Source organism: Streptopelia decaocto (genome assembly GCF_964273445.1).
Source record: "Streptopelia decaocto genome assembly, chromosome: 1".
In the NCBI taxonomy this organism is placed as follows: domain Eukaryota; kingdom Metazoa; phylum Chordata; class Aves; order Columbiformes; family Columbidae; genus Streptopelia; species Streptopelia decaocto.
Window position 1 is genome coordinate 170,887,604 of NC_138663.1, and position 288,358 is coordinate 171,175,961.

The 288,358-nt window shown below is 35.6% G+C and overlaps 1 protein-coding gene across 2 annotated transcripts; it reads left to right on the forward strand.

Moving 5' to 3' along the window:
• Nucleotides 1-12,813: 12,813 nt before the first annotated feature.
• Nucleotides 12,814-222,376, forward strand: KLHL1 (kelch like family member 1; the record flags this gene model as incomplete). Of its 2 annotated transcripts, XM_082060226.1 has the most annotated exons (11): nt 12,814-13,328; nt 75,109-75,291; nt 84,654-84,790; nt 100,898-101,094; nt 144,318-144,530; nt 165,910-166,096; nt 186,888-187,112; nt 200,929-201,091; nt 215,931-216,143; nt 220,587-220,758; nt 222,317-222,376. In XM_082060226.1, the coding sequence occupies 11 exons, from the start codon at nt 12,814-12,816 to the stop codon at nt 222,374-222,376; spliced, it is 2,265 nt and encodes a 754-aa protein (XP_081916352.1). The 2 variants fall into 2 exon arrangements, with proteins under 2 accessions (XP_081916352.1, XP_081916353.1); XM_082060227.1 differs by lacking the exon at nt 75,109-75,291.
• Nucleotides 222,377-288,358: the final 65,982 nt, after the last annotated feature.

Here is a 288,358-nt window from a genome sequence, read left to right on the forward strand (position 1 = left end):
TTATCATTTTCCACTGTTGCATGTAAATTCATATGCTCAACTGGTTTAAGAGTGTCTTTCCAAATAGATAAAATAGCAATTTATTTGCCAGCCAAGAATAGAATAGAATAGATTTCAGTCAGAAGGGACCTTCAATGATCAATTAAGGCCTGACCAAAAGTTAAAGCATATTATTAAGAGCATTGTCCAGATGCCTCTTAAACACTGACAGGCTTGGGGCATTGACCACATCTCTAGGAAGCCTGCTCCAGTGTCTGACCACCCTCTCAGTAAATGAATGCTTTCTCACGTCCAGTCTAAGCCTCCCCTGGCACAGCTTTGAATCATTCTGACATGTTCTATCACTGGATACCGGGGAGAAGAGATCAGCATCTCCCTCTTCACTTCCCCTCCTCCAGAAGCTGTAGACAGCAATGAGGTCACCCCTCAGCCTCCTTTTCTCCAAACAAGACAAACACAAAGTCCTCAGCTGCTCCTCATAGGTCATTCTTTCCAGCCCTTTGACCAGCTTTACTGTGGCACCATTGGTGAGCTGTCAGTCAGCTCACCAGTCAGGGACCTTCCCAGGATCCTGAGACTTTTGGTAGATGACCAAGAAGGGTCCTGCCGTAACATTTGCCAGCTCCTTCAGTACTCTGGGGTTAATCCCATCAGGCCTCATGGACTTGTGAACTTTCAGCTGATAGAGCTGGTTCCTTACAATTTCAGTGTCAAAAAATGAAATTCACTGTTCCCAAACTCATGGTCCTCTGACTCGGGACCAGGATGCCTGACATCCATCAGTATTATTAAAGACTGGGACAAGAGAAGCATTGAATGCCTCTGCTTTTTTTTCATCCCATATTAGTCAGATGACCACCTTCAACAAGTGTGGGTCCAATGTTTTATTTAGACCTCCTCTTGCTATTAACATTTTTTTTTAAAGTATCAATTTTTGTCTGTGTGTAATTCATAAAATTGTGATTGTAGTACATATTTTTCCTTGAAGACAGAGTAGTGGTAAAAATAATGTTGAGAAAAAGAGGACAAGAGCACCCAAACTTCCAGGATAAATAAATGAGTCATGAGCTACTAAAATATAACTTCAAATGCCTTTTCTCCAAATTTATAATTTTATTCAGATTTTGTACACCATAAACCTTAAACTCAGAATATTACCTAAAATAATACATTCCTTGAACATTATCAGAGACTCATGTTTATCACTAAACATAAATAAGGACAACATGAACAAAATAATTGAGTTGGTTTCATACTTAGAACAACAGTAGAAGAACAGAAATTTAAAAATTTCATTTTCCTGAAAAGTCTTGACCACAGTATAAGAATTGCAGCTCTAAGAAAACAATACTGTTATTCACTTGGAAATTATTGTTTTGATCTGAAATTATTGCAAAATAAATAAACAAAACCCCTAAAGCCACAAAGAGAACATGATTAGTTATATTAAAGTCAGCAGTATTTGTTAAGTAACAATATTTATCTGTCCATTTTCAGAATTCCATGTTATTTTTTCTTCATAATAATTTCTGTGTACAGCTGAACAAAAGAACTAGCTTTCAATTACATTAAAAAAAAAAAAAGTTGAAACTTTGGATACAAGTAATTTTCTTTAATTCTGACATCTGTATTGTAGATGTTTAAATAACAGCTCCTAACCTTAGTGTACTATTGCAGTTAACAGTGATAACTTCCAGAGATTGGTTCATATCACCCCATACAGATGTTTGAGACAGCTATGAAGAACCACTCTTTGTAAATACTGTCTTCTTCCTACTGATTATCAAGAAAACTCATAGTGACTGGTTCAGACATTATCAGAAAATATTGTAACCTGTGTTGCACAGATGAACAACTGTACAGAAAAAAGTACCTTAGGGACAAGTCAGGGGGGTCAATTACACTCATGGATGAAAGAGGACAAGGGAAAGATTTGTACTCCTGAATGTCTACAATGCTTAGCTGCTCTTTTTTGCACATCTGTCATTAGTTATCTTCAAGACTAATCTGTCATTAAGATGGCTAAGTTTAAGCAGTCTTTTTGCATTTGACCACTGGGCTAGTATTAATTTACTTGCCTTTAGTAAACTAACAGTAACCAGGATAGCTGAGGAATCGGAAAAATCTAACCAGGAAGCGAAAATATCCTGTCAGTTTATCAGAAGCAAAAGGATAGTCAAGAAAGACTTGAGTCATTACTTAAGGAGCACCAAACACTATTGATGCTGGGAAGGATGAAGTGTTTACACGTTTCCTGCTTCAGTTTTCATTAAGGAGGTTATGCATGAATGGACATCACATCAACATAGACATAAAAAACATTACTTATCTTAGATGAAATTTCATGAGGTTGATGAAATTTTCCATGAAGTACTTAAAAAAATGGCTGACAAAATCTCATGTTAGCATCACCTTTGAGAACACAAAGAGAATAAATGATCTTCCAGAAGATTAGAAAAGGGCAAATATAATTATTATTTATTTTTTTTTTAAGGAGAAAAAAGGCCACAGTTATCTAACTTCTGTTCATGAAATATATCTTAGGAGAAAGATACAGAAAATCAAAAGGTGTTTATTGTCAGCCAATAAATAATTGCATGACAAACAAATTTCCTTCAACAGGCCACCTCATCTCATTAGTATCTTAAAAGTAACAGGTATTTCAGATAGCGCCTGGTACTATTGTATTTTCTTAAATGACCTAGAAAATTACAGTTGCGAAAAAACTGCTGCAAGGTGAGTGTATAAATAGTTGGAAAAGTGGACTCAGCTGTTATTAATTGGTCACAGTAGAATAAGAAAAAATGTTAAACATGTTTATGTATATATTTGTACCATTTGTACCATTTGATACATTTATCATTTTATAATAGAAAATAAGAGTACACCATTCAATTTGCAGATCACTTCAGACTAGGCTTTGGAGACCGCATTAAAATTCAAACAATCTTGAGAAACTGAAGTTTTTTCTTTCAGAAAAAACCCCAAACAGAATGTTTGTTGACAGTAATGCTCTTTTGGTTTAAAAAAGTACGAAAGATTGTTGTTACCTTCACTTAAAACTACAGCCTGATTGCCAAACAGCACATGTGAATGTTTGGGGCAAACAAGAAAATTGCCCAGAAGGTTATCAGAATGATTCTGTCAATTAGGATTTTCTTCAGTCCTCTTCTTTAGATCATCAGAAATAAATTTTATTTTTTGTAGGTTCCTTCCTGATCAGTTTCAATCATATCTGAAGATATTACTTTCTACTGCTCATATAACTCCTATTGGACAGGTAGCACATGTTCTGGAAATCACAGCAGCCTAATTACTGAACTTCACTGTTAATTATGCCTCCTTATTGGTTATATGATGTAGAAATCTAACTGCCAAACTCAAGTTATATCAAAATAAATAAAATTCTGTCAGTCCTTATCTCATTGGTGACCTTATTAGTGTTTACAAATATATAAAGAGTGAGTATCACAAGGATGGAGCCAGGTCTTCTTGGTCACAACCAGTGGTAGGAGAAGGGGTAATGGGTTCAAACTGGAACATAAGAGGTTCCACTTAAATTTGAGAAGAAACTTCTTCTCAGTGAGGGTAACAGAACACTGGAACAGGCTGCCCAGGGGGGTTGTAGAGGCTCCTCTTCTGGAGACATTCAAAATCCACCTGGACATATTCCTGTGTAACCTCATCTGGGTGTTCCTGCTCCGGCAGGGGGATTGGACTAGATGATCTTTGAGGTCCCTTCCAATCCCTAACATTCTGTGATTCTGTGTGATATACTTGCAGCTACATACAACATATCACGTCTCAACTTTACATATATTTTTAATTTATATGCAACTTTATGTAACTGCCAAGATATAGTGGAATAAAATAGGAAAAATGTGGAATTTTCATCATAAGCATTAAAAAAAACCCCAAACATATCTGTCAGAAATAGTTATAGTTCACTTAGCTTTGAGGAGACAGGATTGAAAATTCTTTGTTCCCTAATTCTACACTGTAGTTTATGTCTAGACTTTTCTTGACAAAAAGATTGTTGAAACATGAAGGTAGAACATACTTGCCATGTCAGAAGTTACGGTCTCATGACACTGAAATTTATTACATTCTGCCAGTGTAAAAAAACCTGTGGCTAAGGGATTAAAAAGATACAGTAGTTCATTAGGTAAAATCAGAGAAAACACAGTAGGAAAACAAACCTGCATGCAAGAACAATTAGAAGTATGTAAAACATCAACTATGTAATACTATAAAATATATAAAAAAATAAAGTTTCCATACCCGTTCTGCTTTTGTATTACGTAGTTTGAAAGAGGAAATTTCAACCAGTCTGTGATCTTAACTTGTAATATTAACACTTGTTACTGAAGGTTTCATGGCATTTGGATGGAAAACTATCCTCCCAAATTGTACAAGCAACTACAATAATCTCATCTAAATTAACAAACATTTTTCAAGGGAAACAAATAAACAAACAAAACCCAAATCACAAAAAAAAACCCCAACAGTACACTCTCTGGAACACTCAGGTCAACTGAAAATGTAAATAATCAGATTGAAAAATAACATTCTCAAATATGTGGTTTTTTAATGTGGTGAAATGCTGAATGTAAACAAATAAAAGACCATAGGTACGCATAATCATAAACAAGGACCCATCTTTCCTGTTCAAAAGGAAGGACAAGAGAAACATACAAGAGCTTATTTTATGCTAAGTACTGAAGAATCCTTTTAAAGAAATAATACATTTCTGCAAGAAATACTGTAAATACTTTCTGCAGTTTTGAATGATTTACCTGATTGTGATGTAAGACAAAAACCAATAATATGCATAGTAAATAAAGATTTCAGTGACATTAACAGTTACTTTAAAATTCAAATGTCATTCAAAGATCTCCACCAACATTACTATATGTGCATTTCCTTGTTAGGTTTCCCAGAAAGGAAGATTGCTCTATTTAACTATGAAGTCAGAAGCTGCCCAATCATCCATCATTACCTGAGAATAACCGAAGCAAAGCCTATGTCACTGCAATGTAAAATTTTCAACTAATCTTACTAATGTAATGACAAGGCACTTGGCACAAGCAATAAATACCTCGATTGCAACTAGGAAGTTTAATTTTTGTGGGGAAAAAATGTAGCTACTTAAACTGGAAGTATACGATTTTTCAGACACGTGGGATCTGTCTATTGAGACCAGAAAATGTGTGAAATATAGGACAGTATAAGTTTGATGCTAAATAACAACTCAAGCAACAGAACACACCATTGTGAGGACAGGGGTGTCACATACCATGAGACACACATGAAAATAGTGAAATGCTTCCCCTCTAAGTGCATGTATTCAAAAGTTAAAGCAGTATGGAAAGGAAGATAGCACCCAAAGGGCAAGGAGACTCTGAGCTGGAGATAAAGTGAGGAGACATCATGATGATCATATATTGCTCATTTTAATACTTGGTCTCAATAACAGGCAACAGAGTAACAAGATTTACTGCTTGACTAATTCTATGTGAATGAGATGTATAGGAGCATCTACATTATTTGATTTTATCTTGATGCAGCTAAATCACAGAAGTTTTTCTTATACTTTTCAATGGCAAAGAAAAAAATAGAAGTTCATTCGTAACATTAATAGAAGTTAATTGCTGTTCTGTACTTCAAAATATTTTACTTGTAGGCTACAGGAGGAAAATCTTCTTTTAGAAGTGCATACAACAGTAACACTAAAATAACAGTATTTTGTTCTTCAGTTTATTTCTGAAATAGCAAAACTTTAATATAAAAATATAAGATTATTACACTTGTTACTACATGTGTGAATCTGAGCAATTACATGCTATTCATTTAGTATTCCTCAAAATAAAACAGTCTATATGTGTTGTAGTACAGTTGATATTTTCTAATTTCCACTTATTTATTTTTCTACTCTGATTACAAAGATTGCTATTTAGAAGGTAAATAATATTGTCAGAGAAGATTCTTTAAAATAATCCAATATCCTGTTACTTGGATAAAGCATTTTGATTTTTAAAGTTAAATTCTATAGGGATAGCAAGTTTTCCTATAAAATAAAGCAATATATGAAACTATAAGTCAGATTCAAACAAAAACAAAAACAAAAAACAGACAAACAAACAAACAAACAAAAACCACATTCCTTTTAAAACAACCTATCCACAGAGGGACATTACAAAATATCTCTTATCAGTTGTGGGTGAATACCAAAAACATGTTGGTCTCAACCAGCCAACTTTTTTCCTCCATCTTCAGTGACTCGCCTGTATTCACTTTACTATGTCCCAGTGTCTTCTGACATGGATTAAAAATGCTGCTTATTCAAACACTAGAGAAAAGCATATCAACTTGAAAAGAAAGTTACTCAAAAGTTAACTTCTCCAGTGATGTGGCATCACAAATCTGCTGTTATCCCAACTGATTTTTGTTCTTAAGAGAAGTCTAGAAGTCTTCAGTTTTCTTTCAAATACTGAAAGGTTCTCAAGGGTGAAAACCTGCTGAAATAATTTGGTTTTAACTTCAAAAGAACCTATAAACTTAAATATAAGCATCATAAGGTCATGTCTAGAACAGTAAACAAAATCACCCAGTGCCTGTTCTCTGCTCTGTTCAGCTCTGGGACTCAGGACAAATGGCATGGCACAATTTATATCCATATGGCTAAACGCTTTTATCCTCTAAAACAATAGCTACACCCAAAGTGCCTATTGAGCATGTGTCCTGACTTGCTAACTCCTGAACTAGTTCACGAGATGCTACTTTGTGCAAACCCAAACCACTTTAGAGATTGTGATAATGCCTTATCAGTTACATTGGCTCTGTTTAATTTAATGAAGTCTAATTTAATCTACTAGTATATGTGCAGTGGTAATTTCCCAGATATTTCTCTTTTTATACAAACTATGGGTATTTCCATTGTTGTCATTTGCTAATATATAATATTTGAAAGAAGTTTTTACTTTGGATTGAAAAGTAAATGTTAAATAAAAGATCAGCAGGAAACTGCATCTTTTTTGAACAGAACATGAAAGTAAACCAGTTCTAAGAAGGTTCTGAGTCACAGAAAAAATGATCACAACTATTATTTAATCTAGCTAAGAAAAAATACCTTATTTTCTTTGTATCACCAGAAATTCCACAGAGAAGAGAGACTGATCAAAGCTATCATCCACAGAAGCACTGCTAAAAGTGTTAGATTTAAATCAAAACAAAACAACATAGTTATTTTAATAAGAAATTCTATCACCTAAGATAAATAGGAACAGTTTCTATGTGAATCCGCAAATGGGACAGATGAGCAGCTTCCAAATGGTGAAGTCTAAGGATATAATGTGGAATAAAGCATAGGAGCACAAAGGTGTGTGCTCTGTCAAACCTGTACCAGATGGAGTTCAGCTGTTTCTCTTGACCGTAATTTGGGAAAGAAAGCATGACATTTTTCAGATAAGGATAGTCCATAGCCAGCTTGGGAACTGCAGATCAAAATTATGTATTTCTCAAGAGAGCTGACAACCATTGCAAACTGAAAACCTGTGGGGATTGATTTTGTAATTGAAGAACCTTAATATTCTATAATTTTCCTACTTTTCTAAATTTAATATTTATTTCTGTGTTTTCATAATTTTATGTTATCTAGCCTTAGTTTAGTTGTGAATCGTTACCCATGACAAATCATGCAGCATTCACACTTCTTAAGTGAAATTCTCTGACCATTTAAAAACTGCTTTAGGGTCAGTTTATACAACTGATTGTTACCATAATGAAATGGTTTAAGAAGTGACTGTCCCTCAAGCACATATAAGATAACTGACTGTGCTCTTCTAGGCTCCTGCAATGAAGAATGAAATGTATATGTTCAAATCACTACTGCGGGCAATTCGTGTATCATTATTTTATCTGACATTGCTAAGGAGGCAGTAAACAACAACTATGTAGAAGTAATTTCTGTAAGCCCTGAGAAAAATGCAGCTGGTCATGTCACCACACTTACAGAAATCTATCCTGTGTTTTTCTAACTCATGGTTAATTTTGAGAAATAACATAATTTGATCTTTTTATCTTATCAGAAGGCAAAATCATTCTCAAAAGTTCAATTTCAGCTGAAAACTCGCTACAAAGAAAAAAAAAAACGAGCTGGCAAGTGGTTTACTGTTTGTCTGGTTTCATAATTCCTTTATTGCATTAGAAAACAATCATATTTAATAATTGTAGATGTAGTTACAGTATTTCAAATTTGTCTACCTATTTGTCTATACTGTTATGGGAGGAAAATTAGCTCAACAAATTGAAACTTTGTATACATTATATACAAAATGACACTTTAGTTTCTTACTAGTACAATATTTTCCCAGTGTTTCCTAGTTCACTTATCAAAACCAATTCAGAATATATCTACATTTCATAAAGCTTGTTGAAAGGCTTTATACACAACAAAAGTTTAAAGAAAAAGTCTAATACATTATTTATTTGTTTATCACTTAGCATACTGACACTTTCTTCAGTAAATTTTGATCTCTCAGTGGATGTCCAGTCCCATCAATTTATTTCTCTGCTCTCTTTGGCGTGAGTATTCTATGGATTTGTTTCACAGCATCTTTTTAACATCCTCAGATTCTTGCTTCTGAATGTATAATTAACCACTCACAAAATCAGCATCTTTATCGTTGAAGTACATGTTCATTCACTCATGTGTGAATTCCCACATTCAAGTGAGAATTGTTTCAAAACCATTCATTCTAGTATCATCTTTATCCAAAGCACAATGATATCTCTTTTTTTCTTCTTCATCAAAATGTCGTGCATTCTGGATTAAAAATACATCAGGTTAAAATTCAGTAACAAAATTACCCCTTATAATTTTAACTTGCTAAGAAGTATATCCCTTCTCTTATTAATAGCTATCATTCCACAGTAACACATATGCTTATCACTTTCAGTCTTGCTTTATATCTTTTGACTTTATGTAAATGTAAGGTGGAGACTCACATAGACAAGGACTATTCATAACCTGAAGGGTGCAGTTACCAAATTACTTTGCGTGTTGGTTCCTCTGTTGCTTGTTTTACCTATTGATAACTGCACCTGTGACAGGGAACAACTTAACTTTATTCCTGATCCAGCAGCTCACCCTGGGGTACATGGTACAACATGTAAACACCTTAATGTCAACATCTGAAACCTAAAAATAAACAATACTCCAAAGCTTTACAAAGGAAAGAAGGAAAAAAGAAAATGAATAAAATCTGACTAGTTTGGTTATCTACTTCAAGGTTCTTCTTTTTGAAAGAGCTTTTTACTACTTGGAGGATTTATTAAAATTATACATATCCCTAGGCAATTTTTCCTCCAAAACATGAGTATAAGACTTCTTTAGGGACATGACTATGTGAATTTAATTCATTTGAAGAGCATTAGAAAGATAAAAACACAAAGAGAAAGTGTCAAGAACCTGACTCATAACAGGGACATAAAGATTAACCACTTTCATCCCTTTGCCTAACCAGCAGACAAATAAAAAAGAGTCATGAGCACTTTCAAGCAAATTTCATAAAGTTATTCAAGATTTGAGTGATTATGAATAATCTGGGGAAACTACAATAAGTGAGGAAGTTCTTAAACATGCTGTTTAATAAACAAAACACAATGCGATATGCTATGTTCCAGTGTGCAATCAGCAGACACGGGACAGATTACCCATGTTACACTTCATGGGATGTGTAAGGTGCAGATGGAAGTCTGTTAGGCATCAAGATGTTTCCCTTCAACAACTTAGAGATGTGTATTTTCACTTCTATTCATATATTTATGTCAACCTCATATGAGTAGACAAGACATGTTTGACTAGTAAGCTAATTATTTTCTTGTAATTCCTATGAGCAAGGTCTCTAGAACTCCAGCAGAGAATAATTTTTATTTTTTTACTTCTGGATAAAGAAGTAATCTCAAGATTATTATAGTTTATGTGCTAAAATATAAAAGAATCAAGTAACATTAAAAAAAAAATCAATGCTTATAAACAATATATTGAAGAGTTGCGATTTTAATTATTAAAAAAAAATCCAAGACTATTTGGTTCAGCTACTAACATAACTGATGTAAGGAAGTATGAATAGGAACTAAACTAAACTCCTTTTTTTTTTTTTTTAATTGCTTGCTAGTTTGTACTGGAAAGCTGATAAAAAAACCTGAATCATTTTCTTCGGTGATACTGTAATATGTTCACTGAATGACCTCTGAATCATATTTAGAAAATCTATTTTGTTGGAATGTATTATCATTTATATTTATCTATGTAACTGAAGTAAAGTTAGAAAATCTAACCTATCAGCTGTTCACATCAAATGATCAACTAAAATATTAATGCAGATTGTAAGATATTTAAGATTTATAACATGGAGCGGAAACGACGTAATTCTCCCCAAATCCACATATTTCTGAATTTTCCTTATCAGCAAATACAGAACAGGTAGCACACTCTCTATCTATGTATTCATTGATTAAAGCTATTTCATATGTATATATCCACAACTTTTAGAGCTTGTAACTAGACACTAAGTAACCAGGATACACTATAGATGGTTTCACATCTCCTAAGAAATGCATTTCTAAAGTCTCTGAAATGATGAAAGTTTCATCTTTCCTTTTCCAGAAGATGACTTTTAGGCTTCTTTTCCCACCACTCTCCCGAGCAGCACATATTTGCTCAGAGCAGATCCTGGATAAAAATGAACTGTCTCTTCTATTTGCTTTAGAATGTTTTTTGTCTTTTTTTATCACTGAATACTGAGGGCAAAGTCAAGACACTAGAGAGTTTGCAGTCCAACTGTTGTGGCATACATCAATATTTAAAATGCATGGTGGCAATTTTTCTTCCCTTGAAAGTAGAACTTTTGTATCTGAAATTCTTGTTCTGTTAAATCCAGAACTTTATCAACATTAAACCACAAAACCTAATATGTGTTTGTACCCAGAAGCACTACTTCTGTGATAAACTAAATAAAACAGTAATATACTTCAGTGATCAACTAAATAAAAAAGTAATAAAATTGTGAATTAATCTTTGACTTTTGTGTTTCTCTGGAGGAATTTCCAAGCCATAGTGTTTTATGATGAGGAGTTAAAACATTCCAGCTTGCAGGAAAGAATTCCTTCAGTTTTACTTCCTGAATATAACAAACTTTTAATAGCTCACAAGTGTATGGGTAAAGCTGGTCAATGCAAAGAGAACCTAGGGGAAAATACAATCTTTTTCATCATTTTCCTAAGGATAAATATTCTAAACCACTTTTTTCTAAGGTACAGGTGAATTGCAGGCATTCTGTATATCATCTTATTGCCAGCAACTTCTCATGCATGGGGATTTATGAGCTAGCAGGTGATCATATGCAGTGCATTTTTTCCCCTCTCTCTCTCCTACATTTCACCATGAATCTTTTAATTCTGTAATTATGTCCCAGGTGCACGGTGTACTTCATGACACCCCTCCCAAGTGGGCAGATGTTCCTAAGCATATCTCTCTGTTGTGAAGGAACTTCCCTTGGGTTTAGCACTGTCAGACTGCATTAAGAGCAGATATAAAAGGTAAGAAGCAGATGTGTGGTGCTATTTCTGTTTGACACACTGTCCCTCTATCCAATGTTTTCTACTGGTACAGCAACACTGAGCCAACAGGCTAATGAATGGAGCCTGCAGAATAAATCGTTAACCTGTAACCTCATCCAGTCTGCATGCAGTCTATTAAGTTTGTACCCTTATAGTTCACGCTCTTGTATTTACTGCTGCTGCTGCATTTCCTGTGTCTCTTTATTTTGCTCCCAGCATTACATAGTCTCAGAACCAAAATACCAAGGTGAGAAGACTGGCACTGGAGAAAGGGGAGTAGGAGGCTATGAGGAACAGTTAGTGACCTGCCGACTTACTTGTATGAAGAAGACTGAAGCATCTTTTTTTTACATCTCTTCACACTGACAGCCCCAGAGAACATCTGCGTCACATGCAGGGGAGGGGGCGGCTTGGTGAGAGGCACTGAGATAGATAGAAAATTGTACAGTGAGGACCTTGACAGCCTCACAGGCGTGATTTTTTTTTTTTTTCTCTTACGTACAGTGTATATAAAGGAGCCCCTATTTCTATCCGTGCCAGCTCTCAGGCTTTGCCATCCCAGGTAACTGCAGGCATGGGACTCCCCTGAGAAATGGGATGGGAAGGAGGGAGGTGGAGATAAGCTTCCAGGTGACTTTTCCCTCTCCGGCTGCACTCGGTCACGGAGCTCTGAGAGACTGAAGAAGAGCCACCTGCCTCGCAATGTGGCTGCTGCCGCCGCCGGTCCTCTCTAGACTGTAGCTCCGCTAGCTCCCCCGTTAATCAGATTAGCGCGTCTTCGCAGCATCCCTCACCCGCTCTTCCCTCGCAAGTGCCTGTCTCCCCTGAGAGGTGTCTCTCATTTCTGCCTCTCTCTCCTCCCCTTTCCACTGATCACCGTGCAATTCTCGTCAGCTCTGGGCATCTCTCCCTCTTTCTCTTTCCTGCCGGGTGTCTCTAGCTCCTCTCGGCGCTGAGCATCCCTCCATCCATCCATCCTCCCTCTATCCTGCACTGGTGTGTGCGTGCACCTCCCTCCTCCTGGCGGCTACCAGCCCTCGTCCTGCAGGCGCAGCGCTGCCCGGAGGAGCCGCCGCCGCCGCTGCCGAGAGCGGGGCCGCCCCGCGCTGCCGCTGCCGCCGCCGCCCGGCCCTGCCTGGTCGCCGTGAGTCCCGCCTCAGCCCGCGCCCGTTCCCCGCCCGCCGCGGCACCATGTCCGGCTCCGGCAGGAAAGACTTCGACGTGAAGCACATCCTGCGCCTCCGCTGGAAACTGTTCAGCCACCCCTCGCCGGCGGGCGGCCCGGCGGGGGGCGGCTGCCTGCCGCCCGACAGCAGCTTCGAGCACTGGGGGCCCAGCCAGAGCCGGCTGCTGAAGAGCCAGGAGAGAGGCAACAGCGTCTTCTGGAAGAAATCCGCCTCCTCTGCCTCCTCCTCGGCCGCCACCACGGCCAGCCTGCCCAACGGGACGCTGCTGCCTACCGGCGGCCGGCCGGGCGGGGGACACGGGCTGGGGCACGGGCACGGGCACGGGCCGGGGCCGCCGCCGCCCCGCACCGTTTTCTACGTGGAGTCTCTGGAGGAGGAGGAGGAGGCGGAGGCGGTGCCCGGCGGGATGGAGGTGGCACGGGAGCCCGAAAAGCCCCTGGCGCCGCCGGAGCGGGAGGAGGCGCCGGGGGGCTGCGCGGATGGAGGCAGCCGGGCAACAGGTGACGGAAACGGGCACAGGTAGGGAAGCGCGGCGGCCCCGGCGCAACCTCCGCCGCGTCCGCGGGCCGGGGAAAAGCGCTGGGAGGTCCTTCCCCCACGGCCACGGGAGGCAGTGACGGGAGTGGGAACGCAGATGGGCAAGTGTGCGGGAGGATAGTGGGGCCTGGGATCAGGAGAGCTCCTCCGTTTGAAATGGCAGAGTTTGGGGGCGGAGGGGCGCCCCGCTGTGAGGGTAGGGCGGCCAGGGAGGTCTGCCCGAGGGTCCCGGGTGAGACTGGGAAGCCTCAGGGTCGGGGTACAGCGGTGTCGTGTCGTGTCGTGTCGTGTCGTGTCCTGCCCTGTCCCTGCTCCGCCCCTACCCCTGTTATGCCCCGTCCTGCCTTGCCCTTGGCTTGTCCCTACCCCTGTCCTGCCCTGTACCGCCCTGCCCTTATCTCTGTGCTGCCTTTATCCGTGCCCCCACCCCTGCCCTGCCCTGCCCTGCCCTGCGCTGCCCACGGAGCACCTCTCAAAGCTGGCGCTCCGCGCTGGGGATCGTCGCCACACAACTTTCTCAGAAGTTCATTAAAATGCTAGCGGATGTGGTGTTCGGAGTGTTGGGATGCCAGGAGAAAGCTCAAAAGTTAAAACGCCTGCTTTCCTGGAACTCGGCTACTAAATCTTGTCACAGCATATATCAAAGAAAAACAAGAATTTATGAGTCATGAACTGAGTGACACCTGAGAAGATTTAAGAAAGACACATCCAGGTGCTTGTGATTCATATGAAACTTCATTTCATGTTGAATCGCTTTTCTTTCTCAATCCCTGCCCCCCACCCCTGCTCTCCTGCAGCCCAAACATAAATTGAAATCATTACAAGAGGGAAATGCAGCTAACACAGAGCTTCCAGAAATACAGTGATGCAGATAATCCTGAGGATATTTCATTGCTTTAACTCTGCTTACCCCTGCCTCCCTATGGTTAAAAAAAAAAAAAATAATTTCCCTTGTCATGTATTACTTTTTCTATGGGAGGAAATGTATAATTCTATTTCTAAACAGAAAAGAATACCTTGTGTTCTTCATAATGAAAGTAAAGCATATGGTATTAAATATTTTGTTAGGTAAAAAGATAGCCCTGTGCATTTGTTTGCAATAGTATATTATCTATACATACAGGTACATATAACTCTTGAGTATGTTAAGCCTTTCCATAGAGGTCTAAAGCATACATTATCTTCTTAAAACTCTTAATTGTTTTGTCAATTAGTACAGTTCATTTCATAGGTGCTACACCATTTAAACAAATGTGGAATAACTGATGAATGATTTAGCGTATGTTTTTAAAGAAGTGTCAGCAATTCTGAAGTTTCAATGAACGTTAGAAGTTATTAATTTCAAAAAGAAGATGCTTAACATAGGATTCAATACAAAATTTTATTGAGATACACTATAAGGACAGGTAAAATAAGAAAAGAAATAATCTCTTCAAGGTTTCTGAACCAGTATATATATATAATCTCATATAGATTTTATATTAGGTGTGTCACTAATCTTAGAATCTTCAGAGATCTCCATACTGACAGAAGCTTACTGAATTTTAATGGCACGACTTAATTTGTCCATAAGACCTGACTTGCTAAAATTAACTCCCTCATCACATATGTACTCTGTGACAATAGAGATCTGATTTCTCCTTACTGATTTTGGATTTTTATAATCCATTTATTCCACATTCTTTATTCATTGCTACTGGAACAACACATATAGTCATCAGCAGCTCATAGTCTAGTTGAAGCCATATGCTGAAATTTGTTCAGAAGGCAGGGAGATAGCATTTTATTATTAATGAAAAAGCCATCTTTTGAGATATGAAAATGCTTAAGATAGTTTTAGAGTCTGATACTTTCTCTTTTTTCCATCTTTCATTCACGTGTATGAATTTTGAATGCTATGGCAAGAGATGGTCAAGTGCTTCAAAAATGGCAGTGCTGTACTTGAAAGCTCTGTGGTCCAACAATCTTCTTATGAATGCCCTGACAAGTTATGTCTCACTACTTCTGTAGAAATTAATCTTTTTGTGAACAGTGCCTACTTCTTTATTATTGCTATAGGATATGTAAACTACCATTCAGTCTGGAACGACAGATACTACCAAATACATAAACAGACAAATACGTGGAACTTCCACCAAGCCTTTATGCATACACATGGATATTTGGTACAGGGAGTGTAAAATTTTTAACTCCTGGATCTCCTTAATATTTTATCCTGTACGTATTTAGCAACTACTTTAATAGTTTAGGATTATTCAGAAAACTAATATTTTGTTTTGTGAAAATGATGAGAATTCAAGATTTGGATATGTCCCAATACAGACCGCTTTCACAATATTTCAGGTGCTGTGAACAGGAGATCTCTGGGCAGTATTAGCTAGTAACCCAGCAGTAGGACATAATATGAGAAGCAAGTCAACAAGGCAGCTTTGTTTTTATACTTGGCATTAATAAATTTGTTATTTCTACTATTAATATGTATGTACAAGTGGAAATTACACTTTTTTTTTTTTGTTCCCTTGGCTTCTGCTTGGAATCCTTTTATCCCCAAAAGACGTGGGCTTTGTTTGTTTGTTTTCTGGTTGCTCCTATCTGCTTGATACATTCATCCTGTACTAGATTCCTTTTTCAGCCTATCACCTGTGTATAATTCCTGGTTTTGGCTATTTGTGGATTTGTAGTTACTCTGTTTTCACGTCTAAGTTAAACATTTAGCTGAATGAACTTGAATTCATAATTTGACTTTTCATATTCTGTTAGATACTATGGAATTTATTTAATGAGAGAGGATGGTTGGGTAATAACAAGTGTATTCTACTTTGTTAATTTCGTTTTGTATACCTCTAAAGAACATCCTCTCATATTTATTGTACAGGTGTACATAAATGTAAATAAGATTACGTGTATAGTCCCATTAGCATTAAGACTGAAGAGTTAGACTAGAGGTGTGATATAAAGTACTGACATAATTCTTCTACATTCCATATTTGTAAAAACAGAAAAGTGTTTTGCAGTGACCAACTAGTGTTGAAATACTATCCGATTGCTTGAAATTTTTTGCTTGACAACTTGCATAACAAATTGTTTTAGGGTTTGTGTGTCAAATTTGGCAGTAACTGCAGTAGAGTTTTAAACATAGGTTCTATTTTGATCTTAATTATGTAAGAAAAAGTTGTTAGAAAAAAGTTTCTATATAATGAATTTGCAATTAAGATTTAGAAATTGACCACAAAACAGTTCGAAAATACCAGTGCTAAGATTTCCTGTATAGCCAACAGCTCCTATGACTTCATAATGTTGTTTTTGCATAATCATGATAGCTTTCTTTGTGTGACATTAATCAACCCTCAACACGAATGATATTTACTTAATAAGCAGAGTCAGTATCTTCTTTCCTCCTTCCTCAGTGAATGGTAGCATGCTTTGCTTGCTTTACACTGGCCAAATCCTGTGAAGATGTGATTACTCAGGAGCCCTCAGCATGGTTCACCACTATACTCGGTACATGCCTCACAAACTGTTCATGTGTTTAGCCTTATAACCACCCTGTTTTACAATGGAGGAGCAAAACAGAGTGTGATAAAGCAAAAGAGAGTTGAATTGCTGGTTTCAGAGCATGTAGTGTTTTGCTCCTACCACTTTCTGTGTTCTCAGGTACACCCGTAAATGGTGAGCCATTCCTCAAACCAGTCCCAGACTCCTCTGCCTGTGTGCAAGAGGAATGATGAACACAAGATTCAATTAATGTTTTGTTTAAGAGACATCTCCAGGAAGGATATGGTAGATATGCCTAACCCATATAAAACAAGCACTGGCAGAACACAAGTTTTTGAAAATACAGCTTCTGAAAGAAGGTAGCAAGTCCTCCCTCTATTAGATACTGTATAATAGTGTACTGTAAAGCAAGAAGTGAAAGGGCTGAGTTCTGTCCCTTCCTCACATAGCAGAGTTTCATAATCATATCTTGTTTCACTGGAAAAATTAATGAGGAAAAAGCATTTTCTTCTGTTTCTGTTGAATTTGTCACTGGGAAATAAAAAACAAACAAAAAACAAACAAACAAAAAAACCCAGAATTAATGTGAATCCAAAAGGCTAAAAAGTGAGAACATGATTTTGTAATCCCAACATTAACTAAGCAATTTGGTTTACAAGACTCTATGCTCAAAAATGTTTATTTAACTTACTCAAATCATTATTTGACAAGAAATAATAGTAATGATCAGGGTTGGATCAGGAACATAAAAATGTATGTTTTAGGCTATAGAATCAAAACTGTTGGATAAGCATTTCTATTGTGTTTTTCCATTTTGACCTGTCAAATCTTGTATTTTGATGCTTTTGCCCTTTAGTCTTTCTCACTTAAAAGTCTTCCTCCTTTTCTCTTACCAATGGTAAGAAAGGTGTAGAAAGTTAAGAGTTTGAAATCCATCAGGAAGAACAAGAATTTCAGTGCAGTTTTCTAATTTAATGAGAAAATATTTTGAGCATTTTAGAAAATGTAGATAAAATTTATATCAAAATTTACAGTTTAAGTGCTTGATTTACAGCTGTATATGTGTCTAGTCTGGAGAGGATTCTGGTTTCTAAGTAAATGGAGTTTCTGGCTTACAGCTTTGACCTCAATACCGGAGGTGGCAAACAGAGGAGAATCAAGACACCTTCCCTAGTCTACCTTGTGAACTCTCACACCTTGAAGTATTTTCTCAACTGAACATGGCTATGGCCTTTCTGAGGTGCTATGCTCTTGGTACTGTTTAGATATCAAAACATGAACTGTGGGTACTACTATGATAGCCAGATCCTAGAATTCGATAGTATAGATGCCAGATTTATGTCTGCTTACATTTTCCATTGACCTGGCTATCTCATATAGACTGCTGTGTTAAGAATGTAATTTAATGCTAGGGGTGGAATACAGATCACACAACTCTGCATTTCTAGGTTATGGAATCCGAAGAGAATAATTCATTTGTCTTTACCGTGAGCCGCCTTTTCAAGTTGATTATGAAACATTTAAAAATGGTTATATAATTTTTATGCTTTTTTACTTATACTTTTGCCTTTCACAAGAAAAGAGGCAGAGCTCTTACACAACACAGACCGCAGACCTTTCTCCTCCAAAGTTCTAATTCACTCTCAGAGGATGTATGCTGTGTGCATGAAATGCAAAAGAATCTGGTGATAAAAATAGTACACGATCATATAGCTAAAGACTGTATGTATACATAGATGGAATTCAATTAAATTTACAAAGAAAATCTAATTCCTGAATTTCCTAATTGTGCAGGCTTTGGCTTTACTACTTTCAGAACAGCATTTCTAATGTTGATTGTTTAGCAGTTTTGTTTCTTAACAAAGGAAGCAGAACACACGTCACTTCATGTGCTGTCATTTCTTTTGTCCACCACTAGGATGCAGGACTGAAACGAGGATTCACTGTATAAATCGCTGCCACTTGCACTGATAAAAAACGGAGAGCAAAAGGAAGTGATTGTATACTCTCTCTGCAGAAAGTTTGGGAAGTGTGACAGCTAAAGGGATACCAAGTCTTCAGAGTCTTCCGCTACGTTTGAGGTCCCAGTGGCAAGCACAGACTCACACATTGTAATTCTTGATGCTCCCAAACTTCATTTTGTTTCATACTCTTTAAACTATTTTTTACTTAATTTTGTATTCTCCTCCTGGATCTTATCCTAGCTTTGTTCTCCTTTCCACAGTCTCAAACAATTCCTGGCTGCCTTATTCAAATTCTAGGCTCCTTATTCAGACAGTGTTACTTGATTTTACTGGCTTCTCTTGCAATCTGCCTCCTTGGTTTACTCACCAGGTTACTTACTTTAATGCAGAACTGTCCATTCTTTCCTGTATCTTTTCCTAGGTAGTTTCACAAATCAAGTCCAATTATCCCCCAGTTCTTAACATCTTATCAGACTTCTCATTCTTCTGTTTCTCTGCCATTATTTCCCAATGTTCGAATTTCAGTGTCCTTTACACCTTCCTCCAGCTTCTTTGTCAGTTTTAATGGAATCCTAATAGCATTCCCATTCGTATGTTTTCTCCCCAGCTCCCAGTTTTACTGTGTTCCTCTGACCTGTTTCCTCACTGCTGCCAAGTTAATGGTACCATTTGCTATGTTTAATGGGTCAGTAAGACACCTAAGTTTGAGTAATTCACTCTGTCAGTGATGGAGATTTATCTTATCTCTTTCTTAGGTGCACATTTTAGAATAAGGTGAATTGTCTTCCAGACACACCTATTTCTCTTCATTGAGTGTAACAGGAGTCTAAAGTGGCTAGTTCAGATGTAAATGTCCAATTTAATTGTTTAATGTTCAATTAAATTTGACAAAATGAACATAATTTGAAGGCTACATTGCAAATTCAAACTGTTCTAAAAGGACAGACAGAATTAATTAAATCTTGGTAGGTTTTCATAGTATTAATAAAGAGCATAACTCCAATCCCAATAAAGGTAAGGGTGCTTTTCTGAAGCATGGGTCCACTAAACCCTCTAGAAAGCAAGACTTGACAGTTATTTTTCTTGCTGTTATCCATGTACTTTAAACATTGGGTAAAACAACATTTTTTTCCTCCAGACTTATTTTCAGAAATGCTTGCACTGTTTTGCCAGAATATTTCCAAAAGATTCAACATGAAGGAAAGAATTGGCAATGGAAATATCTGCTGCACAGAGAGTAGCTAAATCACTAAAATACGTCTGAAACTGTGGTTGTCTTAAGGGTAACATCAAACAGCGTTCTAAAAAAGAAAAGCTGCTCAACCTTTCCATAGTAAGAGAGAAAGCATGTACAGGGAAGAGCAGCTATCTCTGGGAAGTCTAATTGATGCTGAATCTTTATAGGTAAGTCTCCGGAAATACTGATGACCTTAACATTTTTTTTTTTTTTTTTTCCCTCTGATTAAAACAACTTTGTAATAATAATAGTATGGACATATATAGGTCTATATTTACACACAGACATCTAAATCTGTATTAACTGCATTTCTCTCTCTGTATAAACAACATAATACATACATATGTAGAATACATATACATATGCATGCATTATATATTTATGTATATACATATACTTTCAATCTTTGAATTCTTGAACAGTTATTAATAAATTAATTATAGTTGTTTCCCTCATGCTATTTTTGTGAGCAGTGAAGTTCACTTAAATAGTATACATGGGAAAAAATTAGGGCATATTGTTGAAATCTGTGCTAAATTCATAAGGACAGTGCTACTACATATAGGTTAACATATTCTTAGCACGTGATCATTGCTTTCTAAAAGCTACTTCTTATCCTTGTGACACATTTTTTATGCCTTATTGCAAGCAGCTTAAGAGATTGCTCTTTCCTTTTATATCTCAAAGTTGCATTTTTTTAGGTGAAAACTGCTCCTTAAATATTATGCTGTGGTGTTTTTGTAGAATTTCCTCATATACGAATTTCCCAGTATTGTTTGAAATTTTTTTTTAAGAATACACTATTGATGACCTAAAATAAGCTATTTGCACTAGGGATGTAGCTTGATGTATGCCATTGAAAGTTTCTGAGAGGAAATCTATCATTTAAAAAGTTGAGAACTGCTGGAGCTTTCACAGAAAGGTAAGTAACAATGCAGTCATCCCAAATAATACTGAAAAAAACCACCAACATGCCCAAACCTAAACTTTGCCCAAAATATAATTTCAGTTGTGCCTATATTTTCTGATTTTTATTTTAAAGAATCATAGCTTACCAATAATTTAAGACAAGTACAGATCCAAAATATTAAAATGTTATGATTTTTTGTAACTTTTACTTAAGATTGAAATTTTGTTTAGATATTTTTCTAATAATATTTTTGATCATTTCAAAATATTTAAAAAATGTTAATTTTAACTGTAATAACATATTAGAACATTATAATCATGTACACTTTTACAACACTAATTTATTAGTAAATAAGAAAAGAAAGCATTTTACTCCATAATAAACAATGTAAATTTCTCCAAAATTCATGTTAAGATTTATCTGAAAATTTCAATACATATTTTCAATGTAATCAGGTTGGTTTTGCCTGTGGTTTTCATTTATTTTATTACTACAAGAAATACCATGTTATCTGTAACGTATATAATTCCATATGTCCTATTTCCACCTTAAGTTTTGTGTATTTGTACTAGCAATGCTGAGGATTACTGTGAGTTTAGACAGTGTTAGAGTTATATAGCCATAAAGATATATATTCAGAGCAACATAGGTCATTGTCATGTGGAGCCTGGTTTTCCATGCTGCATTGCTAATAGCACCTCCTATTTCTTCACTCCTCAGTCCTTTACTGCATATCTCCCTGCCATGTTTTGGTTGTGTCACATATACCTTTTCTAGCAGTTAGGATCCCATCTTTTCACTCACTTAGGCACATCTCATCTCTATATTTCTGTTTTCACTATTTCATGTGGAATTTGGTCTATTTTACTTGACCCACCTGGATAGATGTGTCTGGAGGCTTTAAAGTAAAAGATTTATGGTAAGTCCTAGGGGTAACTTACAGAAGTCAGAAGGCACATATCCTAGGCTTGTGTCTATATAGAAGCTGCTTTTACTCCAGACTAAGGGTATAAATTTACAGGAGTTCATGCTAATTATGTTTTTCACATGAAAAATATTGACTTTAATTAATGAAATAAAATGGAAAATAAAGGATGAGTGTGAGTATATGATTCTCAGAAAGAAACCAACAGAAATGTGCAGATAGAATTAAGACAGTTCAACGTGGTATGTATTCTACGGTTTGGCAATATTTGCTTCAGCTTGTTAAAATTAAACTGAACATTAGAAATTAAACATTTAAAATTAGATCTGACTGAAAATAAGAGTTGTTTTCTTTTGGTCTTTGGCATTGTTTCAGCATTTGCCATTATCTCAACATAAGTATTAAAGATGGAAATGTTTTTTTCAAAAGCCCATTTAAAATTATTTCTTGAATTTAAACCGATAATCTTTATCACATGGAATTGATTCTCCAGTCTTAAGTTTTTTTTTTATTGTCTAATGAATGGCTGGGTTCACTGCGTGGAATGCATCACATGCCATTCATTCTTTTGCAAAATGCATTGGCCAAGTTTTCTGTTTTACTATGTCTTATCAACATTAAAATGTTCAACCTTTTATAACACTTGGATTTGCCTGTCATCTGCTTTTATCCTTCTTCCATGTCTAACCATATGCATCAAACAACATTGCTTTGACTGTATGGTATCTTTATTGCTACTATTGTAGAGTTGCTTTGTCCAAAGCTCAAAGAGGAACCCAAAACCAAATCAAATCAAAGATCCTTTGATCTGAATAGGTATAATCACATACTCATACTCTCTTTGCTGAATATAGTCCTAGGACTAAATCCTATTTTTACTCCTAATTCTTTGTAGTGATTCTTCAAGTGTGTAAATGATTCATACTTATATATAGCATGTAGAAATATGTAAAGAGAGAAGATAAAGGATGCATACCTAATGCGTAGGTTTGTTGTACTGAGTGGTTTTGTTGAAACTGTCTCCTCTCAGAATGTCTTATAGTTTAGTGATGAAGAAGATCTTTAAGGGCATAGAAATTGTGTTATATTTCTTCTTCAAGTATGGACAAAACATGCAAAAAAGACCACTGCATCTGTATTTGCAAGAATATGTGGCACTTTAACTTCAGATACTCTTTAGATAGATTTCTGGCTGCCTATGGAGCTGCAGGTTCTTTTTATGTTTTAGACTGATTAGGTGTGTCACTAATCCAGGCCTTCAGGCCAACCTGGTTTACCACTTTTTCTTAAATTCCTTGTGATTCCTCTACTTATAAATTGAAATCTATAATAATATTAGCATACATCCATTCATTAATAATCTCCACACACACTGTTATATTTTTATGCTCTCAATTGAAATACGATAATTTGTGAATGTCTGAAAGATTATTTTTGATGACATAATTTATCACAGAATTTTATAGTACTAGTCATCATGCTAAATATGCACCTTCCATGTGTAAGGTCTGCTGGCTTTTTTATGCAAGTTGAATTTTTGCTTGTCAGTTGTTTTGTCTAATTTTTATTATTAATTTATCCACAATTGCAACCTACTTTTTATATCAATTATCTGAAGCTCAGAACAAAAAAACTCTGAAATAAATGAAAAAAAAAACCCTAAAGTAGCAATAGTAAACACAACTTCAAAATATAAAAGATTCTAAACAAGGAAGGAGAAAGGAGAAACAAGGGGAGAGAGAAGTAAAGAATATGCAATAAACAATTCTTAATATTTTCAGTTAGTGGAAACAGTTTTAAAAATCTTTTTAGGCACCTATGACAGATGTGAGGATATCACATATCAGAAGATATTTAATAGAAAAAGCTTCAATAATTGTTTGTTAATCAATAATACCTGCACCAATGTATTTCATTATAATTAATGTTCTTGAATTGAGTTTTGCATATCTTGAATCTTATTATTTTAATTTAGAACATTAATGATTTTTATTTGAAAATATTTGTTTTTGAGAGGACTGAAATTTAGATGAAAGTGAATGCTTCTGTTCACCATTCATCTAGGATGGAATTTATGAAAACTGGTATAAAAGGGATGCAAGAGGAAAGACTTGTTCACATGCAAAATTAGAAACAATAGTTGTGTCAGTTGGCATTCTACATATGTTTTTTTTGGGCCCATTACTTTCATTTTAGTCACTAATGACTAAATAATGAAGTAAAGCATATCCTTCTTAAATATGAAGATTCTTAGAGGATTCATCAATACGTTACAGGAGAGAATTAGAATACAAAATCACAGATTCATAGAATGGTTTGGGTTGGAAGGGACTTTAAAGATCATCTAGTTCTAACCCCCCTGCCATGGGCAGGGACACCTTCCATTAGACCAGGTTGCTCAAAGCCACATCCAGCCTGACCTTGAACACTTCCAGGGATGGGGCATCTACAACTTCTCTGGGCAGCCTGTTCAAAGTGCCTCACCACCCTCATGGTGAAGAATTTCTTCCTTCTATCTAATCTAAATCTATCCTCTTTCAGTTCAAAGCCATTGCCCCTTGTCCTACCACTACATGCTCTTGTAAAAAGTCCCTCTCCAGCTTTCTTTTAGCCCTGCTTTGGGTACTGGAAGGCTGCTTTAAGGTCTCCCTAGAGACTTCTCTTCTCCAGGCTTAACAACCCCAACTGTCTCAACCTGTCTTCATAGGAGAGGTGTTCCACTTCTCTGATCATCTTCGTGTTCCTCATTTGGACTCACTCCAACAGGTCCATGTCCTTCTTATGTTGGGGGTCACAGACCTGAATGCAGTACTCCAGGTGGAGTCTCACAAGAGCAGAGGTGGAGAATCACCTCCCTCAACCTTCTGGTTACGCTTCTTTTGATGTAGCCCAGGATATAGTTGGCTTTCTGGGCTGCAAGCACACATTGGCCGCTCATGTTAAGCTTCTCATCAACCGACATTGCCAATAATAAATCTGAAAAAACAGAGACATTCTCTGAAAAAATGAATATGGACTAATTCAACTTGCTATCCTGTCACAAGAATAATCAGCAGAGATCTCCATTGAGACCAAATGCCTATGTAGCAGTTCTGTAGAAGTTTTGAAGCTACTAAATAGCAAGTAAAAGCCACACTGCTGCTAAAATTCAGTCATAGGAATATATAAACAGATACATAGCCTGCAAAGCAACTTAATAATTCATCTTCTCTGACCAGTTTTGGTAGAGCCTCAGCTCTATTGTACTGTCCATGACAGTCAAGAAAGGTATGGATTGTTTGGAGAACTTCTAGGTAAAAAATCACTGGCATTTTTTACCAAAAAAAAAAAAAAATAGGAAAGAGTTGGGTTTTTTTGGTGTTTTGTTTTGTTTGTTTGTTTGTTTGTTTGTTTGTTTTTGTTGGGGTTTTTTGTTTTTTTTGTTTGTTTTTTTGTTTGTTTTTGTGTGTGTGTGTTTTTTTTAAAAAAAGATTTGATAGCAATCTTAATTTACTCTTCCTATGAAAGGAAATTTGGAAAAGATCTAAAGAATTTAAATTACACATGAGATGATCATTAAAAAATTGATTCTATGGATACTTATGCATAGGAACAAATTTCCTGGGAGTGGTGTGGACTATTTGATATCCAGGATTTGAAGAACAGCTTAGACATACGTCTGTCAAGCATGACATGTTTAAGCATGACAGCCCTTTTGCCTTGAAGAAGGAAAAGTGCATTAAATAATCTCTCACAAACTATCAGTCAGTATCTTTCTATGAAAAGATTGGCTACAGATGCTGACAAGGAGTTTTAAAAAAACCCTAGCCTTTTGTGTGAAGATTAAAAGTTTTTTTGTTACCATCCCATTTTTACAACATTCTTTGAATCTCTTAATCATGCATAACCAAAATCAATCCCCATCATATTAGGCATTTAACATATAAACGTACTCATAACAATCTTAGAGTTTAAAGAAATTATACTAGCTGGTTTGAGTCTGAGTCCTTAAATGTAAAACCCTATACCTTCCTCAAATAAATGTTATAGTAAAATAAAATTAATCCATAGTACTCATAAAAATGATGTTAAAGTGTGTAATCAAAACTTGTGTGTTTAGTTCCTCAAACTATAAAATTTTAAATTATATGAAATATACATGAAATTTAGTGTGTTCCTTTTTTTTGTGTCATCTTCATTGATATTCCTCCAATGAGCCCATTTAATATCGTATTTCTCCTTGTATCATTTTAAAAAGATTGCAGAAAATATCATTAAATTTTTTGCTTCCAGAAACAAATAGTATATTAGATACAAAATGAAGACTTAAAATAAAGACTTAAAAATAGTTTTGTATAGTTTTTGTATAGTTTCCTAATAGTACTAAGTATTCTTTAGTACCATCTGTCTCACCATCATCTAAGTTGTTAGGTCGATTTCTCTTCAGGTGACACTGTTTTCATGACAGGCTTCAAGTATTACTAAAGCTCAGAGTTGAAATAAGGTCTTTTTATGTGCTGGGTTCTTGATACTTTCATCATGAGAGAGTGCACAGCATTCAGAGTGTAACTCAGAGAATCAAACATGCTTTTCTACTCAAGGAGATTACTGTCTGAAGTGTCCTGTTGCCTTTGTAGTGGTGATGGGGAATTACGTAGCAAAAAAGGCAGTGAGTAATTAAGAAATGAAGGAATTTGCCATGTCTTATGAATCCCCTTCTAAGATGCTTCCTTCTGAAGGGTAAATATCATCAGAAGGTTTCTTTCCAAATTTCAGTGACTAAGAATTGATACAGATGTTTCTTAAATCTTTTGTCTGGTATTAATTCCTCTGTGCATGACACAAGAACATTTTGAAAAGATAAGTGAAAAAGTTCAAGATATAGAAGACTGAAACCCAGTCAGATTAATTAATATCACGAATGGATCGTGGGAAGAACTCTTTTTTTCTCTTTTCCTTTCCTTTTTTTTTTTTTCCCCCTGCAGACTAATTGTTACATTACAACAGAGGCGTATCTAGGCATATGTTATTTTGCAAGGTGAAGTCAAATAACTTCACTCTTCAGGGACTTGTTTTTCTCTCTTGCCTGCTTGTGTAGTCTAAACAGAGCCATCCATGGTTACTGTGCTGTAGGAGAAGCTCAAATATGTCAGGATTTTTATTTTGTTTTGCTTTTTATGTTAGCATATGAAAACAGCAGTTGAAAAAAAACCCCACCCAACAGATGGTTTGTGCATTCTGTTACAAGCAGATGATAGGTGCTCTGACTAGTATTATGGAGATAACATTGTTTTCTAGAAGTTTTGAAGGAAGTATGATTGTGTCCTAAATTAAGCAGAAAAATATCAATATGTCTTTTTTTTTTTGTTAAAAGGTGGAGAATCTATGTATTTCAACATATGCACATTTGTATGTTTCTGTGCATATGAATATAGATAGACAAGCTGGGAAAACATGAACTATTCTCATTTCAGAAGTAGTGCTGCCTCTATTCAAATGTCCCAAACTTTTCTCTTGGGGCCGCAGCATTGTAATGAAACTTGTATCTCAGCACACTTGAGCATATTCACATACCATGTAGACCCCAGTTGGACCACATGGACCCCAGCTGCCTCACTAATTTGTATTTATTTTAATTTTTTTCATATTTCTTCATTATTTATCCCATTTTTTACTGGAAGAAATACAGATAATGATATTGCCTTTTTGTCTTCTCATACAAACACTAACTTGGAGGAGACTTTGGTGGAGCTCAGAAAAATACATTTCCTCTTCACAGGCAGGTGAAAATTTATTTAAGATTCCTTACCATTACCATAACAGGCAATCTTTCTGTCAAAGACTGAATTCCAGCATCCTTTCAGAGTAAGCAGCAGCTTTAATGACTCCTTTTACACTTTTGTAGATATTTTTTTTCTCTAAGGGACAAAAACTGTCTATAAATGTAAGTTAAAAGATTAACCAAACATACATGTCTTGTGTCATGTACAGTAGACAAGTTTCAGAGTAAAAACTCAGTCTAAAGCTAATCTAATGTAAAAATAAATGACGTCTCAAAACCAGGTGTTACTAATGACTATTTCTGTAAATCATATTTCATACCTTTGCTGTGCTGATTTTCAGAACATCTTCTAAGGTTAGGTGCCTTTTTGTGAGTTTTTCTGTAACTTATTTATCTGTAATATTAGGTTTCTTTTTTTAAACTCCTAGACAGAGTTTAAGTCTGGAAAATTTTCACACTGAACTGTGGAAGTTTCAGAACATTGGAAACATGTATGTAATTGGAAAACCAAAATACAACATACCAGAAATCCCAAGCAAGAGCTTCAAAAATAAATCTCTGACAGCTTCTACTAATTGTATTCTTGACAACTGTTTTAAACATTCGGAAACTATTTTATTTGGGTCAGCTATATGTTATTAAGTTTAAAAGTGTATGTCCTTTCATGGTACTTGATGTTCCATTGAAAACAGCCAAGGACTTAAATAGCAATAATCAGCTTAAATGGATAAATTTTATGGTATGCCTTGCATTTTTAACAAATATAGTCAATTAGTCTAATATTAAAGCTAGTACTTTACTATAAATGTAATATTTCAACCTCATTTTCCATTACTGCTAAGTACTCAGTAAGATGTAGTGTCAAAGGGGAGCGAACCATAGCAGTCTTATATCAGAAATACCATTTTTGTTAAAAGTTTAATAAAGAAAAAGAAAAAAACCAATATTATTCTTCTACTAAGCTTTTTGTCACATTCTGAGTATTGTCCCTGCTGCAGGACCTTTTAAAATGGGATGTCTTTTAAAATGTCTGCATTGTATTAGAAATTAATTTCTGAAAATAAAAGAACAATTCTTAGATATTATAACTAGGCAACTTAAGAGAAATGGCATGCAAGCAAGAGGAAGATTACTAAATTTTTAGTAATCCTCTTCAGACTACCATAACTTTTCTTAGTATTGTTTTTGTGTATTGTGTTATCAGGTCCAAAAGAATTTAATAATTTTGCCAAATTTTCTTTCCTAAAAATGCAGACAGTCAGCATTGATGAAGCTATTTTACCCTTGTTTTTAGAGTAATGTATTAGTTTATAAGTAAGATTTTGTCCAATTTAATTTTACTCATTTAAAGAAAGACATCTAGTCCAGTAGTTACCTAGCTAACCTAATGGAATCAGCAGTGGAATATAGCTAATCTGAACAAAGATGTGGCATGTGCTGCAAAAAGTGAGTCCTCTATCTGTGTGATGAAAGTATGTGCATTAGTTTAGAAAGTGAAAACAGAAATTCATTATACACTCCAAAGAGTTTCAAATGGTTATGCAAGAGCCAGTGTTTGACATTCAACTATTTGGATGAGATTTGGTTATTAGTACTCAAACAATACTACTGGTAACCTGCTATAGATTCACCACGGAATTGAAGGTGGCCAGATAAGTTTATGAAATAAAAGTCTATGAACATAATACGTTAACCACTGAACATTTGTGTGTGTATGCATGTTTTAAGTGTGATTTCCCTTCAAATCACATTTTATACCATCTCAGTATAATTTGCGTTGTACCTCTTGCATCCCAACCTTTTCTCATTATTACCTCAGGAAAAAAAAAAAAAAAAAGAAAAAAAGAATTATGATAAGTACCCAAAATAATTATGGTTATACAAATTCTGTAAAACACTGTCATTTGAACATGGCAGCCTACACACCATCACCAAAATGATTTCTGAAAGGATAGAATGTATCTCTGAAGAGATAACAGAAAATCTTGTCCTAATTCAACTCGAAGAACAAAAGCATATAAAAAAATCAAGACTCATTAGTTCTGATGCTCACATATTTGTTTAATTTTACTACAGTGTGATTTTTTTCCTGTATATAGAAGAGTTTTGTCTTTAAATATTAACAAGCAAGTCTTGGTTAAAAACTAACCTGCCACAGCTGTTTGTTAGAACTCTAATGTTTTAATTTGTGACTGTAAATCAGTGTAATGATTTTTTTAACTAACAAAAAAAAAAAAATCTCAGGAAGCATAAGACAAAACAGCTGAAAAATAGTTGTATGGAGAATGTGAACTGCTAATGTTGTCATGGCAGTTTAATTCTTTTTACTTTATAGCTGCATCAATTTAGGAGCATTTGCAGGGACAGTTATTGTATATCAGCTGAGAAACAGTAGTATTAATATCTTAAGATAGGTCAACTTATTCACTTGCTACCATCTGCCCATATCCTAAGACTGAAAATTTTAAATGTTAAGAGTTTCACTTTATTCAATAAAAGAGAAGAATAAAAGATATTAGTTGTCCTTTATTATCCAATATTCTTGATTTACATCTAGGTATGAAAAGTTATGTGAAAGGAGTTGGGCTTGGAAAGAGTGGATTATTTACTTTGCTCCAAAAATTATTGTGAAGAGCTCTGCTCCACACTATTGGTCTGGAATTAAACCAGGATTGTCTACAGATGCTTATTATTATTTTTTTTTTTCTTAGAATATTCTCAGATCTGATGCAGAATATACATTTGGTAAGAGAAGCTACTGACAATTACCCTACTAATTTTGACTAAAATACATTTGAGCTCTAGCGACCAGTAGTGCCTCATTAAGTTTTGGGATTGATCAAGACCAACTAATTGAAAGTTTGAAAGAAAGTTTGTAACAATTTCATTTTATTGGAACTCAAAGGTGTTTTGTTGTTGTTATTTGTTTGTTTGTTTTTAATGTTATGCATTTAACAATAATAAATACAGCAAGGGGAAAAAATAATCAGAAAAGCATCTTTTTAAAGCAGCAATGTAATAAAAATGTACATTTCTTTCATTTTTGGTAGATACACTTGCTCTCTTTAAAAAAGAACTTATCACAAGCTCAACTCTTGTCTTAATATTTTATAACCTTAAGCCTTATAAAACTTTAACTGTGATATAAAAGTTTAATACATCAGCAGAAGATAGTTGCTGAATAAGAATGTTTTGAAAGGGGTTCTTTAGCACAAAGAAGAAAGTAGTGGAGTCATTTGTGAATATTTCATGTTACAAGAACCAGCTTCAATGTCAACCTTCAGTTTTTTTGACAAAAAAAGACCATCAAAAGGTTAGTTATAACCTTTGGAAAAGGTTACTTTAATAATACCAAGCACAGAACATATTAAATGTTTGCAAGTCTTTGGTTGTTGTGTTGTTTTGTTTTGTTTTTTCTTTTTTTCATTATGCATGTTACTGATGTCAATTAAAAACATCATCACTCAAGGAGAAATACATGTTGGAATAAGCACTGGTATAATAAATGCTTTACCTTCAAGAAAGAATTCTTAAGGAAAAAGATCAGGGTGAAATGATTTATATGTATCTCAGATTAAAGTCTTTGCAAATCCCATTTTGACATGGGTGTTAAAGGATATCAACTGAACGAGTTTTCAGTTAGTTCCAACTGTCTATATGATTTTGCTTGGTTGCAGTGGTCCCACTAAAATTAAAACCAAAACCACAAATGATGACAACAGCAACAAAAAAAATTTCTAAGGAAGTCTACCTGAAGAATCATCCATGAGACCAAAAGGATTTGGTCACAGTTGGATGAAGTAGTCCAGTTTTGCCAAATTCTGCCAGCTGCAAGTAGGCTGCTTAAAGCTGTTTGGTGGTCCTGTATTAATAAAATCTTTCCTAGCTCGCATGTATGATTGATGGCTATCCAATGTTTTCGTGTCCAATCCTCAGCTCAGAAATAGCTTCAAGGACTGAAATGAGAGATGTTCTGTTTTGATTTGTCTTCTCTTTGCTTCCTCTTCATGCCTCAGTTGCTCTGTGGTTTACAGCGGTATGAAATAGAGGTCACCTTTCCTCTAACTGTGCAAGTTGTGGCAAGCATTAATTTGAAGAACAAAGGAAACAGCTTCCCAAATGATTTTCCCCACTTTCTTCCTCTCACCCTTTCTCTCCTTTTTCTTCACATTCTACAGCATTGGGCTGTACTGCTGTCATTGCCTCATGAAAATACTGCTTTATAAACTGCAAACATAATAAAATCGCTAGTCATGCCAAATGACCCAAGTTAGTCTCTCCTGTTAAGTCCACATAATGGCTGTAGTATGTACTGTGCTGTACTGGAAAATAAAAGAGTATAGCCTCCACAAGAACTATACGACCAAGTTTTCCCACAAGTAAAACAGACAACCACAAATAGTCTTAATCTTTAAGGGTATTCATGAAGTCTTTACTGTGAGCTTTCTATGGAGGCAAGTTATCCAGATTTCTGGCACCCTGCACAGCTTCTGCATACTAGCTTTTCTTTTACAAAGGTCTGGTTCTAATTTCATTGCAGACAAGTTTTCATGGGTGCTTTCAGAAGATTTGATTAAATAAAATTATTAAAAATTGACTTTTCATTTCACATCTGTAAGGAGCGGAGTTGAAAGTTATTAGCAATACCTGACTTACTATAGGAATACACAATGCAGGGAGAACAGGGCAAGGGATATGATGCTCACCAAGGCATCTGCTCTGCATCATCTGAAGTCTATGGCATGTGATTCAAGAGAAGATTGTAAGAAATGTTTCTGTTAAGTACAATCAAGTGTGTTTGTATATTATGCATTATAGAGCACACATAGATACGTACACAAAGAGATTAATTTTCCATTATCACAAAATAAAGGTACTGAAAAACTCTCAGGAAGAAATTGTACCTGTATTTTAAGTTTCTAAGAAGATAATGACCTTTATTAAGAAAGTAAAATGTGAATTCTGAAACAAGTAGGATCAAAATTAAATCACTATTACATCACCTTTTTTTGAGAAGTTAAAGACAAAAACTTGATGCCAAATAAAGATCTCAGCACCTAATTTAAGAAGGGGCTGCTAACATATATTAACATAAGGAAAGAGTATCAAATGTTTTACTGAACTTCTTAAGAAAAATAAAATTATCCACAATGAATCCAGAGTTTTCTTCTAAGTGGTAACAGCCAATTTAGAGCCTACTGTTTTTCATGTGTGGCGATTCTTTTCCAGTCTACTTGAGTCTGCAGTTATGAACACTGAATTTAATCTACTTTTGTTAACATTCAAAAATGTTAGTCAGTCTTGCAGAAATGTGAGATCTTTCTTATACCTCTTTGATCAGGTTAGATTTGATTATTGTTAATAATTTAAATAAAAGATTTTACATTCTCATTTTTCTAAAGTAAATGATTAACAACAAACCCAGCAATGCAGATTATTCAGGAATGCCTCTGTAGAGGTCTCTTCATTATGAAAAATGACCATTCATTCCAATTCTTTTTCTGTCCTTTAACTAGTTATTAATTCATTAAAGGTCTTCCTCTTCCTTTAAAAATGGATAGGTTCCTTCAGAGGCTTTGGTGGGAGAATTTAAAGTTTTATTGGATAACAGAGTATAAATTGCTAATATCATATTCACATACTTACTGATTCCTTCACATGACTCAACTACAACTTGTAAGGGCAGGATTTCTTCCATGGAAGCCAGTTTGAGACTTCCAGATGTATCTTATGAATTCAACTGTATATGAGGGATATCCTTTATTATATGTCATTTACACTGGAATAGAATTCAGACAATGGCTAGAGCTCTTTTTAATGCTGATGTCACACCGATACCTTCTGTCCCTTATTCTAATCCCCAGCAGATTTAAGTAATAGCTTAAACTATAGAACTAGCAATTTAGAAGTTTGCTATGTATTTCATAGAAAATTAGTGGTTGAATACCAAATTAGCCAGACAAGTTATTATTTTCTATTTCATATGTTATTCCAGAACATTTTGTTTTAGCAATTTCATTTTGTGACTACTTGTCAGATTTTATTTCCAGTAAAAAGAAGACATCTGGTCAGAGAACCTACATGTGTTCCTCTGTGGCTGAACTCTGTTGTAAATAGAAAATGAGATAGAATACATGAAAAAAACCCCCAACAAACCAAAACTGAGTGAAGCATGAGACTTTCCATATTTTTAAAACCTTGATAAATACATGATTTTGTGCAGTTTCTTTTCAGGTATGATCCATTCTTTCAGTGTAGGTTATTACAATATTTCTGCTATCAATTTCTTGTTCTTTGCTAGAGTTATCATCTTTATTTCAGATGAGTCTCTCTCAAAAAAAAAAAAAGTAACAGGCATCCAAACACATAAAACTGAAAGGCTGTTCACTTTGTACATTGATTCTGTCGAGCCTTTTTAAATGCATCAAAAAATACCAGTTCGTAATAAGAAAAAAAAAAATAGAACAGGAAGGTTGGCTTTTTTTTCTATCATAGTCAGTATACAAGGCAAAGTGAGAGACATGATAAAAATAGTCTTTTAGTAAGTAAATCTAAAGATTCATTTTTTGTAGAAATGCATAATTATGAAATTAGTTATATTTCATTTCTCTTATCAAATGTTTAGTAATGACTGTTAAAAGCTTAGCAAATAGCCTTCTGCCTTCATTAGTACAAAGAGATATTGTGACATCTCACATATAGATCATTTGATGCTCAGTGAAGCTCATTTGAGCTAATGAACTTTTACCATTTATTTACAAAAGGAAAGTATTAGCTTCCTCATGATTTTACGTTACTTATACATAACAAAGCATCTTTTGGAAAGGAAGAACAGAAGGGAGGAAAATAGGAGTAATTTAAATGCCATTTAAATGTTTTCAGCATTTGGTTGTTCTTCACATGAAAGATCTACTGAAGTATACTGTCTCCTAAGATAAATGTCAAAGTCCAGGAGACAGTCCAAGCTCAGGACATCCAATCAGAACATACGTGTGTGTATTACTGACTTGGTTGGGTATCTAATTTTTTTTTTGTTTTAATCTTTGCTTTATTTGTTTGTTTGTTTGGCTTTTAAGTTACTTAACAGAAATAAATCTGCTTTTATGCCAGAATTCTGATAGATACTACTATTTAACAATATTGTTTCTTGAGTCTTCTGGAAGCTTCTGTTTTTTCTTACAAATGCAGGAAATTAGTATGAGAAATAGATTCTCCCTTTTGAAGAGATCAGTTCAACTACTTTGATTATTAATATTTGGTGCCTGTGTTTGTATAACACAGTGATAACTGAAGAATTATAAGAACTTGTAATATGATGGTGAGTTAAGTTGCTAATGAATTCTGTGATCAAGATTTTGCTATGTTAATTTTAGCTAAATTGAACTTAAAAAAACCCCACTTAAATAAAAATCAAGACCCTACATTTGTCCTGGTTTTGTTAAAAACAAGTTTCTCTTTCAGTGAATCTTGCCTGTCAGCTAAAGCCTTCATATTAACTGCATTTTCCTGGAGAACCAGACACATGTTTTGGTAAACCTAGCAATGGAATGCAAACTTATTGATAAGCATGGATGGACATCTCGCGAGAGGGGTAACGAGAAAGGAGTGACCAAGAAACTGACCAACTGTGTATAACATTCCATTCACGTGAATACTTCATATAAAAGTGGGAGATCACAAGGATCTCGTCCCTTTTTTCCCTCCTGCTTATGGCCGACATTGAGAGAGGACCTTGCTAATTGTCCCTGTGAACTGAGGCCTAGTGAGAGACTGAATCCAGCTCCGGTTGGCTGCAGAGTCTAATCCAGGACTTTGGGTGTTGGCTCTGCAGTTGCTGAGACTTTCAAGATTGGTTTTGTATATTTTGTATTATTTTCTCTATTCTTATTAGTAGCATTAGTAAAACATCTTTAATTTTTTCCAACTCTCTTCTCTCTGTCCTTCTTTCCCTCCCGATCGCCTGCTCTAAGTGGAAAGGGGGAGAGGGAGGGGCAAAAGGGGGAAGTGGGGGGGGAGAGGCGGTTAACAATACATCTGCCAGGGTTTTATTGTTACCCTGCAATCTTAACCCTCGACAACATTTTAATTTAATTTCTTGTTTTAGGAAAGATTTAAGGAATATCTGAATTATTTGTGAAAGCTTTCATTTATTCTTTATAGGGTTTTTTAATATTATTTGTGCTGAGTAAGAGATAGTAAAGGTCTTAATAAATGTAACAGACCAGATTTCTATATCTGGTAAAAAGACAATTACATTCAATGCAAAAACTCACACAGCCTTGTAAAGTTTTGAATTAAGAATTAATCTCTACAAAGCCTCATGCATTTCAAAATAGAACATAAGCACTGTCATTTCAAAATCAATTTCATATTTTAAAATAGTGGTGTTCTAAAAGACTGAAATATATACATAAAATATTGTAAATTTGTTTGGTTTTGTGCAGTACGTATTATCAACATGTTTTATTGAACATATGAAAATACTTTAAAATATTTATATCATTCATTATTGTCCTGTTTTCAATGAGGACAGAACCAATTCTCCTTTCAGTAATTTTTCCTTTCAGTTAAATTTCTTCTAAGTAACTGAACATTCTGACTACATTTTTTTTCCAGTCAGTGTCTGCTCTTAGAATTGATAACACTTGATGTTTACAGTGGTTACTAAGGTAACAGCAGGAAAGGTATGCAGAAAGGCCCATGGTTATACTTATTCCTATAGGAACCCAGGTCACTGATAAATCTCATGTTCCACAAATGAAAGGACATAGAATGGTCGCACATGTTGGGAGGAATGGACAGAACAGGTGACCAAAAATCGACCAGTGGAGTATTTCATCCCATACATGTCATACTCTGTTTAAAGCTGAGGGATTGTGGGGGTTGTGTTCTCTTCTTTCATGGCCAGCATCTGTGGAGGACTCTGCCCATTCTCTTGCCTATGATCCCAATCTGTGCATTCCTGAATCTGGGTCCCACCTGCTGCTAAATCCTGTCCAGGATTTCCGGGTGCCTGCCCTTCAGCATCGGCAGTGCCCAGCACCATGGTGTGCAACTCCCTGATCACCATCAGGAAAGCTCAATATTGGTTTTGTATGTTTTCGTTATTTCCGTTGTTATTAGTGGTAGTATTACAGGTAATAGTATCAATATTATTATAGCCTTTCTCGTTATTGTTTTATTAAAGCTTTTTTAAATTTTTCAATGCATAAGTCTCCCTCTTTTTTCTCTTTTCCCTTTCACTTCTGAGGGAGGAAAGGGTTAATAGAGAGCATCTGTCGTCTTTTTAATTACCAGACCAGCCTTAAACAGTGAAAATCATATAACTTCTATTACATTTTGAAAAATTCTGGTTTATATTAGATAATGAAGTAGAATATTTGGAAATAACACACCAATTGCTTTGATTCTCAGAAAGATATTATTTTATGAATTTATGCCAGCCAAGCAGTACTATTAAAGTATCAGTGTGACCTCATTCTGATAAACATTGTTACCTCTACAATAGTTCTATTTTTTTTTAACTATAAAATTTTAATAATATTTTTATATTATATTAACTGGAGAAGTCTAGTACAACTTTAAAGAAAATTATGGGAGAATGGACACATGCAGGTGTACCCAGGAGAGCAGTGACTGTTGATCTATGGGAAACTGTGGTCTGACTGATGTAAATCTCAGGTTTCAAGGATATATTTATTCCCACCCAAATATTCAATGATTTTTTCAGTCTACACACTGTTTCTTGGTTTAAAAGCACATGAATTGTTAATAGCAACTTGAACAATATTAACTTGGATAAGTCTATACCACACTGTTCTGCACAACCTGATTTTGTTTCCGAACTTGAAATTGTTTTAAAAAAGGAAAGTAATTTTTGTGATTGTGTGTACATGTTCTTGTGTTTTGGACAGACTCAAAAGTTGTGAATTCCAATAAGTAAAACCCACTTTTCTTCTCTCTGAAACAGTATTTGCTTGGTATTAATATTAGCTACATATACCTTTCAAATCCATCACTGAAAAGAAATCAAAAAGCAGAAAAGTGCTGTGTTTACCCTCTTTCTGAAGTCTGAGGCTTCATTCAGGAAATGTCTTCCTGCAAACTTAATGTTTAAGTCCCAACAATTTAAATAAGTAAGTATTTGCTTTCCTTAATAGGATCTTACATTAATAATATCTTAATTTTGGTTGCTTTGCACTAATACACAGGAAAAAAACCAACACCTATCATTCTTTCTAAATCAGATTCTTATAAAACAGCGATAATGTTTTTATTTTTGCCACAAAAATACCAAGTAAAATTTTACTTATGACTTCTAACCACTGAACCAAACAGAACTGAAGAAGCCAGTCCTCTTCCTTCATGAAAGCTCTATGGAACAGTAGTGTGACAAAGTGAACAAATAATCGATTGCTTAATGTTTTAAATAGATACTAACATTCAGAGTACTCTGTAAACAAAACTAAAGTAAGGCTTTACCAGAGAGAGCTCATTAATATAGAAGTCCTTATCCTAAAAAAGCTGTTAAAAGTTGCCAGTAGTTTTCAGTGTTGTCAATAAGTAAGATAAAATGTGTGTTTAAGTTTGAAGACCAAAGGGAATGCTGACAATCTTCATTCTGCGAAATAGGGAAGCAAGGGCAAAAGATGTTTCCCTGTGATGTCCCTCCCCACTCCCTCCCCACTATGTTCACAAGGGAGCCCGTACTTGGCTTTCAGCCTCGACTAAGCACACCCAGCTATTTTAGTTTGGGCTTCTAGTTGAGGCATAAAGGTGAGTAACATGAGAACTTCCCATAGTGATAGTATGGAAAAGTATGTCTAGATAATGTGACTCATTTTAGGTGCATTAGATGCCACTAATTCAGTGTGATGAGTTTAGCCTTTCCTCATTAGCACCTTCACTATTCTGACTCCTTCAAAGGGAGCCAAAAGAAAAATAGGGGAATATATGGTTGTGTTGTGAAAAGTGTGCAATCGGCCTTCATCTATGGAGATCTGGGATGTCGCTCCCAGCAGACATTTGCAAGTCTGTCCCACTCTAGGCCATTACTCTCAGATCACTTTTAGGCCATAAGGTGGGACACCATGTAGAATCCTACTTAAAGGAAGCATACTTGTATACTTCCGTAAGTCCAAGATTATTCCAGAAAATTGGATTTGCTGGGGCAGTAAATACCTTGTAGACTTCTCCTCTTGCCTCTGTTCTACCTCCAGAAAAACGTATGACTTGAACATTAAAGGAAGGTGCAAGTAGAGTTCAGTATCAGGAAGATTAAGTGTCATTTGGAAACAGCTTTATTACAAACAAAAATCCGAATAGTTCTAGATTTTTGCCTTACTTATTTAGAAGCATAAATCTGCTGACCTTCAATGAGACTGTTACTCATACCTTTTTGATAAATATGTGAGGTTTTAGATATTTAGAAATAATCTTCTATTTTTTTTAATTCAATGGAACAAATTCGGTGTGTCAGCCACATTTAAGTGAGAGTGTTCTGCATGCATATGAGTTCAATGCTGCAAAGCTGTCATCTGTTGTGACGTTTATTCTTAGCATAATACGAGAATAAACTGAGTCAGTGTGCCTAATGTCAAATGAAAAAGTATTTAAAAGCAAACTGATGTCCTCACACATGAGCATACACAAAGCATTACAAAGAAGGACTCTAAAAAGGCACTCTTTGGAGATTTCCTGAAATGTTGCAATTGTTTTTGCTTGTGTAAACATAGGCTGGCACCGACAATTAAGTATTTTAAAATCAGAAAACAGGTTTATGTAGACTTAAATATTACTGAGTTAGTAATTCTAGATAAAGATTGGAAATCCTTGAATAAGGGCTGTCAATTAATTTCTTAAAATTTTCTATTAATTGATTGAGGCACATGAATTCTACCTTTCCTCCTACTATTTTGTTTGCCTTAAAGACTGTTGATTAGTCAATTAACAAGTATTGCCAATAGCTCATTACAATCCATTTGTAACTAAGCTGCTTATACTTGAGCATTGTGAGAACTGCACAGTGTTGTACTTAGCCAGCTACACAACAACATGATTTGGTAAGCAGGCATTGATACATCTAAGTCTCTTCAAACATCTCTGCTAGGAGGCTTTAAAAATAACATCACTAATATTTCATTCAGCAGAATTAAACACTAAAACATTTGTTATACTTCATTATTTTACTTCATGGTGTGATTTTTTTTTTCAAGCAAGAAAAGCAGCTTTGTGATTCTGACAGAGAGGTTATACTTTAAAAATATTCATTTATTTATCACTCCCACAAAGTGATGCATGGTAAATCATAATATTGCCATGTGCTTGTTATATGACAGCTCATGTTTTGCGTGCCACTGTCTACCAACTACATGCAAATAACTGTTGAGGAATACACTTGTGTTACTCCCACTTAGGAGATTTGGTGGGACCCTTTCAGCTTCAGCAGAAAAGGCATCTCATATCTTAAAGAACATTCATGAGATATGAGCTGTTAAGAGAACATTTATCCATTGATTACCCTATATGTAGCTAGTATAAACCCTATACTCAGCAGTTTCCGTAGTTGAAAGGATGAAATGTGGCGTTACACATTTTTGCAGGCTTCACATTTTTTGCAGGCTTTACACAAATCCAAAGCTCTGAGCATGTATTTCATTATTTATAATTCCTATTGCATAGCTGGATGCATGTACCAATCCTCTTCAATGCTGTCCTTGTTTGTTAATTTCATTAAATATATAATAAAGAGTGAGCTGTAGCAATCTAACTATGAAACTGGAGGAATATAAAACCAAACATTTATTTTGCATTTCATGGTCAAAACAATATGTACTCCAATCCTATCTTCATGTATTTTTAAATCTTTCTACAGGCTTTTCAGGAGTAGACTTTAAACTGGGATTCATTTTGCCTGATTTCAGTGCCTGTAATGTAGATATTTGAATGTGGTGTAGCAATTGAACTACACATTATTGTCAGAAGAACAGTTAAGACATTTAGAGAGCTAGTCATCTCATTGCTAAAATAAGTCCCTGTAAATGTCTGAATGAATAGTTCTTTAGTCTCCTGTAATAGCTTATTCAGTTCCCCATGCATGGACAGTTAGTGTCATTTGACATGCACTAAGATGTCTAAGATACGTCCATGGGGTTAAGAGATGCTACACTGGATCTAGAGGAGACCATGCTTTATGTGTTGCTGTCTGAAGACTAGACAAGGTGCATGAGAACACCTTAAATTGTTTCAAGATGCCTATATGTGGGCAGCTGAACTGATATCTTAAAGCATAAAGAACGCCATAACGTGACATCTTTACATTCAAGGCATAAAGACTTTTGTCAGTGAGGACTAGTTTTGAATGTACAGATTTATCTTATGTTTACTTAGTGAACAAAGAGTTCACAGATGCACTGCAGAAAAGATCCTTTCATAATTCTGAGTGTAACAAGATATGTTTTACTGATTTCTCTTTATTAAAATAGCATGATAGTAAGGTAACAACATAATTGCCAGTTACACAAAATCCTCATTCCTTAGTTAATACTCACATACAACAGCCTCTGTTGCTAATAGTAATTTAAAAAAAGGCACATCAGAGGGAAGATGGACTGTACTATGATTTATTTTTGACTATTGTAATTTATTTGCGGGAAAAAAGTTATGGACCACATTGTATTCTGATTTATGCCCAAATAGCACAACTATAGTGACAAGAATCTATGCTAATTACCAGAATTAGGTACAGTATTTCAGTAGAGAAAGTCAAGTTGTTATTGTTATTGGTATTGGGGAGAAGAAAAAATATTCCTGAAAATATTTAAGATTCAAGTATCATACCTATTTCTTATGTTTTTTCCTATATTCTGAAATCTCTTCTGAAGTTTTGTGGCCAGAAAGCAAAGACATTAATTAATTTTTGCTATACAATTATTTAAATGTTCTAAGTTTTTAATCCTAAATTGATTACTCCAACCTGAAAGAATTGTCTTTTATTTGTTTGAGGGAGACTATATTGAACATTTTTCATGCTATATAGTCACTTAAGATGCTTTGAGACTGCAGATCTAAGGAACACGATTTGGGTGGGACCGTTTCACTTTCGAGAGGCACTGGACTAGAAGAGCTTATTTAACAGGACATTGATTGAATTTGTTGCTTCAAAAGACTCTTGTCCCTTACATCAGGAGTTTGAAAGCAGTGAAGGATTTATAAGAATTAAATCCAGAAGGGACCATTACATTGACTTAAGTCATATACAGCACCTACACAGAATTTCACTGAGGTACCTCTATGCAGAATAAATAAACACCAGTCTTATAAGATTGAGATCAAGAGATAAAAACTATCCTCCAATCATCAATAGGTAAAGAATAAATAATGTCTAATCAATCTCTTTGTTAGATTGACTGTTCCAATGAATTAAAAACTAGGAAAGATTTTGGTACTTAAGCATACTTGTAAATTAACTAATGACATATGATGGAGGTATAGTCAACCTCTGGTGAGTGCTCAACTGCTTAAAAATCACTCATAGAATAGTTATTAAAGGCTTGTTGTTAAGCTGGAAGAACTTTTAATACAGATATGTCCTAAAGCCTGTTTTAGTCACGGTTTTAATTGCTTAAATACTAGAATAAAAAAACATGCATACAATCTGCAGGTAAAAGACAGAGGTCTTCAAAAATGTTTGCAAACCTAAGTCTGAGCACACATAGATCTTAGATAATTTGGGAAGAAAAAAAAATGAAATCTATATGTTGAAACACAAGACTCAGTCACACAAGCAAATTACTCATGGGTACTGCTTTAATAATCACAGATGTGTATATCCCACAGCAAATGCAAAGTAATTTGAATGAACTTATCTCTCTTGCAGTAAAGAATAAGCTATTTCAGATTTGCAGTATCTGTGGCTAAGAGTAGGAATTTTGACCAGCTGATGTGCTCTGCCTTTCGGGAACATGTTTACCTAGAGAGACATAGTTAAACACTGAAAAAGATTACCACAGATATCTGTGAATCTCATTCACTAAGTTTTGAGTTTTGAGAATTAGGCAGACTTCTTTCAGTAACTGTCTACGTGTGCTTAATTCTAACCAGGCAGGTGGTTAAATAATTTTTTTGAAATTTATTCCATTTTAATATTTACATCATTCTCTGGTTAGTTCTTCTTCCAGTTCTCTTTGAGTTTCCTTTGTGAAATTCCAGAGGAAAAGGAAGCACAAAGAGACCCAGAAAACTGAAGTCTCTCCCTTATTATTCAGAGATTTCCCTTTGTGCTTCCAAGCAGTTCATCACCTATAGCTATAGCTGCTCAGGTACTCTTGAGCTTTCCCCCAGGGAACAATCTCTGTTTCTGGAACACCTTGTGTGCACTAGCTTCACAGTATCACAGAATATTTAGCTTGGAAGAGACCTCTGGAGGTCATCTGGCCCAATCCCTCTGCTCAAGCATGGACATCTAGAGCAGGCTGCCCAGAGGGCTTTTGAATTTCTGCAAGGATGCAGACTCCACAACCTGCCTGGGCAATGTGTGCCAGTGTTTAGTCACCATCATAGTCGAAAAGCATTTCTTGCTGTTCAGGAGGAACTTCCTGTGTTTCAGTTTGTGCCCCCTGCCTTCTGGTCCTGACACTGGGCATGGGTCTGTTCTCTGTATCTTCCCATCAGGTGTATGGCTGGCTCCTCTGGAAGAAAACAGCTAAATTCACACTGTAAAAATCCTCAATTTATCAGTGTTCATCCCATAAACCTTAGTGTGGACTCAGTGACCCACAGGTATCTTCAGAGATAGTATTAAATACAGCCCAGTCATTACACATCTTTCCTTGTATATCACTTGTATACACCATGATATTTCTCATCATGGGCTTTATTGTAAATTATTTTTAGCAATTTCTTTGTTTAGTTTTTCATCCTCGAGATTATGTTTGAAACCCTTAGCATGCAACTGTGCTGTCAAGTTTCTGTCAACTGTCAAGTCAGATTTTTTGCAGTGAGAAATGGAACTTAGTTTAAGACAAAACTATAGCACTTTCAAAATAGGTTCACAGTAAACTTTTAAGTATGTATTGCATTTTCTACTTTTAAGTGCTTAACTCTGTGGTTTTGTATGCCTTTACTACAGAATACAATCTGATCAGTTAAAATTATTACCTTTTTATTTCTCCTCATGGAAACCTAAAGTCCCTCAGAATAATCCAGTCTTCCAGTTCAGATTTTAGTTAGAGAACATTTGAACATTGGTAAAGTGCATGGGGGAAAAAAAATCTGGAAAGTTGATGATGGTGACTTCTGAGTTTTGCTATGGTTTTGGCACTTAGTCTGTCTCAGGAGAGTAGCAAGTCACCAGGCTGGGCACTGCTCAAAATTATGGCTGCATCTGTTTCTGCATTTTCCCTTTTACACCACTTTTGGTAACTAGTGTCTGAATAATTAAGTGACAGGCTGAATGGACATGGCAGTATGAATTAGAACAGCTCTTTGTTTTGTTATCAGTAAGATGGCACAGAATGGTAGTAGTTGGCTTTTTTGGCTCAAGGTGCTTTTCAGCTTTATTAATGTTTGTATATTATGTATTCACATCTTTGAAAAACTAATAGGAGGGAATATTCAAGCAATACTTTAATAAGCCTATAGTTTCTCCCTTCTGAGTTGCAATTAGAAACAGTTATAGCTAGGCTGTCTATACCTTTCTGTTGTTAGCATGGGGTTTTGGGGAAATAAGCAGGAAGAAAAAAGCTTATATATCTTAATAAAATCTTGTATAAGCAGTAGCAAATAGAAGAATTATTTACACTACAGTTTAGCTGCTTGTCCCCTATATTGGAATCATATGTCTTCCCACTACAGTTAAGATAATAAGCATATCTCAAGTCCCTTGATTGGCCAAATGCATCGTGAAAACTAGCACTGAGCCTGTTCACCAGAACCCCTTTCGAGTTACTCCCAAGGAATGTTTCCTCCAACCCTCCTGTAGTCGCAGAGTCCACCAGGAACAGTAGTGTCACCCCTGTCACCCCTGTTCTGAATTTGTCAGACTACTTAGTGTGCAGTTACACTAATCTGCCATGTGTTTGTGAATGACATCTGTGTACAAATACTGACTTGTTATCAATGTTATTTTAAAAATATTAACCCTCCGCTCCCCCCAGCAAGCTGATGCCAGATCTCCTAAGCAACCTGCTATGACTCGTTTATTCTGCTCGTGCCTTCCATTAGCCGTCACGACCCGCTATCCAAGGACACTGTGAGTGGTGTACTTCTAAAGTGGTACCTCCTGGTGCACAGCTAATGTGCGTGTATGTCTCCTTAGTAATCTCAGGTCAATTTAGAATTGCTCTGTTTACTGATGGTATCATTATGCAAAGAAATGAGCTGCAGCAATAGCATGTGTGAGAAAATAAGGAAATGTGACTGGCAAAACAAATTAGTATCTTCCTAGAGCTTGTTTTGAGATCACAATAGCAGCCTCCCTCTGCTCTGTGTCTTTTCTCATCTCCACATCCCAACTAGCATTACATTCTAGTTTGGTTAGTTTGTGCTGTGCACATTTCACAAGAACTGACCCACAGGTGACAAACTCACAGCTATCATTATTTTTATTAGCCATCTTCCATTCTGAAATCTCAGCATGTGTCCTGCAGGCTCAACTTGCTCCCTGCCTGTCTACTTCTCAGGATTGCAAGCTGCTGCTCAGTTGTCCTCTTCCATAATGCTGGGTTTCTATGTGCACTTGCCATTAAATACATGAAAAAGAAGAAGAGCTCACCTTAGTGAGCAGGACCCAGACACTGGAACCAGATGGGATCAAAACAGTGATATAAAAATAATTAGTGTTTTTATTATCAGGCTAAGATATTTCCACATAGAATCTCAAAAAATGAAAAATGCATTCTTGAAAATTTGTACAGTCCTAGGATCATCCTTAAAAGTCTACTACCTCTCCCAATTTAATGTGCAGTTCAGCACATATGTTTCTATGTATATGTACATATGTACACACAAATGTGATACAGAGACAGCCTTGCAGTGTAACTGTAACTAGTTACAAACCGTCTTGGCAAAAATTGCTCTCTCCATCTGCATGTGGTCTGTACTGTTGTGGGTTATTTTTAAAGAAGGAAAAAACCCTGAATTTTTTTTTTTTTCTTTAAAAGTTCAGAGCAGTCTGTGTAACCAAACTATATGCCATAAAGTGAAAAACGTCTGCTGCAACTTGAGAGTATATTCATCTGCTCATCTGCTCTCTCATTCCATAAAGGAAGTGATGATGGAACATATTTATCAAGAGTATACTGAATTTTTGTAGCTAGCTTTTCTTATTTATTGACATTTTTCAGTTTTGTTAAGGTCAGAGAGGGTTGGTTTTTTTTTTTGTTTGTTTTTTTTTGTTTTGTTGTTGTTGTTTTTGTTTTTTTTAGCTCATCTCTAAAATCTTTGCAAGAAGCAACCCTTTAATAAACATATAGGTTTCTCCTTTTTAAGATACAGTTAGATCTCTAAGTAAACAATCAACCTCTGGATCAACTGTTTTCTCAGTTCAGCATATTTTCTCAGGAATCAGCATGGTTCCTGCCATAACTGTAGTTAATGAACCAGTACTTCAAAGTCCTTCTATTTATTGTTATTTTGGCCACTGGTAAGTAGGCTGTTCCAACTAAAGCTTATCTGTGGCCAAATCTATCAGAAGAAAAAAAAGTCTATATAGATGTATGTAGCAAGCAATGAACTTCACAGAAGCTTAAAATCTTTTTCTGAAAAAAATCAATGAGCAAACCTGTATTTTTGCAGTTGCTGCTGTTGTTATATCTATGTTGAATGTTGGTCACCAGTTAAGAATGCAGATCTCAACTAGAAATTTAGTTTCTTGTAGCATAAATGCTTTTTTTTTTTTTAATAGGCTATCATTTTCTAACTAGATCATATTAACAACTGTAGATGGTCATAAGTAATTCATGATACTGCTTGTTCTCATCAAACTCATTATTTGCAAAGTCTTTCATCCCTCTCTCTAGCCAGAAATATGAAAAATTCTCACGAAAAATTGCTCTTCATATCTACTCCCTTCCCAACCCCCACACTAAAATTTTCCTGTAGAAAGATAATGAGAACAAACTCACAGGATGTAATAAGAACACGCACTGGAGAACAACCTCCAGCTCTGAGTTGCCATTTCTCTCAGAGTAGTTACTTTCTCATGGTTAAAATGCAGTTTAAGTGTATGAAGTTCCCTGTGGAGCAGCAACAGAGAACAAGGGACAGTAGAATGGGAAGAATAAAAATAACCTTTACGGAACACTTTTAGAGAACTGTGTTTTAGCTCAAACATAAAATGACCAATGGGTTATTTTACCTAATTCTCACCTAACTTCATGAATGGATCTTCACAAAGGGTCTTATTGTGAAGGTGTATCTCATTTTTGGGGGAGAAGCAAGATCAGGAAAGGTGTAGAGGGAGTCAAAGGTGACCACAGCACAGACGGTGAATTCAGTGATGGGACACAGCCCTGCAGTACCTGAGCACAGCAGGCAGAGCCCAGGGCTGGGAGCAGGGACTATTGACATTCCGAACATGGAAAACAAGGAGCCAGGGCCAGGATCCTTCCAGGTGATAAGAAGCAAAAGGAGATGAGGTCAGAGACAGGACTGGAGACAAGGCTACAATGTGGACCGCAGTGGTGTTTTCCTTCTAAAACAATAAAATTTCATCTTTAACTATTTTTTAAATATGTACTATATTCCCACATGCCTGAAAAATCAGCAATAACTCAGGAATTTCAAGTCAAGCCTATATGACCACCAGTCTCCATAGACATTATAGGGAAGAATGCTGCCTTCATTCAAATGTTCTTGAAAGATGCTTGTGGGTCCTTCAATTTACATACAGTCAGAGACACTAGAAAACTGTAGTCAGGAGCTGCAGGCCGATAAAGAAACTTAAAGATATCTATGAACAATTTTGAGGAGGATTAAGAAAAAAAGGAGACATTCTTCTAAAAACTAGGAAGAAATGTATTTTGCAAACATTAGAACTTGATTTTGCATATTGAAAAAAAAAAAAAAATCTTATGCATGATGTGGCACACTTGCAAGTTTTTATCATTGAAATGTTTTCTGATCTGATTTTGGTTTGTGAGGATGTTACTTATGAACTGTTAAAAGTAAGTATTTAGAAAGAAGACATGTTAGCAATATGCACCTTTATTAAAAGTGATAGCTGAATTAGAAATTCCTTGAAGAAATCTTTGAGTTAGTCTAACAAAAAAAAATCAGAATGTTGGGGAAGATCCAGTGGTCTAAGGAAAAGTTTATTTCTTCTAATATTTAAAAAGGAGGCTACAGGCTAGCTAGTCTCACATTAATCCTAAGATAATAATAGAAAAGTTGATATAAATGAATTAATGCAAAACAATAGAACTTCATGGAAGAAAAGCCTTATTGCATCAATTAATTATCTTTGCTAAAAGCAGGAGATGGGCACAATCTGATAACACAGTAACACATTTTGACACCTGTTAAGATTTTAGATTAGTCTTTCATAAGATTAAATTAAACACAAAGTATTTTTTTCCCAGATAAATGAAACATAAGTTACATTTATTTCATTAATTTTAGCTGCTCTGGATTTTATGCTGTCACCATTATTAAATATATAATTAGTCTTACCGAAAATATATAAATAATTTATTGATGTAATCTGCAAATTATTCAGAAATTATGGAATCTTAGTGATACAGCTAAGTTGACATCACTGCTAGTAATGGGATAATGCAAAGCGGGGGAAGAAAAAATAGAGAGAGAACAATTCTTACTTATCTCTTACTCTTGTCATTCATTTACTGGGAGACCATAATTCTAATGAAAAACATGGGTCTCACACCACTGTACTTTAAAGAGTTTTACTTCTGTTACTCTAGAAAAAATATTTAGCTACGCTTATTCTTTCTTATTTGGTTTTAGTTAGCTTTGTGAAATACAAGATTTAGAGGAAAAGAAGAGAAAAGATGGTTCTGTCAGTGAAACATTGTTTTAATACACAGGAGATTAAAGTTCAGTTTTTGGCTTTACCTCAAGCTTTCAATATAGTTTTGTGGACAAGTCACTTAATCCCCAAGCTTCCACATGATCTTTAATATAAAGATACTCTCATTTTCTTTGTATTATGCTTCAAGGAAGTTGTTATTCTATTAGTAAGTGATACTTGGCTCTTTGAGAACTGGTTTTGATGTACCAATTATGGCAATAAAAAAAAAAAAATTCTACATCTTTGTAAACTCTTTACATTTTGATAACCTTTTGTACTATTAAAAAAAGAAAAAAGTAAAAAATTACTAGAGAAGAATAGTTGTGTAAGAAGCAGTTGCAAACCAGTAAATCCTTCTTGTCATATCAGAGGATTTCTTTAGGATACAGCTATGAATACTGATGTGTAGATGCAGTTAGGCATCTTGTTTCTACTCCAGCTGATCTGTTGAAGTTTATTTTAAAGAGAGGGAATCCATAGGATGGTGACATCATGATTTCTGTGAATTACTGGTGAAAGTGTTATTTATTCCAGTGTATGACTTAACACTGAGAAACATTAAGTCATTATGCAGCCCAAACCAGTTTGTCTCCGGGAAGTTTTTGGTTTAAACTGCATTTGGTCATCTTTTACTTATTTGTCACTACTCTTTATAACTTACAAACAAATTAGCAAAATATAGTAATTTTCAAATGTGACAGAGAATGAAAGTCTGGTATCAGTGAAACTGGGGACAGTGATTAAACATAACCAGAGGACACTGACATAATTTTTAAGTGCAGTATGCTTGCCTGCTTTTTGTCCATGTATTGTATGAATTTGTCTAATTGATGTTTGTCATAAATAAAAATAAACTAGAAAAGGAAAAACTGGTGTAACATGAGCTGCATCCTTGCTTGTACTGGAGAAACAAGACAGAGCATTTCAAGATCCACCAAAATACACTAGAAGGATATTGGAGGGAAGGAAATATTTGGGAGGAATAAAGTAATCTGCTTGCAAGTGTTTATAAATTCATTTCTCCATCTAAATTATTGTCTCCTTTGTTAATTTGTTTTGTTTGTTTCTTTGTTTTAAAAAATAGGGGTTTTTTTTGTTTGTTTGCTTTATTGTTTTGGTTTGCAAAAATTTTTTTTTTTAATTTTAAAAGGCACATTTCAATCAATGGGGAACACTGCTCAAACCTCACCTCCTCCACAGAGCAGTGCCTAGCTCAATCTGGTCTGTTGAACAAGAGCACTTCATAAAGGTGTGAAGTCAGATACCCTGAGGGATGCACCCAAAGAGGTCATGAAGATCTTTACCACTAAGCCATGTCATTCAACATTTATGCGAAAACATAATTTGCTATTTTGTTTTTCTAGAGTATCCACTAATGTATTAAAACAGAACTTTGAATTATTTGCATTCTGCCAAAGAATCTTAGGATTTTTAAATATTTAATGATACAGTAATAAGCAAGTAATGTGAGGTAGTTTAAAAAAAAAAAAAAAAAAGAAAGAAAAAAACCATGTATGTGTAATGTGGCAGCTGTGTTGAAAAGTAATTACTAAAGCCATATCTGCTGAAGGGCAGATAGCTTTGAAAAAAAGTAATTGGGAAAAAAGTGTCTTTGGTTAAAGGGATTAAAATATATTTAAATATGCACAGTATATTAAACAACAAATGTGCCTTTCCAGCATTTGTAAAAAGAGTTGGATTAATTGTTTCCATCAAAGATATGTTTGCTATTGACAAGATGGCATGGAACCACTTAAAGAGCTTTGAGAGATTAATTGTGAATACAAGCTTGAATCCTTTAGAATATGCAGCTCATCAATATACATAAAATAAATGCCTCAAACAAACATCTATTAAAAACACATAAAATGCTTGGGGTAAATTAAACCAGTCAACTGATGGCTAAGGCTTTATTTCTACACAGCTTGAAAGTAATGTATGGGCTGGAGTGGGGCTGGATGAGGGGAATGCACACTCTTTCAGGTCCTTAGACTTGAAATGAAGTATCCCAAAAACCGTGTTGTTGTCATTATTTTGAGTTTTCTGCTGACAATAATTTGGCATTGTATAGATTAAAATCTCAAGACAATATGTAATGGTAAAGTTGGTAAAAATGCACTGTAATAATAGTTTAATTTTGTAATCTTCAACAATGTGTTTAGGAAGGAGAATTTATGTTGACTCAAGACTGTCTTTCAAATGATTATGGTTTGGAAATGTATAGTGAGTAAATGTGGAGTGAAATACGCTGGAACAGGCTTTATGTGCTTTGTCCATTTATAAAGTAGGAAAATTATGAATAGATAGCAGTATAAGATTGTTTCACAGAACAGGTGCTGTTAGGCTTTTATTCAGATAGCTATAATATCACATATCAATAATACTAAATTTTTAGTTTAAGACTGTATCAAGCCATTAACTGGAATTCTTCCTCCTTCCTAATCTTCTCTAAAGCCATGACTGACACATTTCCATTCCTTGATAAGACATAGTTAGTGATGTGTAGGGAGGGCTTCCAGTCCAGAATGCGTGTTATCAAATAAATAAAAAGCTTTCCTGGGTCAGGCAGCTATAGGTACCAGGTACAGGACCTAGACCTCCCATTGTCTGAACTGGTTCCCCCTGGGGCATTAAGGACTGTTACTCTTCCCAAAGGCAAGTAAGTAGATGAATAACTCCAGAATGGGTATGTATCCCTTCATCTCTATATTTATGCTAGTCTGCAGTGGCGAGCGAGGCTTTTTCCAGTCATACAGTATAAGGAAATTCAATCTCATTCCTTGCGCTGGTATTCTCTGCTGGCTTGATTAGGTGTCTCAGCCTCTGGTACCTTAGCTGTTATGAAACAAGCAAAGCTTTTTTGCTTTTTACCACTCCACCTACTGGAAAATTACATGCACTGCATTAATTTCATTTCTAGAATGAAATAGCCATTCTGTTAGGAATCTAGTAATATCTGTGATTGTACTGAACTCTGAGTTGACTTATATCCCTTGGATTTGATTCATCTTGAGGCAGATTTTACCTGGTATTATTTTCTTCCCAGCTATAGCCCTGTTAAACCAATCAAGTATGAACTGATAAAAGGTTACAATATTTTGTCACTACTCTTGATCCTTAAAATCTGCTAGATGTGTTGTTTTACAGGTGAATCGGGTTGCCTTGTTGCACACATTTGCAAAATTTAAATAAAGGGTAAGTCACTGCTGAGACAGTATTTCCAGGAGTAAAGAGAAAGGGTAAATTTGTGTTTGTTTTGGCAGTTGCTAGGGCATGGCAACAAACAGCTGTTAAGTTCATTAGGGGTCATTTCATATACCAGGTTTTGTCTGTGAATGACTATCCATTTGGACAGCATAACAGAGCTTGTATTGGCTCTGTTTCTGTGTGCCTTATGTTTAAAGGGTTTAAAGCTCTAATCTAGAGACCACTGAAATTTGGAGTTAGGAATTTATCAGTGTAAACTGGAATTGAATTAAGATGCAAAGCTAATCTTAAAATATAACATAAATGTACTCTTCTGTTGCATTTGGTTCGAACAGTACAATAGCTGATGATTTGATATGTAAGTGTAAGTATTATGACATGATTAATGTGTGTATGTATTCAAAACACTGTTATGACAATAGGCACCTTTTCACAGTAGGCAGCTTTGGGGTCTTTTTTAATTGGAAAAGATAGGTATTTCATTTTGGTTGAGCTTTTTAATATTTTTTTTTTTCTTAAAAAGCAATACCTTATCTTTCCAAGCATACATACCTACATATATATATATATATATATATATATATATATATATATATATGTATAATAAAAGCCACTAGCAATTGAATACACATCCATTTTGTCTGAGAGTAGAAATGTTTTGTGTATAATTGTTTTTTCATGCCAAAACCTTTAAATAGATTAAGTAACTCTATCATCCTTTGAAAATGAAGTCCAATCCTTTTCCAAGTATACTAAGTGAATTAGTTTTAAAAGTAGAATGTACTTCACAGTAGTACAAAACTGTATGCACCCTACACGTTATCCTGTTGGATTTGCAGCTCTGACATATTGGAATTTTGTTTGTGTGTTGGTCTTAGAATTATGCAAAAATCTATTCTGAGTATGCTGTTTTCGAATTATTCCATGAATCTACATGTCAGATATACCTGTGCTAATGAGTAAGGATGACAGTGAAAAGTGCATATTGGATCGTAAAGGAAAACCTTGCTAAATGGATTAATGTTATGGGTTCTTAGAAGATGGGAGTCTTTCCTTCCCCCTTGCTAATAACTGTAGCGTTCTCTTTTTCCCTTCCTTTCTTGGAGAGGCTCCCTGCATGAAGAATCACAGAGTGCCTCTAAAGAAGTGTGAACATTCAAGTATCAGGCTATTTTTAAATGGGACAGAGTAAATAAACTATTCTAAGTCTTTTAATGTTATTTAAATGCTTTGATTTTTTAAAATGTTATTTTCCATACATTGTTTGTATTATTGTTCTTTAAATTAGCTCCTCAGCTTAATGTGCTTAAGCTGTTAAAAGTTTGCTTGTAGGCTTTGAAGCTAGTTTGTTTGTAACTCAAAATAATCTACCAGGGTGTTTGAACAAATGGGCTTTCAAGAGCACACAACATGACAGTTCAGACAAATCCTTTTTCTTACAGTAAAACACCCTCAAAGAACTTTCAAAATGCAATCCATCCTGCTGCCAAAAAAAACCAAACCCTATTGCTTCTCACCTCAAGCCATGCTGAAACATGAAGAGTCAGTGTTTTAACTATTACAAGGCTTTGCAAAACAAGACAAGTGTATTGTTCCAAATATAAATAGCATATATAGAGGTTTAATACTATAATTATTCAAATTGTTCATGAAAATTATGGTAAGAAAAAGAGGGTGCCATTAAAAGAAATACCTCTCATTTGTCTTATTTAAATCTTTTAAAAAAGCATCACATGCTAATAAGTTAATTACTTGTAGGATCTTTCATTTAGCATATTATTTGAAAATCACATTAAAATATAAAGGCAAATTTAGTAGATACATTTTTACTTTCTGTGTGATTTGTGACGAATTTAGGATTTAGTGGGGAAAAATAGCATTTGGCTACATCTGTACTATAAACAACAAAGATCAAGACACAAACTCAAGCAGCTTTATGTCACCTATGCCATTTAGTTGCTAGCAAACTTTGTGATATAAGGATGGCCCAGTGTCTCAGCATGATTTAAAGAAAAGAGCCCAGGGATGGCTATTGATAGGCAAAATGACCATGCTTTGGGGTGGGTATCAGCTATGCCAAGGATGGGTTCTGATATGTTTTGCTTGCTAGTTCAGATTAAGCCATTGTAATTTATTACGTGTGGTTACCTAAATTAGATTATTTACACAAAAGACAGCATTATGCTAAACTCCAAATACCAGTTGGTTCATTATGGCTTTTATTACTTTTATTACTTTTATTGTCCAGGCAGTGGAGTTTTGGAAATACCACTTCATATGTTGATGAGACAGCTTCTTCATTAATAAAATGCAGTTAATAATGACAACATCCTTTTAAGAGCAGTGATGCTGAATGTCCAAAATATATCTAATATTTAAATTTAGTGGAAATATTAGAATGGTAAGAGTAGAGTGCTAAGAAATGTCATATGAAGTCTCGATGTGCTACAATAGTGTTAACCTGTTTTAGTTTCATGAATAAGAAAATTAAAACAGACAGTTGTTTACATATTTATGTCCTTCCTAAATGTGTCACATATGAAAATGTATTATATGAAATTATGTGCATTTCTAATTTTTTTTTTCAGTAATAGGTAAGCAAAAATCTCTGGTTGAGAATAGCTTGACTTAATATCTGATCTAGATAATGCTGCCATGAGTTCATTAGCTGAACTTGACTGAACTGATGTACAGTGACTTGCTGGTATCTTCTGAGAACTATGTCCTAAACATACAATCATTGCAATCCATAATAGCATCTTTAACTATACCAGGAAGTCAATAGGCAGATGATGCGGTTCACAAAGCAGTTGGGTCACATTGTACTGTGTATCCTTGGAAGTTTTTGCTTGCCTTTCAAAGCATTGTTAAGAATAACTAATTACAGCTATTCAGTCTAGAGGAGGTCACAAAGCCAAGCTCTAATCTGACAGCTGTGATCATGATTATTGCACAAAATGCATGTGAAATAGGTGAACTTAGCTGTGAATCATTTGAAACTTCACAGATGATCACCGACCTTATTGAATTCCTCCTGCATGTGTAACTCAGCAATACTGCTAGCACAGTATTTGATACAATTTTACTGTGATTCTTTCTTTTTAATTGCACTGATCATCTTTTGGCTTAAATTTAAATTTAACAGAATGATGTGCAATAACAGTTACAATTAGGAAACAAAAATCTGAAATGCAAAAACTTTTGCCGAGTTAAGAGTATATATGTATCTGTATGTGTGTGTACATATGTTTACCCATGTATACATACATGTGCATGTATATATAAATATGAAAACAAACACACACAAAAAGTATAAGTATTACACACACATAAATATATGAACATACATGTTAACAAAATATATAAAATTAATAACAAATGACTAATGGATTAGAGTCAATAGAAAACACCAGAAGAGAAAGTGTTCAGGCTGCTCTCTCTCCATTCAATAGTTCGTCACAAGCGTGAAAAATCAAAGGTGCAAGGCTAGGTTTCTACCTTTCTTTGAAGAAAACGCAGCGGGTAGCTTCCACATCTCAAGACACCACTGAAAGACCATAAGAATGATGTTAATGCTTTATTAGTAAACCTTTTCCTCTATTGCATGAGGAACTCCATTAAGTACAATATGAGGAAATCTGGTGTGTGAAACAAGTACATTAAAAAAAAATAGATGTTAGAAGAAGTTAGAGGCCTAACAGTTTCATAATCTCATAATGTACTATATGTTTGGATGTCTGTTAAAATAAAGCTAGCTAGCCAAGCCTTCAGCAAAATGAATAGCTGACGAACACCTCCAACATTAGAGCTTTTGGCCTAAATTAGTGACCACATAACCCAATATTTTGTATTTACTCTTGTAAACCTCGGCATGTTTTACATGTCCCTAAAATCCCTGAGCTGGCAGGATACAACTCTCAATGAATAGACTCAGTGGAGAAAATAGTACAACTCTGTCTCTGTTATTCAGGCATGCAACTTGAGGCCTTTAAGGTGTCAATGGGTGCAAAAATCTTCTTATGAAGTGCTTATAAAGTGACTATCACAATAGACTTCTGGGTTGTGGTCAAGGCATTTAGGTAGTATAATATGAACTATTACTATCATTAAAATCAATCTTAGATTAAAAGAAGATCCATCTTCATGGGTTTTTATGTATTTACATGTTTAAGTATACTTGAACTATATTTGAGATAGAAGAAGGAAAATAGAATAAAATTTTGTGAAGTTATTTCATAAAAAACAAGTTTTGGCATTCAGCTCTAGGATATCTAAGAAGATGCTTTTTTAAAAGCATTGATTGAACCCTTTATTCCCTTTTTCTTTTCAACAGATCATAGAATCATAGAATTAGTTTGGAAAAGACCTTTAAGATCATTAAGTCCAACTATTAACCTAACACTGCCAAGTCCACCACTAAACCATGTCCCTAAACACCACGTAAACATGTTTTTTAAATACCTCCGTGGATGGTGACTCAACCACTTCCCTTGGCAGCCTGTTCCAATGCTTGACAACCCTTTCAGTGAAGAAATTTTTCCTGATATCCAATCTAAACCTCCCCGGGTGCAACCTGAGGCCATTTCTTCCTGTCCTATCACTTGGGAGAAGAGATTGACATCCACCTCACTAGCTAGCAATAAAGTCTCAGTCTCCTTTTCTCCAGACTAAACAACCTCAGTATCCTCAGCCAGTCCTCATAACACTTGATCTCTAGGCACAGCACCAGCTTCGTTGACCTCCTTTGGACACACTCCAGCACATCAATGTCTTCCTTGTAGTGAGGGGCCCAAAACTGAACACAGTATTTGGTACAGTGGCACAATCACTTCCCTGGTCCTGCTTCCCTGGTCCTACTTCCCACAGTATTCCTGATACAAGCCAGGATGCTGTTGGCCTTTTTGGCCACGTGGGCACACTGCTGTTAATCAACACACCCAGGACCCAGCACTTGGCCTTGTGGAACCTCATAGAATTGGCCCTAGCCCATTGAGCCAACCTGTCCTGATCCCTCTGTAGAACCTTCCTACCTGCCCCGCTCCCCCCCGCAGCCTCCCCCCCACCCCCCTGCAAGCTGATGTCATTTGCAAACTTACTGAGAGTGGACACAATCCCCTTAACCAGATCATTGATAAAGAGATTAAACAGAACTGGCCCTAGTACTGAGCCCTGGAGACCACCACTTGTGACCGGCCACCAAGTGGATTTAACTTCATTTACCACAACTCTTTGGGTCTAGCCATCCAGCCAGTTCTTTACCCAGTGAAGAGTACGCCTGTCCAAGCCATGAGCAGCTGGTTTCTCCAGAAGAATGCTGTACTTCTAAGAAAACCATAAAATATTTTATTGTTTTCTTAATAATAATAATAATAAAATACTATGTATTTCTTGTTTAGTCTGTTTTACTATTATTTGTTGTAATAATAATTAGCATTTTTAGCAGTAATATTAATAATAATAATAGTTTTTTAAAAAAATCATAAGTACAAAGTAAAGTAGTGGACTGGTTTGAAATCTTGATAAATTCTGTGTATATTGAAAGTTTTCTGTTAGAATTTTGGTTTTATCTCTTAACTAAGACTGCATTACAACATAATCAAAAAATTTTTCCAAATTTGTGAACAACAATTTGATCTTCCAAAGAGTTTTGAGTGTGATTACCATTGTCTTTAATTAGCTGCCTCTTGTGGGCAAAACAGCTTTTGCTGATTTTAATTACTGTCAAGATTTTGTTGATCTGAAAGCTAAATTTTTCATTTAAAGTTTTTAAGCCCTGGGATTTATCCTAAGATTATTTGTTTGTTTACAACTTGGTTATTTCTCAAGTTTCACAGTTAAAGTTATGAAATAATACACTAGTCTCCTGTGCTCTATCCCATGTTAATCTTATGGTTTAAAAATTATGTTTGCCTTACTTCAAAGATAAATATGCCCACTTGATTTCTATTTTTGCATTCTATGTGATAGGAATTACTTTCTTCTTTTAATCTAAATTTTGAAACATACTTTAGTATTAGAACCAAAGTATTTTCAGATGTTGCAGTTTTATCTTAAATGTAACAATGCAGCATTAGAATTGAAAAAAGCTTGACTGAAAGCATTTAAGTATCAAGGTAAATTTGTGGTGTGTGATTTACAACACAAGTACATGGAATAGTTACACTTTTGAGTTCATTGTTTAGTTTAAACTTAATCTGCTTTTCAGGAACACCAAAGTATGTTTAACAGAGACTTAGGAGTTCTGTCATGTATAAGGGTGACTTCTTGCTAAATACATCAGTGGATTAAATTATTTACTGAATATTTTTATAGTCTGAAATGCTTGTGAAATTATGCACTAAATAGATTTTTCTTAATTTCTATTTCAACTGTTTTGTAAATCAAAAAAAGGTATTCTCAGGGAAACTAACAAACAAGTAAAAAACCCCAGATACCCTTTTAGTCCTTTTTATTGTAAACAGGATGATATTGTGCATGATATTTTTTTTAGTAATGTACTTGTGCATAGCCATACACATGTATGACATAATAATAAATTATCATTAGATTGAACACACAATGGTAAAGATATCACTAATTTCTTAAGGAAGGTACCATCCTATTTTAAAAGTAAGGAAAGTGCTAATGAAATATAATTTTAAGAAAATTGAAGTTGATAAAGAGACAGCATATAATGGCAAAGCATAACCATTGTAACTCAGGTTTTTTTGGCAGTTTAGGTGTACTGATGGTGTTTCAAGGATTAGATTCTTCCAGAGAACCACAAATAGAATAAGATCCAATAAGCACAAGTTTGGAAGGAGCTCAGACTCATAGACTGGACCTTTTTTTTTTTTTTTTTCCCCAGCACAACACATACCTTTGAAATAACCTCTGTTGATGTGCTGTCAATGGTGGTGTTTAAATAGGAAAGGTCTGTCCAAGAGGAATGAATAATATTTTGTGATGTGCTGCAATTACATGTTACAATTGAGAGATTTCATATTGTTGTAAGATAAATGGATCCCTCTTTTTGACATTGAGAAAAAGATTATGTCAAGCACAATGGAAAAGATTCAACGAAATCTGATTTCCATGAAATCTGTGGCCCATCAATAGCATAATGCATACTTGACAGATGTCCAAATATGACAGCTGAGAATCCCAGAAATTAGTGTGCATGCACGTATTAACATTTTAAATTGAACACTCCATCATAGCAAAGCTTGGCAGAAATCAAAGTCATTAGCAGGTGTAGTTCATTAATAAGAATCAGTCTCACACAAAACTGATATACATTAAGTAACAATTGTGATTATCCAACACACATTTATTAATAACTGCATTATTAAGGTCACACACAGTCTACACAGAAGACATACAGGTTCACTGCCCTGTTTATTAGTAGCTCTTATTTTAGTTAGTGGATACTAAAATGTAATGATAATTAATATTAAGTTCATCAAAATAATTTGGAAATAAAGACATTGTACTCCACTGTAGCATAAATTAAAAAGTATAGGTGCGCTACCTTAATCTTTCATTAATGAGGAGTTAAAGATCTTCATGAAGTGAGAAAAAAAGGATCTAGTTTGGAATGTACTAATGTGGGGGTAAATATTCTTGAATTTTTGCTGAAAGTGTCAGTCTTTTATTAAGACATCATGAAAGAAATGCAAAATCAAGTAATTATCATTAACATGGTTTCCTGTTGAAAAAAAAAAAAAATATTGCATAGTGCAATGTGGTAGACAATTTACCTTAACTTTGGAACAAGTAGATTGGAGGAAACCTTTGTGTTTGTTTTACAGCACTCTTGATGAAACCCAAGGCATGCTCATAGGTATTGATTTGCCTTCTAAGTTCGTTTATAAAAGTTGCTCAGGTGTAGGAAAAAAGCCAACAGTAAAACACTATTAGCCTGCAGACATTTTTGGCTAAGAGACTAAGCTATAACATTACCTAATTGTCACATTCTGCCCTGAAGCATGTGTAGGATAGTTTGATGTATTCCAGTTATACAACCTTTTTACACAAATTGGATTTTTAAGTGACAGCTAAATGAAATTAATTCCACAATTAAGTTCTCTCTAACTATACCTTGTGTAAACTACTCATCTCAGGCAGCAATTTCACTAGTGAAAAATTGTCACATCTATATTGCTTGTAAAGGTAGGCTAGTAATTATGGCATTAATGCCTTCTCTATGTCTTATACCTGCCAAAAATATGGAAATGTTTGATCATGAATGGAAAAGGGTTTTCAGCAAAATAATCTCATCTGAATAAGGATATATGGCAACAGATAATACCTTCCCTTCCCTTCCCTTCCCTTCCCTTCCCTTCCCTTCCCTTCCCTTCCCTTCCCTTCCCTTCCCTTCCCTTCCCTTCCCCTTCCCCTTCCCCTTCCCCTTCCCCTTCCCCTTCCCCTTCCCCTTCCCCTTCCCCTTCCCCTTCCCCTTCCCCTTCCCCTTCCCCTTCCCCTTCCCCTTCCCCTTCCCCTTCCCCTTCCCCTTCCCCTTCCCTTTCCTTCTTCTCCCTTCCTCTCCCCTCTCCTCCTCTTTCCTTCCTTTCCCTTCCCTTCCTCTTTTTTTAAACAGACAAAACCAAACCAACCAAACTAGCTAAAACCACCAAAACCCCTCAAAGCAAAACTCCTAAGAAGCTAAACCCACCATTTCAAATCTGCTGAAATAAGATTGTCCTAAAGCTATTCAGATGTAAGTCTAGAAGTGAGCAGTCCCAATAACTTTGCAGATTAAAAGATTTCTCAGAAATACCCTATGCAAGCACACTCATTTGGGCTCCACATGAAACGTGGTGATACCAGGCATGAAATGATGACTGGTTCTGTTGCTCACTCATAATAAAAGCAGTTTTATACAATAATAAAAGCAGTCTTATGTCTGTGGATTGACTAGATTTAAAGTGATTGAAGAAAAATTTTAGTTGAGCCTCAGTATTCCCGTTCTCTGGATTTCCATGTTTGGTTTGTTGAAAAAGCAATTTTTATGTAGTTCTGTGTATCTTGTATAAGTAGAACAACTGTTTTTCACCACCATTTTGGGAGCTGTGCAGGTTTATTAAAAAACACAAGTGAAGCCAGTATACATGCTTAACATCTATTTAAACTAATGTAGGAAAAAAATAATCTAAATATAAATCTAAAATACTGTAGTCCCTAGTTTGCATTCTTCCTGATTTTCGTCTGTTTAAGTCCAGAAGGAAGTGTGCAGTACCTTCCTCAAAAAGTCTGAGACACAGAGGATGTCCTCTTTACAGTAGGCAAGGATTTCCATACCTCCTCACATGAAGCAATAGAACTAATATATTCCTAGAACTTCATTTATGTAAGTAAGATTACGTTAATCTAAACAGGCTTTAAAATGTATTTTTCCATTTAATTCCGGTAAAGTTTACATTAACTTTTAGTTTATAATATAATTTAAGTTGTCTTTATACATTTTTTTAATGAAGTCAGATGTTGGCTGTTTTATTTGCATTTTAGGCGAAGAGTGGCAAATAAATTAATGAAAATATTTCTAATCTGGTGGTGCAGATGCAGGCAGCATTACAGATATTTTTAAAGTAGCTTGTTTAGAATTACATTTCTATTATCTATTTTTTTAATTCTTCACCTTTTCAATTAATATTAGATTGATCAAGAAAGACTATGTAAGTTAACATATTCAAACGCACTGTTTCTTTTATAACATTGTTATAATATAGTTAATGTAATATAATTTAATATCTAGTCATGAGAAGAACATTAATGACTAACAATTGTATAAGATATTGCATATTTTCAGACCTTTTTCTTAAATTGTAGAAGTAATTAAAGATATTATCTGCAATAATTGGCCATTTTTAAGTATGTTTCCACAGATATTGATTCTGATGGATATCACGTGAATTATGTTGAAAGAATAACCCATGATAAAACTATGTAATTGATTCCTGAATAATATAAAGAGTTTGAGAACTTATTCAGAATTTGGCTTTGGTAATCTTATCTTGATGCTGTTTGATACCTTTAGGAAGGCTGCAGTGTGCTTGAAGATGTCATATTTTAAATTAATTTTTAATGGCTGACATGAAATTTAATTTTTTGTCTTTTTAAGTATGGTTCAACTAGACTTTTACTCCAAAGTTAAAGAAATATATAAGTAGGAAAAAACCTGCCAAATCACAGGTCTTAACTACTATTTGAACAATCATATAATTCACAGCTACACTATTCTGTATAGACTGAGTTTGATTCAGATAATTAGGCAAAGGAACGCTCTGCAAATTAGTACATATGGACTGGAATTAGCTTGGCATTTGAAGGCACATGTTCAGAGAGCTAAATCAAGCACATTTAATTAAAAAAATCAAGTAAGCTTTACACTTGAGTAGGCAGGCACATTTTGAGTTGCAAACAATGATTGTAGATTATCCTGGTTTATAACACAACTGGCTAAAATAAATCTTTTTCTAATTATAAATTCTTAATTTTGAAGTGTTGTGGCGTTCACTGAAACTAGTTGGAAGTGCATGCTTACAATCCTGTAGACCGGAAAAATTAAGAGATTTTATATTTTTTTATAGAAGTAGGGGATTTTTCTAACTTTTTACAAGCTCATGAATATTCCACATGTAAAATATAGCCAACTAGTCATTGATGGGATTCTTTAACACTGACCTGAGACAGTAAGGGAATTAGTGCATTTCTTTTATGTCCACAGTCATCAAAAATTTGCAAAAGATGTGAATAGTTTTCATCTCCATAAATATGATTTGCAGTCTGTTTCTCTTGTCTTCTATCTAAATAAAATTAGGGGGAAAAAAAGAATGAGAGTGGCCTAAAAATACTGCTCTGCTATGATAGACTAAGAAAAAAATCGGAAGCATAAGCAGGAATCTTAGTATTGTTACAAAATACTACTGAAGACCCCATTTCATATACATCAGTGCTGCATTAAATTGAATGTAGATACAAGCATAGATGAGAAATCTAGAAATTCCTTTTGTCTTCTTGGAGCTCAGCTTTCAAAGGAGACTTTGTTGCTGCAATGTTAAGTACTGGAATGCCTAAATATTGGGTACCTACAATTAAAAAAATATACCTAGGTTCCTTAAATCCTTAATGCAAAAAGCTAAGTACCATGAAAGGGTGATCCATAAAAGCCATCATATTGAGCGTGAGTCCTCATAAACTAGCCAGTGTAGGGCAGGTGAGGAAAAGCAATGCCTTTCTTTAAATCTTGCTTTTATTCATATGTATTCCTGGAAGCACCTTCATCTCCGTGGGAGTCACAAGCAAGAGTGTGTAATCCTTGTAAAACATTTGTGTCTGTTGTTATACCTTTGCATATACCTCGTGCAAAGTGCCTGCCTAAAACGGTGTGGCTTCTCTCTGCTTTTTGCAGTTAGCTCTGTGGTCAGAGCACTCATGGTCTGAGCTTGATTCTTCCTCTGTCTGTGGAGGGGAAGGTCTTACCCACTTTGGGGTCTACAGACTTATCTGTGAAGTGTCTCAGATACTTCAGCTTTCAAGAACAGTTAAGCCACAGGCAGAGGGGTACAAAGAATTAATTTTCCTTTGACAGAAAAACAAACCAAACCAACCAACCAACCAAACAAAAAAACCCAAAAACGACTGAATTCCAGGTTTTTATTTTAAGTTTGTGTCACACTTTGGATAAAATATGTAGAAAATCTTTAAATCACAAACAGTAATATGGAAAAATTAGTGTATTTTCTGTTCTATAAGGTAAGCACTAATTATGCCACAGACTACCCTGTAGCTCTCTGTAAATGTACATAACATCATGGCTTTGGCTGGAGATTCTACACCTATGATTTTTCCAATTAAGGGCAGTATTTAACTTGGATGTGTGTGTACCTACCTTTTTAATACAGCAGTCTAGTATATAACTCTTATTACCTGATTTCAGCTTCTATAGATAATAATTTTACAGATACTGTGGCAGGTCAAACTGATATTAATGGCTAGGTTTTTTGTGCTACCATGCATGCGTATGAAAAATTTGTTAGAAGACTTTTTTCGTATCGAACATAGTATGAAGAACATAGCTTGGGTATGCGCAGAGTTAATGAGTGGCAGCTGTTATGGAATATGTAGTCCTTAATTACTTGCTAGTTAAGTTCCCAAGGTTGTAGTGATTCTATAGTGTAGAAGCTGAATCCATCAAATTCATCTTAGACAGGATTCAACATATTGTCAGTCTTAGTTGCTGTTTTTGAGATTAGCAAAAAAATGTATTAACACTTCAAAACAGTGTGGCAAAATGACTTACCATTTATTCCTTTATTTCGGATGTATGTTTCCCAATGGTTTGCAGAGGCAGGCAGGCACGTCGGGACCATGAAATTTGTGAGCATCACTGAAAGATATGTGACACTTGATAGGGCTATAACAAATAACAGTAAGAAATTGTATGCTGTTTGCTACTGAATGCTGTGCAAGCTCCCTATAAACTTGTCTTGCAACAGGAGATGCGTCAAAGCATCATTCATACAGCCTACTGAATGGGGGCATGGTGGGGTGAGTTTGCATGCGTGCATGTTGTGATCTCCCACCTCACCAACCACAGTACTTAACTGAACCAGAATTTTAAACTGAGATTTTTAAAGGTTCAGCTTCCTGTGGTCTTTGACGTGATTTCCCTTGCAGTCATAGGGCGATTTAAGCTCTGAGCTGCTACCTATGCTGTGGAATATCAGTGCATAGTACATAGTACAGTAACACACAGAAATTTTATTGAAATGTATGCTAAATGCAATAGTAATAAAATACTTGCTTGTCCTTTTTTGTATGCCATTAATATCATTCACATATATGTCTTTTTTTTTACATAAAGTGCCTATATCATAAATTAAATGCTAGCAGAAAAGGTCTCTTAATAAAAAGAGAGATCTACATCCTTATATATATTTGTGCACACACTCCAAATGAGTAACTGTCAGCTAATTTACTTGGTTTATCCATATAGATATGGCCATTTGTCATGACAAGATAGTTAACACATGACACTAGCATCCCTCTCAGGCATAATGCAAGCCATCCATTCAGAAAATACAGCACTGGTGTAAGGAAGGAAGCAAAACCAGCTTTAAAGGCATTGGCTGGGGCTGGGGTGGAAAAGCTTTTCTCCTATCACATAACATGGAGTGTGCCCTGCACCTCTTCTCTCTCCTCCCTTCTTCTTCCTTTTTTTTTGTGGGGTTTTTTTGCTTTTTTTTTTTTTTTCCCTCCTCCTTTTCTCTCTTAGCCATCCTACTAGTAAATACAACACTGCTCTTTCATATTCTGAAGTTGCGTTATTCCTGGAGCAGTTATGGGAATAAAGTAGAAGAGGGCTGCTATGTTAGTGACACTGGCGTCAGTTTTATGAAGTCTATGAAGTAGCAATTGTTGGAGAATTACACACCACTGACAGCAGCAACTAACGGATTTACAGGCAGAGCCACCTGACAGATATGGGAGCTCCCCCTCCATAGTATATTACAGGAGTCTTTTGTCTGCTGTTTGCTTCAGCAGTTTCTGAATGCACAGTCTTCAGTGCCTGTATTTGTAGGAATATCATTTTTTGTGGAAGTCTGTGCATAAATGATGAAATGATAAAACCACAAGTTATTTTATGTGCATCACTTCTGAATTAAAATACTAGCTGATGTCAGTTCCTTGTTATTCTTGTCTGAATCCACTGTCTTTAATTGCTCTGCCTCAGTTAAATTGAGTTCAGAGTTATACTGTTTTATGTTTATCATATATCTGTATAGTATAGGAAAGGAAACTATTTAATATTTATTATTTTAATGATAATGATCAGAAAAGTAAATAAATTTAATAAAGTTGCATTTATCGTAATATTTGAATGATCTGAAATAATAAAACTGTCAGTGAATGTCATTTTGTGTGGTCAATATATATTGTTAAGGCCTTATTATCAAAGGTGGTGAACGTCTTTTAATTTGTAGCTTTTCACCTTGGTAGTCTTTTGTGTTCTTTGTATTCACTCACTTGACTTAAAGTCACACTTAGTGAAAGTCTTAATCTTATCTATGACTAAGTAAATATAACTAATAAAAAAATAGAATCAGTGAACAAAAATTATGTTTTAAGAATTATTCTGAAATGCTCAGCAGAAATTCTTATTTATTAAATGAACCAAAGTTATCCCATCCACATTGATTTTAATACTGCTGTTTTTTCTTTGTGAAAGTTTTTACTGTTCACTGAAATATCAGTTCCTAAAAAAACAAAACAAATGAACAAAACAAAACAAAACAGACAAACAAAAAACTCTTTCAATTTTAACTAGCATAATCAGAAGCACATCTGGTATCAGGCATATGACCTGAGTCTCTTTGTACCTGGAAGGGTGGTCTTCCCAGCTACTCACATTTATTCCCCCTTTACAAAGGGTACTAAAACAGATGTACGTAACAATATCCATACACACTTAACTCAGTCCATTCTTTATAGCTGAGTTATAAAGTGCCAACACATTTGGCATTTGCCAGCCTGTAAGTGGTAGCATTGAGGGATAAGGGAATTATTTTAATGATGTAGGAGAACTATTTGGGTGTATTATGTTTGGCTACTTAAGTAATTCAAAAAGGCTCAGTGCAAATTGTCATCTGGAATAAGGAATTATAACAACTGGGCATCAAGGAAACTGTGAAAGTCAATGTTTTGTAAGAGTGCAGAGTTTGTTTTTTTGCTAGCACTGCTCCGCTGGTAGTGCACAGTGATACACAATACAACATCATAAATTTCTTGAGCTATTAAGAAAATAAAAGGAATCACCTCTCTCTCATTTCCATTATGGCATCTGTTTTTTTTGTTTTCTTCCTGCACCTGTCTGCTTGTTGCTGCATCTCAGCCAGAGGAATGAGTAGTCATCATAAGCACTTCACACCTGCAAGAAGAGGGGAAAATACATCTCCAATTTGTCTTGTTTAACTGCTCAGGCTGGTAACATCAGCCTCCTTTCCAACAGTGTTTACCCTTTGTCTCAGTCTCCCCAGCTAATAACTTCCACTGTAAATGCCACAGTACACACAAAGTTCTTTCTCATCCAACTTAAACCTCATTGGTGGCTTTGTCTGCTATGAACATCTGCCTCATGAACCTTTGTTATTTGCCTACATTCATTAATGGATAAGATCAAAGAAAGTGGATAATCTGTCCTAAAGGAATTAATGTAGATTATTATGAAAAAAAAGTATTAAAATAAACTACAGAAAATTTCATGTATGTCATGAACAATGCAGAAAGGATATAATTTTGGTGTTACATTTTAGAAATGGGAGGACTTCAACTTTTGCAGGGAAGTAGAGCTTAGGTTAAAACTGCAGTTTTGAATTTCTGAGTCATAATAATATTGTTCATTCAACTTCCGGTTGGTAGAAACATGGAATCATATGTGCCAGAAAATATTTAACCAAAGTATTAAAAATGTGATGACAATCTGTCTTCATAATGCAGCGTTTTCCTATTGTATTACCGATTGGTTAATTAAAGTATGAATGTACTGTAAATGCATTACATCTGCTTTATGTTTATGATGAATGCAAGACACTTTCCTCTTTTTTGTGTTTATCCACAATAAGAGGCTTGGAAGACTGTAAATAACCAACAATAAAATAAATAATAAAATAAAAATAACTGAATTTAATTATTTATTTATTAATATTAGGGAGCAAACCATCTCAGAAATATGAGGGATTTAATTTGTGCAGTGGCACAAATTTAGTTATTTACTATTTCTACTTGGAGTAAAAATCTTCTTTAACTGAAAATACACAGTGAATGAGGGCAATTATTTTGGTTGGGTTAAGAAGAAAGGATAAAAGAATGGCTACCTGAAAAAGTAGTAACTTCAATCCTGGTCTGCGGCTAGGCTCATTCCTTGCAGTAGGAATTTGGTCTGCTTCTCCAACAGTAAAGAGAGGAGGGAAAGTGAAGCAGCTGGGTCATATTTTAGTGAACGAGGATCTCTAGAGTCTTGAGCTACAAATACAGAAGAACTACTGACAGTAACTTAAGGGAAGGTGATTATGCTTCTTGGTTGTTCTCCAAAGGCATATGTATTTAAAAATTGAGATCTCCTGTGACATTGTTCCTGGTTTCTGTTTTCAAGAAGAATGGCTCTCCTCTTTCCAGGAGGCTGATTCATTGTGTATATTTATGTGCACCTAATATTTGCTTGCAGGGTTTTGTAAGCTCCTATATCCTCCAAGATACAAAAAATAAATTCAGACAGCAAGATCCAATATGACAAAAAGTTCTGTTAGCAATATGTGAATGTGGAAAATATACCAGTAAGTTCCCAAGTCATTGCAATATGTCTATGTGTATCTAGGAGAACTATAAGTTCATTTAAGTTAATTGTTGGTTTTCCAAGAACAGCTGGAGCAAACTGCTCCCCATATGTGGGGATACAAAGCTGAAAATTCTTTGAGTGCACTGTTAGCTGTGAGTAGTAGAGAGCAGTTTAACAGATAGTGAGCATTTTTTCTCTGTTGTTGCATAGCAAGACTGTTAAGAGGCAGAATAAGTCAAAGATATGGAAAAAAAAACCCTGTAATTAGTCAAGGAAGTAAGAAGGCTGTTAACTCATGACAGTGGTTTGCAGTGGTACAATTAGTACTATAGCTTCCAGGCGCCTCGTGTGACTGGGATCATGAACCTTAAGAAGTCAGATCTACTTCAAAAGTTTACTCTGGATTTGAGGAAATTATGGGAACTTCAAATAGGTTTTATATAAGGACCATCTGTATGTTGAAATCAGTTTTGGAAAGGATAATGAGACTGATTTTAGGTATGAAAGAGTTTTCCACTGTGTTACACTGCAATAAATTGTTGTATTTTGACATGATAAAAAACAGGAGGATGTTTTAGTTATGTTTCAAAGACACCTTAAAAAACAATATATAGATTTGGTAAAGAAATGCATACACTTTTAATTATTATTATTTTTTATCCTATGAAGATGAACAAAATAGATTTAAAAAATTTAAAAAAGAAAAAGGTAGTATCTTGCTTTGATTGTTGGAGGTTGTACAGAACACAGACACCATGAGGCAAATCAGCTGTTAGGAAAAAAACAAAAAAAGTTTTATTCTCTGTTATCTGTTATTTTTCAATCATAATTTGGAGGTTTTGGATTTGCTAGGGAAAATAGAAACAGTATAAAATGTTTTACTGTTGTATGGTGCAGGATGTGTGGTCTCTTTCTGCCTTTTGCCATTGCAAAAGCTCTCAGGCCACCAGACCTTTCTTTCTTTAGTCTTACCCTATCCCATCCAGGCCTCTTGTAATGGACTAAGGAATCAGACTTTCCAGTCTGCGCTTAACTGTGTGATTTGACATCTTTTAATGTATATCATCTGATAAATTTTCAATGTTATGGAACCACTGTTTATTTTTAGTTGTTTTATTACTACATTGTCTCTTTTTGTATTTTTTTTTCTCAATGATGTCTTATCTGAACCAAATCATTCATCTTCCAACTGACATTATCTGTATACATGGACATTACTGAAAGTGTTTGAATATCAACGTCACTTACAAATACTTATAATTAACACTTAAATATAAAATTATAATTACAATTGTTAAAATAAGGATGCAGTTCTTATTTGCAAATGGTGAGGATTTGAAGAAATAACTTTTAAATTAACAACTGTCAGTTATTAAAATCTGAAAGAACATGAACTAGTCATCTCATACAAATAAAATCACGTGTTTCAAGAGCTGTTAAAAAGGGATCTGACATTCTTAAATTTAAAAAAAAAAAAGCAATGCGAACAAATTAACATATACAAAACTAAGTGAAGTCAGTTCTGCAAACCTATTATTAAATAAAAGTATGGTTTGTTGGGAATTTTGTGTAACTTGAGCAAAACCAGTTGCTAACAGTTTTTTTGATGCAGAGGGGTATATAAAATTGATATTTTGTCAGTAATGGCAGTGTTTCTATCTGAGCTACCTTTCATTTTACCTCTTAGAATAGATATTCAGGAAAGTAAATGTAACCAGTAGTAGCACAGATCTGGCATTTTTCAGTGAGCAACTTCTATATCTGAATACTTTTATGTATTACATCTTCACAAGAATGGAATACATAAAGTTTCTCATAAGTGAATATAACTGAAACAAAGCTTTCCTTAAGAGATAAATATTTTGGTATGCCTTTTAAGACAGCTTATAGGTATAATATAAGACAATGATATAAAAATTAAACTCTCTAACTTTGTCAAACAAGAGCATGACAATGTTGCGTTTTTCTGTCTATGAGGGAAAAACCCTCACCATCCCAACCCACTCCCCACCTTTTTCTTAATTAAAAAAAAAAAAAGTTTACACATAGTTAAATTTCTACAAATAATATTTTATGTAGTTTATATTATTTCAGTATTTTTCCCAAAGTTTAATAAGAGTCTATTAATATTTGTGACTGCTCAATCTCAGTCTTTATTTAGAAATTCCATTTTTTGACTCTCAGTCAGGGCCCTGTTGGACTGCTGAGCCCATTTAGTTGTTCATCCGTGGAAGAGTACCTAAATTGCTGGAAGCTGTAAGTATTGGAGAGAGAAGCTGAAAGTAAAATTGACAGAAGGTAGAGCACAATATTGGTAGGCAGGTAGTGGAAGTACTAGAGAAAGGTAAACAAAAAATTAAGTAATTTTTAAGGCTGGACAGAAATGACTGTGGAGAAAGAAGAGATGAAATAGAAAAAGTCTTAAGTAATTGTCTAAATGACTGTAGAGGATGAAAGGTGAGAAAGTGAGAAGAAAAGATCAGTTGAACAGAATACTTAAAACACAAACTCCCTGTTAGTTTAAGTGGTTCCAAGGGCATAGGACATAGGATGAACTCATGTTATTAATAAGGGTAGTAAATTCTGGAAAAAATGAGGAAGACTGAAGGGAAGATAAAGCATTTGTCAATAATCTAACTGAATAGAGCTTATGTTAGATAATTAACTGATGAAGAACAATAAATAAGAACAATTCTAACTGAGAGTATTTTGAACTTAATCAAAACAAAAGTCTTGCCTTGTATATTTTATTAGTAGCCTGGAAAAATCATAGTCTGAACAAACACTTCATTCTCTCACCCTACTTGTACTTTTTTTTCTATCAGCTAATAATAATAATAATAATAATAATAAAAAATATTCTCTATAGTAGCAGTTTAGTATAGCACAGTGGTTCCTTCTTTTTGTCCTTCTGTTTGTGAAGAGCTGTTTGATTTGTCTGAGGTCACATGATAATCTGGTAGATAATATTTTGTTTATTGAGGCTGGTAATATTCTTAAGATGCTGTTGTGGTTTAACATGGCAGGCAGCTAAATATCACACACACCCATTTGCTCACCCCCCTCCCCAGTGGGATGGGGGAAAGAATCACAAAAAAAGAAACAGCTAAACCTTGTGGCTTAAGATAAAGGCTCAAAGGCTGAATTTTTTCATCAGCACTTTTGGGCTCTTCTTAAAACATTCATTTTTTGATGACAGCATGGTGTTCTTAACACTGAAAATTAGCCTGTACAAAGTTGCTGAGGTGGATTTTTTTTTATTTTCTTAATGTGACATGCACTCTGGTTTGCTATTTCATAAAGAAACATTTGAGATTATTGGGGTTTTTTTGTGATGTTGATAGATTTTGTGAGCTTTTTAGTTTTCTCATCCTGTAGTATTACTCTTTAGTAAAGTTGTTATAATCTTGTGAAAGGCGGGGGAATTGGACTAGATGATCTTTCAAGGTTCATTCCAATCCCTATCATGTTGTGATTTTGTGTTTCCTTCTTTCTGTCCTAACTAAGGCATTTAAAGCTAAAAGGTGTTCTAGACTGAACAATGCCCGAATGTTTGAAATTCTCACAATAAATTGTGGTTTTGCACTTGCCAACTAAGAAAGATTATGGAAAAAGCCCTTCTGGAGTCTGTTGTATTCACTGATTGCAGGTTTTCGAGGTACACAAGTGCTAAAAAGGATTCTGAAAAACTCAGGGAATTTTCAGGTGAAGTTGTGCTGGAGTTCCTTCAACATGCGCTCAACAAGCATCTCACAGCATGTGTGGTTCAGGTTGCCAGCACTTAAAAAAACCTCCCAATATATGCAAGCAGAAAGTGTTATTTTTCATTTTGCTAATAGGTCTTAAGTACCCATATGTTCCTTTCATGAACTGCTAGAAAATAGCTGGTATTTGCTGGCTGAAGCTCTGTTAGCTAATTCCTATTTTAACAAGCTGCTGACTGAATTTAAAGTGTTGATTATGCAGACAGAGCATTTGTGATGAAAACGATGTAGCTCCTGAATAGTATGAGTAGAAGACTTTTTAACTGGGCTTTCTTAGAAAATAAATATAAGATTAACTTATTGTATTCTACTAAGCTTGTTACTTGCCCGTTTGCAGGATAATAATTTAAAATGTGCTTGGCCTTCAGGGCTTGCATTTGAATAGTCATTTAATGACTTACTAAGTGATAGATATACTGATGAGTTTTAAGGGTGGAAATTTTTTTTTATAAATGGCAAGCATGAAAGAGGGCAAAATTTGTGGCAAACACTGTCTGGTCATTCAAGAACAAAATAGACTAAGCTCATTTCAGCCCAATCTATCTTTATAGGACTAGTATAAATTCTGTCAGGGTACTTGTCTTTCTCTGACCTGAAAAGTGCGGCCCGTTTTGAATAGCCAAGAAGAGGCATAATTAGTACCTTATCTGTTCAAATGTAGACTGACTTGGACCTAAGTTCTCAATTAGCAAACAATATGAACCCATTCAGAATTGCTGTTGTTGTCACTTCTGAATTCCCCAGGGGAAGGGAAGAAATGTGTCTGTTTAACCTTAGCAACCTCGTTTATTAAGCACTGATTTATTTCTTGTAAATTATGTGTCATTCTACTTCTTCAGCAATAAAAGCAGTCTGCGTAGGGCTACAATCAAAGGCAGGGGGATGGGGGGTGGGGGGGAAATGAAAGAAAAAAGCTGAAATATCTACCCACCACCCATACTAATGAGTGTAGCTCCATCTTTATAATTTTATGTGAAAACATTTGTTGATCATCCAAAGATATGAAACCAAATTTGGATTTCTGATCAACATGGTTGGCAGTCCGGGTTGGATAGGATCACACAAGTGGATTATGTCACACAGAATTAACGTGTTTGTTTCATGCTTTTGGAGGAGTTTGCAAGAGGCAGCTAGCATAAACTACTTACTGTATAACAAGATTGAATATAACAGAATTAAGGAAATTTTCCTTTCTAAATCACCAATTCAGAACTGTTTCTGTTGAGGAATTATGGTTAATAAAATTCTGCCAGTTCAATTTCCTATAGATAAGCTCACACATATTGTAACCTTACCAGCATACAAATGGCAATATTGATTAATTTAAACCAGCTGATGGTTTCTTGGGATCCAATTTAATGCTGCACAATTGAAGTTACTGTGGGTAATAATTTTAAAAGGAGACACATTCTAGTAAGTTAGTACCTGTATATAGCATAGTATAGATGGTGGAGTGAGATACAAGGTAACTGAGTTGGTTTTCTGTAAAATTATCTGCAGGCCACCATCAATAATTCAGGCTTCCAGCTACTTTAAAGTCATGCTGTGAAGCCTGGCAATTACTGTGATAGAAAGATGGACCATCCTCTTACTTTCCCTCTGGACCTTTGTACAATGACTGTAGGAGAGTATGTGGAACACTTTTGGACAAAAATGAATTCAAAAGTAAATCACTAGTATATGTCAAAAGGCAATACTATTTTTCTGAACTATATTATACTTTACCAAGAGTCAACAAAAATACTGAAGTTGTTTGTTTTATTTTTTGTTTGTTTGTTTGTTTAAAGATAATTGCATTTCATTTCAATAGCTGATTTTTAATTAATATTCTCCCCTCCTCCCAGTACAAGGAGTACAGATTGTGTTATCTTACAGATCTATTAATATTATTCTTAGAATATAGTACCTACTGAATTTAAACCTCATATAATGAAACTGTTGTATTATTACTGTGAATTAACAAAATATTCTCTTTAATATTTATCTTTCAATAGAATATGTATAAAAAAGATTGGTTTGAATGAATTGATAATGTCACCTGAGATGCTGGACTAAAATATGTTCCCTGATGTTCCTCTTGTATTGAGTATATAAGCCATTTTTAATGTACCTAGTTTAAGTAAAAACATAATCAGCTTCCTCTGTAAAATCCTTCACTTTCAGCAGCAGAAGATAAATGAAATCCTATAGCTTTCATTTGAAATAGTCTCATGACAATTTTGTAAAAGAAAAGGGTATTGTCTTTGTCATGAATTATTTTGAAACAATAGCATTAGTTTCCTCAAGGGCTAGTACTTGCTGACACATTTTCTTATTTTCAGTAAAAGTCTGAACGAGAAATACTGAACAGAGTAAATCTCAACTAAGAATATACAGAGAAATATATTGAAAAAATATATTTGTGGTTTTTTCCTGTTTCTTTTTTCTTTCCTCTTTTTTTCTTTTTTTTTTTTTTTTTTTTTTTTTTTTTAATTTTAGACATCACTATCCTTATAGGCTAAATACACTTTGTATTAATGAGCCTTTTGGTTAAAAAGCATGCAGTTTATCATAGCGGAATATTCCAAATCATTACAAATTAAGCCAATAAGAGCTTTATTTTTGTTTCCCAAATGGTAGAAAATAAATGTGAATTTGAATAAGTGACTTGAGTAGGCACTCTTAGAATCACTCGAAATATAGGATTGTTTTTTCCATTATTTATTTTGTGTGCTAATATTAATATTTAAGAAAAATAAATAGTTTGTTTAATCTATAAAATAATTTTACTCTAAAATGCTTAAAATTTAAAGAGCCCAATCATAGTTTAATAATGAAAACATAGCTATACTATTAACCTTAACATGAATACACTGATTTCTGTTAGTTGTTCATATTTATATTTTTAGTAACTTTATCGAAGAATACAGAATTTGATTACTCTATGTCTGTGCCAAAAAAAAAAAAAAACAACAACAAAAAAAATCATTTCAGTGCTACAAGACTTAAAATTCTACTTATCCCTCTGAAGGCGATAAGATTTTTCCATCTTGTACATGTAGTTATGGGAACTGGGAAGGATACATTGATTACTTGCAGCAGTTTCTAGCAGCCTGTGATGAAGTCTAGACAACTGGCCACATCTTATCAACATGGAGTTTCTCTTGTGTTTTACAGACTGTCGGGAGCCAGCCACCCCTTGCCACCCCACTGCGACATGGATTCATGTAGCTCTGAGGAATTCTACCAGGCTGTTCACCACGCGGAACAAACCTTCAGGAAAATGGAGAGCTACCTGAAGCAACAGCAGCTCTGTGATGTTATCCTGATTGCTGGGAATCGCAAGATACCTGCACATAGGTACGATATAGACATAAGATATTGAAACTATGAAAGTAAATGTTTTGGGAATGCTTATTTCCTAGAAATGCTCTTCTGTGGGTCCTTATGCCTGCTTCCCTCTTGCTTTAAACATCACAAATGTGAGTAGCTGCCAAAGATGATATCTGAAGGCTGGGCCTTTGAATGTGTTTTTTCTTTTTTGTACATGTTTCAAAAGTTCAAGTAGCACTCAACTAGCAGGCATTTTATTGTGAGTGTACCAAACATTTCTCTCTGCTGTGACTCTGTTCATATGTAAGGAGAATGGAAACTTCTGAAATATGATGTTGTACAGCTACACTACACAGAATATCTTTTCTAGCCTAAGATCATGGTATTCTGATCAATCCGTCATACAGAGTCTCTCAGACACTTATAGTGGAATGATACTGAACACTATAAGATTCTCTGGTGTTAAAGCACCCAGTATAAATGAAACTAATCTTGATTTTGGATTTAATTAGAACTTAAAATAGTTATTCTTCATTGAAATTTTGCTCTTGATTTAGTGCATACAAATAAAAAATCCATTCCTAGTGTTTAGATTAAAATACAGCAAATACTTTTGAGTTTCCAGGTTAGCAAGTCTTTTTGCATTTGAACTCTATATAAGGCTGTAAAGGGTGCCCTATTACCTGCTTGTGCCCTGGTTTCTCTGCTGAGGTACTAAATCCAGAACAGGGCTATGGCTCCCCAACAAGAAAACTGAAACACAGCAAATGTATTTCTGAGTTACTAAATTAACTTTCTGGTGTAGAGGAATACTATAAGGTCGTCTTGGCAGCTTGGACATTGCAAAGTTTTTCTGCCATAAGTGAAGATGGACATGGAGACTATTCTTTTTTTTTCTGTTTTAGAGAAAAGTTGTATATTCTATATTTCGATTCAAATTCCAATAATAATAGTAAATGTGTAATATGCAAGACTGCAAATCCAAACCCGTTGTTCAAATACTAATAAGTAAAACCAGGCAGAAACTTTCATTACAATATTGAAATTGCTCCCATCATTATAACAAATGAAAAAATAACTCCACTTAAGAAGCAGTAACAGCTAGATTGATCTAGGTAGTTTGCAGCACATGTGAAGCGGAGTAATTTTGGTTTCAGATTAGTAGCTGTATAGAAATCTTTCTCTTATTTCAGCATTTTTCGTTCTTAAGACTTTGTTTCTACTCTCCTGTCTTCTAAGAGCTGCTGTTTTTGGTATTCCTCCCTTGCCTTGATGTACTCGGGTTCTCAGATGCCAGCAAAGTCCCCAGCAATTTCTACCCACTGACTTGGCAACTGACACAACTTCTGTGTTCCAGGGTTTTTGCCACTGTTAAATGTATTATGCATCTGGCACTTTATGCACCCCTGGTAGTTGTGTAGATCTCCCAAATTAGAAGGGAAATCATAAAACATAATCACTGAGCTCTAGCTCCCCACTTGGAGGCACCATGCCAAACTCTCAATCTTATTAGAGCTGCTTTTCACTGTTCGGGTGACTCAAACAGCTTTGAAATTATAATGTGCTTAAGACCTTTGTTGTCTCCCAAACATTGTGTTTGTGTAACCTAATCTTCCACTAAATAGGTTGCAGGTGTAATATTTCAAAAGAAAGAATAGCAAAAGGAAGTATAAACCAACCAAGTATTGTAATGATGAACAAGCAACCAAAAAGGATACTGAGAAAACAGACATCTGCAGCAGGCATTTCCAAGGTGCAAAGCAGCTGACATTTTAATTAGTTTGAAACATTAAGTAAACCTCAGGGTTTTTTTTTTTTGTTTGTTTGTTTAATAACTGTAACATCTATAGATAACAATCAAATGCAAAAATGCAAAATAACTTAAAGAGAGAAAAATGCTAAAATAGTAATTTCCCTTCCCTTCAGTTCAGCTGTTGCACTATTAGCAGATCATCCTAATTTTAAAATGTTATGAACATGGAGTTTGTAGTTTCTCCACTTACTCTGGAGATTCATGCTATGTATATTTTTCTCATTTTCTGTACCTCTCATCTAGAATATAACCTCTTTAAGACAAGAAACATATTGTAACTTCACAATGCCTGGAACAGAAAGAACTCAGGCATTGCTGCTACAAAACAAACAATTGAATAAACCCAACCCACTAAAATTAACTCTTCTTTCTTCTATCCAGCTTACAATCAGCCACATGCAGTTGTACCTAGAAATCTAACTAATCTGAAGGTAGTAAATGTCACGTGAAGCACAAAAACATGGAAGTAAATTTTATTCAGAACTATAGTGACATGATCAAAGCAAGGTAGAAGAAAATTCTTAATCAGGCGATAAAATGAAATTAAATATATTTCTTTGCCACAAATAATTTTGTTGTTTTGAGTGAAGACAACTCACTTGAGTTGCACTGTTTTTAAGTACAATAACCAAAATACCATATTCTACAGCTGCTGAATAAATATAAAAAATGCTGCAAAGAAAACAGCCAAAGTCAATGCAAATAATAATTTGGACTGGAGAGTACATTAAAACTTCTAGCCAGGATTGTATAAATATACACAGCTCTAAATTCAGACTAAGGTTTAAACCATAAGTTGGATTTTGACTAAGAATGTGCTTGAAGCAATATAGGAAGTCAGTGTTGGAGTTAAAAAAAAAAAAAAAGTTATATAAGAAGAGAGTTTATCTATCCCTATTCAAGAAATACAAAAAAGCTCCTGTATAACAGAGACTGAATTACAATAAACCAGAAAATTCATTACAAGCAGAAAATGCAAAAATATAGGAGGTAAGTTACATCTGCAACTTGCAATTCTGACTTTCATTGCATTTGTTACGAACTGAAGATTGTGAATGAAAAGAAACTGAGAAGTCTACTTTTGTTGTTGTTATTTTAATATTGTCAAGTATAGCTGAGTTTATAATGAGAAATCTGAGTTCTTTATTTGCTGTTTTCACTTAACATCAACGAAACACGGGCATTATGGTTCATTGTGATATTCAAGTTAAGGGTAAGGGAGGATTCTTTCTGTGATGGAAAAGGTAGCACAAAATGAATAGAAAATTACCAGGTAGGTATAAAACAGATACATTCTTTAGTCTCCCCATGTCCAGATGGGAAGGGGGAGTGATAGAGCAGCTGACATACAGCATCCTGATAAAAGCTGGAAGACCACACATCCAGATAAATTTGATAAAATCTTTCAGCAAAGTATAATTTACGTTCCCTTTTTTAGGTGACAGAGGCCATCATTTTCAATGTATTTTGTACTATAAAAAAGGTGCATTTTAAGAAAAAAACAGTATCAATAAGATGAAAAAAATGAACAGAGCTAAAAGGAGAGATGAAAGGATAAAGAGCCAGGCAGAGAAGGAAAGATAGTGTAAAGGTATGGGTGAAAGAAACAGAGTGCACAATATGTGGTCCTAAGACTCAGCTTATTTTCTTGAATCAGTCAGTAACAGATGCTCGTGTATAAACAGTACAACTGCCCTGTGTTCACTCCCGGATATCTGTAATTAGGGTTCGAGGAACTTCCTGAGTCAAACATTGCATCTAAACTGTGGTATTTAACACAACCTACTGTCCATGAGTTTAAAAACAAATTATTCAAGTAATATGGTTAGGACAGAACAACAACAACAACAACAACAACAAATCCTGCTGTCAGAAAGAACGTAGCAAGGCAATTTAGATAAGCTTTTAATATTAACCTGGATTTTTTTTTTTTCCTTTTAAGAAGAAAGAGTAATAGATAAAGAATATTTCCTGATCCTGAGAATGGGATTAATATTTTAAAGGCAAGTTCTGTTATCTCCACAAGGAACTCTTCTGGTTTTATTTGTACCTTTTGAGTATATACCACTTAAAAATTTTGCACATGCAGAAATTAGCCTTGAGTTTTGAAGATCATTTCTGATAATTTAAAGTTGGTTATCCAGATGAGTTTTGGTTTTGACATGGCCATATGTCTAATCTTGTAATCAACAGAGATCTATAGCTTAAGTTACATAGACAACTGTGTCTGATTGTGGTGTGTTGACTTTGGTTGGTCACCAGGTGCCCATGAAGCTGCTCTGTCATTCCCTGTCCTCAGCAGGACAAGGGGAGAAAATAAGATGGAAACATTCATGGTTCAAGATAAAGGTAGGGGGATCACTCACCAATTACCCTCAGAGGCAAACCAAACTTGACTTGGGAGAAATTAATTTAATGTAATACCAGTTAATAACAGAGTAGGATAGTTAGAAATAAAAACAACAATAAAAACACATTCGCCCAACACTCTCTTCTTATCAGGCTCAGCTTCTCTCCTAACTCTTCTACCTCCTCCCCCCAAGAAGCACAAGGGGACAGGAGATTGAAGTTGGGTTCAGTTCATCACATGTTGTTTCTGCTGCTCCTTCCTCTTCACACTCTTGCCCTGTGGGATATCTCCCACATGTCTGAGACTAGGGCAAAACTCAGAATCAAGAAGAAAAGGAGTTGTTCATGATCAAACTAGAGACAATGGGCAGAAGAGACAATAGGCAGAATAGACAATGAATGACTGTACATACTCTTCACAGGCAATAGAAATGAGTAGCAGATGCTTTATTAGTTCCCAATATTCTTTCACCAAAAGTAGTTTTTGAATTCCACATCTTGAAACATAGAGAGTATAAACACTTCAACATCCACTGGTGAATTTTGTCTCAGCATCTTCCAAAACAGAGCTGGTACCTCCCTACTATTGTACATAACATTCCTCCCCTGACTATACTGTTGTTCCATAGAAATTGAGTACAATTTTTGTTTTGAAAGAAGATAAACCAAATGTGAATCCTGGAGAGACTGCATAAAGGAACATGAACACTCTTTTTAATCTGGTTTTTATTGTGTTGTCACTTTGGAAATTCCTGAAAGTGTCTCTGATCTTCAAATTAGTGAATGGAATGAAAAGTAGCTATACTAATCCACAGGAGAAGGAGGGAAAACAGTCTGTGAACAATGTCTGTTGGTACAAAGTAAAACAAAAGCTTGCAATATATAAGTGGTCAATGGAATATTTTTGTTCTCTGAGACAAGATACACAACATGATTAGAGGATCTTTTTAGAATTTTATGGACAAGAATAATTTATGATATATCTTGTGTCTTTGCATACTTGCAAATTCAGAAAACAGAGACAGTTATAGCAGTGATAAAGCCAATTAACATGTCGGTGTCCTGACTGCAAAGAAAGAAAGGTAGATGGCAAAGGATTCAAGATTTGAAATGCTGACTAGATGACAGCTGGAGGTAGAAGGTTTATGTAGTGGCAAATTCTTCAACAGAGAATGGATAGTACACATTTCATGCTGTTCTTAAGTGAAGTGTAATAGGGTCTAAAGAACATAGTTAACAGATAAGAAAATAGAAATGAAAATGTTGCAAAACAAATAAATTACCATTGTTAAAACATAGAATGGATTAATACCTCAAGGTATGAATAGCTTTTACAGCAAACACTATGTACTTACTTTTGCACAGTCTGTTAGGGAGTATAGAGCAATAAGATTTAGGTTTGTGCTGTATTACTGAATCTGAGTTGAAAATGACACCGTTTTGTATTTCATGTGTATTAAAGCCAATTGTAGTAGTGTGTATGCAAAAGACTGAATGAAAAAAAAGGAAATACATGGCATATCTGATTCTGAATTATGGTCAACATGAAAGTCAGTGATCCCAATTAACTACAAATTAGAATTCTGAGATTGGAAATGCCAATTTAAAGTTGGCAGGCAATATTTGGTCTCAAAAAAATATTGGCATCTGGACAATTTTTCTAAGGATCTTTGGTACTGAGCAGGAAATAGTCTGTGTACTAGATTAACTTTACTGTTAACTATATTTTTGCAAAGCTCTTATAGCTTTTTCTGTATTTCGTAAGCTGGTGAGGAAGAGTACCACAGTTATCAGGAAGGGCACTCACTACCTGGTGTAATCCAAAACAGTTGACCTGTTCCACAGCTTGCTCCTTTTTTGTATTTGACTCAAAAAAGATGGCAGTCTTGATTGTACAGGCAGTGTTTGCCTACTTTTTTTCCTGTATTTTTTCAAGTTCATGCTTGGATATACCTTAGTGCTGTAAGTCCTAAAATTTAAGAAATCATGAAGTCTTCTCTATATGTACAGTAAATGTTTGCTTGCTATAAGAAGAGCTGTGGAGCACCACTACCAGTAAAAACACTCAATGTCAGCTCGTGTCCTCTACAGAGCAACAAATCATATTTAAAAGCAATGAATGTTCAGCTCCTTTATGAAGTAGCATAATGTGTGTGGAAAAAAGTTGCGGCATGTCTATGAGCTTTCAGTCCAAGTAACATCTGAGATTCTATTCACTTGGCAGTAAAATATCATTAGAACTTGCTTAAAGAATATAAGTGATCAAGGTTTATTTCTTTTGATTGTTTGTTTCTTTAAATTTCTAAATGCACCAACAGGGTTAAGAGAATTCTGTAATCAAAGGTATATGTGAAAATGGTTGTGAAAATTGCAAGGAAACATTCTGTAATAGAAGAAACCAAAATCTGATATCATAGGACAAAAAAAGGTCACAACAGGAATCAGTTATATGCTATATTATAAAAGAAACCAGAAATATATCGGGCTGAATTTAGTTTTAGTAAAGGTAGAGAAGTCCCTCAATCTGGAGAAAATCTTTTGGGGTCCATGAACTCATTTTAGCAATGAGTTACCTTCTATGATTTTCAAGGAAGAAAGAGTTTATTGTGTATTCTCACTGCCAGATCAGTAGTTGAAAAAAGGTGTCATCGTGAAACACCTGACCTTTCTTGATGAATAGGTCAACATGCCTTTAAACCAAGATTTAGAGCTGTTTAGAGACTTCTGAGCTACAAAAGCAGCAGATCATTACAGATTAATTGATCCCTTTGATTTCTTACTTTTCATTTTCTATCTAAACACTGGTACACAATTAAGATTTGCAAAAGGTGTCACCTTTCACAATTAAGTTCCTTTCAGTTCAATTTAGCTTTTGAAGCATTTGGCAAGGAAAAAGTTTGTGTCATCAAATAGGTTAACTTTTTGGTTATATCCAGTTGAGGAAGTAGCTGATTCATTATTTCTAGTAACTGTTGATTAACATAAACCTCCCCTTCCTTTATCACTCTGTTGAAAAACTTGTATTGCTTGTTTAGGTGAGCTGCTACTTCTCAGAATCTTTCTGTTCACTTAAGCCTTCTTCTTTAACAGGTGATGCAAACTGGTAGGAATAAACCTTAAAATAAAATGGGTAGCGAGGACCTTATATCTGCATTACACATTTTTCAGGGTTTTTCACTTCACAATGGGTCTTGTCTGGTCCTGTTGACTGAATACTCATTTGCAGCTGGAATCCATTAGATGGCTTCTTTGAGTTTCCTCACCCAGAATAATCCATGAGACAAAATGCAGAAAATCACAGATATTTGTAGAAATTTGTGAAAGAGATATAATCCTTCTGTTATTTACTTTCTATACTCCTTTTTCCTTTTCTTTTCCTTTTCCTTTTTCTTTTTCTTTTTCTTTTTCTTTTTCTTTTTCTTTTTCTTTTTCTTTTTCTTTTTCTTTTTCTTTTTCTTTTTCTTTTTCTTTTTCTTTTTCTTTTTCTTTTTCTTTTTCTTTTTCTTTTTCTTTTTCTTTTTCTTTTTCTTTTGAGTTGAGAATACATGGATAAGAAGATTATATAAAAATGTTTGAACATAAATGATCTAAATTACAAACATCAGATAATACAGTTTAAAATATTTCAATTTATCATTGACTGGTCTATTAGAACTTCTGTTCATTCATTTGTCCACTGGTATTGATGCAGCAACCAGTTTTGGCTTTGTTTTTATCAAGTGACCAAAATGAAGACTCACAGTTGATTTTAAATGGTGGTTAATAAATCTGAAGCAATAGGTGATGCAAAATGCTCTCAAATGGAAATCTTCATCAGAAACCTAAATTACATCTCTGCTAGCTGTGAGAGATTGTATCTCATAGAAAATAATAATTTTGTTGTGGTTTTGCTTGTTTGTTGTTTGTTTTGTTTTTGTGTTTACTGGTCTGTTGGGTTTTTTTGTTTGTTTTTTTTTGTTCGTGTTTTTTAATTCAAATCAAGCATTTAATAACAGTGAATCCAGTCACTTTTAAATAAGCGGTCAGAACAAGTATTTGAGGAAGCGTCACGAGATTTTTAGTTTTTTGGAATTCTACAGTTATCTTGGTTGACTAAAGACATACTTGTGATACTCAGTTGAGATAATAAATAGAACACACATAAAAGTAAATGTTCCTCAGTGATAAAATAGATACATAAATAATGATTTGGATGTCTCTAAAGGTAGCAATGAAGTATATTTCTAAATTAATCTTTTTGTAGACAACTTTTGTTTTTATTAAATACATGAACATAAATTTGAACTGTTTGTGAATTAGGATCTTTACTTCTGAAGTTTGTTTTTGCTAGAGTTTAACACAACATGAGAAGTGGTAGATCTATGGCACCTAATTAGTCATTGTCCATCATTCGTGTCAGAGTAAACTTCATATATCTGTTCTCGAGCTGTCCTACTTGCAGGAAAATATGGTGGCTTAAAGCACTGTGAAATTATGAAGCCAATTCAAACTGTCATATTTCACTTTGCTATTGGGATGAGCTAAGAGAGTGAAAGCAATCAATTACCTCACTGGCTTATAAGCAGTAACTTGTTTATTGTTTGCATTTGGTTTGTTTTGTTGGTGCGGGTTTATTGTTGTTGTTTTTTTGTTCATTTGTTTGTGTTTGGTTTTACTTTATCTAAATCAGATCCCTACAGAAGCCATTCATATTTTGTAAGAATTTTGAGATTATTTTCTTTTGTAAATGTTTCTTAACAAAAACATTACATTAGACAATGATTTTCTTCGTTTTTTTTTAGTGAATAGTATGTTAAGCTATTAACAGTTTTATAGAAGGTTGAAGGATTGTGTAAAGTTTACAAAAATAGGCCTTTAAGAGCAATGAAGAGTACCTCTAGAGTATGAAATGTGTTTCAGTAATAAGTAGTCTTTGATACTGAGAGGTTATCTGGTTAATAATTGGGACTTTTGCATGACTTGAAAATTAGCAGAAAGACTGAGCACTAATTTCTATGTCTGTTCTACAGTCATATGCAAATGTGCCACTTGGTTCACATCACAGAAAGCAAAACCAAATTAGAATTAAATGTCATGATGTATTTTGTTGCCTACTTGCATTGATAATATATTGCTCCTGTTAATTTATAATTACTATGAAAAGATTTTTTTAATTCTTTGAATATATATACAAAACTTATAATACATAAATCAGTGTAAATGACACCAGTTTCTAACTTTTTTGCAGACTTGTCCTCAGTTCTGTCTCTGACTACTTTGCTGCCATGTTTACAAGTGATGTTTGTGAAGCCAAGCAAGAAGAGATCAAAATGGAAGGCATAGACCCCAATGCACTGTGGGATCTTGTTCAGTTTGCATACACAGGTATTGTACTGCATGCATTATACTTTGTATAAAGAAATATGTTGGTAGTGTTGTTTGCTGAATACCAATGGATTATATTTATTTTCTAAATATATTTTATTTTTAGTCTCAATCAAAACAGTTATTTACCATTTCTAGGGCTCAATTCAGATTGTTATCTTTTGTTTTGAAACTGTTAAATATTTCAGGCTTGGTGGGTACAAGAAGACAGTCTAGGAAACAATATATATTTATTGGTTTTCAAATAATTAGACTTCCCTATATGCATGCGATTCAAGTTACATGAGGTCATTGAAGGAACAGCTGTATTTTTTTGAAGAATAGCCCTATGTTGCTATCTTAGTCAAATTTCAGTTTAAATAATTACATAAATATTTTAAAATTTTTAATAATAAAACATTTGAGCTGGACTTCGTCACTTTCATTTCCTGTTATAGGCTCTTACTCTGTTGTGTAAATTTATGAATGGCTCATAAAGCAGAGTTAATAACTCAGAACTTCCTTCTGAATAGTTATTATATTTTAATGCGTAATAGATTTGGCTTTTATCCATCTTAAACAAGCTGTTATGCATGATGTATCTGAAGTGCATTAATATGAAACAATACTAAAGTTACAAAATAAATTAATTAAAATAAATGACAATAATAAGATTTGCACTCTGAATTTGTCTCCCTTTGCCTATAAATCACAAAAGTATAAAATATATGCTGTTTTATATTCTCTTTCCTAAAAGACATAGTCATATGTTTAAATTAACAAGATTTTATCATAATGTTTCCAATGAATATTTGAATTTAGCTTCAATTTAAATGGATAGCCCATACCCTGTAGTTTTAATCCTCTCTAAATACACATATATTAATTTAATCGCAAGTTGCTGTTTGCTTTGATATATTTAATCAGGATATTTGCTATTTATTTTATGACATAATAACTCTACTGTCTTAACAGGAAACAGAAACTGCAAATAAACATAATTAAAGTTAAAAAGTGTAATTCCAATGTTTTCTAGTTTACCTCATATGAATTTGAATCTGTAATGTTCTTTCTTTTAAACTGTCATATGAGGCCCAAACTACCTTAAAAATGGTAACATTATGCGACATCATAAAGTCACCTTGAAGAATTAGAAACTTAAGATGACAACAAAGGGCTCTAATTTCTGTTACGCGCAGTGATAATCCATCGTTATCCTTTTAGTTCTAACACATTTTGGAGACCAATAAAGCTTAAAAAATGCCTTATTAAGTTTATACTTGGAAAAGAAATTTCACAAATACTTGCTGATAGCAGAAGAGGAAACAAAAGTACATTTAGCATGCTAAAGAGAACACATGCTGGATGTGATGAACCATTCTGTTTGGATTACTTTGTCTTGTATTTCTGTTCCATAAGGGTCTTTGTCCTGACTTTTTTGATTTACCCAGATTTATTCTCACCTTGTGTCTTTATCTCTTGAAATTCATGTTACTTTGTTTCTTTCTCTATTCCTTTTCTCCATATCAGATGTCTTATGAAACTCCTAAATTTCCTAGCTACAGTTATGATAGTAAATTTCCTGTTTCCATCCTTGTGCAGAGGGCAAGAGCATTCAATGCTGCTATGGACAATTCAGTGATAACTCACAGGTCACCAGAGAATTCTTAGAACATGGGCCCAAGCTTGTTCAGTTTATTGAAATTAAACATTCTTTACTCCTTGGTTAATCATTCTGTTTTCCCATGTTCTTTGCCAGATCAAAACCTGTCCCTTTAAACCTTTTTTTTAAATTTTCCTTTCCCTATCTTTTCGACCATCTCTCATGATTTATCTATCTTCCTAATTTCTTATCTCTTTTCTTGCCCTCTGATTCTATATTTACCACCAGTCTAGTTCATGCCCCCTTTTCCTTTGAGTCAGTTCACTTTCTTCAGTAGAACACTGAAAAGTAAAGGAAACAGGCACTATTCTGATACCGAACCATGTAGCAACCGGCAGAAATTCCTGTTCAGCCTTTTATTCTGTAAGCTGGAGCATAGATAGTCTAGACAGAATATCTGGAGAATCTGTCTGCCAAATTCCATTTACTGACCTCATAATGTATGAAAAAGTTTTCAGCAACTCATGTCTGTGCCTTGTTTAGCTCTTTATTCTTTTACCACAGAAACAGCAGAACATTCTGACAATGGACAGTTATTCACTCTTCCATTTTCTTTCTCCTGCCACTGCCTTCTAGCTCAAGGAGATTAAAATAAATACAGAAATTCACATATAGTTGCTGCTGTTAGAGATAAATTTTCCCTGGAGACAAGTGAACATTTCAGGAAAATACAGTTGAACATGGGCTTGTTTGCAAAAACTTAGAAGTTAAGAGTATTATACTGCAAATATTTTTAGATGTGATTTTAAAAAGGAAACAATTTCCACTTTATATTAACTCTAATTCAGTCAGGTTTAGAATTTTTGGCATCTAGTGAAATTGTTAATTTTTTTACTATGAATCGTACATGTTAAGTAATAGTTCAAAAATGTAAAATATGCATAAGTATTACTATAGATAAATGTATCCTTTACGAATACCAGACCCTTCTGTTGCAGCAATAAGATCAAATACTGTTGCAAAACATCAGAATTGAAGTTGAGACATGGGGAAATTTTGTACATGAGAGACCTGAATAAAAATAGGTATATTTATCTGAAAGGAGAGTTGTTAACATCTCCCCTATCCATTGGTACAAAAAAAAAAAAAAAAAAAAAAAAAAAAGGAATAATATTGGTTTGGTAACTAGTTACACATTGCTTTGTGTATCTTCAGTCTTTCCTTTTAGCTCCTGTTAGTTAAAATAGTTCTTATCTGTCCTTCCAGAAATATCCTTATGCTTCCAAAAGGACATGATTTTCTGGACAGAATTTCTGAAGTCTTTCTTCAGTGCCAGATATTCTGTCTAGACTGTCTGTGCTCCGGATTACAGATTAAAAGGAAAGGCTTTTGGACTTTTTTCTTTTTTGTTTGTTTGTTTTGTTTTGTTAAAGAAAGTCACAGTAATTAATTATATTATGAAAGGCTTTATACAAAGGTAAATTGTTCTAAATAATTGGAAAGGTAGAATTACAAGGTGACCAGTAAAGCATCAGTTCTTGTACAGATGTCCATCAAAGAGTAGTAACAGGAAGACAGAAAATTAGACTACCAGAAATACTGATTTAAAGATAGTAAAAAGTGCTAAAGTTTTGTGAAGAGGCAGCATGACCAATTATAAAGTGATGTGATAGATGTACCCATAAAACACAATTTGATTAAAGCTGAAAAAAATGAGATGTGTAAAAATATGTACTATAAACTCTATGTTAGATGAACTTTGGGGTTCTTTTGGAAGTGGTTTTTGTTTTGTATATAAATATTATAACTGAATGACTTAAATTTGTGAATCAATTAATAAAATAGTGGCTGCATATTGTTTTATCTGAAGTAAGTTCTGTAATTACATAAGCTAAATTAGAATGTAATTACAAGTTGTGTTATTCAAATGATATATATATGATGTAGATTTATGAGTGAATACAGCATCAAAATCATATGCTTCTTGTAGTTGCATAGATTCACATGGGTAAACCACAAAGGTTTTCCCACTGTTTTTATGTGAAAGATATATTTGGCCAGTAAAAAATACACAATTTCAACACAAGGTAGGGGTTTAATCTCTCCACACGTTGCTGCATTTGGCTGGGTTATTTGAATAAACAAAGGATGATTCATCTGTGAGATAACAGAACTATAACTTAAACGGAAACAAATCTTCCTCTTTTGCATGTCAGTTAAATGTTTAATGTGAGCCAGCTGAGAAACTCTGAAGCCAACGCTTTTATGCAATGGCTGAAGTATGTTTCATTTTTCAAGCAGCAAGACTACTAATGGCAGAAAATCTAGGATTGAGATCCTAGTGCCCCTGGGATACATGGATATGTATTCTTTGAACTTTTAGAATTCAAGATAAGCAGTAATACAGAGGAGTATTTCTTTACCTCACTTTCTTAGGTAGTGCTTATTTCTTGATCTTAAAACTTGAGATTTCACTATTTTCAATTATGCTTAAATGTTTTAGGTAGGACTGGAACTAGAGATGGAGCTTCTGGCATTTTGCTGCAATTGGTGACTCTGGGAGCCTTCCTTTGAAGTTACAACAGAGCTGTGAAGCTACTGTAGATTTCCTCAGACTGCATCTGTCTGTCTAATTAGTATGCATTTCCAACAGCGATCAGAAGAACAGGCTCGTGCTTTCATACCATTAATGAAACTGAAATGCAAAAATCAGTTAACTAATAGAAAACAAAATGTCCTTGATTTATTTATGCACATCTGAAAAAATGAGTATGGATCCTACATGGAAGAGGTTCAAGCCCCACTGCATAGATTTTAATTAGATTTTCTTTGGTGGTTTCCTTAATTAAAGGACTGTCAAGTGTCTTCTCTGTCAGTATTATATCTAATAACACACAGGGCAGACAGCAGGGATATAGCAAGAAAGAATCTGCCTTTGAGCACAAGGACCCTTGGGTTCCTTCAGAACAGAAGCTTTATTAATTAAATATCCCAGGGAGATTTGTTCTTTTATTTTGGTTTTGGGATTTTTGTTGTGTTTTTTTTTGTGTGTGTGTGTTTTGTTTTCTTTAATGCTGAAACTCAGTTGTCTATACAAATAAACAGTGAGAATGATACTTAACAGTTTTTGCCTGTGCCAATTTATGCTGTTCATATAGTCCATGGGTTGTCATAGCCACAGGATTGTTCTTCAACATGCAGTTTGAATGTAACTACCGCAATTCAGAGGACAACAATTTGGTGTACAACTGAGGTAATTTCATTACAGTTAGCTTCAGTGATAGAAAGAAGTCCCAGACAAGCTTAACTTAATAGATATAATGTAAGGCTGTATGTATATTATTAAAGGCATCTTCTCAAACAGTCCTTGGCTTTTAGGTGATGGTAGCTTGTTTACAGTATGTCAGGCTACTCCGCTCTAGGAGATACTAATCACATTGAGAACTGGAATGACCCCTGATACCTTGTATATTGTGAAGGTCTTTGTCTCTACCTCTGTGACATGTTGAGTAAATCCAAGAGTTGTTCGTTCTGTGGAATCATATTAGAGACCTCAAGGGAACATGGACCACCTCTATCTAACACTTTTTGCAGGAGACTGTTACCTGCTGCTGTCCCACTATATTTGTTCTGCCATGTACTTGATGATTGACTTTGCACTTTCACATTTCAATTCACTTCAGATGGGAGGTCAGAAATCCAGAATGGGTAATAAAAGGACACTTCCAAGATCGTAACATACCTCTGCTCCAATTAACTTTCTTGCTAGTGTTGGAGGCATTGACAAGATTCATGTTTTCATGTAGTGTTCCTCAATAAGTTCTTATTTATGCATCCACAAAGCCTTAGCACAACATCAAGGATTGTTCCTGGATTGAATTATCAGCTATACTGTCCATATGTGCAATACTAGCTCCTTACTGTAACTGTAGAACTAGATTGTCATCCTCCTCCACCTGTGGATGTCAGCTTGCTTGGAGTCTAATGCCTTCCTACACTGAATGACTTTCTGATGCTGAAACAAACGATGGGCTTTCATGTAATTCTGGTCTGTGGGAAAGATTTTCATAGACCCATTTAGCTTAAAGAACTGCAGAGACTGCCTTTTTTTTTTTTTTTATTTATTTTTGAGCAATCCCTGCTCTGACAATCTTGTGTCCAGCTGGAGCAGGTGTTTTCCAGTCCTGTCACTGATACACTAAGTCCTGATACAACATGGGCTACCTCTTTAATGTGCATTTCTGTAGTTCCTGCAGTGGAGACGTGCCTGTATGCACTCTTCTGAGCTCAGCTGCCTAGCTGTGTAACCACAGTTCCAAAAGAAAACAAACACTTCAGGAAAATCACAATACAGTTCGTGAAAGAGGTCCTCTCCTTTCACGCATATCTCTGCTCCTGTCACTGCGTTGTAAAATGTACCTTCATTCCCTTTCTGTTCTGTGCCCATGACAGAGTGACTGTGCTGAAATGTAACCACAGAGTAGGATGCAATTGTAGTATTCACTTCTCCCAGCAGTGGAATCCAGCCCAAAGCAAAGATTTCATTAGGCTGTAAGGTGGACTCGTAAACAAATATCTTTTGCTGACAACAGATGCCTCCAGCTCTGTAAACTTTTGTTATTTGTGTGTCGATTTGAGCTGCCAAATCATCGCCTGAAAAGTTGAGAAGATTATTTTAGCAGAGATGAGTGAGTATTCCTGCTTCTGACATAGCTTGAGATGTGGAGAATAAAATACTGCTTCTTCAAACCTGAAAGCTGAGCTCCTTTGTCCTTGAGAGATTTTTTCTTTTTTTCTTTTTTTCTTTTTTTTTTTTTTTTAATTTTTTTTATCTCCCCAGAGATCAGGGCCTGATTGTGTTCAGTGTGTAGAAAGGCTGTATCTCATTGACATATAGATACTGAGAGTGTGTATTGTGTTATTTTGATCATAGCAAAGGTGTTGTGTGAGGTAGGTCATTTGGGATAGTTCTGGAAACCTGTGTAGTGCGGCTGGAAGCTCAAGGTGGTACACTCCCCCTCACACAATCAACAGAAAATGATCATTGGAATAAAAACTCCCTGAAATGTACCTGCAGTTTGGTACAGGTCTTTTAGAATGGGATTTCTCTGCAGTCCTCAGTATGGGGTTTGGTTTTGTTTACAAGTTGAATTTCTATAGTGGTTTTCAATGCATGCAGCATGGTGGGCAGGACGTACAGTCTAGAAGCAAACCCAAGTATTGAAGTCCATCGACTAAAAAGAATAAAGGGAAACTAAGGCCTTACATCCGAAATGAGCTTTGGGAATGATTCATGTCATCTCCCACCCTATTTGGCGAATGAGTGTAAGATTTGCACTGTTGGAAATTTAGTTAGTAAATCGTCTTTATATTTGTGTATTTTTGAGGTAACCTTTATTGTGGGATTTTTTTCTTTGTTTTAGCCTGTGAGTTTGTATTCCTCTATTTATATATAAAACTAAGCTTAAAATTTTCAAATAAGACTATACTAGTTGAATCTTTGGTGATGTAATTATTAATATATCAATCATCTATGCAAGTGCAAACTAGCAGTGTTTAGCAAATAATACCAACAATGAAATCCGTATTTTAACATTTTCTCCATAGCCATTGGAAAATGTATCTTCAGGTGTGTTTCAGAGCACTAACATGTCTTTCTTCACAGTTTTTAAAGAGGTTTTATGAAGATTAGACTCACAGCTAAAATTACGTAATATTTTTACTCCTGTTATTTGTATGTATATCTTACATGTGACTAAGTTCATATATCTAAGGTGAACTAAGGCACATGGATGCCAGTTACTTCATAAGGAGAAAGTAGTGTCTTAATGTCTCCCTCTAAAGTGCTGATATTTGTGCCAGCAGATGAATTTTCTTTAAAAAATGACATTTCAATTATACAACAGAGGTGTTTTGTTTGCTTGTTTGGTTCATGTTTTTTCAGACCAAGAGATGAAAAGGTACCACATCATGTCATATTTTGACTAATGTACTTTTCTGATCTCTAGACAGACATTTGCAAGAAGGTTCCTGCTCAGGGGGTATTTTAATTTGTTAATAGGAATTTCTTATCACTCTACAATATTAAAATTTTCCATGCCATTGAAGTACAGTGGACTTTGGCAGTACTCAAAAATGACCATGCAATTATGCCAGTTTAAGCAGTTCACTCAAAAAAACATGTAGGAATAACAGGGTGTAAATAATTGTACATTTTTTTTTAAGTGAAGCTATTTAATTTATAGGAACTCTCATATTATTATGATTGAGGAATTTTCTTTCATTTTCGGCAAACTACGTATTTTTATGGCTGCAGAATAATTTATGAAATTATTTTTACACATAATACTAAAATACAAAATTCACATACAAATTATTTGAAATTGCAAATTCTCATAATTTTAAAGTCATGTTTTGTAGTGAGTGAAGAGTTTAAAAAATTGGACCATAACTGACAATGTAATTGAGTATCTAATCATAGTCAAAAGTTATATATCTGAATCAAGAGAATGCTTTCCTGGCATTAACTTTAAATGTTTTTTAGAGATAATTTCATAGAAATGTAAATTAAAATTTCTTTTTTTTAAAAAAATCACATTAATTCTCCTGTGTGAAGAGAAGACAAAATAAGTTGTCCTTTTCAAGAGTTGAATTTTACCCAGAAGGATTAGAAAAAGAGGTGTTGTATGAACAGAAAATCTATCTGTTCAGATAACATGGTCCAGTGTAGTTTGGAATTGAGGGGGACTGAAGTTGTTCAGGACAGGCAAAATTTTCTGTTAAGAATTTTTTTTTCCACTGGGGAAAAAATAATTTTCATAGTTAAATCATATGGTATAACTAATTTTTTATTTATGGTGGCTGATGCCAAAATTGCTACCAAAGTAATTAAGTGATTAATCATCACCCTCAAGTAAACATATCTTTGGGTCATACATGCTTTTGGTGTTAATTTGTATTTGATTTAGCTTTTGGCTGCTAGTATGTAAGTTGAATAGTCTGATAAGAGGGAGTGGGCAGATCCTAAGTTTTTTTCCCATTTAAATTGCACTATCTGTTTGTGTAGGAGACTACTTACTCCCTTTTGTGGTAGTATTTATTTGTTTATTTGAATTTCTACAGAAAAAAAATGAGCTGCCTTTCTAAATTCTTACTGATGCTAAATGACAAACTGTAAGGAAATAAACACAGTCAGCCATAGAGTGCCTGTCTTCCTCATTTGCAGCCAATGGTTTGCAGCAAATAATTAACACAAAATAAAGAAGAGTTTGATCAGGAGAAACCTCTGCAAAGTGAATATACTATCTGTCATGTTTTCTTTTCTGAAAACAACTTCACCTTTATGAAAAGTATTGGAGATGATACAATATAGACTTTACCTTCTAAGGCACAGGTCAAAATCAAAACCTTAACATTCACTTCAGAAGTCAGCTGGAGACTAAAAGATATTCTACTACTGAAAAAAAAGATCAAAAACCAAACACAAACTAACAAACAAACCCACAAAAAAAACCCAACAAAAACCAAAACAAACCACTACCAACAACACAAAAAAACCCCACAAACCAAACAAAAACAAACAAAAAAAACCCCACAATAACCCTCAACCTTCTATTGTGTTTTTCATTGGCTGCTATTCATAGATGGACATAAGAGGTGATTACTACACATTACATCATTACTAGGAGTTGACAGTAACAGAGAGAGTGATCATCGGAATTGGACCCAAATTGTGTTTAAGGGTGTAAAGTGTTTCAAGACACTTAATCACCTGATAACTTATGATTCTGATGATTTCAGTACTGTATGCTTGGGAGCAGATGAACTGAATCAATATCATCAAATATAAATATCAACATTGTCACAGCAAGTCAAATGAAGGTGCTCTATTTGGAGTTAAAAGCAAGAAATAGTGACTCTTAAGGAGTGATTCATCTCATTCTAAACTAGTCGACTAAACCAGGGCAGATGAAAGCTGCTCTAATGCCTTATGTTTCTCACAATAGACTGTAAAAAGATATCTCAGATGATTAGCTCAGATGGCTGCCTGGCAGATACCTAGGATTTGGTAAGATTAATGATAAGCAATGCCAAAAAGGTCTGTTATAACAATATGAAGCATAGCACCTTTTTATAGGCTTTTTCTAGTCTTCACTGGAATTTGCTTCTCTTTCCAAAAGGCAACTTTTTCTTGTAACCATAACTGTAAGAGACTTATCTACTGTGCAAAATCTGAATAAATATTATCTTGATACCATTTACTGCCTTTCTTTTTAAAAATGGAGACCTCATAGACAAAGTGCATTCACTTCACTGGTTAGCCTATGGAAATAACTCAAAAACTCTTCAAAACTGCAACACAGCTGATCAAGACACATGAAACATAAAAGTTGAAATGATAAATACTTGATTCAAAGGAATTACTACTAGCTGTTATTTCTATTTCCTTGACACTTCCCATGACTTCATGTGCAATCTTACAGTTCTCTTAAGAATGTTGAAGAGGCTTGCTATGGATGCATAAATGTGTAATTACAAGAGAGAAAAAAATACTGTGAACATGAGGTAAAATTATATTACCATGTGTTACAGATCTGGGTTAAAATTTATTGCTTATGCACAGAGCAAGTGAGCACTACCTACTGAATGGTCCCACCATATTTGTATTGATACCTATTAGTTAACAGCTGTGGGAGACTGATTCCTGTGACAAGCACTGACCTTATTAACATCATGCATTTTTATATGTTATCTCTGCTTTACCTTTGGTAATGAGGTAATAAGATTTATGTATTCATTCTAAGAATTCATCCTCAATATAAGCATTTCAATTTCTGCATAAGCAATACACAGCAATACACATAAAATTTGTCACAAATAGAACTATAATTTAGAATAACAATTAGCATCTATTAAAGTTCTTGTTGTTGTTGTTGTTTTGTTTTCCCATCCTAATTAATGTAACACAAAATGAGATTTTAAGCTTTGGTTAATTTATTTTGCTCACATTGAAGTACTTGTGCAAGCTCCTTATTGCATAAAAATGTGATGGGGAGGTGAATTGAAGAAGCAGTAATAAAATTCCCCTTTGAATACCCTAATAAACATTTTTAATAGACGTATGGATCTTCTAATTGTCTATGTAAAACTGGCTGAAGAGTTAACATTGTATAAACTGAGCCTCTTAGCAGCTTTTTTTGGAAACTTTTACCATGGTAAACACTTGATATCCCAGAGAACTTGCATAAAAATGTCACCGTGCTCTTCTGAAAAAGTGAATACAGCCCTTGTGACCAAACTCGCGAAGGAGTCTTGATGTTTAAAAATGAAGATAACTAAGACTTGGAAAGCACTGAGGTGGATTAGATACTTATCTACTATTGAAGCTTATGCTTTGTAAAAACAGGATCCTGAAGAGCCTATCTTACTTTTTATAATGTTTGTACAGAAAAGGAAAAAAAAAAAAGGAGGATTAGACAGTACTGAAAGAAAAATTCACAGTAAATTCCTCTATAGCTCAAGTTGAGTGTAATTTTCTAGCTCTTATCCTAGATATATTAAGTAGTAAATTGGTGTTTCTGAATAAGTCAAGCTATAATGTATTCATATCCCCAGGTGTCTCAGCAACCATTGTATGTTTGCTCCCTTGATTAATATGTAAGGCAGAAACTTCACTTTCTTCCATAAAAATGTGAAGGATCTTCTTCAAAATGGTCATGTTGGTTACATAAAGAAACATATAATTTATAAAGCAGATAGTAATTTTTATTGAATTAAACTTATTATAATGCTACTAGTACCCAGGTTTTCCTCACAGATAACAGAAAAAAATCCTCAATTTGAAAATAAATAGATTGATGAGGCTTTAACTCTTTCCTTTGTGTTCTTCTCCTAAGGCTACATTTAGTGATAAAAGACCAAACTGTGACATTATTACCTTTCTTCATAAAGGGTGGTTATTCTTTCAAAACTTCTGTCATTCTGCAAATGTTATCTCAATAACTTTGCATGGCCAGAAACTTCTCTGAGCTTGTTGTTGAAAAAATAAACAGCATATAAGAAAAGCAGGGGGTTTTTTGTTTGTTTGTTTTCTAATTTTGTTTCCGTCAACACATTTCTCGGTCAATCTGCTTTTCATGACTTTTTTGCATATTTTCATTTTTCTTCCTATTGGTACTGGGACAATCAGTTTAAACCTGAAAACAACTGGGTTTTGATAGCTTCCACATGACACAGTGGAACTACATTCTAGATAATAGTGTGTTGAGCCAGTGGTTACCTGCAAGCGTGCAGCAAATGTGGGAGTGTCATTGATAAATGGGTAGTGAGGTGGACTGCGAACTGGCTGAAGGAAAGAAGCCAGAGAGTCGTGGTCAATGGGGCAGAGGCTGGTTGGAGGCCTGTATCTAGTGGAGTGCCTCAGGGATCAGTACTGGGGCCGTTATTTATCAATATATTCATCAATGATTTGGATGAGGGAATAGAGTGTACTATCAAGCAAGTTTGCTGATGATACCAAGCTGGGAAGAGTGGCTGATATGCCAGAAGGCTGTGCTGCCATCCAGCAAGATCTGGACAGGCTGGAGAGTTGGGCAGGAGAAAATTTAATGAAATATAATGAGGGCAAGTGTAGAGTCTTGCATCTGGGCAGGAACAACCCCAGGTTCCAGTACAAATTGGGGAATGACCTATTAGAGGGCAGCGTAGGGGAAAGGGACCTGGGGGTCCTGGTGGACAGCAGGATGACCATGAGCCAGCACTGTGCCCTTGTGGCCAGGAAGGCCAATGGCATCCTGGTGTGTATTAGAAGAGGGGTGGTTAGCAGGTCAAGAGAGGTTCTCCTTCCCCTCTACTCTGCCCTGGTGAGACCACACCTGGAACACTGTGTCCAGTTCTGGGCCCCTCAGTTCCAGAAGGACAGGGAACTGCTGGAGAGAGTTGAGCGCAGAGCCACAAAGATTATGAAGGGAGTGGAGCATCTCCCTTTCGAGGAAAGGCTGAGGGAGCTGCGTCTCTTGAGTTTGGAGAAGAGGAGACTGAGGGGTGACCTTATTAATATTTACAAATATATAAGGGGTGAGTGTCACGAGGGTGGAGCCAGGCTTTTCAACGGTAGAACAAGGAGTAATGGGTTCAAACTGGAACACAAGAGGTTCCACTTAAATTTGAGAAGAAACTTCTCAGTGAGGATATCAGAACACTGGAACAGGCTGGCCAGGGGGGTTGTGGAGTGTCCTACTCTGGAGACATTCAAAACCTGCCTGGATGCCTTCCTGTGTAATCTCAGCTAAGTGTTCCTGCTCTGGCAGGGGGATTGGACTAGACGATCTTTTGAGGTCCCTTCCAATCCCTAACATTCTCTGATTCTGTGATTCTGTGAAATACATAGGTCAGCCAAGAATCAGCTGTTGTGTGCTTTCTGCCCACATTGCATAAACACATAGTGAAAAGAAATAGTGAGAAAATGTCAGATAGCATAAAGAGAAACTCATGTGACATTAATAGATGCATAAAAATGACCAGAGGAAAACCATGAAATTACGCTGTGTACTGGACCTGATGCTCTAACCTTTCCAAAAGGGTGTATTATAACTAAATATAGTAAAGTGTAACTTCCCAGTTTCTATCTTATATTAAAAGCTCCAGATACAGTGGAAGAAGGAGAAAAGGTCAGATCTTCAGTGGTATGGTTATTGTATTTTGAGCTTGGTATTGCAATATTAATATAAAGCAGCTTTTCTTTTCAATGGCATTCTGTTGTGAAGTTGAGGATTTTAGAACTGCTCAATACCATGTGATAGAACTATTAAGATTAGTAGACTTCTCTTTATGTGTCAACAGATACAAAATTTGTGTGAGGAAAAGAGTGAGTTTATATAACAGTTGAACTATACTACTTTGAATAGAAATATCACTATACACTTAATCTTCTTGTAGTTTGAAATTATCTTTCCAAGCACAGCAAAATAAAACCAGAAGTGGTAGTTTCTTACAATTTATATTATACTTGCACATTTTAATTTCCAATGCTTTTTTTATCGTTCTCCAAGTGTGATCTCTGTGATCTCTAATTTATAGTTTCTGAAGTTATTAATGTAAGAGAATTTGAAGAGATAATTCTGTAAAAAAATCTGTTTAAAAATGACAGGTCAATGGGGCGATCATGATGACAAGAATGACACTTATTCCTCACTAAAATAAATTATTTTAAAGTTTATTTTGTCTGTTTCACCTTCAGTTTATTGAAGTGTATCAGCCTGCAAGATAAAGAAAAAAAATGTGAAATTTCAAAATTAAAGTATTAATTAATGGATTATAAATATTATGCATCCATATATGGCTTTTTAGCTAATATAAAGTCTTTTTTAATAACGATATGCTATTAGGGTCCTGCCATATATTACTCAGGTAAAATGAATCCCAAAGTCATATTACAAATAAGCAATACAAAGTTTGAAGGTCTTAAGCATAATTTAAAGATAGGTGCATGGTTTTAGTCATACTGCATTAGACAGTTATTTGATTCTTTTCAGGGAGATAAATGGCTGTGTTTTGCTCTGTACCAATGTAGATGATGCAAATTTTGTCACCAGTTTCAAGGAAAAAAAAAATCACAGCCAGGTTGATAGACAGACACCCAGATATTAGTCTCACTGTAGAAACAAAACCATTTTTCCTGAGGCTTGTCCTCTCTTCCACACCTTACAGTTTTCATTTGTATCCCTATTACATACTTGAATTAATAGCAGTTTAAAAAGTAATGTTTCTAATACTGTAATGTTCAGGACACTGAGGAGTCCAGTCAAAGAATCCCAGAATCCCAAAATCACAGAATCCCAAAATCACAGAATGGTTTGGGTTGGAAGTGACCTCTGGAGATTATCTAGTCCAACCCACCTGCTAAAACAGGTTCACCCAGAGCAGATCGCACAGGAATGTGTCCAGGTGGGTCTTGAGTGTCTCCAGAGAATGAGACTCCACAACCTCTCTAGGCAGCCTGTTCCCGTGCTCTCGCACTCTAAAAGTAAAGATGTTTTTCTTCATATTCAGATGGAACCTCCTGCGCTTCAGTCTGTGGCTGTTGCCCCTCCTGTTGTTGGGCACTACTGAAAGGGGTCTGGTCCCGTCCTCTTGACATCCACCCTTGAGATATTTATAAACAATGATGAGATCCCCTCTTAGCCCTCTCTTCTCCAGGCTGAATAAACCCATCTCTCTCAGTCTCTCCTCATAAGAAAGGTGTCCTAGGCCCCTAATCATCTTTGTAGCCCACCACTGGACTCCCTCCAGTAATTCCTTATCCTTCTTAAACTGGAGAGCCCAGAACTGGACGCAGTACTCCAGATGTGGCCTCACCAGGGCAGAGTAGAGGGGGATGATAACCTCCCTCAACCTGCTGGTCACACTTTTCCTAATGCACCCCAGGATCCCATTGGCCTTCTTGCCCACAAGGGCATATTGCTGACTCATGATCAACCTGTTGTTGACCAGAACTCCCAAGTCCTTCTCTGCAAAGCTGCTTTCCACCAGGTCCACCCCTAACCTGTACTGGTGCATGGGGTTATTCCTCCCCAGGTGCAGGACCATTCACTTGCCCTTGTTGAATTTCACCAGGTTCTTCCCTACACAGTCCCTGAGCTTGTCCAGGTCTCACTGAATGGCAGCACAGCCTTCTGGTGTATCAGCCCTTCCTCCTGGTTTGTTATTATCAGCAAGCTTGCTGAGGGTGCACTCAATCTCTTCATGCAGGTTGTCGATGAACAGGTTGAACAGGACTGGTCCCAGTACTGACCTCTGGGGAACCCTGGGGAACTACAGGTCTCCAACCAGACTCTGCACCATTGATCTCAAGCCTCTGAACTCTGCCATCCAGCCAGTTCATGATGCATCTTACTTCATTCATTCAGCCTGCACTTTCCGAGCTTCCCTATGAGGAGGTTGTGAGAGACAGTGTCAAAAGCCTTGCTGAAGTTAAGGTAGACAACATCCACTGCTCTTCCCTCATCTACCCAGCCAGTCATATAATCATAGAAGGCTATCAGGTTGGTTCAATATGATCTCCCTTTGGTGAACCCATGCTGACTACTCCTGATAAGCTTCTTTTCCTCTACGTGCTTGGAGATGACATCCAGAATGAGCTTTTCCACCACCTTTCAACAGATGGAGGTGAGGCTGACTGGCCTGTAGTTTCTTGGGTCATCCTTCTTACCAGTCCTCTCTTGTTCTCCAAAACATTTCAAAGATGATGGAGAGTGGCTTAGCAATAACATCTGCCAACTCTCTAAGCACTCATGCCTGCATCCCATCGGGACCCATGGACTTGTGGATGTCCAGTTTGTGTAAATGATCTCTACCCTGGCAGAGAGACTAATGCTCCATCTCTTTACTTTATTCTAGAGTTATTTATCTTATTCTAGGATTATTTATAAAATAGGATTATTTATAAAAGGTGCTTTGATACTGCATGTTTTGTAAATACCAAGTAAATAAGTTAGCATGTATTATCAATCTCTTTTTTTTTTCAGGCTGCCTGGAATTGAAAGAAGACACCATTGAAAATCTTCTAGCAGCTGCCTGCCTCCTCCAACTCCCACAAGTAGTAGAGGTTTGCTGCCATTTCCTAATGAAGCTTTTGCACCCATCCAACTGTTTGGGAATACGTGCGTTTGCTGATGCGCAAGGATGCACAGAGCTTATGAAGGTGGCTCACAACTACACCATGGTAAGGCAGTTTTAGAAGATCTGAATTATGATCTTTTGAATCCTGTATATCTTCTGTAAGTAAAAGTATCTTGTTACTTTTCTGCTTAAAATTATTCTGTACTTGGAACTTTATTTCATAAATGATCCTCTTGAAACCATAGGAGTGGTGACTCCTCTCAACTCCAGTAAAGTTGTATGAATTGTCTTGCTACACTGAATGCACCATCTGCTGAGTCAGAACAGCATATACCTTAATTAGATGCATGGTCACATACAGGTGATATTATAATAGGAAAATTGTCTGTAAATCCTTAGGATATTTTAATCACTGTTCCTTTTTGTCTATCTTTAGAGAAGCTTTTTAACTGTTGTAGTGCATGGGAACAATATAAAGGGAAGTTTTGGTTGGTTTGGGGGTGTTTTGTTTTGGGGTTTTTTTTGGTCAAGAACTATCCCTCCTTATATTCACCTGTGAAGTAAATTCATACAGGAAGTTGAAGACATAAAGAATTTTATCTGACAATATATTTTTTTTTCCAGTTACACCTGACAGAACAGGTAGGGCATTTATACTGAAAATTAATCAGAATCAATGAAATAAGAATATGCTACTTATTCAGAAACTAAATCATATTGGTAGCCATTTGATTCTGGATAGTTTGACAAAAATACAAACTTCTGGCTCATGAAATTAAGCTTACATATAGACTAGATTGCAAATAATTTCTAAGAAACAATAGTCCCTTAAGGTCTATACTGAAGTTATTATTGAAGCAATATAGAAAGTTTCAATGAATCTGCTTTCCTTGTCCAGCAGTTATATCCTTATTTTATTTATTCTTTTCAGTAATTAATACCATATTGTGATTCACAGTTTTAATTGTGTTTATCTTGCCGCTATAGTACAGGTAGTTATATCCATTTTATACTTATGGAGCTAGTTCTGTGGCTGGTTTTAATTTTTTTGTGTATTTAGCCCTCTAAAACGTAGTTTCCCAGGTCCAATCTAGTCAGTTTAACCTCCTTCTGTCAGTGGAGAAAAATAAGCTGTCAGAACAGAATTCATATGATCTACGTTAGGATGAGATTGCTTTTGAAGTGAATAGATATGGGCTGAAAAAACTCAGCCTTATTTATCAATATATTTTTATGTTTATATAGCACCTTGATTTTTTATGAGTGAAAAGCAATATAATGAAACAATAGTCAAGATAATGAAACAGCAAGGGAAAAGAAATTAAAACACCTAATAGAGAAAAAGCTTGAGTTTAAAATATTCTCATTATTCTTTAAATCAATTTATTGAAATAATTTTTGGTGAATGAAATTACTAATTACAGTACCTTTGAAAACTTGTGACATAGTTATTTGATGTATCACAAAGATTTGTTCCCATTTCTAAGATATTAGATGTTCTATATAATCTATTAATTTTTTAATGTTTGTGTCTAAAATTTGAATTATGTGTAATGGATAAATCACCAACAAAAGATGGTGGATCAGAAAGGAAGTCAGTAGAAATTAATAAGCAAGTTCTGACATAACTGCAATTATATTTGTAAGCATGCACAATAGTCACACTTTCTTTATGCTCTCATCTATTTAACTATGCAGTTATGATATTTTTTCTTTACGGGATTAAACTTCTGACACAGTCAAAACTTAATCCTAAAAGTTAAGCTTCATAGTGCATGATATTTTAATAGGCAGTATGTTATTGCATTTAAGTGTGAGGCAGCTCACATCTATTTAATCTACTGTTTGGTGTCAAACGCTGTGGATGAGCAGCTGTGAGTGGAGGAAGGGTGCCTTATTGCCTGTCTTGACTACAACACTCTAGATTGGAAAGAATCTACATAGGAGAAGAGTAAATATTTCTTTTGCATGCATGTATAACTGGGAAAAACTTCTAGAGTGCAAGGTATATACCCTGGAGACTGTGGTAAGGAACAACAGAGACCTTGTAATGGGAAGAAAGGGTAGGAAAGTGATGAGCAGAGCCAAGAGCAGATGCACAGTCTTTGAGGTGACAGAAAGCTTTATTTTTTTCCTTCAGACTCCAGGGAAATAGTATGGACTGTGATGAAGCCAAACCTAAAACAGGGCAAGGGAGAGTTTGTTAACGAGCTCCCCTTGTCTTATGCAGAGGATTTGAGGGGAAGTTCTCTTTAAAAAGGATGGGAAAATCCTTGATTTAGAAAAGTTCTTACGGTTTCAGGAGAACTTCAAGGTCATTTCTTTAAAGATTTTCAGGGTGCTTTCTTCAAGAGTTGCAAGTGATACATCTGAAATTCTGGCTCTGTGAAGCTTCTTCCAAGGTATAATTGCAAAAGCTCATTTGTTGTGAACAGGAAAGAATGGTACTCCCTCAACTCTGTCATATTGTGTGGTCATTTGCTTGTAAAAAAATCACCATTCTTTGAAAGCTATGCAAAATAAATAGTTAAGAAGTTCCTGGTATGAAGGCAGAATAACAGATTTGTGAATGCAACTTTCAAATTTTGGGTGTTTCTGCTTTCTAAGGAAAAGCATTTCTGTCCATGAAAATTTGAAATGTAAAACGAGCAAAGGGAATTTGCCAATTTTCTTAAATAGTTAATTAAAGTAGTTTTCATATAAATAGTGGACTTACCAGAAAATCAATCTGTCTGATATATGAAAAGCACTTTTAGGGAAAAAATGTGGAGGAGAGGGTGACGTTTTGACAACATTTGAGTGAACTCTAATGATTTTTGAAGAGTGAAATAATATTATTTCTTTCTACGTTTTTTTCAGTCTTCAGTAATATTGAGTTTCTGGATATTTAGAACTATAGCTCCAGAGTATTTTAGTGATATATCAGTTCAGTGAATAGGGAATTATAGCTGAATATCTGAATAGCCTGTTCTATAATGCTAATCATCATAACAAACATTTTTTAACAGAGTACAAAATGAAGCTAAATGAAGTAGATATGCTTGTCCCCAAAATAGAAAAATAATGAAGGAAATGACTGAAATTATTTATATTTCATCTTGTTCTTTGCATCTAGAAAAATATCTACTGTATATTAAGCACAATAAATTATTTTTTACCCCATCATATGTCAGTGAAATAGTGTAACCAAAAATTGACCAAAAAAAAAATCTACTAACCATAATGCTATAGAGAAATACAGATATGCCTGATCAGAAATAATAGTGCTGTACCATAAAGTTTCCTGAGATTAAAAAAAAAAAAAAAAGAAGAAACAATAATTCTACACTTCTTGCAAAAATAGAGTTATAGACATTGCATATGCTATAGAATATGTAATAATTTTGATATATGACTCAAGTTAAATCTCATATTGGAATACTTTTGCTTCTTAGTTAATTACATAGATGAAATTAAACATTAATTGATTCCTAATTCCTAATTCTCTGTAGCCCGCAGCTGGGGTTCTCATTTAAAGTGGCTGGAACCTTAGCATAAGTCTCTGACTTAATCGTACCTGGCAAATATCTTACACCTTTCCTCCACCAATTATTTTTAATTAGAAAGTCATTCACAGTTGCCTTCACAATAGCATTTTAGTGAATGTCAATGTATTTTCATGAAAATGGTTTGCTTCATTGAATCTCCATAAATGTTCTTCATTTTTCCAAAGCAATTTCCTTACCTAGTGTCAGATTTGTTATTTTGTAAAGTCTAAATGACAGTGTTGTTCATTAAAGAAATAATTTATATATATATGTATATATATATATATTCATTTTGCTTTGGGCTTTCACATAATGTTATGAGGACAAGACTTGAGGTTGGAATTTTCTTTGTATTGAAGAACAAAGAGCTGCTGGAGAGCAGACCACTGAATTTAAGAATCCTGTTGACTTCAAGAGATACATCATTTCCAACACATGTGTTTTGTCACATTAGATAACTGTTCAATTCTGCTCAACCATGAAATCTGTGGTAGCCATGAATACAAATTTTTATTTGCATAGTTGACACAGGTATGTCTGGATTTAATTCAGATGTGTGAATTTTTTTTCAAAATGCCAAGAGTCATTGCTGAGCCTGGAGAAAGCTTCTAATGGAAGTAAAATTAATTAACTGTACAGTTATATAATCCTTTCTGTAAACAAAGGCAAAATATCCCTGATATTTATTGAGATATTTGGTCTTTGGTGTCAAATACCATATCGTTCTTTTGGAATGCAAAATCTAAGTGAGGAAAATAAAATGTGTGCATGGAGGAAGAGAGACAATAAAAAAATGAAGATAAGAATAGCAGTGAAGGAAAACCAACGAACATTTGAAAAATCTTTCAAAAATACACTTGCGAAATAAGAAGTTATGAGGGTAGTGAGGCAAGAAGGGAATGTAAACTTAATAAAAAGTTAGTGAACAAAGAAAGTTGGAGATTTCTATCTTTGCATTCCCTGTACTTTTTACAAATGGAACTTGGATATCGGCATTTTAAGTTAAAGCCTTAGAAGCAAGAAGTTAAAACAAGAGAAAAAAAATACAAAATTTCATTGGTTTATTCTTTTAGACATTTAGGTGTGGGATTTTTTTAAATTTTAGTTTTTATTTTTTTATTTATCTATTTATTTATTCTTCCGTTTGTTTAAATGAATCCAGTAATTTAAATGGCAGCACAAATATATGTCTCACTTGATTTAAGATTTCTGTACTTCTTAATTACAATCTGGGTTTTTACTAGCTTCTCAACTCTGTAAATTTTCAATCTGCAAAACCATATGTCTGATAACATTAAACTCCTAATGTATTGTCAGAGTTATATGATAGTATAGTGAAATGCCCATGTGATGTCTTTAAATAAAAAGCAGCAAAACTGAAAATATCAATAAGCTAAAGCAAATGCTTTCTTTTAACGCATTTTTAGTGACAGTTCTTTATTCTTCTAATTATCAGGTGTTTCATCTGTAGGGAAGATAACCTCTAAAGTCAACAATTAATCTGCTTGTCATACTTGCTAGAAATTAGAGTTGTAGTGTATGATCTTACCTGTCTTTTTATAAAACAGAATGAAGTCTAATTCAAAATTGTCATGGCAACCTCATTGAGGTGCAATTCTTTTTAGAATATATGACTTCTTATAATGTACTTTGAACCATTATGCATTTATTCCTGAAAGTTTGTAATAGACCATGCTAGTTTAATGAACTCTGTGACTTTAATGTACCGTTAGCCTTTCTCATATCAACTACTTTTCTACATTAGTAAATATTGACACATGAAAAGTTTGTAATATTTTTCCTTAAAGAGATAATTTCAGTTTGATTTTTAAAGCATGGGAAATTCTTAAAAATTTTATTCATACCTGGTAAGGTTTTGAATACAATTGTAGTTTGCTTTCTCTCTTACCATAAAGAACATGGTTCTGCTTGTCTTATGACATATAGATTATGCTTAGAAATTTACACTGTGACATTCCAAGTTATGCTACCAGTTACTTCATCTCAACATCAAGCCATTTGACTGCAGCCAAATTGTTTTAAATGGGCAATTGAAATACCTCATAGATACATCTATTTAATCTGTCAGTGTTTTACCTCTCAGGAAACTCAAACCTCAGTGATCATTTTGCACCTTGAAACTGCAGTTTGACAATTAGATTATAGAGCTTGTTCCACATTTTTATTTCATCATATTTCAAGATGAATTGCCAAACATAAACTTGGAAAATCTTTGAGTTACTTTGAGGCACCAAGTAAGAGGATGGCCATAAGTAAAATTTCCTTGGGCAGAAGAACATATATGAATAAAGTGAATGATGTATCTGTCAAAATGTTAGCAATATGAAGAACCCTAACTTATGTTACAGTTCCAAGCCTGGGAGATACAGAATTTTTTCAAGTACCTTAGAATGAAGTGTTAGAAGGTGTTTAGTCTCTCATAGATGCAGTTCTGTGCTTCACAGTGCAAGGGTCATTAGTCTCAGCAAAGCAAAATATTATTCAAACTTAATTATAAGCACATGAGTAATCTCAGTGACATGTACTGACTCTATATAGACCCTTTAACTTACTGAGAATTCTGATTATACTGCAGATGGAGCAACCATTTCATTTATGTGAAGTTTGTGCCTTATGCAAATTTTCAAATGGTCTTTTATAGTGAAAAGCTTCAGTGATCATGTTATGTTTATTATCTAAGCCACAGAATTTCAGAGTTAAAACTTGGTGGGGTGGGGTTGGGAAGGAGTGATATAGAAAACCTTTGCTATCCAGTTACATTTACAACAGCTCATCCTGAAGCATATTGAAATATTGTAACAAAACTCCATATTGAAATTAAGAAAAATATTATTGAGATATTGATAGATGGTGGTGACAATCATTAATGAGTTGTGGTTGTACATTCAGACATCTGCAGTTTCTTTCAGTGTTAATATGGCTTTAACTAAGGTCAGATAACAAGTGGGGCAAGCAAGCTCTCTAGTACTGTAATTTAAGAGTTCTTTAACATATACTGTTTAATAGGATTTATACATAGGGCCATCAGTTGGCTTTCTACTATTTAAAATAACTGACCAGATACTGGTCAGTAGATAGTGACCAGATAACAGCTTTGCTAACTTCATATCATGCTTTGTTTTCACGACCTTGACCTTCTTATCACCACATTTGTGACATATGGATAAATAGACTATAAAATGGGTGGAAAGCTGACTGGACAGACAGGCTCAAAGAATCATGATCTGTAGTAAAAAGTTCAGCTGGTGACCAGTAGCTAGCGGTGTTCCTCGGGGATCATTCCTGGGTTCAATACTGTTAAACAATTTTATTAATTATCTAGATGATAGGATGGAGTTCTCTCTCAGTAAGTTTGCAGATGTCTCCAAATTGGCAGGGGGAGATGATCAATATTGGAGGACAGAGATGCTATTTAAAGGGCAGGCTGGAGAAATGGGCTGACAGGAATGTGATGAAGTTCAGCAAAGAGAAATGCAGACTCCTGTAATCTGGGGACAAATAACCCAAATGCACCAGTGCAGTCTGGAGAGCAACTGTCCAGGAAGCAGCGCTGCAAAAAATGACCTGGGGATCCTGATGAACACCAAGTTGAATAAAAGCCAGTAATGTAGCCTGGCAGCAAAGAAGGCCGACAACATCCTGGGATGTATTAGTGAGAGTGAGCAAGTTGAAGAAGGTGACCCTTTCCCGTTTGGCACCCATATCACACAGAATCACAGAATCGACTGGGTTGGAAAAGACCTCAGAGATCATCGAGTCCAACCCTTGGTCCAACTCTAGTCCGTTTATTAGATCATGGCACTAAGTGCCATGTCCAATCTCAGTTTAAAAACCTCCAGGGACGGCGAGTCCACCACCTCCCTGGGCAGGCCATTCCAATGCCTGACCACTCTCTCTGTAAAGAATTTCTTTCTAATATCCAGCCTAAATTTCCCCTGGCAGAGTTTAAGCCCATGCCCCCTTGTCCTATTGCTGACTGCCTGGGAGAAGAGACCAATCCCCAGCTGGCTATAACTTCCCTTCAGGTAGTTATAGAGAGTGATGAGGTCACCTCTAAGCCTCCTCTTCTCTAGACTAAACAACCCCAGCTCCCTCAGCCTCTCCCCATAGGTCTTATGCTCAAGTCCCTTCACCAGTCTTGTTGCTCTTCTCTGGACTCGCTCCAGCACTTCAATGTCTTTCCTGAACTGAGGGGCCCAGAACTGAACACAATACTCCAGGTGTGGCCTCACCAATGCAGAGTACAGGGGAAGGATCACTTCCCTTGTCCTGCTGACCACGCTATTTTTGATACAGGACAGGATACCATTGGCCTTCTTGGCCACCTGGGCACACTGATGGCTCATGTTGAGCTTCCTGTCAATTAGTACCCCCAGGTCCCTTTCTGTCTGACTGCTCTCCAGCCACTCTGCGCCCAGCCTGTAGCGCTGCAGGGGGTTGTTGTGACCAAAGTGCAGCACCCGGCACTTGGCCTTATTGAACTTCATCCCATTGGAATTAGCCCATTTTTCCAGTCTGTCCAGATCCCTCTGCAGAGCCCTCCTGCCTTCCAGCAGGTCGACACTCCCTCCCAACTTGGTGTCATCAGCAAATTTGCTGATGATGGTCTCAATCCCTTCATCTAAATCGTCAGTAAAGATGTTAAATAGGACTGGACCCAACACCGACCCCTGGGGAACACCACTAGTGACTGGCCGCCAGCTAGATGCAGCCCCATTCACCAGCACTCTCTGGGCCCGGCCCTCCAGCCAGTTCTTAACCCAGCGTAGAGTACACTTGTCCAAGCCATGGGCTACCAGCTTTTGCAGGAGTATATTATGGGACCATGACACCACATGTGAAGTGCTTTGTCTACTTTTGGGTACTTCACTAAAAGAGAGACGTGGATATACTGGAGTGAGTCAAGCGGAGGTCACCAAGCTTGTTGGATGCTGGAGTACATGGCATATGAGGACAGTGGGGGAGCTGGTCCTGATGAACCGAGGTAAGAGAGGGCTGAGGAAGACCTTACTGCTCTCTATGTATGCCTGATGGGAGGATACAGATAAGATGGTGCCAGACTGTTGGAATTGCAGAGTGATAGGCAACAGACAGACATAAACTGGAATATAGAAAATCCCAACTGGATATTATTATTATTATTTTTTTTTTTTTTTTAACCATGGGAATAGTCAAATACAACCAGTGGAGTATTTGGGACCTGTTCTTGGAGATATGCAAGACTTGACAGAAAATGTTGCTGCACTGAGCAAGGAGTTTGACTAGATGAGCCCAGAGATCACTTTGAAACAAAATTATTCTATGAGGCTATTAAATATGTCTCCAGAACATTTTTCAGTGGTCTTAGATATGAGCTGTGTATCCAGGGACAACATGAAGCAAAAGTTCAGATATTTTTTATTTTTTTAATTTTGTTTTTTAAGCAATATGCAACAGATGGGATTACCAGAGGTAACATTTAATTGACTTTTAGTATCAACAAGCTATTTGTAACACACTAACAACAAGTTAGCAGTAACATACTGAATGTTTAAAGCATTCTGTGATTTTCTGTTTCTTATGCTCTGTCAGGCATACATTTCTGAAATATATTATTGTACAAAATGTCTTACTTGCACTGTAAATAGCAAATATAAATCTGCAAGAAGACCTGTGCAGCCTGTGTTCAGACTTTATGGCATCCTACTCTTAATGGATGATCTGTAAGTTGTTTTTTCTTAAGATAGATAGTATTCATTGAAAACTAGAATGACTCCAGACAACAACAGAACTTTTTTTTTTCTTTTGTTTTCTTTTGTTTTCTTTTGTGTTCTATGTGTTCAACATGACATTGTTAATCATAATGCTGAACATTTTTTTTTTAATGTAATACATTATATTATTAATACTTGAAGGAAAAAAAAAATAATGTTTTGAGGAAAATAATTAAATAATTTAAGAAAAAAACAAAACAGAAAAAAACAAATCAAAATAAAAAAAGTACCAAACATGTTAAATGGGACATTTCCATCCAAAGCAGTATTTATTTGGTTTTTTTTACTTGGACTAATTTATTGCTTACTCAAGTGGAAATGTTTCAGCTACTGTAGTGCAATGAGAACACTGGTTTTAGTGCACAATGCAAGCACTTTTAAAAGTGAATTGCGGTTTTAAGAACCATTTAAGCTTTTGAGATTTTCAATTCAAGTTTAATATAAATTAAGTATGTGCAAGAAATTATCTTAGGACATGCTGGTTAAAAAAAAAAAAAAAAAGAAAAAAATCAGTGTAATTTAATTGGAAAATAAAATTACTCCAAATACCTATGACTAAAATGGACATACAAATCTATTTTCAAGGGGAGAGAGTATTGGAACCAAACTGTATAAAACTGTAATTGTTCAGGCTTATGCTTTTTACCTTGTGGCTTCTAATCACAAATTTTGAATATTCAGTATTAAAAAGATCACGTACTGTAAGAAGTTACACATATTCTTAAAGACTACATATTTGTACACATACACAACTTACTATTTGTTTCTGCAGCACCAACAACAGAAGTGAGAAGACACTAGGTCAAAACCTTTCTGAAATGTCACTGATCATCGAGTCTCTGGGACTCTTTCTAAATTAGTAATATTCCTTCTTCTTTAACATATGGCAAGGTGTCCCTGGAAAATATATTATGAATCTTATATGTTTTGACATATGGACACAGAAAAGTATGGCTTCCTGTTTTCAAATTGCTTCTATATTTTCCTTTCAAATGAGTTAATTTTAAATACACCAGCTTGGAGTAAAAAGTTTATTTATGTCTCTACTTCTTAGGTCTACAAAGAATAAATCAGACTCCTTAACTTTTCTAGTTAAATTCTGGTTATTAAAGTTGTCATTTTTACACTTTTTTTTTTAAAGCTCCTTTCTCTCTTTAACATCCTTTGGACTAGTAAAATTAAGTTGAAAATATTAAAACAAACAGGCAAAACAGAATAGTTGAAATAAATAATAAAATGAGAGATGCAGAGATGAGAAAGAAAAACATTTTTAACCCACTGTATCACTTAGGTCTTACCTGGAAGTATATTTTTGAGGTTTAGAATCTTCTCCATTTTAAGACATTAAGGCCATACTAGCGATAAATACAAGTGAAAAAGATGAACAGTGCAAACAAAAACAAATCTAAAATGCTTATGGTGATCTTGCTTTCAACCAAAACACAAAAATTGATCTTTAGATACAAAACTAGGCTTAGACTCATTTATTTCTCTGGATAGTATGAGTTTCTTAAAATATTACAGATCGGATTTTTTTTTTTTTTTAATTCATTATATTAAACTTTTATTAAGACTATTATTATGACTCTTGCTTCCAATTTCTTTCTTTCTTATTTGCTTATTTGAGAAAAAATTGTACTTCATAGATAACTTTTCACAATTCTGCTCTTTTTAAAGATGCTTGCTTGAAAGTAATAATCAGCACTTAGCACAGTGTGCTGCTTTTTTATAAGTTCTCCTTAATACAGCTGTGACATGGCAAGTTACAGTACCACTCCATCAAGACACAGTAGGAGAAGAGAAAAGTAAGAGCATTTCAAGAACTAGCATATGGACAACAAGATAATTAATAGGAAATAGAGAAGACAACTGCTGGTAGTAAAATGCTGTGAAATCTACAGGAAAATAGTTAAGCAAATAGTCTATAGTGCATTAATCACAATTTGATGGCTTCTTTATCATCAGGAACTTCCATTTTATTGCCTAAATGCCACATTAAAAAGGTTAGTATGGCAGAATGCTGTATTATTCCTAGAGAGTGCTACTATGAAAAGTAGCACTCTCATCTGAATGATCTTTTCACATTGTACACAGGACTCAACAGTCTCTATGGTTTTAATTTATTTTTCAAGTTTATCCAGTTTCCCAAAACGTGAATATTCAGCAGCAACATTAGTATCCCATCAAACTAATACTTACTATGCTTCAGAGTGCTGGCAGAAATATAATTTCATGTTAGGGTTACTCTGATATGTCTCTTCTTTCATCAGTGGTTCTGGTGATGGTTTGACTGTCAGGTCAGCAGATCTACATCTTAATCTCTCAAGTGAAGAATATATCAATTTATAAATCCTGCTTCATCTCACTGAACTGTAGGCATAAATAAATTACTGTCCATAGAGGTAGCTCTGGGCAAGCAGACTCTTAACCTAAAAAGCATTGGGTGGATACCTAAAATCAGTTAGCATGAATCTCTGTCAGCACATATATCACACTAAAAAAGCACTCCAAAGACAGTGGATTTTAAGGGATTTTCTTGGCATTCCTGGAAAACTGTAAAGATGAGAATGTAGACAGCCGAACTCTGTAGCTGTAAATCCAAAAGCCTTTGAATTCACAAACTAGTGTAAAATCAAATACCTGACATTTGTACATGTCTTTGGTAAGACTGAAGGATAGATCCCACGACTGGGGATAAACACTCTTCATTTTCACAAAAAGGTATCAAAGAATGTTTAAATTTAAAAACCCTCCAGAATACCCAGATTGTGTTTATAGCAGAAAATTAGAAGTTGAGGGCTAAATTCTTTGACAATATATTGAAGTTCCAATTCAGGGGTACGAAGAAAGCATTGACATAACCTTTGAATGCATTTTCTGTCTGCTATTCCCAGTACTTTAGGATTGAGAAGAGGTCTTTTAGAGTAAAAAGGAGACCCACTATTGCGTTCTGTGGGTTTCTCAGACAACAGAGGAGATAATCTAATGGGAACACACAGATGTTTGTTGAGGACAAAGAAATAATGTTGGACACAATGATTGAACTGAAACAAATATGAGGAGCTCTGGTAGGAAAAACAGAGGAAGGGAAGATACAGGAGTGGGGCATGATAGAAAAGTCGATCTTAGGCATTAGGTGATTATTGAGGAAGCAGACAAAAGAGCATATGACCAGTAGAAATCTTACTCTCCAGAAACTCCATCACCAAGATTCTCATCTTTAGTCATTGCTCTGCTCTCTGCAGTCACCAGTGACTCCCATTTTTAAAATGGTGCATCTTGAGAGCGTACAGCTTAGTTTTAATATTATTGTAATTAAGCTTTGATATACAAGACTCACCATTTACAAGATTATCTCTTAAGCACTAGGAGGTATACTAAGGAGTATTTATTGTCAGCCAGGATGAGGCTGTGTGATTTGTCTTTTGAATGTGAAAAGGCATCTTGAGTTACTGATTGAGAGATGGTGCTCCTCATTTCCTCATTTCCAAGGGTAAGACATATCAATGGCTAAGTTTTGGTGATAACAGCAAAGACTTCAGAGTGACGGAGCATTCACTCTGATCTTGTCTGACAGTAATGTTTTCAGTACAATGCAGGGCAGACAGCTTGTTTCTCTGTTGATTAAGCTGAAAAAAATAAAGATAGTAAAATCTACAAAGAATGATATTTTTTTTCAGTTCTGGGGAAAAAAAAAAAAAAAGAGAGAGAGAGAACAGTTCAAAGTTAAGGTGAGCCTTGCTCTTCCCTGAAGCAGAATCAGAAACTGAAGTTTTACAGAGCTCAGTCAAAGTACAGGTGCCCTTCAATACAATAGTGACAGATATTAGAGGATTGGAGGAAAGCTAATGTCACTCCAGTCTTCAAAAAGGGCAAGAAGGAGGACCCAGGTAATTATAGACCAGTCAGCCTCACCTCTGTCCCTGGGAAAGTAATGGAACAGCTTGTCCTTGGTGCCATCTCAAGGCATATCAAGGATAAGAGGGTTATTAGGGGCAGTCAGCATGGCTTTACCAAGGGTAAGTCATGCTTGACCAACCTCATAGCCTTTTATGAGAATGTAACAAGGTGGATGGATGATGGCAGAGCGGTGGTTGTGGTCTACCTTGACTTCAGTAAAGCCTTTGACACAGTCTCCCACAGCATCCTCACAGCTAAGTTGAGGAGGTGTGGTCTAGACAATAGAGTAGTGAGGTGGGTTGCAAACTGGCTTAAGGAGAGAAGACAGAGAGTGGTAGTCAATGGTGCAGAGTCTAGTTGGAGGCCAGTATCTGGTGGAGTGCCTCACAGTACTGGGGCCAGTATTATTCAATATATTCATTAATGATTTAGACAAGGGAATAGAGTGTACTATCAGCAAGTTTGCTGATGACACTAAGATGGGAGGAGTGGCTGACATGCCAGAAGGCTGTGCTGCCATCCAGCGGGACCTGGACAAGCTGGAGAGTTGGGCGGGGAATAACCTAATGAAATTTAACAAGGGCAAGTGTAGAGTCCTGCATCTGGGCAGGAACAACCCCAGGTTCCAGTGTAGGTTGGGAAATTACATATTAGAGAGCAGTGTAGGGGAAAGGGACCTGGGGGTCCTGGTGGACAACAGGATGACCATGAGCCAGCACTGTGCCCTTGTGGCCAGGAAGGCCAATGGCATCCTGGGGTGTATTAGAAGGGGGGTGGTTAGTAGATCGAGAGAGGTCCTCCTTCCCCTCTACTCCGCCCTGGTGAGACCACATCTGGAATATTGTGTCCAGTTCTGGGCCCCTCAGTTCAAGAAGGACAGGGAACTGCTGGAGAGGGTCCAGCGTAGGGCAACGAAGATGATGAAGGGAGTGGAGCACCTCCCTTATGAAGAAAGGCTGAGGGAGCTGGGTCTCTTTAGTTTGGAGAAGAGGAGACTAAGGGGGGACCTTATTAATGTTTATAAATATATAAAGGGTGAGTGCCACGAGGATGGAGCCAGGCTCTTCTTGGTGGCAAACAATGATAGGACAAGGGGTAATGGGATCAAGCTGGAACACAAGAGGTTCCACTTAAATTTGAGGAAAAATTTCTTCTCAGTAAGGGTGACAGAGCACTGGAACAGGCTGCCCAGGAGGGTTGTGGAGTCTCCTTCTCTGGAGACATTCAAGACCCGCCTGGACATGTTCCTGTGCGACCTCACCTAGGCATTCCTGCTCCAGCAGGGGGATTGGACTAGATGATCTTTTGAGGTCCCTTCCAATCCCAAACATACTGTGATACTGTGATAATACAGAGATACTGGGGAAAAAATATAATCTGAAAATATTTCTTCCTAACTGGAGCCAGGGGAACAGAAAGGTCCATATTCTCACTTAGACAATCTATATTAAAAATATATATATTCATTATTAATAGACAAGACATGTATCCTTCCATCCCATTGGCATTTTACTCCAGCCTGAGCCTTAAAATTGTTGTGAATGCTGGTTCATAAAATATTTGATTCCTATTTAGAACATTTATTGTGGTATTGCAGACTTTCAGAGAGTTTGAACTTCTGTCATGGAAGCATCACAACCTTGCCTTAATAAAGAGTTGTGGAACTGAATATAATGAGCCATGGCTGACAATACAACACAGAGTGTGATAAGCCATGGTACAAGCTGTGGGGCAGCAAGCAAGGGGAGAGCAAAACCTCAAAGTGCTTGAAAGATACATAACATAATCATGGACTGATTTTATTGGCAGCCTCTGCAATACCTCCCCAGTAACAGAGATTGGGACTACAAGTGCGGGGGAAGGGGAGTATTGCACAGAGATCCAACAGTGTGCTGGAGCAAGTGTTGCATTTCCCCAGGCTCCACTGTGCCAACTCACATTTAGGGCCAGCTTCAGTAACTGGAACTGTGTGTGGGTTGTATGTGTGGGAGTGTGAAGTTTTTCCTGACACAGCTTATCCACTGCTTTGGTTCAGTTATTAAATTGAACTTTGCAGCATCACACTGTCTGGTGCTCTTTCTCCCTGCCTCCTCCCCCTTGACAACTGTTCATCATGCTTTTTTCCTTGGCAGTAGGTCTTATTGTCATATTTTGACTGGAAACGTTCCTTATCAGAAATAATGTTTTTCTTTTTTTTTTTTTTTCTTTATGGAAATATATGATGAAAAAAATGTTACATTTTTAGCACTTATTTAGATTTAAAGGTGTTAAAGATGTAATAGCGGATACCTTTGACAAAGTGGGCCATAGGAAAAAAAAAGTATTTTGACATATTCTGAACCATGTACTTTTATTTAAAAATCAGAAAGGCACAATTACCTCTTTATTAAGAAACTCATCAGCTGCATTGATGGAGTTGCTCTCTTCATGCAACCAGTTCTGGAAAGGAAACAATGAATGTATACAGACAGCACAAATAGGATCAACATGTGATTTTTATATAACAACATTAAAAGTAAGAGAGAAGGGTAGACTGAGAATTCTAGCTATATCTGATGAATTACATAATTTCATTTTTTAACTCTGGCTGTCTTTCATAATATCCTCCTTACTCTCTCTTTCCTTCCTTTATCCCTTTCTCTCTCTCTCCTTCCCTTTCACCTTCCCTGTGTCCCTCCCTCCTTCCTTCTCTCCTTTCTCTTCCTGCTTTCCTGCCTTCCTGCCCTTCCTTCTTCCTGGTTGTCTGCCTTCTTTCCTTCCCTCCTCCCCTTCTTTTTGGTTTCCTGTCTTTACTCTCCTTCGCACATCCTGTATGGATGTTTCACCTCTTGGTCACTTAAAGTAGCAGTGCACTTTGATAATTATGTGTAGTAATTGTGTGTTACAAAAAGAATATGTAACTGAAACCTTAAACATTAAGCTGGAAAGGCAGAAAATACAGAGAAATCAATAAAGATTACTGGCAATTACAACATTTGCTAACTTCACGGTTTGGGTATGCTGTTCATTTATTGTCTTCTCTCCTTTCTTCTGCTCTTTATGGTATGTTTTCATTGCCTATATCAGTTTCTTTGGGAATCCAAATGAAATCAGTGGGATTTTTCAAATGTCTCTCAATAACAATGATGCCTTATTTTGAGATTTTCTGGGCAAATATTGATCTTTATCACTATTTGCAACTTGTACACTTAAAACCAAATAGAATTATAAAAAGGTGTTAAATTACTGCATCTCCCCATTATAACTGAACCTTACACCCTTACCTTACACCCTTAGTAGTATTTAGTTAAAATCTCAATGAATTAATATAGATACAAGTGGGTATTTTTATCTTTAACGTAGTGAAGACAAAACCAAGATACAAGTAATTAAAATTACTCGACCTAATCCCATCAAATACTAAAGAATTTAAATGTTCTTTCTATGGAAGTACCACACACTTTAAAAGATATATGACCTCTCATTCTACTGTGACTTTATTCACCTGTTGTAGTTTAACCCCAGCCAGCAGCTCAGTCCCATACAGTTGTTCACTCTCTCCTGGTGGGATATGGGACAGAATCAGAAAGGTAAAAGTAAGAAAACTTTTGGGTTGGGATAAAGACAGTTTGATAGGTAAAGCAAAAGTTGTGCATGCAAGCAAAGTGAAAAAATGAATTAATTTACCACTTCCCACCAGCAGGCAGGTGTTCAGCCATCTCCAGGAAAGCCAGGCTCCATCACGTGTAACAGTTATCTGGGAAGACAAATGCCATCACTCCAAACATCCTCCTTCTTTCTTTTTTTTGCCCAGCTTTTTATTGTTGAACATGACGTCATATAGTATGTAATATCCCTTTGGTCAGGTGGGTGAGCTGACCCAGCTCTGTCCCCTCCCAATTTCTTGTGCAACCCCAGTCTACTTGCTTGGGGGCTTGTATGAGAAACAGAAAATTCCTTGACCCTGTGTAAGCCCTGCTCAGCAGTAACTAAAACATCCCTTTGTTATCAACACTGTTTTCAGCACAAATTCAGAACACAGCACTGTTCAAGCTACTGTGAAGAAATTTAACTCTATCCCCACCAAACCCAGTACAACCAAGAAGTTTCTTAGTTTCAATGTGTGTGAGAAACTGCTTAACCTCATCACTTAAAACACTCATAAAAATGTTCCTCAAATTTTTTGCAAATATGACCCATGCTAACATGGAATGAAAGAAGTAATTATTTATCTTGCAAGGGTTTACATTTTCCAGAGAATGGATGACTTCTATCAGTTAGAGATAGCTCGCATTCCCTTAGGGAGAGAAGACACTTTTCAACTGATAATCACAGCTATTCCCTCCTCCTGTGTCTGGAGATTTGTTGTCTTTCTTCATGATGAGGCTTGTTTTATCACTTTATGATCTGCTTTATATGTGACCCCGCTTTTGTGACACCCAGTGAACTTGCAGCCTAGCAGCAAAGCGAAACTGTTTCATAGCATAAGAGAAGTGATTCAAAAATATGAAAGGAAAGAAAAGAAGGAAGAAAAGCAAGACAGAAGAAAAGAATCTCTCTTTATTTGAGTGATGCCCTTAAATGATTTCTAATCATTCAGAATTGCATTTCCAAAAGCCTGTTTGAAGATGACTGCTTCTGAATTACTTCAGAAATTAAAACGTTTTTCAAAAGAAGGAACATCAGTGGCTTCTTAGAAGGAAATAGCCTTACTTGATTGAGGTCACTATTACATCAACTACTAAAAAAGTAATTAGAGTAGCAAAAACCATTTAGTTTAAACTGACATGATTTCATTAAAGTCATTAGACCTATGCTGGTTTATACCAGCTGGCATTTGTACTTCTAGAATCACGCTGTTGTTAAGATTGTTTCAGCTTTTTTGTGTATTGTACATTCCTTCATAGCTCTTCATATATTTTAACTTTGCATGTAACCTATGGAATTATTTGTTCAAAATGGTGCTGTATAAACATGATACTTACTGTTAACTTATTAAGCTAGTGGTTTATAGTGTTGAATTTATTGGTATAATCTGAGTGTCTTCCACAAGGAAAACACTGCCAAGAGGAAGATGTAGAGAATTATGGGGACATTTCTTATGGCTTTTCTTTGGTATGAAAATGTTTGGGAAATCTGCCACTTAGCACTGATGGTGCTAAAATAGGAACATATGAGGATATTCTGTACCACTGTAATGCCCATGATAAAAGACTGACAGTTTACTTTTATGATTAAATTTAATTTGCTTTAGTAATTACTCAAAAATACTCATGCCGCCAAAGATTAGAGTCAGTATCAGATTGTTGCATTTCATTCTCACCATACCAGTTTTGGAACATGAGAAATTTCGACTTCAAGTTGAATCCATAGTTACTCAACTCTCACTTTCTTGTCACTAGCTCAGCTAAAAGTTTAGTGCTCGATAAAAAGTGCAAATTATGATAGTTGCATGTTGAAGACCTTCTTCAAAGGCTTCATGTTTGTTGTCAGTACTCCTATTTTATTAATAGAACTCCCTCTAGTGGATTATTTGAAATATGAACATACTTGGTTTATTTTTTTATTATAACAAAAATTATCTCTAAATAATATGACTCTAGAGCCTAATTTTATGACTTTAAGTACTAAGAAGTTTTCAGTTAGCATTTTATATATATATATATTATTTATCTTGTTAGTGGTTATACATATGATCTAACTTTATAGTAATTCTCAGAATACATCTGGGATTTTTTGCATATGTATAACGTTGGTATCCTCTACCATGCAAAGGAGAGTTTATTTAAAACAAACAAACAAACAAAACAAAAAACAAAAAGATAACAGACAAACAAAAAAACCCCAGTTCTAATAAAGAGAATAATCTAACTCTAGTAACCTGAAAGTAAACTGAGGTACTCTTGACTATGTTTAAAGCTTGATGAAGGCTGATCTCACATTGATATTAATGATTTGTTCTAGTTAAGGAAAACAAAGGCTATGCCTATTCTTTATGACAGATTCCTGTTTCTCTCTATCCTTTTCCTATCATAAAATTTTGTCTCCATTCCTGCATGATTTGACAGATAGCAGAGCATTGACAGAAAGACTATTTCCATCCATCACATTTTTATGATTCTAAGGTCAATAGAGAACTAAGTTCCTTGAGAGAAAGTCCACCTGGTTATCCTATGGTATTACTATAGTATTGTATTGATTTTGGTTCTAGTCAACGTCTTCATCATCTGTAATTTGGAAGAGAAGTAAAATCACTGCTGAATTTGAAATGGAAATGTAGACAAGAAGGGCCAAGTGAAGCAAGCTAGAACATGGGGGATTTTAATGGATAGAAACTCAAATTCTAGTGATACATAATTATTTATGTACCAGTGTTAAGACAGAGCATTTCACTAGAAAAGCTTTTATTACTTCATGTGTGAAACTAGATTTGATATATGTAAACACAACTTGTTTATTGTGCACATCTTCCAAACGTGTGGGAGGGTATGGCTTATTCATTAAAGAAAGGAAGTGAGAAATAAAACTGATAAATGGAGTGACAGGCAGGGAAATAATAAGGGATCGCACATATAAAACAGGTTCTGGTAAACTTAAAAGGGAAGAATATTAAAGTAGAGAACAGTGTCTGTTAGAGGCTAACAGACTAGATTTGTAAATGGATGCTGTTGTCTGTTAAATTGTAAAAGTGAGAGATGTTACTAGGGGTTTTCATTATGGAAGATTTGAACTACACTAATGTACAGAGTGTAGGAAATAAATATTGCAGATACAAGTAGGAGCCAGTCATTTCTAGATGTAGTAGCTGTCAAGTTTCTTTACCAAATAGTTACAAGGCAAATAAATTCATGACCTCATGATGCAGGAGCATCATTGAAATACAAGCTGATTGATTCATATGAATATGAGCAAACTTTACTTAAAATAAAAGATAAATAAAGTGTGGGTGGTACTTAACATTTTTGATTGCAAAAGGAAAAAAGTTATTATAATAAACTAGTTAACTGGATTCAGCAGATTAAGGACTAAGATCTTGAGGGGATTAAGGTCTTTACAGTTTGTACATTTAGATGTGTGTATGTATAACTGTACACATATCTGTGTGTGTGTATATATATATATATACATTAAATGTACAAACACACAAGGTGTTCCAAGGTGAGATCACACCAAACATATTCAACATCTGTCTCTGAGATTTCTTTGAAAAAATGAAAACAAAATAGCAATAATGCATTTGGATTTCAGTAAAACACAATATGTGCTGTCTGGATATCTTAGCTGCAGAAGATCAAGCGTGGTGCTGTGGCAAAAGAAAAGGCTTATGTCTGGATGTGACAGTGGATTTTGAAATACTTTGTGTAGTTCTTATGTCACCAATTTTAAATAACGCTTGACCTTTAGACACTGTGAAGAAAAGAGACACAAAGGATTACAGGACACAAGAAAATGTCTTGCAACGAACGTCTTAGAGTGCTCAGCCTATTTCAGCTCATTAAAAAGAAGAGAAGACAATGTACTTGATTTCAGTGTATCTCCACAGGGAGAAACTACTGAGAACTAAAGAGCTGTTTAATGTAGTTGAGAAATCTTAGCAAGAGCAAATTCAATTTAGACAGATTGGAAATAAGGTACAATTTTCCATCAAGAAGAACATTTAAACACTGGAATAAATGGGAATCACTGCAGAGAAAAGTGTTGAATTCTCCAAATCTAGATATTATCATCTCAAAACCGAATGCATCTGAATAAAATCTAGCCAAAGCAAAAATTATCCTTAGACCCAGAGTAATTGGTAATTTTTATGTCCAGAATATATTTGATACACAATAAATTAGATTAATGATCCAACCAGTCTTCTTGTCTTTAATTCTAAATATGTGACATGCTGATCCATTTGTTTTCTTGGTAGTGCTTGATATGCCTTATGTCCTGTTAAAAAGGTGCAACAGAAAAGCAGGCTGCCTTTTTGTTAGCCATGTGTACTGAAAACTGAGTAAAGTGGAACTGGGTGGGACAAAGGCCAAATTCTCCTTAACAGGTAGCTCAGCAGAGGAAACATTTTGGAATCCAACGTGTCATTAGAGAGATTTTGCAAAACAAGTAATCCACAGTATCAGAGAGGACAGAAAATTCCTTAGCTGAGTAGGAAGCAGATAGTCACCTGAAGCAATGCATAAAAACCTTTTTTCTCACAGGAGACATGTAGAATTTGTTGCAGCACATATGTTGCAGTTCAGTCAACAGAAGGATATTTTATTTTGATGTGCTTACTAAGGGAAAGATGCAAGAAATTATACTCAATGCTCTGCTGATTATCTAGCTTTTCTTAGTGTATGACCATTCTTTTGAAGCCTTGATTGCCAAGCTTTCAGTTCCACAAAAGTATGCTACTCACACATATCTTATGTAGCCTTAAATAAGCTAAAAATTTTATTCAGTTTAACAATAATTTAATACATGGGGTAAGAAACTTTGGTACAGATGTATGTAAATTCATATAAATCCACATAAGGCTACTACCTCTCCAGAGAATAAAGGATAGTGGAAAGTATCAAAACATATTAAGCACAAAACTATGAACCAAAGTGGTGGTGATGCTCACATAATCATGTCCAACTGAGGAAAATGCCAGAGCAATCAGAGCAGTGACAAATATTCCTTAGCTGCCTCTGAAGATGAGAACTAGAAAGCCAACCACCTCAAGGATACACACGGCTGCGGTAGATCTTTCTGCACTCCTCATGAGAAACCTGCATGCCTGAGTACTTCCCTGAAGTGTCTCTACACCAACGCGCATAGCATGGGCAATAAACAGGAAGAATTAGAGATCTATGCACATTCACAGGGCCATGGTGTCATTGCTATTACGGAGACATAGTAGGACAGCTCACATGACTGGAATGCTGTCATGGAAGGCTATGCATTTTTTAAGAAAGATAGGCTACCAAGGCGAGGTGGAGGAGTTTCACTTTTTGTGAAAGAGCAACTCAAATGTCTTGAACTCAGACTTGGGTGGGATGACAAACAAGTTGAGCCCTTATGGGTAAAAATTAAGGAACAAGCTAACAAGGGGGACACTGATGTGGGTGTTTACTACAGGCCACCTGACCAAGACAAGGAAGTTGATGGGGCTTTCTACAGACAGCTGGAAGTAAACTCATGATCACATGCCCTTGTTCTCATGGGAGACTTCAATCAACCTGACATCTGCTGGGTGGGCAACACAGCCAAGCATGCACGGTCCAGGCAGTTCCTACAGATCATTGATGACAACTTTTTGACACTGATGGTGGAAGAGCCAACAAGGAGAGGTGTGCTGCTGGACTGTGTCCTAACAGACCAAGAAAAATTGGTTGGAGATGTCATGGTTGGGGGCAGCCTCAGCTGCAGCCACTATGAGATGGTATAGTTCAGGATCCTGTGTAGAGGAGGCAGGAAAATAAGTAGGACTAAAACCATAGACTTCAGCAGGGCAAACTTTGGCCTCTTCAAGGTCCTGCTTAGAAGAATCCAATGTGAGAAGGCTCTAGAAGGTAGGAGGATCCAAGAGGCTAATATTCAAATATCACTTCCTCCAAGCTTAAGACTGATACATCCCTATGAGGAAGAAACCAAGTAAAGGCAGTAGGAGGCCAGCATGGATGAGTAAGAAACTCCAGTCAAAAATCAGGTAGAAGAAGGATGTTTCTATAATGTGGAAAAAGGGACAGGCCACCTGGGAGGAATACAAGGAGGCTGTTAGAGTATGCAGGGATGCAGTGAGGAAGGCCAAGCTCCACTTGGAAGCAAATCTGGCCATGGATGTCAAAGACAATAATCAGGGTTTCTTTGAGTATATCAGTAGCAAAAGGAAGGTTAGGGAAAATGTAGGTCCGCTACTGAATGAGGAGGTTGCCCTGGCAGTGGATGACACAGAGAAGGAAGGGTTACTGAATGCCTTCTTTGCTTCTGTCTTTACTGCTAAGACTGGCCCTCAGGTATTCCAGACCCTAGAGAGAGAAAGTCTGGCCAAGGAAGACTTTCCCTTGTTTGAGGAAGAGGTTAGAGATTGTTTACACAAGCTGGACATACACAGATCCATGGATCCCAATGGGCTGCGCCCACGAGTGCTTAGAGAGTTGGTAGATGTTTTTGCTAAGCCACTCTCTATCACCATTGAAAGGTCTTGGAGAACAGGAGAGGTACCTAAGGACTGGAGGAAAGACAATGTCACTCCAATCTTCAAAAAGGGCAAGAAGGATGACCCAGGAAAGCACAAGCCAGTCAGCCTCACCTCCATCCATGGAAAGGTGATGAAAAAGCTCATTCTGAACATCATTTCCAAGTATGTGGAAGAAAAGAAGGTTATCAGGAGTAGTCAGCATGGGTTCACTAAAGGGAAATCATGTTGAACCAACCTGATAGCCTTCTATGATTATATGACTGGCTGGGTAGATGAGGGAGGAGCAGTGGATGTTGTCTACCTTAACTTCAGCAAGGCTTTTGACACTGTCTCTCACAACCTCCTCATAGGCAAGCTCAGGAAGTGCAGGCTGGATGAATGAACGGTGAGAAAGATCATGAACTGGCTGGATGGCAGAGCTCGGCAGGTTGTGATCAATGGTGCAGAGTCTGGTTGGAGGCCTGTAGTTCCCCAGGGTTCCCCAGGAGGCAGTACTGGGACCAGTCCTGTTCAACCTGTTCATCAATAACCTGCGTGAAGAGATTGAGTGCACCCTCAGCAAGTTTGCTGATAATAACAAACCAGGAGGAAGGGCTGATACACCAGAAGGCTGTGCTGCCATTCAGTGAGACATGGACAAGCTGAGGGACTGTGTAGGGAAGAACCTGGTGAAATTCAACAAGGGCAAGTGAACAGTCCTGCACCTGGGGAGGAATAACCCCATGCACCAGTACAGGTTAGGGGTGAACCTGGTGGAAAGCAGCTTTGCAGAGAAGGACTTGGGAGTTTTGGTCGACAACAGGTTGATCATGAGTCAGCAATGTGCCCTTGTGGTCAAGAAGGCCAATGGTACCCTGGGGTGCATTAAGAAGAGTGTGACCAGCAGGTTGAGGGAGGTTATCCTCCTCTTCTATTCTGCCCTGGTGAGGCCGCATTTGCAGTACTGCATCCAGTTCTGGGCTCCACAGTAAAAGGAGGATAAGGAATTACTGGACGGAGTCCAGCAGTGGGCTACAAAGATGATTAGGGGCCTAGGAAAGCTTTCTGATGAGGAGAGACTGAGAGAGCTGGGTTTGTTCAGCCTGGAGAAGAGAAGGCTGAGGGGGATCTCATCAATGTTTATAAATATCTCAAGGTTAGATGCCAAGAGGATGGGACCAGATTCCTTTCATTGGTGTCCAACGACAAGATGAGGGGCAATGGGCGTAGACTGAAGCACAGGAGGTTCCATCTGAATATGAGGAAAAACATCTTTACTTCAAGGGTTCCAGAGCATGGGAACAGGCTGCCCAGAGAGGCTTGTGGAGTCTCCTTCTCTGGAGACATTCAAGACCTGCCTGGACACATTACTGTGCAATCCACTCTAGGTGTACTTGCTTTAGCATGTGGATTGGACTACATGATCTCCAGAGGTCCCTTCCAACCCTAACCATTTTGTGATTCTGTGATTCTGTGTAATGTTCTGTAATTTTTTTGCATAATTTAAGCATTTAGGCAAAACCTTCAAATACCAAGCCACATAGAGCATGGTCAGACTTGCGTTAGTTTTTTTCAGCTGGTTTGAGTGCAGTCCTAGAATTTGTTAGATGTGGATGTGAAACCACAATTAACAATGATTTCTTTTTTGCTGTTGTGATTTAATATTTATTCAGCACATGTATTTGTTTTGTAAGGGAGCAGCTTATAACTTCACTCATTCATTTCTTTTATAATAGAAAAGCTCTTGTGGATTGATTTAAGAAAAGTGAGGTATAAACACTGTCATGTATATTACATTTTCGATTGTCAACAGCTGTGTGTAAAGACTGTACATTGATTTAGCTTAGAACAAAAAATATCCTTTTTATTTCCTTTATATATATCTCTACACAACATACCTTAAATAAACACAAATGTTAGCCAATACCTAGAACACAGTAAACCTGAAAAATGTACAGCTATTTTAGGTTTATTTTCTTATTATTAATGAGATTTCTTTCTTCAGTATAACACTGTTATATGCTTTATAATTATGCAAATTTTATCTGACAGGTTTCTAGCATGCTGAGATCAGAGATGCCTAGGATGAGAAAGCTTTAGGAGGGAAGATTATGGGTTTATTTAACTAATGAATGCAGGAGACAAAACCTTCTGCATTAGTTCATGTTAATGTAGATTTAATAGATAAATGTAAACAAGAACTTATTTCCTAGTTGTTCTTTTTCATAATTTTCTTTCTTGTAGACTGGTGCTTCTTCAGTGTCATTGTACCAACAAAATATTTTATTTTTACATTGCCCAGTGTTGATTTAATTCTAATTTATGAATTGACTCCAGGTAGAATTTTAATTTGTGGACTATTCTGTGCAAGATTAAGAGTGTTAATTTGTAAATAGAGAAATTCTGTTCAAAATTTTTCATTTCATTAATTCTTTTTGTTATGGATCCAATCTACAGTCGTGGTGCAGAGCTTCTGTCCACTAGAATATTTCATCATTTAGATTAAATAGGGAAAAAGGACTCAAAATTCTACCAACTTATTCTGCGACTACATGTTCATTAAATTATTTTCTAAAAGTACTCTTTTTCATATCACAATATTTTTTTTTTTTAATTTCAGTTCATCAATTATTTGCTTAGTGAAGTCTGTAAATATTTGCAAAGATAATAATGAAAATGTGAAGCAAATTCAACTCATCTTTCTAAACCCTTTCTAAGAAGTGTGGTTCTATCAATGTGTGTTGCATTTTATTTTCTTACATCTGTGATAGAACTCTGTAGTCTTCCTTACTTCCAATGAGTTGCCTAGACAAGGCTGATCAATAAATTAATCTGATATGATTTATAAAATAAATCCTACTGAGAAGACACATATTAAAAATCACAAGATTTTCATCTATTTTTATTATGTTAATTTGATGTTCTGTTAATTGTGACATGTTATTTTATACTTTCAATAATTTAAATCAGTCTTCGGAAATGCAGGAGGGTTCACGTGTATACTCTTAACTTCTGACATAACTATAGGTGTTCTTATGCGCTGATGTGCAAAATTGCATTTTGGAGCGTGCTAAGGAATTCTTTTTATCCTCTCTGTGAGGGTGTGACAAGACAGAGCTCTGTTCCAAAGTGATTCCAGAACCAGATAGTTTAATAGAATTGCAGAAACTCTTTTCCATTTGTGAAACTAAGGTATTTCTGGCTATTTTATGCATTACTTCCTATTGCAATTAAGGAGTTGAGGTGTGACTTCTTTTTATGTTAGATAACTTAAAAAACAAACAAAAAAATGAGGTCATGTAAATTAGCAGAATGTATTTGTTTAGACTTGCCATTTCACAAAAACTAATTGTGCCAGTAGCAGTGATGGATTAGTACAGCCTAGTGCAAAGTCTTCAATAGGTCTAGACCTGTCAGATTTTTTCATCATTGTAAGAACAATATTTAGTGCTTGACAGCAACATAATTGTTCAGAAAGTGAAGTATTGTGCACTGCTAACATTAATAAAAGAGTGTCCCACTTTTCAACCTCTTTCATCAGAGTTATGTCCAGTCAGTGTAGCTGCTGTTCGCAGTAGGGTTAAACACAGCAGAGTGAAGCCTTTATGATGCTGCTATCACAACTAGATGGGTGAGGGAATTGCTTCTCTCAAAAATATAAAGGTTAAAAATAATTAATAGTTTCAATTTTGTTTCATTAAAGGTTTCCCTACAGGTAGTGTAGTCCAATCTCCTTCTTCTGTTTTCTACACAGAATTAGGTTTTTAAGACTTTTAGTTACAAATTCTTAACAACAGAATCCATTGCAGTTGGGCACATTCAGTTGTTTACGTAAGTATATTTAATATTTTTAATAGCATCAGGTAATACAGGTGTATGTTTAAATTAGATGACCTTCTGTACAGAAAATATGGGGGACTGCCTTCCAGAATGTATATAACAGTCTTAAAAGAGCCCTGTATTAGTTGTTGATATTGTGGGGTTTTTTTACATGCATACTTTCCTGAAAGTGTTCTAACTTGACTGATGTACAACAAATAGTAGTAAGTAATTGGAAAACATATTGACTTAACAGGATAAGCTCTCTTTACCCAGCACATCAGAGATTTCTTAAAATGAATGAGAAAATAATGAAAAAGAAAATGAAAGAAGGTTGCAAGGGCATTTTCAATGGCAAGGCAATCTGTTAAGCAGCCTGATGCATCCTTTAGGTTAGGGTAGCTCTGAGATCACTCTAATGGCCCAGTGTTAATTTGGCATCTGAGACCTGCCAGGCACAGTTTCTTTAACTTTGCTCATTTTAAGAGAAGGTTAGTGGAAATAAAAAGACTGATGAGTTTGATTTAAAATTCCTTTCCATTTTTTTTTTTTAATTGGTCTAGTAATATTGAGAGTTAACTTGTATTTTAGATGAACCTGAACTGATCTGTTTGGAATAAACATGTAAGTAGAGAATTTCCCTCTATACTGCACTGGAAATAATGAACTTATTTGGTGCATATCCATTTTGCAACCATACAGGTCAGTCATTTTGTTCTCTGTTTTGCAGTATTAATAATTTTGGTGGTGTTTTAATTTCAAAGATTTCTACTGAAAATTGTATTGACTAAAAAAGAAAAGAAGAGGGTTGAGGTTACCCTTTAAAGTTTTGTGTGTTTGTTTCCTCACATGAATGTGTGAAGACTGAAGACATTAGGAAAAAAATCAAAATAGAACAAAAAAAATAAATAAGTAGGAAAAATCACAAGAAACTTTTCTTATTATTTTTTGCTGCTTTTTGTTTTACTTTTTTTTTTAAAGTGAAAGTAAATAAAATTTACTTTTTGTTTTAAATATGTTAGTTTTCATGTGGATAGCAGAAAAGCCGAAAGATAATAAAGCGATATGGTTCATGTTACTGAAATACAAAAAGAAGGGAAAATAATACAGAACTGTGGACATGGATTAAGTAAATTAATAATTGCAAAGCCTTAATCTTGTTTTGGATTAATTCCTTTCTGCATACACATATATGTATTTACATAAATATGTGACGTGTATAATCTCTCCTGTTATTCAGACAAATATATCCCTATTGTGGCATCTCTTAAACTTGCAGTATGTGCCAAGAAGGTGCTGATGCATCATTCCCCCTATATATTTAATTTACACAGCAGGCTGTTTATCGCCCTGCAGTAATGTTGTAGTTTGCTATGAATAAATTCTAGCTGAGTTGAGGATGGTTTTCTTTCATTATATCTCAGGTATTTTTATGCTTGTTTAGTTGTTTTTTGTTGTTGTTTTGGGGGTTTTAGTCTGTTCTTACATAAACTATTTTGCTCTAAGTTTTGATATAACAAAAATATATTATACCGGTCTTTATGTTGCCAATGAAGAGCAACACAGTCTGCAGACCATCTGAATAACATGCAGCTCTAGTCAACATTATCAGTTTTTAACTGTGTAGGTTCACTACTGAAACTATTCAGAATTTTTCTTCTGATGAAATTTTGTGCTGCATTTGTGTGAAGACTATATACTCAGTTGTATTAGCCAGTGGATTTAAATAAATAATTATTCCCCTCTACCCAGGATGGTGCCTTAACTGGAAAGCATTTTCCAGCTGGTGGCATTTTAATTCAAGAGCAAATTGAACCAGCTATGCAGCTGAAGCAGGAAGCACATAATATATGAAGAGAACCTGAGGGGACATTCATGAAAAATCTAAAAGGGACAGAGTATTTGCAGCTACCTATTAGAGGTTGTAGAAACGATAAGATCATTTTCTTCTTGAAGGTACACAATGAGAGGACATTGGGCAACAGTCCTGAGTTGCAATTTCCATGTGAAAAACATTTGTTTACAGTGATAGCAGTACTTCGAGCAGCTTTCTCAGAGAGGCTGTGGAGTCCCTGTGCTTGGAAATACTCAAAGCTAGACTCAACAAGGCTGTGAACATCCTGACCTATGTTTGAAATTAGCCTTGATTTGAAAAAGAGTTGGAGCAGATGACCTCCATAGGTTTCTTTCTACCTGAATTATTTTATGATTCTGTTTCATCAGTCAACCTGATGCATTAAGTCAAAATTTACAATATTTCATTGCTGTCCAATCAAGGCAAAATATAATATTCTCAAAATAATCAGAATTAATTTTTTGTACCATTCTGTAATTTTCAATTTTCAATAGAATTTATTCTGTCAGAAGATACCATATTTCCTTTTGGCACATTCAAAATAGCATCCTCTGTACTGTACAGGATTTTGGCTTGCTGTTTAGTGACTGAATTTGCACATGCACTATGTAGGGAAACTGAGCAACCAGTTTGGCTTTTGGATTCTGTGCTTTTCAAAAACATTAAAACTAAAAATATTGACAGAGAATCCGTAAGCTTGAGTTAAAACAGGTTTAATATGAATGTTCAAGACAGCTAAGGTAAGATTCAGAAATTTAAATGAGTTGTTCACATTCATATTTGCTACCAAGGGTCTTAGACCATAAATTAACTTTTTTTAATTAACTTTTTTTTCCTAAGTAGATAAGTCAGAATAATTATCTCAAAATGATATGAATGCTGACAGATCACTAAGACCATATGGTATTGACCTGAGTATTCTGAAGGAAGTGTTAGCTATGATATGTAACCCAACATCTAAGTTGCCCTTGGTGAGAGAAAGATGGAAGCTGATAAATGTGACAGCAGTGAGGGAGCATAGAGGAAAAAAAGAAAGAAAAGTCCCACAAAGAGCCAGACACCAGTTAGCTTGATTTCTGTATAAATCAGTTATACCGTAATAAAGGAAAACAGGCAGAAAGATGGATTAAAAAGTGTAAAGGAGTGAAAGAAATTTTGGTAGGGCAAACCCCATTTCACAAGTCTATGAGAGTCTGGGGAGAAATTTCCTATTGTGTACTTGCATTTCCAAACGTCTTTTGATAAGTCTGTTATTGGCAGCTCTTAAAGAAATGTAGCCATAAAGGCATGAGAACAAAGATACTGCTGTGGATTAATATCTGGTTAACAATTAGGAAATGAAGGATCAGAATGAACGTACAGATGTCACAAGGGAAGTATGTTGTGAATTACTCGGCTAAAATTTCTCATAAATTGTATGGAAAAAAGAGTAAATAATGAAATAAAATGGCTTTATGGGCAGTATAAAATTACTGAGGATAGTAAAAGCCGCAAGCTGTCTCTAAGAAGTTGCAAAATGATCTTGTCATGCTAAGTGTGTAATGTCAAATAAAATAAAATATTGATAAGGTAAAAGTAATACAGGTGAAGTGATAATCTGCAGACATTTAATGATGGGATCTTAACTGTTTATTATCAGGGAGGGAAAAAATACAGACAACTTATATTCATTGAGATCAATTGTCTATTTATGAGAATGTTTGCTGAGCACTTAGGGTGGTTACAAAAGAAGGGAAGTGCTGGTGAGCATAAGGAAAGAAACAGGACAAAAGAGGAAACAACAAATCCTACTCCATGGTTTGTTTTCACCTTTATTACTGCTTGTAGATCTAGTTATCTAATCTCACAAATAAAGTATAAAAACTAAAAAGCACTAAAAAAAGGATCAATGATGACTGTCTGAATCCTCTGCCATCCAGATCAAATATCCTGCATCCAAATTTCCTTTTCATCGGCAAAGCACGTGAGGTGAGGCTGGTTGGTGTTCTCTCTCCTTGGATCACCTGGAGTAAAGTTATCTTGGAGTGGCACTGTTTAGTTGTAGTTAAGGATAATAACAAAGCAATGATTGAAAATGTGGGAAAGCCTCCTATCTCTACAGAAGAAAAGTGTTTTCATGGCAGTGGTGGGTTTTCTTGTTGCTGGTGATTTTTTGTTTGTTCATTTTTTTATTTTTTTTTTTTTGGCGGGGAGCATTTGTTTGTTTGGTTTGGTTTGTGTTCTTCAGTTTTTTGAAGTTTTTAGTTATTGGTGGGGTTTTTGTTGTTGTTCTTGTTGTTTTGTAATGGGAAGCTATGACTGCTAGAGAGGTTATTATAGACACAAAAGACATAAATGGCATAAAAAGGGAGAATGGGATATTTCCTTCAATTCAAGAGCTGAGCATTAAATGTATTTGAGTAAAAGATTTAAAAGCAAATGAAAGGAAATACTTACTTTTTACAGGTATATGCTTAAGTTCTGTAGTTTACTGCAAGGGATTCTACGGAGACTGAACCTAAATAGATTCAAAGTGCTATGAAATAAACTGAAGTCGACAAAGGCCTTCTAAACACCTCATATAGAAAATACCTAAAATAAAAAATTTCCAAAATCTATAATACCTAAAGAAGATATAACATTTACATTTTAAAATTCCTTCTAATCATTGTCAAGTGACAATGTCTCATGACTGGTCACAATTGGACCTTTGCTTGTTCTAAATTGATGCAGCTCTTTTTCTGTTAAGTAACTTCTAGGTACCTAAATTCTGTGCAAGACTGTATCAGCTATCAATATGCTTATCTGAATAAATATCATATTTTTAATGTAATGAGTACCTTCTAAAGCACTCACATATCAGGAAATCCAATCCTAAAAATTTAGCAAATCCCCATGTTGTTTTAAAATCTTTATCTTCAAGAATATTTATAATTCTATTCTGCTCCAAAGTCAACTGTGTGAAGCAGCATAATTTCACATGTAAATCTCATTTAGTAGTGTTCTGTGTATGTCCAGAAGAAGTTATCTGTTTATTTGTGTTGATTAATAAAAAAGACAAGAATTAAACTAGATTTTAGAAGAGTGATAAGTATTCTAGTTTGTTTGTTTTTTAAAAAAAATTATATATTATATAGGGAATGTTTAATTATGTAAAGAAACACCACTTTTGTAGTAAATAGCTTGGGAAGTTGAGTTTGGGCACAGTTTGCTCAGATCATTGTTTTAAAAAATACAGATTATTTTTTGAGTGGTGGATGTTAAAAAGAAAAGAATGATAATGAATTGAGATCTTGAACACAAGCTAATGAAAATGAAATAAAACAGAAAAAATGCAAAACAACCAACAGCGAGACACAGCTATAAAGTTCTCTTTGTTTTCTCACCCTTCCTGACAAAGAACTGATGCTAAGAAATTACTGTATGTTATAGTTAGTTGACAGCATGAGATTATTTGATGACAACATGAAGTCTTAGAGAGAGTGAAACATAATGTCTGTTCCTTCCAAATTTGTAATTTCCAAAACACCAATAAGATGAGAGTAACTGTTAGTTTAATCAATACTATGTGCAGGGTGACAAATGTTTTACAATTTCACTTCAGTCTGAAATTTGCCTATTGGGATTCTCACAGTAGGTTAACATATTTTCAGCATTCATTTAACAGGTTTTTTAAGTGTTCTATCCAAGACAACAACTTAATGTGACAAGTTTTCAGCAGCCTTGCATCTTGACAAATTACTTAATATCTAAATACAGTGTTAATTTTACATTATAATATATACCATTATTTTGTTGGAAGGAGTATGGAAATCAACATTGTTAATTATCAGATATCTTTGTGTGAATTATTCTATTTTCTGAAATACTGTGGACTACAAAACGTTTCTGTTGTCTAAGGGATGGGTATGTGTGGCTATTTTAATTAACTTTGTAGCATAAAATTGTGTCTTTAGAATTAATCTGCATTTAATAATGTGCTTGAAGGCTGTAAGTGCTTCAGAAAGTAATTACCATATGAATTTCTTCAAACCTGTTTATGGAGTGGAAGCCATTGGAAGTTCTCTTTACATAGAGAGACAGTTCTCAGAATCCTTTTTGTGTTCCAATGTTTTTCTAATTTGGAATATATTCTCTTTATTCATAGTAATTAAGACTGTCAGGAATGCTTCAAGGTATGCTGGATATTAGTTGAAAGGTAGATTAAAGTTTGGCAATGAAAAACAAACTGTGTGAGAGAATGATTCAGGCATTTCCTGAACTTTATATATTCTCTATGGTGGGCTATATGTTTTCTAGAATGCTCTTGAAAGGTAGTTACTTTTTCAATACTTTGATTTGCTGTAAATTAATGAGAAATACTGAAGTTTTCATGTTTCTCTGATGTGATTTTTTAAATATTTGGTATCAGTTAAAATGACTACTGAATCTGAAATATTAAGATTAACATAAACTTCCATTTTTAAGCATTTCACTCCTCAAACAAAACTGTAACTAAAATGTTCTTCAGCAACAGCACATACCACATGTGACACAGAACACATATGCTTTGAGATAGCTGATTAAGACAGAAGAAACACACTTGCTGCAAACTGCAGACAGGAGAGTAATAGAACAAGGCATTTTTCCTCTGTGATCATGCAATTCCCCATGGTTCGTTAGATGCATTTTCATTTTAATGGCTCCTTATTTTTAATTCAAATTTGGAGTACAGGAATATGAGAAAAGATTTCACTCTAATGCTCTGACTGAGGTTTCAATTGCCTTTTGGAATGTTATCTTAATTATAGTATTTATTAATCATTTATAAAAGTAGAAGCTGCTTTTTTTTTAATTTTTTCTTTGTAGATATGATCTTGCATATGCCTTCAGCCTTTGCTTTGTGCTGTATTCCATCACAGTTCACAGGCTAAGTGGGGTCATGATAGGTCTGAATGATTATGAGACTACCACTGAACTTGTAGGTGCTACCACAAGAAACAGTATTAATGATTAAGTATCTTATTTTCACTCCTGAATGTTACAACATGGTGTTACAGGACACAGTACTGTGAATTAATTGTAAAAGCAAGGCCATAACAACTTGACCACTTTGAATTTTTCAAAACCAAAGAGATTATTTTGAGGTTTTTAAGTTTTGGTGCTAATAGACTAATTAATCAGAGTGAGAAATGCATGAAAATACCCAATATGTGTAAGTGGAAGACAGAAGAGCAGGAACGCCTAGGTGAGGTCACACAGGAACATGTCCAGGCAGGTTTTGAATGTCTCCAGAGAAGGAGACTCCACAACCCTCCTGGGCAGCCTGTTCCAGTGCTCTGTCACCCTCACTGAGAAGAAATTTTTCCTCAAATTTAAGTGGAACCTTTTGTGTTCCAGCTTGATCCCATTACCCTTTGTCCTATCATTGGTTGTCACTGAGAAGAGCCTGGCTCCATCCTCGTGGCACTCACCCTTTATATATTTATAAGCATTAATAAGGTCCCCCCTTAGTCTCCTCTTCTCCAAACTAAAGAGACCCAGCTCCCTCAGCCTTTCTTCATAAGGGAGGTGCTCCACTCCCTTCATCATCTTCGTTGCCCTACGCTGGACCCTCTCCAGCAGTTCCCTGTCCTTCTTGAACTGAGGGGCCCAGAACTGGACACAATATTCCAGATGGAATATTGTGGAGTAGAGGGGAAGGAGGACCTCTCTCGATCTACTAACCACCCCCCTTCTAATACACCCCAGGATGCCATTGGCCTTCCTGGCCACAAGGGCACAGTGCTGGCTCATGGTCATCCTGTTGTCCACCAGGACCCCCAGGTCCCTTTCCCCTACACTGCTCTCTAATATGTAATTTCCCAACCTATACTGGAACCTGGGGTTGTTCCTGTCCAGATGCAGGACTCTACACTTGCCCTTGTTAAATTTCATTAGGTTATTCCCCGCCCAACTCTCCAGCCTGTCCAGGTCCCACTGGATGGCAGCACAGCCTTCTGGCATGTCAGCCACTCCTCCCAGCTTAGTGTCATCAGCAAACTTGCTGATAGTGCACTCTATTCCCTCGTGTAAATCATTAATGAATATATTGAATAATATTGGCCCTCTTATTGGTAATAAGAGTAAACAAGGTGGGGCCTCCATTAGGACATAAAAATATGTGCTTACCTTGACATAAACGTTAAAAGGTTACTCTTGTGCCTTTCTGCATCCAGACTTGGTTAGTGATATGGTCCAAAGGCCAGATTACACAGGTTGTGACACATTTCTGTAACTGAATACCAACATCCTCCCTGGTTTTACATTTTGCATAATGAGCAGAGTAAACTATAGCACAGTGTCTGAAAGTATTACTGACTGGTTTTATTAATCCACAGGCCTTGGCTCTGGCATACACCATGGTCATGCACAGCAAATTACATTAAATCATGAGAAACATTTGTAACCTTTGTTGAACAACCTGATGCCTAACAGTGCTGCTTCTAAGACTTCTCTAACAGTAATTTTGTCTTTAATCATCTTGCTTAAGATGCTATAAACCACAATTCCTGACTCTTGGCTGCAGCCATGAGTGATCTAATGTGGTGCACTGCCTTACCCAATTTGATCAATATGGGGTAATAGTTGCTGTACCTACTACAGAATGTGTATTCATGTATGTTCCCATCCTGAGTGAGTTTTAATCTATCCATGGATAGAGTATTCCAACAATGGCCAGAAGCTGCGGGGAGTGTTCATGAGGCCCTTAGTGGAAGATATCCCTCTTCCCTAAGCTCATTAGTTTACCCTGGTATTATCCTTCCCTGCATAGTGTTGTAAGTGATGATCCTTATGTCCTCCTATCCTACAAAATGATTCTGTTTCTCCTCTCAGTACCAGTTCTGGAGTGGTTTATCTCCAGTGATTGCTCCAATGGTTGCTTGGGCATTTTTCGTATAAAGAGATGTTGAGAGAGTTGGGACACTTCAGCTTGGTGAAGAGAAAGTTAGTGTGTGCAAATGCCTGAAGGAATGGAGTAAAGATAAGGGAGGGAGCCTCTTCTCAGTAGCACCCACTGACAGAACAAGAGGAAATGGACACAAAAAAACCATGGAATTCCATCAGAACACAAGAATACACTTTTTTACTGTGAGGGTGGTCAATCACTGCAATATATTGCAAAGAGAGGCTGTGGAGTGACTTCTGTGTAGATATTCAAAACACAACTAAACGGTCTTGTACAACGTGCTCTATCTGAACCTGCTTGAACAGGGGCATTGGACTAGATGGTCTCAAGAGGTCCATTCCAATCTAAATGATTCTGTTCTTCTGTAACCTGAAGATTAGGGAAGCTACTGTTGCCAGGCTGTAAATTGGATGATAGCGCTGGATTGGGGCAGCAAGCTTGTACCAAAACATAATTATAGGAGCAGCATGGGGAGGAAAGAAAAGTCATGCTAGGAAAGGGAGAAAGTGGGAGTGTCATCATGACCACTTCCCTGGAGTGTTGTAATTTAAACCCAGAAAAAATGTTGTTCTGTTATCTAGGTGAGAAGAGTTGCATTTCTGCTGTGCAAACAGCACAATTTAAAAAGTTTGGGCAGCTCATTTCTTCCAGATTTGAAGAGTGTCAAGGGTACATCTGTTACAACTAAAAGCAAAACAAGACAGTCACCAGAGTCAGCACAAGTGTATATCCACACTTTACAATACTGCACCAGTGTTAGAGTTTGCACTGTGAGTCTCTGTTTTTGGCCACTTTTAGCTTTTTCAGTCCAAAATACCACAAAATATTCACAGTGTTAGACTCTTTTGCTATTTTCTTGAAACTGTGCTGAGAACCCTTGCAATGACAAGTACCTCAGTCTTCGACAATTCAAGTCATGGAAAAGAAACATTCCAGTATTTTAGGTCCCCAAATTGTCCTCCCTGGTTCTATTATCTTTATTTTGGGAGGATAACATAACATTTAAAAAAAAAAAAAAAAAAAAAAAAAAAAAAAAGAAAAAAGGAAGGTGGAGTAATTAATAACAAGATAACTGGTTTACAGGCTACCAGCTTTTCCTAGATACCATGCTGGGATTAACATGTTATGTATGCACTGGGGCTTAGCAATTAGAAGTTCCAGGCTTTATAGAATACAGGACCTTCCAGAACAGTGTTGGAAGACTCTTTCAATCAGGGAAAGCAAGGTGTAGATGTCCTCATCCATTTAGCAAGTTGTGTCTGTTTTGTATAAAGGTTTAGACTTTTGGATCTTCTTAGATGTGAAGAAGAATGCATGCAGTATGTGTGAGCCAAGATCCTTCAACAAAACAAGAAACAAATATTAACCACTTTGACATAGTTAAGAAAATCTGCAAGATTAAGGCTCTCTAGCTTGAAAGTTTTAACCAGTTTATTATGATGAACCTGCATATCGGCAAACGTCTATGACCAACTGATTGTGAACTACATTTAGGCTGTGATATCTCAGAATGCCGCGTGATACTGAAGATGATTTAGACTATAATCTGGCTAATTCTGCAGACTAATATCCTAAAATCTGAAAATTTGGGGAAAAAAAAAAAGTAAAAGTTGCAAGTGAAAACAGAAAATATTTAGATTGTCGTAGTCTAACTTTGCTGGTATCTATAGTCACAGTCTCTTCTGTCCTGAGCTTCCTGTGTGCTCTCCCCAAAAAGCAGCAGTTGCTAATCTCCCCACTGACAAAGTGCGAAGGAGCATACATCTATGTGATCTCTTTCCAGCAGCTGCCAATACTTTGAACACCCCAGCCTTTATATCCCTTTCATGATGGCGACATCAGGTTAGCATCTGATACTGGAAGAAACATACAGATTTTTGGATTACATAGGGCAGATGGAGATCACTCTCAGATAAAATCTGGGATTTTGCTGGAGAACCAGACCATAAGCATATGGATAAGTACTAGTCCTTTGTTTAATGGGAGTTCATGAACCTGAAAAGCCCATTCTCCTTGGGAAAGAAGACACACAGTAGGATAGCTTTTGTAAAGGGGACATAATCCTGTATGATAACAGCTGATAAGGAAACTGTATGTACAGAACAGGAGGGTTGAATTCAATGTAGCACAGCAACAATAATTTCAAGCTGAAATAGTTTGGGGCTTGACCAAAATAAAAATTGACTTTCAGGTCCTTGGCATATTAGAAAGTATAGTATATGATTTAATATGGAAATAAGATGTTCTGTTTATGCATTCATTTAAATGGTCTCATGAAAACTTAGGTTCTAAAGTAAGAGCAGTGTGGGCTTAAAATATTAATTGACATTAGTCATGTACTATTTAATTGAAAGGCTAGAGTATAGATATCTTTTTTTCTTTCAGCATTATTTTATGCATTCCTCATTTTTGTATTGGAAAGGCCACAGCATCAAAATCAATAAAGAGTAAAATTTCTTAAGGAAGACCCTGTGGCAGAATGCAAACCCCCCTCTCTCCCCCTCCCTCCTTCAGTATGGAAGGAGTAGGCACATCTCCCTCTCTCTCTGCTACTTGAGGCTAACAGCTTGTTTTGTTTGGCCCCAGAGCACCCTGGCCAGGGCCATTAGGAGAAGGGAATGCCTTGGCACCACTGAGCCGCTGGGCACGTGGTGGGGGCGCAGCGAAGCTTCTAGAATGCCTACAGTCAGATCTGATCAACCAATATAAAAACGGGACTCTCGTCGAGACTCCGCCCATTGTCGCGGGTCTCTCGGAGCACGAGCAAGATGCTGCCGCCGAGAGCCCCCCTCCCCGGGATGGAGACTCTGCTTGCCTTGCCGCCACGGCTGTGAGTAAAACTTCTTGCAGGATTGCGAGTATATTTATACTTTCCGTGCACATATGCACGTGTAACTTTGTGTGCTCAATATGAGCACGTGTAAAATTAATCCTCGCATAATCCGGGGTGTATTTTCCTTCCGTGCACATTTGCACGTGTAACTTTCCGTGCACATTTGCACGTGTACTTTCCGTGCTTAATACAAGCACGTGTACATTCCGTGCACGTTTGCACGCGTAACTTTCTGTGCTCAATACGAGCACGTGTATAAATTATTTCCTTGCACAATCGCGAGTGTATTTTCCTCCCGTGCTTCCACATAAGCACGTGTAATATTCCGTGCACATTTGCACGTGTAAGTAAATTAACCCTCGCAGGATTGCGAGTGTATTATAAATTTACCCTCACACAATCGTGAGTGTACACTTGCTGTACTCACTATGAGTATGTATATCTCTTTAAAATAATCCCACACCGTGTTTAGGCAAGTGTGTACTTCTCCGGGACTCAGGGATGGCTCCAGCATTGTTTTGGGTGAAGCCATGTGCATGCACTCTGTGGACCGCCTGTTGTATTAGTTGCTGCCCCTTAATAATTTTCCTCAACTGATATCCGAACCTGTATTTAAGTCACTTGTGGAGTGCTAAAACCCTGTTTCTCACCGGTTTAATAAAAGTTGTTTTGGACCCTGTAGTCCCTTAAACTAACTTCGGGGTGCCTCTGTGACAGACCCCAAAATCCAAAACCAAAAAACCTGCTAAGAATTTCATTGCTATGACAAGTCTGATGTAATACATTCTAAATAGCACCCTTGGAAGATGACATTCTTTCTCAAGGTATAAAATTATTTCATATTTTTTCTAACATCAAAAAAATTAGATTCTTCCTTAATAATTCGTACATGCTTATTAGTGAAATCAGTGACGTAAACATCAATGACAACTAACTTTTACAAGATAATTTGATTCCATGTGAAATAATGATCATTACAAGTCTTCATTTTAAAAAATCAAATTGATTTGTATTGATAACATGATTATAAGGATATATGTAGTAGAATTTATTTTTATTAAATTCCATTTGAGAAACCTTTAATTTCATTAGAGCATTTATGTTTCTATGATGCATAATCTGTCAGAATCAGATACTCAGGTACTTGCTTATCTACCTTTAAATACAGATATGTTTTGTTTACATGACTCTACTGTGCTAATATTTTATGGTCATTTAATTCTAATCCTGTGTGCTGCTGAAAAGGTTTAAAAGCGAAACAGCTCTACCATGACCCCATAGCAATGGTTATTACATGACCATTTTCAGAAAGTGGAAGGGCAACCAAGTGAGACATATCTTTCTCCAAGTGGGTTCAAAGACTTTCATACTTCCTACTGTAAGTTACCTTTTGTAATTTAAAAGAAAAATCCACTACTCCACTTAATTAAAATGTTAAAATTCTTGCTGAAGGGAAAAGCTAAGTGAATGACCCATGCAGGAGAGGCATTATTCACAGCTCAGTTGATCTTATGGGACTTAGGAGACAGTGAAGAGCAGATCTGCAAAGCTTCTTGAGTATCAGAGTCAAAAGTTACAGGTCCTGAAAACTCACGTACCTCTGTCACATAAGCCAGGACATGCTTAAATGCTGAGTACCCTTATTCTCAAAACTAAGGTTTCTCAGCCTGTGAGGACCTAAACATTTCTAAAAGCACTTCACTAAAGGAGGACTGAGTAGCCCAATTCTTATCTTGCACATTCATTTCAAGACAATTTAAAATTTCATTTATCCTGAGAATTTTAGCCACTAGATCACAGACGTATTTTGTTACCTGTTCCTAAATGCAGCAATGAAGACCAATTATATTTTAAAAGAAAGGCAGATATTTTTTCCACAGTAAGTATATAATAAATTATTTCTGATAAAACAGTAAGCCATTGAAATATGCTTTACTGCTCCAAATGAAATGAATCTCAAGAAATTAAAATGTGATCTAGGAAGTTCTAAACATTCAATAGTTAGTTTAAGAAATGCTAAATACTTGAAGGACAGAGTTTTTAGGACTGAACCTGGATTTTGTGGGTATTTTATAACATATATAAATATACCATCTAAATATGTATATACAGAAGTTACAGTTACATATTTTTTATTAAATAGCATTTTCTACAATACTTGATTCTGAGTAACATCAAACCAGAAGTTTAGAAGAACAGATTTGAGCTCATACATTTTGTCTGCAAACTTTGTTGGATTCTACTTTCAGTCAATTGTAAATCAGTACAGAGACTGGAATATGTTCTCCTTAAGCATATATCCAAATGAAAAAAACAATTAAAAATGATTAAAAAACTTAATCAAACTTAAAAATATTATTCTGAATGTAGAGCTCCTGCTCTGAGTGTTATTCAAAATTAATTAAGTTCTGTGAGTTCATAAAATGTATTCCACCATCACAATGCTTCTCGATAATATTAGGTCTTTGGATTAATATGCTATTGCAAAGTTTGATGCTGGTTCCTATTAAGAAGTAGAGTTATATTTTTTTTTTTTCATAAAGGGATTTATTGTCAGTTTAACCAGTTTTAATTAATCTTTGGCTTATAAATAATTTTATTGAGAAGTGCAATGAAATTTTCTGAGTTTTACAGCTTTTTAATTAAAACGAATTAAGGCAATTTGTGGTTAGGCACCTGCAAACTAGTTCCCTTACATTTCCAAGCCATTGTAAAATGTTCTAGTCACACAATTTAAACTTTATCGGGAGTCATCAGCTTAGGCCATAAACATCTTTTTAGGTACCTATTGACATTTAATCAAGCAATTTTTAAAAAAGAACTGACTCAATTTTTTATCTAATTATCAGCCGTGTAAAGACAACTAAGCAGCATGGTTAATACAGACGATGACCATACATATATCTTCGATTGCCTGTTGTGTCAGCATTCTGTTTTGGGTGTTTATGTAGAACTAAAAAGTTACTCATTGAAAGTTAAGTTTTACATGTAAATGTATTCCCATTCCTAATAATAAGCATCAGTTTCAACTTTATCTAGTTTATTCTGTTTGCACATATGTTTTTAATGTGCAATTGCATTACACATTTAAATTAATTTCTGTCATTATTTTGTCATGTCTATGTCTCTATTACTCATCTCTGCTACTTTATACAAAATCTTATGGAGCTGATTTTCAATAGATCCTTTTAAACAAAAACTTAAAAATATAACTTTGGAAAATTAAAACAAATAATTTTATTGTATTGCATGGGGCAGGGGGGAAGACAACATGTGATTTACTAGGGCCAGAGTATAATTCTGATGTTATAAGTCTTGCAACATTTTTTTTTTCTTTACTAGTTACATTGTCTCAGTAATACTGTGTTACTTATATTTCCATTCCCGTAATACTGACCAGTCAGTATTTCCCCTGGCCCAGACTCAAACAAGCAATTATAGACAGCATTAGTATGAATTTTGGTATGCTAAGACCTGAATTTAGTGAGGGTAGCCATGGAATTATCCACTTCCCTTGATTTTGATGTTCTTACAATTAAGTCCTTGACTCGTCTTTTGTCATTTCTTCCCTGCTTCTCATCATGATCTCACAAAATATATCCAAAATATCATGATGGAAGTTCATGATTATATTTTGTCTATCAGAAATTGTAACTTTCTTCTCCCTCCAACACATTTTACACTTCTGTTTTATGTCAAAAATTAGATATATTTTTCCAGGAGGAGGGTCTGATGTCTCCAGTCTATACTTACTTTAGTTTCTTCTTACACTTGTCTACTAATCAAGAATATGAGAACACATTTGCTGTTTCTCCACAGAGATCGAGTACCCTAAAAGAAATATTTGGAGAATGATTCCCTGCAAAACTATGATTCTGTTGTGTCCTGGTAATGTAGGGTAGGTAGTTCAGAGAGCACTTAATTCAGTCCTTAGGATTCAGCCAACTAAATGAAACATTTTTGTTTAGTTTATGTAGCTTATATGTTTTATATAGTTTATATAGCTTTTTATAGTTTTTATATTTATAAGCATTGTAAATTTAAATACTGTGAGATTAATTGCTGTATACATTTTGCATGTTAGGTGGATAAGTTCGAGAAATAATGCTAAGTTCATGGAGTTGATATTTGTCTCAGGCTTGTCATATGTATAGACAGTCATCATATGGATATCAATAATATAACTGTATATTACTGACAAGCTATTTAAGAAATAGATCAAATAGTGCAAAAATACAGGAAAAGGTAGTATGGGTATGCAAAGATTTATGGTATATTGAATGTGCTCAATTACAACTGAGTTTATTAAAATCACAAATAATATACAGATCTGCCCTAGACTTTGTTAATTCTGACAATTTTTAATTACAATAATGCCGTATAATCTTCATATTATTTTTTGAATATATTAATATGTGAATTACAGCTACACCTGTTAAATTCTAATCATCTTTGATTTATTTTTCTTATGAGATGTAAGAGGGCTGATTATAGAAGATATTGACTAATCCTATGGGTGTATTATCTTTAACAGCTGCCTTTATTTTCTTTCAGTATTACTGAATCTGACATACTTTTTTCTTCTCAGGAGAATATAATGGAAGTTATAAGAAATCAAGAATTTTTGCTTTTACCTGCTGAAGAACTCCATAAACTTCTTGCTAGTGACGATGTGAATGTTCCTGACGAAGAGACCATTTTCCATGCCTTAATGATGTGGGTGAAGTACGATATGCAGAGGCGATGCAATGACCTAAGTATGCTACTTGCTTATATCAGATTACCACTGCTTCCACCTCAGGTATTCTTTTTTATTTTTTTATTTTTTTTTCCCCCCCAGAAATAATATCACCATTATTGTGAAAATGCTTATGAATTTATAATCTGCAGCTGCCAAATGCTCTGGGTGTTTAAATGCAAAACTGTTCAGAATTATAAAAAATGAATAACAGCACTTCATCCGGAGTGACCTCAATAAACTTGAGGACTGGTCCAACAGTTACTCCAGAAGTGCAGAGTTGTGAAACTGAAGAGGAGTAACTACAGCTACCATAACACGCTAAAAAAAGACAGGCAGAATAGTAAATCTAGTGAGAAAAAAATCACTGGGGATTATGACAGATACCTGGCTGAGTAGGAACCACCAACGTGAGCAAGGGAAACCATGTGTTGATTTACATCAGGAAAAATTCTGTCAGCAATCCACATAAAGTCATTAGTCCTACAATACCTGCTTCTGCTAAGGCTGCAGCTGGGATATTGTTTCCAGTGTTGTACTCCACAGTTGAAAAGGCATAGGAAGAAACTGTAGAAGATCCAGTGATGGGCTACCAAGATGGTATGTAAGGTAGCAGAGATGAGCCTGAGGAAGTGGACTTGTTTAATCTGGTGAAGAGAAGGCTAAATGATGAACTAACGGCAACTTAAGACTTCTGAAGGGAAGATCATGGAATCAAATTCTTCTTGAGAGCACCACAAAATATAAGAAGGGGCAAATGCACCAGCTTGTAGCATGGACATTTCAGATTCAACATTGACTGTCAGGGGAAATCACTTGGACTGCATTGAACTACAGCAGCAAATTTTTCAGAGGTTAAGCAATCTTCTTCATTGAAGGTTTTTCTGAATTAACTAGATCAGGTGATCAACAAATCCAGAGTTGGCATTAGCTGTGATTTGAGTGAGAGTTTGAACTAGTTGACCATTGGAGGTCATTTGGAGCTCCCTTCCTGTAAATGTTTCTGTGATTCTGTGATTCAGGTTTCAGTTACCTCCTTTTTTCTCAGTAAATAGTAATCTTCTTCTGTTTAATACCTCTAGATAATAATTCTGTTTTCAGCTGGTGTACTGGGTCTGGCTGGGGTGGAGTTAACTTTCTTCAAGGCAGCCTGTATGGTGCTCTGCTTTGCATTTGTGGCTAAAACAGTGTTGATAACACACCATTGTTTTGGCTACTGCTGAGCAGTGCTTACACAGCATCAAGTCTTTCTCTCTTCCCTACACCGCTACCCCTCCAAAAGCCAGTAGGTCATAGGCTTATAAATGTATCTGCATTCCTCCAGTCAATAGGGATTTTACTTCATCTAGGCATCACATACTTTGCTTGCCTCTGCACTCCTAATTGCATGTAAAACAGTGATCCCCACATTACCAAGTTGAGTGTTGTAGCTCTTAATCCACAGTGTTAAAGGCAATTCCCTTTGTAGTTGAGTAGCTATGTCTACACTCCACACTGTTGGTTTTCCTCTGTGGCCCCAATGCATAAGGATACTCTGAGACACTGCAAACGGCACTGATGTCACTCATTTCTGAAAGTGAATTGTGCCCACTTTGTTATACATCATCCTGGATACCTTAAGTATATGAAGTATCACTGTATCCCATGTTTAGCAACAGATTTAAATCCTAGATTTCTACTGCCTATCATAGATAAGCATCACAAATGTAAACACGTATCATTGGTATTTCACATCATTGACACCCACCTATAAATTGCTAAAACAGTTGTGTTAACCTCAAACTTAATTCCATTGTGTGTTTTTTTAGAAAATTTCTCATAAAATTTATTTATTCAGATTCAAGTCCAACTTTTAGAGAGAACACATTTCTTTCTGAAGAGCCAGGATGCAGGTAACCAGTGAGTAGAACATATGAAAAACAAAACAAAACAAAGCAAGCCAAAAAAACCCACCAAAACCAACCAAACAAAATAACCCAACAAAACAAAACAAACACCCACGAAACCAAAACCCAAATCAATAGTACTTTCAAAACAGTTTGTAAGGAGTTTCAAAAATAGTTATTTTAGAGTGATATATTCCTGGCAATTCTATGTGGTTTTTGTTCAGTTTGATCTGAAAATTAACCCTTATGCACTGGTGCTTGTCTATAATTTAGTACTGCATCATAGAAATGTTTAATATAATGCTAAAAAAGTATTCTAAAAGTGTTTTCAAATTAAGATACAACAAAGTTTCAACAGAAAATTATTGAGAGCTGAAGGTAAAAATTTATTACTTATTACCAAAAGGTGAATTTTTTCCTCCTATAGTTTATATTTAAGTGTAAATAAAATAAAACACACTATCATTTTCATTGTACTGAAAATTAACTGAAGAGCTCTCTGGAGAGAAACCAGGTCAAAATTAAAAGCTATTCATTGCACCTTTGAGGAAAAACAAACAAACAAACAAACAAACAAACAACAAAAAACTACTTGGATTCCTTACTTTTAAATTCACTAAAAAAGATGAAGTCATAGACTGCAACAATTACTAACAGATTGGAAATATTGTAATGAGATCCCCTTAAAATAAAGGCTTAAATTTATAGCATGAGTTTTTATGATACCTCATTTCACTGTCAAGGTGGAGTAATGATATTGGCAATGTAGTCAGACTTCCATAATAGGATATGAGACAGTGTAATTCAGAATTCAATAGAATAATTTAGGGGATGTCAATCATTATTAACATATTAAAAGTATCATGGAGCTGAAAATGAAATAATAGAACTTACAATGCGGCCATAGAACTTTAGTTTATTTTTGCTCCTTTGATTTGCCTGAAACCATCTGCTAAATGGAACCAGTTCATATTCTTTCATTCAAGTGAAACTAGAAGAGGTGAGATTTAGTGACTTCCTTTCAATAGGTCTTCCAAATATTTTGTTTTAATTTGTATATAAAACATATAAATTTAGTATGTTCATTTCCACTCTTAAAGGATTCAAGGGAGTAAACATTTGGAAATACTCAAGTATTTCAGTTTATTTACTTGAATTGTTCAGTTATAAACTTATAATAAACATTTTTCTTGTGATTTTTAATAACATTCTTCACTAAGTTAACAAACAAACAAGTTAAGAAACAAATAAAAAAAATATTGTTAAGCTGACATTTTTTCAGTTATCCAAAAGCTCTATGCAGTTACTTTTTATGTCTGAAAGGCTAAAAGGTACCACAGTTGCCCTCAATTTTCAGCAGTATTTTTAAATGAAATTTGAATAAAATAATTCTAATCTTTTTAAAAAATCAAACAAAAATGATACATGCAAACAAAATCAAATCCTCTAAAGACAGTTTGTGGATCTCTTTTTTGACTTGATATGATATGATAAACACATACATAATTACAGAATCACAGAGTGGCTGAGGTTGGAATGGACCTCTGGAGGTCATCTTGTCCAACAACTCTGCTCAGGCAGGGCCACCTAGAGCCAGTTGCCCAGGACCATGTCCACATGTTTTTTAATACATCCAAGGACTGTGTCAAGGCCCAGTCACCCTCACAGTATAAAGATGTTCCCTGATGTTCAGACAGAACCATTTTTCCAGCATATATTGGTGCATGCACTTGCACATGGACATATACATAAACATAAAAATATTTCTTTCATTCTTTTATAGTAGAATATTCTTGTGAACCTTTTATTTAGGTCTGAAAATCTGTATTTGTGGAAAGATATACACATTAAAGTCTGGCTGGAATAGCTAAAGGTGTTCTCTCCTAGTTTCCTGATGACTGTCCTGACCCATCATCTAATCACTACTTTCCTGATGATGTGTGATCTAGTGATTACCATCCCCACAGCTCAGGGAGCAAAATGATTCATCTGGAGTCTCACTAATTCTATATAGGCAAAAGCCTAACCTTTTCTGCAGTTGAAGCTAACACATTAACTTCTGACCCACAAAGCAAACAATATAGAAAAGTGTACATCACTGAATTCTCCTTATCTTTCTCTCCTTATTTCCCAAAACAATTCTTTTTAAATTATTTTTTTTTAATTTTTTCTGTGCTTGTACTTCCTATTCCCTGACTCAAGCTATACCTGGAAACATTCAATTCAATCAGTATGTTTGAGCCTCTGCCTAGCCCCATTTTGTTTACTACTAATGTAATCAAGGACAACAGAAAGAGCTTCTTCAAATACATGGCAGATAAAACCAACACTAGAAGCAATGTAGGCCCACTGATGAATGAGGTGAATGTCCTGGTGACAGAAGATACAGAGAAGGCAGAGTTACTGAATGCCTTCTTTGTCTACACTGTCAGAGGCTGTCCTGAGGAGCCCCATACCCCTGAGGCCCCAGAGAGAGTCAGGACAATGGAGGAGTTTGCCTCGGTTGATGAGGACTGGGTTGGGGACCAGTTAAGCAATCTGGACATGCATAAATCCATGGGTCCTGGTGGAATGCACCCACAGTTGCTGAGGGAGCTGGCTGAGGTCATTGCTAGACCACTCTCCATCATCTTTGCCAAGTCTTGGGAAATGGGAGAGGTTCCTGAGGACTGGAGAAAAGCAAATGTCACTCCAGTCTTCAAAAAGGGCAAGAAGGAGAACTCGGGTAACCCAGTCTTCAAAAAGGGCAAGAAGGAGAACCCAGGTAACTATAGACTGGTCAGCCTCACCTCCGTCCCTGGAAAGGTGATGGAACAACTTATCCTTGGTGCCATCTCAAGGCATTTCAAGGATAACAGGGTCATTAGGCACAGTCAACATGGCTTCACCAAGGGGAAGTCATGCTTAACCAACCTCATAGCCTTTTATGAGGACATAACCAGGTAGATAGATAATGGTAAAGCAGTGGATGTGGTCTACCTTGACTTCAGTAAAGCATTTGACACAGCCTCCCACAGCATCCTTGCATCTAAACTGAGAAAGTGTGATCTGGACGATCGGGTAGTGAGGTGGACTGTGAACTGGCTGAAGGAAAGAAGCCAGAGAGTTGTGGTCAATGGGGCAGAGTCTAGTTGGAGGCCTGTATCTAGTGGAGTGCCTCAAGGGTCGGTACCGGGACCAGAACTATTCAATATATTCATCAACTACTTGAATGAGGGAATAGAGTGCACTGTCAGCAAGTTTGCTGATGACAGAAAACTAAGAGGAGTGGCTGACATGCCAGCAGGCTGTGCTGCCATCCAGTGAGACCTGGACAGGCTGGAGAGTTGGGCAGGGAAAAAATTAATTAAATATAACAAGGGAAAGTGTAGAGTCTTGCACCTGGGGACGAACAGCCCCAGCTCCCAGTATAAGTTGAGGAATGTCCTGTTGGAGAGCAGTGTAGGCGAAAGGGACCTGGGGTTCCTGGTGGACAGCAGGATGACCATGAGCCAGCACTGTGCCCTTGTGGCCAGGAAGGCCAATGGCATCCTGGTGTGTATTAGAAGAGGGGTGGTTAGTAGGTCGAGAGAGGTTCTCCTCCCCCTCTACTCTGCCCTGGTGAGACCACACCTGGAATATTGTGTCCAGTTCTGGGCCCCTCAGTTCAAGAAGGACAGGGAACTGCTGGAGAGGGTCCAGCGCAGAGCCATAAAGATGATTAAGGGAGTGAAACATCTCCCTTATGAGGAAAGGCTGAGGGAGCTGGGTCTCTTTAGCTTGGAGAAGAGGAGACTGAGGGGTGACCTCATTAATGTTTATAAATATGTAAAGGGTGAGTGTCATGAGGATGGAGTCAGGCTCTTCTCAGTGACAACCAATGATAGGACAAGGGGCAATGGGATCAAACTGGAAGACAGGAATTGACACTTAAATTTGAGAAGAAACTTCTTCTCAGTAAGGGTGGCAGAGCACTGGAACAGGCTGCCCAGGGAGGTTGTGGAGCGTCCTACTCTGGAGACATTCAAAACCCGCCTGGATGCCTTTCTGCGTAACCTCATCTAGGCATTCCTGCTCTGGCAGGGGGATTGGACCAGATGATCTTTTGAGGTCCCTTCCAGTCCCTAACATTCTGTGATTCTGTGATCGTATTTACAAAGATTAAAATCTTGGTTTTGCTGATTGTCTGCACATAGTTTATCTGTTAATGTTCAGGCTACAGCATGTGCCAAGAATCTGTGCAGCTTCCATTGGGCAAAACATTATTTTTATGGTGTTCCTTAAGAGTGTGAGAAGTTGCTAATGACAGTTAGGCTGCTAAAGGAATTTACATGCAAGAGTTAGGAGTTAACACATTATACTGAGTGCCTAGAATAGCATGACTAGTAAAAAATGAGCATATCATATTTATGTTTTAATGTTTCTCAGCAAAGATGTGCATGATAAAAAGAGAACAAATATTTACTTGCAGAAATGGTTACAGATAACTTGTACTCCACCAGTGTGCTGTGTTTATAATGGATGTTTTCTGCAATTGCTTGTAATAGTAAATCATTGGTTAACTATGAAAGCTAAAAAATAGCATAGGGTAAAGCCTTGATATTATCGACTTTCTCTCTGCAACATTTTTAATAATTTCAGTTTTGGAGGCTTGCAAATCACATCTGTAGGATCCTGCATAGTCTTCGATTATTAAACACGCTGTGGCTTAGATCCTGTGAAACTAATATAGGCATCTAAATTAGAGCCCTTGCCCAGGGGCAGAAACAATCCAGGCCCTATAAAGTGCTTAAATACTCTGTAAGTCACTGGAGACAAAGTGAACTGATCCACTTGAGTTCTTGTTTTATTTATATAGAGGTGTTGTAGGGAACCTGTAGGAAATGCTAAGCCTCTAAATCCTCTTGGAAAGCACATATTACATCTGGATATACATGATTTTTAAAGTGTATATGAATTTGGATATAATAATCAAGCAGCAATCCTTTAAATCCTAGCTTGGATGATCAACATTGTGAGACAAACTTGTGAATTCCTTCCACAGCTCAGCTGTCATTTGTCAAAGAGGTATTTCTCTGTACCGCTAAAAAACAACCAGGCAGATGTCAGACTGAGGTTGATCAAATTCTGACCTTTTCGATATATATTGGGCTAGATGAAACAATTGAAGGATCCTTTGGTCAGCAAAACCAGAGAGTATCCACTCTATGTCAGTCAATCTCTAACTTTCCCCTTCAGAGCAGTGTAATTGATTATATGAAGTTATAACCTTTTTCAGTTCTCTAACCGTCTGTAGAATCACTGAAGAAGTGCAGCTGATATGAATTCACACCAGACCAGAGTTCTAAGTTTTTTCGATTGGTTCTCACCTATAGGTCTAGGATAAGTGCTAAGCATGTGCATATATTCAGTTATTATCTACAATATTTTGTGAATTCTTTGAATAATTTTTAAATGAATTAGATGGCAAGAGATTAAAAGTTGCATCTGAAAGGACTGAAGGCATGATTCAGTTTCTTATTCACCTGTGGGTGTAGGTTTCTCCGCACCAGCTACATTTCTGACCTTCCACCGTAGGCAATGAAGATCTAGTACAGTTCTCAGCACACAGGAACAGAACCATGTGCTGATTTGAAAAGTACCATGAATTATCATGCTGTCTGGCTCCCAGCAAATTTTCTGGAAGCGCTCCCACATAAATCCAGTGCCTTATTTACTGGCCCTGTGTGGATTTTTAGATGCCATGTGGTATCTCGGTGCTAAATGCTGGTTTTATGCAAGTGAATTAAGCAATAACTCGATTGGAATGTCAGCCGATATCAGAATAATATAAATTTGGGAATGTGAGGAAGTTTGACAATATTTTTAATGTAATTTTTATGTTAACTTCAAGTAAATAGAAACAAATTAATTTCATTGAGAATTAGTAACTTGTCAGTCCATAAAAGTAGGAGAGTTCAGGCAAGCTTGTAGAATAATCTCAATATCCCTCTGTATAGCTTATTATTTAGATGTGTTTTAGAAGGATCATAGGAGCATATAAATGTTTGGGTTGGAAGCAACCTTAAAGATCATCTAGTTCTGCTACCCCTGCATTGGGCAGAGACACCTTCCACTAGACCAGGTTGCTCAAAGCCCCATCCAGCCTGGCCTTGAACACTTCCAGGGATGGAGAATCCACAACGTCTCTGGGCAGCCTGTTCCGGTGCCTCACCAGACTCATGGTGAATAATTTCTTCCTTCTATCTAATCTAAATCTATTGTCTTTCAGTTTAAAGCTGTCAGTACAAGCCCTTGTAAAGAGTCCCTCTTCACCTGCCTTGTAGGCTCCTTTGAAGTACTGAAAGGCCTCTTATAAGGTCTCCCCAGAGCCTTCTCCAGACTAAATAAGCCCAAGTCTCTCAGCCTGTCTTCATAGGAGAGGTGCTTCAGCCCTCTGATCATCTTCATGGCCCTCCTCTGCACTCACTCTGACAGCTCTATGTCCTCCTTATGTAGGAGTATCCATAGCTGGATGCAATACTCCAGAACAGAGGGAAAGAATGACCTCCCTTGACACACTGGTCATACTTCTTTTGGTACAGCCCAATATACAGTTGGCTTTCTGGGCTGCAAGCTCACATTGTTGGGTCATGTTGAGCTTCTCCTCAACCAAAAACCCCAAATCCTTCTCCTCAGAGTGCTCTCAATCCATTCTCCACCAGCCTGTATTTGTGCTTGAGATTGCCTTGATGCATGTGCTGGACTTTGCACTTGGCCCTGTGGAACTTCATGAGCTTTGCATGGTCCCACCTCTCAGACATGTCCAGGTGTCTATGGATGGCATCCCTTCCATCCAGTGTGTCAGTTGCACCACACAGTTTCTCATTTGAGGATTTATTATCCATCCTTTTTACCTGTTTCTAAGACTTGAAGATCCTGTTTGAAAAAGGAGAACATTATTTATGGAAAAGATGCTTCTTTTGTATTTCATTTCTTTGTACTTATTCTCTTACAGGACTTTTATGAAAATGACATCACTTTTGGTAGACTTCAGTTATCTACAATTAAAAATACAAACCAGTAATTTTCAAATGTAGGCTATTACCTATGATTGACTGAATAACATTTGTGTTCCATTTGCTGACATCTCTCATGCTTTTACCTAATCTTCTACTCAATTTATCACTTTCGAAATAAAAAAAAAAAGTAATTTGATTCACAGGAGCTTAAAATAAAAATATCTGCCTTTGAACGAAAGGAGAGCAGAAGATAAGAATATTTTGTCATAGCTCAACCTTTCTGTTACCTGTAGTGTTGGGTTATTTTTTACCTTTTTTTTTTTTTTTTTTTTAGTGTCTTTTTTTTTTTTTTTTTAAAATCGTCTCCCTTATGAATGTAATTTGACCTTTAGAAGTTCTCTTATTTCTTATGTAGTATTTTAACACTATTGCAAAAACATGCATGGGTCTCAGAATTATTATATTACTTTTTTCATCAAGGATTAGAGAAGAAAAAATACAAATATTCTGAGATTCATCTCACCTAAAATCTGGAAAGTAAACATCGAACATAGGAGATAGGTATTTGCTTTAAGAAGGCATTTATCATGAAATAAAGATATTTTTCTTCATTTGCTAGCGAACCTACCATGGTGAGTTTAAATGTAGATCTCTGCATCAGTATAATTGTGTAAAAAGCTTGTATCTTAGATTTTGCACTCCTTATTTCTGCCACTATGTAAAATGCATAGATGGATAAAATTGTGAAGAGACACACTAGAGGCAAAGGCTGGCTAGGGAGCAGAATAAAACAATTACTGCTTTCCTAAACTGAATCACACTTTAATCAGTAACACATCAGGGTGATAAGTAAATTGGTCAAATAAGTACCAGTTTCAAAGACAGGCCCAGTAGTACTAGTAGTCCAACAAAGGTCAGTATGTATGCCAAAAAAGTGTGGGTATATTTATAAGTTGAGTTAAAATTAAAATTCAAACAGTATGATAAATAATAACAAGGGACCACTTATAGGAAATGATATTGAAGAATTTAATAAATGAGCTCATTAAATCATAAGGTTTGGGGAAGCATTAATGATGTGGAAGTGATTTCAACACCACAGTTTAATTACTTTCCACAGATGCTACCAATGAATATTCCAATCCCATTACTTAGTTTATTCAAGAGAGCTGGGAAAAAAATCAAGTTTCTCCATTTTTATATCAAAGGTAAAACCTTAGAGAATGTGTATGTGTATGAATATTTGCTTATCTAATGTATTCATTTTGGTAGCCTAATGATAGGTTAAGGAAAACAAGCTTAAACTATGCTATCTTATTTTTGGTTTGTTTTGCTTTTTGTACCCTGTTGTTGGGGAGGTATAATGAGGACTAAGGATTATGACTGAAGGGTAAAAGGCCAGTTTAAACTTTCTTCTGAGTATGAAATTACTTTGACCATGTGGGGAAAAAGCTGAAATTACATATCAATTAAACACTGAATACATTTCCTCTGCCAGTGACTGTGATCACCAAAAATACCAGTTTAGTAGGTGTCAGAGTTCAGTTGTTAGACAGAAAACACAATCAGATTTCTTTCAAAAATTCCAGTCCAGAACCATTCACTGTTATTGCTGTGTGACTGATTTCTTTGCAATACATTATCACCTGCATGCATACACAGATCACAGACATAGTCTAATGAAAGCCTGTTGTATCTAAGTGGTAAATATTAATGTAGATTGTGACAGAAATGATTAGCAGTATGTTTCAATAAAGAACTAGCCTAGAGTTTCTTAAAGATCCTGAAGTCTGCTGCATCTCATTGCTGGGGAGAAAATTACCTTTCTCTGAGAATACAGAAATAAGAAGTATTTAGTATAGTCTCTTTTTTGTGAGTTGGTTGAAGCAACTGCCTTGACTAACTCACACATTATGAATAATTAATTCCACGAGCAACATAAATATTGATTTTCATCTACTGAATATTTGTGTTACTATAGAAAAATGCATAGAAATCATCTCTGAGCTAAAACAGTTTTACTGAAATCATTAATTAAGCATGAATAAGTTAGAAAGAATTCCAAACAGATCCAGAATATTTGATGAGCTGGAAGAAAATGGTAAAAAACAAAGCAAAATGAGACATTCTAGACTAGAGAACTTATTAACTGCAAAGACATTTCATTATTTTATTCCTAAGACAATGGTTGTTTGAAAAAACTCAGTAAGTTAGGTATAAGCATTATTTAAAATTTCAGTTTAAGCCTTCTAGTTACAAAACTGTCAAGTGAGTAAAGCAGATGATTATGTTGGATTTAGCTCAATTCATTCAATTTCTAGCAAAACAAAAAGTTCTTTAAGTAATATCAGTAAGGTTCAGTTGGATAAAATGGGATTTAGAAAAGGAGTTTAAACTTCAGCTCCATACATGATCAGTTCACGACCTTGTGATCTCTACATTTAGGAGTCCAGATAAGATAAAAAACTTTGCATTTTCTAAAAGACTTAAAGGAGAGACTGAGGGAATAATTAAGTGATTTAATTGACTTCAGTTAAAATCTATTTGAGAATCAAGGGCTGGACAAAGAATAACACTGTTGGTAATAGCATAGCCTCAAAGACACAAAAAATGGTGGAAAATAATTTTATGACTGCGGTACATTTTTATTTTCTTTTCATAATATACTAATTTAAAATTAAAAGAAGTGTTAAAAGGTATTTGGAATAAATTTATAATTATAAGATTCCTGAAGCTGTTCATTTTGCGATGCAAAATTAATTTGTTTTGTACAAAACTGGCACAATTTTCAAATTAATATATAATTTCTGATGTCTTTTTCTAAGCAGTACTCAAAATTTTAATTGAAATGTAAAAGTTTTCTTATATTGTTGTTCTCTGAATATAATTTTTACACATAGTAATAATATGTGCTTAATCAATAGCCCTAAATACTTGAAATATAAACAGTGCAAACGTGCTGTTCTCATTCTTGCTTAGTATTTTTTTAATGAAAAATTAACTTGTTATGGCTAAAAAAAAAATTCTTTTTAGAAAATATTACTGATGACTGAAATATCTTACTTGTTTTACTTTAGAATAGTTAATAGTAATAATAGTGGAAACCATTTTAAGTTTTAATGCTCACATTTAAATTAATATCTTGCGTTGTCAAGAAAGTCATAATTCTTGCTTGCTTAAATATTATTTTCAAGTACAGATGTTAAGCAGCAAATTCACTCAATTTTGTGAGAGCAAAAATTAAAGTGAAATTGAAAGAAGCAAGCCAAACTTTAGCTTCATTCCTCAGTACATTTCTGTAATTAATTTCACAACTATCTTACATTTTTATCTTGGACAAAGGAAGAAAATTATTTTAGAACTGACCCATAGTATTGGAGAACTGTTGATTCTGAGATGCTTTTATCCACTTTTTCAAGCATATAAGCACCTTTGTGCAAAAAACTATGCAGTAAGGATCTTTGTATTGGAGAAGGTGGTCAGAAAATGGGCTGTAAATTTTCAAATGAAACAGGAGAAGTAAGAAAAATTATTAAAAACTGTGATATATTTTCTGCAGAAAACATAAACTAAAAACCAAATCACCCACTAAAAGAATGCCCAGCCAAACAAAAAAACATGTTTTGTAGAAAGTTTTGATTCTGAAGATATCAGTCAAAACCTCAAAAAACTGTTAATATGAAAGTTCTAGTTTTTCATGGCAAATGCTTTCTGTCTTGGAGGAAAAAAAAAAAATCACTATTAGTTTTCTTCCTTTTTGTAATATATAGAGTATTATGTATATGTTTTCAAGGCTTTGTCTATGAAAGAGATAGTTAAAAAAGAAAACAACATATTTTATTTTGACATACTAGGCAGGCAGAGTCTGATGATTTTTGATGATGTGTCTCTTGTCATTGGAAGCCTATTCATGCATATTTCTGAGCCCCACAAAGAGTGTTTGCATGTACACTTTTGTTCTTGGGTATATGTCAGGGAGTCAAATAATTCAATTGAATCTGCTTGTAATGTCTGGTACATAATCACCATAAATGTAAAAAACTTACATGGCCTCTTAAAAATGTTTGTGAAGACTAATTAGTAACTAGTTAACTCAAGATTACTTATAGTATCATACTTCCTAGCAGGAGGTGCTGAGTTTTCTCTCTCCATATTATGTTTATTTTCAGAATTTTCAGTATGATTTTCCTACTATATTTTGTGACACTAAATAGATAAAATTATTAGGATAAAGCTTAGCATAGTGAGATTTGGGAATCATCTGGAATGTGTTAATCTAGATAAAAAGTTGGGACTCTATATCAGACAAATCAAATTAATTCAAGCAGAACCTCTCATGCCTTCCAGAAAAAAGGCAACACCTTTCATATGCCATTTCATTTCTCAATCTTATTGGACTTTCAATGAAAAACAAACAAACAAAAAAAACCTTCCATCACTTCTAGAAGAGAAAGTTAAAGTGCTTTATTATCTAGATCATGATGAGAGCATTCATTCTTTTCTAGCTAGTTTTGAACGAGATTCATAATAATATGAGATCACAATTTAAATGAAACCCTATTATTCCTGATTTAAACCTTCTTAGGGAGATTAGCATTTAAATTATCTGCCCTCAATTTCATTTAAGTTTTTAATAATGGCTGATATCTATTTAATACATGTGGACTAAACCAAAGATCTTGTTCACATCAGCCATCATTTTAATCCTAGAGAAGACATGGATATTTCAATTCAGTCAGAATCCTGAATTAATTGATGCATGACCAAATGTTTTAATACAGAAGTAGATCCATTTGGTATGCTGTTAATGACATTAGCTTGGTATACTGTTGTTTCTACCTATAAGCTTTAGTTTAAGTGGCAATAATTAAGTCTGACATCAGGCTGTTCTTGGAAAAATAAATAAGAAAACTATTTACAATCATTGTAGAATTGTCCTGAGAAACATACTGTCTCCAAGATCAATTTACCTACGAAAACTGTACATGCCAATTGCAGATCAGCTGCCGGCTGCAGAACCTACATTCAGCTCTCTCAGGAAGTCTACAGAATTTTTTTGACAATGGAGCATTCCAACAAACACTTAAGATAAAACAAACAAAAAAAGTAGTTAACTCACTATTATTTTATCACATTGATTCAAAACCTTTTAAATAACGATATGAAGTTTAAGCATTATTAAACAATAAGTCTTTATAACAATAGGGTTTGTATCCAACAGAAGTAGCTCAGAGATTATTGGTTTTGTAAAAAACAAGTAGCATTTTATAGGGGACTTTTTTTTTTTCCTTCATGTTTGCAGTGGAGCATAAATAGCCTAACTGATATTTTTAAAAATGGCTATATAGAATTTAAATCAGAATAACAATGAACTAAGTTGAAATCTGCAGTAGTATTTACAGGCATTTCTTGCAGTTGTCTTATAGACAGAAAATACAAAGTGTCAAAAAATTTAGTCCTTTTACTGCATCAGGTAACTAAAATATTTCCATTAGTTGACCAATGAAATGATGTAGGAATAATAGCTTCATCTACCAGCTTTAGACAGATAAAGATTATTCTAATCAGAGTTCTGGCTAAAGAGCTACAGCAGCATAAGCATGGTAAGCCTTTGAAAGTGGACCAAGAATTTTTTTAAACAGAGTTTTAAAGCAGGGGTTTTTTTGGTTTTTTTTTGTTTTTTTGTTTTTTTTTGTTTTTTTTTTTGTTTTTTTAATACTTACCAGGAATTCATACAAACCTTTTATTTGTTTTTCATTTTAATCTGTACAAAGAACAATCATGACCTTGCATTTCAGAAGCCTCTATTCTTTCCTGGTAGCTGCATTACTATGATCATCATCAATAACCAGCCGTAACAAATCCATACAGAGAAGACACATAAAAGGACAATGAAGGCTAATCAAATATCTCTCTTGAAAACCATTCAATATGCAAACTTTAGGTCATTTCTTCTTCAGATTTTTGTTTCATATGGTAATGTGCTTCTCTGACTCAAGGTTGTCAAGTGACTTCAGATGCCTTTTGGATCAAGAAAGAGACTCATGGGCTTTGTTAAACAAAATGTGCCATAAAAATCCACATTTCATTTATTCACAGTTCGTTTAAGGGATTTTAAGCTTTTTGTTCTTCTGTTATGATTATTAATACTATTAAGATAAGGCTAATCCTGGAATACCACATAACATTGGCATGTAAGTTTCTGAGGACACAGGACTCCAAGGTTTTTTAGAGGGAGAATGCATCCAGATACTGGGAAAATTTGTAAAGAACTGGAAATTGCTTTCTGTCTGTGATAAAACTGATGTGTTAGGGTTTTGAAATTTAATACTGTTCAGGGTAGACAATAATTAAGTTTTGTTAAGAGCTATTCAGGATTCTAAATAACAATAAATAGAGATGGACAAATAGAGAACACACAAGCATGATTTTGAATGGTGCTGTGCCATTTTTGGCACTATCACTTTGAATAAATAAGAAGATTAAAACTTTTGCAGTTGTTTAGTATCTTACTTTGGCATGCAGGGAACACTTTCTCACTTTGTTCAGTTTTATAGCCCTGACACCTGTCCTGGAGGAGCACTGTCCTGAAGAAACGCCTGTTTCCTCCTCTCCCCTTTTGGGTAACTACTGTGTCTGAGGCACATACCAAGGTGGTGGAATTTGAGGTTTAGTTCACCCTGACTGAGCAAATTTTGTCACATCTCACACTTTTCACAAGGTAGAAAGCTCTGCCTAAGTGACCTGGATGTGTTCTGTGCCTCTTCAGAAGGATGGAGATACTATGAATGTTTTGGTGAGGCAGTTCTCTGGCTCTGCCATTGTATAATAGGCTCTTCTAAGAGTGGGGTGCAGGAAAGAGGAGAGTGATTATTTCCTTTTTGAGCAGGAGGTATCCTCTTTTTCTCCCGTAGTGGCTGAATTTCATCCTAGATACCACACTTTCAACAGGGGAAAATGAGACCTACCACATCCGTCAGTTGATAATTTATATAGAATATCTGAGATTTAACTTAATATCATTCAAATCAAGTAATCAAATCACTAATACTGTAACCAGCATTGTAGCTGCAAATCTACAGGATAAAAGAGGGACTGCAGAACATCTGTCAGGAAGTAGCAGAAGTAGAGATGCTCCCCAAGGAAGGAAGATTGGAGCTGAAGGTCACAGCAAGGCAGCAATAAGGGTGCAGTCCCATGGTGCATCCACCATCAGTCACTGCACTAGTACCAAACTCCTCTTGTGGTCATTGGAGTTGACTTTCCTCTTTGGCAGTACTTGAGTTCTTTTCACTCCAGATCTCAAATTGGATGTGCTTCACTGAGTTACAGAATCACAGAGTCACAGAATGGTTGGGGTTGGAAGGGACCTCTGGAGATCCTCTAGTCCAACCCACCTGCTAAAGCAGGTTCACCTAGAGTTGAAGCATGCTTGCTCTCTGCAGGATGGCGTTGAAAGTAATTTAGAAATACAGCTCAGAAAGGCCTTGGTGGGGGTTTTAACTGGGGAAAATGGAAAGCATGATGACACAAAGTTGTGAAAAATTCTCAGGATACTGCTAGTCTGAGAAGTTTTAGCAGTACTAGAAGTAACTGTGCTAAAGTAGCAATGGCATGCATCTTCTGAGAAGGGACATCTCTGTGAGTTTCTGTGGGTTACAAAACCCAGAAATCTTCATTTAGTGTTAGATACAATTCACTCTTAATGACGTATGTCATAGCCATGGAAGAGCAAGCTAAACTTAATGTGGTTTCCAAGGAAACATCCTTATTAACTGAATTTCCTGATCAAGTCCATCCTGATTTAATAAAAATATATTGATTATTTTTATGTAATAAGAAAAGATAACTATGGAGTAGAAAAAACATTTATACAACATGAAACTGTTAGCTCTATATGACTTTGTTTCTAAGCTGCAGCTTTAATTTCAACTTTTTTTTCTTTTTCTTTTTTTTTTTTTTTCCCTCACAGAGTGTAGCCATTAGGACATTTAGAAATAGAGTACTTATCACAAGTGAGCTCACGTGTTAAGTAGGCAGGAGGGAGGGATGAATAATGAATAATTTTCCCAAAATTATTTTTCCCATGTCTTCACAGTTGGGAAAAGGCTTTGGAATAATCCATAAAATTTTCTTTCATTTCATTTTATTTTTATTTTTGCTGTTATTTCTTTGGTTAGTTAGTTGGTTTAGGGTTTTTTAAAAAAAAAAAAAAAACAGATTTGGCCATTGAGAATTTTTTTTCTTTTTTGAGAGAAATGAAAACAGGTTTCTGTATGTTTTTAAAGTTTTGTTTCTTTATTTATTTTTAACTCTAGAATTAATTTCTAAGAGGAAAAAATGAGATTCTGCCTTTATTTGTGGTTGGTACATGAAATCTCAGAATTTTGGAACAGACAGTGTTCACTGATCAATACATCTTTATTTGAAGCACGTGAAAACTCAGTTAGAAGATCTCATAGAGATAAATGTTTGCTTTAAGAGCCTAGGCACAGTTTGGAACATCGGAATAAGGAAGTAGCTGTCTGATAGGAAGTTGCCAAATATGCCTGTTGGACTTTGATCCTCACTAATGTAATAAGATTACCATAAAAAACCTTGTCATCAATTCCATTAAGCATTAGAAAGTATAGATAAATTATTATATTACCTCAAAGTTGTGCAGGAGAAACTGATAATTTTATTTCTCAGCTTTCTTGTGCCTGTATTAGATTAAATTAATTGTTGTCAGAATATGCTAATTGGTTCAGTAGTCCTAAATGTACATTAAATTGTTTTGCAAGAGAAGAAATCATCCTGCCTAAACCCTGAACATGCTCACAAAAAAACCACAAAAAAGTTATATTAAAAATCATATTATAGAATAGAAATTAACCTAGTATTATGAAATATACTTAATGCTGTTTCTTATTAGGATACTTTAATATTCTTATTTAGTAACATTAGTTGTATAATAACCAACACCAGAACACAGGCACACATGCACACAAATCCTTATTATATCTAGCATACAAAAATGCTTGGTTTTTATTTCTTGATAATCTGAAATTTCTGAGCCCTTCCATTGATGTAATGGGTGATACCATTATAAGCATACACTCTTTGGAAGTTATTAAAAATAATAGCTTTAATACTTTCCTGATAATTGTATTTTCCTCTACACACTAGGGAAAGTAAATAAAATTGAAAATAAATTGGACTTTAATCATAGGCTCAGTTTTCCTGGTCCAGAACTTAGATTAAGAAATATAATAACAAATCAAGTGTTTGTTCTACTATTCTTCTACTGACCCTAGCTAGGGACATTCATGCATTCTTCAGCAGCTGTTGAAGTCCAGATGAAGTAGCTGAGAGTCCTTAAAAGGAATCTAGATGCCTGTGTTTAGGCAACTGCAATAGGTTTGCATATATGTGTCCATGAGGGAGATACTTCCTTACAGACTCTGGAAATTAAAATTATCCTGCTTCCTGACCTTCAGCCACTTAGCTGAAAATGATTTGGTCTCCCAAACAGATGTTCTGTAAGATCTAGAAATCTACCAGATTGTGCAGATATGCTACCATATGCAGTTAAAAACTGCTCTAATTTGATAGTTGGCAGACTATAAAGATCAGCATCTAGAGGTAATACTCTGCTGCCTAAGCATAAACATTGAGAGCTTGAATTCTGATGCCTTACGATATCTGAAATATCTACATGGGTCTGGCAGGTATGGCACAAAATCTGCATAAGCATTGCACTCTTCCGGCCTGACATCAGTAGGATCAGAGCATCACAGAATCTTTCCAGTGGGAGAAGACCTCAGGAGGTCTCTAGTCCAACCTCTCGCTCAAAGCTGTGTCAGCTGAGAGGTTAAACCAGGTTTCTTAGTCCAATGGGATCTTGAAAACTTACAGGGTGATTTACAGCATCTCAAAAGCAGGGGCTGGCCACTTGGGAGGAATATAAGGCTGCTGTTAGAGGATGTAGGAAGGCAGCTAGGATAGCCAAGGCCTCCTTAGAATTACAGCTGGCGAGAGGGGTCAAGGACAGCAAAAAGAACTTTTTCAAATACATAGCAGATAAAACTAATACCAGAGGCAATATAGGCCCACTGATGAATGGGGTGGGTGCCCTGGTGGCAGAAGATACAGAGAAGGCAGAATTACTGAATGCCTTCTTTGTCTCTGTCTACTCTGCCGGAGGCTGTCCTGGGGAGCCCTGTACCCCTGTACCCCTGAGACCCTGGATGAAGCCAGGTCAATGGACGAGTTTGCTTTAGTCGATGAGGACTGGGTTAGGGAGCAATTAAATAGTCTGGACATTCATAAATCCATGGGTCCAGATGGGATGCATCCACGGGTGCTGAGGCAGCTGGCTAAGGTCATTGCTGGACCGCTCTCCATCATCTTTGCCAAGTCTTGGGAAACAGGAGAGGTGCCCGAGGATTGGAGGAAAGCAAATGTCACTCCAGTCTTCAAAAAGGGCAAGAAGGAGGACCCGGGTAATTATAGACCGGTCAACCTCACCTCTGTCCCTGGGAAAGTAATGGAACAGCTTGTCCTTGGTGCCATCTCAAGGCATATCAAGGATAAGAGGGTTATTAGGGGCAGTCAGCATGGCTTTACCAAGGGTAAGTCATGCTTGACCAACCTCATAGCCTTTTATGAGAATGTAACAAGGTGGATGGATGATGGCAGAGCGGTGGATGTGGTCTACCTTGACTTCAGTAAAGCCTTTGACACAGTCTCCCACAGCATCCTCACAGCTAAGTTGAGGAGGTGTGGTCTAGACAATAGAGTAGTGAGGTGGGTTGCAAACTGGCTTAGGGAGAGAAGCCAGAGAGTGGTAGTCAATGGTGCGGAGTCTAGTTGGAGGCCAGTATCTAGTGGAGTGCCCCAGGGGTCAGTGCTGGGGCCAATATTATTCAATATATTCATTAACGACTTGGACGAGGGAATTGAGTGTACTATCAGCAAGTTTGCTGATGACACTAAGCTGGGAGGAGTGGCTGACACGCCGGAGGGCTGTGCTGCCATCCAGCGGGACCTGGACAAGCTGGAGAGTTGGGTGGGGAATAACCTAATGAAATTTAACAAGGGCAAGTGTAGAGTCCTGCATCTGGGCAGGAACAACCCCAGGTTCCAGTATAGGTTGGGAGATTACATATTAGAGAGCAGTGTAGGGGAAAGGGACCTGGGGGTCCTGGTGGACAACAGGATGACCATGAGCCAGCACTGTGCCCTTGTGGCCAGGAAGGTCAATGGCATCCTGGGGTGTATTAGAAGGGGGGTGGTTAGTAGATCAAGAGAGGTCCTCCTTCCCCTCTACTCCACCCTGGTGAGACCACATCTGGAATATTGTGTCCAGTTCTGGGCCCCTCAGTTCAAGAAGGACAGGGAACTGCTGGAGAGGGTCCAGCGTAGGGCAACGAAGATGATTAAGGGAGTGGAGCACCTCCCTTATGAAGAAAGGCTGAGGGAGCTGGGTCTCTTTAGTTTGGAGAAGAGGAGACTAAGGGGGGACCTTATTAATGTTTATAAATATATAAAGGGTGAGTGCCATGAGGATGGAGCCAGGCTCTTCTCGGTGGCAAACAATGATAGGACAAGGGGTAATGGGATCAAGCTGGAACACAAGAGGTTCCACTTAAATTTGAGAAGAAACTTCTTCTCAGTGAGGGTGACAGAGCACTGGAACAGGCTGCCCAGGGAAGTTGTGGAGTCTCCTTCTCTGGAGACATTCAAAACCCGCCTGGACATGTTCCTGTGCGACCTCACCTAGGTGTTCCTGCTCCAGCAGGGGGATTGGACTAGATGATCTTTTGAGGTCCCTTCCAATCCCAAACATACCGTGATACCGTGAAAAGCTAGTAGACAGGTACATACAGAAAAGTGAATCAAACACTTACAACTTGCTGCCTTCTTCCTTGGAAATGTAACAGAATATTCTTTCAGCTGTGTGCACTGAACATCTCATTTGGTCACTAATGATTATAGGGAGATTTTTTTAATGTCAATTGTGAAGATAGTTATATTATCTGGATTATTAATCCTGAATTTTTCCCAATAATACAGCAGAACAGTAGATTCGAATTTTGTACAAGCAGGTTCCTTTGTTTTCATCTTTGTAGTTCTTGTAGGGGTTTTTTTTTTTGTTTGGTTTGGTTTTAGAAAAAAGGAGTGTTTCTGGAAACTGTTACGTAAAGTACTGTAGAACACTATGTTATATGACTTTGCTTTCAAGATGCTTGCAAAGAGATGCCTTTGGATCCTTTCAGCGTTATGCTGGAAACCATTAAAAATAAGTCAGTCTGTAGCCTACAGGTCAATACCTAATATTCTTCAATGTGTTCAGTAAGACAGTAGTCAGATTGTAGTCTTAGGGGATGGTGAAACAGTGATCTAAAAGTTTTCTTTTAAAAATCAACTAAATATTTACTTCCTGTCCCTTTTCTAAGAAAAATAGCCCTGCAAACATCTGTATTCTACAATGAGGTGATATACTTATGATACCAATTTTGTGACCTCTCATTGCATGATATTGCTTTTCTACAAATTCCTAACATTTTTGATTCATGATCGTGTCATTCACAGATATTGGCTGACCTAGAAAACCATGTGCTTTTTAAGGATGACCTAGAATGCCAAAAGCTTATTCTGGAAGCCATGAAATACCATCTTTTACCAGAGAGAAGAACTCTGATGCAAAGTCCAAGAACTAAACCTAGAAAATCTACAGTTGGGACACTTTATGCTGTTGGAGGAATGGATAACAACAAAGGTATTAGAGGATATTACTTACTTTATAATAGTTATATTTTGCATTTTCTTTATTAGAAAATACTGCAGTAACTTTCTATTCCAATAATTGTCGGGGAGTGTCTAAATCAGTCAAGAAATGCTGCCAAGACCTTTAGTCCGATTAAAATCTACTGATATTTAAGGAAAAGTATTATACTGTTAGAGAAAATAAACTGAGTTTTGTGTTAATTCTTTGTTCAAAATGATTATAATTTCCAGAAAGAATTTATACAGACAGTGACATTCATTTACCTTAGTTTTAGCTTTCTAGAAATTCTGTTTCATTTATAAGTAAGTCAAATATATATAAACCTTTTATAATCAATGAAAAAAGGCAGTTTGTTATGCAGTGCATTCCATCTGAAATATTATGCAATATTCATGGTCTTCCAATGCAGAAATTTATCAATATTGTAGAAAAAAAACCTAGACAACTATCTTAAACTAGTTTACTATTTTGTCAACAGCAAAAGGAAGGTAAAGTTATCACCATTTTACTGTGAAGAAAAGTAGGGAACAGTGGAAATGTTATTATTTTGTTGTTATTTCTTGGAGATAAGAATTATGATAATGTGCTTTAACCTCTGGTAAGAAATCTAACCCACTGATTTCTTTAATGGAATGAAATAAAACATTTGAACTAAAAGCTAGCTGTGTTATAAGCCTACATACTCAGAAAGACTGTTTTTTTCTTGAAATTCACTAATAGTTCTACAGTATCTTGCATTTTCATGTCCATATTTAGACTGAAGAATATGCCTTCGGAAAAATTAGTTCTAATATAAAATAGATTACACTCTAAAAAAAAAAGTATAATATAAAATTAGATCTTCAGCATTTCACAACTCTGTTTCTAGATATAGTTATTGCAGGGTTTTTTCACTAAATATCTGTGGCAATATCATCTGCAAAAGGACATTGCAAGTTTTTTTCCCATAAAGTTACACTGATGAGAAAGATGTATGACATCTGTGCTTGTGTGAAAAAGAAATGTTGAGAGAATAGGAAAATGTTGAGGAAAGAACCAGTTTGTATATTTTCTTATTACAGCTGCGGATTATTTTTGTTCTTTTAACATTTATAAATGTTTCTGTAGCTAAATGTTAGACATGGATTTGTACAGAAAATTCCCTTTGGACCATAAAATACCTCAAATACAAATTTTCTCTTACTTAGGACAATTTATGATAAACATTTTAAGTATTCAGGTAGTAGAAATGACCATAAACCTAATCTAGGTGCAGCTTTATTTCTTCTAGCTTTCTATACAGATCTGTTCCTTGTTCATATAGCAAATCAAAATATAGAATTATTTAGGGAGACAGCACAGAGTTCAGCACCATTGCACTTCAACACACAGCCCGTTTTACACATTCAGGTCAGGCAGAACCAGTTCATTTCTATAGCAGCAGGAGGGAATGCAGCGTGACAGAGGTTCAGCCCTCTGTCAATGCAAACTGACTGAAAATAAAAGTAACAGGGCTTATATGCATTTACAGCACAAAAAAAACCCCTGCTTTGTGAGGGGGCCTGGTATGGCATAACAGCATGTGCATAGTAGGAGCCTCTTTTACAGCCAGTGTGACGTTCTGCATAATTCTGGATCTGCAGTTGTGTGGCCTCGACTTGCATCTGCTGAGCTCATCCGTCTTGTGATGCTGCTGTGTCCTTGACTAGCTTTTATGCCCAGTGAGTCCTGCTTCCACATGCCAGTTCAGGAGACCTGAGTGCTGGTTGCACCGTTTTAAAAGTCACTGAGTCCGTAAAGCACAATTCAATATTTGGGCTGTGAGATGATGCTGATACTGTACTATCTCTCCTCATTTTTTTTTTCCCACAACTTTCTCCACTGAAATGCTGACATGGTTGACTGAGTTACACAATGATGTATTTTTAATGCCTCCTGGTGCTTGCTACCAAATACGAAACAGTTACATATAAGAACTAGATGAGCTGAGGAAATTAGCAATTTATTAGCTAGCATATAAAACAGTGGCTAAGTGCTAGTATTATGAAATTATTTGAAGGTTATGTGCGCCATCACATAAAATGTAGCCTAGCATGCTAAATCAAGTTTGTTTTGTAATCTGTTTTGTAGTTATTTTCTTTTTCATAAAAAAAGAGGTGACAATTAAACTCCAGCAGTCAGTGATCATGCCTGACTTGAAAACCTAATGCAGCATAGTACTAACTGGATAGAATTCAAAGGAAGAAAGTTAAGTAATTTTAAAAAATTTTCTAAATGTACAAAACCTCATTTAAATATCTGTTTCCACACACCTTTGTTATTTATTTATTTTGAAAGGCATAAATAAGAAACAGATTTTCTCTATATTTTTACATTCATAAAATGAGATGTGTTAGTAGATTAGAGGTATATGCATCTGACAAAGTTCCATTCATGTTACCCATTCATATCATTACACTGACTTCTGTAATTCCAATTAGTAGGATTTAATCATCTAGTAGTATACAAAATCTAAGTCTACATATAAAGGAGCATGCTAGACTGAAATAAATGAGCGAATGCAAGAACTGCACATGCACCAACTTGTAAGAATGGTAAAACACTGACTTATTGCAGCCATCTTGGAATCCCAAATGCAGAACAAAAGCCATGTGACAGAACATGATATATATGGTCTATATGTTAGACAGTGCTTTGGAAAATTAACATGAGGAAAATATACTTGCAAAGCAAGAGGAGATTGGTATAAATAATTGAGAAGTGTTATACTGATGGCAGGGTACTGATTGATCTCTCATGAGCTTTTCTAGCCTGTCTCACTAGTGGTGTGGTTTAACCCGAGCTAGTAATATAACAATGATAGCCACTCACTTATCCCCCTCCTCATCCACAATACAGGGGAGAGAATCAAAAGGGAAGGGAAAAACTTGGATTGAGATAAACACAGTTTAATAAAATAACAAAATACTGATACACTACTAGTATATCTATATATAACAGAATATTAAAGATACTCAATGCAATTCCTCACAAACTCCGCCCACACCAAGCAGCCAATCTCAGGAAGCAGCACCTGGTCCCAAACGGCTGATCCCAAAGAGATAAAAAGGAAAAAAAAAGCAGAAAGGCCTAGAGGCCTCTGCAAAATGGCAGGATGACAAAGGCCAATCTAAATGTCCCAAACAGAACTCCCCGGGCTCCGACAAAAAGAGTGAAGAAAGCTAAGAGAACGTGAGAGAGAGACCGGAAGATCCCGACTCTTCTTAAATATGAAGCATGATGCTAATGGGATGGAATACTCTTATTGATCAGCCTGGATGTCAGTCAAGCTTTGCCCCATCCATGCCCCCCATTCCTCCATGCCTTATGCCTGTGGGCAGAGCACTCAGAATGTCCTTGGCTTTCAGACCAGAACAATTAAAAATATTAACTCTGTCCCAGGGTGTTATCTCTTGTTCTCAAACTAAGTCCAAATGATGACTGTGCTAGCTATGAAAAAGAAAGGTTTCTAACTGCATGAAGAAAATTAACCCATTTTCATTCAAACTGGCACAACTAGCTAGCAGGTAGAACAATAAGGGACAAGGAGATCTGCAGAAAAAAAAAGAAAGAAAAGAAATAAAAGAAAAGAAAAGAAAAGAAAAGAAAAAAGGAAAGAAAAGAAAAGAAAAGAAAAGAAAAGAAAAGAAAAGAAAAGAAAAGAAAAGAAAAGAAAAGAAAAGAAAAGAAAAGAAAAGAAAAGAAAAGAAAAGAAAAGAAAAGAAAAGAAAAGAAAAGAAAAGAAAAGAAAAGAAAAGAAAAGAAAAGGAAGAAAAAAAGAAAAGAAAAGAAAAGAAAGAAAAGAAAAGAAAAGAAAAGAAAAGAAAAGAAAAGAAAAGAAAAGAAAAGAAAAGAAAAGAAAAGAAAAGAAAAGAAAAGAAAAGAAAAGAAAAGAAAAGAAAAGAAAAGAAAAGAAAAGAAAAGAAAAGAAAAGAAAAGAAAAGAAAAGTGTCAGGCTAACCATGATTCAAAAGCAATGGTATATCTTACTTTTGGAATAGTCCTAGATTAGTTCATCAAAGTCTTAGAATAGTTCATTATTTACAGTCTTACATAAATACAAGGGAAAAAGAAATGAAAAATTATGTGAGCAAGAAACTCTTCTGTAAAAAAGTTACAGGTCATTAACAAAGAGAAGGAACAGTTGATTTACTGAAAGATTGATATTAAATGTGTATTTTTCATTAAACTTGTGTCTAGATATAAAACCTATCACAAAAATTGCTCTGTTGCTGAATAGGTGAGGTGCATCATTAGTCTTTATCAAGCAGTATTAAAAGTCCTTTCGTTATTATTTAGATGCATTTTAGGAGGATCATAGAATCATATAAATGTTTGGGTTGGAAGGGACCTTAAAGATCACCTAGTTCTGCCACCCCTGCCATAGGCAGGGACACATTCCACTAGACCAGGTTGCTCAAAGCCCCATCCAACCTGGCCTTGAACACCTCCAGGGACGGGGCAACTTCTCTGGGCAACCTGTTCTAGTACCTCACCACCCCCATGGTGAAGAATTTCTTCCCTATATCTAATCTAAATCTACTCTCTTTGCAAATGTGGTTTATTACTTATATATCATTGTTTCACAGGAATATCATCTAACATAGCTACATGGAGCTACTCTTTTGCTCTGGTGATTCAAAGATGTCCTTATTTTACTGGGCTTTTTTATTTTGTCAGAGTACACTTCACCTAAACTTATTTTAATTTTATATTTTTCATTCCCATATAGACATACTTTTTATATACTGAAAGAAATATTGTACAGCCTTTTGTAAATATCGTAAAAAAGGCAAGAAATAGGGAAAGGTCATGTTTTTCCTCTTAGATAATTCTTCTTGCTGTTTAAAATATGTGTCTGAAATGTCCATAACTTGAAAATATATCTACCTCCTTCATCTTCAGTTTAGTGTGAATTTAGAAAAAAAGTAAAATTGATCAAGATTTTTTGTAGCATTTTGCAAGTTGTGGAAATTACTACAAACCACTTTGTCTTCACATACATAAAACACTTGAGAGCATTCATTATCTATTAATTTGATGCACATAACTATTTATCTTGAGAAGACATATTATCCACACCTTACTTGCATTTTCATTCACAATATGCAATGTACAGTAACTGAGTTTAATTTTCAGAATGTAAGTGCTTATAATCCTTGTATTTGGATAGTGTACAAACAACAAAACCTACTTAAGAAAGTATAGTATTTTATTTTTAAAGCAAATAAAGGTAAAAAATGTCCAATGTGTTTATTACAGAACATTTCTTCCCAGTGTGCTTTTCAAAAAGTTTTATAGAAGTATGAATTATTGTAAGCATACAGAGATGTATGTGTATATATATTCATATATATAAGTAATATGGATTATTGAGGTGTTGTCTTAAAAGTTTGAGGCTGTATCATAGTAAAACACACCACCTTATGTGGTGTACTTAAGCATTGTACTGTAGTTAATACATCATGCAAATGAATAAATGGCTTAGGCTTCCTGCATTTAAAGATACATCATAGTATATTTTTGTAAAGATTTCTTTTTTTTTTTTTTAGCAAGAAAACAGTACATTTTCTTATTCCTATTCAGATACTAGAATGCAAGTAAATAGTTTCATTCTTACAAACTGCTAAGGAAGATTAGAGCAGCCACTGGCTCCAGCCACCCCAGCCCAGGACCCTCCTGCCCAGTTGCTGGAGCCCAGCCTGGTGCCTCTTGGTACCCGGGGTCTCTGCTTGGGCTGAGGAGTGCATCCATCTGCTATTTTCCAATTAGTGGGTTCAACCAGAAGTGAAGTGTGTATTCCAGAGACAGGCACAGACACACACATGGATATGGCCAGTTACACAGGTGGCCACAGAAAAGGCACAGCCTCCAGCTGCCCCCACATTCAGGACTCGCACCAGACACAGGCACAGGCAGCCGCATCCCCTCCTCCTCTTGGGCTGACAGAGGCAGAAGTTCACTAGTGCAGCACACACACCACACTCTCCAGGTTCACAAGCACACGCACATTTGCAGATCCCCAGAGCACCAGCACAGTGCCTCTGCCCTCCTCACACTGGTCCCCACCGCATCTGGTTTTTGGGATACAGCCCCAGTGGCTGGAGGTTAAAGACCCCACTGGTTCCAGTAGCTGACACCACAGACCAGGAATGTCCACAGTCCCTGTCTGGCTCTAGGAGCAGCTCCTATGAAGCAGGAGCATAAACATGCTGTTATTACTCATGAGATAAGTAGATGTTCACAGAAGATGAGCTGACAAGTGAGAAACGAACTGTCCCTTTTGCAATCTCACTCTTTTTATTGATAACATCATATATCTGTCCGCTGTATGAGGCTCTTCTGCCTTTAGTGCTAGTTGTTTTTCACCTGTGTGTTTTCCATGAGGACATTTGTTATGTCAAATTAAAGAATCATGTAGTCGTAGCCTTAAAATACCTCAGGAGGATGATAAGCCAAAATAAATTTTATCTCTGACAGTCCAAGGAGCTGTCTGCCTAACACTTTTATTTGGGTATCTACAGCTGTCTTCTGAAATCTTGCCTGCTCTATTTAAGTAACAGTTCTGTCTCAGCCACACAATTCCAGTGTTTTCAAATATCATAAATGAGTGATTTTACTGAGATAGATGATTGCAATGTGACATTTACTCAGTTGCATGTAATATATTTTAGTATTCTTTCTTACACTTTATAGAGTCCATTTTTTTTCTAAAAAATGAACACATTTAGGTTTTTGAGGGGATTTTTTGTTGTTATTTTTAAATAGAAATAATTGTTGGTATAATCCAGTGTTTTCTTAGCCATTCTCTAACTAGCAGTGGGAAATAGTTATAGCATAATTTACCTCAATTGTAAAATGCACTAATAAACAAATAATATTCCATTAGTTTTAGGTCAAGACGGTGTAACAATGACCATCTCTGGAAAAGAATAATGGAATATATAAACAGCAACAAAAAATGTCTTGCATCAGAGTCATCAACCTAACAGTAATGAGATTGTCATCATGGTGGATTTTGTTGAGAAAATTAGAACACCAAGTTAAGAGGAAAGCAGGCTATCAGTATGAATCACTGATTTTTTCACTGTCTATGTTGCAACTGTGCATTAAAACTTACTTTTCATTTTAGATTGCTTAAGTGGAACAGACAAAAATTAGCTGTTTGTAAAAAAAATCTACTACTTTTGAAAACAGAAGACAACTGAATTTAGAAGCTTTAGTTTATCTATTGCAGATATTTTCAGTCATTTCAGATAATATATTCCAAGAGTTCATCACTGGATATATGTTTGATAAACTACAAAGAGAGTATGATTTTTAGTTCAATTCACACAATAATAAATTGAAACTGAAATTAATTGTTTCAATTCCTAAGAACTATATATATGTTATTTTTAGCTGGCAACACAACATTCTGGAGAGAGAAATCATGATTAATTAAATAAATAATATTCAGTAACCTCATAAAGTTCAACATGGGGACGTGCAAGTCCTGTACCTGGAGAAGATCAACCTCAGGCACCAGTATATGCTGAGGGCCACCCAGCTGAAATGCAGTTTGACAGAAAAGGACCTGAGGTCCTCTTGCCCCCTGTGGCAAAGACCTGCATAGCGGTTGTTCAGATAAATGGAAATGCCAAAAATTGCACATTCAGGTGTGATCCCTGGTAGCAGGCCTAGGGAGCAGAGCAAGCCATACAGAGCAGCCGCCCTCTCCGACCCACTGTTTGAGACATGGAAGAACTTGCCCGGTGAATTTTAAAGCATCTGCTGCCTTCAGAGAGGGAGACATGGGGAGATGGTTTTCTCTTGAAGGCACTGACAAAGATTTGCCCTGATACTCACTGTAGAGGTGTTCCCAGCAATTTCCCCAACGGTATGTGGCAGCATATGAGGTGACTTTACATACCTCCCTATTTACACAATGCAGTTCATCTTTTTGGTGGCTGAGACTAAATGAAGAATAAGGAATCAGTCTTTTCCTATGTAGTTATCAGAAAAAATGTTGGGCAAAATACCTCTGTTTTCAGAGGCATTGGGTGATGCTTGGCCTGTTCTGCTGAGTGAGGGGTATAGAGGACATGTATTCACATATTCTGGGAATTACTGACTTAAATTCTGCTGTGAGAGGGTCAAAGTAGTAATCAAAATTGTCCATTCTAGCTTGAAGCACAACACCCAGGACCCATAGCTTGTGGACATTAGAGATAAGATCACAGCATATTCTTTGTGTAAGGTTCCTAAAATCATTCTTTATCAGCCTTTCGTTGTGCAGTTTGACACCTTTATTCCAACTGAGCTTGAGATTATCCCTCTATCCCTTCTCTCTTCAGCCACAAAAAAAACTTATTTTTTTTCCCAGTGTGGTCAGATCTCACTGGAAATACTTGTCATTCCTTTAACAGATCTGACCTAATTTCAAATCTTTAAGAAACTCCCCAAGGTTGGCCTTAAACTATCTTGCATGCATTTCATTACAGCTTCTGTTACAGAGAGATTTGAGAGGGTCTTTGGATACCTTTAAGATGGGCATCAGTGCTGATTCAGGCATGCAATTCTCATGGGATATTTAGAGGTATTTAGCTGCATCTTTGGAGAACTATTTACATGTATCCCATATACTCCCAGCCTAAACAGGATTCACCAAGGTCAGCCAACTTTCTTGCCCCTCTAAATTGTGTTCATGTGCCAAGAACCACAAGCCATCCAACATATCAGATAGTCCAAGTGAATGGAAACTACATGGGTGATTCAGCCTCTGGAGATGGAAAGATCAGGACCTTACCAAGGATCCCTGCACACAGGTAAATTCAGGGCATGGGCTTAAGCACTGATAAGTAGGTGACTGTGCTTGAGCAGGGAAGTTGGACAAGATGACCTCCAGGAGTCCCTTTCAACCTCAACCATTCTGTGATTTCTGTGGGTCCTGGAAGACACCAAGTTGAACAGGACTCAGCAGTGTTACGTTGCCACAAAAAGGCAAATTATAACCTGGGCTGCCTTAGGCAAAGTATTGCCAGCAGGTTCAGGGAGGTGATCCTTCCCTTCTCCTCAGCACAGGCAAGGCCACACCTGAAGTACTGTGTGCAGTTCTGGGCTTTCCAGTATAAGAGGCATAAGGAGCTGCTAGAGAGTCCAATGAAGGGCTGCAAAGGTGGTGAAGGGACTGGAGCATCTCCATTATGAGGAAAAGACTGAGAGAGCTGGGACTGTTTGACCCATAGAAGGCTCAAGGCGGGGATCTCATCAACGTATATAAATAGCTGAAGGGAGAGTGGATAGAGGACAGAAACAGGTTCTTCTCAGTTGTGCCCAGTGACAGGACCAGAGGCAACAGGCAAAAACTGAAAGACAAGGGTTTCCTTCTGAACATCAGGAAACACTTTTGTACTGGAAGGGTGACTGAACCTATGACCCTGCCCAAAGATTTGGTGGAGTCACTGTCCTTGAGATATTAAAAAACTGTCTAGACAAAATCCTGGATAACTGGCTGTAGGTGTCCCTGTTTGAGCAAGGGAGTTGAACCACATGACCTCCAGAGGTCTTTTCTAACCTCAACTGTTTTGTGATTCTGTAACATGATAACTTGATTGTGTAATTCTAGAGTAAAGGTGGAGCTTGGGTAATTACTTCACCAGAGGAATATGAAATACACTGGCTAATGACTAATGAGATACTTAAATGTATACATCACACTAAAATTCTCTTCCAGTTCTTGTAAGTATTAGCATTATTGTTTGCTTCTTTTCACTCCTGTGAATTTCAATATGTTCCAGAACATTCAGCCTCATAGGGCAATTTGCAGTTACAGTACTTTGATTTACCCATGCATTTCTGTATAGAAAAAAGTCCAGATTGTAACACCATCTGGTAGTTTTTCAGTACTTATTTTACATCCCTTCATTTCTGTCATTTTTTTCGATGCAGTTGACTTCTGAAATTGCTGATTCAGTTACAGTTAGAAATAAAGAGAAGAACCTGAAGTGATCTATACTGAAGCCTCCACAGCTTCAAATATAAGGGAAGAGCCAAAGTTACCACACAGAAGATAAATTTCACCATTCCACAAACTCCCTGCCTTGTCAGTCTTGGTATTCGCACTAGTTGATAAAACCTGTGGAGTCAATGAGACAGCACAAAAGGCTGTTGCCCTCATGAGAATATTTGGGGGATTATTCTCCCAAGAACACCCCTGTGTCCCTCCTCATTACTTCCCCACTAACTCTATTTTCTGACATTTCCAGTACAGAGATTTTATCACTGAGTAAAGTATACAGAAAAACAAACAAACCCAACAAAAAACACAAAACCAACATTTTATATGATCTAGAGAAGACACATGCCTGGCAGCTAGGTGATTTAGAGAACCTCTGCAATGACAGAAACCTTAGCTTTTTCCATACACCTAAGAATTTATGTTCCCTGATCACTCAAGTTTCTTTAATCACTGTTACTACTGGGGTTGGCTTTGCAGTAAACCAAATCATTTCTTTCAGCACAAATCCTGGATTTTGTTCTGGAGGCAGTTCACTGCTGTAACCACCCCTAACAGCCAGCATGGGTAAGACTTCAAAAATGTTGGCACCTCCTGCCCTGTGAAGTCCTCCAGCTCTGTCTTCCACCTTCCACCACCTCATGAATTTTCATGCTAAATTCTAGAAAATGCTCCAAAAGGCTGTAGTTTCAGGCATAAGAATGTCCAAGTAAGCTTCAGTACACCTTTCACTTTGTTTTTAACACTCTGAAATGGAAAATGAAATAAACAATCACATCTTTTTGGACTACAGAAGGTACCATTTAGAGCCAAATGGATACTGGGCATTGCCTGGCTCTTATGCTCTTACGCAAGTTAGGGAGACACCCTTTGCAACATGTTTACCTTAGGTGGAAGTAGTTGCAACAAAACAGAATCTCCCAGGAATGAGCCAAGAGCTAAGCAGTGTGCATGAGCTTCTGTACAGCTATAATGATAAATGATCAAAGAAGGCTAGGAGAGATGGGAAATTGATGCTGTTGCAGTGCCAGACTGCTCAGTTGACATCGTTTAAACCAAATCATGGTCAAAACAGCTTATTGATTTATTTATGATACATACTTAACAGACAATCAGATGAACTATGTGCTTAGGATCGAAAACAGTCATGCAGTAGAAAAACTGCAGTCCTAAACACTTACGAAATATGAATTAACTTCTTCAAATTTCTGAACACCCTTCTTGAGCAAATCTCCGAAAGTTCTAGTCACAGACACGCACACGTGCACATACACACATACACAAACACAGATATATGCACCCCGTCTCTCACAGTTTGTGCAGGTTACCATCACCCGCACCCCAGCAGTGGGAGCTCCACAGGGTGCACACCCCTCCTGTAGGAGATGCAGTTGTCCCAGCATTTGCTGCTGTCCACATGTAGAACTTTCCTTTTTATTGTGCAGACCAACTTATTTTGACAAGTTCCAATGGGAACAGAACTGCTTTTAAAGAAGAGGCGTGTGTTATGTTGATAAGCAAAGGTAAACTAGCATTTTGGATTATATAAATCACTAATAAAAGGGACTTTTGTAAGTTTTAGACTAGATAAAAACAGAAAATAAAACATGAATGTTTATGTTATTAAACATAACACTATATTATAAAACAAAACACTGAACACTGAAGGCATTACCTAAAATCATTGTCAAAAAGCTGTCATTTCCAGTAGTCTTTAATGCATAAACATTAGTGGAAAACGCTTGTATTAATTTTAGAGAGTTCTGGTAATATTGAATAATTGAATATTCCCAAAGGCTTTCTGATATTTGTTCATGTCACTTTTGGCAAATCCCTGTGTTATTTAATTTTTTTTTTTAGTCAAAAAATGTAAAAATTCTTGTGTAGAAATTATAATTTTTGAAGTGCTTACAGGAATTTCTTACAGCTTAACTAAAGAGAAGAATAGTTAGCTGCTACCCTCTTTTCTGTATAACTCTTTTTTTACCAAGAAATTCTTCTTGATATCTGTGTCAGTAACCTATTTAGGTCACATTCATTCCTCTTGAGTAACTATTTTTTCAGTTCAAAATGTAATGTTGCAGATCACTAGATCAAGGTCATTGTTTCACACCTACTCATAGCAGCAGCTCTAAATCTTGAACAAAATGGTCAAAGTACATGTCAGCAACAGCTTTAGTAATAGCAAAATCAGCAGAAAGTCTTACAGGAAAAAAACAAGTAGAAATTTTGTGATGATAAATATAGAACTCCCACCCTTCTTCCTGGGCTTAAATACTGAATCATTCTAGCTATGAGAAAAAAAAGATAATACCTTTACAGTGGAAATGTCTACATTGAATACAAAGGTGGGGTCTGGGGCAAGGGGGAAATGTTTAAGCATTTGGATATGCTTCTGAAAAAAAAATCACTTTTTTTTAATACAAAAATTCCTGCATTTTTACTTAACTGAAGTGAATGCATTGCTCTTGTAGTTGCAGACATCCTTCATGGGGTTTGTCTGACTTCATGCAGCCTACAACAGGTTGTTCAAAAATACTCAATAACATAATCAGAACACAGGCTCTAGATATTTCTGCATTTGATTTAAAACACTGAATTACAAACAATATTGGAATGCATTTATTATTTTTCATGCAATGACTTTGCTATGTGTTTACTCTTCAATAATCAACTATGCAAAAATATAAGAATAACAAAGAGATTTATACAAAATTCTTTATTTACAAATCATTAACAAGGAAATGTAATATGCTTAGCTTCATAAAAAGAGTGTTATAGAAAGATAACTAAAAGATCACTTGAAAAGGTTCCACCAAAACAATTTCACAATTTGTAACTTTACAAATGATAACTAAAACAAAGAATATAAATTTGTATTTTGCAATGGTGTACTGATTTGTAAATGAAGGTAGAACTGTGAAATCTGGTACTTTATTGTTTCATCATAAACACTGAATGGGAGAACCACATACACCCCTGCTGCACACACACGGGAGTTGTCAGCAGCAGTTGGACCTTCACGCAAAACTACACTGATCATCTACAGTACTTTCATTTCTAAAGTTTTTCTTTGTAAATCTCTCATTACTACATAAACCTTGATTAATCAGAGTTTATAATGCCCATGAAAGTGTGCACAATACACAGAACTAATCTCACCCAATACCCAGCAGAATCCTAAGTAGAATTTAAGTTTAAAAAAAAAAAGTTGAAATGTATCCAGAACATCAAGAAAAATACTTAACTTTTTATCTGAAATAATTTGTGCTGCCACAGTCATGGTATAGCTTTTAAATTTACTGCACATCACTGTTTATCATGCTAATATCTATTAAATGAATTCTGTTTCATGTGTCTGTGTCTTTTTCATATACTCTGTCTTCAGTACTGCTAACTAAAATAACTCAGGCTTTTTTAGAGATCTGTTCATCTGAAAACTAGGGGTTTGTACATGTATGTGTATAGAGGAATTGTCTGAATGCATAGTATATTTATAATAAGAACCTCAATATTCTATGTATTTGCATTCCATTTATTGTTGCATTTTCATATCCAATAGCTTAAAGGCAGTTGAATAAGTCATGTTTTTCCTTTTATCTTTAGATGACTAAAAACCACTGGAGTGATACATGAGTGAAATAAACTATACTAGAATAGTTTTTTAATGTAATTTCACCTAATTCTTTATATAGTTAGCATTATTTTAATTTGGGCCTCTGTCCTGTGTCACCTCTTCTAGGTGTTCCTGCTCTGGCAGGGGGATTGAACTAGATGATCTTTCAAGTTCCGTTCCAATCCCTAACATTCTGTGATTCTGTGATTCTGTGCGTTATACTGTGGTATTCCATCTGGTTTGTTTTATAGGAAAATATGTCTAGCTCTGCATAATCAGCACATACATTGCAGCCAAAAATGAATAATGATTTTTTGCTGTATTTAGTTTATTCATATCTCCACATTAAACCTATATCTCCACATTAAACCTGTATCTTCCACTTCCCTAAGAAAATATATCGTAGTGTCTTCCCAGCTGACTCTTTCCATCCTCCTATTATTAGGAAATTGGATCTTCTGGTTTTCTGAAACATATAATCATGATTATTTTGGTTTGTCCATGGGGATCAGAAAAAAAAAAAAAAAAAAAAAGAGTAGTTTTCTATAGATTTCTAACATGGGTAAGACATCCTATCACAGTCTGTATAGACTGGGGTCAGCAATATTAAGGAACATTGCTCATTTCTTTGAGTTTGCACAGCTTGGAAGGCCCTTCACTTAGGAGTAGGCTCTGCTGACTGCCATCTACTAGTAATGGCAGAGAGAAGATGACTTTCTGATCTTAAGTGGGATGTGATGCTGTTAACTTTTGCTTGTCACTGGAACCAGCATCTCCCTGAGTGACTGTTTCTCTGCTGTGCAATGCCACGGTGGTTTAAAAAAAAAAAAACAAAACAAAGTTGTTTGACTCTAGGTACTGATCTTACCTTAGAAGGGGTGAATGTGAATGGAGAGAGGATTCCTTCTCTCTATCTGCTGTCTGTCCAAGTGATGCTGCGTAGTACCTTCAGGCAAAAAGTGTCTCACAGCTCAAAGGTGCATACCCCACCACAAAACTAGCCTTGTGGCCCTACAATATAATTGTTGGTTATGTATACACTTGTTCAGAGTTAGTGAAATAAAGTGAAGCCTCCACCATAGACAACTGGAATGGTGGGGTTTTTCAATCAGGTTTTGGATGTTTAAATTTGCGTAGAGGTACTTGAACTTGGAAAGACAACTAAAATCCACTAAGTTTCTGGGGCAACTGCAAAGGCTGCTGTAAGAGGGAAAATACGGACAGGGCATGTAAACAAACAGATGGGGAGAGAGGTTAGACAGCCATATGCAACTTACAGCTATATAGTTTTGGGGCCAGTAATTAATCAAACCACATAGATTTGCTTAATTTAAAAAATTATACAACTGTGGGTCAGTAATTTATGAAAAATATCTATGTACAGACAATGATAATTTTATTTGGGGATAATTCTAAGTAATGTTTAAAACAATATTAAATTCAAAGCCATATTCACTTTATAGCATAAGTAGGACCATCACTATGAAGGGTGGTATTAATTTGAAAGTAGAAGAATTGTGAAATATTCACAAACATGTCTTAAAAATTGCTATGAATTACACTTTGCAAATTGCATACTTGCTTTAAAATCTAGGAATTATTATAGTCACCACTCCGAAGGCAGGATTAAACTTTCCAGAATAAGAGCTTTTCAGGACAGAAAGTTTATCTTCAAGTTCTTTATAAAGCACCTTCCAAATGCTCTGTGAGGTACTGGGAATGAGCAGTCCATTGGCCCCTGGGTACCTTGGGGAATTAAACTGGAGAGGATACTACAACCCATATATACAAAATATAGTCTGGAACATTTCGGTTCTCTAAATCAAATAACTAACCCTCCTTTAAAATTAGGTATTTTAAAGATGCATCTTTGTATCTTATTAATTTTTCAAAGGCAGCGTTCAACTATAGCAGCACAGGAAGAGGGAACATACTACAATAGCAGACCATTAAGGAGCTTGACAAAGAAACTTTTTATTTTCACACGTTGTACCTGTTTCAAACAAGAAAATAAAAATCTGCAGGAAGTGCTAATGTTGGAATTATCATGGGTTATGAATACTGAAAGAAAATGTTAAGTTAGTTGCTTTAGGGAACATACAGCAGTGATACTGCATAAAAATGTTATCTAACAATTTGTACTTTGTGAGCATTTACAAATACCTGAAACTGCAGATACCTTCGTTTCACGTTTGAATCTGTATCCTTTCCCACTCCTAACAGGATGAACAAAATCCATTCTAGTTACCAAACACAGCCAGGAAATTGAACAAAGGAAGAAACCGTGTCTGTTTAGAAAATATTATAGCACTCTGGCTGTAGTGGAATATCAGCGCTCTATTATTATTCTTTAAATTCATCTTCTAACTATCTCTGTGTGTCACCATTCCTGCTCTGCAAAAATATGTCTGTTTCCACCATCATCTTCTTTGCACAATCTTGCTTTCATCTATCTGCTTTTATCCTTTTCATTTTTTCCCAATTAATTTACCTCTGCCTAGTTAAATCTTGTGAATAAACATATGACCATAGAATAAACCAATATTTTCTGCTATCACATTATTTCTTTTGTATGCCTTACTTCTTCTTCTGCCTGTGTCTGATTTTCAGTCTGTAATATATAGAGTTGAATTTTACATTAATTGTTGCAGCACAATGTGATGTATTTGTGAGTAGTTCTTTACATATTACCACAGTAAAGATTATTAATGTAGATTATTCTAGCCCTGAAATCCACAGCCTGTTTAAATCCTGCATGTATTTAGTTTTGTTTACTTAAATCAAAAATAATGAATTTACAACTATTGACAGTTCTAAATGCAACACCATATTGTTATTAAGACAAGAAAATCACATCAGCATTACAGTAAATTCAACAATACGCTCTTCATTGATCATTTTGGTTTTCTGCAGCTTCAACACAGTTAAGAATCTCTCTTTTCTCTTACAATTAGTGTTGAATTTATTTATTTTTGTTTCTTCTTTCTGCTCTTTTTTTTTCCATATACTTCTGACAGATTTCTGACATCTTAGAAAATCATAATTTCTTGAACCTGTGGCTTAATCTAACATCATGAGGCCTCCAACAGAACTATCACTGTGATTTGTGCCTAAGTTTTTTAACTATACTATGAAAAGACTCCTATGAGATCATATATGTGTGTATATATTACTGTGAAAAGCCTACAGAGAAAAGCCTACAGAGAAAAAAAGTTATAAAGTTGGTTAGACAATTATAGACCCTTTATGATTTGTAAACACGTTAGACCATTTATGATCTCTCTGTTTCAGTAATGTTTCCAGTTTCCTGCTTACTTTCTGATATCTTACTGGTTTAGTAAGGGACTTGCTTATTTCTTATTTTTTTCCAGTTATGTAAATATTTTATCAGTTTCTAGAGAACAAATTTGGTAGTTGACATGACAACTAAGCAAAGGACATGCTTTCTGCTAAAAACAAAAAGGAACATATTTAAAGATGAACAAGGGACTAAAATGATATCAACTTTCTACTGACAAGTAGGGAGATGAAAAATCAATAAAAAAATGAAGCACATACAAAGGTTAAGTTTAATGTGACTCATAATTTACTCTTAATTACTTACTGATTGCTTTCTGTAAAGATAGATGTTCATCATAATCATTTTGACCTGCATAATCCTGTAATACTTATAATACCACTGACTGCCTAAAGTCACTGGGTGTCCCTTATTGAGAATATATATGGAATAATGTCCCTCACAGTAAAATGATGTAAGACCTGCCATATTTCATATTTATCTGAAATTCTTACATTATTTTTACTTGTATAAGTACACTTGCACTCTGTGGTTACTGTCCCACTACACTTTTAAGTGAAAAAACTAGTCTTTTGTAAATATTTTTTAGTTTATTATTATCTAAAGTTTTTTAGGAAAACAAGTTACACTTTAATCCATGATGACAAAGACTATGACCTGGAATTTTATTGTATCTTTAAGGATGTATTTATGACTGGTACACTTTCCTAAAGCTTTGTGCAATGAGTTTTTGTTTCAGTGTTATTCTGCAAGTTGACCATCAATTGGACTGATGAGTGACTCCTTTTCTGTTTCATCATTTTTTTTTTGATAGCTCTAGTCACTTTAGTATCTCAGGGACTAGACATCAACACCCACTATCAATTTTGGAAGAAAAAAATCACAATCAGGAATTTCTCTTATGACATTCTCTTTTAGGAACTCTTATACTCCCTGTTGTTATATTACTTAATATATTTATCTCTAAAATAGAGACTTAAAGGTAGACAAATACTCTATTCTACTTTCCCTGTTTTATTTACAGATGAAAAATTTGCATGTGTGTTTAAAATATATATTCATATATCTCTATATAAAATGTGTGCTTTATATATAAACATATGTATATCTATAGAATATTAATCTGAACTCATGTTTGCATTCAAGTTCAAATTCTCACCTACCTGCATGTCTACACTTGATAAGAAAATGTAGCAATGGCTACATAGGGCTCTTCAAGTTAAGCAAAGGACTTAATGTAGTTCTGTTGAGAATGAAAGCTTGAAAAGGATTGTTAAGGTTTTAGTTCATGACTATGTATATTTTTCAAGTTTAGTTGTTTGTGTAAATAAATAAATAACAAGAAATTCAAAGAAAATAGTGGAAGATGAAGGGGATTTCAATGGTGTTTATTTAATATTCCATTTCACAATGTTAAATAAAACTGTATCATAGATGAGGTTTTCTCTTACTGATAGTTAATCATGCCTAGGGAAAGAAACTCATGGCCACAGACTCCATTCCATATTGTGCAATCAGAAAGTCGCAGGATGATTCAGGTTGTAAGGGATCTCAGGAATTCTCTAGGTCCAACCTTTTTCTCAAAGCAAGGTCAGCTATGAGAGCAGACCATTTCCACCATTTCCATTTGGGTCTTGAAAGCCTTCAAGGATGAAGACTGCCCAGTCTCAATGGAAGAACTGTTCAATTTTCTTGACCATCTTCATTAGTTTGTTTGTTGAGACAAGCCCATATCCAGCTGTGTACTAAGACTTTTTTATGACAGGACTGATGTGTTTAGAGAATAGATGTTACTGCAGTTTGTGGTTGGGGCTATAAGCAGAAGTCACAGTTGCCTCATTATTTGCTGCAGGAACAAGGGAGGCACTGTAGATGTTTTCTACATGGTTATTTTCTGTTTAGACTTTGTTGTGTACAGCTGCAGCTTGTGGATTGTTCTGCAAGGTTTACTCACTTTAAAACTTGCAAGCTGATCAGCCATGCTGAGGGTCACTGAAGTCAAAGAATGAGATTTTTCACTTGGGTCAATATTTTTGGAAAAAATGTCATGAGAATGCAATACTGGTATGAAGTGATGCAGCTGGCCTGAATACAGAGTGGTATGTACACCTGTACTGATTAATGATTTCTGATAAGAAATTCTAGTCTTAGAGCTCTTCCTGTAGGAAGACTGTCATCAAATACTTTAAAAGACGTCACTTCCAAATTCTTCTTCATGTGATCTTAGCATCCATGAAGAATCTATGGGCATTCCAGTGATGGGAACTGAACTGTGTGAAGTGCATGAAGAAGAATTCAGCCAAAAAAAGATTAAAAGTGTGCTTTTTGCCCCACTGACAAAATTTCTACAATGTTTTAGCTGATTCAATTACCTCTTCTTCATCCATGAGCTGATTTCATCCAGGGACTATGGTAACTTGAGATGTCTTCTGTTCTTGTCCACATTTCAGTCTGGAATGTATTATATTCACGTTCCGGATACTAAGACAATTTTATATGACCAGTACCTATTTCACTTTGTATTATTCTTATTCTTTATTGTTATAAATTAGCAAGGCACCTTGCTGAATAAGTAGAATTCTGGAACTACAGGAACTGTTGGATTAGATGCTCAGTATGTAATTTAATAAAAAATTGTGGAAAATTCAGACTTAACCAATATTAGAAAATAGATAGTTGAGCATAATACGAAGACTATATTTGTTGTGTTATTAAGATTTTCTGAAATTGGAATGACAAAGCTTTTAAACTGTACTCTTTACCATGGAAGTAGACAGTGATATAGAACTCTTACGCTACAGTTCTAGCTTTCAAGAGTAATACATTCCACATATAAATTTTTTCAAGCATTATATCATAACTTTATTAATATGCATCATTATAATATGCCCTGCAGCACCACCAGACAACTGTATCAAATAATCTGTATTTTTGTTCTTTCTAACCTAAAGATTAATGCTTTTACACAGTTCTCAATTTTAAATTATAGGCAGAAAGATAAATAAATATGTCTCTCAAACGAATGCAAAAAATTGCTTCATATATCTTATAGCTTCATAAAACTAGCAAGGGATTTAATACATACAGTTGAATTGTACATTATTGCCGCTCTGCTCCACTTAGATACAAATTGAATTTAAATAATATTTGTTTTAGTTCAATTAACAAAAGTATTGCTTTCAAGATGTTTGTTGGTTTGTTGGTTCACTGCTCTTCTGTTCCAAAGAATGAATGAACCCTAAAAGAATTGTTTCCCATGGAATTCTAACCTTTTATTACAATCCAAATTATTAGTTGGAAAAGCTTAACAATTGTATTGATTCTTTCTGTAGGGATATTTAAACGTTAGAAATGATGCACTGTTATATGTATGTAAAACTAGGAGTTACATTTCAGATTAATTGTCAAGTATCTCTCTTAAGGATTAGTTTAAACTCATAATAAATATTTGTGCTTTTGCTTTAAATTAACCTTTCCCACACTCATATTACAATTAACGGGGTGCATTATTCTTTCACTTTCTGGAATCTTGTTAAGTCAGTTATGCTTCCTTTATCATTCTGTGTGGTGCATTGACCTTGACCTTGACCTTTTTTTTTCACTTTTCTTGGGGAGGAAAAAAAAAAAAAAATATATATATATATATATATATATATATATATATATTAGTATATATACACAAACACATATATATTCCAGGGACTACTTTATCTAAAGAAACATAAAGTATTTGTCAAGATGTTGGAAGTAATAAAAAAAAAATATTAAAGTTTTAACTCTTCTATAAAGAAAAAAGGTGAGCCAAAGCCAATTTTTTATATTTTGTTTACATTATCCTATTTTGTCTCACCAGGTGCTACAACTATTGAAAAGTATGATCTCAGAACAAATATATGGATCCAGGCTGGAGTGATGAATGGCAGGAGGCTTCAGTTTGGTGTTGCTGTCATCGATGACAAGCTGTTTGTCATTGGAGGCCGCGATGGTTTAAAGACATTAAACACTGTTGAATGTTACAATCCAAAGACCAAGGCTTGGACTGTGTTACCACCAATGTCAACACACAGGCATGGCTTAGGTAAGGAAAAAAAAATATTTTAAAAAGACAGAAAATTTTCCAGATATGTAATTTGTAATGGAAAACTCAGAACTTTTGACCTAACACAAACACACACACAAAAACCCCAACAACAACGAAAAAACCACCACCAATGGATAAGCAGTAAAAGCAGAGGAACCAGTAAAGAAACCGTGAAGATTACACAGGTTAGTGAGAAAATTCAGCTTTGTGGGCACTGATTTTGAAAAAGAACATCTCTATTTATTGAACAATCTAGGTATCATTTGCTTTTAATCAAATATTATGTTTTTTTCATTTATCCAGTGTGATAGGAAACAAAGGCTATAAACACCATGTCAGTGATGGACTGATGAACTTTACAAAATATTTGTAGCAATAGTTTAATTATGACTGAAAGCATATTTCTCCATAGCCTGTTTTCAGATAAGTTTTTGTTGTTATTTATTTTTTTTAATAGTATTATCCATACCACTGTCAGCGTTAATCAACATACGTTGTATCCCTGTTCTCTACTCAAAGAAATATATGTTTGGTTATTTCTTTTTTTAATTGCTTTTAAACTAAGCAAAAGAAAATTATATTGTTTCCTTGAAAAAAAAACTATTATCCATATCATATATATACAATAGGAAAAATGTCTAATTTATTACATAAATATTTTTTTGATGTTTAAAAAATACCCTTTTTTATTTTAACTATGGAATGATGAGTGTTTCTCACTTAAAAAGAAAGGAACTTAGAATCTATAGAACATACCCAGCAGAATATAACTTATATAAGGTATAGAAAATGGAACTGTTCATTCTCTGTTCTGCTAAAATCACTTGGTGTGATAGAATGATAACAACATCATAAATAATAGATACAGAAAAGACAGGCTAGATTATCATGTCCATTCCCTTGAGTTACAATCAGCAGCAAGTCCTTTAATATACCACTGTATCTGTATCTCACAAAACGAAAGTGCTTTCCATACCTAATTCTCCCCCCACTATTTGGCACTTACATCATAATATGCATTTGTGCAGTGGCTAGCATAATGCATTTTTGCTATTAAACATGTTTTACAACAAAAAGTAGTGATGACAAGCTGTGTCCAATGGCATCAGGACACTAAATAGCTCTCTTATTGGAAATTGTTCCCTAAGTTTAAATTTAATTATAATGCTACAGAAACACACATAATGTCTTTTTTACCAGTGTTCCAGAATTTTACGGAATCTGTTATTAGTTTCAATGGTATTCCCAAGGGTGATAAAAGTGCAAAAAACTTCATAACACAGGAAAGAATTAATAAAACATTAGAGAGTTCTTGATAGAGAAAAAACTTTTCCCATGACAACAGAGGTGGCACCATGATCAAAAACTCCTTGTGATCAGTTCAAAAAATATGCATCATTTTGGACTGATAATTCCACAGATGCTTTTGATCAATAGCTCTGGATGTGCTCATTCCACATTGTTTGTTTTAAAAGAAAGAATCAACCAACTTCAATAATCACCCTGAAAATAATACAGTCTTTCATGGCTGTATAGTACAGACCAAATTCTACTGCATCAGGCAATGACATTCCATATTTTCAGATGTGTACAGCTCAGTTGTTGGACATATAAATACTCTGAGCAAATGAGCATATCTGTTCAAATCAAGCTTAAATCAACAGAGCTGTGGGTTTGATCTGTTCTATACATGTTAAATCTGCAGTATATTCTTCTCATGCAGGAAACCTGAGATGCTTTTGGACGTTGACATATTGACAGTCATACTTTCAGTCATGAAGAACACATGTGTATATTGTATATCTGCTTCATGAGTACAAAGAAAAATGTCTGTCATTTTGTTATTTGTGTAACGTGAAAAAAACAGTTCCTATCCTGAATCTGTCCTTTCTTCATTTACATTCTTGTAAAAAAGTTTATTCACTAGCAATAATTTAATAATATGATGGGAATGGAGAACAGCACAGGCTCGTATCCTGTTGCAAAAAGGTTCTTTGAGTCAAGATTGTGTTGGAAATATCTTGCTTTTATGCAGTGCTAAATCTTCCTGGGTACATCAACATCTCCCAAGGCAATACTATGCTAGAAATGTGTGGTCTCCTTCTCTATGTGGTGATACCTGTGCATAGCCACAGATATGAAAACAAAACAAAACATAAACAAAAACAACAACAAAACCCAAACCAAACCAACCAACCAAAAAAAAAAAAAAAACAACACACCAAAAAACCACCCCAAAACCCCCAAATGAACAAAACCACCCAAACCTATAACCATTTAAGCATTAAGTAGAGTTCTTCAACATAGACAGCACAGCAATGGTTTGACATAGCTGTGTTGTTTACCCTTTCAGAAGCAGCTGTTTAGAGAATAGTTTGAAAATCTTTCTATTATGCAATATTGACTAGTACCGTGTACCTCTACATAGTTAAATTATTGTTATTTGTTAATGTTGAAGTCTCAGGGGAAATATGTCATTCCAGCTTTTTCTGTTTGTTGACAGAAGACCTGTGTCTTTTAAAGTGTTTTCTGTGCAATATTGATTTGCATGTATATTAGGCTTTTGCTTTGCATTTTTCTCTTAATCATCAGGAGTATTAAGGGGATTTTTTTTTCTGAATTATTAAGTACCTTGTGCACCCTTAGTAAGTAGTAGATCATGACCCAATTCACTAAAGAGCTACAAATTGTAATAGAAACACTTATAATAATTTCTGAGTCAGGTTCTCTGGATAATAGCATGGCAGGGTTGAAAATCTGGTATCTGATCTACAAAACTGAATGTAAATAAAGAGGCAACAGCAGGCAGATTTTTATTTCTGTACCTTTGCATTATGTTAACATGTCAGTATAATACCGTCTGACCCAAGAGGGCAGGGGTATTTTTTATAATTCTTTTAATTGGCCTTGATACCTGCCTGTGAAGAAACATAGGAATAGGTAGTTTCAACAATGTGTTGTTGAATATTCACCAAGAAGGTTAGGTCAGGTCTAATTCTCCAGTTTATCACATACTAAATTCTCAGTTTGGCTTATGGCATCCCTGTATGCAGCATCCAAAGAACTATACTTGTATTTCACAACCAGTTACGATTATGGTTGTGGAAATTTTATTTTTGTTAACAACAATAATATGGAAGAAAAGCGGTTTAAGACTTAGAGAGGGCAAGAACAGAGTAAGGAAAAGCAGCAATGTTAGTTATAATTAGTACAAAATTGTCAAAGTATGCTTCTGTGGATGTGAGTGAGAAAGGAGATTTTTATACATTTACAGATACCTGGAAGATAAATAAATGCAGAGCTTAAAATGGTGAAGTAAAAACTGGGTGTTACTTAATCAAGTTTAATACTCACTGATTTATTTGTCTCCATACCTTCAATGTCATGATACAGCATGTGTCTACCCTTTTCTTAAAAGGTAATTTTCTCATTTAAAATATTAGTTGATGGATACAAGTTTGTCCTCCCCAGTTAAAATTCTGTGTCTCTACAAATATCAAAATGCAGAGACTACAGTAAATCTAACACTATAGAATTTCTTTTCTTTGTCATTTCATATCCAAAATTGTCAGTATGAAACTATATTTCCTGTTATTTTATAAAAACTGTCACTTTTAAAAATTTCACTGTGTGAAATGCAGATAAGGAAATGCAGAGTTAGAAATATTATAGGCAGTGTTCCAATGTTTTGTAACATCACAGCAAAGTAATTTAAAAATCCCATTCCAATCTCCAAGTATAAATAATTGAAACTGTACAGATCTTAGCACCTAATTAGACATAATAGTTTTTGCTACATAGCTTTGTGAAGGCAATCGAAAGGAAAATGCCTGACATTGCATACTGGACAGTATTCATTTTTAGATCTCATTTAACTAAAAAATAACACTGTTTGCTTTCATAAATTCCTATATCTAAATGCTTAGGAGAATAATTTTCCAGGTAAAAAAAGATTGTTCTTCCTAGTATGTAGTACCTACCATGGTGGTGCTGCAACTTATTATCTTTATTTCTTGTGTTTTTATATTTTTGGGGGTTTTTTGTTTGTTTGTTTGGTTGGTTGGTTGGTTGGTTGGTTGGGTTTTTTTGTCTGTACAATTTGATTTTTTGTTAGTATTTTCAACATATTTTGGTTCAGGAATCTGCCAGTTTCTGGTTGTATTAATGAACAGCAATTTTGCCAGGACCCTTTTAAATTAAGACTATACCTATTCCTCAAAAGAAGCATCTTTATTGCTGGAAATAAAGTTTAATAGGTACTCACTTCTTTATGACTGGATAAATAACAATCGTTGAGCTACTAAGGTTTTCACTGTTTTCAAGGAAACATTAAGATTTCTTTCTACTGTACTTATTGCACCTAACAGATCAATATATTACTGAAAACAAATCTCCTATTAAGAAAAAAATGTTATTTCATTTCCTAGAAGAAATCCTCATAGCTGGGTTTCCAGTCTCAGCATTCCAGTCACTGCATGCAAACTAGCAAAGCCAAACTGTTCAGAATGTCATGAAAACGAAAATAATTCATTAGAAGATGGATAGGATAAATTAGTCCCTCATTGCTAGAATTATTATTTTCTACAAATAAAAAAATATAAGATCTGATTCCACCGTTTTCCAGTTTCTTTATTCAGATAAATGTAATGTAATTCTCTTACAATAAAAGCCTCCCTTTCTGCATGTATGATTGCTTTTCTCAGCAAACAACAATACAGCATGAGTATCATGTGGAACATTAAATCCAAGAGGATTTTTTTTTTTTTTTACTTAAAGTGTTTTTGTCAAACTGTTGAAGATGAGGTGAAGGAAGAAGAGCTATGAGGGCCTTGTGTCCTTTCTCTTCTCTTAGTAAACAGTTGTGAAAGAGATGACAATATTATTCTTGTGCATATTTTGCTTAATGACAATAATTCTTCAAGTGTCAGCTGGAAATTTTCTCATTTAGGAACAGGAAAAAAACCTGTTCTATAAAATATATTTTAATAAAAACATTATATACATTCCAAGTGTAAATCTAGATGGATATTTATTATCTAGTGGGTGTAGAACACAGAAAATAAAATTATGTACTCTGACATCCATTTAGTGTAGGACACTTACAGTGAACATGGGAGCCTGTTTCCTGAAGTCAAGATAAATTGTGATCTTCTAACACACTGGTCAGTATCTTGACTACAAGATGAATAATCTCATCTCAAGAGAACATGCAGAAATTGACTGCACCATTTAGAAAAAAATGAAATGTATATAGAGTTCAGTACCTTTGCTCTTTAAGAAGGAGGAAATGTACAGTGTGCTAATAGGATTGGAACTCTGACATTTCAACATACACTACTTAAAATGAAATTGATTTTTTTTTTTTTTCTATTAAAACAAATGACCTGGAACATTCAGAAGAGAGAATAGTCTTGTTTCATCAATTTTACTGGAAAATATTTTGCTTTCTGAGCTTGGTAGAATGTGTCCCTCAAGATTTCTATTGTGGTATTGCCATTTGCGGTTATCATGGACTGTTCAGTAACTTCTGTACAGGTTTTGATACAGATGTGAGATGTACTGCCCACAGTTCTGTGTGATGGAAAGTCTAAAAGAAACACCTTTGGGACTACTCATAAATCCATATGTGTGACATAAAAATCACATAGAAGTTCTGGCATCTAAACTCTGAGAGCAAACCATAAGTACCAGTAATGCTTGAATATTGAATTCCTCTTACAAGACACAACATGGTCTTGAATTCTTCATATATGACACAGTGTGCTGTAACATAAAGGGTGTATTTATTTATTTGCTTGGGGGTGGTTATTACCTTATCACTACTACCCATTGTATTTTTTTTAAACATATGGTGTAAGCACTACCTAATGGTGAGACTGAATATTGCTGCATTGCTTACAACTTCTACAGCTTGGCTTCTTAGATGACATTATGCAAGAATCAGGCTGTGGGATTTCATTGATAGGTGGGTCTGAGCACAGGTAATAGAAGCAGCCAACAGATTCAACAGTTTGTGCAGCAGCTTCCACAAAAGTGGCCCAGAAACTCTACTGAGGGCAATATATGTGGGCTCTGTGATCGTAACTCCAGGGAATACAGCCCTGGGGAAAAGAGTGGCCCAGGAGAGCTGGTTGATTTTTCAAGGATCCCCTCCTTTAAGCTCAGGAAAGTTCCCTCTTGATGTGCAGAAGATTAAGAAAAGGTATCAGGAGGCCTACATAGATGGATTGAGGGCTTCTGATTAAACTCAAACTGGAAAAGGAAGCACGCAAGAGGTAGAAAATGGACAAGTCATCCAGAAGAAATACAGAGCTTGTAGGGACCAGGTTAGGACAGCCAAAGCTCATTTTGAATTGCATCTGGTGTATGGCTGGGACGCCAACAAGAGATGTTTCCTCAGGTCTTTCAATAGCAAAATGAAGACTAGGGAAAATGTGGTCTTGCTACTGATTGGGGCAGGGCACCTGGTGAGAAACTACAGAATAGGCTTAGGTACTCAATGTCTTCTTTGTCTCAGTCTTTAAGACAGAATTTGGGAATCCCAGGTCCCTGAAACCAGAGGGAAAGTTTGGCAGCAGGAAGACACCCTCAGTGGGGCAGGATCAAGTAAAGGCTGGAGGCTAATTGATGGGAAAGCAGTCTGCAGAAAACGTCTTAGGGATCCTGGTGGACAAGAAGTTGGACAAGAGCTAATAATGCATGCTTCCAGCAGGGGCAATGAACAGTATCTTGTGTTGCATTAGGAGGAGTCTTGCAAGCAGGATGAGGGAGACAAACTTTCCCTGCCACTCAGTAGGGAAGAGACACACCTGGAGTGCTGCATCAAGTTCTGAGCTCTCCAGTACAAAAGAGATATTGACTTACTCAAGTGAGTCCAGCAAAGGGCCACAAAGATGATTAAGGGACTGGAGCATCTCACACATGAGGAAAATCTGAGAGAGCTGGGACTATTTAGGATGGAGTAGAGAAGGTTCAGGAAGTTCTTATCAATGTATATGAACACCTGATAAGAAAATGGATCCATGGTGTCTTCAGTGATATCAAGTGAAATACAGACTGATATACAGGAAATGCCATCTAAATGTAAAAGACATTGGCATAGATTGCCCAGAGAGGCTGTTGAGTCTCTGTCCTAAGAGCTATTTAAAAGCCATCTGGATGTGGTCCTGGGTAACTGTAGGTGACTTTGAGCAGTGGGGTTGGTTAGACGATCTCCAGAGTTGTTTGCCAACGTCAGCCACTCTGTGACAGATCTACTGTAAGTGACTTTAGGAGTCTTCAACTACCATAGGACAATGGGAACAGAACTAAAGCCAGCTGAACACCATGTTTCTCATGTTTCTCAATCAGTTTTCTTTTAAGACTGATGCAAGATCAGAAGACAGTAATACACAGGACTTCACCAAATTATTATTTTTGTCAGTTTTAACAGTATTTTTAAATAACTTGAGATGTTGCTTGTTGAAGACAATCAGTTAACACATTTCATAAATTTTAGTCATTGTATCTTACATTTATCAGCTGTTCTTAAACAACTATTTCATTTTGAAGTGCATCACTGAATCTAATCAGTTGGTGATGATTCAATGAACCAATTTGTTTTCTTAAAAGAATGTCATCAGTAATATTGGGATTTTCATTTTTACATTGCTTTATTTCACTGTTATGATTTAATTTAAGCAGTTCCACACTTAGATTAAAAAGTGTCATCTCATTTAGCAGTTTTTAAAATGTATTTATTTATAACTTGAATTTTGATATATTTAATTTTATCATTATTATTAATAATATTTTATTTATTATTATTATTATATTTAGTATTAAATACAAAACCAAAAACATATGTCTCACTAAATCTGTGAAGCTGACTTCATAAAATTTGAGGGACTTGTTGGCCTCATTTCTTCATTTTAAATCAAAATCATTTCATCAACTGAAATGAAGTTTAGATGTTGATTTTTTCAGTATTATGTTTTCATTCTCTCAGAATGGATTTTGGATCTTGTCAGGTAATGTGTCATTACCCAAGAAATGTGTAGAAATACCCCCTAGCTGATATGGATGAGAGAAAGACGATAGAAAAGCAGTGAAATAAAAGGAGTGGAGAGGATGATGGTAGTAACAGAATAAGCAGAGAGATTTAGAGAAGAAATACAGATTTGTTTCAGCAGCCTTTAATGGTATTTTCATTTTCAGCATACTCTTTAAGACTAAATTGGTATCATCTTAGCATTCCCATGGGATATTTGTATTGAAAAGTAAGCTGAAAGTGGTTGAAAGTAAACAAGCTGCTGCTGCATATAGAAGAAAGGGAAACTGGTCCAGTTAGTCCAGTCTTTCAGGATGTAACTGCCTAATCTGGAGATGTTTTACTTTCTTAACCAGAAAGCTGAGTATATTAAGGGTTCACAGTCAGTATTTCTCCTGCTTCCTATCATCACCATGCCAGGCAAGAGTGAATGTCTCTTTCTGGGCATTCTTCCTTTTAGGAGAAATCATCAGCAAAACAGAATCAATATCATCAGCTTCACTCTAAGAATGGGGGAAAGTCAAGGAGACTGTTGTGACCTATGAGACAATAGGCAGTCCTCTGAGTAAAAAGTGTTTTCATGCTGTTTTTAATAATTGTAAAAAAAAAAAAAAAAAAAACAAAGAACAAACCAAACCAAACCCAAAAATATATGAGTACCTAGAAAAAGAAGAGAAAAAACCCCGAAACATTTCTGCCAAAATAAGTTACTGATTGATGAGAATTTGCCCGCTTATATTTGCCCTGGCATTTTACTTGTGGCTTTTTCTCTTTAGTTGCTTTTTCTGTCACACAGGCATAGCTGTCTCACATATGTATGAAGTAAGTTTTTTCCACCTCCAATATTATATATATGTCATTATGTATTGTTATTAACAAATATTGAATATCACTTTAATAGTGAAGAGGTAATGAAAGGTTTTTATTGGCATTGCAGCACAGGCATAACAGCCTTTATTGATTTTATTGATTTTATTTGATTAAAATGACCATCAAGTTATTTCATAAAATTATTCATAAAATTATTATTTTATGGTTGAAGCCATGTATTTTATATCTTGAACACTCAACTCTACTTTCCTAAGTTTTAATTATACCCATATATGCATATCCCATTAATAACAAAAATCTGTAGGCATTCAGCAAACCTTACAGCAGCTCTGCAGTAGCAATGACCTGAGACGACAATATTTTGAGAGTGATTATTCAGTTTCAATTTTCCATTGTTAAAAGGAACTATTAATTAATTTAAAAAAAAAAAAAAAAAAAAAAAAGACGTCTTAAACAAGATTAATGGAAAATTTATTGAAAATATATTTTTGGCTGCTTCCAAATGTTACAAAGTCTAATCAAGAGTACTTGTTTCACCAGTATTGCAAGGTGCATCTTAATTTATTTATTTTCTTGACTCTTATAAAGATGTCTAGAATTTAAGTACAATGTTTTTGCTTTGGAAACATTAGAGCTGTCTCTATGAGTCACTAAATTTTCCTGTAAGATATACTGTTAAATAAAAAGAAATTTAAAAATATATTATGCAATTAGATTCACAATAGAGGCCTCAAATCTCACTCTCTATGTCATATTATATTAAATTATGTGCTAAATTTTACACTTCTGTCATTTCAACCTGTCATCAATAGTCCTTCTGCAATTATCAGTTTGATGGGTTTGTCTATCCAGCCTTCAGAGTAGTTGACTTGGGAAAAGAAGACAGATTCCATCCAGAACAAATACTGAAAGAGAAAGTCTATACCAAAGTTAAAGAGACTGTGATATCCATTCCAAAGTTTAGCAAATTTATATAGACTCATAGATTTATGGCCTGAAGGTACTGCTGTGATCATGTAGACTGAGTTTCTGCAAGAGAAACACAGAATATCTCCCCATCCTTTCTGCCTAGAGGACATACCACCTCAAGGAGTTTGAGCATGTCTGTCTAAAAGTGTATCAGTGTAGATACGAAAACTTCAAGCAACCCAGAAACTGGTACACTCCTAAATTCATCATTCCAATAAAACCTTACCAGGTTTATTTAAAATATAGAATATTGTTCCAAGGCTTAATTTAACAGGTTACTAATTCTAGTCATTCGATCTTATCGTTCATCTTACATCTAGACTGTTAATAGTACTTTTTTTTTTTTTTTAATGCACGTACTTATACAATAGGATTGGACTATCTCTTGGAAAAAATATCTTGATAAACCCTATATCTTTTATGGCATTTCCAGCAGATTTTCCAGATTTTTAATGGTTCTTTTTATAATTATTTCTGAAATTAGTCCATGCTATTTACATTCTTTTCATATACAACATCTGCATCCGCTAGTTTTCATGGGTGTACCATTAGAGGAACTCACTACTGGCTGTGGCTACAGGTTTCTCAATCTGTTCCATCTCTTAAGGAACAAATGTAAGGATGTCAATGTATTAGGTATTCTATAGAGAAGAGACTTAAAAAGTGTAAACCCATAGCAAGCTAATATGTACTGTAGTCAGCAGCATAGATTTGTTTTGTACAGAAGCCCTTCTGTCATGGTCCTGATTTTCCTCTAGCTTTGTCAGTAAATTTTCCTCTTATAGAAGGAATGCAAACTGGCAAACTCAAACAGGCAATCTTATGTTGAATCCTTTAAAATTTTCCAAGCAAAATAAACTTCCAGATTTCTTCATAGGTGTAGCTGTAACTATATTCACACCTTTTGGCAGAGGAGCATGACATGAATCTCACATCAAACTAACGTTTTTATTTTGACAGTTTTCTAACTGCAACATTTCCTTGTGTCAGTGTAACATTAATTTATGTGGAAATGGAATTGAACATCAACATTGCAAAGTATGTGGAAGTTATTCAGGCAAGTTCAGAGAACACTCTGGTGAACCTTAAATGCCAGTTGAATTCATAACAAAACAGCAAGTGGTAAATGAAAAGTAAAAGACATAAGGGGAAAATTCTAAAAGAATTATGCATCTTACAGGGTTCTACATGCATTGTATAAACCCAGTACATTTCTCATAATAGAGAGGTCACTAAAGACTATTTTCTATATGAAGCCTGTTTAAAGAGTACAACAGGAAATGTGGAGAGAAAACCCATTATATCAATGCAGTGAGCTTATCAGTTTTCATTGTCATTAAAAAATAAGACTAAAAATCCATGAAAATGCAGGAAAAACAGTATTAAGAAGAAAGCAAATTTTCTACAATACGTGACTGGAAAAATTAGGATGGTTTAATTTACAGAAGGAAAACAGCTGGGAATAAAACTCAGATATTAAAGGACATGACAAAAAGTGTAAAATAGTGAATGAGATAAAAAGAGTAAATTGAGGACAACGTTTTGTGTTCTAATGAAAGAGACAACAAGCTGTTCAAGGAAGCAAAAGTGAAAATTTCAAAACTGATGATGTGTTTTGACATTCATAGTTTCACTTTGTAATTCATTGCATAAGAGTACAACTTTGCTTATAAGTAAAGGTGAGAGAGGGTTTGTGTGTTTATCTAGACACCGATTATATATGCATGTATGTGTATAGAAACATTCACATACCTAAACTTAAATTGAATATTATTACTTTTTTATTAATTATTTATTGTTATTTTAAATTATTATATTAATTATTTATTATTATTTATTAAGTGAAGAGTATGTACATGAAAAGCTAGAGAGTACAGTGTCATTAAAACAAATTTTAGCACATACCTTTTTGACAATGTAAATGGCTTTGTTCAGTATTTAAGTATATTTCTAGCAATCAGATATTAGGGAAAAAATAAAACTAAAACAAACAAACAGAAAAAAAAACAAAAACAAACAAACAAACAACCCCCAAACAACATCCCACAACTACAGCATATTATCTCCCATTTTTCAGTGTGAACACAGATACATCTTCCCACATGTTTGCTACTGGTTGTGTTCTGAGATAAGATATTGAGCTATATAGATCATGCGTTCAATTTAATATCTGCTTTAATATTCTGGAAAAATGCTGGCTGAAACGTGTGATTGAATAAAAAGCATTTATAAGTTTTTTGTACCTGAACTGGGGAATGAGTTTGCAGAAGCTGCTACAGAAAAATGATGAGAGTCAGTCTTTATAAGAAAGAAAATTTCAGTAAGTGTTAGTAGTTTTGTTTGTTCCCAAGTTTGAAACAAAACAAAACAAAACTGACACTGAAAGTGCAAGAACACTTTCTGTCAACACTGAGATAAGACTTGTCCAAACTCATTGATAAATACAGCTTTTAATGTCAAATCAAGTTTTGAACAAATGACTTTTCTGAAATAGAATAAAACACAATTCTCCACAGAAAGTAGAAACTTTACATTGTTTTAAATGAAAGATTATTCTGCGAGAAAAAAATAAACCCTTTCTCTGAAACTTTAATGATCTACTGTTTTCTGACTTTTTGAATCATGTGCAATGGAGTAAGAAAAAAAAAAAAAAGACACTGACTTCGGAATAGGATTGGATTTAGCCTGAGTTTTGCAGAACAATGCTCATTTGAAATCTTGGATTCATAGAGTGGAATTACTGAGCTGACTGTATTGTAACAAATGAGGCTTAGCTATAACTTATTTTCCAGAGCTTTCTAAGCTGAAGATACTGTGAGATAAAGAATTCATCAGTTCCTTTGAATGGGTGATTAAAAACTCTCGTAGTTAAAAATTTGTTTCTTATTTAAATGTTTCCTACTTCAATTTCTATTCCATTCAGTTTTACTTTTCTTCACTAGACAAAAGAATCCTTACATATTCAACATTTTTTTCCTGTGAAGGTACCCATTCTCTTGCTATTTCTTTTTTTTATAAGGAAATTGATGAAGTAGCTTAAGTTGCTCACTGCAAATTGCTTGATCAAGCCTTTGAATATATATTTTGATTTTGTGTCAGTCCACTAAGCTTCCCGATAGTGAAAAATTATATCTTTTCTTCTACATAAGTGATAAAAAAGCTGAAAAAATCAGACTTCTTTCTTTTCCCTGTGAAACTCTGGTAGAAGCAATTCCATTCAGTGAAATGCCCCGTAGGTTGACAATAATTTGAGATCTATCAGGTATCCAGTCCATAATTTATTTAGAATGTGCTCTACTGATATCCTAAAGAGCTAATCCATAATCCAAATGTTAGGAGATATCGAGTTAAACAGTATACACCAGGGGTGTCAAGCTCATTTTCACTGGGGGCCACATCAGCATTGCGGTTGCCTTCTATGGGCCGAATGTAATTTTAGGACTGCATAAATGTAACTATTCCTACATTTGCAACCTCATCTAGGTGTTCCTGCTCCAGTGGCGGAATTGGACTGGATGATCTTTCGAGGTCCCTTCCAGCCCTTAGCATTCTGTGATTCTGTGATTTATACAGTCCTGAAATTACATTCAGCCCTTTGAAGACAACCGTGAGGCTGACGTGGCCGCCAGTGAAAATGAGTTTGACACCCCTGGTATACAAAAATCTAAGACTATCACATCATTGACAGGTTATTATGTGAAGCAATCAATCTTCTGAAGGAATAAAATTAGTTTTGTTTGACAAGAGCTATTTTTCATAAAGCCATGTGGAGTGGCATTCATTTTATTCCTGTTTGTTAATCCTTAATTAATCAAATCTGAAATCAGTGTTTCCATTTTCACTTTGAATATTCAAGTTGTTCACTTGTTCACTGCAATTTGAATATATATATATATTTATTTATATATATATATATTTATATATATTTAACTCTTTATAGAGAAAACTTACTTTTGCTGTCTCTCATTCTCTCTTCCATTTCAGGAGTTACAGTGCTTGAAGGGCCTATTTATGCAGTTGGAGGACATGATGGCTGGAGTTACCTGAATACAGTTGAGAGGTGGGACCCTCAAAGTCAGCAGTGGACATTTGTGGCAAGTATGTCAATTGCCAGAAGCACTGTTGGAGTAGCAGCATTAAATGGCAAGTGAGTAGGGTATTCTTATATACAGTTGAAACACATTTCGTAGAGGGATGAATAACTGTGACACACAGTAGTTAGTAACTTTTAGCATATTGTAATAGAGGTTATCTTTTAAAACAGTTGTGCATACATTCTTATATCTCATGGCTCTTACATTTATTTGAAGTAAGTAATTTATAGATTTTTTCCACATTATTTTTGTTTAATATTTATATAAAATGCTTAAGAATATAGACCTGAAATTTCATTGTGTATGGTATAAGCCAATTCAGGACAAATTTTCAGTTGATTCATCTGACTTCTATGTGTTGTATATGTTAGTTCTAGTTACCAAACTGAGTTTATCCATCTCATATAGTCATGTACCAAGTGATAAGATTTGTTTTATCTACAGCTTGTACCTTATTTCAGCTAAACATTGACCCATGAAACCGTTTTTTGTCTGAGGGCAACCACAATCACACAGGAATTAAACAGAAATTTGATCCTCATCAAACCAGTCAGACTGCATTACACATGTAATTCTAATTGTGTTCAGATTCTAAGTTTCTCTTTTTTAATTTTCCATTTCTAAAATTTTAATGTGGCATTTATTAAAACTCATTTTACAGTAATGTGATATTTTGTGTTACTTGCTGCTTATTAGTTTTGAAGTACTTGCTCTTAGCTATGTAGCTAAAAGGAATATGATGTGAACCACAATAATTTAGAGGTAGGGGAGGAATTCATCACACCTAAATTCAGATATTTTTGTATAGACAACTACAATTGATCCAACAGTCCTAAACTTACCTTATGGTCAATGGCAGAAATACGCACTTTTAGGATATCATTTGTCTTACTTATTTGAGACATTTATGTTAGGACAACATGTAAGTGCCTGTTTGTCTCCACTACCTATATAGGAAACCTGAGGACTCTGTCTCAGATTCTGACTTCTATGGCTGTGATATCTTAAGTGGTGAAGATGAAACCCCTGTAGACAACTAAACATAAATAAAAGGCAGTCTGTAAAGGATCCCTTGGGAATGGTAGGAGCAATGGAGTAAGGCAAATTTCTGTAATAATATTTTCTACATACTTTACTGCTACTGAACAGCAAGGAAGAAAGGATGAGAAACAGCTGCAGATGTGGGATGGAATGAGGTTAAATGACATTAAAAAGTAGTTAATAAAAGTTATATTAAATATACCTACGTAAAAAAGAAGGACTTATTAAGGCTATTGGGTTTCTTAGTAGACCATGATATTGCACAATTCAAAAACCCACTTAATTTTGCCCTCTCAATTTCTTCTAGTTGCAAATCATTCAGTTTTGATTATACAGTTGGATAAACTCTCAAAAATCTTCTCTATTAGGTCGTGCTTGACACGCCTAAGATACAAGCTTGAAATAAGTAGGCTGAACTGATTTCTGGGTGTGTCAGACTCTTTCCTCTGACTGTACAAGTTACTGAATATAAAAGTCAAACAAGGAGCTTAATTTAGCCCACAAACCACAGTTACAAGACCTATAGGAGATAGTGTACCTTTCTGAAGCAGCAGCAGGATGCCTGACAGAATACCCATAGTCCTATCATTATGACAATAAGCAGATTTTTTTTTCTGTGTGTCTGTAATCTCAAATTAATTAAAACTACAGGCTGTAAAAGTACTGGCTAATTTTATAAGTTTATCATATTACAATTGTGCCCTACTCGCAAAGTAGCTCTGAATTAAATAGGCTTTACTGGATTCATGCGTTATTAATATTATATTATTTAATTTACAGTATTATATACTCAGGTGATCTACTTCTCATCCATGACGTTAGGAGTTAGTTTTATGTTGTGAAATCATCTGCAAACCACTGAAGCTTAATTGTCATTGCTTTCTGTTACAAGTCACCATGGCATTGAAATGTTCTAGAGTAGATCAAATGGACAAAGCTGTTTTAATAACCCTGTTAGTCTGAAAGAATCTGGTTTCAATAGTGTATGGGCCATGTAATAAACTAGCAGAGACAAGATCTAGACAAATAACCCTGCAAATAGAGATGTAAAATTATGAAGAGCTCTATATGATTATGTATATATATCCCAGGTATGTTTCTTTTTCACAGTTTAGCATGCATTTAATGCTTCTCAGTTAATAAGTGCTCAGTTGAATTTTGCAGTACTTCCATAGCAGACTTTTAAATGAAGGCAGTTATCTGTGTCTCAGAAAGGTGAAATGGACATCACTGAAAACTGAAAAGCAGTGGTCTCACTGAAGCATATAGCAAATACACTACTGATTTTTTTATATATATATATATTTTTTTTTTTTATCTGAATAACCATCTTTAAAAAACATCCCACATGTCAAGAACTGAAGCTTGGAAACATATGTAAGGACCAAACCTTTCAACTCTCTGTTGCTATTCTTAACTACACTGCTGTTCCACACAACTGACATATGCTGCATTCCTCATCTGAGCTTTTCACTTTGAAATAGGCAAAGAGTTATGGATTTTTTTTAAATAAATTCTATGAATATTAAAAATGGATCCCTCAATGCAAAAGAAGATGTTGTCTTTAATATTCAACAAAAGAGAAACTGTTTTAGTATGGGAGTTCATAGGAGCCTTTTCATGGTTATTCCATATGTTTCTTCTGCACTGAGTTAGTTAAATAAGTAGATAAATAAAATGCAGAAGGGTTAAACTATATTTGAAGTGAGAGAGCTAGGAATTATTTTATGTGTTTATCTCCCATACTGCTTTGCCACTTTACATAAAAGGGATACTATATGCCAAATATCTCAGATGTGAACTTCTTTAATAGTTGAATAACGTAGTTTCTTTTGTGTTTTAATGCTGAAAACTATTCCCTTTGTGATCATCTATACTGCTATAGACTGCTTCATTGGTTTTCCAGTTAAAACCATTTTAAGCAGAAAAAATTGAAACATTTTGGCATAAAACTGGATGAAAATTACATTTTTCTATACATAAAAAATAAACAAAAAATTAAAAATAAAACAAACAAACCCCCAATAAACAAATAAAACCAAAAACTTTTAGATTCTCATCTTCTTAGGCTCTGGATGATGGGTTTCTAAGTAAATGCTTATTAGTTTTTAATATATTAAACCTTTTTATGCTTATTTATGTATTTGAAGCTCACTTACATAGTCTGTGCAAGTAAATAATCAATTATTTTGCTGCTCAAACAAATGGAAAATGATGCTATCTGAATTTGCCAAATAGAAATGTATGTTGTTTCACTGAAATACGATTTTAAATTTAAGCTGAAAATGCTATCAAAATATTTCAAAAAACCTGAAAAGGATTGGTCAACACATGCATCATAATCCAATCTGAAAAAAAAAAACTTTTAACTCTTGAAGTTACAAAATCTTGATCTATTCAGAAAAAAAGAAATATCTGAAGGGTTTTTTTTGTTTGTTTGTTTAGTTGGTTGGTTATTTTTTAAAGTTTAGTCCCAGTGACAACATTATTTTGTATAATCCAGTTGCATTATTACATTTTGAGGTTGCAGTGCAATATTCCTTTTCTTAAACAGATTTCTAAACCTAAGGTGCAGCTAGAACAAATAATAAAAGGGATAGGTGGTTTTCTAGATAAAAGTAGGACACACAGCACATTTTTCCTACCAGAATTTCAATCAAGCAGCTGATCTGCTGCTACAAAGGAAAAAAAAAAGCTAAGATGGAAAAAAAAAAAAGATGAATAGTACAGGGATTTTAAGAAGAAAAGAACTGCATGTGACAACTAGGACATCACAAAGTTACTGCTGGAATTTTTAAAGATCAGCCTTGGAATAAAGGAGTTAACAGCAGGAGCATGCTAGTTAAATTATCAGGCCATTCAAAATGATATGAAAGGGAACATTATCATATGGGACGTTGATCTATTCTACAGAAGTATTTGGATGACCTTAAGAAGCAGTACAAATGGGATATTTAATAGTTTATATGTGAATGAACAATCCTTGTATTTGAAGAAAATTGATAGTATAAAGTGGCAGGAGAGGGAAAAAGCCTGTACCTTGTTAGTATAGAAAAAGCAGTAGGATAAATCTGTGAAAAAAGGAAATGCAACTGAAGAATACATAAAATTTTCTTCATTGTGGAAATATTTATGTTATTTGGATTACTGTGTTCAATTCTGGTCATGCATATTAAAGAAAGTTTAATGGAAATTGCAAAGTTTGAAGAGTTGATTATAAAGTATGCCTGTCATACCTAAGAAAAGCAAGAGAAGTATTACAATTAGCAAAGGAACAGATGGATACAAATAGATAACATTCAGATGGGGAAGTAAAGATAGAATAACAATGATAGGGAGTAAACAGGGTGTACACAAAACCCTGTTCAGGTTCTAGATGCATGTTTATTGGTTCATATAAAGGATTTATTGTTTATTTTCATGTGACACCAAAGATTGGAATCCAATAATTTACCCTTTTAGTAACATGTCTTTGTTTTCCCAAATCAGCAATTGGTGCTGTGTAGCAATGATCTGTATTGAGATTTTGGAAATTCTGTCTCCTTAATCTTCATATAATCTTTTTTATAGTTAAACAATAAGGGAACTGTGAAGGATATTAAAGATGTTAGCCTTAGCATGTGGATGGATGGATGGATGGATGGATGGATGGATGGATGGATGGATGGATTTATTTATTTATTTATTTATTAAAACAAACAAACAAACAAACAAACAAACAAAAACTTGATGCCTATTTCAATTTTTAACATGTTTCAGTAGTTACTGTAGGACTTGCCGTGACTGCAGAATTTCCTGGCAGGAATCATGGTCAGTATCTCCTCCTGCCTTGTTACTGTTAACAACCCTATTACATAGATTGGAAGAGAAAGAGTGCATGAACTCTCACATCAGCAACAGATATGGGTGTTAAAACATTAATTGTGGACTGGAGACTTGCACTAACTTAGAAGTTTAAACAAATTGGGAAAGGATGATGCTTTTTATATATGGTAATACGATAAGTCAGAAGTTGGAATGATTTGTTTGAATAGTTCTTTGGGGACTGCCATAAACACCATATAACTATTATGCAGTATATACTATGTAACACTAGTATTCTACAGTTTACAGGTTATAATGATGAAGCCATAGTACTTTTCTGCAGTGTAAGTTAGAAGCACCAAGGAGCCAGAAGTATAAAAAAAAATATTGTACTTTCCAGAAGTTTTTAAAAATTGTCATTTGCTGTTTCAAGATTATGTCTTCATTTCTTCATTTTTAAAACCAAGAACAAAAAGAAAAAAAAAAATCTAGTTGGCAGTTTCAATCCAATAAATACTAATCTTTTCAGTAACTTAAAATGTAGCTGCCTCCAAGACTGCAGTGGCTATTTACTAGCTTTCTATTAACAAGTCTTTAGTATATGAAGCATGCATTCCCTAAGAACACTGAACCTTTACACTACTTTGTCATGCAATTTAATTTCAGAACAAACTTTGTTCTTAATGGGGAAACTGTAAATAAAAATGAAATTAAGTTTACAAACTTTCCTCTGGAATATATACCTAAAAGAGGCTTTCTGTATCCTATAGATTTATGTTATTACAAATAATTATGTGACACAACCACAACTGAATCTTTTTTAGATTTTCCTATTATATGTCCCTAAAAATGAAATTATAAAAATAAACTCCTGAATTTTTACTTGTATGTTGGAAATTATCAACATTCTTTTCATGTAACTATAGTTTTCTCAGCAGAAAGTTTGGCCCTTTAGTCTTGTTCTCACAAATATCAATAAATCTGTGCTACAGAAGGAAAAATTACTTTAGTTGTTAATATGATCTGTGGATTGACTTTAAATGGTAGAACATCACAGCAGCAAACTGAGTTAAACATCAAATATAATGACTTTGGCACACACTGGGAAGCAGTTCATTCACAGGATAACATCTTGTGGAACCAAGGAGAATGGAGTTCTGCCCTTTATTAATCCTCAAAGATGTGCTTAAGTGAACTTGATATTTCCACCTGCTGCTGTTGTTTATATCAAATATCACACCACCTCTTCCCTAGGCAGCCTGTTCCAATGCCTGACAACCCTTTCCAGGAAGAATTTTTTCCTAATATCCGATCTAAACCTTCCCTGGTGCAACTTGAGACTATTTCCTCTTGTCCTATGACTTGTTACTTGGGAGAAGAGACCAACACCTTCTATGCTACAACCTCCTTTCAGGTAGTTGTAGACAGCAATGAGGTCTCCCCTCAGCCTCCTTTTCTCCAGGCTAAACAGCCCCAGCTCACTCAACCACTCCTCATCAGACTTGTGCTCCAGACCCCTCACCAGCATGAGGCAGCCTCAGCCTCTTCTCACAGGGGCCCCTGCAGCCCCCTGCCAGCACCTGGGCTCTTGCAGCCAGTAAAATTGCAATATTGATTTTTCCACACTAAGTCATGAAGTAGTTTCCACATACTGGACATCTTTGTGTTGAGTTAGGAGATGAAGTTTCCTGCAAAATGTTGTCTAGATAGAGCTTGGAAAATAAAGGATTATTAGAAAAGAGTAAGGAAGCCATTTAAATTAGGCAAAAGTAAAAGAAGAAGAATGGGGATGGGCTTCAAGTACCCAAGCAGCAAGTCTGCTCTGGGGCAAATGGACAGCTCTGGCCAGGATTCACCTTATTTTTATAGCAATTTTGAAAAAAGCTAAGTTGAACACTTTCAAATCATTGAAGCTTTCAGGAAGTTGGTACCAAAGCTCTATCAGTGATTCTTGTTTCATAAGTTTAGTACCAAAGGAAACAACCAAATGCTCAAAAACTCTTGAAGAGTTCTAATTTCAAGAAAGATGTCAAAATTATGACTAGTGATTTTTTTATTCAAGCATGAAAATGCAATGCAAGTACTAAAGGCAAGATGCTTAAACTGACCCTGAACATACATACTCTTAAACCAATCCAACACATTCAACATTGGAGTTGTTTGGGAAGCCTCGTCTTTCTCCATCAATTATGTTTCCTTCCTTTTTCCTGTTTATCTTCGTCACTGATATTTGAATGTATTCCCTTTTCATATCTTTATTGAAAGATAATCCAACATTAAAATGTGATTTGGTGTTTTGTCCTTTATGAAATAATTTTTTATCAATTGGCAGTGTCAGATTTTGTCTGTTGCTTGATTATAAGTGATCAAATTTAGAATAGTGTCCACATTCTCTGGATTCTAGATAAGCATTCATAGAAATAGAGCATACAAATGATTTTTTTAAAAAACATATAAGCATACACGTATTTACTATTTTGTCCCTTCACATCTATGCAAATTCATTTGTTATGTTTTCAGTTTCACTTGTTGTGGGGAGAAGCTCTAATAACATCTAGCTTTATTAAAAAAAAAAAAAAAGTTTTATTTAATTCAGTTACATTCATTCAGTTCCACCAGTTGTTCCACAAGTTTTGCAATAGTTGAATTCATTTAGTAATAGATTTCCATAAATTTGATTATTGCCTTAGCAGTACTTTCCAGCTATTCTCTTTTTCATGTTGAATGGAAACCACAGAGGGCTGGCCAATACAGATGTTGGCAAATGTGCAAGGGAACATTTTGTTTTCAGGTCATTTAATGAAACAAAGCTGAAATGAAACTTCTGTTATTTATATCAATATCATGCCTGTGGTAAATAGCAATTGCTTTAGTTTAATATGTCCCTTATGACTATTATGCATTATTACAAAGTGAACATCAGAAAATTTAGCTTGCTGAACCTTTATTTTCAAGAAAATAGCAAAACTAAAACTAAATTAATAGATGCACAAGAAAGGTTCTCAAAATTGTCTTGCAGCAAGTCACTCACAGGAATATATTCTATCTGTACTAACCTCGGAAAGGCATAGGTTAATAATTCCAAAAAGTCTTTAATAGCAGTTCAGTGTTTGGCACAAGAGAATTAGCAATGTATTACATTCATATAACCACCTACAAAACTTGATTGCGTGGCTGATTACACACTCCTCCAGGAGTTCTGCTTCTTTGCCTTTCATGCATCGTATAATAAACTATCTGTGGCATTTTCTCTTAGCAGAATCATTAAGGCTTATTACTTATTCAGTCATGGTCTGATCTTTTGTACTTTTGCACACAAATTAATATTTCCTATGTGGGGGTCCCATGCAGCTCAGTGAATGTACAATTCAGTTAAATATGCGTCTTGTCTTTTTCAGACAAGATTTAACTTTGTTTTCTACATCCAGCCTGCAAACTAGGAGTCTCTACAGAGACTTCTTTTTATGTGGCTAGACTAGCATTAATAAGGGCTAGAACAGATAAGAGTTAGGTAAATATAGGTGAGTCTTAGAAGAGGACAATAAAAAATCATTAAACTTTACAGTAAAGCTGATATTTTTCCTATAGTCTGAGGCAGACGCATATGCAGAATTCTGAAAGTCTGACTTTTAATTATTATCTTTAATGGGAGATGGAGTATGAGAATCCCAGCCTGTCTCAAATATTACTTAGTGCCTATGTACTGGGACCTGAAGAATGCTCTTGTTCAGCGCAGTTGGAGAAGTCTAGAGATATTCCCCTGACCAAATGTATGCATTTACTCAAATTACATACACACATACATCCGTGTGTGTATACACATATGCATATACTTACTTTCTTATTTCCACATGTATGTAAATCTGGAAGGTTATTTAAACATCTAAATCTTACTGAAATTAAAGAAAGCTAAATATCTAATATGATACTCAACTAAATATCTTTATGGACAACAGCCCTTACAGCAGCTATCAAATATCTGTTGTACTCAGCAGAACAAATATCCTGTCATCTCCACTGTTAACTGATATTTCAGTTTTTCTAATTTGAAACTTGATTAACTTCTTGATAACTAATATTGGGGTAAGATGAAACACCTTTTGATTCAGTAGACCAACTTCAGCTGGATCTTTCACTATTGGTCGAATTCATTGAATTGAGAAGGATTTATTCATTGTGAAGGTCACAAACTAAATGAGCTAAGACATTTTTTCAAGTCATCCATATAATTGCAATGCACTGATAATTTTCATACTTCAGTAAAAACTAGAGATCTGGCTTAACATTATTAAATAAATTAAGTATTAATATGCTGTAATAGTGATTTTTAAAGCTGAAGTAACACTTTGAAATTTCATGCCAAGCTAACAAGATAGAAGAGTGTGACTGAAACAATTATATTTCCCATCAGAACAGGTTTTTTATGTTTTGTTTTGGTTTGTTTTTTTTGGCTTGAGGGTTTATTTTCTCTTATGTCTTATCGATGATCCAGTTATTCTTTTACTAGTCCATTTGAACTAAGAAAAATATTATACTTGGCATACATAATTAGTCACGTAAAGAGAGAAAATGTTTTGTACTTCATGCTTTTTGCCCACAGTATTCTTACTGACTATGAATAACTTTAAAATCAATATTTTATGAATGAACATTTTGTCTTATACTGAAATATGTCAGTGCTTTCTCTTGTCGAAAAAAAAATAATGCTTCCCCATCTCTGTGTGTTTCCATAAAAGATCTTATGTTCTCTACTCAACTAGAGAAGAACATGAAATTTGACTTACAACAATATTAATTACTTACTATGTATTTTATAAATTTAATTAATTTTACAAAACCCTTTTGCAATGGGAAGAATTACAAATTTCAAGGACTAACTCATCAGCCTTAGAATGTTTTTGTAGAAACTTTTAAAAATCTTGTCACTGTTCTTACTATATTTTACTCTAAATATAACTTGACTTATACACAAAATTTATACATTGATTTAAATTCCATAGAAGTTATTTCAGGTTATTTTATGGCAGTTTTGACACTGCTGCTGTTTTATAAATATGTTGTTTATTAACTGCTGCTTTTGATCAAACTCTTTTCTCAAAAGACATTCTGCCTCCTACTATGGGGAAGAGGGGGCATAGGCTGAAAATATTCTTCCTTAGTTGTAGAAACTACAAAAATATGTAGATATTTTTTAACACTTTAGTCAAAATTGTGCAATAAATTGATACTGAGACAGAACAAAATGGAACAGCTGCGTGGTCTAAAATTATTATACTCACAAAGAAGATGAATATTATAAAGACATTACCTCAGTCTAACGCGGAGTAATTCTGTTATTTAATGACAGATTCTCTATTTTTTTAAATAAATAAGAGAGCAAATAAAAGGTCTTAAATTCATTTATTTATTTATGGCTTTTTTTATCTTGATTTTTTTTTTCCTTGGGCCAAACTGTATATATTTTTTATTTACTCCACTACTGCATTACTGCACCAAATGCATGAAATACCATTCCACATTTACACAAAGAAATAAGACTTCATTAATGCTTTCCATTCAGAAAATTATTGTCTTTTTCAACTTTCGCCAGTGAACTACTCTTTATTGGTATAAGTAAAGCAGCATGGATAGATACCTTTCCTCTCCTACAGTCTGACTCCCAGATCAGGTATGGACTGATTGAGCAATACAGAAGTCCAGCACCAATTACAATTATTACCTTTCCCTCACTTCTACCAGGCAGATATCCTTTGTGCAAGAGCAATTCTCTGTTGCTCTTTCAGGCATGCTGAAAGGGCAGAAAAGGGTACAAAGGAGCCTAAGGAAAAGACTGGATATGCCCTTTGATATTCACAGTGCAAGAATTTTGAAAGGTAAAACCTCATTAAGAAATGCAGCAAAGGCATCATTCAGCTGTTTTCACAAGCCATACTACCTCACATCAAAGACAGTCTGGTCTTTTGAGGTTGACTTGTCAAACTGAATTTGAAAATGGATTTTCTGATTAGTTATCAAAGTTTTGTAATGATAGCAGTGAGATAAGTCCTTTTGATCCAGCTGGCGATGATTCCTCCAAGTGTCTCAAACATCTCCTGCATTTTCTAACCATTTTATAATATAAATACACAGAAATATTTAGGAATCTGTATCCATCTTAATACAAAAAGAAGTGACCAAACCCTGAAAAGACAAATTTCCAACACAGAGGAGAATGAGTTTGGTCTAAATTAATATCTATACACAGTGTGTAAATAAGATGAAATATAGACCATTGTGGAATAGAAATCTATAACATCTCCACAGGCAAAAAAAAATGTTGTGATCAGTACTCACTACTGGATGCTTTCTTTTCCATTTAGTTCTTCCCCTCTAAACAGTGATAATTATAGTAGAAATCCCAACAATTTCGATGGGATACACAAGGACGTGCAATTAAGTTGACAGAATATTCCAAAGTCAAAAATAAATGCAGATATGACTTTCCTGTGATCTTGATTATTTTTACTTCTCAAGCCTTTTTTTTTTTAATTTCACAATGTTGAAAATAAAAGCATTACAATATTATAGGTATTGAAAAGCTATTAAGAGAGATGACCTCTACAACAAGTCTACAGACATCAGTAATCAGTGAGAAATAGAAAAAAAAATCAGCTATGTGTTTGATGCTAAGTTAGATTTTTGGGAATCATATATATGCTATCCTCATGGTAGATGTACAGTAAAAGAACAGACAGAAGAAGTACGTAAGGTAGGGTAAAATTACTAAAATAATATTGTAAATTAACATTGTCAGATTAACAAACAAACAAAAATTTGAGGAACCTGACTTTGCTAAATTCAGACTCACTGGATTATCTATCATGTCTGAATTCTGTAAGTACATTCACATGAAAATGAAAGTCTACTTATAAGTATCTTCAACAAATCATTCAGAGCAGTGGTAGTATCTGGTAACTGGAGTTACAGAATTTAATATAGTTAAGATGTCTAAGAGTAGCACTTGCAATTGCAGGACTGATATCTGATTTCAGTAATTCAAGGTTTTTAGACTTTCTAGAAAAATACATTATAATTTTCCCTTTAGAAAAGTTTATTCTAAACTATTATCAAGAAAGACAAAGCTGAAAAAGTTGATTAATTCAAAGTCATATAATAAAATAGGATTTTGAACCCTAAGAAGAAAGTAAGGCTACTAAATATCTTTGGATGTAAGTATTGCAAAAGTTTCATTCAGCTGTATAGTATCCTGAATATTCAGCACCAGTTGCAGAGTTGTTCTGCAGTAATTTTTGGCGTTTGTGACTACATATTGGGAAACTCAGCTTAAGAGTGGAAGCAATTCCTGACTGAGGTGTTCAGGTTCAGCCACAACCATATCCTTAAGACAATTTCTCAATTTCCAACTTTTATTTGACTGAAGTAGACCTTTGTGAAATAAAATTTTATTTTTAGTCTTATGAGCTATTCCTTGCTGAGATATAAACACAATCAAATCCTAAAATGATGATTCAAAAATCTGATTTTGGAAATTAATTTTGTTTTGTTCTGAATAGCATAGGTCCCAATCACTGGATGAAATTTGTATCTGTTACTTATGAGTAGTATTTGCTTCTTCTTTACCAGCAACTCAGTAATGCCTCTGGCTGTATTTTACTAGCTGTCTTAGTTGAAATAAATGAATGAAAAAGTGTGCTTCACTTTCAGTGTGGAAAGGTCAGCTTATAGAGTTATTTCATTCGAAAGAGAATTCAATAGTTAAGAACTTTTCATACCATAAGAAAACAACAAAGTGGCAAGTATTTAGACTAGGGGAATACGTGTTATTCCCACTGAACTCTGCAGAAGTGTTGGCACTTTGCATTTTTTCATATTGTATGAAGTGTTTAGGTGTCCAAATATTTACTTAGAAATCTACATGGAAACTTCAGGCTTGTTAACCATGATCTTTATTTTCAGAGATCAATTCACTTACCTACATGTAATTGTCTACTGCCATTTGGATGGCCTTAGGATAGCCTGCTTGACCTCCCACAGTCACTCCTACTTCTCCTGTGTAGTCTTTGTCATATCTGTCAGCTTGCAGGGAATGTCACCATACCCTAGATGTCACAGCTAACATCTGATCACTGTCTTTGGACCTCTGAACCACGTCCCATCTTTGAAAATAAAGATAATATCCTTGCAGACACCAACATGTAAAGAAATTTACATTACTATTAATGTATAATAGATGTATTTGGATAACATGCTCAATTTTTTTAGTGCTGTTCTGCACTCCTGCTTAAGAAAAAAGTATAGTTGTGGCTGGTGAACCCAGTCATTCTTTAGGCTAGGCTGACTACCCCGAGCATAGCAGAAATTTAGACACTGCAGACACGCAGGGATTAACACTTACGTGTAGGCGTCTTAATCTCTAACTACATCTCACCTGGGGCCACAGAAATAGTTGCAAAAAATGTATTTGCTTTGACATCTCTTAAAGAGGTACATAGATTCTCCTGGCTACTTTAGTTGGAGCACAAGTATATCTGTCAGGCAATACCAAAATGTTCTATGGCTTCAGTGATATATTCAGTTGTTGTAATAGTACTTCCTTATTCATCAGCATTCGTTCCAACAAAACATAATGGTAAATGCACATTTAAGTAGATCTGAATTCATGGAGTGCTTAGAACAGTAAAAGCTTCCAAATAAATTATTGCTTCACACAGTCAGCCTTTGCATCCTAAATTGCTCAGTGGTTGGACTTGAAAGTAGCCTGTGTTTCTATTAGTTAATCTCCAAGCACTGTAGGAAAGGCAACAGACTGCAAAAGAGTTCATATAAGAAATGAATGCAACATGGTAATAATGGGAAAAAACAATCATAACCATTTCTTCATGGAAACCATTATAAAGGGAGGAAGGAAACAAGTTTCTTGCCTGCAGGTACTTACACATATAACATTTTCTTTTGTTAAACCACATTTTTGCCATTTGGAATTAAAAATATTTCCAGAAGTTTTCAGTGACTTCTCTGCAGAACTCAATCCTCATAATATACTCTGATGAAGAAAACCAACATGCAGTGCCTGGGGGTGTAATTATCTTACTTGCTGAGCAGACATGTTAATGTCAGTGTGGGCAAGACTTTTCTTCAGTATAACCAAGATCCTTGAAGCTGAGGTAGTACCTCTTTTAAAATCCATATTTAAAACATAATGGGATATTATTTTCTGCAATATGCTACATATTCGATCTCTACAGTAAGTGTAAAATTAATTCTGGACCTGAGTGTCCCATTGACAGTTTTCTGTGTGGAATAGGCTAGAGCTAGAGCTAGAGCAAAGACTGACTGTAGTTTTCAGTTTTTCATATACTTTGCACTTTACCATACGGAGCTTGTGCAGTACCTCTTTTTGTTTGTTTGTTTGTTTGGGGTTTTTGTTTGTTTGTGGTTTTGTTTGTGTTTTTTGTTTGGTTTTGATATGGAAGAATCAGAAGCTTGTGAATCTACTCAGTATTTAAGAGTTATACAAGACAGAATATTAAAATACAGGACAGCAGCTGTCAGACTAATTCCCACTACTTTGATGCACAATAAAAACACAGAGAAACTATAGTGAATGGATGGCATATTTCTTGTTTGTCTGGTTTACCAATTACAGCTTAGCACTTTCACTTCCACCTCAGAGATGACGAGTGGTTAGGAACCAACCTTGCTTGCATGATTTATAAACCTATAGAGACAAATCTGCATTTCACTTATGGTACTCTTGGCAGTATATGCTGTAATTGAAGAATGAAAATATCTATTACCAGAAAGAAAATATTCCTTTTTCTATTCAGGTGGGCTAAGCACTAAGTAGTATGTGAATTTGGTAATAATACTATAATCATCTGTGTTTGCTGGCCATATGAAATTCGTATGATTTTGAGAGATTATACTTTTTTCTTTTTCCTATTTGCTGATGATGTCAGATAAAAAAACTCAGATGTTACTTGTTTTTACTTCTACAGTTCTGAGCTCTTGTTTTATTAACATTTTTATTTGTGTGGACTTCCCTAGGTTATATTCAGTTGGAGGTCGGGATGGAAGTTCGTGTTTGAGTTCAATGGAATATTATGATCCTCACACAAATAAATGGAATATGTGTGCTCCTATGTGTAAGAGAAGAGGAGGTGTAGGAGTGGCTACATGTGATGGCTTTCTTTATGCAGTTGGAGGCCATGATGCTCCTGCTTCTAACCATTGTTCTCGACTGCTGGACTATGTAGAAAGGTATCCTATTATACATGCATTTTTTGAATACAGAATTATGTCCAGTAGCATCATTTTCTTAGACAATTAATTGTAAAATTAAACAGATGTTTTACCCCATGAAATGCCAAATCATTATTTACCTGAAAAATTTCATAAAGGTTTGCAGAAGGCAGTTAATTTGAAGGTTATTTTCTCTTTTTTTTTTTTTTTTTAACAGTGTTATTATCTGTACCATGGATACAAAAATTCACTGTTTACACATCTGTTTAAGAAAACATTGGTTTTAAGACATCTTTGGGTTTAAGACATAATATTAGACATTGCACGATCATACACTAACCTTGCAGAGATAGAAACACCAGTATTTTGTAATTCTAAAAACATAGCTGAACAAAGAAGAAATAGAGAACTGCTTAAGTGATGGATATTTACCATACATGGCATTGCTTCCTTTAGCCACACTGCCACTTCCTGACATGTAAATATAAACGCTAAACACTGTATTTATAGTACCCTGAATTTTGCAAGTGGATATTCTACAAATTCAAGAATACCTAGAGGGGTAGTAAGGCACAGATGGAGTGAATATAGCTTTCAATTTGAAGGTACTCTTCAAATGGTTTATGAAGGCTCGACATTTTTGTGTTTCTCTATGCTTTAAAATAGAATAGGGAAAATATACTCTCTAGATATGTACACGTTCCAAAGGTTAAAGTAAATATGTTTGAGTAGTTGGTTTATCCTAACAAGTAAAGACAGGTGCTGAGAGAGATTTATCTATTTAATTATTTTCTGAAGGGGTTAAACTGTAATTAAATGTCAGTTGTTGTTTCTGCTGAATCTGGCTTGTCATTTACTGATTACCCCATATGCAATCCAAAAATTATACATAAAACTTACTCCTTATGTTATCCACATGATTTTGCTCCGTCTTAGACTCATTCCCATCTCTACTTATGTAAGTGAAGATCATAGATTGCCAAATACTTTGCTTCTTTTCTCCAACAGATGGAAAATTCATCAGAGAAATCTGATGATGTCTGTACTTACAGGTCCTACCCTCATGAGCTTCCATTTATAAGGAACAATAATCAGAATTTTCAATAAAATAAATGCATTTTAAGACTACTGGTGACAATATTAATAAGTATGGAATCTTTCCAACTACTTCTGCTTATTGGTACTTGTAAGGGAGATACTCTTTTATTTTTCAGTCCCTGAGAAGAAAACCCTTCTGGTGTTGAAGAAAAATCACATCCCATCACATTTGTTCTTCTCCGGGAGGATTATAACAATGAGCTATACCACATATCCTTAAACTGTTTCATGTACTGGTATCTGAATGACATTATACAGTGTTCCTCCTCTAGGTATTCTTGCATTTTTAGCAAAAAATGTGCATAATGTGCTGTATGAGCAGTTAGCTTACACACCAAAAGTTGGGACTACCAAATCAAATCAGAATTTGTAAGGTTATTAGCTAGCATAGAGTGGATGTGAATTAACCACTGGACTCCACTAAAATATGAAAAAACTCTCATGGGCCTCCAGTGATTTATAAGACTATAAGGTGGCTGGGATATGGTTTAGTGTGTCTATTTTTACTTTCAAAAATAATGCTTCATCTTCAAAGAATAAAAACATCTCAATAACTTAGGAAACTAAAGACTAGTAAGTGATAATGAGGTCTATTATAGTAAGTTAATTTATATCTCTCTGAAAGTTTTACTTTCTGTAAATATCTAGGGCATCTTTTTTAACTAAGTTTGTTCTTCAGTAATGAGTCTCTGCTGCAGTAATTTTGTCATACTGATACATCCTGATAGGATGTGCTTTATTCAAATATCAGTTTGTTTCTGGAATATTGCCAAGCCAGACATAATGTTTAAAAATTTATTTTTGAGATCATGTAAATCTAATGAGGACAGATCTGTGTATTTTAAATGCTAGTGCTGAAATCCTATGGATTTCCTATGGATTCAAGGATTCTAAAATAAAATGTTTGCTTGCTCTTCACAAGCTAGGAAAGTACAACATTTTATGCATTTTTAAAAGTAAAATAACTATTTCCTTTTTAAGAATTATGAAATTTTTGAGATATTTTGGAAGATTTTATAAACTAGCTTTCTTTTCCAAATGTTACTCAAAGCTTGACAGCTATAAAAAAAGTCAGCAGGTGATGTATAGTTTTTCCCCTCTGTCTCACCTTGATTTCAAATTGACTTCTTTCCAGATTCAGGAACTTTCCTCATAACCCCCCTCACCCTAGGGCATATCTGGTTATTATAAAGGTGAAATATACAGTTGTTTTTAGCAGACAAAAGGATATAAGCTATCTCAGACATTTTCCTAGCAATTACAAAAAACAAGTTCTTGTGCAGTTCTGTTTTGTTGACAGCACAGAGTTATAAGAATTCTGTTTAGCCTTGTGTATCTGTTCATTAAAAAAAAAAAAAAAAAAGGCCAAAGATGTCAATTGTATTTTGTTTCCCTGCTTTTGCACCTCCTCACCTTGGCCCTTGTAATTCTAGATCAATGTATTAGAAAGCCTATTAAAATTTATTACCTTCAGACAGGTGAATATATAATACATGCTGGTGCATTTTGCTGGTTGGGAAACTCTCTCAGTTAGAGGCCTATGATGCTACTGTTGAAAAAGTCATACAGTCTTTGAAAAAATCCACTTGAATTTTTTTTTGGTTGTTACTTAGGCACTTCCCTTCCACATATCTAGATATGATCAAATCTTCTTGAGAAAAGACAGCAACATGAAAGAATGTGAATAAATAAAATAAATTAAAAAAATATAATAACACAAACAGTTTAATGGGATTTTGAACATAAAAAGTTGAAACAACATTTTAAAATCTTGTTTTCTGAGAAGTCGCTATAAAGCCAGAAGGATTAGCAGCTGGTAGATGAGAACAATTTTTTTCCCCAAATGTTTTTAGCTGTCAAGAACAATTTAATAAAGGCTACAACCAATTCTGTTATTGCTCAATTTGAAGGTCATATTTATGAACCAAAAGTCAGTTACAAGCTGAGCACTGTAACACTGTTGTTGCAATATTTATATTAAAACATTTTTAAAAAATCCATTGTTCAAATATAATTTGGGACTTCAGACAGCATTCCTACTAGTTGTTTTTTGAAAAAACAAATGACTGAAATAGTTACGGGTGCTGTTTATTTAGCCTTCATAGTGAAAGTGTAGAATTTTCCTTTTTGTAAAGCATTTGTACATACAACTTTCTGTAGGATTATCTACTTCTAAATAAATAAATAAACTTATAAATAAATAAAGTTGAGACTACAAGAAAATATTTGAAGGAACTTGACTCCCCCTCCCCCCCAAAAAAAATGAATTTATAGCTAACACTGTCTCTTAAAGGTGCAGAAGAAAGTGGTTTGATGCTTAATTTTATATGAGTATATAGTTAAAGGACTTCTAAATAAATAAGATTTTTAGCCATTGTAGGGTTCCTTTATAATTATTTTAGAGAAACTGTCATGTGCAAAGTGTACTCTACCTTACACTTAAGAAACTGACAAAAATCAGTCAAAGGATTTGTATCCTTAAACTGTTTATCTACACCGATTGTCAAGTTATTTTACTACATAGTAGAGATGCTTAAGGGCAGATGAAATTAATTCTCTCACACTGTGATACAGTATTCTCTTTTAGTAATATTCATCATCTAATAATGAGGTAGCTAGTTTAACCTTATACTCCAGACATCTTTCGTAACAAACCAAGTGGCACTATCAAAAGGCAATACATTACTATTTTACAAATGTCTAAAGGAGAGAAAATTAAATGGCTTCTGAAATTAACTAGTTTCTACATTGCTAGTGAATATCTAAATTAATGGCATAGGCCAAATGTTTAATTTTTAAATTACTATTTTTATTCAAAAGGAATTTTGCCCTCAGTTTTAAAAACTCTTTGGTGATTACACCTTAAAAACAGTACTACTCTCTTCATTTGAGGAAATATCAGAAGAGGAATCTAATTCTAATGCATTTAAGCATAACTCTTTAGGTGGTTTTCTGGCTGTGAAAGTTGTATAGCATAATTTTAGAAATTAAAATATAGTGTAATTTGATTTTAGAAATAATATATTATGTTTAAAATACATACATTAAAATGTATGCACATGTGGATATTGCTCTTATGGCCTTCTAAAATCTAGTTTTGTGACACCTTATCCCACAGAAACCTTAGTTTATTACAAAAGGTTAGCCGAGCAAAAGTTCCCAGTCAGCATGTAGGGATTTGAATTGGTAACGCAATAAATCTGAATGTTTTATTTTTGCTGTTAGGAAGACTATTTTTGGATACAATGCTAAAGGATTTTTTTTTTTTTCTCCCAGAAAAAAATAACCATATTCAAGTGAAGGTGAGCATGAATTTACACTTATCTTCTCTCTGGACATTCAGTTTCCTTTCTGTTTCCTCAGGTACGATCCAAAAACTGACACATGGACAATGGTGGCTCCACTGAGTATGCCTCGAGATGCTGTTGGTGTCTGTCTTCTTGGTGACAGGTTATATGCAGTAGGTGGCTATGATGGCCAAACATACCTCAACACTATGGAAGCATATGACCCACAAACAAATGAATGGACACAGGTAATCATAAAGTTTGTTTTGTTGGGGTTTTTTTTGTCTGTAATATATTTTGCCAGTTGTACATAAAAACTTTACTTTTCTGAAAAAAAAGTATAGTATCTGATGTTGCCATAGCTATAAAACTAGCCCTAGTATTTTAGCAAGTATTATGTCAGGGGTTTCCTCTGGAGACAGGAGAGAATTGGATCCAAAGATACTTGAAAAAGACAGAATAAGCAGTCAATAGAAATATTATCTTGTTACCTTTCAGACAAAATTCTTGTTCTGATCAATTTCTATAGCAAATTAGTTTTTTCATCATTCTTCATGCAGAAGAAATGTCATTAAAAGTATCAAAATGGACCGGGAATTTTATTTGGTAACCAGCATATCCTGAAAAGCCTTTATTTGAAAATTTGTTTATTTTATGTAGAGCAACAAGTTTTCATTTCATTTCATTCTTGAATTCCATTTTCTCCCCCAGGAAGCTGGGGACTAGTGATTTGGTTGTAGAAGGAAGGTATTTTATTATGTCGCAGTAGTGCTTGGAAAGATTTGGATTTATAGTAAAGACTTAAACGAAGGATTGTTTCAACACCTCCTTTTACTAATTCTGTTATAAGACTTTCTGAAAAAACTACATCTGAATTAGTCACTCTAAGTTGCCTTTAAAGTTAATGAAGAAAAATACATACTTCAAAATCATGAACTTATCCTAAAATAAGCATTTAAAATAGACCAGATGTATTATTCAAAAATGCCTGTTTCTTTTTATGATTGTAAATGGGTGATTCTGTTGTCAAGCTTAAATGTAGACATACATGGGATAAAGTTAATGCAGAAGCCCACCTTTTCTTATCTAATATTAACTAAATGACAAGAGACCATTTTTTATGACATTCTGTAGGAAATAAGAAATCAGTTTGGAAAGACCCTTTTCCCAAGTCCACCAGTCTGCATGAAAAAAACAGAAAATCAAAAAACTCACCATAATTGTTTGGTCAGATAGTTAGGAAACATGTAACAACTTTGCTTTGATATGTATAGTACCATTAATTACAGTGTATTATTCTTACTATTACTTATACACTATAGTGTATAAGCTTACTCTACTGTGCTAGTTTCAGCAAGATAATCCTTGTGTTGTCTTGGATAGTGTCTAAAGCTACCAAAATTATTCTAAAGGACATTTGAAGTTGTTCAGGAATATGGGAACCATATAATTTTGGTATTGGTGCCTTGACCTTGCATCAGGGACCAATGTGGAAGTATGAACCTAAGCTACAGTCTAGATATTTTACATACTCCTTGCATATCAAGAGTTCACAAAATTGATGACAGGTCTAAAATCACTTTGTTTTTTTCTGTTCTTACACTTTCAAGTGAAAAATGTCAGATGTGATTAAGTAACTTTTAAAATACAGTACTAGGAGACTGTGGGTTGTATTTATTTTTAGCAGCTTGTATTCCCATTAGTTTTGACCATTTTAGAATAATGTTGACACATCACTTTGGCAACCTCTTGCATGGCTTGTTCCTGTTCAGTTATTTTGTATCTTCTTTTTTTTTTTTTTTGCAGATGGCTTCTCTAAATATTGGAAGAGCTGGTGCTTGTGTTGTAGTCATCAAACAGCCATGAATGTCAGCACTGCTTAGGATTTTACTGGTTGTGAAATTCTTTTTTTTTAATCAGACAACAAGAATGACAACTTCATGAGATGGATTTACACACTGAATACTCTGTTGATCACAAACTTGGAGAAGTTTGGAAGTGAGACGGATTAAGTATTTATGTCCTATAAAGTCATAAAAACTGTTCACATTCAGTGAACAAGAAAAAAGTCGAGCTGTTGTAGGCATAAATATGTGAATGTGGAGTAGTAAGTTCAGGTACTGTTCTCGTGAATGTGTCCTGGGGAACTCAATAATCAAGGGACAGCTCTACAAAAGGAGTGGGAAGGAATATGAGAACAGTTTTCATGGCCACAAGAGTTTTAACATGAAGTTCATTTAATCACTTTTAAACTGTGTTTTTTAAAAGAAAAAAAAGTAGATAATATATTTTTTTTCTGTTCAGGTCTTGTCTTCAACTAGGTTATGGCCTTCTCATTTCATCAGGCAGTATCGTTCTTCCTGAAGGGAAGAGGTAGAAAAGTCTGGATGTTCAAGTTTCTTTCATAATGACTGAGCTGTTGCTCTACAGCACGAACTAAAACAAAACCTCTAAGATTACTTTTTTTGTAACTTCAGATTGTACCTCCTTGACAGTGTTAACACATCTTATAAGTCTATTGAAGGGGAAGACTGTGTTAATCTAACCATACACAAACTATCCTTCGGCTACACTGGGGCTTTGTTGCAAATGTGGGAATCCAAAGAAGTTTCCTAACTCTTATATTCAATTTAAGCATGTGGGCTATGATGTCATTGTATAATGCATCTTCTGCATGTTGGAAGCTCATGAAAGGCTGGAAAATTGATACTGTTCTTTCACTGCATCACGTAACAGATGAACCATGACCAGAACAGTCTATAGAGGCTCTTCTGACATGTCAAGAGCGATAAAAGTCCTACATTTTATTCCCTTCTGTTGTTCATACATACACAACTTCACCTAATTAGACTTTCCACTTATGACTGAGAATAGCTGCAAGTAGGAAATTCAGAATAAATGCAAGTGGAATAAGGAAAACTAGACCGTTTGATCTACTGAAGTTCACATGGTAAATATAGTAGTGTCATTTGTGCTTCCCTTTAGGGCTGATCATTTCTGACAGTAATGATACTTTGAACTTTTGCCTTGGCAGTAGATTTGATGTTGATGCTTTCTATCTGCCCAGCTGAATCAGCATCCTAAGGACACTAATGGATTATGAAATTCTGCTACTCAGGGAGGCACAGGCTCTGTGAACAGGATTACCAAGTATGCTCTTCTTTGAAGTCTTGCTGATCCTCTAGGAAACTTTTCATGGCCCAAAAGTAGAAATCTCACAGCCGTCTATGACTAGCAATTTTGGGGACGAATTCTGGTTGTAATTAAAAGGGCTTTCCTAGTGGAAACCTTTGAAGCCACTTGAGATGAAGAAATACATACAGCCTCTTACTTGGGACATTTGATTTGAAGATGTCTTTCCTTCTAACAGCATCAGTATGCATGGAGATCTTTGTTTCCTGACATAAAGTGAACCTCAGTTCACTGGTTTAAATCTTTTTACATGCTTCTCTGTCCTAATTAGAAATAAGCCACAAAATATTCAATACTAATTTTCCACAGTCAGTTGTCTTTTGAGTTGCAATTAGTCTTTCTTCCACAGACAAGTATGTCCATTTTGCCCAGCTATTACAACTTCTTGAATAAAAGATGTTTCTCTCTACAAATATTGCTTCACATAAACATAAGCTTCTGAGACCAAAACCAGAAAATTCTATGATATAATTGCAGTTAAATATAGACAGTAGCTTTCAGTTCTACTAGACAGATACCTAATGAACTTAGAAATTGAATTTTAATTCTGTTCCCAGAACTTCCTCTTGATTACATTCATACACAGTAGTTATGATTATTTTACCGATATACTGACCTTCAAAAAAAGATTACTTCTGTTAGTTGCAATCCATGGTAGATTTTTTATGTGCCTTGATTATTTTTGTCTTCAATTTATCCTCAATTTTATTTTTATTCTCAGTTTCCTTTTACACATTTTCAATTTGCCTTTTTTTATCCCAAATGAAACAATATTGTCATGTGAAAAAATTCAGCCTACGCCTCTTATGCTGAAAGAATAAAATTACTAACTTGTTTTATTTAGATTATGTAAAATCTAGCCACAATAAGAGCTAAATTTGTCATTCACTTTATTTTTATACACCTACATCAATAGGTCCTGGAGTTTCTTCTAAACTTTAGGGATCTTTTTTTTATTTTTTTTTCTTACCATTGTGTTTGCTGTTATATAAAAAAATAATACTTTTACTTCTGACTTCAAAGGGAATGGATTTAAATTGAAATGGTATCTGATCTTGGTTTCTGTGATCTATTGAGATCCTTTTTATGTGTATAAGTTAAAATCACTTCTGATAGGCTAAGTTGTGCTAAACAGTGTTACATTTACAGGAAAACCAGCTGTCTTTTCAAGAACCAGATTATCTCATCATTGTTAATCTAACATGGTACCTTTTCTCTCCAATAATTCCTTTAGTTTCACAGTATGAAAATAACAGTGGAATCAGATCTGCAAGAAGTATTAATTTTAGTGAAATCAACAATTAAATTTCTCAAAATGCTGCTTGTAAATTTTGTAGTTTAATATTCTAAGTATGTTCTAAAATTTTAACATTTTCTCTATATTTCCAAATTTTTATTCATCGTAACTTTATTTTCTTCTAAAACATCAATCAGTTTTATTGGAAAGTCTTTGTTTCACATTGGGCTGTTATGTCCATTTTTCCTGCTGTTACCCATTCTTATATATGAAAGTCCTTTTCGTTTGCTTTTATTGTTTATTAGATATTTTATTAATTTTCTTATTGCTGCTACTGGTTTTGAGATAGGAGCAAGGTTAAGCACATGAATGTTAGAAAAGCTGCTTTTAAATGAATGAATCTATACATATTTTTATATGACGATAAAAAAAACAATACTGGCAAATAGTGGTCATTCTTTTGCCTAAGGATTTATATTCAAAAGCTTGGATGAATGCAAATTTCCCTCCCCAACTCTTTTCAAGTACACTGGGACATTACAGATCAGTGTCAGCCAGTTGTGATGTAGAATTTTTGTTTTGTTTTTCTTTTTATTGATTATTTCTCTAATGAGAATTAAACATTTGCTGCTCACACACACACAAAAAAAAGGCAGCACAAAAGACAAAAGTCTCCTAATTGCTAATAGAAATAATATCTAAAAGATAAAACAAGTGGGTTCCCCACAAGAGGGAATAAACTAATCAGTCTTATGGCTGTGGCAGTTCTGTTAGTGTTTATTAGTACAATTATTAAAGAAATCATAGAAGAAATTACATTTTTGCAGAGTTTTGATTGGTTATTTAAGAAAACAAAATCAAGAAAAATAACATATGTTTCTGTTTTTCAAATGAATTAGTCTTCCTGATTTAATTCCTCTCAAAATGTTAGATAGTTAAACTCCAAGAATATAGTTTTCTGGAGAACGCTAGAGGCTTTATAAACATGATATAATAGAAGCTGAACTCAATACATAAACTAAACATGCAAAATAGGTAAATATTTTCCTATGACTCTAAGGGTGCCTTTTTTCCTACCAATATAGTAGTGTTAAAAAATCCACTTTGCAAAAGAAAGACTAATCTTTTGATCCACTATTGTTTATGGAACTGTTGATGACCTTGAAGTTTTGACCTTTTCTTTAAGTTACTTTCACATTTACAGTTTTTATTATTGACAGTGAGGGATGCTAGAAATATAACCAGTATTAGTAAAGATCTACAAAGAAAAATTTAATTTAATAGTCATTGTTGACAGACCTCTTTGTTACTGACATTTTTTGGTCCAATTTTATTCAAAAGTTGTGCACCGAAATCAAAGTTACATATAAGGCAACAAAAAGATCTGAAGCTAAGACTATTGTTACCTTGACTTCAATGATATTTGTTCAACATGTATTTGTATATGTGTCCCTTGCGATCAAAATACCAATATTGTTTAAAAGCAAAAGTAAATTTAAAAAAATCCTGTTGCACATAGAACAGACTTTCAATCACATGAAACTTCTCAAATTATTGAAGCAATTTAAGGATTCTTTCAGGGAGTTGCCTGTCTCCTACCTGTCTCCTAATGCTACTCTGTTAAGCTAACATTGATTGTCGTAAGGCATAGATCAAGGATGGCTTCCTTTAGTGTCATTCTATTCTGCAGAGAACTGCCATCAATTGGCCGTTATTTAAAAAGTTGATCATGTTATAATGTATCTAGAAAGCACTATAGATTATTCAGATTTTTTTGTATGTTTAGATGACACAAGTAAATTCTCTTGAATATATTTGTCAATAACTTAAACACTTTTCAATGACTAACAAAAATAACTCACATAATTTTAAAGTTATGCAGGTTTTAATGGCTGAGACCTTATGTCTGTGAGTAAACAGTGGAAACACTCTGAATTGTGGTTATGAATGAAAAACAGGTTTCCCACAATGGAATTCACACTCTTTCCTTACTACTGTGCTCATGATGAACTGGAAATAACAAAATGTATCCATAATGTATGACTTTGCATTAGTTATTTTATTAGGAATAAATAGAAAAGACATTTCTGCAAAAGCTTAAAAAAAAAAAAAAAGTTCTTGTAACTGTAATCAAAGAGTTGTAATAAATTACATAAATAATTTTATAATATTGTGGGAATTGTAGACATTTGACTATGTGCATGTATGGAATTTGATGGTACAAAGCTAAGTATAAAACTATTTACCTATTTCAAATTCTGGATATAGAATGGTGCACTTTGTTGCCATTAACATCTCCCATACATACATTTGACTTTAGTGTTCTCACAATCCCACTTCGCATTGGCTCTTTGTACAATACCACTTTCTCACTTTTCTTCCCTCCCACCTCCAGTTTCTGTTGACATAAAAGAGGCTTTCTACTATTAGGCACATTTTCCCACAGAATTGTTTCTGATGGAAGCAGCAAGTATAACAGTACACCATACTGGTAAACAACTCATCCCACTATATACAGAGTGGATGTGCATGACATAAGAAGGAAAGGGTTATTTTTATTTTCTGAAGTAAACATTTTGGATATATCTTCAGTCTTTTGAAGATATGCACACTGAAAAAAAGAAATGTAAACTTTCTAAAAATGTAAACATTTTTGATGGAACACTTCTAGCTATTCATATACCACTCCAACTTCACAAAACTGTATCTTTAGCCATACATAGTTATGATCCCAGTGCTGGCATCCAGATCTCTTGTAGACGTTCAGGTTTGTGAATTTGTCTCAACGTCTCCAAATTTTTTCTAAACCAAAGCACATCTCCAGTTGAATAAATAAAATATAAAATGTAATATTTACAGCTCACATTTGAAGCTTCTATATCGTATGCACAAATCAGAAATGAGAATCCCAGATTGCTCACAGAGCATGTTTTCAGCTTTGGCAGGAGTTTATTTCAAAGTTAGCTTTTCTACCAAATATAGCATCCCATGTAATCAGTATAATGTTTATCAAACTATCAGAATAGAAAATATTATGGGAAGGTTAATAAGTAGAATAACAGCAGCTCAGAAATGTAAAAAAAAAAAAAAAAAAAATAGGGAAAATATGTTTGTTACTTGCAAGAAGACATTCCCCAAAGGTACTATATTTTATTCCCAACAGAAGAAATTTAATTTTAGGGAAAAAACTTTGCAACCAATCTACTGGCTCATAAATTGAAATGCTATTTGAAAGCAGTAATTTCTTATATTCTTTCTTGTAAAACAGGGACTTGGCTTTGTACATTCACTATAAAAGAAGAAAAATTGTTATTTATACCAAGGTAAAACTTAAAATGTCAGTAACGAAAAACAGTAGCTCAAATGTATCTTAGAATTCAGTAACTAGTTACATAGTTAAAGTTTGGAAATTATCAAGCTCTCAGACATTTTTGCATCTACTGTTCCAAGCAGATGTGCATATACTAGTTAATACAAGTTCACTGCCAGCTCAGAAAAGAATCTCATTATGTGAAAGTAACTTCAGAAGTATTTATGTTTAAAAATAGATTATCCTTGCAATATATCTGTCCTAACTTAAATGAGAATGTATAAAATATTCAACAGAATAATTATTCTCCAGCCTTATTCTAAATCCAGTGTAAAGCTGCTCAAATTGGCATAAACTTACGTTTCATTGCAAATTCCCTCATTATAGTTCTGCTTCATAGCACATGGGGATCAAGTACACTTACGGGCAAAGAGACTGCTCAAAATCCTTAAATCAGAAAAACTTTGATTTCCATGTGCAGGACTGCAGGTGTTGGAAATTAAACCACGAAGAAAATTACTAGCAAAGGTAAGAAATGCAGTGACAGGGATCAATACAGCCTGTAATCACTGGCTATCCACAGCGTCCCCTGCAGATCTATGGAGAGTCCAAATCCATCACCCTTTAAGGCAGGGGGGACAAACTCATTTTCACCAGGGGCTACAACAGCCTCACAGTTGCCTTCAAAGGGCTGAATGTAATTTTAGGGTTGTATAAATTTAACTACTCCTGCATTTATACAGTCCTAAAATTACACTCAGCCCTTTGAAGGTAACCGTGAGGCTGATGTGGCCCATGACAAAAATGAGTTTGACACCCCTGATCTAAGGGTTTCAAAAGCAATCAAAGATGAGGTATAGGTAACTTAGACTTCCATCACCCCATATTTTCCCAGATTTTCCATGATGACATGATGCTTAATAAATAAATAAATAAATAATAAATAAAATTTAAAAATCTGTTCTTGCAGAATTCTAGTACTCTTCTGAATTAAGTCTGTGAACCACGATCATATTCCCTCTTCTCCCCATGGATGGCTAAATTGTGTGTAAAGTCTGATATTCATAGTGAACTATTTCTAATGCCTGTCCCCTAAAAAGTTCACTGAAGAGACCTGCCTTTGAAGGCCTCCAGGAAGAAATATTGTTCCAAAATGGAGATATTTAAATTAAGTATATGAACTTTCAATTTAGTTACCCCCACATAAGTGTTAAATATAATCTGAGATGCCCCAGATTATCTAAGACATCAACACCAGGCTGGCAGGTGTGACACAGATGCAGTTTTAGAGTGACAACAGAAGTTCAAATGGGAAACTCTAATGTATCCCAGATGATATTAAGTTGTAGGCAATTAGAATGCATGATCCCTCAGATATATATGTATATACATATATATATATGTTTTTTTAATATATGCATCCAATGTCTTTAGATTGAAGGTGGCAACTTCCAACCCACTTGGATGATCAGAAAGGCTGAATTTAAAGATGTTTTACTTCAGTTGCTTTAGTGTGAAAATATTAACATTGATGATCCAGTGACTGACACATGTAGTGAACATAGCTGTGAGAGCACTGTCAACTAATACTCATTAATACTGGCATGATAAGTATGGACAATGGTAACTTGGAGATATTATCTTTGTCATGAAAATTAGCTTTTGTGCATCACTTCAGTCAGAAATTTATTCTGTAAGTAATAGGTAAATTACCCTTACTCAGCAGTTATTAAAAAATGTACTACAGTAGTTACTATTGCCTAATGTAGAGTTCTTTGGTTTGTTTTTCTGTTTAATGATAAAATGTTTCTGAGTGCAATTCTGTCAATATTTGGATAGCCTATTTTGGTCACATAGTGAAAAATCTCATATGTAGGCATAGTGTGGACAGAGAGTATATTGAGTTTTAGGTTTGTTGTTTTTGTTGTTTGTTTGGGGCTTTTGTGTATGTTTTTGTTTGATTGATTTAGTTTGGTTTAGATTTTTTTTCTTGTTTCTACATCTGTATACTTTCCAGAATATCAATGGATTTAAAATGATCATTTGTCCCATATGAAAGCAAAAAAGATAAAGAAGACTTGCAATAGCAAGCTAAATGAATATTCAGTTTTTATTTCTTTAATAGTGTTCTTAAATATAGATATGTACTGTGTAAATGTCCACATAAGAATTATACATCATAAGATTTTTCTTTTATTAATAGCTAGAGTAGCAAAATCAGTATTTCTAGAACACAATTCATATCATTCTAAAGGTGAAATAAATCACACTTTAAAAGTGTATTTCTCTCCATTGACTGTGAAAGGTGCCTAAAATGACTAGTTTGATGCAGACATTCACACTGTGGACACCTACATTTCTTAAGCTAAGTATTTAACTCGGGTGATATGAATCTATAAAATCTGATAAATGCCTAGAAGTAACTGGCCACACAAACATTTATTTCAGATAGCTATGACGGGAATTCCATTTAGAATATAACTGCAGGACTCAGCTACATACTGAAAAATTTCCCTGCTCTGAAATCAAGCAATTCTATGGTCTTCAGAGAGTGGATAATTTTGAACTGCCAAATGACATGCAAAAGAACACATAATCTTTTAAAAACATTTGATATGGCAGAAAATAAGATATCTTTGTTTATGTTCAGCTGACGTTGGGGAACTGAATTAGAGGTATTAAATTATAAAGAAAATGAAACCAACATCTTTACTTGCTTGACTGCTATCTTTCCCTTCCTCCTCCTAAAAAGCAACCATAAAAAAACTAATCAAAAGGACCCCCCAAATAATAAGTCCTTTTTAATTTCACTAATGTTCACTAATTTATATTGTCATAAATTATAATTAATTGCAAAATTAGAATTAGACAGAGGAAGAGCGGTAACTAAAATGGCAGAGGAGTAACTGTTATACATAGAATGGAGCAATTCATTAAACGGAAAAACAAAACAAACCAACCAAACAAACAAAACCCACTACACACCAGACCAAACCAAAATCCTTTTTTCTAGAATGGTCAAATCAGCATACAGTGTCAGCAGGTTTATGCTAATGGATATTTATTCTTTAACTAAAGAGCTTCTGCCATCACCTTGCATACCAAAAGAGTTTGTATCAGATGGTGGCTGCTTGCTCTGTGTAAGAGGCTGGAAACTGAGGGCTGAGCCTTCCCTGCAAGTTAGACACAGTTGAAGTAGAAATGATGTGATTAACAGTGTCATAAATATGAACTTCCCAGTGCTGTCATACAACAGTGCAACTGTTTGCAGGTGTATTATATGACTTTCATGTCAAACTAGTTCACTCAGAAGTTTTGAAATTTTAGTTGAAAACAAAACTAGTATTTAAGAAGTATCTTGGGTATAATTAGTATGGTAAGGAACTACAGAGCAAAATAAGTGTACAATGGTTTGGAATGTGAGAGAATAAATACATTATGAAAATGTACAAATATGGTTGTAAATATATTAAATTAAGCTGTCTTAAGTTTTGCAATATTTGCAGAGCAGTTTACTGAATGTTATGCTTTTACCATGATTCCCTTATACCTTGGACATGTGTGTATAGAATGCAAATGAAGAGATAGAGCACAATGTTAAACTTGTAACCTGGCTTTGTTTGACACAACTTGTTTATAAGGAATTTGAATCCTGAAAATGTCACTGTGCAAAAATAAATATGCCTGTTTTTATGTGTTGCAGAGGTGATTTTTTTACGTGGATATGGTAACACAATTAGAGTTTTAGCTTGCATGTTTTAAACTCGCCCATACATATCATCAACAATTCAGACTTCAAACTTTTTTGGTCTCCTTTTACTGGAAATATAATTTCAGAACTCCTCAAAAAGAAAAAAAAAAAAAAATCTACGTGCACAACTATGTGGTCCAGGATCTAATTACAGTAAGAGACATGAACTACAAGTCAGTCTGGTTGCTGTTTAATATGATGAACAATAAGAAAATAAATTCTAAGTGGCAAAAAATATATCTGTTCAGGCAAAAGAACTAGCTTGAATCATGCACAGTTGGAATGTGTGAGTATAAAAAATATTAACAAACAAATCTGTGTTATAGAATGTAGGAGTACTTCGTATTTCTTTGATCCACCTGTACCATCCAGATTTATTCTGACTTCAACCTGCAGTGAGAGCCAGCTACACTCTCAGCTGTATGGGTAGACAGTTCTGATGGTTGGACAGTTCAGACTGACCAAGATTAGATACATTTGTTTTCTCTGTTTTCATGTGTAGCCTGGAAGAATCATGTATTCCTTCTTCTTAAAATACCCACCCCGTGAAACATGAACCATACTATTTACTTCACCTACACAGGATTCATGAGAAGATATTCTAAAATATGTTGACGAAGATATGAGAGAGATGCATGACAGATAGACTAAAAGTTCTGCTAAAGTTAAATTTGAATAGAGGCTCCTGAAGCATGAAGAATGCATATACTAGAATTTGCATTAAGGAATATCAGACTCCTCGGAGGGACAAATACTTTAGACATGACTGCATCAATAAGCATGAAATTTAAATAATGGATATCAGACTTTCTAAGGTGAACAGTTTAAATGCAGAAACTTTGCTGAGAACATACTTCTCTTTAACATTTGTCTTACTCTATTTATTATAGACAAGGACTGAAGTGTCTTTTTTAAGATTTTAGAAGATATTTAAGCAAGGAATTGTCTCTGTGATCAGCTGAGTTTAACTTTTGATATGATGAACCTTTGCCAAAGAAATATTTTTTCTCATGATCTCAACATTTCTCTTGAGTAACATACAGTCAAACAATCGGTAACTTTTTATAATTCAAACTGATGAACAAAAGTGGCCATAAGCTACATTCTACATCCTGTTATTTCATGTAATTTTGGATTTATCAATAAACCACATGGTCAAACCTGTCTGGCATGCTAACATAACTTTCTAAAAGTAATATGATAGGTTTTGAGCCCTGAACACTGAATTGCAGATCATAAATAAAATAATATACCAAGGGTCTTAGAATCTGAATCAAGGGTCTGTTATTGGAAGAAAGTTTTTATTTGTTAAGCAAGACATATTAAATTATTTAATACTTTGTGGTTCAAGACTAAGTTTTGAATCCTTGCATAGAAACGTGAGACCTGGAAAAATACTGCATTTGTGCTCTCTTATGATTTACTCCTTTGGGAATCTTTTCTTCCTTTTCTTTATCCATGTTACATCCTACTCTCACTTCCATGTTCCCATTCATATCATAATTTTCTTCCCTGTAATAAGTTATACTGGTTTCTATTTCCCTCCTGTTTTCCAATTTTCTTCTTATCGTCGTGTTTTACCCAGGCTCTTGGAACCTAAATTTTCTTACTGCTTACTGGAGCTCATAGCTTTCTTCCTCTCAGTACTTTTCTTCTAACTTTCCCTTGTTTGCACATATATACTTCGTTAAGAAGTCCTGTTTACTTTGTATCAGAAATGGATATTACAGCTATTTATCCTTTAAAAGCCTTTTATTTTCTCCTATTACAAGCATTTGAGAATTATATTTATTTTGATGAAGATTAATTATTTGTAGTCTTGACCCACAGAAAATGAAAATAATTGCTAAATATGCCATCATAGAGGCTTTTTCTTTTTTCTCCTACTGTCCAGAGGTCATGGACCCATATTGCACAACACATTGCATAATTTCCCTGTCAGAAAGATTTAATATGTGTAAAGAACAAACAGTTATTACTGTATCTGTACATTTCCCCATCTGATCATTCATGTTTAACAAACTATTATTTCATGCTGGATCAGTTGCAATGGGGTGGACAGGAGGATTCAGAATCAACTGTACAAGGGGTCATTGTTGAGTACAGTGAGATTGAGACAGACTTTGACCATGGACTGCAAAGAGAAATTTGGAAAAATGGATAAACAACAAAGAGAAAATTATTATTTACAGGATCATATTGGGCATGGAAGAAATATATTTAGAATGGTAAAGAATAAACTGTAGAGAAAAACTAAAATAAGACGTTTAAGTAGGAGAAGACTGAAGAACTACCTTCTAACAAGAATGCTAAGAAGCTAACTGAAAAATTGATACATCAACTCCATAGGGTATATAACACCCTCTTACTGTCTCAGAGCTTCTTACTCCTGCTACCACTAAGCCAATTTCTTACCACATTTTGGCCAGGCCCCCAAATGTCCTGAGAGTACTCTTATCACTTTGCAGCTTTGAAAAGTAAATTATGAAAATGAGAGGTATCACAGAATCACAGAATGTTAGGGATTGGAAGGGACCTCGAAAGATCATCTAGTCCAATCCCCCTGCTGGAGCAGGAACATGTAGATGAGGTTACATAGGAAGATGTCCAGGCAGGTTTTGAATGTCTCCAGAGTAGGGCACTCCACAACCCCCCTGGGCAGCCTGTTCCAGTGTTCTGTCACCCTCACTGTGAAGGAGTTTCTTATCATATTTAAGTTGAACCTCCTGTGTTTCAGTTTGAAGCCATCACCCCTTGTTCTCTCATTGGTTGTCACCGAGAAGACAATCGTGACAATCACCCTTTATATATTTGTAAACATTAATGAGGTCACCCCTCAGTCTCCTCTTCTCCAAGCTAAAGAGACCCAGCTCCCTCAGCCTTTCCTCATAAGGGAGATGCTCCACTCCCTTAATCAACTTTGTTGCCCTGCACTGCACTCTCTCCAGCAGTTCCCTGTCCTTGAACTGAGGAGCCCAGAACTGGACACAATATTCCAGGTGTGGTCTCACCAGGGCAGAGTAGAGGGGGAGGAGAACGTCTCTCAACCTACTAACCACCCGCTTCTAATTCACCTCAGGATGCCGTTGGCCTTCCTGGCCACATGGGCACAGTTCTGGCTCATGGTCATCCACCAGGACCCCCAGGTCCCTTTCCCCTACACTGCTCTCTAATAGGTCATTCCCCAACTTATACTGTAACCGGGGATTGTTCCTACCCAGATGCAAGACCTTACACTTTCTTTTGTTATATTTCATTAAATTTTTCCCCGCCCAACTCTCTAGCCTGTCCAGGTCTCACTGGATGACGGCACAGCCCTCCTCCCAGCTTTGTGTCATCAGCAAACTTGCTGATAGTACACACTATTCCCTCGTCCAAATCATTGGTGAATATATTGAATAATATAGGCCCCAGTACTGACCCTTGAGGCACTCCACTAGATACAGGCCTCCAGCTAGACTCCGCCCCGTTGACCATGACTCTCTGGCTTCTTTTCTTCAGCCAGTTCGCAGTCCACCTCATTACCTGATCATCCAGACCACACTCCCTCAGTTTAGCTGTAAGGATGCTGTGGGAGACTGTGTCAAATGTCTTATTCAAGTCAAGGTAGACCACGTCCACCACTCTGCCAACATCCATCCATCTTGTTATGTCCTCATAAAAGTCAATGAGGTTGGTCAAGCACGATTTCCCCTTGGTGAAGCCATGTTGACTGCCCCTAATGACCCTCTTATCCTTGATATGCCTTGAGATGGCACCAAGGATAAGTTGTTCCATCATTTTCCCAGGGATGGAGGTGAGGCTGACTGGTCCATAGTTACCCAGGTCCTCCTTCTTGACCTTTTTGAAGACTGGAGTGACATTTGCTTTCCTGCAGTCCTCAGGCACCTCTCCCGTTTCCCAAGACTTGGCAAAGATGATGGAGAATGGTCCGGCAATGACCTTAGCCAGCTGCCTCAGCACCCGTGGGTGCATCCCATCTGGACCCATGGATTCATGGATGTTCAGATTGCCTAACTGCTCCCTAACCCAGTCCTCATCAACCGAGGCAAACTCCTCCATTTTCCTACCTTCCTCTGGGGCCTCAGCGGTACAGGGCTCCTCAGGACAGTTTCTGGCAGAGTACACAGAGACAAAGAAGGCATTCAGTAACTCTGCCTTCTCTGTATCTTCTGTCACCCGGGCACCCACCTCATTCATCGGTGGGCCTACATTGCCTCTGGTGTTAGTTTTATCTGCCACATATTTGAAAAAGCTCTTCCTGTTGTCCTTGACCCCTCTCACCAGGTTTAATTCTAAGGAAGCCTTAGCTTTCCTAGTTGCCTCCCTACATCCTCTGACAACGGCCTCATATTCTTCCCAAGTGGCCAGCCCCTCCTTCCATGGTCTGTAAACTCTTCTCTTCCACTTGAGCATACCCAGCAGTTCCCTGTTTAACCACGCAGGTTCCTGGCTCCCTTCCTTAACTTCCTGCATGTTGGGATGCTCTGATCTTGTGCCCGGTAGAAACAGTCCCTGAACACTAACCAACTATCTTGGACCGCTTTACCTTCAAGCAGCCTTGCCCATGGGATTTCCCTTAGCAATTGCCTGAAAAGGCCAAAGTTTGCCCTGCTGAAATCCAGAGTTGTAATTCTGCTTGCTATCCTGTTCCTGCCACATGAGATCCCGAACTCCACCATCTCATGGTCGCTGCAACCAAAGCAGCCCTCAACCTTTACCTCTTCAACCAGACCCTCCTTGTTAGTGAGGATGAGGTCCAGCAGTGCACCTCTTCTAGTTGACTCCTCCACCTGTTGCAGCAGAAAGGCACTGGAGGAACCTCCTAGACGGTGGCTGTCTGGCCGAGTAGTCCTTCCAACAAACATCAGGGAAGTTCAAATTCCCCACCACAGCCAGGGCCTGTGATTGTGAGGCCGCTCTCAGCTGTCTGTAGAAGGCCTCATCAACTTCCTCACCCTGATCTGGTGGCCTATAATAGATGCTCACAATAGTATCACCCTTGACAGCCTGCCCCTTAACTTTCACCCATAGACTCTCAACTTGCTCCTCATATGTGCCTGGACAATACTCAATACATTGTAGTTGCTCTCTCACATAAAGAGCAACTCCACCCGCACTCCTGGTTGGCCTGTCTTTCCTGAAAAGGACATAACCATCTATGACCACATTCCAGTCATGTGTGCTGTCCCACCATGTCTCCGCAATTGCCACTAGGTCATAATCTCCTGCCCTAACACAGGGTTCTAACTCCTCCTGCTTATTCCCCATGCTGCATGCATTGGTGTACAGGCACTTCAGAGAGTGAGCTGAGCACACCGATTTCACCCTAGGGGTATGGGAGGCCTCCCAGCCTTCATGAACTCTAGAGTGATGCCCTACTGATGCAAGCCCAGCTACAACCCCATCCCCTTTCGAGTCTAGTTTAAAGCTCTCCAAATGAGCCCTGCTAATTCCTGTCCCAGGAATTCTTAGATACCCCAAGCTGATGACATTCTTTACAAATTGTAAAATTAAATCAAGATTTGTAAATAAATATAAAAGCTGGTAATCTCCACAAAATTCTCTGTTGTCCTCTTTTCACAGGAACATATTAATTCTGCTCGAAGAAAAAAGAAACAAATTACATTGGGAATTTGATCCACAAATTCCTTTGACCCAAGGACTGAAAAATGTGTTACTTTGTGAATTCATGATGTAATATTCTCTCTATAACCTCATGTTTAACTTTTAGAGTTGCTATACCCATCAACTTTGTGCTTGGTTCACAAACTATGATTAGGGGATTTCAGAGAAAAGAATCTATACGCTGCTGCAAATGTATCATTAGGCAGTAAAGAATGAAAGGTTCATTGGGCCAGAGAAAAAGAGAATAAGTACAAGTGTGAGAAGAAATACGGCTTTCTAATCTATTAATCTGGACATTCATCATACAAAATTTCTGGTTTTTGGCTCTGCATAAGATGTTTTATAGACAACATTTTGTAGTTTATGATCCTTTAACATTAAAAAGTTATTAGGCAAAATAGCCATCAATGAAACAAAGTCCTGGATCTTCCCACTTTCAGCATTTCATCTCCACTAATTCACATAGTTCTCGCCTGCATGCTGATTGGGTTTCTACACTGCAGTTTTAGCCTAGTTTCCTGATCCTTGGCAGCTCCAGGTTCATGAGCTTATGTTTACACTGCCTGGAAAGATATGTTCTTGCTCTTCTTTTTCTACAAATTACTTAAAACAAATTGATGAACCTAAACACAAATATTTGACTTTCAGGAGGTTAATTAGTAAAAGCTCTATGGCATTCTGACACAATACCACAGACCTGCACTTGATCATAGAAATTTCATGTACACACAATATGTATTATACAAATCTATTCTTAGCAACCGCCATCCAAAAAATCTGTCTTTCATTGTAGATGTGAAGTTTAAAGTTGGTATAGTGTTATATTAAGTAGCCTGACAAATTCATAAATGGACAAACACAGGGTAAAAATGGCAGTTTAGCAACAAGTAGTCCTCTTACATGTGTAAAGAAGTTTCCAAGAATTTTGAAGGCCTAAGAAAATTGTGGGTAGAGTTCTGAACATAAATATACTAGCTTTGAAGTGTTAGAAGTAAATTTCCTTGACTTTATCCAAACTAAATGAAGGTAAGACTGTGTTTTGCACTCATCATGCTTTCATGCATTTTCTAGCCTACATGATATGACGAGGAAACTGGTAAATCTCTAAAACAAAGAAAGATTGTTTGAACTATAAAACCTGCATAGCAGTTGAAAAAAAAAAGTTACAGAAATGGAAGTTCTTAATTTCTTTGTATTAAAAGCTATGAGGTCTCTCATCTATAATGGCACCCTGTGACCCTCGGTGAACCAGAGGGCTAAATGGGTATAGGGGTTATTTTTGTTTCTGTGTTGTGTTCTATATAGCCTAACTACTTATGTTCCTCACTCATGCAGGTGTTATTTGTGCTAGTTTTAAAACAAAGCCAATTCTTCTAATTCAGCTCATTAAAGGGGAGAAAATTGGTGTGTCTTTCTCTCCTTTTCTCTTCTTTTCTTCTTTTCTCCTTTTCTCTTCTTTTCTTCCTTTCTCTTCTTTTCTTCCTTTCTCTTCTCTTCTTTTCTTCCTTTCTCTTCTTTTCTTCCTTTCTCTTCTTTTCTTCCTTTCTCTTCTTTTCTCTTCTTCTTTCCTCTTCTTCTTTCCTCTTCTTTCTGTAACACAGGCACCCCAAAGTCAGTTTTGGGTGGACAACAAGTTCCAAAACAGACTTTATTTTAGCCAGAAAAGTGCAGCCAATAAATCGACCAGAAACAGGATTTATACAATTAGTTAGCACTCCAACAACATAAAATACAGGTTCGGGTATCAGTTGAGGAGACTATTGGGGTACAGCAAAATAAGAATAATGAGGATCCACAGCATACATGCACACATGTACAAAACAGAGCCCTGTGACTCCAGGGTACCACAATAAATAATCACTCACCTGGGCTAGGCAAGGACTCATTCAAGGATATATCCAGTAGATAACCACTCACCCAAACGAGGAGGTGAGATGCTCTCAATCCCGAGAAGACTCCTTAGATGATGTCCCAGTCTAAGGAGAAGGCTCCAGTTCACAGATGAGCTGTCCAAGAAGACCTCTCCAAAGGGGGCGTTTGGTAGGAACCCCGTTTATCATCTGGTCAGATCTGGCTGTGGGCATTACAACGTGGTCCAGAAGCTTTGCAGCTACTCTGGGCACCTCCTCTACTAACGACCCTGTCAACTGCCCGAGGGTCCCACCCCTCCTGTCCCATCAGCTGGTGGAGGTGAAGTCAGGCTGCCCTGGGGTAGGGGAGGATGTGACTATCAACACCTTGGTACCACCCTAAGTGTGTAGGTGGCCACAGGCACAATGGAGCACAAAAGGTGCTAAAAGAGCCATCAACTGCCCCACTGAAGCATTCATATCATAGAATCATAGAATCATAGAATGCTAGGAATTGGAAGGGACCTCAAAAGATCATCTAGTCCAATCCCCCTGCTGGAGCAGGAACACAGAACACAGAAACGTGTCCAGGCAGGTTTTGAATGTCTCCAGAGTAGGAGACTCCACAACCCCCCTGGGCAGCCTGTTCCAGTGCTCTGTTACCCTCACTGAGAAGAAGTTTCTTCTCAAGTTTAAGTGGAACCTCCTATGTTTCAGCTTAAACCCATTACCCCTTGTCCTACCATTGTTTGTCACCGAGAAGAGCCTGGCTCCATCCTCGTGACACTCACCCTTTGTATATTTGTAAACATTAATTAGGTCACCTCTGAGTCTCCTCTTCTCCATACTAAAGAGACGCAGCTCCCTCAGTCTTTCCTCATAGGGGAGGTGCTCTACTCCCTTAATAATCTTGGTTGCCCTACGGTGGACTCTCTCCAGCAGTTCCCTGTCCTTCTTGAACTGAGGAGCCCAGAACTGGACACAATATTCCAGGTGTGGTCTCACCAGGACGGAGTAGAGAGGAAGGAGAACCTCTCTCAACCTACTAACCGCCCCCCTTCTAATTCACCTCAGGATGCCATTGGCCCTCTTGGCCACATGGGCACAGTTCTGGCTCATGGTCATCCTACTGTCCACCAGGATCCCCAGGTCCCTCTCTCCTACACTGCTCTCTAAAGGATCATTCCCCAACTTATACTGGAACCTGGGGTTGTTCCTGCCCAGATGCAATACTCTACATTTGCCCTTGTTATATTTCATTAAATTTTTCCCTGTCCAACTCTCTAGCCTGTCCAGGTCACGCTGGATGGCAGCACAGCCTTCTGGCGTGTCAGCCACTCCTCCCAGCTTTGTGTCATCAGCAAACTTGCTGATAGTACACTCTAGTCCCTCATCCAAGTCATGGATGAATATATTGAACAGTACTGGCCCCAGCACCGACCCTTGAGGCACTCCACTAGATACAGGCCTCCAACCGGACTCTGCCTCATTGACCACGACTCTCTGGCTTCCTTCCTTCAGACAGTTCACAGTCCACCTCACTACCCAATTGTCCAGACCACGCTTCCTCAGTTTAACTATGAGAATGCTGTGGGAGACTGTGTCAAATGCTTTACTGAAGTCATGGTAGACCACATCCACCGCCCTGCCATCATCTATCCACCTCGTTATATCTTCATAAAAGGCTATGAGGTTGGTCAAGCACGATTTCCCCTTGGTGAAGCCATGTTGACTGCCCCTAATGACCCTCTTATCCTTGATATGCCTTGAGATAGCACCAAGGATAAGTTGTTCCATCATTTTCCCAGGGATGGAGGTGAGGCTGACTGGTCCATAGTTACCCGGGTCTTCCTTCTTGCCCTTTTTGAATACTGGGGTGATGTTAGCTTTCCTCCAGTCCTCAGGCACCTCTCCCATTTCCCAAGACTCGGCAAAGATGATGGAGAATGGTCCAGCAATGACCTTAGCCAGCTGCCTCAGCACCCATGGGTGCATCCCATCTGGACCCATGGATTTATGGATGTTCAGATTGCCTAATTGTTCCTTAACCCAGTCCTCATCAACCAAGGCAAATTCTTGCACCGTCCTGATTTTCTCTGGGGCCTCAGCGGTACGGGGCTCCTCAGGACAGCCTCTGACAGAGTAGACAGAAACAAAGAAGGCATTCAGTAACTCTGCCTTTTCTGTACCTTCTGTCACCAGGGCACCCACCTCATTCATCAGTGGGCCTACATTGCCTCTGGTGTTAGTTTTATCTGATCTCAGGGGGATGTGCAACTGCCACACTTACTTTTCCTTTTTAATATTATATTGCAAGTCCAGGACCTTCATCAAACAGGCAGGCACAAGAGAGAGGTTGTCGGACCACAGGCAAAGAAGTGCTCCAGACCTTGGCAGATGCCTTCATCTGATGCCTGGTACCATTGCACCAAAATACATTTGCAGGACAAACTAAGAACGCAGTCAAAGTTCAGACTCCTTCAAACTACTTTTGAAGGTTTTGAGGAATCCCATGAGTGTATAACATAAACACAATAGTGATTGCTAAATTATGTCAGAATTGCTCAGTATGATAGTAGGAAGGTGTCTAGACCTTTACTGAGTAATGCAGTCCTGTGTTGAACAGTTTACAATACACGTCAAAAGACATCTGCTGATGATACATCTGTATTACTGGTAAAATGCAACAAAATTTCCTTATACGGTGTCTCAAGTGTATAAGAAAGAATGAAATGGAGGGCTTCCTGTTGTTTCAGAAATAAAAACTTAGGCCGTACAATGGAATAGTTAGATAGATGGATGGATAGTTACTTAGATGGATAGTTAGAAATTCACCATCACTGGCCTTCAACAATATTGAACGTTTAAAAAAAGAATAAAAAAAACCCTGCCTGTAAGAACACAGAAATAGCTGCACAAGTTCTGCTGGAAGGACCATTGATCTCCAAATTTTATCTTTGACTAGTGACCACCAGCAGCAGCTTCAGAAAAAAAAAAAAAAAGTTTGTAGGTTTATATTCTCACCTACTCCTGCCTAAGCTCTGCCACTACCTGATATTTTCAGTGAACAATCCAAATTCTTGTGTTGTCATAAAAGAATAATTCCCCTGTTGTAATAAAGAAAAAATGAAAAATATTTCCTTGTCCTCTCAGTCTCATTTCATTTTACAGCACTCATTATTTTCCATAATTCACTATCTTTCATCCCTGGTATCTTTTTTTTTCTTGGCTAAAGAGATATATTTTCTTTACATTGTACAATAACTATGCTATAACTTCAGTTATCTTTATCAGCCTTGTACTACTTTTTCAAAGGATGTTTTACTATCATATTAGATATCACACTTCCTGATCTGTATTCGATATTAAAAATTTAAGTATGTTCTGAAGGTTCACAGCAGCATCAGTATGTTTACCATTTTCTTGTTTATTTTAGTAGGAATCTGTAACATATTTATGGCCGCACATTATGCTGATGCTACTACAGAGTTGTTTATGAATGGTATAAGATTTCTTCCCTAAGACTAGTTAATTTGAAAACTTTCATTGTTTGTGTGTAATTAATGGCATTTTTTTGCTCATCCATGATATGTATTCACCTTTAATTTTATTTGTCATTTACCAATTTATTAAAACTCTAAATAGTTAGGATTTGGATTTACTGTTCAGAATATTTTTTTTTTTATCAGTTGCCAACATCTTCATCATTCACCCATTGTTCTTTTTATCCCTGTCAGGTTCTTGTTTTTATCCCATGATGACTTAGTTTCTTTAGTAAGTTTACAGGATCATCCTAAAAGGTTTTGGAAATCTGGGTACACTTTATGTCAAAGGTTTCTAATTTATTTGTCTGGTGTGACTTCCTTTAAAAAACGCTATTTTGACTTTTTCTCAATTTTTTGCCAATCTAATAATTTTATCCTTTAGCACAATTTTTAACAATCACTCAGTCACTCAAAACTCAGACTTAATGATGTGTAGATAATCATATGCTCCCAAGTCTTTTTATTAGCTCATGTTTTATTTTCCACACATCATTCCCCAAGGTCAAGTAAAGCCACACTTAATATTTCAATATATTTGTATCTGGATTCATTTAATACTCTTGGATGAATACCACTTGCTTCTGGGAATCTGAGTGTTTTATTCTATTGATTAGCACTTATTCTATTCTGATGACACGTGTGTAATGACAGTTCCCTCCCACTAAATGAAGAATTCAGTGAGAAAAATTGCTAGAACTCCTGCACAACAAATGTAAAACATTGAAACAGTTCCATTTTCTATAAGTTTAGCCTTTGGTTTGTGGTTTTGTTAGTTTGCTTTTGGTTTGTGTGGTGTTGTTTTGTTTTTGTTTTTCTTTCACTTTTCTTGTATGTTATGTTATACTATGATCATCTGTACACTCAATAAATTATTTTTATTATTTTTGTCATTCTTCATTACTCTGAGATGTTTTAATTTGTTTTTACTAGTAGTTTTAAATTTTTGGCAAGTATTTTCTCAAAATTTGTTCTGATCACATTCATTAAAGATTTAGATTTGTCTCTGATGTTTTATTTTTTCCATTGTATCTTTTACAAATGAAGATTTATTTTACTTCACACACATACTTAATTCTTTTGTTTCACCAGTTTAGATTTTTTGAGTTGGTTGATATGAGTGGCAAACATTTCCAGTGAGATGCCAGTGTAGTGTCTCTAATAATATATTTCACTAAACAATGTTTTATCCTTTTGGCTTTTGCATTTTATTTTCTTTTATCTGCTTTGGTTTTTTTTTGTGGTGGTGGTGGGTTTTTTGTCTGTTTGTGGTTGTTTTGTTTTGTTTGTTTTTTTGTTTGTTTGTTTTTTTCTCTTTCCCTTCATATGTAGCTTAGGGTTTTATTCAGTGGAGGAATTTTTTTCCTTTTTCAGGATGTTGACTTTGAGTTCAAATTGGTCATACTTGCATAGCTGTTTCTCATTAATTATATGGTATTAGGTCACAGCAAAATAATTTATGAAAGTATTTTTTTCCTCATTCTGCCACAAAGGGCTGACGAATAGCAAGACTAGTGGATGCTCCTTCATATGACCTATGAGGTACTTACAAAATGTCAACAGAAATAGATAAAAAGGTGATTTGTGTACTCATTTCATGAGATTTACTCAGCATGCTGTAATTTGTGAAGTCATACAATAGAGTTTTTCTGTCCGTATTAGTGATTTTCCTTTTCTTTTCAGTTGGGTGAAATTCTCCAGTAGAATGAAGAAGATATTGCTTGGTTCAAATTAGTATGATGTGCATTCAAAAATCTTGTATAGCTTCAATTATGTCATTTTTTTACATTTCAATTATGCTATCTTTTACACTTGTGCTTTACTTACAAAAATGTGGTAAAACAGAAGTACCTATTTAAGATTAATGACATTAATGTTAGCAATGACAATTACTGTTTCAAAGGAAAAAATGAATTTTTAATATTAGGTCAAGTGTATGTTGATTTCAAGGGGCAGAACCGTGTAATAGTCACAATGGTTCCATAAACCATTGGATCAAAAAGAATAAAGTATTTTATTTAATTTTATTTAAGCAAAAATTATTAAAAACTTACCAGCAATGTAATATGAATGGCTGAAGGCTTTTAAACCCTAATACAAAACAAATACTGCTGCATAGTTATGATAGCCTTTGCTATCAAAGTTAGTAATGAATGTTGAAAAGACTTCTGATGCATGAAATGCACAATACATAGAATTTTAATCTCATTTCAGTCAGTTGACTTGAACCAACAAAAGAAAAATCTAATTTGAGTAAGATAAGTGGACTACTTATCCTGTACGTGAATATGAGCAGAGTGTGACGTTTTATCAGAATATGTTCAATAAATAGGCTTACATAAAAACTTGTAAGACCATAAAAATGAGCTTGTATTTTCAGAACTTCAAGACCAGTTTCTTAAAATGAATAGTAAGCTATCAGATAGGGGTACATCTGGTACTAGCCCAGTAGAGGAAGAGTCAAACAGTTCATATTTTCGGTTTAAGCGTGGGTCTGATGGATAAAATGGAAGTCTTAGCATTGGAACGGTTTTTAGATACTTTTGTGAAATATATAGCAGATCTCAGAAAAACAAAATTCTTTCTGCACAGCCTTTTTCTTGAGACTTTCTGAATCATCCTGAAACATTGTATTGGGTACAGACAGTAGATAAGGCATTATAGGAGCTACAGTGGATTATTAGGAAGTGTGGTTATTTTAAATAGTTATATATTAAACAAATTTTTTTTTTTTTTTGTTAGACCTTTTATACATGTTGGCCATAGACAAAAATTGTTTAAGGAATTAATATAATAAATTAAGTATTTTAAAATGTAAATGAAAAATTGCATTGCTATGCATGTTTGCTATTTTAAAAAATCCTATGGTGAGAGTCCTGTTGAAGAAGAAAAAGAGAAATGAGCATGCAAACAAGTAAACTGAAATTATTTTATTCAATGACTGTCTTTCTTTCCACTCCCTACACAGCCTTCAGCAGATGACCCCTTTTCACAGTCCTTCTCAGTCTTATGTTCATTATCTCTGTCTTTCTCTCCCTTAGGTCTTCATTCTTCCATTCCTTCAGTCCCTCTTTATCACTAAATTAAAGTTCCTGTATTCAAATGCCTCCAACTTATATTCTGGTCTAACGCTCCATATTCCACAATAACTCTCCCTTCTTTTCCTGTTCCTTTCGCTAGTGTTTCACTTTAACTCTCTTCAGCTGTATTTTAACTCCTTAATGTTAAGGTGTGGAGGGAAAATATATTTTTCTAAGCAAACTACTGTTTTAAGCTGAAAAGGAAGAAATAATATGAATATTTCATAGTAACAAGAATATTTCATATTTTATGAAGGCTGTCTGAGGGTGTTTTGTTGCATTAGGCTAAATAATTTAGCTAATTAAGAAAAGAGGAATAATATTAGAATTCATCCTCTTTACTAGTTATAAAGAGAGCCTAATTAAGTAGCTCAGATGTGAGCTGTGCTGTAGACAACTAAACCTAAGTGAAATCAATACTGCATGAAATGTCAACTTTTATCCTAAGGTTCAAATTTAAAAACAATATAGTGGCTATCTTTAATAATCAAATCCATTAAATTTGATAGTAAATCTCTTGACTCAGAGAAGCTTATGACTTCAGAATCATTTACAGTAATGAAAGCTGACAGTCATAAAATTAGTTTCCAGAAATGTTCATTACAGTAAGATAATGGCAACGGGAAATTTCTGTGCAATTATTTGTAAACTCGTGTTTCTGTGAGGTACCCAGTATTGCTCTGTCCTTGATGTTCATTCCAAGCAACGAATGGCTCAGCTGCTACACTCGGAGGACAAATACTTCCGATGAAAAATTTTGCCATAGCAAGGAAGTTTATTACATGAAATTGGTGTATTTAAAAGATAGATACATACCTCAAAAATAAAACTAGAGTGTAGTATTATCACATTTCCAAAACAGGAACAATGTGTTGTATCTCTTCATTAGAAAAGGGATCCAAGCAGACACTTTTTTCTTGTAAGAAACAGTCAGACTCCTTTATGGAGACACTCTGCATTGGTAGAGACAGTCGTGCAAGCGACAAAACACAAATCCCATTGTGAAGAAAGAGGAAGGAAATTACAAAGTTTAGGACCTGCAAGTGAAAACCTAGAAGATGCATACATGTAAGACCCACATAGGTTCTGAAGAATCAGGATATTATTTTACTCAAGAAAGAAGAGAATATTTTGAAACAAATTTTTTCAGTTTAAAAGTTTCACCCTCTCTGGAATGTCAGGTTAAACTATGGTTACCACATATTAAGTTTTCACTTGAAGAATGAAGATGACAACCAGCAGTAGAGGATTTAAAGCATGGCTATTCATGGCTATTCATACAGAGATGAGAAAGATGTTGTGTAAAGAAGTCTGAAAAGCAGAATTATAACTTCTGTACTGCTCCTGTAATAGTCTCCTTCTCCCCATTGCTGTAATACCATGGAGTCTCACAAGACCAGAACCCTGAAAAACTTGTGCAGCAAAATACAGGAGTCTCTCCTTGCTATGCCTTCAGTATGACCTTGAAGTACTGGTCAGATGAACACCCTCTGAAAAAGGCTAAAAGGTCAGAACAGGTATTGATTCAGACACTGGTCTGGAATTATTTGGGGTTTGCTAATATCCCTGAAACCTAACCTAACAGCAAAATTTTAAAATAAATATAAGTAAAGAAGTAATTTATTTGCAGAACTCAAATACAGATCAGACAAATATTTGTTTCTAAGACGGATTCAAGGGCATATGATAAAAAAAAAAAAAAAACAAAACCATGGTTAAATTGACCTATACTTTAGATCAATGCCAAGTATTTTGGATTTCACAAATATCTTTCCTAGTTGAATTTTGAGCATGTGTCTCACTTTTCTTGTATAGATTTACAGAATATTTAAATACAATTTTTATAGATTTATGATTGTTTTGTATACAACTACTCTTTATACATATATGTATATATATATATGTAAGAATATGGGTTATAGTCATTCCAAGGTGCTGGCTGAAACATGAGTAGCTGCATTTGTAGTTCCAAGGTAATCTCACATGGCTCCCTGTGTCAGCTTTGAGCTGTGCTGACTAATTTTCAGTGACTCGTAATAGTCATCCTGATAAGACCTAGCACAGAAAGTTTTAAGTGTATATAGATGGATGCACTGTCTGTTTCTTAGTTGAATTTCTTACATAAATTCCATCAAGTTAAAGCCAAAGTTTGTATCATAAGAATTTTTTAAGGAAAATCTTCATTTTTATTGTCTAAATTCCTAAAAGAACTGAAGACAATTCTTTGGAAGATATTCTGAAACTATCCACAAACAACAACTCTTGCTTATCTGGGAAAAGAATTTATTTAAATTCTATGACATCAGGTTTCATCTAATGATGAATATTTTCTTCTTGGTCTGTTGGTTGGTAAATAAACTGACAGATTATAATCTACTATGAAAAAAATCACAGATTTATTGTTCTATATTGATCTGATGTGTCTTGGAAGCTTTTTAACTAGGATATATAAGTAAAATATGTTGTTCAGTAGTTACTTAATAACTGACAATATCTTATAATGCCACATTTAGCCTTCTGTGTTCACATATATAGAATATACAGTAGCTCAAATAACTTGGCAACAGGCGTGCAAATTCTAGAGCCTTCAAACTCATAATTACAAAAGCAAAATTGGTTAACATTTGTTGATTTTTTTGGTGTGTGTTTGTTTTTCTTCTCTAACTGCCTGAGGTAAGATATTGTATCTGTATCACATAATATCTGAAGATTAATGGACTCAGGAACAACACACATACACAAAAAGAAAAATTTAACAATGTCAGATAGGAATACTACAACTCTGTAACTCAGAGAAAACCAAATTGTGATAATTACTCTAAACAGTCATGTCATCAAAATTTGTATTCAAGCAAGACAGACGACTACTACAGTAATAGATGTCTTAACATGAATACTTGATCTTCAGTTATGCTGGTTTTTATTATATGGATTTCCTTTTTCCTTCTGTATGTATTATGCTTAGTAAGTTCTCAGAAGCAGCTGTACTCCATAGGAGAAGAGTTCACAAATAGATCAGATTTTCAAAGTCAAAACAAGTGAAACCAGTGGAACTACAGTGGAACAGTTCCCTGCAGCTCTGTCCTCACCTCCCTTAATTTGCTGCCACATAAATTCTCTTAATTTTACATTTTATTACTTTTGTCCTTCAGACCCTTTATCTCTGCAGAGAAGCACATTCTCATTTAATAAGGAGTAAAAACCGAATACAGTCCCTGTGAGTTCCTGATCATCCTGCATATAGCCCTACATATAAATGTAGATTTAATGCTGCTGCAGTTCACTGAACATCTGAAAAGAAAAGATAAATGTTCCCTGCTTAGACTACTGTGGTGACTTTGACATTGCTGGACATACATTTCCCCAGTAGTGACATTCACTGAAGAGACAAAAGAAGGATTAAACATTATAATTGTACTTTGACAAGAACATATGACTTCTGGGATGGATTGATACTTCTACAGAGGATTTTACTACTATGTTTGACAATACTTCCTTGTGAACTTTTATTCTGGGTGTCTTTTTTCTTTAGCAGTAAAATGACTCATGGACTTCTCTGGACAAACATTTATCTCTCTTCCAAGGAAAATATACTGTAAGTTTATGAAAGGTTATCCAGAATTTTCCACTGCTCAGCAGAATTTGGTCACCTCAGGTGACCTTACAGTACGTCATAGATTCTTACTTTTTACCCTAGGTGACCTCTTCTGACTATAATCTTGGATAACTGAAACATAGATTTTTTTTTTTCCTATGTAATTCTGAGTTGGAGAAATCCATGACAGGGTCCATTTAGTTTGTTGGCCAATCTGTGGGTAAGCAAAGTCTTTCTGAGCAAAATAATCATGTTTATTCTGAACCATTCCAGGTGGCCAGATTCGTGTCTTCCAGAATAGTGACACTACTTTGACTAATTTCAATGAGAATCTTATTTAGCTGGAGCTTTAAAAAGAGATCTGTCCAGATTTTTTCTTTGAGGAATACTCCAAAATTACCAAAAAGGCTTTAAAACTAACCCCCCACCCACTACCTCAAAAAAAAAATCAAACAAACAACAAGAAAAACAACAAACAAACAAAACAACAGAGTAAAATTCTAATAAACAATTTTCTCTATATTGTGGGAAGGGAAATCACTGTTTTCAGACTAGCTTTGGTGTTAATATTAGTCTCTCAGTGGCTTCCTGAATGGAAGCCAGCTCTACACAGTCCCACTTGCTTCTTCTGAAGCCATCTTCTGTTTGCTATCGATTCTCCAAAGCCCTTTTGTCTTCTTTCTTTCTCAGTTTGTGGATGATGGGAAAACTCTTGGTCCTATGATAAAATCTCCCCATTTTCCTAGGAAAACCTTTCCCCCAGGCATGCTAAAATGTCTATAGAAACACATCAGGTTTCCTTGGACACCCGGGAGGTCCACTTGATCTCCCATTTTTTCCTTAAGGGAACACAAATAAAGAAATAATTTGTCATATTGATACTGCAACAGTGCCAGTTTGTGAAAAAAAATGTGCACATAGGAATAGCACTAAGAAACCTTGTTGATACCTTTTGAATCTCTTGGAAGTAGCTAACGTGCACTTCATCTCAGTAAAAAAAATAAAAATATTACCAGCATTTTGCATCTCTTCATATATTAAATGGTACCTACTGGTCATATGAATTGCAATCAAAGTGCAGGTCTTGAAAGATGCATCTATCTCCAATTAACTTCAATTTAAGTGTTGCACTTTGCATAAAGGAAGATTTTCTCATTTCTATATTGCTCTGAATTTCAACAGAATTTGTGGGACTGCTATGTAAGGTGCCCAGTTGCATTACTTAAGTACTTAATTTAATTTGGATGAATTTGAGGTTTACTTTATCTATTCAGCTGTAATCCCATGCATTTCTTGTGCAACCATATAATTATGTCTCATTGGAGAGGCAATACTGCAGCATTTCATTAACTTTGTTGTAGTTTCAGGAGTGTGTCAGGAAAAAAAATAGAGTTGTCTAGTAAGTCTAACACACTGGTAAATTGCAAGAAATGAACTCTTACAAATAACAAATTTGACTGTAAAGCAACTTACAGTGTTCACTGATCAGCTTAATATAAGATTTTTTACTTCCACATTTTTATGCAGCATTATTTTAAACTGTCACTTCAATATTTTTTGCTTTTAGCAATAGAAAGGTTTCAAACTATCATAAGTTGGAAAATTCTTAAAACAGCAATGCTTACTTGATATTTCCTAATGAAAAACACTGACTTTATATCAGCAGTTCTAAGTAAGTTCTAAGCCTTGGATAAAACTTACTACCTACTCTAAAACTCTATACAAAGAAGTGGTATTACTAAATCATGCACCAAATGGATCCAGTCAATATCAGAACCCAAGTCTGTTCTTCTAGAAGCTTCCAGAAATCTTTTTCTGCAATACTTATGGACAAACTTTCACTTCACTATGAAGAATGTAATTTTGTTTAATACCCTTTTTGGGAGGCTGTATAGCTGGAAAAGGAAAGACATGCTTTAGCCTGAGTTAAAAAAAAAAAAAAAGACACCAAAATCTGATTCGATTTTGTTTGCTTCTGCATTTCTCTAAGAATGTCATAATTCTTTCTTCTCCAGCACCCTACCACCATTTGCAGAGAACGAGAGCCAAAAAGAATTGGAACACATTATGCAACGGTAGCAAGTGGTCTTATTTAGGTTTAATAGCAACTCCTCCACCAGTAGTAGAGGGATAGAAATTATTTTTGTCTCAACTGCTATGGAAGTTTTCATTCTAACACTGTCATATGTGTGTAATTCTTAAATGAAAATTGTAATAACAGAAATTTTGATTCATCTTTTTGGACAGTGATTCAGAAAAAAAACAGTATAGCCAGCTCTTGTTACTAAAGTAGCTATAAGCCTTACACTGCATCTTAACTTTACAAAATGTCAAGACTCCAGTACTGGCCTCTTAGGTTTGCTATGACTTTGTAATGAGAATATACTGCTGAGTCAGAGTTTGATATTAGGTATTTTTTGCTACAGCATGAAGCTGAATTGTAGGACAGTAGCTGCATCATTCTTTGAGGGTATTTATCTCCTTCCTTTGCTGATGAAAAAGACTATGTGACTAATTTCAACTTGATTTACATTTAGATGGCTTACATTTAGTGAGACTCCCATCTATACTGAGCATAGTTTAGATTCTTCACTGAGCCACAGAAGATATTCAATCAGTTTCCTTTTCTTATTGAATATTGTAGACTTGACCTGTAGTCTTGGATCACTAAAACCCAAATAAATTCAGAAATACTAGTGAAAATTTTAAAATTTCTTTACACAAACCTGTACTAAATCATAAGCTGCTTAGATGGATATCAATATTAGTATAGACACTATTTGTTCAGTTTATTTTAAAGGAGCACATAATGTGTAACTGTTTAGCATGTTTTTCACATGATTCTACACCAAATATGGTACCAGGCTTCTCAACCATTTTTCTGGAGACGTCAATGGACTGGGCAGGTGGGGTGGTTTTATGTGTTTTGTTTGTTTGTTTTGTTGTTGTTATTGTTTTTGTTTTGTTTGTTTGTTTGTTTTTGCTGAGAAGCTATGGATGCTCCATCTCTGGAAGTGCTCAAGGCCAGGTTGGATGGGGCTTTGAGCAACCTGATCTAGAGAAAGATGTCCCTGCTCTTTGCAGGGAAGTTGGTCTATATGATCTTAAAATGCCCTTCCAACCCAAACCATTCTATGAATCTATGATTCCATGATTCTATGATCGCTTGTCTTTGAGTCATACTGCAAATGAACCATTGATGCTTATTTACAAACAGAATTGTAGGTAGATGTTTACATACAGTTTTCTCATTTTATATTTCTGTACTTTTGTAGCTAATATTTATTAAGCAAAAGATATTTTGCTGTAATTTCAGATGCTTGTTTTTTTCCTCTTTTCCATATCACTATAAGCATTACAAAACCTTTTTAAAGGATCTTGACATTTTTTACCAGGTTAATTTGGTATTTTATTAATTACATTTCTGAAATTATCCCTTTTCTGTCATTATTAAAGTTACTCAAACTCATATTAAATACAAAAAAAAAGTCAGTATTCCAGACTGCAGTTTGATTAGTCATAGGATTTCCCAGTAGATGGTGCATCAAAGCTTTCAGACATAGCTACTGGAAAAGAAATCTCAGATCACAGAGGAGTACACCCACACCCACACCTCAGGTCTGTTTGAAGGAGATACTTTGTGAGTCATACACAAAGAGAAAAACAAAACAAAACAAAGCTTTCAGCTGTACAACTTCAAAGTTTCTCTAATACAAATTAGATCTCCACAAAGACCAAAGTCCCAAAAGGTAGAAAATGCTCATTGAATAGGGCAACTTTATCTCCATCTTAACAGATGAAACTAAAAAGAATAGTTTTATTTTTTTAAGCAACAATGTTATGGTACTTCCCCCAGCCCCCATATACAGACCATATTACATTGAAAATAAACCGTTTATTTAGAATAAAGCGGTATTCATGGGGGGTTATTTTATGTGTTTTTTTTGTTTGGTGTTTTGTTTTGGTTTGTTTTTGTTTTTGTTTTTGTTTTTTAAATCTGAAAATTTGACTAAATTGTAGATGTACCTGAGTAAACATTCACCATATACTTCACCCAGACCACCTTAGGATCTAGGTATGCCATTATGTGATTATGTACATGGATGATACCCATTGTTATCTAGCAATCCTGTAAATTACTTATTTTTCTTAAATATTGTTGCAGATTGAGATTCAAGACAATTTCTAACATCTTCAATGTCCACTTAAAACATTGAAAGATTGTGGTGTAGTTCAATACGCTATGGACCATTCATATTTTAACAACTTTTTCTATCCATTGGGAGTAAAGGAAGTGGGAAAGCCAGAAGGATGCTAAAACCTTTTTGAAAAGCCAGGAGGATGCTAAAACTTTTTTGAAGCAGAGATAAATGAGGCTGAGAATAACATACCCATGTTCTGTCCATGCTACAAAGGGAGCAACTGAATTGAAAAGAAGTTAGATATTTTCTTAAGGTGATATAAAGACATCAATACTGTACAACCTTAGGGCTGTGGAGCACTTTCTAACACCTGGGATTCAAAAACTCACTTCCAGCTCACACAACAAAGGAGATCTCTATGGTTATTATTCACCTTGATTTTCACTGCTAGGAAATGTGCGGGTAGTCAAAAAGATCGACACTGTCTTCCAGCAATACAAGATTTAGATAATCAGAGGATCAAAGGACAGAGGAGACTCACCAGAGAATTAGAGTTTGGAACAGGTGATGTCCCAATCCCATACTGAAGAATCAATGAGTCACTTCTCAGTGTAGCAGCCCAGACAGATACCAGCCCTCATAGATCCATGGAACCCAAATTTACACATCATATACAGCTGTTCTGTCATAAGTACAAATGGTTATGACCCACATATTACTTACACTTTGTTTCAAAATCAATTTCTTTCAGACTTTTTGGTTGCTGGTGACATCAGTTGTGAGAAAGAACAATTTCATTTTTTAGTAGAACTTGTTGAAAATTCAAAGCTGAGTTCTGTACATGCAAATATTAAAAGATATAATCTTTAATTGGGGTGACAAGCTACATCTTCTCATGCTTAAAAAAACCTGTATTTTACTTTTGGAAGAAGGAGTCCTCAGTAGATGAAATGGGTGTTTTTCTATTTTGTTTGGTTGTTTTTTGTTTGTTTATTTGTGGGATTTTTGTTTTGGTTGGTTGGGATTTTTTGTTTGTTTGTTTGTGGGGTTTTGTTTTTGTTTTTTTCTTTCCTAAAGGTTGTCTTTGTAGAATAAAGGAGGTTATTATCCATGAGAACCTGATGCTATTTGTTGATGCTGGAAGTGCTAAGATCATAAGGATGTCAAAATGCCTCCACACAAGACCAACAACAAACTGAGCTGCCTAAGGAAGAACATTACTAGCAGGGTGAGGGAGGTGATCCTTCTACTCTTCTCAGCCCTGGTGAGACACATCTGGAGTGGTGAGTCCAAGCCCCGGTTTCCCAGTACAAGGGAGAAATGGACATACTGGAGCAGATACAACAGAGGGACTATAAGATCATTAGGGACTGGACCATTTGTCACATGAGGAGAATCTAAGAGAGCTGGGATGGTTTAACCTGGAAAAGAGAGACTCAGGGGGATCTTATCAATGTGTATAAATAATTGCTGAGAGGGACTGAAGAAGAGCCAAACTCTTCTCAGTGGCACCCACCGACAAGAAAAGATGCAAGGGGCATATATTGAAATGTAAGAGCTTTCACTTAAAGATAAAGATGCTGCAAGAATGGTCAAACATTGAAACAGGTGGCCAGAGAGGTTGTGTATATCCATGCCTTAATAATTTATATTCTCTTTTCCTTTTCCCACATATGAAGCAAGTCACTCCAGACTTTTCTTAATCCATTGTCCTTAGTATGGTGTTCTTTCTTTTCTGGAAGAGTCTTTCAGGTCTGAATCATGACTATTCACTGATAAAACTGTTGAAAACTGGAACATCAGTGCATTTGCTACTAAATAATCACAAATTTACTGAAAAAATACTGTCCAGTTTGTATCAAGTCTCAACTAAAGTGAGTGGAAACTGAGGAATATAATCTGTCTGCACCTCAGTTTCCACTCTGTAAAAGCAGAACAATGTTATTTCAAGAGCATGCATGGGTGTTGTTAAGATATGTAAATAGATTCTAATCACTTACCGATGAAAGCCACAGAAAAACTCAGAATAAAATTTGCAATTTCGTTTTTGAGCAATTTCTATGGGAAGTTTGAACTGGTAAAGTTTCTGTGAAATCATGTTTAATATTAATCAATATGACTAAATGAAAATAATGAATTGGTAATTTTTGAGTGTGACACTTCCATCTGCTTTGAATATGTTGTGATCTGTCTGAAGCAATAAAGTCAATTCAGTAAGCAAAGTCTTCATTTTCATGTAAAACACAAGGACATTGAAACAGTGAATTCAAGTTTCACAGACTTTCATATTTAACATTAATTTTGACTTTTTTGTCTGCTAAGTACTTGACTCTATAAAGTATTCTAATGTTTATTTAATGTGCTCTAAAACCTTTTATACAATCTGCAAAAAACCTACTTCATTGTGTTATGTCTGGTGTTTTGTAACCATTTCAAAACTGTTTGCAGAGTGTTCCTATTTCTTGTTTTAATATCAGCCTGAGTTTTTGCTTAATCTATTGTTTCTCTGATTTGTTTGGATAGAAAACTTTGTTTGCTTCCTTGTTTATTTGGTTTTCCTGAAATGTATTTCATGTGTATATCTCAGGATAGTTATTGGCTAATCTATACATCTTCTTTGTATCTGCACTAAGTTGGAAATGCACTTAAGTAGGCCATCACATTAAAAAAAAAAAAAGGAAAAAGGTTTTATTTTCTCAAGTATTTCAAATTTTATAAAATAACTGGCAAAATGAGTACTAATTCTTTTAAGATTTCTTCCTGTCTTTGGAAACATAGTGTTTAAATTCACAAATCTCTTTTTGTCATTGTTAGAAATAATTTCCATAGTGATATACTTCTAATCAGGATATTTAGTCCATTTAATAATGGAGTTCTTATTTTTTCAAAATAATAACAATAATATCTGTTCCTATTCTTAAAATACAAAGGGTAGCAACAGAAATTGTAGTATATCTTATTTATATATGTATAAAGATGCAGACATATATAAATCATATGTATGTATATATATAACATTTTTAGAAATGCTCAGTAAACTGTAAAGCTCCAATATTTTTTCCTTCATTGTTTGTGTGGAAATCAACAGCTTTTCAGGGAAATCCAGTGATATATTGCAGCAAGAAGGGCTGAGAATAGAAGACACTTGCTGTACCAGCCCATATTAAAATGTGCTCTAAAATAATATGCTATTTCATTTCAGACCTCTGTGCAGTGACTTACAGATTTGGGATTGTGAACTATCAGGGGCTGATAAATGACTTCTAAAGGGCCTGTGAATATTACTGAGAAAGTCAAGGCTACCATAGGCAGGCTTAAATTCTGTAAATTCTGAATTGCCACTGTGGTTGTTTATTTGGTTTTTGTTTGTTTGTTTTCCCTAGGGGACTGTAAAATAAGATTATTTTGAAAAAAATAATTTGACATATTTTTAACCTATGAAAGTAGTGGGTGAACAACCTTAACAAGATATATTGCAATCCAAGTCTCAGAAGGCTAGACTTTTATTTCACATATCACTTAAGCTTACTATTTCTATGCAAATATTCTGTAAAACATTGCCACTAAATATAATAATGTAGATTTCACAATATTGTTTTAGATTATTTAAATATCATATTTCACAAGGTATTATCTTACAAAGCTACTATCTTTTCTCCTTAGCACGTATAACTAAAACAGAATTTAACATCCTATCCTGTATAGCCTATAATATTAATTTGAATTCAACAGTTGAATTATATTGTTTCAGTATATACATGTTTCAGCTTACCTGATGCAAGTGACCTATGATGAGGCTGACAAGCCATAAATATCATTAAGGGAAAAGGTGCTGAGAAAATCATTACTGCCTCCTACAGTCATGATCAGAAATAGATGCTACAAAAGGAATGGTGAGGATAGTGAGTCATAAAATCTGTCATTTGAAGAATTTTCTGATATGTGTTAAATGAAGTTGTGGTACAAACAACATGGAGAGAAAGGATGATAAGCAGGCACAATGTGAGCAGTCAGGATGAGCAGTATCTCCTATCAAATACACTCACTGTAGCAGCTCAGGCTGAGATGCAGAAGATTCTCTCTCTTCTGTGAAAACAGGAAGATGCTGTATGAAGTCCCAAATGGGGAAAAATCTGTAGGCTGGACATAGAGTATTCTAGACTCTGTGGCATGAAGTTGGACTTTACATTCTTTGAATTATCAAGAATACTGAAGTTTCCATCTACTCAGTCAAAGACAGTCACAAGTGACAAAAGAATTACTACTCTATGTGCACTCCTCTGTGTCACAGTCACTGCAGAGCATTTTGACATGACCGTATACCTCTTGTTTGCAAACCTGATGAAGCATTAGACTTATGTTTCACAGTACTTCCCTTTCCAGTATAGATATACATCTTCAGAGATGACCCTAACAGAGTGCAGTTTGGAAAATCTTTCAGTCAAAAAGCCTTGTTTTTTGTACACCTCAAGAAACAAGAAAAAGTACGTATCCTCTCCTCTTAACCTGTTCTTCTATAAAAGAGAGACTATCAGCATCTTGTATTGTTTTTTGACCCCAGGCTTTAATTTTGCAAATTATTCTTCCTTACTACATTGTTTCTGAATTTTACAAAGTAGAATGATGGACATGCTTCAAGCAGGAGGTTTTGAGTGCACAGGAACAGGCTATACCAGTGTGCCGAAAGGCTAGCCGGTGGGGAAGACAACCGGCTTGGCTAAACAGGGAGATTCTGAATGAAATCAGAAATAAAAAGAGACTTTACCGACTGTGGAAAAAAGGGCTGGCTACTTATGAAGAATTTATGGAAATAGCTAGATCATGCAGAAAAAAAAATCAGGGAAACAAAAGTGCAATTTGAAGTTAATTTGGCCAATTCTGTCAGGGATAATAAAAAGTCCTTCTTCAAATATGTTAACAACAAAAGGAGGGGCAAGGAAAACCTCCATTCTCTGTTGGACTTTGAGGGAAATATAGTTAACAAAGATGAGGAGAAAGCTGAGGTACTTAATACCTACTTTGCCTCAGTTTTTACCAGTAAGACAGGTGGCCCTCAGGACAACTCATCTCTGGAGGTGGTTAACAGAGATAGGAAGCCAAATAGGCCCCTTGTATTCCAGGAGGAAATAGTTGGTGATTTACTGAGCCATCTGGATCCTCACAAGTCTATGGGACCAGACGGGATCCTTCCTAGGGTGATGAGGGAGCTAGTAGAAGAACTTGCCAAGCTGCTCTCCATCATCTTCCAACAGTCCTGGCTCACTGGGGAGGTCCCATATGATTGGAAATTGGCCAATGTTACCCCAGTCCACAAAAAGGGCTGCAAAGCTGACCCTGGCAACTACAGGCCTGTCAGCCTGACCTCGGTGCCTGGCAGGGTTATGGAGCAGATCATCCTGAATGCAATCACACAGCACCTTCAGGATGGACAAGGGATCAGACCCAGCCAGCATGGGTTTAGGAGGGGCAGGTCCTGTCTGACCAACCTGATCTCCTTTTATGATCAGGTGACTCACCTGGTGGATGAGGGGAAAGCTGTGGATGTGGTCTATCTGGACTTCAGCAAGGCCTTTGACACTGTCTCCCATAATATACTCCTGCAAAAGCTGGTAGCCCGTGGCTTGGACAAGTGTACTCTACGCTGGGTTAAGAACTGGCTGGAGGGCCGGGCCCAGAGAGTGCTGGTGAATGGGGCTGCATCTAGCTGGCGGCCAGTCACTAGTGGTGTTCCCCAGGGGTCAGTGTTGGGTCCAGTCCTGTTTAACATCTTTATTGATGATTTAGATGAGGGGATTGAGACCATCATCAGCAAATTTGCTGATGACACCAAGTTGGGAGGGAGTGTCGACCTGCTGGAAGGCAGAAGGGCTCTGCAGAGGGATCTGGATAGACTGGAAGAATGGGCTGATTCCAATGGGATGAAGTTCAATAAGGCCAAGTGCCGGGTGCTGCACTTTGGTCACAACAACCCCCTGCAGTGCTACAGGCTGGGCACAGAGTGGCTGGAGAGCAGTCAGACAGAAAGGGACCCTGGGGGTACTAATTGACAGGAAGCTCAACATGAGCCATCAGTGTGCCCAGGTGGCCAAGAAGGCCAATGGTATCCTGTCCTGTATCAAAAATAGCGTGGTCAGCAGGACAAGGGAAGTGATCCTTCCCCTGTACTCTGCATTGGTGAGGCCACACCTGGAGTATTGTGTTCAGTTCTGGGCCGCTCAGTTCAGGAAAGACATTGAAGTGCTGGAGCGGGTCCAGAGAAGAGCAACACGACTGGTGAAGGGACTTGAACATAAGACCTATGGGGAGAGGCTGAGGGAGCTGGGGTTGTTTAGTCTAGAGAAGAGGAGGCTTAGAGGTGACCTCATCACTCTCTATAACTACCTGAAGGGAAGCTATAGCCAGGTGGGGATTGGTCTCTTCTCCCAGGCAGTCAGCAATAGGACAAGGGGGCATGGGCTTAAACTCTGCCAGGGGAAATTTAGGCTGGATATTAGAAAGAAATTCTTTACAGAGAGAGTGGTCAGGCATTGGAATGGCCTGCCCAGGGAGGTGGTGGACTCACCGTCCCTGGAGGTTTTTAAACTCAGATTGGACATGGCACTTAGTGCCATGATCTAATAAATGGACTAGAGTTGGACCAAGGGTTGGACTCGATGATCTCTGAGGTCTTTTCCAACTCCGTTGATTCTGTGATTCTGTGATTCTGTGAAACTTGAAAAAGTTCTCGAATAACCTGGGAGCAAGTGTGGTTTCCAAGATGTTTCAAACTACTATGAATTGCATAGACGTGGCTGGCAGAATGAGGAGAATGCTGCTTTTCAGAGTCCGAGCTAGAGAACTCTACCAGTCTTACTCTTAGGGCAGTAAAAATGGTAACCACTGTCCTGCATCAGAAATTATTACTGCCATGTTTCTTAGTAGTTGTTTGCATCCTTGTTCATTTTGAGGACAACATGGAAATGCATGGATTTCTAAGCCTACTGGTGAGGTGAATAAGCAACTTGCAATTGTTAGTCACAGACTTTTTCTTCCCTCAGAAATATTTTGTTTGACCCTTCCTGAATTCCGAATATTATTTTAGAGGTTTATTGTAATAGCTGATGGCTTTCATGCTGAAAAAAAATTCCTGCAATGAGAAGACATTGACCCCAGCAAAATGCTCCCTTAGGTCAATAATAATTTATTTCATTAATAAACATCACAATTTTGAAATATAATACTTTGCTTGGTAGATATTAGGGACTGGATCTTTAAAGAGAAGCTGCTATTAATGTCAGTCTTTAGTAGGACTGGAGATACTTAACTGTTCTTAAAAAAAAATAAAATTGGAAAAGTTATTATTCATATTTGGATTTTCTTAATATTTTTACCAATTGGGGCCCACTGTACTGTGTGTCAAAACTCTTGTCACAACTGGAGATCTTTTAATATTTTCTTTCCCTGAGGGAAAATTATTTGAAAGTTACAATTTCAAAACTAATTAAACCATTGCTAAAATAGAGACTCAGTGACATAGAGGACATTTACAAAATACAGGAACAGCATATATTTTTAGTCATATATTTAACCACCTAATAGGGATAAACTTTATTATGACCTGATATACTTTAGTGGTAAAGACCTATCATTTAAAGAAATTCCCTTTCATTCTTTTGAGTTCCTATCTTTAAAACCATGAGCTATTGTAACTTAGAACTTCTTTTTGGCACATACTTAACATATAAAGTACAGTTTCAGCAAGTTTGTACTGATTATCGCCCAATATTGGAATATAAACCAGTAATACATAGTAAGACCATAAGTTCTAACAGATGCTGCCTGAATTCACCAAACAATTTATAAAATTAAAGCAAGGAAGCCAATTCAGTGAGCTTCCCTTACTTATTGAAAGTCTTGAAATCAACTGAACCATTATGACTGGAACGAGGCAGAAAAATAACAGTTAATTCTCATTTTGCTTTATGTGTTCTTTCCAGAAAATACTGAAAATCAGATGGAAAAATGCTCTTGGTTCACAAGTTCCAGTTCTCAATTTTTTGCACTCAGTTGTATAATCTGTGGTGATTGACAATTAATTCTGAGGATGTTAATTCTAAATTACTTCAGAGTTTATTATTGTATTAATATTTATTTATTTAATCTTTATTTTTAATACTTTCATTGAGAATTCTTAGCAGATTTTGAGATGAAGAAAACACAAGTCAGGAGATGCTGTTGAAATCAGAGCATCTGAAAAAGAAAACCTTTCTTATTTTACGTTCTATACTGTACACACCTGCTTTTAGGATCTATATATCCTGCCAAATCCACCACTAAACCATGTCCCTAAACACCATGTCTACACATTTTTTAAGTACCTCCAGTGATGGTAACTCAACCACTGGGTAACTCAAACTGAGTAACCTGTTCCAATGCCTGATAAACCTTTTGGTGAATAAATTTTTCCTAATGTCCAATCTAAACATCCCCTGGTGCAACTTGAGCCCATTTCCTCTTGGCCTATCCCTTGCTACTTGGGAGAAGAGACCAACACCCACCTCGCTACAACCTCCTTTCATGCAGTTGCAAAGAGCCATAAGGTCTTCCCTGAGTCTCCTTCTCTCCAGAATAAACAACCCTAGTTCCTTCAGTTGCCCCTCATAAGATTTATTCTCTAGACCCTTCACCAACTTTGCTGCCCTTCCCTGGACTCTCTCCAGCACCTCCAAGTCTTTCTTGTAGTAAGGGGCCCAAAACTGAACACAGTATTCAAGGTGGGGCCTCACTAGAGGTGAGTACAGTGGCACAATCACTTCTCTCATCCTGCTGGTCACACTATTCCTGATATAAGCCAGGATGCTCTTGGCCTTTTTGGCCACCTGGGCATACTGCTGGCTCATATTCAGCTGGTTGTCAATCAATATCCCCAGATTCCTTTCTGCCAGGCAGCTTTCCAGCCACTCTTCCCTGAGCCTGTAATGTTGCATGGGGTTGTTGAGACCCAAGTTCAGGACCTGGCACTTGGCCTCATAGAATTAGCCTCAGACCATTGATCCAACCTGTCCAAATCCCTCTGTTGAGCCTTTCTACCCTCAAGCAGATCAATACTCTCACCCAACTTGGTGTCATCTGCTAACTTACTGAGGGTTCGCTTGATTGCCTGGTCCATATCGTTGATAAAAATTTTAAACAGATCTGGCCCCAATGCTGAGCCCTGGTGAACACCATATGTGACAGGCCACCAACTATATTTAACTCCCTTCACCAGAACTCTTTGGGTCCAGCCATCCAGCCAGTTCTTTACCTAGCAAAGAGTACTCCCATCCAAACCCTGAGCAGCCAGCAGCAAATGATAAAAAAAACCACAAAAATCTCACAATGCGGTTGTAGATTTTATCATCCCTCCACCCTCAAAGCCCTGAATTATTCTGAATTTTTTTCTTTATTTGTAATTGGAATTGTTCAGTCACAAAAGATTTGTAAAATTTGATTCATATTTGTAATTTTCCAGATGAAGGCTGGTTAACTAAAATTATAAAATTTCTTGAATTTCTGAAAATTCCATAAATATTGTCATGTCATGCAGCTTTTTGTTAATCTATACATTACTTTTTTAATCAGTCACTCATCTTCTCTTACAGTAATTTTGTTTAAAAATGGCACTAAAAATATATATTTTCTATAGTTCACATGGGGAACCTCTCCTGCATGAGACTGAGTTTTTTTGCATTTGAGTAAGTCTCCTCAGTGCCTCCCATGAGGGACGAAACTTCACAACCATATTGCATAACCATTTTACTGACTGAGGTTGCCATTGAGCTGTACCAGGGCTTCCCATCCACATGAGTTACACTTCAGTCTCATTGTATTTCACAATTTGGGGATAAACTGTTCAAAAACCAGTGGATGAGTCAAAGACATTACTTCTAACACCCTGAATGTTCTTTGAAGTACATAGTAGTAGTTATTTTTTGTTCTCTGAAAAAAAAAACAAAAAACAAAACAAACCAAAAAATCACACCCACATTTTATCTTGCCACACTCTCAGCTTTGCTGAATTCAAACAAATAAATGAATTCCTTTGGTTTTCTGAAAACAACTTGAATACTGTCAGCTTCACAGGATCTTTAGTCTTGGATCAAAAAATAGTATTTAATTTAAAAAAATAAATATCTATGATGGAGGAACAATGTAATGGAATCTCAACATCACAGAAAAGCTGAGGTTGGAAGGGCCCTCTGGAGGTCATCTGGTCCAACCACCACTCAAGCAGGGCCACCTAGATCCAGATACCTGTGACCATGTCCAGACAGCTTTTGAGTATCTCCACGGAGGGAGACTCCACAACACCACTGGGCAATTGCTTGTTCACCATCAGAGTAAAAAAGTGTTTCCTGATTTTCAGGAGGAACCTCCTGTGTTTCACTTTGTGCCCAATGTCTCTGGTGCTCACTGGGCACCACTGAAAAGAGCCTGGCTCTATCCTCTTTCCATCCTCCCTTTGGGTATTTATATATATATATATATATATATTTATATATATATAAGACCCCCCCTGAACCCTGTATTCTCAAAGTCAAACAGTTCCAGATCTCTTAGCCTTTCCTAATGGGACAGATGCTCTGTTACTTCATCATTTTTGTCACCCTTCATCAGACGCTCTCCAGTATGTCTGTGCCTCTCTTGTACTGAGGAGCCCAGAACTGCAAACAATTCTTCAGGCATGGCCTCACCAGTGCTGAACAGAGGGGAAGGATTGCCTCCCTCAACCTGCAGGCAATACTCTGTCTAGTGCAGTCCAGGACACCTTTAGCCTTTTTCGCAGCAAAGGTGCATTGTTAGCTCATGTTCAACTTGGTGTTCACCAGAATCTGCAAGTCTTCTTCTGCCAAGATGCTTTCCAGCATATACTGGTGGGCTTCAGCATATACTGGTGCCTGGAATTGTTCCTCCCTTTGCAGTTCTTCTTAGGCACTGTCACATGCTGTCGTCATTAATTCTCATATATAAGTGATACCATAGAAATTAACAATGTTTGACAGTATATGAACAGAAAATAGAAATTTATTCACAAAGAAATTAAAACATAAAATGCTACTTGGCACAGCATGGAATAAATATACTAAAATAAATTTTGAGAAAAAATGCAAAGTATGAAATATTTCTTCAGGATAAGAAATGTTTGCTTGGTATAATATTAGTAAATTACAAACTGCTGAATCCCTACAAGTGGATTTTCGTTGCTTTTGATATAGATACAAACCTGACAAAAAGTTGCCTTCAGATTCAGATATTATATATTGTGAATTTATTTTTTTCTTTTAGTATTTCTGTTTAGATAATAAATCAAATATTACTGTATTGAGAAATAATTCTTTAATCACAGAGACTGGAATTGAAGTACCTATAATGATACATATAAACATATATATGTGTGTGTATATATCTACAAATGCAGCATTTTATGAAAGCAAAGAAAAACCTCATACAGGACATGCCTCCAGAGGTATTTTTTTTCCTCAAATAATTTTCCGTTTCTTTGTTCATTTATAAAATCGAACACCCTCCCATGTCTCTTCACCCTGCAAAAAAATCCCCCAAATCAAAGCAAAAAAACCCATTGTGATCAATGTTCCAGGTCTTGAGCAAAACCATTTAATTAAAACTTCATTCCTAGCTCAACTTGCCTTGGAAATCAAGCTGAAAATATAGCCAGGTTAAGTCCTTTAAAAGATATATTTCATTCCATACAAGTGTGAGGATTTACTATACATTTAAAATATTTAATGTGAAGTTTAGTGCAAAGAAACTTAAGCTCCTGGCAGAAAAATAAACTGTCAATCTTTTCTTTTATTCTGTACAAAAGAGAAAAATCTTAGACTGTGTAGTGACATGATAATTAATATGGAAGATTATGATTTTTTTTTCCTGCTACTTAAGCAGAAACATTAGAGTCTAAATACTGAAACTGAATGTAAAACAAATTATTTCTGTGATTGAATTTGCTCATTTTCTTTGAAGTACACCCTCATTATTTGTACCATATCATTTTGTTGAAAAGAATCAGTTCAGAGGAGATCACTACAGAACCTGACAGTTACACTTGAGAAGAGAACCTAGGCTTGTTTTGAAGAGTTATCAGATCCAAACAGAAGACAATATAAGCTGCAAAAAGAGTGAAGCTGTGTTCATAAGATTGCCTTAGGCAAACCAAATGTTCGGTTCACTTTCACTCTTTATTTGCCACAGAAAAGAACTATAAAAACTAGAAAAAAAACATTTTATTGTATCTTATTCCTATGGGACCTCACTATATCTAAAGTAATATGATTGTGATGAGAAGATTTATCTCTGGAAAGCACCAAGTCCATTCAGACCTCCTGAATGGAAATTTTAGAATACAGTATTTTGACGATACAGCTCCCTAGGAAATACTGAGCCTCTAGGGTACAACTAAGATTTAACTATTGCTCTTTTTGGGTAGCTGGCTTTAACGTACTTCTACTGGAGGGGGTCAAAACATGTTTATACTGACAATGTCTTCAGAAGTGCTTGGTAGTGGTCAGAACCAGCTAACTCCTTAGCAGGGATCTGTTATGTTGACTGAAGTACAGAGCAGTTCAGAAAACAAACAAGCAAACAAACAAAGACAATCAAACAAAATCACAACAAAAAACCCACCCTACTTCTTTTACAAGCCCAGTCAAACGCAAGTCACAAAATAACAAAGTTGCATGATTTGAAATGCATAATAAATGGACATGGATTATTTGTGCAGTCAACCTTACTACAATTTTCCCCATCATGTTTGCAGTGCAGACAGATGGAGAAGGAGCTCAAGTGCACAGTCCTCATTTAACTTCTTCTGTTATCCATTCATGCCAGTGAAACAGCTGATTATAACAGGCAGCAAGTGAAATGGAAAAGGGAGGGAAAAGGATATGGTAGGCAAAGATAATACTGTTAGAGGTAGCATGACTGCATAGCTATTAAATGAAAGCATGGCCTGTGAGAGAAGATTTGAAAGAAAGCCTGATAAAATCGCATTTTACCATAGACAAGGACTCCTACAGCCCTAGACCCTTTAGTAACCTTGCATACAAGCCATGTAGTAGCTGCCCAGTTGAGAAAATATGCCCAAAGTTCACCATCTGAAGCAGTGCTGACAGAAGAGTATGTGATAACAGAGTCTGAATAGCCAATAGGGCAGCCAAGTAGATTTCTAGTAAGGCACTTGTACCTATAGTGAGATTCCTCTAATAGCTGAGAGGCCTGGCTATATATATGGGCCTGGTTGATCTATAGGATAGTGACAGAAGAGAATTAGCAGAATTGAGAGCTGTTTGAGGATTTTTTCTGATATCAAATTATTCTTCCTGTATTTGAACTTGGTCTGCCTCTAGTATTGATAAACAAGCAACTGCCTCCTTACTTCACCAGAAGTACGAAATTATGCAACATGTTTGATGACACAGACACGCAAGACAGGAGTAATTGTCCTGAAGCTGAGGTGTCTGAGTTACCAGAAAGGCCATGGCTATATGGTCCAGAGACCAGGGTTCTGAGGGCTGAATGCTGGAGGGACAGAACAGAGGTCCAGTGAGATCCATGCTTGTGTATGTGCCTTGGGGGGTGTCGAGATCTGCTAGCAGGCTTTGACCAGGCAGAAAGTAAGAGCAGGAACAGGCCGTTCCTGTTGTTCATGCTTATGTTAGTGGTGCTCAGGTGTAATGTGCTGTCACTAGCGGTACTGCTATTTGCTAGTCTATGGGCATTTGACCATGTCTGTAGAAGGTGTATGTGTGTGCGTGTATCTGTATGGTAGTGCAACAGAAAGGACAAGTCCCTCAGGTCTTGCAGTCTATTAGATTTGTTCAGACCTTAAGAATTTACAGAAATGTTGTTCTCTGCATCTGCATAATTAGGCCATTGAGTTAGAATTTATGCCATCTAGACAGCAACATCTACTGCAATCCACAGAAGCAAGTAAGACATTTAAATAGTATGATAGTATTTGGAAAGTATTTTAATAGAGTAAAAGAGGCATAAATTGGAGATTAAAAAAGTTTTTGGAGTAGGTAATGTGTTTCCTGCAGCAGATACAATCTCTTATTTCCCCAACTGTAGCAGTACAAATGAAATGTTGTGATAAAACACTTTCTTTGGATTAATACACAGTGCAGTTAATATAAATGTTATTATGTTGGCCATTTATTTTTCATTTGTACTAATCAAGTATAGAAGTACATTATGTAGAAGTATAATCTGGAAAACCAAATTTTCCTATGAAAACAGTGTGTTCAATTGCAGTCACAGCTTTTATATTTTCAGCCCTTTAATAGGATCATATGTCAAGATTTTCTATAATTCAGGTTTTCAAGTGTAGAAGTTATTTTAGTCTAGGCTCACTAGTGATAAATTCTAAGCCAAATATATTAAATGTTTTGCTTTGTTACTAAGGAAGGTAATATTAACCTCATTTACTAGATGAATGTGGAAACGAAATGTATTACTATCGATTGTTCCTGTCAAGCATGATTAATTCTCTCAAACAAATAATTAGTTATTTCCATTTCTGTAGAAATGTCACGTACAGAATACACTCAGCTCATTTTAATTCAGTATTCTCTATATTTCAAGAAGTCTCTCAAATGAAGATAACAAAATGTCTTAGCAGACAAAACCCATCTGTACAAAAATGTATTTGAGAGTAGTGTATTTTAACATTGCAATACTCCATTTACAAAAGTACAAAAGAGTTGTCACTGCTGGTGGCATTTGGATTTTTTTTTTTACTGTAGCAATGATTATGAAGTAAAATGACAGATCCAGATGAAGTACATATAGCCAAATGCCAAATACATACATGCAAATTTGTGGTTTTTGTTGTAGAAGATGTTTTTTACATCCGGCTAATAGAATGCCATAAAAGTCATAATAGGTTTAAAACATGAAACATTAATAGGTATTGATATTAAAATAGTATATCAGAAAAATTAAATAAAATAGGTTTTATTTAAAATCAGGTGCTCAAAATCTTATCAACTAAATCTTTAGTTACTGGGCAGTGCCTACTAATACTCTCTAAATTCACTTTTTTTTCATCACTAGCATGAGCTAACTTATATAAAGAATCTTTTGTAAAGTATTTATTTTGCCTTCTAGGTTGCTTGCTTCTAATGGCATACTTTAATAGTGTGTGACAGGTATCATGAGATCAGGCTTTCTCAGTAAATGAAGAAAAATCTTGCATTTCAGTTTCATTCAAATTCACTTCCTTTATACTTTGAGAGGAGAAAAACCTTGTAGAAATTTGAGGGTTTGGGATATGTATCTTGTGATACCATAAACTTGTGAAATATGAGTACGTGGCTGCAATTCAGGTGCCAGCTACTTCACAGCTCAGTTTTAATGACATAAGGTTAGAGGCTACATTTCCAAAGGGATCCAAGGGGATTTATTGGTATTATTACTGGATTTGATGGTGAGACAGAGGCTTAATCCCTATGTACTTCACTGTTAAAAAAAAAAAAAAAAAATCCACAGAATTCTGAACAAAGAACAGGATGTGTGTGTAACAAAATTTAACCTTGAAAGAAAATAAAACCGTCCTGTCATTTTGTTTGTGTGTTATTTAAACAGAGAATTTTGTTTCATCTCTTCACAGGAATACAATCTGAACAGAACTGGCAGCTCTTTAAGGACATTACCCTTGCAACGCAAGAGCTCTTGATTCCCATGTTCAGGAAATCAGGCAAGGAAGGCAGCAGACCCGCAAGGATCAGTAAAATCAAAGTGTAGGAATGAAATGCACAGGGGCATGTATCCTGGGCAGAACAAAAGGACACTGCCTGGATGTGTAGGGATGGGATTAGGAGCTGGAGCTGAATTTAGTAAGTGATGTGCAGAATAATAAGAAAGGTTTCTTCTGTAGTTACGTTGTCCAGAAAAGGAAGATTAAAGAAAATGTACTCCCCCTTGGCACATAAGACAGGAGAACTAGTGACAAGCAACATAGAGATGGCTGAGGTACTCAACGCTTCTTTTTTACCTTGGTTTTCAATTGTAATGTCTCTTCCAATATCTCTCAAAACCCTGAGACTCAAAGCAAAGAGTCCCATCATAAATAAAGATCAGATTTGAAAACACCTGAGGAACTTAAACATACACAAGTCCATGAGACCTGACAAAATGCATCATAGGGTCCTAAGGGAACTGACCCAGTCTCCATCATATGTGAAAAGTCATGGCAGTCAGGTAAAATCCTCAGTAACTGGAAAAAGAGAAACTGGTCATAGAATAGAATGTCCTGAGTCGGAAAGGACCCACAAGGATCACCAAGTCACAGTCTGTATATGACAACCTCACAGTTCAAACTATGTGTCTGAGGGCCTTGTCCAGTCCCTTCTTGAACACTATCAGGCTCATGGCCGTGACACCTCCCTGGGGAGCCTGTTTCAGTGCTCCACCACTTCTGGGTGAAGAACCTTTTCCTAATGTCCAATCTACATCTCCCCTAGTACATCTTCCTGCCATTCCATTGGGTTGTATCATTTGACTCCGGAGGTAAAAGATCAGGGCCTCTCCCTCCTCTTCCCCTTGTGAGGAAGCTGTAGACTGCAATGAGGTTTCCCCTTAGTCTCCTCTTCTCTAGGCTGGACAGACTAAGTGACTCTAGGTACTCCTCATATGGCTTCCTTTCCAAAGCCTTCACCAACTTCGTAGCCCTCTTCTGGACACTCTCCAGTAGCTTGATATATTTTTTATACTGTGGCACCCAGAACTCCACACAGTGCTCCAGGTGAGGCCGCACCAGTGCAGAGCAGAGTGAGACAATCACCTCCATTACCTGGCTGGCAATGCTGTGCTTGATGCACCCCAGGACACGGCTTTCTTGGATGCCAAGGCACACTGTTGGCTCATGTTCAACTTGCCATTGATCAGAACTCCCAGATCCCCCTCCCCAGAGCTACTGTCCAGCATCCTCTTCCCCAACGTGTATGTGCAGCCAGGTTTGCTGTGTCCCAGGTGAGAGAAGTGGATGCCGCATCAATGAAAGTGTTTAAGGTCAGGTTAGATGGGGCATTGAGCAACCTGATTAGAAAATGTCTCTGTCCATGAAAGGGAGGTTGGACTAGATCATCTCTATGGGTGTCTTCAAATCCAAACCATGCTATGATTGTATGATTCTGTGGTTTAATAATAATATTTATGACTCTAAATGTAAATTTTAAGGTCAATTTTTTCTTCAGTTGTTGTGGAAAAGCCCCATAACAAATAGATTGAAAGACAATTAGAAATGGAAGAACTTTTGTTTTGCTGTTTGTTTCAGCAATATATTTTCAACCACTATAAGAAGGTGAGTTCCCCTCCATGCATAAGTTTCCTGTGGGACATGAGGGTGCTCTGTCCTTAAGTTCACCTCTGACACTCCCAACATCTTGCTGATGCACACACTGCTGAGAAAGCACCCCATGGGTTCATGCTTGGACAACAAGGTGTGGTGCCTGCACTGTCACCCTGAATATTGCACCCCTCAGTGCCATCAGAGTGTAGCTGTTCATGCCACCCCATGGCTCTTCTGTCCTGCGTGGGCAAGGGTTGGTACACTGCAAGGTGCCTTCCAGCAATGTCAAGCCAGCTTCCTGACTGGTTTTGGGTGCTTCATTCACACTCTATTTTTTTACCCTCATTTTTACCTAACAGATGTTTTTGCTAGTAATGGGCTGTGTGAGCTTCCCTAGAGATGCTGTACTATACTGCAGTAATGCCAATGAGATTGTATAAAAAATTATTATTCAGATTTGTGAAATGGTCATTTAACATTTTGGAAACTCTTTTCCATATGATCACTGGACCATGGATAGGCTTGATTCGAAGTAATATTCTTAGAAGCCGTATTTCAGTAATGCTTGTAAGAAGTATTTTTTTGAGAATTATTTAAACTTAGAAAAAAATCAAAATGTGCTTTGTATCCTCTTGTTTTCACTGTGAATTGAGTGTGTATATAAAAGACACCCTCAGTGAAAAAAAAATCAACAACACAACTGCTCTAGTAGCTGTGCTTCATAAAGACATTTATAGATATCTGAAAAAATAATTAAAAATCCCCAAAGTTTCCTATTTCATTTCTTCTTAAGTCCCTGATGAATCAGAAGTCTTTTGTCCCCCCTAGAATGGTCCTTCCCAATCATAAGTTTTTCACATATGAACAAAATCTTAAAAATCTCCTGGGGAACTCCAAGAACTCGTCTTCAACTTATTTCTGAATTACAAGACTAATTTGAAATGTATATTCAAATCACTCAACAAGTGAAAACATGTGTTGGATGATAATTCCTCCCACGGTGGCTCTCAGTGCTGGAAAGGGATGTGATCATATTTTATTGTAGTCTTGTAGTCTTTGCCAGGATAAAGTTAGTATCTCCCTAAAAACCTCTGAGCAACCAACTGAAAATGAGAAGGGAAATGTTGCCGTTTCTTATCCTAAAATTCTGTTCCAGGAGAGGGTAAGCACCCAGAAACACCTTATATTTCAATACAATAAAATACATTGTTTGATTTTAATTTAGTCCTGTATGTCTTTTCTTAGATGTCATGTGTTTTGTCCTAAATTGGTTCCTCTCATTTCCTCCTTCAACAAAAGAAAAGGTGCAAAAGCTGTAGGGCTTTGACCAGTATTATTAAATGAAAAATCACCTGCATTACCCTTACTGCAATTTATTTTCTGTCTCTCCCTTGAATATACCCATGCAACAGACATCAGTGCTTTCAGTCAGAATGAATGCCTCTTCTTATTATTCACGTCTCTCACTCAGTCCTTCTGCACAAGTGGTCAGTATCAAATCTGTTTTGCAAGTAAAAGGATATTTCTAGTGATTAGGATGACTAATATATCATGATCAATGTATTTAAAAGTGGATAGAAAATATTTTCCCTTTCACACTAAGTTTACAAGTTATTATTTTTTACTGACTTGTATTAGAGATTCATACCATCTAATTTTAGTCATCCAGTTCTAGTGTTCTGATGACACATTTGTTGTTAATTCTCTTTCACTGTTAGTTACACAGGGAATTAAGAACTAATTTCCAAATCTCAATCATATCTCAATTACATGTTTAAAGTAGCCCAAAGCAGATAGTGTGAATAACCACTTCAACTATCTGTTTCTGCTGCCACTCAATATATGAGTTGTCATCAGCTGACATTTGCCACTCTCCTCTGTGCATTAAAAACAACATTAGTTCTCAGAGACAGGGAGGAGTTACTGACCTTTAGTTTCACTTGGTGCTTTTAGAACAGAATTCTTGAGTTCTCAGATCCTCTGGGATATTACGTGGTGATATTATACTCGTGCAATGGGGGGGATACAGTAATCATATAACTAACAGAAATTAGTTATGAATTCTGATTTAAAAGGACTAACCCCAAATAAATGTTTCCTTTTATTTGAAGAAAAATAACCTTTCTTCTGTTGTACCCTCCATGTATGTGCCACTGAACAAACTTTTACATCTTGCCATACATGCTGTTCTCCATGTAACTGGACTCTGGTCATTGACACCTCCCTAGCAAACAAACAAGCAAATACAAAACTGTTGTTCCAGGTTCAGATTTGCTATCTTAGTACATTAACAGAGCAGGGGAACATTTCTGCAGAATGTAATTCAGTCATCTGTATTTTGGTAAAAAATTGAACAAACCCTAGCATGGAATAAATAACACTGTGAATATTCTTGGGCCGATGTCAGGATCTGCTATGGGCCAAGGTCATCTTCCATACTAAGTTTGGATGTTGCCAAATTGTTTTTGAGGTTAAGACAGTTGTTTAATAGTGTGGATATACAGGGCTGGACGCCTCAGTGGCAGAAAACAGTTCTCAGCAAGTTTAACTTACAGACAGCTGAAGTACTGATTAGGGTGGATTAAATCGCCCTCTGGAGGTCTTCAAAGTTAGATATTTCTCTCATAACCTTGCTATAGATGTATATAGTGAACACAGCTGAAGAATACCATAAAATCAAGTAAGGACTTGCATAGTAATAAGCAGATTGTAGGCAGAAAAGGAAGGGAAAGCTTGCTGGAATGTCAAAGATGTAGAAGCCAGAAATGTCAGAAAGGCTAGTATAGGTCATCTAAAATTGTAATATTTAGTTCACAACCAGCCTGTACCTATACAATAAATTTGCTCATCAGAAATTTATAATCTATACACAGGGAAACAATTGGAGCTCGAAGTTTATATTACACTCACCCAGGGGGAATCAAGAGTGAAGAATAATGAGGTAAGTAGGGCCCTGAAACTCTTTAACATCAGTGAAATTAAAGGATACTTATGGAGAACTAGTTTAACAGAAATGCTTAAAAGTAGAAATTGGTTAATTTCTTTTTTTTTCTAGTATTCACAAAATAGGTAAAAATATAAAGCACAAAGTAGGATCTAGACTATGTCATAGAAAGCTCGTCAGGTAGTAATATTCTGTATTTTTCATTTTAACGCATTCCGTATATAAATCAAAGAGTCAGGGAGAAATTGAAATTATTATTTAAAGTGATAACTGATATCTGCAATAATATTTTTTAAATTGTAGGGTTTTTTGTTTGTTTGTTTGTTTCCTAATGCTCCATTTCAAGCAATATTGAAATTACTGGGACTTTGTTCATTGATTACAAGCTTTAGATGAAGAACCCACTAAAGAGAGATCAGCTTGAAGAAAAAAAGTTGTATGACTGTGATAAGGACGGGCAGTGGATAAATACATTGATAAATCATTTCACAAGCTATATAATTAAAAAAGCCACACCTTTGCACACAGAATTTACTATCAAGGCCTCTAAAACAAAATAAATAAGCAATCTGTGTTCAGGAAGAATCCACAAACTGCATTTTAGCTCATTTATTTTTTTTCAAACACAGAGATATTTAAAATAAATCAAGCTTGTCTGAAACAATATATGTAAATTCCTACTGCTAGCTATTTATGAAAAAAGACTTTTTAAAAGTAATTTAGTTTCGCTGGCTTTAGTCTTCATTATAATTAATAGTCCTTATTTTAGTCAAATGATAATAGCCTGTAATTTTTTATTTCAATATATTTTCTCTTTCTCATTTATGTAGAAATTATTTATTACTTTATTTTTCATTCTAAAACAAAGCAGGTAATATGGTCTTATTTTTTAAAAAATTCTTATGTTAGTGCAATTTTTTGGGACATTAAAGTTTTCATACCACTGCAGTCTCCTGACTTTCAGAATGTATTTCCTATTCTTCCTACTTGGCTCTATATATACATTAAATCTGATTGCTATTCTTTTTCATTATCCACATTCCTCATATTTATTGGTTTGTTTTTTTTGTTTGTTTTTGTTTTGTTTTGTTTTTTTTTTCCTTAATGATACACTGTTTTCTTGAGCCTCCAGGCATCTCAAATGTGACTCCAGTATTTAAAGTGTTTTCATATGAAAATATACTACTGAGTTGCAAAATTTTTTGTTTCCATGTAATATGCATACTTGAAGCTAATTATGGAGTTCACCCTCTGGTTAAGACTGGGAATCAACTCCAAACTCAGACATGAAGATGCATTTTCCATGAAGCTTAAAATGAGCAGGGTTCCATTATAAATCATAGAGATCCATTCGATACAGTAAGGGGAATCTGGAATGCCATTCAGTTTGTGGTAATCACATATATTTGGTTGTCTGAGAGGCCTGTAGTGCCATTTTTTATGTCTTATTGGAGTAGCTACCACTCCACAGAACACACAGCTTCTCTAGGATGTGTCATATCTTCAGTCTTATGTGATAATCTCATATAGCATCTTAGATGGTATTAAATATCCATGTTTATGCAGCTCGAATGGGGCTCAGATAACTACTAACTACAGACACTATCTCATACTTTTAGGCAACTTGAATTGTCAGTTTCAGTTTGAATTGATCCCTCTCTCGATTAGCAATAAATATCATAGGTCTCTTTCTCTGGTGCTATTTTACTTGTATGTATTTATCAAAGAATCAGTTACACAACATTTTTTCTTCCTTTTGCAGAATGACTATTGAAAAGAAAATTACTTATGGTCCCAAGAGATTTAAACTTTCTCTGTAATCAGAAGCATCAAGATAGAAAAGTGCTTATGGCATATATCCATGTAATCTTTTGGATAATTCTTTATTTTTCCTTGGCTAAAGAAAAATATGAAGACAGAATGTTCTCAGATGTTCGGTTCTGGAACCATAATGGCTGAAAAGGGCAGTGGAGAAGGATATCAAACTTCTGAAGTTTCGTTTTGGCTCTTATTAAATTCTATCTGACACATCTTTCCCCAAACAACAGCAGTTTTGCAGGAACAAGTTCAGAGATCTCTTTCTTCTTAGTGAGACAACACTCTTGTGAGAACTGCTGTGCATATGAAATGTAACATGAAGTGTTATCTCAGTTGGCTTTCTTAAACAAAAAAGCTAAAGTTATTTCAAGATAATGGTGAGCTGTGCCTGCAAAAGAGATGATCTGCCTAGGACAGCACTGAAACTTATTTGAAGAGCTCTTAGATAAACAATACTGTCAAAAAAAGTGGATGTCAGCTGTTTTGCTGGCTGGATATTTGGTAGCTTGGAAGTGTGATAGCCTTTAGATCAATCAGTTATAAGTGGACCAGAATGGAAAATGGGTTTCCATGCTGAGAATTTTTTTTTATAATTTGATAAAAGAGAATTTTCAGTGAAAAACTTAAGGTGTTTCAAAGCATTTTCATGTAACAGGAATACACCTGAAATTTTGAGCCATGTCAAATCATGGCTCTGAGTGAGGCAAACTATGGATCTAAAAGGTGGCTTTCCAGTACCATAAGTAGCACAGCTGTATGTTATTGGTTGTTCTAGTTTTTATGAATAGTTTTAAACAGAAACAGTGCCATAGTTTTAGTAATACTTTTCCTGAAAATGTTTAGCTGCAGCTGATATATTTATGAAAAGCATGACTAATTTGATCAGAATTTTAAAAGCACAATTGGTCAGGTGTTATGAGAAGAGAAATACGAATAAATAAAAATAGAAATAAACCAAACCAAATTAAAAAATCCTACAAAACTAAAACCAACAAAACCAAACCAAAACAACAAAAAAAAGCCAATCAACCAATGAACAAAAAAAGTACACCAGTAAACGAAGCAAAATAATTGGTAGATACTGAAGAAGCAAAGTTATACAAGAATATATGCCTTGCAATTTGCAGCAACCAGCCAGTTAGCAACAACTCAATGGCCCAGCAACTAGCGAAGGTCAACCTATCTGGAAGATGCTCTTCACCCCTTAAGACTCACCAGGCCCAGCCTGAAGGGGAGCATCATGAGTGCTTTGGGTACACCTGAGTGTGGATGACCCCCGAGAATTCCAAGGACCAAGTTTTCATGGCTGTAGCTGTGATATTCTCATGTGCAGTTGCTTGCTTCTGCTGGCCTCTCACATCCACAGCTTTTGTCATCAAGGAAAGGGAAAGTAGAGAAAGACAATTTCCTGTACCTTTGCAGTGTTCTTTGAATTGTTATTAATCACTCTGTCACAGTGGCAATAAATATCCAAACTCTTTCGCACATACCCGATTATTGCATAGCAGTTAATGAGTGTTCACTTTGTTCTGAGCTAGGCCAAAACACAAAGGTAAGGCATATGTTACGAATAATTACTGAAACATAACAGTATGATTAATTTATGACTATACCTTCTAACCATTACAGTTATATATGTAGCCTCCATATTTTACTTTTATTATTAAATAACACATTACACAGAACAAAAAGGTAGCAAATGTTTAGTTTCTTGATCTATTTATATTTATTCCTACTCTTCAGGAAGAAATGTTTCTTTGGGTAATTTTTTGATACTGATACTGTAAAAATTGATGAAGAATAATATCAAATCTTTGGTCATGATTATGCTCTTTAATACTTAAACTTCAACATTTGTACAAGCTTAAACTATTTTGCATACAACTTACTTAAATTTACTCTTTTTGTCTGATTTATAAGATTTTATCCTAAAGAATATGAAATTAGTCCAGTGCTTCTTATCAAATATCTAATCAAGTATGAATATTCTAATTGCATTTTTGAGTGGATGAAATGATTATTCACAATAAGATGGTAATTATAATCAAACACAGGTTTTCACTACACAATGGAAAGGTCTTGGTAGTGTCAAGTATCAATTAAAATAGAAATAATGTTATATGAAACATATAATACTTCACAGACACTTGATTCTTGACCTTTAGAAGAGAATAGAAAATTCAAATATACCTGGAGAGAACTCAGGGTATATTAACTTTGATTTTTTTCAACATTCAAGAGGAAAAATTACTTAGATATAGAAGATATTTGACTTATCTGAATGTATTTATCAAAAAAAAAAAAAAAAAAAAAGGAAGAGGTCAGAATGGGAAAAAAAGAACTATTATACTAAAGGTTCTTGTCACTGCTTAAACAGACCATGCATTTCCAGGTTTGAAGTAGATACCTAACCTTTAAACAGTCTCTAAATTAAGCTCTTTTTAAGGACATGGAAGAAACTTCCAAAGCTGTGGTAAGAAGCCAGGACTTCTTCAAAGACAAATGTGCAAGACTAAACACAAGATTTGTCAGAGTCAAACTGCAACCTTTCTTGGAAAGAGACTGATGGCTGAAGTGACCTCCTGAGGACCCTTCAGCTTTCTTATGCAACCCTCCAGTGCAGGAAAGCACTGAGACAGCCACTATGAAAATTCTATTTTTTCCAGAGAAAAAATAACATGAAACGAGATTACTGAAGAGACCTGTATGTAGTTTGTGCTGAAGTTATTGCACTATCCCTTCAAGTTATACTGGAAAACTGTGGAGAGGATCTGGTATTCTGCCTCCTTAAACTGCCTCAAGTGAGCATTTTGCTGGGAGTTTTAATAACAGAATCTTATGTCCCTTGGGTACAGTAAGGCCTTGAACAAAATACTGGTCATCCATGCCATAAGGGAGCATCAGAGACTCCCCAGTCATGGCAAAACTAGAAAATTTAGTGAGTGGGGAAATAGGAGTATAATGATAAATCTACAAGATCTTGCAGGGCAATCCTCTTGCCATGTTCACCCTAAAGACCCCAATATATTGGACTTGAAGAATACAAGATAAGGAAAAGAACACATTAAGATAAGAACATAATAATCTTCAGTTTTTCTCCTTAGTAAAGACAAATAATAACACTACTAGAAAACCTCTTTTGTATTCAGGGTGTCACAGATCCACCTCCACAAATAATGTCTGCTGGGAAGGAACTCTTCCATGTGCACACATATTTTTCAGTCAGAAAAGTAAGAATGGAAGGTGAAATTGTACAAAGTGGAAAATATTGAGAGAATGAAATACTAAGTATACAGAGTATAGTGTGAAGAGAACTCAAAGTTTAAGCCCACAGGCATATAGAAGAAGTCAGAAAGAATCAGATACATGATATAAGCCATGTTTAAATAAAATAAAAACACAAGGGAAAGACTGAGAAAAAACAGACATCTCATATCTAGGTTTTTTCCCTTTTTAGCTGATATTCAACGAGACAAAAATTGATAAACAGCTAAAACATTAGCTGACTTGATAAACAGCTGACATGATAAACATTAGCTGACTTATCTAGCAAAAAGCAAAATAAAAGGATGGAATTTTCTCATAGTAAAATATGGCTACAAATTTTACAATTAAATGCGATTTAATTTGAAGGAAAAAATAAGTATTTTGAAAACTCAATCATTGCTTTTGTCAAACTATGGCTCTTTCATAATTTAACATATCTCCTTCTTTTTTCCAGTCATTAGTAAATATTCTCACACTGAAAGCTGAGCAAATGTTTAAACATTTTGTGTCATTATTTTCTGATCACACAGTACTTTGGATGGTTGTGTCCTAAAATTGATTATGGAACTCTGTTTTTATGCAAGGTTCACTGCAAGTAAGAAGACTTACTGTGTTATCTATCTGTCTGTGCATCTATCTACATGACAGGTGAATGGTATTATGGTTTTAATCTAACTTAAACCACTGGATAAATTGTTCTTCATCACATAACATTCTGTTCATTTTCATGGACATTCAACATATTCTATGAATATAAAGTCTTTCTGCAGTTCGGTGAACATTTAGGGCCAAACAAACTCAAGATTTCTCATTAGTGAGGAGATCAATGATCGTACAGCATAGAATCAACACTTTTAAAAAGGTACCTGACAGAAGCTGCAGTTGTACCCTTATGAAGCATAAAAGAGAGGCAGTGTTTTGACTTTTTTCCTCTTTCATTTTTCATTGATACATTTTTCTAATTTGTCAACTCCTTGTTAAATGTAACTATTTCTGCTTATGTTTTTATGTGCATTTTTCCAAATAACTCCTATTGTGTTACTCTTCCAGATCTATAAGAAGGCTACAGTACATACAGACTGCAGCTTAAATTGACTTTAGACAGAAATAATTTCATTTGTAGGGCCTTTATATTCCAAAATGTGTTAAATTACTGTTGTTTTCATGGTTTGAAGAATTCCCTATAGAGGTTATTTCATTAAAGAGTTTTTTATTACCTTTTTGCTAATCTCTGTCAAGCCAATAGAATAAATGTTACTGGTTCTAAAGAGACATTCCAAAGAGCAAAACAAAGAAAAAAAAGGTTGAGATCTTCCTAACTTAAAACTGAATACAAGCTTACAGTTTTGAGCTTTATCTAACAAGCATCTTGAGGCAAAACTTCACTTGTAGAAATTCATAATGAGCATGCCTCAGCTACAGAAACCAGTTTTTATAAAAGAACAAATATGTTGCTATGAAATCTTCATGATAACAAAATAAAAACAATATTTTCAATTTAATTTCCTTTATAGTGAACATTTTCCACACAAAATAGGCTCAATTTTTCAGAGCACTACAGCTACCGTGTGTAATAGTCCTATAAAATCTGCATATATGCATCTCACACGCATCATGGATTAAATGACAAGGTAGTTCCCTTCTATATTCTTCACTTCTCTTCTTTCTACTGACATCAAAGAGGAAGAAAAGCAAGTTTTTAAAGAACTATTTTAATAACCTATTACAAAAAAAAAGCAAAAATCAATGGTTGCCTCCATAAAAGTCATGCAGGCAAACAGAAAACTAGAATACTTTGTGAGTGACTGTACATTAGATGGCAGAAATCAATAGTTTCAGTAAAGAAGGTATCCTTAGGGATAGAAAGCTTCAAGGTATGAATAGAACAGTAGCTTCAGTGTCTGACATCTGCAGAACTGATAATACGGTTTCTAATCCCTGCCCAAGAGTGGGTAAAAAAAGCACACTCTTTCTAAAGTTTAACGAGCCTGGGTGAATACATTATGCTATCTTTCCTGCTGAGTTTCTTGAGCCCCTCTTTACCTGAGAGATATGTTAAAAGACCAATCAAATAATTCAGGAAAACCGTGTAGCTTAACTGGCAATGTTGAAATTATGTTTACCATTCCTTCTGGGTCCCCTAATGGCTGCTGAAATGTCAAATACTTACCTCAGACAGCAGCTTGATTTTTCAGTACCAAATACTATATTAGTATGAAGGAAGAAAAATATTTTATCTAGTTTTTGTAAATCTGTTTTGTGCATTAATCTCACCTTGAAGTACAGAAGAACAAACATAGGGTTTCCTACTGTCTGTGATTAAGTGTTGTCACTCTTTGGTAGTGTCCTGACTTCACATCTTCATTATCCAGTTCTCTTTTCCTATGTTCCAGGTTCTATGTGAAAGAAAACTACATTTGAAGAGTAACAGTGCGCCTCAGTTGAAAACATCATACTCTACTGACAGGGAATGACTTTTGACACATACCATCAAGTTACTTGGTTACAAATGTCTTTCAGGTCAATGTCAACTTATAATGCATCCATGTGTCTTTTTTCATAGAATCATAGAGTCATTTTGGTTGTAGAGGACTCTTAAGATCATCGAGTCCAACCACAAGTCTAACACTAAATCATTTCCCTAAGAACCTCATCTATACATCTTGTAAACACCTCCAGGGATGGTGACTCCACCACTTACCTGGGCAGCCTGTTCCAGTGCTTCACAACTCTTTTTGTGAACAAATTTTTCCTGATATCCAACCTGAACCTTCTGTAGTACACCTTTAGGCAGTTCCCTCTTGGCCTATCACTTGCTACTTGGGAGAAGAGACCAAAACCCCCCATGATACAATCTCTTTTCAGATAGTTGTAGAGAGTGATAAGGTCTCCCCTCAGCCTCCTTTTTTCCAGGCTAAACAGCTCCAGTTCCCTTAGCTACTCCTCATAAGACCTGTGCTCCAGATCCCTAACCAGATTCATTGTCTTTCTCTGAACTCTCTCTAGTACCTCAATGTCCTTCTTATGATGAGGAACCCAAAACTGGACACAGTATTTGAGATGTGGCCTCACCAGTGCTGAGTACAGGGGGACAATCACTTCTCTCGTCCTGCTGGCCGCGCTATTCCTGGTATAAGCCAGGATGCCGTTGGCCTTTTTGGCCACCTGGGCACACTGCTGGCTCATGTTCAGCTGGTTGTCAATCAACACTCCCAGATCCCTTTCTGCCAGGCAGCTTTCCACCGCTCTTCCCTGAGCCTGTAATGTTGCATGGGGTTGTTGAGACCCAAGTGCAGGACCTCAGACTTGGCCTTATTGAGCCTCATAGAATTGGCCTCAGACCATTGATCCAGCCTGTCCAGATCCCTCTGTAGAGCCTTCCTACCCTTCAACAGATCAACACTCCCACCCAACTTTGTGTCACATGCAAACTTACTGAGGATGCATTCAATCCCCTCATCTAGATAATTGATAAAGATATTAAACAGAACTGGCCCCAATACTGAGCCCTGGGGAATACTTCATGACTGGTCACCAACTGGATTAAACTCCATTCACCCCAATTGTTTAGGCCTGGCCATCCAGTCAGTTCTTTACCCACCAAAGAGTACACCCGTCCAAGCCATGAACTGCCAGCTTCTCCAGGAGAATGCTGTGAACTAACTAATTCCACACAAAACAAATCCCAAGAAGATGACTTTGAGGGTATGTTTCACACCAGAAATGATTCTCTAAAATCAGTAAAAAAATAAGTTCAACCTGGTGTGGGTTCTTTCCTCTCTACAATATTATTCACTAATTCCTAGAGATGCATTAATAAAAGTCATTAAGAATCAAATGGATTTACATTAAGGAACTGCCACAGGAGATTAAACACATGCTTTACTCCTCAGGCAATAGTGCTGCGCAGGAAGAAGGGAAGGGAGAACAGAAAACAGAACAAAAGGAAGAAGGGAACAAAAGGACAGTCAGGCAGAGGAAGGAAGGAAGGAAGGAAGGAAGGAAGGAAGGAAGGAAGGAAGGAAGGAAGGAAGGAAGGAAGGAAGGAAGGAAGGAAGGAAGGAGAAAGAAGAAAAAGAGAGGAAGGAAGAAAGGAAGAAAGGAAGGAAGGAAGGAAGGAAGGAAGGAAGGAAGGAAGGAAGGAAGAAAGAAAGAAAGAAAGAAAGAAAGAAAGAAAGAAAGAAAGAAAGAAAGAAAGAAAGAAAGAAAGAAAGAAAGATGAAAAGAAAAATAGACAAAAAGAGCAAGAATGATAGAGGGAAAGGGATGGAAAGAAAGACAGGCAGATGAGCAGACTGAGAGGAAGGAAAATAGAAAGGCAGTTAGGGATGGAGGAAATATGTTACATTATTTCAGACATTTTTAACTGAAGAGGTTATGCCTCAAGATGCCAGGAATGACATGAAGGCTCAGAAGACTCAGGACCAAATGTTCTGTAGTTTGATCATCTGACTTCAGAGCTTAAACCTGAAAAATGTGTCTGGAAACCATTTTTCTTTGGAAACCTTGAGGACAGAGTGTGCCTCCAGGTTCACTGCATTTATCAGTACAGGTGTAGCTATAGGAAATATTGCATGGGGATAATTATTAATATAAAAACATTTTAAGATATTATTTCAACAAATTAACTGAAGAAAGGCTTCCTTTAGAGATGTATAGATTGCCACTTTTTAAACATAGAAGTAGTGCAGACAGAGATGACAGTCAGGGGAGTAGGTTATCAGTCCTTCTATATCCCCAGCTTGGGGATATAGAGAAAAGGTTCTGTCACCAAGATTTGGGTAAGCTACTTCTGCCCAGTCTATTAGATATACAGAGGCAATATCTGTTCAACCTGACTTCTTTGTCATGACAAAATGAGAAGCATTGAAGAAGTGCCTTACATCTCTGAGAGGCTCCCTGCTGATGTGAGAATCCCAAGGAGCTGCAGGTGTCAAACAGCATAGTTAAGAGCTCCATAGCATTTTAAGTTTCCACTCTTTTTTCTTTCTTCCATCGGTGCAAGTCATTTCATATTGTCTGTTTCACTATGGTGCTCAGGAAAAAATAAAATACATTTGACACTATGCATGTAAGTACATGCTTGAAGCTATAGTCTAACCATTTGAAAAGCCAGAAAGTTCCCAAGGTTGCACTGGAAAGGTTGAATGAATCAGATTTGTCATGCATTTGATACTTCCCTATTCAATACAGTTTGTATAAACTTACTGCTACAACTTAATATTTTCGTATGATTTAGTATACACGATAACTCCTAGTCCTTATCTGGAGTTCTTGTCATGTCAAAAAATGTGTACAAAAGAACTAGGTAAGTAAATATTGATGTATACCTTACAATCACTCTGAGGGCTGTATTGAGTGCTTCTTATGTGCTGTGCTACTTTTGCAGGTGTTATCTATAATAGGCAGGCTGATATAAAATTCAAAAAAAGGGCATAATTTTCACATATGTGAGTTTGAGGTATGATTTTTCAGCTGAGGAGAAAATCAGACCATGTTCAAACACTATGTTTTCCGCCATGTATTTCTGAGATACCTATTTCTCTGTTTGCAAAATACATTTTGTAACGTTGCTAGCCCTGTAATTGATTAAGTGACTGCAAGGCATACTGAATGTTTGTCATCTTTTTAGGGGGAACCTTCAGAAGTTTTCCTGCTCTCCACCTCCTGCTGTGGTGAATAATGATTTTACTTTGCTAGATGAAGGTGATAATGATGAATCTTCCTGAAATTCCCTATGGCTGTTTATTTAAGCAAAAAGAAGGAAAAACAAAACAAAACAAAGAAACTTGGCTATTTAAAATTTTAATATGGTATTGTCAGAAGAAATAGTGACATAGTTAAAACGCTAAATAATGCCTAAGCTTGCAATGTAAAAGTTTCTTAAAATTCACATAGCACATTTAAAAAGCAAACTGTAATTTCATAATATAAGGTCACGTAGTTTTTTGCTGAGGTTTCTTAACACAATGCTGAAGTTAGAATAGCAATTTTGTTTTCAGACCTAAATTATGAAACCCACTGGTTAGTCTCAGGATACTTTGAAACCATCCTCCTGTACAGTGAAACCTAAAGATTGGAAAAGTACAGAAAAATATAATATAGTAAAAATAATAGTCTTAAAAATAATTTAGCTGAAATTATATATTATTTCATACTGTTTAATGGAAACTGATAACATTCCTCTATTTCTTAGTACTTGAGCATTTCATATAATAAATCTGAGTGCATCTGTACCATCAGATAGCATGAATCTACAGTCTGATCTTGGGTTCTTATGTCCTGGTCAGCTGCAGTGGATACTTATTTAGTCCAAAGCTGTTCCTTTGACTAAAGCAACATGTTACCTTTAAGACACAACACCATTGCAGTTCTCAGGAAAGATTACTCCATGGGCACTCCACATATAAACAGTATGGATAAATTAGCCTCAAGATATTCTCTTTACCCTAAAGATTAGCAAGCTAGGCACCCTTAGGAATCACTACATGCTCTCAAAAGTCACTTCAGGATGTGTTATGTACATCTTTGGAATGATAATAATATCCTAAATATTATTGTGACAGAATCCCCTCATTTTTACAGGTACCCAGCTGAAAAAATACTGAATAAATGTTGATTGCTTCTGAGGGTGCAGAGAGTCTTTGGGAAAGTTCTTTGTAGTTAAATGTGGCCAGTCCCCCTGGTGGACCTTAACTGACAAATGCAGACACAAGAAATTTTACATTTTTTTCTGACCAGAGGACCAGGGGTTTGTCTACTATGTCTTTAGTTATGAAGACACGGACTATATCCTTAACTATTCTATTACACTTGAGAATGGTTCATGCATTTTTTATTAATTAATCAAAGGGCTACCAAAAGGCAGCTGTTAGTGAATGATTGTTTTAGGTACAGCTTTTTTTGTACAGATACTGTTGAACAATCTGTAAAGCCATCAGAATGTGAAAGTGTATGGGGAATGGATTCATTTTAAAGAATGCCAAAGCAGTACATTAAGTTTTACTGTTAAATGATTAAATTGCTTTTGCAGCCTTTTCTTGGCTTTCTTAGAAATGTATGAATGCTTGGTGATATTACTCGCCCTTTTGGCTAGTAACAACTTGAAAACTTTGCTATTTTTTGACAAAAGATAAGCCTTTTTTATTGTGTCAGCATAGCCAGTTTTAATTTCAAACTTGCATAATTAGAAAGTGAAAAGAAAAACAGAGAGAGAGGCATAGAACTGGGATGATGTAAGTTAAAGGCTTATACAGGTTAAATTGAATTTGTCATCTCCCAGTATGATTTTATGTATTTTGAAAGAACCAAAATCAGAACTTGGAAACTAAAATCATATGAAATTTCTAGCCAACATGCAGGTATGCTTTTTAATAACCAAATAACCAAAGGATCATGTTGTTACTCTTGGTATTATCTAATGTAACCTCCCAGAACACCACAAGCTATAAGCATTTCTTTGCTTGCATTTTGGTGTGTAACAGTAATATTTCCTGTTGTGATAGCATGATCTAGCAGAGTTCCTTTTTTTCAGTGAGTTGTTTAAGACTGTAGTTTCAAAAGGAAGTGAAAAAGATATTAAATTTTCAAAAATAATTATAGCAAGAACACAAAGATCAGACCTAACATAAATCAGCAGAACATTTTATAATGGTTCTCTCTATAAAATAATCTTCTACATATTTTTTTTTCTTAGTCAAACAAGTAAAATCCAAATTAGTTCTATCAGATTTTTTTTTTTAATGTTGTTATTATTTAGGTAACTTCTGAAGTCTGCTTTGTACTACCATTTTTGTGAATAGTCTTTTACAGGAACCAAAAGAAAAATGTCCATGATAAAATAGTCAATTTGTTATCAATCTAAAAAAAAAGCAGTCTTTTTTTTTTTTAATTGAAGTTCTATTTCATTTTCTAATAGAGAAGACCTTTACAAAGAAAATTATTTTGTGCTTTTTGTATTTTGTTGGAATAATGAGCTCTGTGTAAAGACACATAAGATAAAAGCTTTGTGAACTCAAGCCAAGCTTTTTTCCAAGTGGAGGATAATGACTCATTATAACTTCCAAATGTGCTTTCAGTAGCAAAAAATACACCAGAATTCTTTTTATGTTTTCAGCATGAGAAACACTTTGGAGGACTATTTAATGGGAAAGACTTATGTCCCCCATAGTGTGGGGTCAGATAGAAACTCTCTTCTGCCCTGCATAAATCTTCTGTGTGCACACTGAAATACCTATATCCGTGGTGCATCTCATCTGACAGAAATATGAAATTAAGTGCATGCAAGATACAACATTCTTGAATTTGTATGGAAGAAAATTTTGAAATACTCTGTAAAGCATTTAGTCATTCTGCGTTGCTTGCCACAGCAAGACTGTCTGACACACAGCTAGCTCAAAGTGTTTATACACAGTAACTCTTCAGGAAAGAAAATCCTTAAGCAGTACAATTATCTTCAAAAGAACAGTCCAAGTGATTAGGAAGTAAACAGAAGAAAAAAATATTTACTGATGCAGCAAATCCACTTTCCCTTAGAAAATTTGTATTTTAAATAAGCTTGAGAATGGAAATATATTTCATAAACTACTTTGAGGTTGCAGTCTTTCAGTTGTCCAGATAAAGCATCTGACTTTATTAATGTATGCATCTCTTTACAGTCTTCACTTTTGGGCCTTTTTCTTCTCAATATAAATTAAGTTGTGCCTAAGGAGGTAGTTGCTATGTCTCAAACTGGGATTGTATCAAGATGCAGCTCTTCCCAAGCATGGAAGCTCAGAAGTGCACACAAATTCACCAGATTAGAGGATATTTCAAGGCAAAAGGCTTTATCTCTCTTTTATTTCAAATTTGTTATATATATCTCTAAAAAGTAATCTGAAACATGTATTTATAGAACTTTTTGTTCAGTTTGAAGTGAGTACAAAAGCTCTCTCAAAATATTTGTCATGTGTTGTATCTCTTGCCCTAAGATTTTTATGTTTTGTCTTCTGATTTCTTCGGTAGTTAATGCCACTAGTGACTAAGTCTACTGTATCTGATTTTGCTAGCACACCCACATACTCCCTCCAGCCCCCCAGAATAGTGCTTGGCTCTTCACACACTGAGTCTGAATCTCAGGGTCAATTCTCTACAGTTTTACAAATTGGTACATTAGGTCAAATGAAAC